A 283,115-nucleotide genomic window follows, 5' to 3' on the forward strand; every position below is an offset into this window, starting at 1 on the left:
TCAGGGGCGCCTGGGTGGTGCAGTCGGTTAAGCGTCCGACTTCAGCCAGGTCACGATCTCGCGGTCCGTGAGTTCAAGCCCCGCGTCAGGCTCTGGGCCGATGGCTCAGAGCCTGGAGCCTGTTTCCGATTCTGTGTCTCCCTCTCTCTCTGCCCCTCCCCCGTTCATGCTCTGTCTCTCTCTGTCCCAAAAAAAATAAATAAACGTTGAAAAAAAAAAAAAAAAAGAAATTATTTCAAAATAAAGTGTATTTATTTATTTTTAAAGCCATCTTCGCACCCAACGCGAGCCTCGAACTTACCACCTGGAGATCAAGAGTCAGGTGCTCTCATGACTGAGCCAGCCAGGTAGGTGCCCCTCCAAATAAAGTTTACCAAAAAAAAAAAAAGAGACAACTTTCAGGCCTAGGCTTGACCAATAACTTAGCCTTTGAAAGCCCGTGTTATTTGTTTTCTGGGGTTTTCCATTGGTAAGTCGTACCTTTGTGGGTTGGTGTGGAGGCAGGGACAGGTCATACAGGAGTACATGAATGTATCTCCAGCAGACTGTCCCCAAGCTTGCAAACCCATTAGAGCACATGGGGCGCCATGTAACAAGCGGGGAGACAGATGTGTGTGCAAATATACCCTCCATGATCTACACCTCTCTCTCTGTTTCTCTGTTGACTGATTTAACCTTCGGCGTTAACACCTCAACGCCGGCGGGGGTCGGGCGCGTTGGTGAACGAGTGAAACCCGTCAGGCGTTAAGGGAAGGGGACCGCCAGAGAAATACAAGAAAACAGTATTGATTTTTTACTGGACTATGGGTGAAGCATAAAATGTCATACAAACAGGGATACGGCAAGTTCCATTTCCGAGTCGAAGTGGGGGAAAAAACAGGAAATGGCGACCTTTCATAACTCCGTTCTCACCTCACGATCCCCTGGGCTGAGGGGATTTCAGGCTCGCGCGGCCGGGGACGCGTTCAAAGTCACGTCGCGATGTGGAGCACGGAATCCCACTGCGGGCCCTTCAGCTGGGAGCAGTATTTGGTTTTGCTCAGTTTCATGATGGAAAAGAGCTGTTCGCAAATGTAGGTGCTCCCGAACATGGACAGAATCTTGGCGCAGTGGACCCTGTACTTGGGGTAGGTGCTCCACAGGTACTTGCAGAACTCCGGGACCCCGACCTTGTCGTATTTCGTCTTGAGCACCGTGTTGCACTGCAGGTCAATGACCTCCATCTGGAGCGCTTCGTGCACGCTCTCGATCTTCACCGAGAAAGGGGAGCTGAACAGGGCCAGTTCGCTTTCGTAGAGTTTGAAGTCGGACAACCTTTTCTGGAATTCAGTCTTTAGTTCCACGATCTTGGGAATGTAGTTCAGGCCGTCGCTCTCGTTTCTGGAAACCGACTTCAGCGTGGGGAAGTGGGCCAGGTTGTTCCTCGCCAGGTGAGTTTCCCAAAGGCACAGTTTGGCGAGGAACGCCCGGATCAAGTCGTACATCTGCGTCACGACCTGCGAGTGCCCTTGCAGGGACATGTTCAGGGTGTTCAGATGCGTTGTCATATCGACCAAGAAGGCCAAGTCTCGGATCCAGTCCTGAGAGCTCAGCTGAGGTAGGGGCTTCCCTCTGGATGACATGAAGTGATCGATTTCCTCCAGCGACTCGAAGAACCTCTTGAGCACCAGCCCGCGGCTGAGCCACTTAATCTCGGTGTAATACAGCAGGCTGCCGTACTGGCTCTCCAGTTCATACAGCAGAGTCGTGAACTCGCTGTGGTTCAGGCCACGGGAGCAGATCCAGTGCACGGAGCTCACCACCACGCTCATCACGTGGTCCATCTTCAGCTTTTGCGCACAGAGGGACTCCGGGTGGATGATGCAGCACACAGACTTCAGGTCCGAGTCCTTGCAAACCGTTGCCACCTTGGACTTGAGTTTTGTGACCAGTCCGTCGTTCACGTCTACCATCGCGGGGGTGCCGGTTGAGGCCACGCTTACCAGTTTTGACCAGTCGATGTGAAACTTCTTAAGACTTCTCTCGACCCGCAGAAACATCTCGTGGCCGGATTTTGTACCCGTCATGGGCACCGTATCCAAAAGCTCCTCCGACGCGTCGAAATTCTCGTCCACGCCACGGATGAATATGGCCAGCTGGGTGGTGTTGTTTATGTCCGTGATCTCGTCGATTGCAATGGAATAAGCCACAAACGACTTGATTTTTTCACGTAACTTCTCCCATAATTTCCCAGCCATGTCTTCTACGGGCTGCGCGGCAGCGTTTTCGTCGGGACTCGCGTTCGCAAACACCTGTTTCTGCTCGGGACCCGCGATTTCTGAGGACCCCAGGAGGTACTTCCTGAGTCCTTTCTTCAGCTCGTGGAGCTTCTCATCACGCAGCTTCTCCGTGTACTGGTCGTAGTGCTTACTGTGGTTCGTCTGATAGTGACGTCGGAGGTTGTATTCTTTGGACACCGACATGCTCTGTTTGCATATTAAACACGTAGGAATGTTCTGCACTTCCACGAAGAAATACGCTCTCTCCCACTTTTCTTGAAATACGCGGCCCTCCTGGTCTATCTTTCTCTTTCCCACTTTTGATAGAGACACGGAGACAAGAAATAGTTCACTTTTTCTCTTTACGAAAAATGATTGCAAAAGCATGATGATAAATGTCAGGGGTAAAGTGGCTGGGGGATGGGCATGGTTAACCCACCCCTGTGGAGAGGGACGGCCAGACCCTCCGCTCCAGCGAATTGCCTCTGGAGGGAACGTGGGCCCACGGTGGCCAGATCTTCAGATTTCTAAAGAAACCTTGGAGGGACTCCTGGGTGGCTCAGTCGGTTGAGCTTCCGACTTTGGCTCAGATCATGATCTCAAGGTCCGTGAGCTCGAGCCCCGTGTTGGGCTCTGTACTGACCGCTCAGAGCCCGGAGCCTGCTTCAGATTCTGTATCTCCCTCTCTCTCTGACCCTCCCCCGTTCATGCTCTCTGTCTCAAAAATAAATAAACATTAAAAACAATTAAAAAAAAATGGGGCGCCTGGGTGGCTCAGTCGAGTGACCAACTTCGGCTCAGGTCATGATCTTGCAGTTTGTAAGTTCGAGCCCCGCGTCAGGCTCTGTGTTGATGGCTCGGAGCCTGGAGCCTGCCTTGGGTTCTGTGTCTCCCTCTCTCTGCTCCTTCCCCACTCATGCTCTGTCTCTGTCTCTCAAAAATGAATAAACGTTTAAAAAAAAAAATTAAAAAAAAAAAGAAACTGTGGAAATTGACTTTTTTTTTTAAATTTCTAAGTAAACTACACCACAGGTGAGGCTCGAACTCACGACCCCAAGAGTAAGTCACGTGTTCCATCCACTGAGCCAGCCAGGTGCCCCCCACCCCCAGAAATAGACTTTTATGAAAAAGTCTGTGGCTTTCCTTTTCCTTTTCTTTTTTTTTTTTCTGCAAAAGTCCCTGGCTTTTCACTGTTGGCCGCATGTTCCCATTTTTAAAAGGTCCATGAGCCAGGGGCGCCTGGGTGGCTTACGCAGTAAGCGTCTGACCTCGGCTCAGGTCATGATCTCATGGTTCATGGGTTCAAGCCCCAAGTTGGGCTTGGGCTCTATGCTGACAGCTCACAGCCTGGAGCCTGCTTCGGATCCTGTGTCTCCCTCTCTCTCTGCCCCTCCCCCCTTACACTCTGTCTCTCTGTCTCTCATAAATAAATAAACTTTTAAAAAAAGTTAAAAAAAAAAGGTACATGAGCCAAAAGAAAGGCATCTTTTGTAAAGTTCAGCAAGGACCTATGTTTGCCACATCTGGTTTAAGCAAGAATGATCTGGCAGTATGTTTGCATTTTAATGCATATTTTTTCATTTGGGTCTCCAGAGAACTTTGAAATAACAGAGACATGGATGGCCACAGAAGGCGCGTGATTTACCTGCTGTGAGTCACAAAAGACCATGGTCATAGATAGCCACGGGACCGCACAGAACTTACTTGTTTGAAATTTAAAGAAATCTGGCCACGATGCAGGTGAGCTCTACTTGGGAGAAAACACAGGCCTAAAAATTCACTTTAAGAAAACGAAGGCAGAGACAGAAAGAAAGTCAATTCGGTGGTTGCCTGGGGCTGGGGGCGGGAACGGGAAATGACGGGACATGGGTAGAAGGAATGTTTTGGGGGTGACAGGAATGTCCTAATGTTAGATTGTGGTGACGGTTGCACAACTCTGTAAATTTACTAAAAATCACTGACGTGTGCACACTGCACACGAGCGAGTTTTACGGCACGTAAACCATGCCCCCGTAAAGCTGGGTACAAAAACGTACCAAAAAAAAAAAATTCATTTGGCAACAAGGTGAGTTTAGGAATAACAGTCGGGCGTTTGTCAAGAGTGTTTTCGTTGTTTTCAAACTGTAAACGAGGAGGTTCCCTCGTGACTCGCACTCTTGCGAACAGCTCTCCACCTGCTTCACTCACCCTCCAGGGTGTTAAGTTGCGTGCAGGGACTCCAGGGGAGATATTTGCCACGCACGGTGGCTGGGGCATTGCTCTGTCAGAACAGGTTGAGGGGGCCCTGGGAGCCCCTGTCTGTGCCAGGCGGTACCCCTTTTGGGTCTGAACTGTGGGGAGATCTGGGTGGGGGATCACGGGGTGGGTGGAGCTGTGGTGGCCAGGCAGGCCCTATTTACCGGCTAGGATGGGCTAGTTCGGCATCGACCTACCAGCCCCTGGAGGGCTCCCGGATGAGGGCGCACCAGTGAGCCGCACCAAACCATCGCGGGAGAAGAAATGCCTGGCTGAGCAGCAGAATTAAAGGACCTGATCGCCAGCGGGGAAAAAAGAAACTGCATCTAGAGAGCACCACGCTTTGCTGTAAGGCTCAAGGCTCAAGAAGCAAGGAGTGCCCGCCGAGACGCGTCGCACGGCACGCTGGGTGCCAGAACGCCCTTCTCGCCACCCGGGATACTCACCGTTGCTAAGCTCGAGGCCCGGAAGCGGTCTGAAGAGAAAGAGACACGGTGAATGCAACAGAGGTCATCCGTCCCCTCTTGCCCGGTCAGTTCTGGTTGACGGGCTTTGGCGAGCGTCAACACTACGCTAGGTGCAGTGGGGGAGGCCGCCGCCGTCACCAGGGACATGGACACACGGCTCCCAGGAGCAGAGTACGGTAAACTCAGTGGGGGAGGCGGCTTGGCGCAGAAGCTTGGCTTCAGGGACCCACCGCCCACCTCCTGGGGTAAAAAAAAAAAAAAAAAGCCCACCTTGTGCACACGGCGAGCCGCACGTTGGTTCTCGTGGCCAAGCAGGGAGCTCTCACTCACCTGATGACTGTGAATTTGATAAATTCCGCAGCATCCAAGATCCTTCTCATGGAGCTGATTTCCAGGTAACCGGGGGCTTTGAAGACCACCCCCGGGGGCATGCCGTCGATGACCACACAGCCGGGGTTGAACGTGATTTTCCTGTAGGGAACTTTCACGGGGAAATCTACCCCAATTGCTTCCCCTGGGATGAGACAGACAACGAAAGGCCTACTTGAGTGGGTCACTTACTTTTGCCCAGACCGTGGGGTTACTGCCAAGAGGCTAAAATCCTTCTCGCCAAGTGACCAACACGGGCAATCAGCCATTACTACTTCTCCAATAATCTTACTGACTGGGAAACTGGCAACGGGCCGTAAAGCAGATCCGGTTCCTCTCTCCGTTAAAGAGACACAATCATAGCATCCACCCGAAAGAGGGTAAAGGTTTGTGAAGGGTACGTGATTAATCACAGGTGAGTGCTAAAAGCAATGTTCAGCCACGGTAAGAACTAAGGAAATCAAAAATAGCTATTATCATTGTAACTCGTGTGTGCGTGTAAAAGCTCTTTGGGAAAAAATTCACACGCATCTTGATCATAACCCCTTCGTAGAAAGATCAATTTCTTTTTTGAAAAATATTGGGGCGCCTGGGTGGTTCAGTCGGTTGAGCGTCCGACTTCGGCTCAGGTCATGATCTCGTGGCTTGTGAGTTGCAGCGCCCCGCGTCGGGCTCTGCGGGGACAGCTCGGAGCCTGGAGCCTGCTTCGGATTCTGTGCCTCTCTCTCTCTCTCTCTGCCCTCCGCCAACCACTATCTCTCTCTCTCTCTCAAAAATAAACATTAAAAAAATTTTTTTTTTAATTTTATTAAAAAATTTTTTTTAGTAATCTCTACACCCCACATGGGGCTCAAACTCATGACCCTCAGATCAAGAGTCACACGCTCTTATGACTGAGCCAGCTAGGTGCCCCCAGAAAGATCAATTTCTTGGATAAAGTATTCAATTAAAAAGAAATACTTCGGGGCGCCTGGGTGGCGCAGTCGGTTAAGCGTCCGACTTCAGCCAGGTCACGATCTCGCAGTCCGTGAGTTCGAGCCCCGCGTCGGGCTCTGGGCTGATGGCTCAGAGCCTGGAGCCTGTTTCTGATTCTGTGTCTCCCTCTCTCTCTGCCCCTCCCCCGTTCATGCTCTGTCTCTCTCTGTCCCAAAAAAATAAATAAAACGTTAAAAAAAAAAAAAAGAAATACTTCAAAATACACATTTTGGATACGTAACAATATAAAAACTTACCAAATTTTCGACTAAAGAGGTCATTGACTTGTTCTCTTAGTTGTTTTATCTTTTCAATGCTGGATAATCGGTCCTTCTCATTATCTAAAAATAATTAGACAATCAAGGAAACAAGGGTTACTGATGTATTTATTCACCCCCATGAAAGCTGTTGGAGGAAGTGCCTGATGGCACATGATAAAAAACACTTTACCTGGCTTATCATTCAATTTAGCTTTAGCAATAATTAAACATTTTGGAAATGCTACAGATGATAGAGAATTTGCCAAATTATAACTCCATGTAAACACACTCCATACTACTTTAGGTTCGGAACATTTTCAACATCGTGCAAGACAGGGATGTCCACTTTCACCTCTACTCTTCAACATTAGCAATCCTAGCCAATGCAATATGACAAGTAAAAGGAAGAAGATGTAGTAGGATTAGAAAGAAATTACATGGTTCAAAATTCATGAGACACAGAATAATGTACAATGAAACATCTCTCTCCCATCCCTCTCTTCAGTCTGTTTCTTTCCTTGGAGAAACTAGGTTATTAGATTCTTTTGCATCTCTCCAGATAGACCTTACAAATATGTATTCAGAAGAGATTGCTTGGCAGGCAGCAGATAAATTTCACCTCTATGGCCAATTCTAATTTAACGGTAGCTGGTGGTTGGAGTTGCCTGCCCTGGCGGGTATTTTCCAGGTAATTCCAGGGCATGGCTGTGAAAAGAAACAGATCTGATGATGTCTGATATGAGCGAGATATGCAGTGTGTGACAATCTGTAGCGTATTTTTAATTCCTGAATTGTCATTGCTTAGCTGATAGGGTGAAGCAAAATATAATAAATAAATAAATAAATAGATAAATACCAGCTCTGAGGGACTAACCCGTGTCACAAAATGGTTAAAACAGAACAAAAGGAGGGTGCCTGAGTGGCTCAGTCAGTTAAGCATCTGACTTGGGCTCAGGTCATGATCTCGTAGCTCGTGGGTTTGAGCCCCTGCGTCGGACTCTGCTGACAGCTCAGAGCCTGGAGCCTGCTTTGGATTCTGTGTCTCCCTCTCTCTCTGCCCCATCCCCGCTCATGCTGTGTCTCTCTCTGTCTCTCAAAAACAAAACAAAACAAAATTTAAAAAAATAGAACAAAAGGAAACATAGAAAATAAATAATGATAAAGCCAGATAAGCTTCCATACCTGGAATTGTCACCTGAACGATGTTAAGATCTTCAACACCCACCGCAGAACGTGTAATACCCGAGGCAGTTGTCCTTCCTAAAAGTAGAAACTGAAATTTAGAACTCGAAGAAAATTAGGTCAATTCTCCTCTAAAAATGCCAAGGTGCTACTTTGGTCAGAAGCACAGATTCGATTTTTAAAGCTTTGGAGAACAATTAGCTGCGGGATAACAAGGCGCCACAGCATAACTGATAGTTGGGTCTCTGCAGTTCAGTGTCAAGGTCACAGGGGAAAGAGCCTAACTTTTTATTTAGTTCATAGCCTCTAATGCATCAGTTGGTATAATTTAACTTCAAAGGGATGTTTAAACGTGTATTTTCTTTGTTGTTACTCAGTTTAAAGGAGGGGGAGAGGGAGGGGAAATAGAACATAAATGGCCAAGAGGACATTTAAGAAGCACACGTCCTCTGAAAAACGATTTAACAGGCAGTCAAGGAAAGGCTCAGACAGGGTTAAAAAACAAAAGCAGAGTGGACATTATCACGTTTTCTGGTCAAACGACAAACACAAGTGAAGTTACATGTGGGAAATGTAAAGGAACTTTCTAGTCCCTTGAGAACTTAAAGCTCGATCCATGTGTTCTGTGAACGATCATCATCTGGCGTCTGGCTTTCTTTTTTTTTTTTTTAATTTTAATTTTTTTGCTGTTATTTTTTGAGAGAGAGAGAGAGAGAGAGAGAGCAAGCTGGGGAGGAAGAGAGACAGGGAGACACAGAATCCGAAATCCAAACCAGGCTCCAGGCTCCGAGCTGTCAGCATAGAGCCCAATGCGGGGCTTGAACTCACGAACCGTGAGATGGTGACCTGAGCTGAAGTCAGACGCTCAACCAGCTGAGCCACCAGGCGCCCCACTGTTTTCTGCATCTAAAGAGCAAGACCTCAAAGGGACACGAGCCACATTGTCAACAAAAGCCATTAGGTTGTCCTGCAGTGTTCCGGGGCTGCTTCAAACACAGAATTTGGGGAGGAAATGTGGCAAAGTTTGCAAGTCTTAACCCCAAAATGACTCATTTTTCTGGTAAATCTAGTAGGTCCTGGAAAGCCCGATCCTTAACAACCTGGTTGAACATTAAGAGCTTACTGAAACTACTGTCAGTTTCCATCATCAACTTGAAGTAAGAAAAACCTTCCCAGGGCACCTGGGTGGCTTAGTCAGTTGAGCGGCTGAGTCTTGATTTCAGCTCAGGTCGTGATCCCGGGGTTGTGGGATCGAGCCCTGCGTCGGGCTCCATGCTGAATGTGGAGCTTGCTTGGGATTCTCTCTCTCTCTTTCTCTCTCTCTGTCTCCCCCCCCGCCCCCCACCTCCACCTCCCCCCTCCTCCCCACTGCCTCTCAAATTAAAAAGCAAACACACAAACAAAAAATCTTTCAGGGCACTTTACACCATCGAGCCTCCAAAAAGCCCAGAACTAATTTGGGTCACCAGACTCAATTAAGAAACAGTGTCAGAAGATAAGGCATTATGATCTGATAAAGTACTAATGTTTTACCCTTAAACCTGACTCCTCCAAGGGCACCTGGCTGGCTGTCAGAGGAGGGGTGTGATTCTTGATCTTGGGGTCATGGGTTTGAGCCCCATGCTGGGTGTGGAGATTACTTAAAAAACCCAAATAAACTTAAAAATAAAGATAAAACTGACTCTTCAACATGTAAAATCTGTCATAAAACATACCAAGCACGATTTGCAAACTAATCAAAATCCGATTGTAATTAATGCATAAATTGGCAGTTAACCCATTTTGATGGCCCCGCACATTTCAAATAAATGGATGGTATTTTCACGAATGGGTGTAAACCTTAACTCTCCTAAAACTATCTCTGTACATAAACGAGTCTTTCTTAGTTACTGCTCAACTGTAAGTTAGTTTAAAGGTGCTCACCCAGGGGCGCCTGGGTGGCTCGGTCGGTTAAGTGTCCGACTTCAGCTCAGGTCATGATCTCATGGTTCAGTTCGTGGGTTCGAGCCCTGTGTTGGGCTCTGTGCTGACAGCTTGGAGCCTGGAGCCTGCTTCAGAGTCTGTGTCTTCCTCTCTCTCTGCCCCTCCCCTGCTCGCTCTTTCTCTCTCCCTCAAAAATAAACATTGAAAAGAAATAAAAATTAAAAAAGCTATTTCTTTAAAAAAAATCTCTATACCCAATGTGGGGCTCAAACTCATGAACCTGAGATCAAGAGTTACACACTCTTTCAACTGAGCCAGCCAGGCTCCCCCGTTTCCTTTTTCTTCTTATTATTTTTTTTAAATTTATTTTTATTTTTTTTATTAATTTTTTTTAACATTTATTTATTTTTGGGACAGAGAGAAACAAAGCATGAACGGGGGAGGGGCAGAGAGAGAGGGAGACACAGAATCGGAAGCAGGCTCTATGCTCCGAGCCATCAGCCCAGAGCCCGACACGGGGCTTGAACTCACAGACCGCGAGATCGTGACCTGAGCTGAAGTCGGACGCTCAACCAACTGAGCCACCCAGGCGCCCCCCCCCCACCCCGTTTCCTTTTTCAATTGAAGGAGATGTGACATACAACGTCGCAATAGCTTCAGGGGTACGACATAGTTGACATGTTCCGCTATATTTTTTTAAAAATGTTTGAGAGAGAAAGGGAGAGAGGGAGAGAGATAACGAGCGGGGAAGAGGCGGAGAGAGAATCCCAAGCAGGCTCCATACTGACAGCACGGAGCCCAATATGGGGCTTGAACTCATGAGCCATGAGATCATGACCTGAGTTGAAATCAAGAGCCAGATGCTTAACCACTGAGCCACCCAGGCATCCCTGTTATATTCTTCGAAGTACTGTGAGGCAACAACCCAAACATCCATCAATGGAAGAACAGATAAACCATGATTGAAAAAAAATTTGCTTTTAATGTTTATTTATTTTTGAGACAGAGAGAGGCAGAGCATGAACGGGGGAGGGGCAGAGAGAAGGGAGACACAGAATCTGAAGCAGGCTCCGGGCTCTGAGCTGTCAGCACAGAGCCTGATGCGGGGCTTGAACCCATGGACCATGAGATCATGACATGAGCTGAAGTTGGATGCTCAACCAACGGAGCCACCCAGCCCTGAACTTTGGAGATTTTAAGTGAAAGAAGCCAGACCCCAAGGGTCACACATTGTGCAATCCCACCGGTAGGAACTATGTAGAACAAGTAAATCCAGAGACAGAGAGTAGATTGGTGGATGACCGTGATGAGGGGGAGGAGAGAATGGGGAGGGATGGTAATGGGTACAGGGTTTCCTTCTGGGGAGACAGAAATGTTCTGGAACGCGATAGAGGTGGTGGTTGCCCAACACCATGAATGTACTACATGCTACGGAATCATTTATTCTAAAATGGTTAATTTTATGTGATGTGAGTTTCACCACAATAAAAAGCATTTAAGGTAATTTAAGGGTTTCCTTTCGTGGGGTTTTCAGGGGAAAAAGCCCCACACCGTATGGCTCAGAATGGGAGGTACCGGAGGCCTTATGATGGCTCTGAAATTGGGCAATGTAAATATCACGTTTAAACCCACTGAGGCCCCCCCTGACTTCAGGTGTGAGTGAATCCGCACACAACTACCCGTCTAAGGGAAAATCCATCTACCCCTGCTGGCTGGGGGGGTTAGGGACATCGTCCCTGGACAGGAAAGCACCTCCTCCGAGTCTAATTATCCTGACGGCATCGCCACATAATTCCCAATAAAGCTTTCAGGGTAAACACCCTGCAGAGAAGTGGTCCCTTCACACAGAACCCATCAGGACCTGACTTTTTCCTCTAATACTTAACGAATCTATGCTTCCGGTGGAGTGGGGCGGGGAAACGGTAAAGGCAAAAGGAAGAAAAGTAAAATCACGTTAATTCTAATACTGGTGGCTATGGCTTCTTTTTTCTTTCTTTTTGTATTTTCGCCTAAGTTTTCTCTTTCTATATGAAATTTCTTTCTAAACAAATTTGAGATCCTACTGTAAATTATGACTGGAGCGTCCCTCTGTTTTGTTTCTAACTTGAGCCAGACAGCTGACTTTCACGGAATGCCCATGAGCATTTTCCCCAGCGGATGGCCACGACCCTTTCGCTAACTGCTGGGTACTTACGCCACACCTGCTTTTTCTCTGTTATAAACAGTGATGAGGGGTGCCTGGGTGGCTCAGCTGGTTAAGGGGCCCGATTTCAGCTCAGGTCGTGATCTCACAGTTCATGAGATTGAGCCCCGCGTTGGGCTTCGAGCTGACAGCAGGGAGCCTGCTTGGGATTCTCTAACTCCGTCTCTTTCTGCCCTTCCCCCGCTCATGCACACACACTCTCAAAATAAAATAAATAAACTTAAAAAAAAAATAGTGATGAGAGGGATTTTCCCCCTAAAACAATGAACTCGATGACACCATTTTTAGAATTCAAATATATGAAGTACAAATGGAAGAATCAAGTCCAGATGGGAACATTCATTTACTCTCAAAATTTCCCTAATCGTGGCAAAATCAATCCAGACCCTGTGGTGTTTCATGAGAAGTAATATTATCTCTAAATTAAAAAGGACTCCCTTTTTGATAATGTAAAGAATTTGATAATGTAAGCAATTTGATAATGTAAAGAAATAAAAGGCATCCAAATTGGTAAGGAAGAAATAAAGCTCTCGCTATTTGCAGATGACATGATACTATATATAGAAAATCCCACAGACTCCACCAAAAAACTACCAGAATGGATGAAGGAATTCACTAAGGTTGTGGGATACAAAACCAATATACAGAAACCTGTTGCATTTCTGTGCACTAATAAGGGAGCAGCAGAAAGTGAAATTAAGAAAACAATTTCACTTACAACTGCACCAAAAACAATAAAATGTCTAGGAATAAACTTAACTATAGAAGTGAAAAGACCTGTACTCTGAAAATTAAAAGTACCAGTGAAAAGGGGCGCCTGGGTGGCTCGGTTGAGCCTCCGACTTGGGCTCAGGTCATGATCTCACAGTTTGTGGGTTCAAGCCCCGCGTCGGGCTCTGTGCTGACAGCTCAGAGCCTGGAGCCTGCTTCAGATTCTGTGTCTCCTTCCCTCTCTGCCCCTCCCCTGCTCACGCTTTGTCTCACTCTGTTTCTCAAAAATAAATAAAATGTAAAAAAAAAAAAAAAAAAAAAGTACCAGTGAAAGAAATTCAGGACAACACAAAGAAATGGAAAGACATTCCATGCTTATGGGCTGGAAGAACAAATACTGTTAAAATAGCCATACTCCCCACAGCCATCTACAGGCTCAATGCGATCCCTACCAAAATACCAAGAGCATGTTTCACTGAACTAGAACAACCAATCCTAAGATTTGTATGGAACCACCAAAGACCTCAGACAGCAATCTTGAAAAACAAAAACAAAGCTGGAGGCATCCCAATTCCAGATTTCAAGTTCTATTACAAAGCGGTAGTAATTAGGGGCACCTGGGTGGCTCAGTCGGTTGAGCGTCCGACTTCGGTTCAGGTCATGATCTCACGGTCCGTGAGTTCGAGCCCCGCATCGGGCTCTGTGCTGACAGCTCAGAGCCTGGAGCCTGCTTCCCATTCTGTGTCTCCCTCTCTCTCTGCCCCTCCCCCATTCATGCTCTGTCTCTCTCTGTCTCAAAAATAAATAAACATTAAAAAAAAATTAAAAAAACAAAACAAAACAAAACAAAAAACAACAACAAAAAAAACCAAAGCGATAGTAATTAAAACAGTATGGGACTGGCATTAAAACAGACGCATAGATCAATGGACTAGAACAGAAAACCCAGAACTAAACCCCCAATTATATGGTCAATTAATCTTCGACAAAGGAGGAAAGAATATATGAGGGGAAAAAGACAGTCTCTCCAACAAATGGTGATGGGAAAACTGGACAGCCACATGCAAAAGAATGAAACCGGGTCGCCTCGCACCATACACAAAAATAAACTCAAAATGGATTAAAGACCTAAATGTGAGACCTGAAACCATAAAAATCCTTGGAGAGAGCAAGGTAGTAATTTCTCCGACATCGGCTGTAGCAACATTTCTCTAGAAATGTCCTCCGAGGCGAGGGAAATCTTGCTTTTAAGCAAAAGTAAACCGTTGGGATGACATCAAAACAAAAAGCTTCTACACAGTGAAGGAAACCACTGACAGAACTAAAACGCAAACTACTGAATGGGAGAAGATATTTGCAAATGACAGATCCAATAAAGCGTTAAGTATGCAAAATATATAAGGAACTGATACAACTCTACACCCAAAAACCAAATAATCCAATTAAAAAATGGGCAGAAGACGTGGACAGACGCTTCTCCAAAGAAGACATCCGGATGGCCAACAGACACATGAAAATGCTCGGTGTCACTCAGCAACAGGGAAATGCAAATCAAAACCACAACGAGATGACACGTCACACCTGTCAGAATGGCTAAAATCAACAACACGAGCAACAACGGGTGTTGGCGAGGATGCGGAGAAAGGGGAACCCTCTTGCCCTGTTGGTGGGAATGCAAACTGGTGCGGCCGCTCTGGAAAACAGTGTGGAGGGTCCTTAAAAAATGAAAAATAGATCTACCCTACGATCCAGTAATCATACTAGTGGGTATTTACCCCCAAAACATAAAAACACGAATTCAAAGGGATACGTGCACCCCGATGTTTATCGCAGCGTTATTTATAATAGCCAAATTATGGAAGCAGCCCGTGTCTACCCACAGAGGAAGGGATGTATATATATATCCAATGGAACATTATTCAGCCATAAAGAGAAGAATGAAATCTTGGGGCACCTGGATGGTTCAGTCGGTTGAGTGTTTGACTTCGGCTCAGGTCATGATCTCGTGGTTCGGGAGTTCGAGCCCCACATCGGGCTCACTGTTGTCAGCCCGTCAGCACAGGGCCTGCTTCAGATCCTCTGTCCCCCTCTCTCTGCCCCTCCACCACATGTGCTCTCCCCAAAATAAAAAAATTAAAAAAAAAAAACAACAAAACATTGCCATTTGCCACAACATGGATGGATGTGGAAAGTATAATGCTAAGCAAATAAGTCAATCAGAGAAAGACAAAACCATATGATCTCACGCATATGTGGAATATAAGAAACAAAACAAACAAGCAAAGGAAAAAAAGAGAGAGAGAGAGAGAGAGAGAGGCTCAAACCCACAAACTGTGAGATCATGACCTGAGCCAAAACCAAGAGTCAGATGCTCAACCGACTGAGCCACCCAGGCGCCCCTTGGATGTGGTTTTGAAACAGACATCTGAACAAAACCCAAACAGATTACACGTCAGTTTGTAAGTCTTTTAACGAAAATTATCTTACGTGGTGGATCTTAAAAATAAATGTTTAAAACCACACTTCGAACTTGACTTCTGTGAGATACTTGCCGTTGAACGGAGTTTACTGCTTCTAGGCCCGATCAGTTGTTATCTGTAAACTCTTCATCCATCTAGCGGAAGTGGGGGTGTTTTCTGAGGGAAATGCAGCCCTCCCTGCCCATCCCCTTCCCTCTTCCCCTCCCTGCCCCTACCCCTTCCTTCTTCCCTCACTGGGGACGGCGGACAGTCTGGTGCTGATGTGCATGGCGTAAAACACACACACACACACACACACCTCCACCCCCCACATACACAACCCGCCCCCGCATATCCCATCCCCCCCCCCCCCACAATAACCCCTTTAGGAATGGATGAACGCCACACTCAGCCATGTGTCACTCTGACGAGGCTTTAGGCAACTGACCTTCAATTTTCACCTCGGCTTCGGGGTCCTCACACGCTTCTGATGGGACAAGCAGAGTGGAATCTTGAAAAAAAAAAAATTTCTAAAATGACATCTGTTATTATGTAATCTCGCCTTCCAAGAGGAGCTTACCCTGGCATTTTAGACATGTGTCATACTTAGTACACGTAGAGGTATAAACGTGAAGGTAATTTTTGTAAACAATTTTATTTACTTTTATTTTTTTAGTAATCTCTACATCCACCATGGGGCTCGAACTCACAACCCCAAGATCAAGGGCCACACGCTCTTCCAACTGAGCCAGCTGGGCGCCCCTAAACCTGAAAGCATTTTTAAAGTTTATTTATTTCAAGAGAGACAGAGAGAGAGCACGAGTGGGGGCGGGGAAGAGAGAGAGCGAGAGAGAAAATCCCAAGCAGGCTCTGTGCTGCCAGTGCAGAGCCTGATGCAGGGCTTGAACTCATGAACCATGAGGTCGTGACCTGAGCCAAAATCAAGACACGGATGCTTAACTGAGCCACCCAGGCACCCCTGAAGGTAATTTTAACTTTACTTTTATTTTACTAAAAGATTAAAAAAATTTTTTTAATTAAAATAAAAAAAATTTTCTTTTAATGTTTATTTTTTTTTTGAGACAGAGAGAGACAGAGCATGAGCGGGGGAGGGGCCCAGAGAGAGAGAGAGAGAGAGAGAGAGAGAGAGAGAGAGAGACAGAGAGACAGAATCTGAAGCAGGCTCCAGGCTCCAAGCTGTCAGAACACAGCCCGACGTGGGGCTCGAACTCACGAACCGTGAGATCGTGACCTGAGCCCAAGTCGGACGCTCAATGGACTGAGCCACTCAGGCACCCCTGTAATTTTAACTTTCAAAGGGATCACAGGGTAAGAAAGGACAACCTTATAAGGGTTAAGGGGAGAGAAGAAACTCTCAGATCTTATAACACAATACCCGGTTACCCACGTCAGGGGACACAGAATGTCCATCTAATGGAATTCCTATGGCCATAGCGTTTCCTTGTTGTCAGGAATCACAGGGATCAAAGAAAGCACTCTTGTCTCTCTCTCAAAAATAAATAAACACTAAAAAAAAAAAAATACCTTCCATTAATTGTTCATGAAGGGAGAAAGACGCAAAACAAATCAGCTGTTTGGATATTGGATTATGGTAATGGAACACGTAATGCTTGGGGGGAAACGGGTGAAGGCCCACCAGACCTCTCTGACTGTTCTTGCAGCTTTTTCTGAATCTTTAGTTAAAAAGGTAAAAAAAAAAAAAACCCAAATCAAACGAATTCAGGTCTATCATAAATGGTTTCCTGCTGTACTATAATAATAAAAAACCTCTTGGGGGTGTGGGTTGGTTCAGGCAGTAGAGCATGCAACTTTTGATCTTGGGGTTGTGGGTTCGAATCCCATGCTGGGTGGGGAGATTACTAAAAAAAAATACTTAAAAATCTCTTCAGAAACAAAGTATTTCAAAGGCCAACATCCAGTGACATCTCTCTGATTCTCACTCTATACTAGTTCTACCCGGATTCCCATGTAGGCCTTCCTCTATCTTTTTTTACAAAAAATTTTTTTAATGTTTATTCGTGTTTTTTTGAGAGACAGAGAGAGACACACACACAGAATCCGAAGCAGGCTCCAGGCTCTGAGCTGTCAGCACAGAGCCCGACGCAGGGCTCGAACTCACGAACCGTGAGATCATGACCTGGGCTGAAGTCAGACGCTCAACTGACTGAGCCACCCAGGTGCCCCTCAGAGAAGCTATTAAAAATGACACAGGGGCGCCTGGGTGGCTCAGTCCGGAAGGTGTCCGACTCTTGATTTCAGCTCAGGTCACAATGTTGCGGTTCATGGATTCCAGCCCCGTGCCTGCTTGGGATTCTCCCTCTCCCTTTCTGTACGACCCTCATCAAAAATAAATAAATAGGGGCGCCTGGGTGGCTCAGTTGGTTAAGCATCTGTCATGATCTCACAGTTTGTGGGTTCGAGCCTCACGTCGGGCTCTGTGCTGACAGCTCTGAGCCCAGAGCCTGCTTCGGATTCTGTCTCCCCTGCTCTCTGCCCGTCCCCTGCTTGTTCTCTGTCTCTCAAAGATAAATAAATGTTAAAAATAAAATAAAATAAAATAAAATAAAATAAAATAAAATAAAATAAAATAAAATAAAATAAACAAACAAACAAAAACAAAAGACCACACAAGGATGCCTGGGTGGCTCGGTCGGTTAAGTGTCCAACTTTGGCTCAGGTCATGATGTTCTCACGGTTAGTGAGTTCAAGCCCCACATCAGGCTCTGTGCTGACAGTGGAGAGCCTGCTTCGGATTCTCTGTCTCCCTCTCCCTCTGCACCCTCCCTGCTTGTGCTTTCTCAAAAATAGATAAATAAACATTAAAAAAACGACAACACTGGGGTGCCTGGGTGGCTCAGTCAATTGAGCGTCCGACTTCGGCTCAGGTCGTGATCTCACGGTCCGTGAGTCCGAGCCCTGTGTCGGGCTCTGTGCTGACAGTTCAGAGCCTGCAGCCTGCTTCGTATTCTGCGTCTCCCTCTCTCTCTGCTCTCCCCTGCTCATGCTCTGTCTCTCAAAAAATAAATAAACATTAATAAAAAAAGAATTCTGGTATACCCATTGAAGAAGAGAAAATGGAATAAAGCAACGAATGACATAGATGTGAAGTTTTCTCACCACGCGACCTCTACTCCAGGTGCTTTACGTAGAATCTCTTACAGGTCGGAGAAGGAAGAGACTGACAGATTCCCAGGGCCACATTCTAGGGCTAAGACTCATCTGGTTTTCTAAGAAGGCATGCCAGGAAGCTGCCTTAGTTTCAAACATGCGTCATGGGCGTTTCAAAGACTGTGTTCTTTGCAAAACACTGTAGACTAAAACAAAACCAAAAAAAAAAAAAAAAGAATAAAGCATAAAATGGCTTTTCTAACCTTCCAGGGATAATTCCATGTCTATTACGTCGCTGCTCCCAGAAGGATGATGGCTGTCTGGAAGGGAAGCAAATGATACAGAGATTTAAAAAGGGCAAAATGCAAAATGTAAACTAGAATCCATGTATGTTTTTTATTTAAAAGAATTTTTTTAAGGTTATTTATTTATTTTCAGAGACACAGAGACAGCAAGAGTAACGGGCAGAGAGGAGGAGAGAGAATCCCAAGCAGGCTCTGCACTGTCAGCACAGAGCCTGGCACGGGGCTGGAACCCACGAACTGTGAGATCATGACCTAAGCCGAAACCAAGAGCTGAACGCTTAACCTACTGAGCCACCCAGGTTTCCCTAAACAAGAATCCATTTAAAACCATCCAAACAGTTCGAGACCCATGCAGGAATGCACATGAAAAACACTTCAACTCCTTGAAATAAAATCCACACAAATGATCCTTTCTCTACGTCTTTTGTGGTCTTACCTGCAATTTGGAGAAGTTTCAAACCTACAGAAGCAGAGATGGTACAAAATACCATGTGCCCTCCCCTGGTGCCAATAGTCACCAACTCCATATCCTGTTTTTCTGTGCCCCCTTTTTTCACTATGGGATCTTCAGAGCCTTTTTTCTTTTTTTTTAAATATTTATGGTTTTGAGAGAGAGACAGAGCATGAGCGGGGGAGGGGCAGGGAGACAGGGAGGCACAGAATCTGAAGCACGCTCCAGGGTCTGAGCCCCACGTGGGGCTCGAATTCGCGCACCATGAGAACGTGACCTGAGCCAAAGTCAGACGCTTAACTGACTGAGCCAACTAGGCACCCCTAAAGAGTTTATTTTTAAGTAATCTCTACACCCAGGGTGAGGCTTGAACTCAGAAGCCCGTGATCAAGAGTCACATGCTCCACTGACTGAGCCAGCCAGCACCCCGTTTTCCATTTTAAATAGCATAATTTGCATTTTCGTCGTTCAGTTAAAACAGTTCTTATTCTGGATATGAAATCCTCATCCGATATATAACTTGCAAACATTTCCTCTAATTCCATTGGTGGCCTTTTTCCTTTTTTGATAGAGTTCTTTGAAGTACACGTTTCTAATTTTAACGAGGTTTAATTTATTTTTTTCCTTTGGCTGCTCTAGCTAAGAAACCATTATCTAATCCAAGGTCACAACCATCTGCGTCTAGGAGTTCTAAGTGCACGAGAATTTTTAACTCTTACATTTAGGTCTTTGATCCATTTTGACTTAGTTTTTGTATATGGTGTGAGGTAGAGGTCCCAATGGATCTTTCTGTATGTAGAAATCTGGTTATTCTAGTACCATTTTTTGGAAAAGACTATTCTTTCCCCAGTGAATTGTTTTGGCACCCTTGTTGAAAATCAAGTAGCTTCAGGGCGCCTGGGTGGCGCAGTCGGTTAAGCGTCCGACTTCAGCCAGGTCACGATCTTGCGGTCCGTGAGTGCGTCAGGCTCTGGGCAGATGGCTCAGAGCCTGGAGCCTGTTTCCGATTCTGTGTCTCCCTCTCTCTCTGCCCCTCCCCCGTTCATGCTCTGTCTCTCTTTGTCCCAAAAATAAATAAACGTTGAAAAAAAAAATTTTATAAAAAAAAAGAAAATGAAGTAGCTATAAAGATAGGGGTTTATTTCTGCACTCTCAAGTCTATTCCACTGAATATCCACTGTCTAACCTTATGCCAGGACCACAGTCGATAACTGTAGCTTTTGCAGTACGTTTTGAAATCGGGAAATGTGGGTCTTCTGACTCGGTTCTTTTTCAAGATTGTTTTGGCTATTCCGGGTTCCTTGAATTTCCATAACAATCTTAAGGAAGTCTTCCAGTCCATGAACGCAGAATATCTTTCCGTTTATTTAGATCTCCTTTAATTTTTTAAACAACGTTTTATAGTTTTCAGTGTACAAGTCTTGCAATTCTTTGGTTAAATTTTTTCTTAAGTATTAAAATTTTTTTAATGTTTATTTATTTTTGAGAGACAGCATGCAAGTGGGGGAGGGGCAGAGAGAGAGGGAGACAGAGAATCTGAAGCAGGCTCCTCCAGGCTCTGGGCTGTCAGCAAAGAGCCCGACACGGGGCTCGAACCCACAAACTATGAGATCATGACTTGAGCCAAAGTTGGCTGCTTAACTGACTGAGCCACCCAGGCGCCCCTTAAGTATTTTACTTAAAAAAAATTTTTTTTAGGGGCGCCTGGGTGGCGCAGTCGGTTAAGCGTCCGACTTCAGCCAGGTCACGATCTCACAGTCCGTGAGTTCGAGCCCCGCGTCAGGCTCTGGGCTGATGGCTCAGAGCCTGGAGCCGGTTTCCGATTCTGTGTCTCCCTCTCTCCCTGCCCCTCCCCCGTTCATGCTCTGTCTCTCTCTGTCCCAAAAATAAATAAACGTTGAAAAAAAAAAAATTTAAAAAAAAAAATTAAAAAAATTTTTTTTAATGTTTATTTATTTTTGAGAAAGAGAGAGAGAGAGAGACAGAGTGTGAGTCTTGTTTAACTTGTGAGTGTGAGTCCGCCGTTTAACTTGTATGACATCAATGAACCAAATATTATTAAGAACGGGGTACCTGAATGTCTTGATCTTTCGGTATTTTCTCAGTAACTTAGGGGACAGACAGGACAGCAAAGGATTAGGGGGACATACTTTAGAACATGCAAAATAAGAATACTTAACAGACAAGCTCAAGTAAAACGCACCAGGATACCTCTGTCTTCACGTTTGCCTCGAAGCACGCGGATTTAGGCTGAACACGGATCTATTTCCTAACCGTAAAATGCTTTACTTTAAATGGCAGTATGCTACATCCCAGTAAACGTATTGCTTCAGCCTGTTTTCCAGATGGGGGCTAATTAAAATTTCTCATCTCGGGGGCGCCTGGGTGGCTCAGCCGGTGGAGCGTCCGACTCTTCGATTTCGGCTCAGGTCGCAATCTCGTGGTTTGCGAGTTCAAGCCCCGCGTCCGGCTCTGCGCGGACAGTGTGGAGTCGGCTTGGGATTCTCTATCTCCCTCTCTCTCACAACAAATTAATTTTTAAAAATACGACAAAAAAACTTCCCGTCACAAACAACATTTGGGGAAGGAAATGAAAATAAAATGGGATTACCTTGCGTATTATACGGATAGTAATTAGGATCTTCTGACTCCTTCTTGACTGACACAGCCGTCGCTCTCAGTGCCGTGCCTTTGGAAGCAATGAAAATCATAAAATCGCGTGTTAGGCCACAGAGAACTAGGACCGGCTGGGACGGTTCCAGGCTCTGCCTCAATGAACAGGGCAACGTGATCGCCAGCAAAACAACGTGGGGCTCACACACCGAACAGTCGGCTTTCCCGTATAACAATACAAGTAACAGAACCAAAACACTATAAAATCAATATAAAAGGAAAGAAGGAAGGAAGGAGAGAAGGGTGTAGAAAGGAACAGAAGGAGGGAGGGAGGGAAAGAAGGGAAGAAGAAGGTCTGGTTCCCAGTTTGGGAACATTTTCCTTTTCAAGGAGGCTTCGTACATACGTGCGTTTATGCAAAATACGGTAAAATATTCTTCTCCAATGGGATGTGCATTTGCACATGTCACCTTTTTAAGGTTTTTTTTTCTTAATTTTTTTGACATTTACTCATTTTTGAGAGACAGAGACAGAGAGTGAGCGGGGAGGGGCAGAGAGGGGGAGACACAGAATCTGAAACAGGCTCCAGGCTCTGAGCTGTCAGCACAGAGCCCGACACGGGGCTCGAACTCACGAACCGCGAGATCATGGCCTGAGCCGAAGTCAGACACTTAAGCGACTGAGTCACCCAGGCGCCCCCCTTTTTTGTAAAGCTTGTATTTAAATTCCAGTTAATTAACACACAGTGTAGTATCAGTTTCCGGGGTACGATACAGTGATTCAAGCCTTCCATACATCACTCGGTGGCTACGTGTAATCTTACCTATGACAATGACATGAATTTCAAAATTTCAAAACCTGGGGGAACTGTTAGTAAAACCAAAACCCGTCATCAGGGAAAGGTGTGGTAGCCTGCAAAGTGAGCCACAGGTTTCTCCCACCCCGGTGTGCATGCCTGTCTGCAATGTCTCTCTTGCTCTTTTCTAGAAGTGGAGGCTACTTCTCCATCCTGTAAAGCTGGGCCTCGTCTCATGGCTCACTTTGGCCAATGGGACGTTGGCCAACAGGACGCGAGCCGAGGCCTGAAGAGTGCAGGTGCGTCTGAGCTGCTGCTTCAGAACTGAGTGGCCATGTGAACGTGCCCGGGCTCCCAGGGGATGTGAGACCAAGCAGACAGAGGCCAGGCTCTCCCAGCAGCCTCGGACCCAGGAGCGAGGTCACCTGGGAGCAGACAGCTGCCCGGCCAATGTGTGGAATTGCCAGAAAGACTAATCATTGTTTGGGGGTGCTGGGGTGGCTCAGTCAGTTAAGCATCCATCTGACTTTGGCTCAGGTCATGATCTCACAGTTTGTGGGTTCAAGCCCCGCATCGGGTTCTGTGCTGACAGCTTAGAGCCTAGAGCCTGCTTCGGATTCTGTGTCTCCCTCTCTCTGCCTCTCCCCTACTCGTGCTCTGTCTCTCTCTCTGTCAAAAATAAGTAAACGTTAAAAAAAAAAAGACTAATCATTGTTTGAAGCCACTTTGTTTTGGGGAGAAAGAGAGAGAAAGAGAGAAATTTGAAACTCAAAACCATTTTGACACTTGTTCTGTGTAGCAAGGGGTGCAGAAATATCACAAGAAATGAGGCTCTCAGGGGCCGTCCGGCAGCTGGAAGCGAGTTGAATGGCATCATGAAATCCAAGGTAGAGAGTCATGTTAGTAGGGAGCACATTTTTGTCTAAACTGAACCACATCTCCAAAAGGAAGCATCAACAAAAGAGGCCTCGTGGCACCTGGCTGGCTCAGTCGGAAGAATGTGCAGCTCTTGATCTCGGGGTTGTGAGTTCAAGCCCCGGGTTCAGTTTAGAGCTTAAAGACAAAAAGAGACCTATTTTTTTTTTTAAGTTTATTTATTTTGAGAGAGAGAGAGAGAGAGAGAGAGAGAAAGACAGTGAGCACCAGCAGGGGAGGGGCAGGGAGAGAGAGAATCATCCCAAGGGGGCTCCGTGCTGTCAGCACACAGCCTGATGGGGGGCTGCATCTCATGAACCATAAAATCATGACCTGAGCTGAAATCAAGAGTCAGACACCTAACCGACTGCACGGCTCTTCTTTTTTTTTTTTTTTAAAGTAAGCTCGACGCCCAACATGGGGCTCGAACACACAACCCTGAGATCAAGAGTCACACACTCCTCCGACTGAGCCAGCCAGGTGCCCCAGCTTGTGTTCATTTTTATTAACTTGAATTTTGAGGTTTGGTTTTATGTACTTTCTAACCTTTGCGCCTTTAATGCTTTCAAAGATTTTCCCATTCCTCAAGCATTTGCATCTAAAACATTTTTTGACCTTTTAACATTTCCCCTCTAATCAATGCCATTTTTCTTTCTTTAAGGAGTGGGGGAAGGCAGGGATAAGGCCCCTATTGAGGTTATTTAGTGCCCTAGTCACCACCACCCCTTTCATTGGTCAATTCTTTGGGGTTTTTTTAAACATTTATTTTTATTTGAGAGAAAGAGAGAGAGTGATCGGGGGAGGGACAGAGACAGAAGCTCAAGCAGACTCCACGTTCAGCACAGAACCCGATGCGGGGCTCGATCCCACAACCGTGAGATCATGACCTGAGCCAAAATCAAGAGCCGGCCACTCAACTGACTGCACCACCCAGGCTCCCCAGGATTTTCTCTATAGATGACCATGTCATCTGTGAACAAAGGCAGTTATATTTCATCATTCCCAATCTGTGTGCCCTATATTTCCTTTTCTTATCTTATTGCATTAGCAAGGACTTTCAGTACAACACTGGAAGAAAGCTCAAGAGGGGACATCCTTCCTCGTTCTTGACCTCAGTGGGAAAGGTTCTAGCTTCTCACTTGGCTTTTTGTAGATTTTTAAAACCAAGTTGAGGAAGCGCCCTGCCCCCCATTCTTAGTTTACTGCAAGTCCATGTTTTAGAAGTAAAACAAAAGAAAGGGGTCAAATGATAATCTGCCAAATACTCGATTCTATAAGCATCCGTGTACGTACCTGAATCTTCCATGGGTTCAGTTTTCACACTGATGGGGCCACAGCTGCAAGGAGAAGGGAACCCTTGTCAAGACAAGCCGGCCGGGGTGAGACGTGACCATGGGGATCCAGAAGCACTGTACTCAAACCCCCCAATCTCCAGAGCTCCACGCCGTCCTACCTCCCCTGCCCGCCATCCAGCTCAACGCAAAACTAACTCGTTCATGTAACATTAATGTTCTTAATAATCTGTTATACCATTAAAGGAGTCCATTGAACATAGTCTTAAAACCTCAAACATCCTTTTGAATAAAGAATATATAACAAAACAAGGGAAACTTTCCATGGTCTAAAAACTAACACTCTGGGGTTAGATGTGGATTTTTTTATTTCCCTTACCTTTCACTTGGGGACGTCACCGATCTCTTAGCATCCGTGACCACCAAAGACCCACCTGTGCAGGAGTAAAAAGACACACACTAGCCCCTTTCTGCACCTTGAAAATGACACCATTCGAAGGCACGTAACGTGAAAGTAAATACAGAGAGAACAGAACTCCAGCTCCAGGCCTTTACAGAATAGTAGTGGGGAGAGACCAATTCAAAGCGGCCCCCGTGTCCTCATGCCGTGTGTGTGGGCAGAGTGGGGGCTGAGGAGCAGACAGGGGCCGCAGCGACTTCCAGCAAGCCACTAAACCTTCCTGGATCTCAGTTTCCTCATCTGAAAATGGTAGTTGGGTGAGGATCAATTAAAACATGCAAAGAACGCAGAACCATGCCGGGTATGCCGGAAGCAATGAATTAGCGGGTGCGGCTATTACTGTTCTATGATGAAAATACAAGCCGTCTGGGGCAACCGTCGCCCAGTCACCCGCCGCCCCTCCCCCTCAGGTCTCCCCTTCAACATAAGCTAGGGAATTCTGGGAACGTTCCATTGCTCTGGAAACGGACTTGGCTCTGTGAGCAGCCCAAGCCCTGTGCGCTCCCGCGTGCGCCTCGTGAACTCTGCCCACCCCTCTCTGGACATCCTGTCTCTGTACCTAGGTAGTCTCAGCACAGCACCCTCTTAGACAGACCTGGTCTCTCCAGGACAGGTACGGCCCACAGTTTCCAGCTATGTTCCAGATTAATAATCTGGGAAAATAAGAAGTGGGCAGAGGTGGATCTCTAAACGCTTCTGGAAAAATTGCTATTTTTTTGGTCTGTTCGTCGTTGTAAATTGAGGAGATTACGAAGGGCCCCGGGTTCTCAAACTCGGCCTCAAACACCCATCCACGTTGCTTTCTGCCTGGGCACGTGGATGGGCCTCCCGGCAGAAGCAACGTGTTGAGACCCTGCTCGGCTTGAGAGCCACCCGGTGGCTCCACAAAGCCCCTTTGATCATACAACTCTAAACCCTCCCCAGGACTCCCGGGGATTTCTGTCGGGCATCCTGGGGAGACCTCGGGTCACCCCTGGTTCTCTGTTGGACAGCCTTGCTCCTTCTAGACCGTGAGTCTCAGAAGCACGAGAAATGGCCATACCTCCTCCATCCACTCCTGAACCCAACGATGCCCGGCCTATGGCTGGGGGTCAAAGGACTATCAAGTGACCCAGCATCCTCATGACCCTGGACTTGAGGACAAGATAGGCCTACTGTCCTCTGTGGGCAGTAGGAGCTTGCCGGCTTGAGACCTAGGAGCTTGGCCGTGGGAGCTTGCCGGCTTGAGACCTGGGAGCAGAATCCCTTCAGCTCTTGTCGGGGTGTGTCCTTCCCTGAGCTGAGCACCCCACAAGAGGCACGGCCCCCCCACCCCGGGGTGCCAGAAGTTACTTCCTCCATGGTGAGCAGGCAAGAGACACACAAGCTTTAGAATGTACCAGACTTGCATTTCAAGTAAGAAAAGCAGGGCTGGAGGGGTGCCTGGGTAGCTCAGTCGGTTAAGCATCTGACTTTAGCTCAGGTCATGAACTCACAGCTCGTGGGTTCGAGCCCCGCGTCGGGTTCTGTGTGGACAGCTCAGAGCCTGGAGCTCGCTTTGGATTCTGTGTCTCCCCCTCTCTCTCTGCCCCTCCCCAGCTTGCACTCTGTCTCTCTCAGTCTCTCAAAAATAAAGGAAACATTAAAACAAAAAAAATTTTTTTTTAAAGAAAAGCAGGACTGGCTTAGTAGCCAAGGGCAGTCACCGATTATGAGAAGCTGTCACTTACCGAGCTGATTCGCTGGACCTAGGAAAGGTCTGCAAGAAAACCGATACTATTACCCGACATGAAAGACAGATTAAACATTTGAATAACCAACTTCTAAGTGTAAGAGGACATAATTAACAAACGAATTGAAATTAAGCTGTCAATTTATCCTCAAATGAACTAGGCTTTATGAGGGGGATAGAGCCTGCCACCTGTTTATGATGAATGAAATCCCCGCTTTGTTCTCCAAAATCCATTTCAGGGTGGTGAGACCATAGTTCTCGGGGTGCTGAAAGGCCACTCCTTCTGGAAGCCCCTCCACAACCACGGCCGCTGGGTCCCTCAGAATCTTCTCATACGGAACAGGCACCATCGCTGTGGTCCCCAAGGCTTTGCCTAGAAGAGGGGAGATATCGTTAGATGGTACGAACATAAACCCTACCTGTCAGCTGCATTCAGTGCAATAAAGAAACACAGGTGCCGGGGCGCCTGGGTAGCTCAGTGGGTTGAACGTCTGACTTTTGGTTTCGGCTCAGGTCATGATTTGCAGTTCGTGAGATCGAGCCCCGCGTTGGGCTCTGTGTTGACAGCTCGGAGCCTGCTGGGGGGGTCCCTCTCCCTTTCTCTCTGCCCCTCCCACCCCCGTCTCAAAATAAATAAATACACTTTAAAACAAACAAAAAAAGAAAGAAACACAGGTGGCAATGCCCGGCTTTGAAGCCACAGTAAGAGCTGAAGCATCCTAGTCCTATATAACCCGTTAATAGAATTCCCAAAGGGCCACAGGAAAAGCTTATGAGACGTTTTACTTTACATCTTCACATAAGAAAGAGGAAATAACAGGTCTTCTCCATTCGGTTGTAGGTGGTGCACCCAGGGCAGCAGAGGGCGCCCCACGGTTACTCAGTGCCCAAAGAGGATGAGAGCCCCCACCCGAAGGTCCACAAGGACCCTATGTGGCTCTGCACAACTCAGGCCAACTTGCCTGTGGAGAAGTTACGGAGTCAACGTGGCCTCGGGTCACCATCTTGGGGCCGGGTCAGTTGTGCTGCGCTGGCTGGCCAGCCCCCAGGTGCAGGAGCCCCATTTCTCTCAGAAGCGTAGCCTGAGACTCTGAGATCCCCTAGGCTCGAGGTCCCCCACAGTCAAATGCTCACAGGGACCTGCAGGTCCCATAAACGTGTGACGCTCTCTAAAAGTGACAGGACTCTGAGAGGCTAAGGCAGGCGCTTGTGTCACAACTAAGCCCAACGCCTGTATGGTTATTGAGTTACCCAGCTTTTCTTTTTTAAGATTTTATTTTATTTTTTAACGTTTATTTGTGTTGAGAGAGAGAGAGAGAGAGAACAGGCACACGAGAGCAGGGGGAGGGGGCGGAGAGAGAGACAGGGAGATTGAGAGAGAGAATCCCAAGCAGGCTCCACACTGTCAACACACAGCCCAACTTGGGGCTCAATCCCATGAACTGTGAGACTGTGACCTGAGCCTAGATCAAGAGTCAGATGTTTAACCGACTGAGCCACCCAGGGAGCACCTGGGTGGCTCAGTCCGTTAAGCATCTGACTCTTGATTTCAGTTTAGGTCATGATCCCAGGGTTGAGGGGTGGAGCCCCTCGTCAGACTCTGTGCTGAATGTACAACCTACTTGGGATTCTATCTCTCAATCTCTGTCTCTCTCTCTTTCTCTTTACCCCTCTGGCCTTTGTCCCTGTGTGCGCACATGTTATCTCTCTCTCTCTCTCTCTCTCTCTTTCTCTCAAATAAAAAAAATAATAGGGGACACCTGGGTGGCTCAGTGAGTTAAATGTGTGACTTTGGCTCTGGTTATGATCTCATGGTTCGTGGGTTCGAGCCCGCATTGGGCTCTGTGCTGACAGCTCAGAGCCTGGAGCCTGTTTCAGATTCTGTGTCCCCTTCTCTCTCTGCCCCTCCCCGACTTGTGCTCTGTCTCTCTTGGTCTCTCAAAAATAAATACACGTTAAAAAAATTTTTTTTAATAATAAAAGGAGACAAAATTCTGCATAGGCATTAAAAAAATCCTTATCTTGGGGTGCCTGGCTGGCTCACTCGATGGAGCATGTGACCCCTGATCTTGGGGTCATGAGTTTGAGCCCCACATTGGGTGTAGAGATTATATTAAATAAATAAATAAACTTAAGAAAAATCCCTCTTAATGCCTGTGGAAGACATGAGTAGATGGAGGGACGCCTGGCTGGCTCCATCGGGTAAGTGTCTGACTTCAGCTCAGGTCATGATCTCACAGTTCGTGGGTTCGAGCCCCGTGTCGGGTTCTGTGCTGACAGCTCGGAGCCTGGAGCCTGCCTTGGATTCTGTGTCTCCCTTTCTCTCTGTCCTTCCCCTGTTCACGTGCTCTCTCTCTCTCTCTCTCTCTCTCAAAAATAAATAAACATTAAAAAAAAAAAAAGACATGAGTACATGGAGAGACTGATGAGGTTGAGGTTGGTGCCTGAACCAGCAGCGAATGTCTTTAATATAGTTCAGCCTTGAACAACACAAGTTTGAGCTGCTCAAGTCCACGTATACATAGACTTTTTTCAATAAACACATCATGATACTACACATGTATTTTCTCTTCCTTATGATTTTCTGGTTCTTTTTTTTTTTTTAAGAATTTGTTTTTTCAAGTAATCTCTACGCCTGTTGTGGGGCTCGAACTTACAATGCCCAGATCAAGGGTCACGCGCTCCACCAACTGAGCCAGCCAGATGCCCTTCTTCCTGACAATTTTCTTAATAACTCTTTCCTCTAGCTTACTGTATTGCAGAAATACACTGTGTAATATGTATGACATACGAAAGAGGTAATAATGGACTATTTTTGTTACCAGTAAGGCTTCCAGTCAACAGTAGGCTATTATTAGCTGAGTTTGGGGGGAGTCAAAGATTAGATATGGATTTTCGACTGCAGTGGGGGTGGGTGTCCCAACCCCTGCATGGTTCAAGGGTCAGGTACAATTGCGTTGGCCTTGCAGTGGGGGCTCCCTCAAATGGAAGCAAAGAATGTAGAATGAAGGCTGATCAATCAGAGGTTTCTGTGGACCAGCAGAGATCAAGCTGTCTTCTGCAAGGTGCCCTCTGGTCCTGAAGACCTGGCTCTTGGCTTAAGGAGAATGTAGAGTTTTAAATGTTAGCGGCATCTAAACAGTCACACCAATAAAGTGATCTGTAACACTCCAGCTCCTTAGTGACCTATGCCGATCCTAATGGGTGACGTGAACTTTACCGTAACAAAAGCAGAAATAGTCCTCAACTGCTTTTCTGAGTATTTCTGTTTCTCCTGAATCGATCTGCATCCCGTTCGCAGGACATGGGGATCTGGCCTCACGCACCCCTTCGGCAATGCCTGTAAACAAGCAACAGGCACAGTCAGTCTTCAAGCGCTTGTTCCGAACATTCCCTCAATGTCTACGCTTCTGGTATTATACCGGAAAGAGGGGGAAATGGATAAACATAAAACAAGATCTTTTTTTATAAGTAAACTACCCCCAACATGGGACTCAAACACATGACCCCCAAGATCAAGACTCACATGTCCTACTGACTAAGGTAGCCAGGTGCCCCTAAAACAAGATTTTTTTATAAGCATTAAAAAAAAACATTTTAATGTTTATTTATTTTTGAGAGAGAGAGAGAGACAGAGCATGAGTGGGGGAGGGGTAGAGAGAGAGGGAGACACAGAATCTGAAGCAGGCTCCGGGCTCTGAGCTGTCAGCACAGAGCCCGATGTGGGGCTCGAACTCACAAACCATGGGATCATGACCTGAGCTGACACTGGGACGTTCAACTGACTGAGCCACCCAAACGCCCCAAGAAAGGGTATTTATGATGAACAGGATAGTATAACATGGTGGTCACCTCTGAAATGAATCTGTTGATAAAGAACTATAAATAATTCAACACAGAGGGAATAGTAGTAGTTCAAAGGAAATGATAACAAAAATGTTATTTGCTATACGGTCTGAAAGTGACCATAGGAGGACCTTCACCGTGACAAAAGTAGAGACATCAACACAGACATTAAAATTACAAAGCAAATACTATAAACCATTTTTTTGCCCAACAGATTCGACAACGTACATGAAATGAAGAAGTTAAAAATAAAGTTGAGGGGCGTCTGGGTGGCTCAGTGTATTAAGCATCTGACTTCGGCTTAGGTCGTGATCTTACAGTTCATGAGCTTGAGCTCCGCGTCGGGCTCTGTGTTGACAGCTCAGAGCCTGGAGCCTGCTTCGGATTCTGTGTCTCCCTCTCTCTCTCTCTGCCTCTCCCCCGCTCGTACTCTGTGTCTCTCCCTCTCAAAAATAAATAGACATTAAAAATTTTTTTTAAAAATAATAAAGTTGAAAATAAAGTTTACTGAAATGGGCACCGAAGAAATAGAAAGTATGAATAGCCCTATATCTGAAACATGAGTATGCAACTGGGAAACTTAAATCTCAACGATTAGACATCCATCTGGCAACTGACATTAATGAGTTGAGGACACCCTTCCTGTTCATCCATTATACACTTACTGTATTATTTAAAGATTGCTTCATATTTGATCTATCTTCCTGATTGTGGAGACTATAATTTTGGTCTTGGAAACCAATCTGAATCAATCAATCCCTCTCTCCCTCACATACATACCAATGATCTGGACATATGTAAATATTTATTCATGTTCCCATTCCCTCTGACGACCCTTGGAAACATCTACAGCTATATTCATCCGCTGTCTCTCTCCACAGTCCTAATGACATTACATCCTCTCATAACTTTGGTGGGTTTTTTTTTTTTTTCCTTTCTTGGTTCCAGAAAATACTAAGGTGCTAGGTGGATGACCTACCAAGGTAGAGACCATTGCTATACAAGGTGTAGGTTTTAACATCCTAGACTAGGTTCTGTTGCACGTGGCCACATCCACTCACTAGAGCTGCTGGACGCTTGTAACACATTAAAAGCTCTAAAGGGGCACCTGGTTGGCTCAGTCAGTCAAGCGTCTGACTGCAGCCCAGGTCGTGATCTCACAGTGCGTGAGTTCGAGCCCCACATGGGGCTCTGTAGTGAGAGTTCAGAGCCTGAAGCCTGCTTCCGAGTCTGTGTGTGTCTCTCTCTCCATCCCTCCCGCTTTGCACTCTGTCTCTGTCTCTCTCTCAAAAATAAACAAACGTTAAAGAAAAGACAAAAGGCTCTGAAGGTCCCATAGCGAAAAAAGAGAAAATGGTTATTAACTCAATGGACCACCTGACGAGCCCAGAGTTTTTTTTATTCCCTTTCTTCTGGGAACAAGTAAAATAAGAATTTATTTTAATATGGGTTTATTTTAGGAATCAAAGACAATTTACTCTATGTTCCTCAAATTTATTTTATAAAACCAGGGTGCCTCTGAGGACAAAGTACAAAATACACTGACCATGTTTCTTGGACCTATCAGTGTTAAGCAGATATTCGCTGGTATGCCAAGTCAAGAGACGTATCAGAACCATTTTCAGGATAACGTGTAGGCTATTTTTAAAAAAGGTTTTTTTAATATTTATTTTTGAGAGAGAGAGATAGAGAGACAGAGACAGAGCACGAGCAGGGCAGGGGCAGAGAGAGAGGCAGACACAGATTCTGAAGCAGGCTCCAGGCTCCGAGCTGTCGAGCCCAATGCGGGGCTCGAACCCACAAGCCGTAAGATCGTGACCTGAGCCGAAGTCAGATGCTTAACCACCCAACAGCCACCAAGGTGCCCCTGCTGAGACTGTTGTAAAAGAAAACATTACATAAGTCTTCCCTGCAAGTATTTTAAGAGTCATGAATACAAAGGATAAAACTGTTAACACCCACAGTATTTTGCAAAATCCTTCTGTAAATCCGTCCTGGCGTTGACAAAAGCACGTCCTTTCTCGGTTCCAACGACGAACACGTCTGTCTCATACATTGCGATGCAGGCCACTTCTGCCTTGGACTTGGCCAATTCTTTACACTGAAATAGAAAAAAGAATGAAGTATTATATACCAGATTTTGCGGAGCCTAAGAGGGTCTGCTTTAAGCAGAAAATATAGGAGTGCCAGGCTGACTCAGTTGGTAGAGTGTGAGACTCTTTTAACTTTCCTTTTTGAAGCCATCAACTTTTTTTTTTTTAATGTTTGTTTATTTTGAGAGACAGAGAGAATGCAAGCAGAGGAGGGGCAGAGAGAGACGGAGAGAGAGAATCCCAAGCGGGATCTGCACTGACAGCACGGAGCCCAACACAAGGCTCAATTCCATGACCCTGGGATCATGACCTGAGCCAAAATCAAGAGTTAGACTCCCAACTGACTGAGCCGCCCAGGTGCCTCAAGCATGAGACTCTTGATCTCAGGGTTGTAAGTTTGAGCCCCATGTTAGGCATAGAGATTACTCAATTAAAAAAGAAAATACAGGGGCGCCTGGGTGGCTCAGTCAGTTAAGTGTCCGATTTTGGTTCAGGTCATGATCTCATGGTTCGTGGGTTCAAGTCCTGTGTCCGGCCCTGTGCTGACAGCTCAGAGCCTGGAGCCTGCTTTGGATTGTGTGTGTGTGTGTGTGTGTGTGTGTGTGTGTCTCTCTCTCTCTCTACCCCTCCCCACTGGTGCTCTTTCTCTGTCTCTCAAAAAAATAAATAAATAAAGGTAAAAAAAATTTTTTTAAATAAGAAAAGTCCCCCAGGAAAGAAAAATGAAACGCATCCACTAAGCAGATACTATAAACATCATACAACCCAGAGAAGGCCATATTTTTATTAGCCACCTAAAAAATACATATTTGGTCTTCATCCATTCTGTTTCTGGCACAGAGCTCCTGAAAGTCTTGGAATTTCCTGACAGCAATAGTGTCTTTGGTCAAGGTTGATGAGGTAACTCTAGGTAGGCACCTGATGGGGCTGGTGGCCAGGGGAACCGACCGTGTGATTGGAGGAGTGGCTTCCCTGGCCTCTGGGAAGGAGAGGAGGGATAGGGGTTAATTTCAATCTCTAGCAGCCAGTGTTGTAATCAATTGTGCCTATATTATGAAGCTTCCATAAAAACCCGAAAGGACAGAGTCGGAGCTCCCGGGTGGGTAAACACTTGGTGACTTAGGGAGAGTGGCTAGCTGGGCGAGGACACGGCAGCTTCGCACCCTTCCCCCTACCTTGCCCTCTGCATCTCTTGTTTCTGGCTGTTCCTAAGTTACATCCTTTTGTAATCAGCCAGTAATCCAGTAAGTAAAATGCTTCTGGGTTCTGTGAGCTGCTCTAGCCCATCAAGCAAACCCAACGTGGGGGGCTGTGGAACTTCCGATCTATAGCCATCGGTCAGAAGCCCAGCTGGCAACCTGGATTTGATGTTAGTGTCTGAAGTGATGGGCGGCCTCGGAGGGTGGAGCCCTTAACCTGTGGGATCTGACACTCTCTCCACAGAGATAAGAGTCAGAACTGTGTTGAACTGCAGGACACTGGGGCCAGAGAATTGCTTGTTGCTTGTCGAAATTGGGTGCAGTATTTTTACCAGTGACATGCCTCTCCAACATGCCCTCTTCCCCTACATTTTTGGCTACAGACTCTTTGATTGCCTCTTCCCGTGACAATAATTCTGTCATATTTTCTATGGAGAGAACAGAGAGATAACTTAATATTTCCTCCAACATGGTTGATTGCATTTTTATTATTGATGGTAGGGATGCATAAAACATGAAAATTCCTATGTAAGACACGCCAGCTATCATCACAGTGCTACAGGCTATATGCCCTACAGACAAGAATTCTGAAAAATTCTACTTTGTGCGATTCCTTCCAAAGATTTTAAAAGAACGTGTGGTGTACTTGTGACTGCAGATGCTACAGTGGAGAGTCTGTTCTTGACCAGAGAGGAGTTCTGTTTTGAGAAGGCATCAGTGAGAAACAAGTCCCCTATTTACAATTTACCCATTTAACGACTGGAAGGATTTTCTAGGACTAGCTTCTGGCTTCATTCATTCATTCATTCATTGATTCACTCACTCATTCACTCATTCATTCATTTGAAAGAGAGAGAGAGAGAGCACAAGCATGAGCAGGGGAGAGGGGCAGAGGGAGAGAATCTTAATCAGGCTCCATGTTCAGTGTGGAGACTGATGCGCGGCTCGATCCCATGACCCTGGAATCATGACCTGAATCAAAATGAAGGGTCAGACGTTCGACCATCTGAGCCACCCAGGCTCCTCTGGCTCTGCACATTTAAGACCCGTTTTTCTTCTGCTCCCCACATCCTTCTGGAGTTGAGCACATATTCACACCACAGGGTGACCTCAGGTCGTAACATACCCCTTGATGTCCCATCATTGGGTGAGTGGACCCACTGGATCGTAAGAATATTCCTGGAAACCGTTCCCATGCTGGGGTCCCTAGCAATAGCTCACCTCGACACAGAAATGACAGCAAGTCACCTAAAAAGCTAAACTAAAGCCAAACGTATATGCAACTGAGCTTCCCCTTTTGAGACCCCGAAGGTGCCTGTGTCCACTCCAGTATCCCCTGCCACAGGGGATCCTGGGAGGCACAATAACGTCCCCCCAAAGATGTCCATATCCTAATCCCCAGAGCCTGTGAATATATTCCCTCCTGTGGCAACAGGGACTTTGCAGATGTGACTGTTTTGGGGAAGGTTATCTTGGACTATGCAGGTGGACCGAATGCAGTCACCACGTTCTTGATAAGGGCCAGAGGCAGGAGGAAGAAGAAGAGGTGACAAGGGAAGCAGAGGGCAGAGTGGACCCTTGCTGGAAGGGAGCACGAGTCAAGAAATGCGGGCAGGCTTCAGAAGTTGGAAAAGGCAAGCCACGTATTCTCCTTGGAAGCCTCCAGGAGGAATGGAGGCCCAGTGATCCTTTGATCTGAGCCCCATAAAACCCCATTTCCTGCCTCCGGGACCTCTAGAACTGTCTTAACCGTAAGTGTATGTTGTTGTTGTTTTTTAAATTCTTTTAAAATGTTTATTTAGTTTTGAGAGAGACAGAGACAGAATGCCAGTGGGTTAGGGGCAGAGAGAGAGGGAGTCACAGAATCCTAAGCAGGCTCCAGGCTCCGAGCTGTCAGCACAGAGCCGGATGCGGGGCTCGAACTCACACTGCGAGATCGTGACCTTTGCCGAAGTCGGACGCTCAACCGACTGAGCCACCCAGGCGCCCGGAAGTAAGCGCATGTTGTTTAAAGGCACTACGTTTGTGGGACTTAATGACAGCAGCAACGGGAAACGGATACAGGGGTTGTGGCAGCAAGAAAGTGAGAGCAGGAGACAGTGATGTGGTTTTAGCTGATGTGGTTAAAATATCTTACCTAGAGGGGCACCTGGGTGGCTCAGTCGGTTAAGCGGCCGACTTCACCTCAGGTCATGATCTCGCGGTCCGTGAGTTCGAGCCCCGCGTCGGGCTCTGTGCTGACAGCTCAGAGCCTGGAGCCTGTTTCAGATTCTGTGTCTCCCTCTCTCTGACCCTCCCCCGTTCATGCTCTGTCTCTCTCTGTCTCAAAAATAAATAAATGTTAAAAAAAAAATATCTTACCTAGAAATCTGTGCAAATGCATACATGCACATATTGCTGGGGCTCTCCCACAGCCACGGGAGGGGCCACTGCAAGAGGAGGGCAGGAAGTTTAAGCTCTGTTAGCTTCATGGCAAATCTCTCTGTGTTTGTGTCGAATGAACCTGACATTCGGCATTTAATCTATCTGAAAAAGAGAACCTGGTATCCAGTAGAGTTGTTCATTAAAAAATTTAAAAACAATTTTTTTTAATGTTTATTTATTATTGAGAGACAGAGAGAGACAGAGCACGAGCAGGGGAGGGGCAGAGAGAGGGGGAGACACAGAATCCGAAGCAGGCTCCAGGCTCTGGGCTGTCAGCACAGAGCTTGACGTGGGACTCGAACTCACAAACCGTGAGATCTTGACCTGAGCTGAAGTCAGACGCTTAACTGACTCAGCCACCCAGGCGCCCCCCCAAAATTTTTTTTAATGTTTATTTTTTAAAGACAGAGGGTGAGCAGAAGAGGGGCAGAGAGAGAGGGAGACACAGACTATGAAGCAGGTTCCAGGCTCTGAGCTGTCAGCACAGAGCCCAACACAGGGCTCGAACTCACGAGCCGTGAGATCATGACCTGAGTAGAAGTGGGATGCTTAACTGACTGAGCCACCCAGGTGCCCCTAGAGTCACTCATTTAAAAAAAAAAAAATGTATTTATTTTTGACACATAGAGTGTGTGGGGGGGGAGGGGCAGACAGAGAGAGAGAGAGAGAGGGAAAGAGAGAGAGAATTCCAAGTGGGCTCCACACTCAATGCCAAGCCTGATGTAGGGCTCGATTCCACGACCTTGGGATCATGACCTGAGCAGAAGTCAGAGGCCCAACTGACTGAGCCACCCCAGCGCCCCCCAGTTCTTGTCAGCTTCTTCAAACATATTACAGGTAACATTTCAGCGGGGCTCATACTCCAACCAGCACCGTGACAGAGGCCATGACACCTTCCCATTATGAGGATCATCAGTCGTGGGCTGGACTTTGTGACCTGCTTCCCAAGAACCAGACATGGAGGGGGAAATACAGTGACTGTATGATGAAGAAACATAGCAGACACTACTTGTGTTAGGATTCTCTCGAGAGACCTAATAGGAGATAATCAATCTCTCTTTCTCTCTGTCTCTCTCTTTCGCTAATGTGTGGGTCCTTATAAGGAATTGGCTCATGTGATTACGGAGGCTGAGAAGTCCCATGACGGGCCGTCCACAAGCTGCAGATGCAAGAGGGGCAGTTCTAAGTTCTGAGAGCCCGAGAGCTGACGGTATAGATTCAACTCTGAGTCCAAAGGCCCGAGAGCCAGAAGGGCAAGGGCAGAAGATGGATGTCCCCGCTCGAGCAGTCGGACAGAGAGGGGACTGGACCATTCCTCTGAGTTTCTGTTCTATTCAGGCTCTCCACGGGCTGGGTGACGCCCACCCATGGTGGGGAGGGCCACCTGCTTTGCTCTGCCCGGCAATTCAAGTGCTAATCTCTTCCTGAAACACCCTCACGGACACCCCCAGAAATAATGGGCATTCCGTGGCCCGGTCAGGTCGACACATAAAGTTAACCATCACACCACCTTGACCAAGAGACCGAGGTGAGCCCCACCAGCGACGGGTCACGGTGATGTCGTGCGCCCCGATACGATGTGATGGGGTGGGGAGGTGCATCTCACCTCTGTGGTCTTCTTTCCAAAAGTCCAGTCCAAACAGGAGGTGAAACCTCAGAGAAACCCAGATTGACAGAGACTCGATATAAGGCCTGACCAGTCCTCTTCTAAACTGTCAAGGTCATGGAACACAAGGGAAGACTGGGAAGCTGTCACAGATGAGAGGCGCCTAAGGAGACCTGAAGACCGGAAGGAATGTGGTGCCACCTGTGGACCTTGGACAGAGAAAGGACAAGCGTGCGAGTCTTGATCTCAAGGTTGTGAGTTTGAGCCCCAAACTGGGTGTAGAGATCACTTAAAAATAGTAAAATCTTGGGGCGCCTGGGTGGCTCAGTCGGTTAGGCGTCCGACTTCAGCTCAGGTCACGATCTCACGGTCCGTGAGCTCGAGCCCCGCGTCGGGCTCTGGGCTGATGATGGCCCAGAGCCTGGAGCCTGCTTCCGATTCTGTGTCTCCCTCTCTCTCTGACCCTCCCCCGTTCATGCTCTGTCTCTCTCTGTCTCAAAAATAAATAAACGTTTAAAAAAAAAAAAAAAAAAAGAAAAAAAAATAGTAAAATCTTGGGGCACCTGGGGGGCTCAGTCAGTTAAGTATCTGACTTCGGCTCAGGTCCTGATCTCGCAGTTCGTGAGTTCGAGCCCCACATCGGGCTCTGTGCTGACAGCTCGGAGCCTGGAGCCTGCTTTGGATTCTGTGTCTCCCCCTCTCTCTGTCCCATTCCCACTCACACTCTATCCCTCTCTGTCTCTCAAAAAATAAATAAATGTTAAAAAAAATTAAAAAACAATAACATGTTAAACAAAACAAAACAAAACAATGCTGATGAAAATCGAGGAAAGTATGGAGCTGGCTAGTAGTGACGTACCAATACTGATCAATCAATCTGGACAAATGTGCCGTAGTTAGGTAAGTGATAGGTGAGGGGCACGTGGGAGATCTCTCACTCTGCAACTTTTCCGTACATCTTTAAAGTATTTCTAAACAGGGGTACCTGGGTGGCTCAGTCGGTTGAGCGTCTGACTTTTGAGTTCGGCTCAGGTCATTTCCCAGGGCCGTGAGATTGAGCCCCCGCGTCAGGCTCTGGTCTGAGCCTACTTGGGATTCTCTCTCCCTCTGCCCCTTATCCCTGCTTGCGCGTGCACGCTCTCTCTCAAAATAAAAATAAAAACGAAGTATTCCTAAATAAAAGTGTATTATATAAAAAATCAGGGGCGCCTGACTGGCTCAGTTGATGGAGCATGTGACTCTTGGATCTCAGAGTTGTGAGTTTGAGCCTCACATTGGCGGTAGAGATTGCCTAAAAATAAAATCTTTTAAAATAATTTTTTAAAAGTTTATTTTACTTATTTTGAGAGAGAGAGAGAGAGAGAGAGAGAGAGAGCGAGAGCAAGCACATGGGAGGGACAGAGAGAGAAGGAGAGAGAGAATCCCAAGCAGGCTCTGCACTGTCAGCACAGAGCCCAAGGTGGGGTTCAAACTCATGAACCGTGAGATCATGACGTGAGCCGAAATCAAGAGTCAGAGGTTCATCCAACTGAGCCACCCAGGCACCCCTTAAAAATAAAATCTTAATAACAACAACAACAACAACAACAACAACACAACTCTCCTTGATTTCCATAGGGTTAGGTGAAGGATGGGTGGGGAGTAATTTTGTTTAATGAGGACAGAGTTTCGATTGAGGAAGACGGAAAACTCTGGAGAGGGACAGTGACCACAGCAGCACATCAATGCGGTTGCATTTCATGCCCTTGAACTGTGCGCTTAAAAGTGGTGAAACCAGTAAATTTTGTGATCTTTATATACCTTATCACAATATGAAAAATACTCTTGATTTTTTTTTTCCCCAAGAAAACCTCACGGCTCACATCCAACCCATCGCTAAGTCCTGTCAACTCCACAGACCCTTCTGGAGCCATCACTTCTCCCCACCTCCACCATTTCCAGCCTAGTCCACTCCCGTTGGAACCACTCCCCCAAACGATTCCTTCACTCAGAACATTCCAGTGGCTTCCCAGAGCACTGAGGAGAGAAGCCCAGAGCTCTACATGATCTGGCCACCTGGTGCCTTGTTAATCTTACCTCTGGCCACCTCTCCTTTCCTCCCCCTGCTGCAGGGTTACTGGACTTCTTGATGCTCCTCCAAAATACCACACCTGTTTCCACCTCGGGGCCTTTGCACAAGATGTTCTCACCGAGCACTCTGCCGCTGGATACCGGCCTGGCCTACTTCTTCACTTCATCCACGTCTTTCCATAAAAGGCAACTGCCCACAGAATCTCCCCCAGATCACCCCGCCATAACCGCTTGTTCTCGCTCCAAGTGTTTCCTGACCCTCTGTTTTTGTTATTTATTATCTTTACCAATATAAACATCCACACGGAATTTGTTTATCATCTGTCTCCCCAAATAGGACATGGGATCGTCTGAGGAGGACCTTATCTGTCTTTTCAAAAAGCTTGTGGCCCCAGTGCCTAAAAAAGGGCCCAGACGTGGAAGGCACTTTATGAACATTTGTCAAGGGAAGGAAGATGGTCAGTTCTTGAGTAAAACATTTCTAGTTTGTTCTTCAAACAGACACTGACGCTTTCTTTTAAAATTTATTCCAAGTTTTTTTAAAAAAGTTTTATCTATCTACCCTCAGATAACCTAAGATAATGTCCCTATCTCAAGATCCTTAACTTAATCACATCTGTAAGGTTCCTTTTGCCAAGTAAGAACATTCACAGGCACTGGGGGTGAGGACACAGACATCTTGGGGGCCATTATTCAGTTTACTTTGGGTTACTTTCAAAATTTCTCTTTACATTTGGTTTTCTAGTTCAAATATGATGGTTCTAGGGGTGTGAGCGCGCGTGTGTGTGCACATGTACGTGTGCATGAGAGAGAGCTTCGTATGTGTTTGGTATTTTGCCAGCTGACCCCGTAATATCCTTTTTCTAAAGTTTTATTTACTTTTAGGTAATCTCTGCACCCAATGTGGGGCTTGAACTTGCGACCTCCAGATCAAGAGTCGCATACTCCTGAGACTGAGACAGCCAGGGGCCCAGACCCAATAACGTTCCTTATAGAGGGGCACTTGGGTGGCTCAGTCTGTTAAGCGTCTGACATTGGCTCAGGTCATGATCTCACAGTTCGTGAGTTCGAGCCCCATGTCCGGCTCTGTGCTGATAGCTCAGAGCCTGGAGCCTGCTCTGGATTCTATGTCTCCCTGTCTCTCTGCCCCTCCCCTACTCATTCTCTGTCTCTGTCTCTCAAAAATAAATAAACATTAAAAAATTTTTTAAAAAGTAGTGTTCTTTATAGAAAAAGAATAAATCTATTTATTTTTTTCCGGTCAAGGATCCAGCCCAGGGTCACAGTTTCTACATGACGTCCTGGCTCTTCAGTTGTCCTTCGATCTGAAATGGTTCTCCAGTCTTTGTCTTTCGTGACATTGACGTTTATTAAAAGTCCAGCCCAGTCATTTTGTAGAATGTCCCTCAATTTGGCTTGCCTGGTGTTTCCCCATTAGATTCGGCATGCGTTTTGGGCAGGAATGGCACAGAAATGGTGAAGCCCCCGCCTGGAGCGTCACGTCGGGAGGCATGGGATGTCGGTCTGTCCCATTACTGCTGATGTCCACTCTGATCGCTTGATTAAAGGGGGTGTTTCTCAGGTTTCTCCACTTTTATTAAGGTGCTGATTTTCCCTTTCTAATTGGTAAGTATCTTGCAATCAGACACTTTGAGGTTATACACGTTTCTCACCATGTTTTTACCTACGAGGTACATTTTGCACATCGGACCTAAATAGACGTGCAGAAATAGCCTATTGGTTCGCTTTTGAATTTAGAGCAGAAACGTTCTCAAACAAGGGAAGAGAGGTGCCTTCATTAAATTTTCAGATCTGGAAAGTTCACATTGACAGAATTACTTGCACCATGTAAGAAGCGGCTTTAAGATCACCTGCCAAGTCCGTGACCTCTACACAGAGGGGTACGGTTACACAGACAGGGTATAGAACTGCGGCCGAGCGTCAGAGTGTGGCCCAGCTCTAGGATTTCGACAGTGGTCCAACTAGGGGACATTGTACAGAACCGCAGACCGCCTCACCATGGACTCCAGAGCGGACACGAGGAACGTCACCACCATCCTGCTCTCTGAGGCCTCCTCGTTCTCCATGGGCAGGGCAGACACCGCCACCTGGGCCATGATCCCTGTCCAAGAGAAGTAACAAGACAGTGAGTGGTAGAAATCCACAGTGACCTCTAAGTACGCATCTAGAGCTGGGACGGTTCTCACAGATGACCTAGCTTCAACCTCCCTTTATGGGTGAAGAAACCGGGGCGCCTGGGGGGCTGAGTCGGTGAAGAGTCCAGCTCTTGATTTTGGCTCTGGTCATGCCCTCATCGTTCGTAAGATCGAGCCCTGCTTCAGGCTCCATGCTGACAGCATGGAGCCTGCTTGGGATTCTCTCTCTTCTCGCTCTCTGCCCCTCTTCCCACCTGTGCTCTCTATCTCAAACTAAATAAATACACACTAAAAATAAAATAAAATAAAATAAAATAAAATAGAATAGAATAAAAAAATAAAATTAAAATAAAATAAAATAAAATAAAATAAAATAAAATAAAAAATAAAATAAAATAAAATAGGGGTGCCTGTGTGGCTCAGTCGGTTAAGCGTCTAACTGGTTCAGGTCACGATCTCGCAGTTTGTGAGTTCGAGCCCCGCGTCGAGTTCTGTGCTGACAGCTCGGAGCCTGGAGCCTGCTTCAGATTCTGTGTTTCCCTCTCTCTCTCTGCCCCTCCCCTGCTCACGCTCTGTCTCTCTCTCTCAAAAATAAACATTAAGAAAATAATAATAAATAAATTCTCTGAAGACACTTGAGGATGCCTTAATTAGATTTATGTTCTTCCTGAGACAGACCATAGGCTAGCAGAACCATTAGGATGCAAATGTTTTTGGTTAAAACTTTTTATAAATCAGTCTCCCTATTATGAAATAGAATGTGACTTCATACCAGGCATGACCTGGCCACGAGCGACTGAGGAAATATACACACTTCAACTTGAGGCTTGTATTTTTTTTTTTGTATTTTTTTTAAATGTTTTTATTTATTTTTGAGAAAGAGAGAGAGAGCACAGCAGGGGAGGGGCAGAGAGAGTGAACGAGACACAGAATCTGAAGGAGGCTCCAGGCTCTGAGGTGTCAGCACAGTGCCTGACACAGGGCTTGAACTCACGAACCGTGAGATCATGACCTGAGCCCAAGTTGGAGGCTCAACCGACTGAGCCACCCAGGCACCCCCAATTTGAAGCTTTTAAATAATGATCCTAAAACCTTTGATTGTCTTCTTGTTATCACACCCATTTTTGAGAACAAGTAGAAGTCTGTAATTATAAACTGTTTATGTGTGGGTGGTTTGTAAAATGAAAAAGGACATGGTGTTCCATGTGCTTAAAATAACCTCCAAGCACAGAGGTCTCTCAATGAAGCAGAGCATAAAGCAATCAAAGTGGGGCACTCATCTCTGAACTCAAACATTGTTTATGTCTGCAGATTTTATTTAGCAAGGAAAAAAAAGGTCAAAATGATCACTCGCAGTTTCCTTTTAAATAAAGGAAAGTTTTTATTTGCGAATTATTTATAATTGCTGTATACTAGATCCTTAGTAGGATTACATTTCACATCTTTGGTTATTAAAGAAGAAAGACCTGTTCGTGTCATTTAAAAAAATTTTTAATTAAGGTATAATTTATGTAAAGTTCATTCTTTTTAGTGTAAGATCTGTAATTTTTTTTTTGAGAGAGAGAGTGCGCATGTACACACATGCAGGGGAGAGGCAGAGAGAGAGGGAGAGAGAGGATCCAAGGCAGGTTCCATGCTGTCAGCAGAGAGCTGGATGCGGGGTTCAAGCTGATGAACTGTGAGATCACGTCCTGAGCTGAAGTCAAATGCTTAACTGGCTGAGCCACCCAGGCGCCCCAAGAGAAGTGGGCTTTTTAAGCTTCATAGGAAAGGACTAAACTGTTTTCCAAAGTGGCTGTACTGTTTTGTGTTCCTATTGCTAATACGTGAGAATTCCAAGGGCTCTGTATCCCATCTGACAGAGTGTTGTCAGCTAAAAAAACAAACAAAACAAAACAAAAAGCTGTAGGGGGGTGGGGGCGGGGGTCAGGCAGTTAAGCATCTGACTCTTGATTTCAACTCAGGTCATGATCTCATGGTTCATGAGGTAGAGCCTCACATTGGGCTCTGCACTGATGGCAAGGAGCCTGCTTGGGATTCTCTCTCCTCTCTCTGCCCCTCTCCTGCTCCCAAATGTGCGCGCTCTCTCTCTCTCAAAATAAATAAATAAATAAACATTAAAAAAAAAAAAAAAAAACAACTTTTCCTACAACAGAGTCCCATCTTATAATGGAAGTAGGTACGTCTAAAGGCAAATTCACCCATGGTCAAAATTATCTTAGGAAGCAATAAATTATCTGTCCCAGAGGGAACATTTCCTTTCTATGAGTTAATTGTTTGGGGAGCTGACTTCTAGCTCTTTATCACCCGATGCAACTTTGCCAACACGACGCACATTTTTTCAAGTCAGTGGTCCTGAAACATGTCAACCACTCAGAGTGACTTTGAGCTGCGTATCAGAAGGCCATTCTTCTTGGGTCGGGGGAGGGTTCCCTTTTCTTTCCGAATTTTGCCATCAATGGCTGTGTCTTCAGAGTTCATGTCTTTCAGCCGTAATTTTAATATTTTCCATCTCTCTAAAATTTTATCACCTATTTGGCTGGTCACCAAGCAGCTACTGGAACACGAAATGCCACTGTTTGATGACTCATATGTTGATGGCAGGAATACTACATTCACTGTGACCATGTCTCTGATCGTAACCCTTCATGGAGTCCCGCCAGCCAGTTTTCCCTGCAGTGTTGACATGGTTTCTTCCATTAATCATCCAGTGAACTAGTTTAGGGGCCACGATGTATGAAAAACACACATTTTTTTAGATATTTTATTTTTAATCAATCTCCACACCAAACTTGGGGCTTGAACTCACAACCCTGAGATCAAGAGTCACACACGTCCCACCGACCAAGCCAGCCAGGTGACCCGAAAAAAACACATTAAAAAATATATTTACTTATTTTTGAGAGAGAGAGAGAGAGACAGAATGAGAGCCCAACAGGCTCCACACTGTCAGCACAGGCCCCGATGCGGGGCTCAAACCCACGAACCACGAGATCATGACCTGAGACGAAACCAAGAGCCGGACGCTTAACCGACAGAGCCACCCCAGGTGCCCCAAAAAACACATTTTAAAACACTGGAATCCCATATGGTGCTTTGAGATGCTCCTGTTGAGAGGCCCCTGAGAACTGAGACCCTTTAAGGGACTGGAATATTCCAGGTTCCTGTGTCCTGCGTGCTCCTAAGTCGGATGTTCCTCCACTGGAACGACAGAAGGTGCCTAAAATATTTAAATAGTGATTTTCCTCTTTTCACTGTTGCAGTTCGACCATGGCTGAACTCTCCTAAGTTAAGTGCAGGTATGGACACCACTGTATCTATTTAATTTTGTGTGCCATCCACGTGCAGGGGCCGTGCTACTATTCTCCGTGTTGTTCCAACTTTAGCCTACGCACTGCTGAAGCAAGCACCGTGGTTATCTATTCTTTTGCACGATGTTTTGCATGGAGACGGTTCTAGCAAAGCCTTCCTGCAAAACCCAAGAGTGAGTTGCTTGATTGACATCTGTTAGTGCCCGTGGTACAGGTATCATTTCTGCTAATTACACCACAGTAATCCCTAAGAGGACTGTGATGTCAAAACTCTGGTTTTTACAAGAGAATAAATGATAGGCAAAATCAAGCGAGGTGGAACTGAAAAGGATATGATCACTTGGTATCGACTGCGCTACCCGCAATGACAAAAAAGCGAGTGTTGCATAATTATCGTTTTGTTGCATCCTTCACCTAGCAACGAATGCAGGCAGGAACCTTGTCTTTTCAATTTTGTGACTTAGAACCCCCCATCCAGTAATGGAGCATCAGAAATCATGAAAGCCGGGGGCGCCTGCCTGGCTGAGTCACTGGAGCATGTGACTCTTGATCCTGGGGTCGTGAGTTTAAGCCCTGTGCTGGGTGTAGTGATGACTTAAAACAATGTAATGAAACATGATTAGGAGCTGATCTGGGGTCTCCCACCCTGAGAACATTTTCCAGGAAAAAAATCACTGCATTCTCCCCCCCCCTTTTTAAAAAGTTTATTATTTTGAGAGAGAGAGAGAGAGAGAGAGAGAGAGAGAGAATACCAAGCAGGCTCCAGGCTGTCAGTACAGAGCCCGATGCAGGGCTTGAATTCACGAACCATGAGACCATGACCTGAGCCGAAATCCAGAGCTGGACGCTCAACTGACTAAGCCACCCAGGGGTCCCCATGTTTCATTCTAACAAAGCTAAAATTCCTTAATGGTGAGAGCTTGTACCACAGAGTAAATCTCCCAAAGCTTACCTGGTGATTAATTCTTTTCTAGTCAAATCTAAAGAATAAGCAATGTTCCTTTAGATCAGAGATTTTACACAGTGCTTAAACTTTTGCTCTTGTATTTATTGGGTTTTAAAAAGTATATTTATTTGAGCAATCTATACCCAATGTGGGGCTTGAACTCCTGACCTCGAGATTGAGTGAGTCACAGGCTCTTCTGATTGAGCCAGCCAGGGGCCCCAATTTTTTTCTAAGACTGGAGATGTAAACAAAACAAAACAAAACAAAACAACAACAAAAAAAAAACCCTCAAATCTCACATATTTTTCCAGCAATCCTTGAGGGCTGTGGGTCTCTCCTGTTCAATGCAATATTTTGCTAATGAAAAGCAAACATCTAGAACAGGAGTCACCAATCTGCAGCCTGTGGGTCAAATACAGACTGCCACGTCTTTTTGTAAATAAAGTTTTACTGAAACACAGATGTTTCCATCTAAGCTGTAGCTGCTTTCCTGCAAAGACAGGGTTGCATGCATGTGGCAGAGACCGAAAATACTTATTATCTGGCCTTTCACAGAAGAAGTTTGCCCATCCCTGATCTAGCATTCACTTCTATCACCTATACTGTTCATCATTTAGAATGTCATCTGCTCCATTTGGCAAACCCCTCACATCTTGAAATAGTGGCCCAGTTTATTTTTCAGACTGTTTCTGGGTTTTCCTTTCCCAAGGTGAATTTTTCAGGTCTCTGAGGCCTTTCTTTTATTATTAAGAAATATTTTTTTTTTGTTTATTTATTTTTGAGAGCGAGAGAGAGCACGAGCAGGGGAGGGGCAGAGAGGGAGACACAGAATCCAAAGCGGGCTCCAGGCTCTGAGCTGTCAGCACAGAGCCCGATGCGGGACTCGAATGCACAAACTGTGAGATCGTGACCTGAGCCGAAGTCGGGACACTCAACCCACCGAGCCATCTGGGCGCCCCTCGGAGACCTTGATTTTAATTAAGTTCCTGAGTTGTCACCTTCTCCAAAGTTCGGGCCACAGTAAATGGGAACTATAAACTCAAGTGGACCTATTCAACATTCAACACAAATGTATGGAGGGGGTTAAAGGTACCGACTTCCAGTCATAAAATAGGAAGTCCTGGGGCTATAACACACAGGATGGCAACTAGAGTTAACAACACTTTACTGTATGTTTGAAAGTTGCTAAGAGGATGAATGTTAGAAGTTCTCATTACAAGAAAACAACAATGCGTGGGGCGCCTGGTGGTTCAGTCGGTAAAGCATCCAATTCTTGACCTCACCTCAGGTCATGATCTCATGGTTCATGAGATTGAGCCCCTTGTCCGGCTCTGTGCTGACGGTGCCGAGCCTGCTTGGGATTCTCTCTCTGCCCCTCTCTGCCCCTTGTCTGTGCTCTCTCTCTCTCTAAAAATAAATAAACATTAAAAAACAAAATTTGTAACTTACATGAGGTGATGTTGCTTAAACTAGTTGTGATCATATTGCAATAAATACATATAGTAAATCACGACACTGTACATCTAAAACTAACACAACGTTACATGCCGATAATATCTCAATAAAGCCAGATAAAAACTTAAAAGAAAGTAACAACAGGGGTGCCGGAGTGGCTGAGTCAGTTGAGTGTCCGACTCTTGATTTTGGCTCAGGCCATTATCTCAGAATTCGTGAGACTGAGCCCCGTATCAGGCTTTGTGCTGGCAGCATGGAGCCTGCTTGTGATTCTCTCTCTCCCTCTTTCTCTGCCCCTCCCTGGCTCATGTGCATGATTTCTCTCTCTCTCTCTCAAAACAAATAAATAAACATTAAAAAAAATAACAACAGGGGCACCTGGGTGGCTCAGTCCATTACATTTCTGACATCAGCTCAGGTCATGATCTCACGGTTCATGGACTGGAGCCCCCCGCATGGGGTTTGTGAGTTTGAGCCCCACATCAGGCTCTCTACTGTCAGTGCAGGGCCTGCCTTGGATCCTCTGTCCCCCCCTCTCTCTGCGCTCCCCACTGGTGCACTCTCTTCCTTTCAAAAATGAAATAAACATTAAATTAAAAAATATATAAATAGGGGCGCCTGGGTGGCTCAGTTGGTCGAGCTTCCGACTTTGGCTCATGTCATGAACTCGCAGTTCATGAGTTTGAGCTCGCGTCAGGCTCTGTGCTGACAGCTGGGAGCCTGGAGCCTGCTTTGGATTCTGTGTCTCCCTCCCTCCCCCGCTTGGGCAGTCTCTCTCAAAAATAAAGATTAAAAAAAATTAAAATAAATAAATATCAATAAATTTCAAGACAACAAGGTATTCTATTCTGCAATTAGCAAGGAATATGGAAGAGAACAAGAAATAATACGTATTTTCAAGGTCACAGAATAAGATTAGTCAAGTTTAAATATTAACAACTAGTCAAGAACTTTAGCTTAGCCAAAATTAACTAATAAAAACTTAAAAACACATTTTGAGCACCCGGCATACTCTGCTCACAGGAAGGGCACCAAGAAAGAAAGGTGAATAAATTCCACCTCCACTGCTCTCAAGTGAGACAGACTTCCATAGACCGGGCGGAATAACAGGTAATAAAGGCTAAATGAAAGCCAGACCACCTGTGAAATGGTCCAGGGCATGTGGAAACAGAGTAACCGAAAGGAATAAGATGATGAAGGCACGCCAGCATGATTTCCAAGTTGGGCAGCTTGAGAGTGAGGAAGAGAATGTCCAGGCATTCCGGGTAAAGGTCCTGGTAAAGACCCAGAGCTCAGGCAGCCCACTTCAGGAAGTCACCGGCAGGCAGGCAGGTAGAACTGAGAACCAGTCCACATCAGCACTGCAGGTTAACACCTGTTGCAGCCTGACACCGAGTCCTGTGGGTACTGAAGGCCCCCTGTGCCGGTCACACAAACCATTACCAGCAGGCCACCAAAACATGCAAACTTTTCCCCTCGAAAGGCAAATTTGGGCTCAGCAATTCCACTCCTTGGTGTATACCGAAGAGTAAAAAACAGGTCCTCACAAAAACATGTGCACAAATGTCCATCGTACAGCATTACTCATTACAGCCAAGAAGTAGAAACAACCCAAATATCCATTGGCGGGGAGGGGGAAACATGGCATATCTATACTATACAATGGATCACTACTCAGCCATAAAAAAGAAGTTAAAGACACAGACTCCTAAGGATGATCCCATCTACCGGGAAACGTCCAGAACAGGCAGAACCACCTAGGTAGACAGGACACTGGCGGTTGCAGGGGGCTGGGAAGGGGAAGGGGGCTTCTTTTTGGGTGACGGAAAAGTGGTGAGATACGACGGTGGTGACTGCACGGCTCTCTGAGTGGACCCCAAACCATGGATCATACACTATAAAAGGCGCACGTGACGACCAATCTCAATAAAGCCGTTACTAAAACAGCTAAGCTTGGGTCTGACCGGCGGAGAATGCCCTTCCGCCCTTGAACTCTAAGCCATCACCGAGACGGACCGCAGCACGGGGTCGGTGGCTCCTCTTCTAACAGGACGCCCCAGTCCGCTCGCTGCCACAATCCACGCGAGAACCCACGCGGGGGACCCTTCGCCACGCGCGACGCGGGGGGCGGAGTCCTACGCCTTCGCCGTGTCGCCCCGGCAGTTACCAGGCAACAGCCGCGGCCCCGCCCCTCACCTACCCAATCAAGCACGTCCGCACGCAGCGGGAGAGCCCCACGTACGCCAGGCCGAGCGTGACCTCACGCGCACTGGGCCCAGAGAGCCCAGAGCCTGCAGACGCCCGCCCCCGCCGCCCCCGCCCAGCCAATCGGAGAGGACAGGGCTGCGCGTCCGTGCGCGCGACCGTTGTCCCCGCGGCGGGGTTTCCCTGCCCCACCCCCACTCCTGAGCCCGGCCCGCGGGGAACGGGGTTCTGGGGCCGCCGGGACGGCGACAGGGGCGCCTCCCGCCGTGCGCCTGGACGGCCGGCCTGCCTCCCCCGCCCCAGTCTTCCCACTGGCCAGCCCCGCGAGCGTAGAAAGTTCCAGGAGAAGCACCCGCTCTTAATGGCGGCCGCGGCGGGGGCCGGGTACGCACCTGAGGTCCCCGGCGGCGGGCAGCGCCGGGTCGGCAGAGGAGTCTGAGGGCTGGACCGCCGGGGAGCGGCCGTGGGGAGCGGCGGCGGCCCTGGCGGCGAAGAGGCGGGGCGCGGCGTGGGGGCGGCGGCCGGGGCCCGGCTCTCCACTATCCCTCCTTTTTCTCTTTCTTTCTTCACCCCCCCCCACCCCCGTTGTTTTTTTTTTTTTTTTTTTGGCTTCCTGGAAGGCAGCCTCCACTCGTGTGTCCGCAGCGCCCCCAGTGGGCGTTGCCGTTTCCGGTGCTGTGGAATCCAGGGGAGCTGCACGCCGGATTTGTTTGCAGGCTCAGCCGCGGTCCCCAGCCTTTGATGAGTGGCTGGCACGTGTCCCGCCTCACCCCTGCACACCGCCCCCAGACGTGGGCCTCCTTTCATGCAGTTGTTTAATATGGTATTTTGCACGCCTGTAGCTTGTGGCTTTAAAGCGGTGAGGTTGCAACTCGACGGACCCGAGACTCTGTCTTGAAGCCATCGAGTTATTTGTCAGGAACTGTAACGGCGTGTCCCGACCTTTTGGTAGGGTCAGTGCCATCGCCAACCAATCTTGAGCCTTTCATCCGTTGGTGGTGGCGCTCCAGCAAACAGCCCAGTATTACAGTAGTGTTATTTCTTCTTAGTTACGCTTTACGTGTATTATTGTGCCAAAAGGAGAAAAGAACAGAAACCATTTACCTACCCATCGCTCAGATGTAACCTAGTGTGCCATATTTATTTCATAGTTTTAAGAAATATTACAGAGACACAACCGAAGGCACTGTTCTTGTTCCCTTCTCTTCCCCACAGGTAATTACTGTCTCGCAGTTTATATGTTCTAGTACACGTTTTCTTTCTGTCTGTCTGTCTGTCCTTCTAAGTAGGCTCCACTCCCAGCACAGAGCTCAGCATGGGGCAGAACTCAACCCTGAGATCAAGACCTGAGCTGTGATCAGAGTCCGGGAACCAGCAGAGTCACCCAGGTGCCCCACTAATATACATTTATTTTGCAAAAAGACAAGTGTCTCAAATTTGCTGAGACTTTCTTTCTGTAAGTGTCCATCAAAGATATGCTTCCTAGCAGATGCTGTTAAAAAAAAAAAAAACCTGTCCTTTCAGGGCACCTGGGTGGCTCAGTGGTTTAACATCTGACTCTTGATCTCACCTCAGATCAAGATCTCACACTCCATGAGATCCAGTCCCTAGTCGGGCTCTGCACTGTCAGCGTGAAGCCTGCTTGGGATTCTCTCTCTCTCTCTCTCTCTCTCTCTCTCTCTCTCTCTCCCTCACCTGCCCATGCTTGCTTTCTCTCTCTCTCTAAATAAATAAACATTAAAAAAACTGTATCCTTTCAAAGTAAAGCTAACAATTCAACAAGTAATTTTGAAAGTATCACAAACCAAGAAACAGATTCTTGACTATAGATAACAAGCTGGTTACTTAGAAGGTAGGGGGATGGGGATTAAAGAGAATACACTTACCATGACGAGCGCTCAGTGATGTATAGCAGTGTTGAATCACTGTATTATATACCTGAAACTAATATAACAGTGTATATTGACGATACTGGGATTAAAAAAAAAAAAAACTTAATTAGAAAAGTCCCTGCTTCAGGGGCGCCTGGGTGGCTCAGACTGTTGAGCATCCAACTTTGGCTTGCGTCATGATCTCGCAGTTCATGGGTTCAAGCCCTGTGTTGGGCTCTGTGCTGACAGCTGGGAGCCTGCAGCCTGCTTCAGATTCTGTGTCCCTGTCTCTCCCTCTCAAAAATAAGCATTAAAATTTTTTCAAAGTGCCTGCTTTTTTGATATTTTAATTTTTAAAATTTAAAAATTTTTTAATGTTTGTTTATTTTTGAGAGAGAGAGAGAGAGCAGAGGAGGGGCAGAGAGAGAGAGAAGAGGCAGAGAATCCGAAGCAGGCTCCGAGCTGTCAGCACAAAGCCTGATGTGGGCCTTGAACTCGCCAACCATGAGATCATGACCTGAACCGCAGTCGGATGCTCAACCGACTGAGCCACCCAGGTGCCCCTTGATGTTATTTTTAAAAGAGATGTTGGAAAATATTCCCACTATGTTACAGTTGATTCTCCTCATTCCAAAGAGTTGTGTTCTATGAAGTTAGGCAAACAGTGAGCAAGACTGAACCGCTACTCCGCGGGGTAATACAAGGTTAGGTTTCTGCCAGCCTCTGGTCATGACATTTTTGCGAACCTGTCAATACGTAACCCTGTTTTATGTGTGTCTGTTCAAAGACACCTTATGTAACATGCATTGTCAATTCATTAGTTGAACTGATGGCCAACAGCACTATCTACAGCTCACGCCTGAGGGAACCTTACCTAACACGGGTATTTTCTACTTAAGGCACGTCACAGCCTTCTTGTGCTTAGGGGCACCAGACAACAGTTGAGCACTATGTCTGAGAGCCACTTTAAGCAGCAAAATCACCAACAAGAAGCACAAAATGTGGAAAACATAGCATTAAAAAGACCAGGGAAGGGTGCATGGGTGGCTCAGTCGGTTAAGTGTCTGACTTCGGCTCAGGTCACGCTATCGCAATTGGGGAGTTCGAGCCCCGCATCAGGCTCTGTGCTGACAGCTCGGAGTCTGGAGCCTGTGTCAGATTCTGTGTCTACCGCTTTCTCTGCCCCTCTCGCTCATGCTCTGTCTCAAAAATAAACATTAAAAAAAAAAAAAAAAAAAGACCAGGGAAAGGACACTTGTTTACAGCGCGAGAGCTGACACCAGCGTGCCCACCTCGGCTGGGAAGTGTGCATCAGGCAATGCCCAGTTGTTTTCTTGCCACTGGGCGCGTGTCTGAGGATGACCAAGAAAGCATGAGTGGGTAGGTGAATTCACAAACATGAAATTGATGAGTAAGGAGGATTGGTTCTGTTTTGTTGCCAAAAACAAGGAGCGTTCTAAAACTCCTACTTGACAACTGAACCTGGAAACGGTTTTCTAATCCACTTTTTATTTTTTTAATTTTTATTTATTTTTTTTTTCAACGTTTATTTATTTTTGGGACAGAGAGAGACAGAGCATGAACGGGGGAGGGGCAGAGAGAGAGGGAGACACAGAATCGGAAACAGGCTCCAGGCTCCGAGCCATCAGCCCAGAGCCTGACGCGGGGCTCGAACTCACAGACCTCGAGATCGTGACCTGGCTGAAGTCGGACGCTTAACCGACTGCGCCACCCAGGCGCCCCTAATCCACTTTTTAAAATCTTCCACACGAAGAGTTTCAGCGTTTCGAACCATTTGTTTAAAATGTCAAAACACGCCAGTGGTTTGAAAGAGCAGCTGACATCAACAAGAGTCTGATTTCTCTCCTCTTGTTCTCCCTTGAGCCCACTCCAGTTAGCCCCCCCCCCACTCCACTAAAACTGTTCACTCCAAGGTCATGAGTGAGCCCCGCATCGCTCGCCATTTTTCAGTTTGTGAGTCGCTTGATCTGTCAGCACTTGACATGACCATTCCCCCGGGGCTGTCCTGGATCTCTTCGCTGCCTGCTCTCACTCCTTAGATGACTGTGTCCAATCTCCTGTCTTTACAAACCTTCCATATGGTGATGCCTCTCAAGTACGTATCTTCAGCCCCGCCCGCTCACCTCCAGCTTGGTTTGTACAACCGACTGGCTACTTTGACACTTCGCGTGGAGGAGGAAGAGGCAGCTCAAGCCAGACGCGTCCCACCCTCTCTGGGGATTCTCATGTAGTTCTTTCCCATCTCGGTTACTGGAGCGCCATTCTTCCAGTTACTTCGCTTCTCCCATTCCCGCTGCTCATCCTTCAGACAAGCCAGTCAGCTCCGATTTCCTAAGTACCCTCTGACCACGACTACCACCACACTGGTCCAAGCCGCCATCGTCTCCTGCAACAGACTCCTAATTTGTCTCCCTGATCCTGCCCTCAACTCTCTTCAGACCCTTCTTAACACAGCAACTGGAAAAATTCTGAAACCCGTAACTCGTTTCACTCCTCTGCTCACAATTGTCCTGTAACTTTTCCATCTCAGAACAAAAGTAAAAGGTCCTAAGTTATGCTTCTGGCCAAGGTGAGGTCACCAGGATTGGATTCACCTTCTCGCCTGAAACAACTAAAAGACAAACACGAGAATAAAAAAATGCAATAATAGGGGTGCCTGGGTGGCTCAGTCAGTTAAGCAACCTACTCGATTTTGGCTCTGGTCATGATCTCGCTGTTTGTGAGTTCTAGTCCCATATTGGGCTCTGCACTGGCAGCACAGAACCTGGTTGGGATCCTCTCTCTCCCTTCCCCGCTCTCTCCCTCTTTCTCTACCCCTCCTCCACTTGAGCTCCCTCTCTCTCTCTGAAAATAAATAAAACCTTAAAAAATGCAATAATAAGGGAAAATTACGAGCAAGTCTGGGCACTAAATTTGCCAATTTGAGTGCAATGGACAAATTCCTTAAAAGACACAAGTTACCAAAGCTCATTCAAGAAAACTAGGTGATTTGGGGCGCCTGGGTGCTTCAATCAGTTGAGCATCCAACTTCAGCTCAGGTCATGATCTTGTGGTCCGAGAGTTCGAGCCCCGCATCTGGCTCTGTGCTGACAGTTCAGAGCCTGGAGCCTGCTCCGGATTCTGTGTCTCCCTCTCTCTGCCCCTCCCCCTGCCTCAAAATAATAAACTTAAAAAAATTAAAAAAAAAAGAAAACTAGGTGACTTGAATAACTCTGTATCTATTTAAAAAATTGAAAGTTAAATTAAAAACCTTCCCATGAAGAAAAATCCCAGGCCCAGATGATTTCACTGATGGTATCTACCAAAACTTTAAGGTAAAAAGCAATCTACACGGGAGCACCTGGGTGGCTCAGTCCGTTGGGCAACCACCTTCAACTCAGGTTGTGATCTCATGGTCTGTGGGTTCAAGCCCCGTGTCGGGCTTTGTGCTGACAGCTCAGAGCCTGGAGCCTGCTTCCGATTCTGTGTCTCCCTCTCTCTTCTCCCCGCTGTGTTCTATAAAAAAGAAATAAACATTAAAAAAAATCAACACAAACTCTTCTCAAAGGCCAAAGAGGAGGAAATACTTTCTAACTCATTCTAGGAAGCCAGCATTGCCATGATACCAAAACCAAAGACATCACAAGAAAAGCACTAATAAGACTAATGTCTCTCATGAACACAGATATAAAAATTCCCAATAAGCTTTTCCCCCCAATTAAAAAAATTGTGGTAAAATACACACAACATACGATTTGCCATCCTAACCGTTTTAAAAAATTGTTTATTTATTATTAAAAACATTTAAAAAATGTTTTTATTTATTTGAGACAGAGAGAGACAGAGCATGAACAGGGGAGGGTCAGAGAGAGGGAGACACAGAATCGGAAGCAGGCTCCAGGCTCTGAGCTGTCAGCACAGAGCCCGACGCGTGGCTCGAACTCGCAGATCGTGAGATCATGACCTGAGCCAAACCACCAACCGACTGAGCCACCCAGGCGCCCCTAAAAAATAATTTTAATGTTTATTTATTTACTTATTTAGAGAGCCAGATGTGGGGCTCAGCCTCATGAGTCAGGAGACTGTGACCTGAGCCGAAATCAAGAGTCGGATGCTTAACCAAATGAGCCACCTGGGCACCCCCCATCCTAATCATTTTTCAAGTTACAGTTCAGTGGTATTAAATGCCTTCATAATGTGCAATCGCCACCATCTATCTCTGTCATTCTTGTCCTCTTGTGAAACTGACGCTCCATCCATATCCATTCAGTAGGATTCCTCATTCTCCCTCTGCCCAACTATCATTCCACTTTCTGTCTGTGACTTTGCCTACTAAAGTGCCTTATAAGTGCAGTCACACAGCATTTGCCTTTTTAGAGCCAGCTTATTCCTGTAAGTGTATTTCGTATATGTCTGTTAAGTCTAGGTGGTTTATTGTCTTATGTGATGCCTCCATTTCCTTATTTATCCCCTTCTGCCTGGTTGCCCGATCCGTTGTTATGAATGGGAGTACTGAAGTCTCTAATTATTATCACAGAGCCGTCTGTTTCTCCCTGCAAGTCTGTCAGGTTTTGCTTCATATATTTTGATGGTGTATCATTAGGTGGGTGAATGTTTATTGTATCTTGCTATATTTTGTTAATATGTAACGTCCTTCCTTGTCTCTTGGAATTGTTTTCAAGTCTATTTGGTGTGATATCAGTATAGCCATTCCTGATCTTTTGTTACCATTTGTATGGAGTATCTTTTTCCATTTTTTTCACTTTCTTTTTAGTTTTTATTTTTTCAAGTTTATTTATTTTGAGAGAGAATCCCAAGTGGGCTCTAATGCTCCGTGTTGGGGCACCTGGGTGGTTCAGTCGGTTAAGGGTCCGCCTTCAGCTCAGGTCATGCATGATCTTGAGGTTCATGAGTTTTAGCCCTGCATCGGGCTGTATGCGGACAGCTTGGAGCCTGGAGTCTGCTTTGGATTTTGGGTCTCCCTCTCTCTCTGCCCTTCCCCACTCACACTCTTTCTCAAAAATAAACATTAAAAAAATTAAATAAAAATAAATGAAAACTTCCAACCAGGCTCCAATGCTCTGTGCTGAGCCCAACTCAGGGCTCAATCTTATGAACCATGAGATCACAACCTAAGCCGAAAGCAAGATTGGATGCTTAACCAACTGAGCCCCCCAGGGCTCCCCATTTTTTCACTGTCAATGCTTGTGTCTTTGATGCAAAGTGAGCCTCTTATAGATGGCAAACATTTGGATCTTGTGTCTTTATCTTTTGGCCAATCTCTATCTTTTGATTGGAGAGTTTAATCCATTTACATTTAAAGTAACTACTGGGGCACCTGGCTGGCTCAGTCAGTAGAGTGTGACTCTTGATCTTGGGGTTGTAAGTTTGAGCCCCATGTTGGGTGTAGAGATTACTTAAAAAGTAAAGCCCTTACTGAGAAGGAGGGGCTTACTTCTGACGTTGCACTACTTTCTAGGTGCCTTACAGCTTTTTTTTTTGTCCCTCATTTCCTGTATTACAGTCTTCTTTTGTGCTTAGTTGAGTTTTATAGTGAAATGTTTAAATTCTTTTATTTCCTTTTGTGCATATTCTATGGCTATCTTCTTTGGGGTTACTGTGCGGATTGCATTTAACATCCTAAAGTTGTAACACTCTAAATTTACACTTGCTTAACTTCAACGACGTATGAAAACTCGGCTCTTTAATAGCTCCAACCCCGCCCTTTTGATCGCTGATGTCACAAAAATTACATCTTTATACACTGTGTGCCCAGAAACACAAACTCATAATTCTTTTTAAATGCATGACTCTCTTAAAACCTGTAGAAAAGAAGGCATGGAGTTACAAACCAAAGTTACAAAAGGCTGTCCTTTCCCTACTGAATGGCCCTGACACCCTTGCTGAATATAAGCAAAAGGAGAGGGTTTGTTACCACTGCCCTGCAGGAAACGTTCAGATGAGTTCTATAAGCTGAAATGAAAACGTATTGGACGGTGACTTGAAGCCATACAGAGAAATAAAGACCTCAACAAAAGGAAATGTATGGGTATTGATAAAAGCTGGTTTTATTGTAACAATGTTGGAGGTCAGGAAAAAGTTTTGTAAATAGAAGTGGTGATGGTTGCCCAACATTGTGAATTCAACTTATTGCACTGAATTGTAGCTTTAAAAATTGTTAAGATGATGCATTTTATGTTATGTATATTTTACCACAAACACTTTAAAGGTGAGAATTTCCCTCCACATGACGTAGCCATGCCCCTCACAAGAATTTACCCCCAAGATAAAAGGAATATATGAGAATACAAGAACTCGTACGCCAATGTTCACAGCAGCTTTATTCATGATATCTGAATGCAGAAAACAAGTCAAATGTCAATCAGCCGGTGAATCAAGAAACAAATTGTGAGGGGCGCCTGGGTGGTGCAGTCGGTTAAGCGTCCGACTTCAGCCAGGTCACGATCTCGCGGTCCGTGAGTTCGAGCCCCGCGTCGGGCTCTGGGCTGATGGCTCAGAGCCTGGAGCCTGTTTCTGATTCTGTGTCTCCCTCTCTCTCTGCCCCTCCCCCGTTCATGCTCTGTCTCTCTCTGTCCCAAAAATAAATAAAAAACGTTTGAAAAAAAAAATTTTTCAAAAAAAAAAAAGAAACAAATTGTGGTACCCCATGTAATGGAACAGTACTCAGAATTAAAAATGAATGAATTGGGGCACCTGACTGGCTCAGTTGGTAGAACACGTGACTCTGGATCTCACGGTTATGAGCCAGAGCCCCATTTTGGTGTAGCAATTACTTAAAAAAAAAAAAAGAAAATGAAAATGAAATGAATTATGGGTACATGTAATCTCCAAATTCATCATGCTTAGTCAAAGAAGCCAGCCATACAAGAATCCATATTTTTAAAAAAAAAATTTTTTTTTTCAACGTTTATTTATTTTTTGGGACAGAGAGAGACAGAGCATGAACGGGGGAGGGGCAGAGAGAGAGGGAGACACAGAATCGGAAACAGGCTCCAGGCTCTGAGCCATCAGCCCAGAGCCTGATGCGGGGCTCGAACTCACGGACCGCGAGATCGTGACCTGGCTGAAGTCGGACGCTTAACCGACTGCGCCACCCAGGCGCCCCAAGAATCCATATTTTATGACTGTACATTTATAAAATTCTAGAAAGTGCAAACTATAGCTGACTCTTGAATAAAAAGATTTGAACTGCACGGGCCCACTTCTATGTGGGTTTTTTTCAATAAACAACAAAAAGTACAGTAAATGTATTTTCCTTTTTATTATTTTTAATCTTTTTAAAAAGTTTATTCATTTTTGACAGAGAGAGAGAGAGAGAGAGAGAGAGAGAGCACGAGCAGGGGAGGGGCAGAGAGGGAGAGAGAGAGAATCCCAAGCCAACTCCACATGCCCAGCACAGAGCCTGATGCAGGGCTCGAACTCACTAAACGAGATCATGACCTGAGCCAAAATCAAGAGTCAGACACTCAACTGACTGAGCCACCCAGGCGCCCTTTTATTTTATTTTATTTTAATTTTATTTTATAAAGAGAGAGCATGCACAAGTGGGAGACAGTGGCAGAGGAGAGAGAGAGAGAGAGAGAGAGAGAGAGAGAGAGAGAGAGAGAGATGGCGACAGAGTCTCAAGCAGGCTCCGCCCTCAGCATGGAGCCCAATGTGGGGCTCAATTCCATGACCCTGGGATCATGACCTGAACTGAAATCAAGAGCCTGACACTCAAATGACTCAGCCACCCAGGCGCCCCTGTAAATGCATTTTCCTAATGATTTTCTTGACTGTTTCTTTTCCCTGGCTTACTTCACTGGAAGAATTCAGTATATATAGTGCATACAACATACAATGTATGCTAATTGACTGTGTTGTCAGTAAGGTTTCCAGTCAAGTGTAGGTTATTACTACATAAGTTTTTTGGGGGAGTCTGAAGTTACACTCAGATTTTAGACTGCATGGGGGCTGGGCACCCCAACCCCTCCACTGTTCAAAGATCAACTGTATCGCACAGTGTGGGGAAACAGCAACTTCCTAGCACCGGCGGTGGAAAAAGGGATTGACCACAAAGGACAAGAAGATGCTTTTAGGGGGATGGAACCGTGCTGCACCTCAACTGTCGTGGTGCTCGCACAAGTGACTAGTTTTCAAAATTCATCAGACTGTACAGTTTAAATGAATGCAGTTTATTATACATAAATTTACCCCGATATCGATGACTCAGCCGTTGACATTTCTGTATCATGAAGTTAAGCACATGCAGTCACACTGTTCTTCTCACGTCATCTTACGACTGCTAGCTTCCTACCAGTGCTATTTCTTTTTTTTTTTTTTTTTTACCATTACTATTTTTAATGAGAGTAAATGGTTTAGAAAACAAAACAGGACGGGGTGCCTGGGTGGCTCAGTTGGGTTGAGCATCCTACTCTTGATTTCGGCTCAGGTTACGATCTCATGGTTTTGAGATCGAGCCCCACGTCAGGCAAAGCATGGAGTGTGGAGCTGCTTGGGATTCTCTCTCTCTCTCTTTGTGCCTCCCCTGCTTGTGTGCTCACACACGGGTGCATGCTATCGCTCTCTTCCAAAATAAATAAATAAACTTTAAAAATCAAAAAAAGTAAGACATTCATTTAAAAATTATTTACTAAAAAAAATATTGTTTAATCTTTATCACACTATTTACATAGTATCTTCGTATGTTTCATAAAGTACATAGGAGGACAGTCGTGTGTAAATAATTCATATGTGTTTTTTCATGCTCACAAATTTTACCCATATGGATATATAATCAAAGTAATTTGGAGATGATTGCCCTAAAACTTTGGAAGATTCTGTTCTCAGAAAACTGATAGACGAACTTATCTATAAGCAAAGGGTTGAATTCATTCAAGCAGAGAGTACACACACTTATGTGATATGGGAAGACTCAAGATTGTTAAACGTCATTTGTTCGTGATTTTATCTCAATTAGGTCATGAATTTAATCTAGTTCCAACAAAAGTCCCAGGGGGATCTTTCATGCAATTGACAAGATGATTTTATAATTTTTTTTTCAACGTTTATTTATTTTTTTAAATTTTTTTTTTTTCAACATTTATTTATTTTTGGGACAGAGAGAGACAGAGCATGAACGGGGGAGGGGCAGAGAGAGAGGGAGACACAGAATCAGAAACAGGCTCCAGGCTCTGAGCCATCAGCCCAGAGCCCGACGCGGGGCTCGAACTCACGGACCGCGAGATCGTGACCTGGCTGAAGTCGGACGCTTAACCGACTGCGCCACCCAGGCGCCCCTCAACGTTTATTTATTTTTGGGACAGAGAGAGACAGAGCATGAACGGGGGAGGGGCAGAGAGAGAGGGAGACACAGAATCGGAAACAGGCTCCAGGCTCTGAGCCATCAGCCCAGAGCCCGACGCAGGGCTCGAACTCCCGGACCGCGAGATCGTGACCTGGCTGAAGTCGGACGCTCAACCGACTGCGCCACCCAGGCGCCCCGACAAGATGATTTTAAAATTTATGGCAGTATTATGAGTAGCAAAGGCAATTTTGTAAAAGAACAAAGAGGACTTGATTGAATAAAACTCAAAGCATAGTGTAAAGCTGTAGCCGTGGAACCCTTGTATGTTAGTTCAAGAAAAGATCAGAAGGAACAGACTCCAAAAATTGACCCATGTATATAGAAATGCATCATGTTATAAATGACATTTTGTTTATTTGTTTGTTTAAAGTAGGATTCATGCCTGGGCACCCGGGTGGCTCAGTCGGTTAAGTGTCGGACTTCGGCTCAGGTCATGATCTCATGGTTCATGGGTTCAAGCCCCACATCGGGCTCTGTGCTGCCAGCTCAGAGCCTGGAGCCTGTTTCAGATTCTGTGTCTCCCTCTCTCTCTGCCCCTCCCCCGCTCACACTCTGTCTCTCTCTCTGTAAAATAATTAAACGTTAAAAAAAATTTTTTTAAAGTAGGATTCATGCCCCTGAGATCAAGACCTGAGCTGAGATCAACAGTCAGACATTTAACTGACGGAGTCACCCAGGGGCCCCTATAAATAAATGACATTTTAAATCTTTAAAGTCTGTTAGAGCCAGTTAATTATTTGGGGACAATCATATATCAGATAAAATATTAATAAATATACAATCATACCATTCACAAAAGTTAACTCCATATCTAAATATAAAAAATAGGGGCGCCTGGGTGGCGCAGTCGGTTAAGCGTCCGACTTCAGCCAGGTCACGATCTCGCGGTCCGGGAGTTCGAGCCCCGCGTCGGGCTCTGGGCTGATGGCTCAGAGCCTGGAGCCTGTTTCCGATTCTGTGTCTCCCTCTCTCTCTGCCCCTCCCCCGTTCATGCTCTGTCTCTCTCTGTCCCAAAAATAAATAAAAAAACGTTGAAAAAAAAATTTTTAAAAAATAAAAGTACAGTACTAGATTAGGTGTTTTACAAATATTATACAACATAATTATATTATATTATATAATCGGTAGTCTAAGCAAACAATAAAAAGAAAAGCTCTAGTGGATAAGATTAGTGCTGACTACATGAAAATAAAATTTTGTAGAAAGGACACCACAAATTAAGCAAAAAGACGGGAGAAAATATTGCAACTCAAAACAAAAGGTTTCATGCAGATTATATCAAGTACTCCCAAAAATTAATACGAGACAATTCAACAGAAATGTGCCCAAGGATACGAATGGCCAAACAATTCTTGGTACAGGAAACATGCCAGTAGCCACAAGATATTCGACCTTCCTAGAGATTATAGAAATGGGGGAAAAAAAAAAAATCAATGAGAGCTATGCTTTAGGTATCAGGCTGACAAACATTTTAAAAAGTTTCTATCAGGTGCTGGGTATACAGAAAAAATGAATCAACTCATACTACTGAAGCACAACTTTTGGAGAACAAATTGAAAATAGCTATCAGAAATTTTAAAGTGAGCATTTCCCAGGGGCACCTGAGTGGCTCAGTCAGCAGAACGTGGGACTCTTGATCTCAGGGTCATGAGTTCAAGCCCCACATTGGGTGTGGAACCTACTTAAAAAAAAAAAAAAAAAGAAAAAAGTTAAAATGAGCATTTTCTATGACCTGGCAGTTCTGCCAGAATCTACCCAAGAGACACCCTCACACAGGTGCAAGTGGAAACATGTACCAGAACATTCACTGTAATATTGTAATAGCAAAAAAAAAAAAAAAAAGAAAATAACCCAAATATCCACCAAAAGAATGGTTAACTAAGACTTATTCATACTAATATGCAAGAGTGAAAAAGAATGGGCTAAGTGAAAACAAATTGCTATGAAAGTATCTCCAATAGAGGCTCCTGGGGGGCTCAGTTGGTTAAGTGTCTGACTCTTGATTTTGGTTCAGGTCATGATCTCATAGTTTGTGAGTTTGGGCTTCACGCTGCCTGCTTGGGATTCTCTCTCTTTCTCTCTCCCTCACTCTCTGCCCTTGCCCTGCTCATGCTCTCCCTCTCTCTCAAAATAAAATGAATAAACTAAAAATAAATAAATAAATAATCTCCAACATAGTTTTGAGTGAAAAGACAAGGGTGCAGAATGAGGTACATATTACATCATTTTCTTTAAACACACATGCAAGAACAACTTAAAAATATTTTTTCTATGGCAATGGATACTTGTGGGGCTATGGTTAAAGAAACCCTTACCCTTTAAGGGCATCCGGGGTGGCTCAGTTGGTTAAGCGTCTGACTTTGGCTCAGGTCATGATCTCACAGTTTGTGAGTTCAAGCCCCGCGTTGGGCTCTGTGCTGACAGCTTGGAGCCTGGAGTTTGCTTTGGATTCTGTGTCTCCCTCTCCCTTTCTGCTCCTCCCCTGCTCACTCTCTGTCTCTCAAAAATAAACACGGGGTGGGGGGGGGAAGGAGCCTTTACCTTTATCGCTATAAATCACTTAAGTAATTATTTTACAAAGAGACTTCATCATATATTAATTGCATAATTAAAAGTTAATAACAATAATTAAAGTATATATGGCTTGGTAGGTTCACTCTTTCCCAGACCAGAGAATTTCAGCTATCCCAATGTAACAAAGAAATGAGAACGTCTACAGGAAAACGTCATCATAGGTGGGGGGAAAAACTGAGCTTGGTTAACACTAGTAGATATTTTAATACTCCAGGGGAGCTGATATTTCCCTGTAGGACCATCTTTTTCCCCAGCAACATATGGACAGAAACGCAAGAATTAGCATACAGCCAGTATATAAAACAACCAGGTTTTGATAGTAAAATATAAAGGCCCAGTTGTCACTACAAACCCAGCTCTTCATTGGCAAAACCGGCTTTTAGTCGATTTTATCCCATTTCTTGGTGAACAAGAGACACAAAATTGATGGGCAAGCATTGCCACCTAGTGGCTGTGGCTCACATTGCAGAATTCATCACTGTGCCTCTTGTCCCCCTTAATCTCAAACTAATGCTTGTATCTTTTGGATATACCTTAACAGTCAAATGTTTTATAAACTCAAGAGACCAGCGGCAGCTGGCTGGCTCAGTTGATGGAGTACATGACTCTTGATCTCGGGCCCCATGTTGGGTGTAGAGATTACTTAAAAAAATGGTTTGTTTTTTTTTTTTAAATTTTAAAATTTATTTATTTATTTTTGAGAGGGGTAGGGGGAGAGAATCAATCCCAAGCAGGCTCTGCGCTGTCAGTGTGGAGACCGACATGGGGCTCAAATCCACGGACCATGAGATGAAGACCTGAGTCAAAATCAAGAGTCGGATGCTTAACCGACTGAGCCACCCTGGCACCCCTAAAAAAATAAAATCTTTAAAAAATAAATAAATTTAAGGGACCTACGTAGGGTTATCAATTAAAAAACATTTTTTTAATGCTTATTTATTTTTGAGAGATAGTGAGACAGAGTGTGAGCAGGGGAGGGGGAGAGGGGGGGAGAGAGACAGAGAGACAGACAGACAGACAGACAGACAGACAGACAGAATCCGAAGCAGGCTCCAGGCTCTGAGCTGTCAGCACAGAGCCCAAAGCACCGAGATCATGACCTGAGCTGAAGTCGGAAGCTTAACTGACTGAACCACCCAGGTGCCCCTGGGTTATCAATTTTTAAATTCTGACAAGTAAGGATGTTTTAAAAGCATAAGCTATCATCATGGCCAGTAAAAGAACAGATACTTGAGGCCATGAACTCAGATAAAAGGATGGTCCTGTTTGTGCAAGAACAGTTGAAAACCGGATATACATTTCATGAATAAGCATTCTATAACTATATTAATAATTGAGATGGTTAATTATGCTATTAAATACATCAACTTGACTGGGCTATGGGATGCCCAGACGGATGGTTAAACATTATTTCTGAGTGTGTCTGTGAAGGTGTTTCTGGAAGACATTATTAGCATTTGAATTGGCAGACCAGATAACGATTGCCTTCTCCAACGTGTGGGCCACACCCAGCCCACTGAGGGTCCAACCCACTGAGGGCAGGAATGGAGCAAAAAAGGCAGAGGAAGGTTGAATTCTCTCTCTGCCTGGCTGTTTGAGCTGGAGCGTCAGTCTCCTGACCTTGCCCTGGGACTTACACCACTGTGCCTGGTTCTCAGACCTTTGTACCCAGACTGGGAACTATACCTTTGGCTCTCCTGAGTGTCCAGCTTGCAGGTGGCTCATGGGACTCCCGTTTCTACTAGTTCTGTTTCTCTGCAGAACCCTCACCAATGTGATAACATTTACATAATTCTTCTTCATCAATATATGTCTCAGATTGATAAATAAAAGCAGAGCTGGAGACAAGATCTTGTACACAGATACTTAATCTGGGAGGTACCAGGAGTGAAAGGGCAGGGAAAGTTAATGTATCATACTGTCCTTTTTTTTTCTTAAATGTTTATTTATTTTTGAGAGAGAGCAAGAGAGAGAGAGAGAGGCAGAGACAGAGAGTGAGCAGGGAAGGGGCAGAGAGAGGGAGACACAGAATCTGAAGCAGGCTCCAGGCTCTGAGCTGTCAGCACAGGGCCCAATGTGGAGCTCGAACCCACAAGCTGTAAGATCATGACCTGAGCCGAAGTCAGATGATTAATCGACTGAGCCACCCAGGCGCCCCAATACTGTCCTTCTTACATACAGGCAAACTGCCTTTGAGCGTCTTTACCATTGGAATTGAAAAACCCATCCACCAGATCAGTATCCCATAGTTAAGTTCCAGAAGCTGTGTTGATCTGGCCCAGTAAAATGCTACCCTTGGCACAGCAGTGATGATTGGGCTATATGCCCTTGGCTAAGTTTATGTAGTTTATTACCATTGCCTGCCATGCTCCATCTGGTTTTTGCAGAAGCCAAACAAGTGAACTGAATGGGGTTAAGACGGGGAACCACCACCCCTGAATCCTCATCTTTGAAGATGGCACTCAGGTCTACAATGCCACCCGGGCTTGCAGTATGGCTTCTGATTTAATGCTGGCTGAGTCAAGACAGGAGGAGGGAACCAATACAAGTTGCTGAGTATGTCTGTCCCAGTTGTGTGCTCAGAACCAAGGAAATTTCCACAGGGTGGGTCCATGCACACCCTGACCCACTGAGAGACATGCCTCTGCCTGGCCCCATAAGCTCCCACTGTAACTGGGGTCCTTTCTAGCGTTTCAGGTTCTCTGGGATCACTGCACACATTTCTCCAGTGTATAACTCTGGTAAATAACCACAAATGCCTTTGGGGAATGATTAGAGTATTGCCTCTACTTGTGCTGGCTCTATGGGTCCTTCCTCTAGTGGATTCTACCTCCCTTACAATTGCTGGACTCTGGTCTGAGAACTGGGTCAGATTTTTTCTGGTTCCTCAAGTCAAGGCAGCACTGTAGCTGTCGGCCCTTATACCTCATCCTTTGGAATATCGTGGTCAGACAGCCAACGGCATAGATCGCTGGTGTCATGGCCACTGCGGTTGCCACCCTGTCCTCGCTTCATCTACCAAGTCTACCTACCTTACCTGTGACGACGAACTCCAGCTACCTGACTCTGCTGTTCTGGAACGCTACCATCCTCTGGGGTCCCCAGTTTCGGGACAGTCTGTCCTCAGCATTAGGGACTAGTATTTGGGAACATCTATCATGGATCATAACGGGCTGTAAGAGGTCAAGTCTAGATACCTCATTCACTTAAAAAAATTCATTTCACGTTTTGATTTTTTTCTTTTTAAACCTTCCTATAGAGGTGTGATCCAGAGAAAAGGACACAACTTGCTAAAGATACCTATCAATTCAGTAGCAGAGCCAGGACTAGACCCAGGTCCCCAGGTTCCTTCACGGAACTTCTGAGGAGGTGCCGGATCCTAGCAGGAGTCTGCCAGACATCTGCAGGGAAGAGGGCGGCGGGAAGAACATTCGAGGCACTCTGTGCAAACCAGGGAGGCCTGAAGCGGCCCTGGGATTCGGAAATTACAAGTAAAGCTACCAGACTCCAGTGGCGTGCGGGGCTGTGGGGCGAGTTGAGCTGGGGAAGAGGAAGCACTCTGGAAGGCTGCAGGGTCAGGGTCAGCGCCCGCGCCCGTAAAAGCTGCACTCTAGCGCGCTCTGGCTGGAGCACGACTGGTTGTCCTGGAAGCGGACGGGAAGGCTGCGACAAGGCAGGAAAACAGGGACAAGGGGAGACCACCACAAGGGAGTCGCGCAGAGCGGGCCACCCCTAAGTTTTACCTCTGCTAATCGACAAGCAACAAAGGCCTTCCGCTCCTGCCGGAGCTCAATAACGAGGTGTTCCGCCAGCTGCGCAGCTCGGAGACCCGCCGCGCTCAGGAGCGCAGATCAGTGACCGAACTCCCAGCCCGGCACTCCGCCCACTTAGGCCCGCCGCTCCCCGGTTCCGCCCCGCCCCCCGCCTCGTTCAGCCAATGGCAGCCCTCGGCGCCTTTGCCTTCAGCCAGTAGTCGACGTGGCCTCGGACTCTGACGTCACGGAGTGGGGCCAAGGGTCACGCAAGATGGCGGCGCCCAGGAGGAGCTGAGGCGTGGAGCTGAGGATGGGGCTGGCGGCGCTGGCCGCCAGGGCTCGGCTGGGGTGGCGGCTGAGCGGGTCGGGACCGGAGCTGAGGCCGGGGCGAAGGCATTGGACGGCGGCCGGGCGCTCGCGGAGCCCGCGCGAGGCAGACACGCCCGTGTTCCAATATGTGGGCGAGCGCGCGGCCCGTGCCGACCGCATCTTCGTGTGGGGCTTCAGCTTCTCGGGGGCGCTGGGCGTGCCCACCTTCGTGCTGCCCGGCGCCGGGCCCGAGCCTCGCGCCGGCTCGCGGCCGCGACGCAGGATCCAACCTGTGCCCTACCGCCTGGAGCTGGACCAGAAGGTGCGGGCCGCGCCTCCCTCTCTCGGTCGCGCCCTCCGGCCTCCGCCGCTGCTCCCCGAGGCCCTCTGCGAGAAGTTGGGAAGCCGGGTGGTCCGACGTCAGGGAGGAGGACCCTCGAGCGGGCTGCAGGCCCGGCCGGGGAAGGCGTTAGGGCGCTGCTCGCATTTATCGATTGGCCGAAACGTGCCCGTTTTGTGCCCGACTGGCGTCCTTCGCAAGTCACCCCCGGAGTCTGGGTTGTGATCAGTTACAGTTTAATTTCGTTGTGGCTACAGAATATACCTTCTTTACTTTCAGCCCTCTTAAATGTATCGAGACTTTGTTTCGTAGCCTAGCGTACCGTCTACCCTAGAGAATGTTCCACGTGTGCCTGAAAAGGGATGTGTGTTCGGCTGTTGGCGGAGTTGATGTCAGGTCAAGTTAGTCGGTAACTTCTCGGCTAAAATATTATTTGCTCAGGCAGCTGCAGTGTTCGTCGTTAGCCGCTGATTGTTTTCAACAAATATCCCTGGGGTAAAGGCTGTTCGCACCGAGTGATATCTGGGTCAGGTCAAATCAATGGAGCCTTGTGAATGGAGTCTTCCGGGGATCCACCAGACAGATGGATGGGAATGCTCCGGGAGTGGAGCTTTGAAGTTGCTTCAGTCCCTTTCTGACCCCTCCAGTGGCTGCAAGACCGCTGGCTTGCGCTGTAATTGTGAGCTGTTGGTTTTCAGAGCCACTGCAGAGCTGAGCAGAGGTGGATGGGAATAGGTCAAGTTAAAATGCTGCAGAGCTTGCGGTTTCTTACTGAAACGCAGCTGCTTTTCTTGAGTAAACATTCCCTAGATTGCTTAAAGTCTTTGGGTAATTTTCAGAGTTCTGAAAAAATTGGTTCTGACGCTTGCCAGTTCTTTGTTGCCCTTCCATTTTCACTGATGTCACTCAGTCCATGTCTTTTAATGTAATTACCGAGGTGGTTGGATCACATGTGCCATTTTGCTATGTCTTGTTTCTCTGTTCGTCCTTTGCTCCCTTCTTTTGTGTTAAATAGGTATTTTTTGTGTGTATTTCTTTTGTGTTAATAGGTATTTTGTGTTAAATAGGTATTTTTCTAGTGTACCTTTTAAATCCCTTTGTTGGGTGTTTTGCTGTACATTTGAGGAGGTCTTTCTTGAGGTTATAATATCTGTCTTAACTTATCATAGTCTACTTTAGGTTAATAGTGACTTAATTCTGAAAAAACTAGAGCAACTTCGTTCGAGCAAAGCTCCATTTCTTCCTCTCCCCTTTATGTGGTTATTGTGATACACATTACATCTTCATACATTTTAAGCCCAGTAATACAATTTTACCATTATTATTTTATGCAATTGTCTTTTAAATCATTTAAGGGACAAAAAGAGAAGAGATTTATTCATGCAGTGCTTTATAGTTACCCTTATAATTCCGCTAACGGGTGCTCTGTCATTTCATTTCAGCCTGAAGGCCCCCCTTCAGGACTTGTTAAGGCAGGTTTACTGAATTCGCTCAGTCTTTGTTTGGGCCTTTCCTGCTATCAGAATTCATTCTTGGTGGACAGTTTTTATCTTTTCAGCACTTTGAATATGTCATTCTGGTTTCTGGTCTCCCTTGTTTCTGATAAGAACTTAGCTGTTAAACTTATTGTTACCTTGTCCTTGCTGAGTCCATTTTCTTTTGATGCCTTCAGGATTTTTCTCTTTGCCTGTCAACAGTTTAACTGTGATTTATTGAGTAGCTTTGATCTGCAGATTTATGTTTTCACAAAATTTGTAAGTTTTCTGCCATTTTTTAAAGGTTTTTTTTTTTTTTTTTTTTTTTTTTTTTTTTTTTTTTTTTCCCTCCTCCTCCCCTTTCTCTCTTGCCCTCCTGGGACTCTAATTACATAGATGTTGGTACACTTGATGTTGTGTCCTAGGTCACAGGTCTCTGAGTCACTGTTCTTTTTTCTTCTTTTTACGCCCTGTTCTTCGGAATGAATAATTTCACTTGATATTTCTTCAAGTGAACTGCTTCGTTCTTCTGCCATCTCACATCAGCTGCTGAGCCTGTTAGAGAATTCTTTCTCTTTGTTACTGTACTTTACAACCCTAGAAATTCCGTTTAACTTTTTAAAGTAGGCTCCGTATCCACCGTGGGGCTTGAACTCATGACACTGGGATCAAGAGTCAGATGCTGTATCCATTGAGTCAGCCAGGTGTCCCTCCCCCCCCTCCCCCATTTAACTTGTTAATGTTTTTATTTTTACATTCAGATTCCATAGCTGTGAAGTCATTGTCATCATGTTTTCCTTTCGTTCTTTAAACACGGTTTTAAAATATTCTTTGAACAATGGTTTATTGAAGTCTTTGATAAATCCAGCATGTGTCCCCTTAGTGTTGGTTTCTGTCAGCTGCTTTTGTCCCTTCTGAATAGTTACATTTTGTTTCTTTGCAATTCTTTTACTTTTTGGTTAAAACCTGGACTTCTGGGTGATACTTTATAATGACTTTGGATTCTGATATTTTTCCCTTGAGGTTTTTTTTGTTTGTTTGTTTTTTGGTTTTTTAAGTAACTTGTATGTACTTCATCTGTAGAATCCATCTCCCCTGCGGTGCATGGCCACTGATGTCTTTGTTCAGGTTTTTGATTTGTCTCCCTCCCCCTCCTTTTTTTAGCCTGGCTTCTTGAGCGTCACCCCCATCCGTGTACTTTTGCGGTCAGCCGATGACTTGGGCAGAGGTTGTGCTCAAACGCTTTGGGCTTCTAAGGTTTCTACCTTCTACCTTTGATCCTGAGTATAGGTTTGGAGACCACGTTCAGCGATCAGGCTGTTCTCATGTCTGCCTCAGCTTTACGTGGCCCTGGGTGCTCAGGTCTCCCATGTCCCCTCGTGGAGAGCCTTCTGTGACAGCTTCATTTCTAGGATCGTTCCATTACCCTTCTGGCTGGTCTTCCTCTCCCCTTGCCCCGGTCAGGATCGCAACCACAGACTGGCTGAGTTGTGGGTTTGTTTTCCTCACTACCAGGCATGAGTTTTCACCTTACATCCTAAAGTAAGTCTTTCCTTCCTGGCCACAAAGGTGATCAACCCTGGCCTTTTCAAACTTGTGCACTGAGCTGGAGTAGATGGTACAGCCCAAGACGGGAAATCTGCAGACTCCTCTTGTTACCTGAAGTTCTAGCAGTCTTTCACAAATAAACATTTCCTCCTCTTTTTTTAATGTTTATTTATTTATTTTCAGGAGGAGAGAGCGCAGGGGAGGGGCAGAGAGAGAGGGAAGGAGAGAATGCCAAGCAGGCTCTACACTGTCAACCTGACAAGGGGCTCGAACTCACAAACCGTAAGATCATGACCTGAGCTGAAATCAAGAGTTAGTTGGATGCTTAACCAGCTGAGCTACCCCAGCGCTTCACAAGTAAACATTTCTCAGTCTATTTGCCTTTGATTTCTCCATCCCTGAAATGGTTGAGGTTTTTTTGTTTGTTTGTTTGTTTTTGGTTGTTGTTGTTTCACAATTTTGTCCAATTCTGTACTTTTCTGGGGGGGAGAGATTTGCTAACCTCTTCATACCGCCATAGTTGGAAGTCCCCCGATGGCACGTTACCACAAAAATTATGTAATGCTGACTGTGTGTAGGTATCATTCAAAGTCCTTTCGCCTGTTAGTAGATTTAATATTAAAGTAGGTACTTAGGAGATATTTGTTGACTGTTGAATAAACAGATGATCACAAGCAAAGAGAATAGTTGTAGTGTGCCGGGTATCACCTTAGGATTTATTCCTTTTCTGTGCCTCCTGCTTCCTCACTGGGTCATTTCTGTGGAGTTGGAGCCATTCCAGAAGTGTAGGGGCTCCAGAAGGCCAGAGAACTGAGGTTTTTTGAACATGGCTGCATGTGTGTAAGTTCCATACGAAAATTGTGGGAGAAAATATCACAAGGCAACAGGAGGGGAAAATCACATGTGGGTGACAACAAAACAAGGCAAAAGCAAACCACATTTAAAAGAAATATTTTGGGGGCGCCTGGCTGGCTCAGTCGGAGGAGCACACGACTCTTGATCACAGGGTTGTGAGTTTGAGCCCTCTGTTGGGTATAGAGATGACTTTAAAAAAAAAAATGTTGGGGTGCCTGGGTGGCTCAGTCAGTTGAGCATCCGACTTCGGCTCAGGTCACGATCTCGGGATCCGTGAGTTCGAGCCCCGCATCGGGCTCTGTGCTGACAGCTCGGAGCCTGGAGCCTGTTTCAGATTCTGTGTCTCCCTCTCTCTCTGCCCCTCCCCTGCTCATGCTCTGTCTCTCTCTGTCTCAAAAATAAATTAAAACATTAAAAAAAAAAATCTTAAAAAAAATAATAAATAAATTCACCGTAGCTGTGATACGAATTCTTCTTCAGGCACTGGTTTGAGAATGTCACAGTGCCACATAAGGGTTAAGAGCATGCTCTCTGGAAGCAATAGCCTGTAGTTAATCTCTAGGAACCTCAGTTTTCCCATCTGCAGAGTACTGTTATTACTACAACAATAATAATTACCAGGATATTGTAGAGCTCTAGGTGAAGTCACATACTATTTATCATAAGGCTTCAGCTTTATTAACTCATTTAGTCCTCACAACAACCCAGTACGAGAGACACTATTACTATTTCTGTTTTACAGAGAGGTGATCTGTCTCAGGTCACAGAGCTGGTAAGGGGTAGACCTGAGATTCAAACAAAGGCAGTTTTCACTTTACTACCATGTAAGACCGTGTCGTGGTGAATGGGGTTGATGATAATAACTCGTTCTCTGGTGTTTATGAAGATTAAGTGAGATACTACATATCAACACAATAAATGTTCGGCAAATGTTAGTCGCTATACTTGGGGTACCTGGCTGGCTCAGTTGGTAGAACATGGGACCCTTGATTTCAGGGATTGTAGTTCGAGCCCCATGTTGGGTGTAGAGATTAATTAAAAAGGAAACCTTGGGGCGCCTGGGTGGCGCAGTCGGTTAAGCGTCCGACTTCAGCCAGGTCGCGATCTCGCGGTCCGTGAGTTCGAGCCCCGCGTCGGGCTCTGGGCTGATGGCTCAGAGCCTGGAGCCTGTTTCCGATTCTGTGTCTCCCTCTCTCTCTGCCCCTCGCCCGTTCATGCTCTGTCTCTCTCTGTCCCAAAAATAAATAAACGTTGAAAAAAAAAAAAAAAAAAAAAAAAAAAAAAAAAAAAAAAAAAAAAGGAAACCTTAAAAATGTTAACTCGCTACGTTAATAGCACGTGTTCTTTGGGTAAAGAACCTTCATTTATGCTGAGAAAACTCGATTATCACAAATCAGTGTTTCATGGAACTCTTTTTCAGATTTCATCTGCTGCCTGTGGCTACGGATTCACATTGCTGTCCTCTAAAACCAAGGATGTTACGAAAGTCTGGGGCATGGGACTCAACAAAGATTCCCAGCTTGGATTTCACAGGAGCCGCAAGGATGCTAGTGAGTGTTCTCACCTTGGCTTCCCTGTGCCGTGATTGGTCTGAGAGAGCTCCCTTTTGTTTTCCAGAACATGATTACATAAGCCAGACTGGGACAACAGAAAAGATAGCGTCTTAAACGGATGTTATTTGAGACCATCTGGACTAGATTATCAGCCTCATTGGGAAGAACACTGAACCTTTAGGCTAAAGAGCATTTGCTGATAAGCAAGGATGTTCCTCTTTTTGAGTCTAGTTTATAGCTTATCCTTTATCGTGGATACGTACGTACAGGAAAAAACAGTATATATGGGGTTTGGTCCTATCTGAGGTTTCAGGCATCCACTGGGGGTCTTGGAATGTATCCCACACGGTTAAGGGGGGGCCGGCTGTACCTTTACCGCCTGGATAAACCTTTTTGTTGTTTCCTTGTTCTCTTAGTCATGTGCCTTTTTTTTGCACAATTTGGATCACTGTATGTTTTCTGCCTTTTCCCACTTAGTTTTATATCGAGAGTCTTTTATAAGTCAGTCCTGAAGTCTCGGCTGTGAGATGCCACATTCCATTTGCTGTGCCCTTTACTGGGAGCACCTAGAGGCACGCACAGACATGGGCCGAGTCCTGTAAAGCACGCCATGTCCTGTGGCCAGCTTCAGTTTCCAACTCAATCCTGATTTGTTTTGAAGCAAATCCCAACATTGTTAATTTCATTAGTAAACATTTCAGTATGTATCTAAAAAATAAATAAATAAAAGACCCTTAAAAAACGTCAAGTGCATAAAAATAACGAACAACACAATCCCTTCATATTATCAAATATCCAGTCAGTGTTCAAGCGGTCAGTTGTTTCATCAATGTCGGTAGATTTTTATTTCAGTTTTTAAACATTTGTTTGAATCAGTATCCAGATAAGGTCCCGGCATTGCAATCAGTTGATAAGACCAATGTACGCATGTATGTACGGATTTATTTATTTCAGTAGACTCCACACCAGCGTGGGGCTGGAACTCAGGGGACACCAAGAGTCACAGGCTGTCCCGACTCAGCCAGCCAGGCGCCCCCCGTTGATAAGACTTCTTTTAAGTCTATTTTAATCTTTTTTTCCTTGAAGCTTATTGGCCGAAGAAATGACTTTGGCAACGAAGTCATCCAGCTTTATTTGTGAAACAAAGAAACGAGGGGCGCCTGGCTGGCTCAGTCGGTTGAGCAGAGACTATGTAAAAATAAAATCTTTAAAAAATAAAAACAAAAAGAAGAGAAATCACATTGGTTACCCTATAGAATTCTCCAGTCTGGAGTTTGCTGAATGTATCCCTGTGGTGCCATTTAACACGATCCTCTGTCCTCTGTATTTCCTGTCAATTGATGGCTGCATTTAGAGCCGAACCCACCCACTGACCCTCCAACCCTTCCCTCTATCCTTCCTTCCTTCCCTCCCTCCCCTCTTTTTTAGAGCCAGATTCCTTTTAAATGTTAGGTAATTACTGCTTCCCAGGCCCTTCGGGCTCTATGCAGATAGTAATGGGGTATGTGAGTCACTCTTTAGTATTTGGAAGCACCACATATTTTCAGCTAATAAGGCTGCGTCTGCTGACAGCATTGCCCAGTTTCTTTGATTTTGCCTCGAATGACATCATCTCATAGTGATAAAGCAGTTACTCCATGCTGATCGAAAGGTCTCTCTGAATATTCTATCAGTCACTGATGAATACAAATGAGCAAGTGTGCTCTTGTGACCGTAACAGTGCCGTTTTTTTGGTAGAGTCTTTTTAAACACGGGGTCCATAGGAGAAACCACGGGAGTTGTTAGTGACAAGTTGAGAACTGGTACTCGCAGACCTTAACCTCAGTCAACATTACAGATGTTAAAGTGAAAAGCTCTTTGTTTAAAACCTGTAAGGGGAATTCCCCACGTAGGCCATTCTGGCTTCTCCTGCAGGATTGTAAAGAACATTAGGGTTCTTCTGTAGAGTGACTTCTAAAAAACGTTCTCCCTTACTTGCTTATTTAAAATTCACATTTTCCTAAAAAAAAAGATGATAAATAATAAAATTAGATGAGAAATTCCTAATTAATTAACTAAAGCTCTACACCCAACATGGGGCTCGAACTCACAATCCCTGAGATCAAGTCGCACGCACTACCGATTGAACCCGCCAGCTGCCCCTAAAAAAAATTTTTTTTTGACTAGAGAGCGTATTCGTGTACCTTTAGAATCCCAACAGTGGGTAGAATGTATGGTGAAAAGGCTGCTCTCTGCCTCTGCCCTCCTAGCCACGCGGGTTTTCCCCGGGAAGACAACCTGCCCACAGCTTCCAGCGTCTCCTTCTAGAGGGATTTAGCGTATAGGCACGCGGATGCCTCTACGCGCTCCTTCCGCCTCCTCCTAGCGTAAGCAGCTTTAACGTAAGCGGTATCGTCCAGTATATGCTGCTGTTTTCCTTCCTGAGAACTGGTAGTGGGTATGACAGGAGCAAAATGCTTTCCTTTCTTGGCGCGCAAACGGTGCTCGCTGACGCGGGAAGGCTGATTAGACTCTGATTTTCAGCCGCCCGATGCGTCCTGGAGGGTGTCGTGGGTCCAGAAATGGGGACTGGGCCTCTGGGCTTCGCTCTGCCCCTCGCCTGCGTGCCTTGAGTAGCCGCTCTGATCTCTGGCCGCGGGGCAGTGTGGTGTGGGGGGTGATCTCTAACGTCCAAAGCGCTGTGCCTCTCCGCCAGTGTGACGTGCTGTGACGCTGGCCGTCCTCGTTTCAGCCAGGGGATACGAGTATGTGCTGGAGCCCTCGCCTGTGCCGCTGCCTCTGGACAGACCCCAGGACACGCAGGTGCTGCAGGTCTCGTGCGGCAGAGCCCATTCCCTCATCCTCACCGACCGCGAAGGAGGTGAACGGGCCTGCTCCGGGTTCCCCGGGGGAGTGGGGGAGCCGCGCGGTTGCCCTTGGGTCCACAGTGGCTCGTTTGCTTGAACCGCACCTCATCAGTGAGGCTGTTGGCACTTCCCCAGCGAATCGGTAGGATGGCTCAGGGTCACCACGTTGGGCAGACTCTGCTAGCTCTTTTGTGTTCTCTCCTCTCTGCGATTCTTCGAAAACCTTAGGGATTTGGAAATGTGACCGCGCATACCGCAGCAAGGCCTCCTGCTCGCTGTGCCGTGAAGTCCCCGAGCTGGGCTGTGTGGGCGTGTGTGCGCGTGCGTGTGTGGAGACAGCTCTTTCTGTTGTACTGAAAGAAGCCCGTTTGCTAATACTTGTTTCATTTGGTGGGCTTCCGGAGTCCAGATAACACTGACTTTCTCCAGAAGACCGGTGGTGTCTACGGAAAGGCCAACTGGACTAGATTTTTCCAGTTTCATTTTCTGGCTAAGCATGCTTTGCGGGAAAAGGCAACGGTGGCGTTCAGGAACTCTTTCAAGAGTAGCTTTGACGTGGAGGGCAACCTAGTGACAGGTCCAGGGAGTGGGGGTGTTGGGGCCTTCCCCAGGATGGGCTGGCCTCAAAACGTGGAGTTCTCGAGAGGTGGGAGGAGGGCCTGGAGGGGAAGGCAGAAGGAACAGTCACGGTGGCCCAGGCTGTCGGTGCGGGGCTAGACCCCAGCACGCCTGTGGGTGTGCCTGCCAGGCTGGGGTTGTCAGAGAAGGAGGTCAGGAGGCGGTGAGGATGAGCGGTTGGACTAAGACCACTTCCGAGACCGCCTTGCAGTCCTGACGTGCAGGGATCCCGTGAACATGCAGAATGGTTTTAATCAGTGGTGGTATTCTTCAGTCTTCAGCATGGGAAACAATTCTTACGGGCAGTGTGGAAGAAACGTGGTCGAAGATGAAATTTACAGGTGAGTTCCCCAAAGGACTGCCCTTCCCCGAATTGCGTTAAGCATTTAACGTTTCTCGTGTGGTTACTAAGTGATGGACCCATGGAGCAGGGAACTGCTGGCTTCCTGATGCCTGAGAGGGGCAGTGAGAAGTCACTGGAAAGCTGTGCCATTGTTCCGTTGTGGGTTGAGCTCCGTACATTAGCTTGGTGGAAGGGAGGGCGGACTAGCGTTGATTGTGGTGTGTAGAACTTATTTCCAGTTAGGTTTTTTTTTTAAGTTTATTTATTAAAATTTTTTTTCAATGTTTATTTATTTTTTTTTTAATTTATTTTTTTTTCAAAGTTTATTTATTTTTGGGACAGAGAGAGACAGAGCATGAACGGGGGAGGGGCAGAGAGAGAGGGAGACACAGAATCGGAAACAGGCTCCAGGCTCTGAGCCATCAGCCCAGAGCCTGACGCGGGGCTCGAACTCACGGACCGCGAGATCGTGACCTGGTTGAAGTCGGACGCCCAACCGACTGCGCCACCCAGGCGCCCCAATAGTCTGCATTTTAAAAACATCGTATTTGTGAAACCCTGCCCTGAGGTTTTGATGTATATATTTTTTTTTTAATTTTTTTTTTTCAATGTTTTTTTATTTATTTTTGGGACAGAGAGAGACAGAGCATGAACGGGGGAGGGGCAGAGAGAGAGGGAGACACAGAATCGGAAACAGGCTCCAGGCTCTGAGCCATCAGCCCAGAGCCTGACGCGGGGCTCGAACTCACGGACCGCGAGATCGTGACCTGGTTGAAGTCGGACGTTTAACCGACTGCGCCACCCAGGCGCCCCCAATGTTTATTTTTGAGAGAGAGAGAGAGAGAGAGAGAGAGAGAGAGAGAGAGAGAGAGAGAGACAGTATGAGTGGGGGAGGGGCAGAGAGAAAGGGAGCCACGGAATCCGAAAGCAGTCTCCAGGCTCTGAGTGGTCAGCACAGAGCCCCACGCGGGGCTCACACCCACGAACCATGAGATCATGACCTGAGCTGAAGTTGGATGCTCAACCGAGCCACCCAGGCACCCCAGTTTATTTATTTATTTTGAGAGAGAGAGAGTGACAAGTAGGGGAGAAGGGTAGAGGGAGAGAGACAATCCCAAGCAGCCAAGCAGCCTCTACACTCCGCGCAGAGCCTGATGTGGGGCTTGAACTCACAAACCGTGAGATCATGACCTGAGCCAAAATCAAGAGCCGGATGCTCAACTGACTGAGCCTCCCAGGTGCCCCTCCAATTAGTTTTTTTTTTTTTTTACCAAATTAATTAATTAAAATTCCTCTCTGTTCCATTATTTGTGTGTTTGTATATATATAATATATACAATATATAAAATATGTATGTAATATATAAAATATATAATATAAAATATATACAATACATAATACATATAATATATATAACACATAAACTTTTTTAAATGTTGCTTATTTTTTAGAGAGCATGAGCAGAGTAGAGGCAGAGAGAGAGAGGGGAACCGAGGATTTAAAGTGGGCTCCCCGCTGACGGCAGCAAGCCCAGCGTGGTCTCAGACCCACGAACTGTGAGATCATGACCTGAGCCGAAGTCAGACGCTCAACCAACTGAGCCACCCAGGAGCCCCTTGTTTGTTTTAGTCTTTAAAAGATTTCCCCTCTCCTTCCTCACATTATACTGTTGGGTCTAAATAGCAGTCTCATCTCTGACATCGTATTAAAATTGCCAAAGTGGGGACCCCTGGCTGGCTCAGTCAGTAGACTGTGTGACTCTTGATCGCAGGGTCGTGAGTTCCAGGCCCACATTGGGTGTGGAGCCTACTTAAAATCACCGAAGGGATGTTGTTTTGTTTTGTTTTACTTTCATGCTTAGGCCTACCCCTGCCTTATATTTGACCTTGAGAATTTCCCTAATAGTTACTGTGTGCCTGTGGGGGGCTGCCATCAGGGGTGACAAGAGGGGGCAGGACCACACAGTGCTTGCCGTGACCATATCTCTTGTTTCTCCCCAAATTGCTTCTGGCTGCAGCGAAAGTCACAGAGTCACTAGACTGCAGGACTTCGAAGGTCAGGTGGTTCAGGTAAGGGACACGTGCTGAGAGCCACTCAGCCAGCCCCCGGGGGTGCTTTTGCAGGGGTGAAAGCTGGGTGGGGTGACGGCAACTCGGTTAGGGCAGTTTTCTGAATTGGTGAATTATTCTAGTAAAAAGTCTTGGCTGCCTCCTGTAGGTCAGGAGAGTGTTGATTTACACTAGGTTATGGGGGTACAGAGTGTAATAAGGTTTGGGGGTAACCCTCTAGGGGGCAGAGACAAGCGAGGCTAGCTGTGTCACAGTGTCCCACAGCGCTGTGTGTGTGTCCCAGGCTGGCTGCATCTGGCCCAGCATTTTATTTCCATCCCTGGTGCAGTGCCTGGCACGTGGTAAGTACTTATGAAAAATCCTTAGATACATAAGCGGGTGCGTACACGAAGGGCTCTGAGCGCAGGAGGTCTGTTAAGTCGGCCAGGGGTGGAGTGGGAGGGAGAGCAGGTTTATCAGATAGACCGGGGCTGGGTGGTAGGAAAGGTTTCATGGCAGAAGGAGGTGCAGCCTGAGGGCTCGGAAGGGCAGATGGTGAGCTAGAGCCAAAGAGAGAGGCAGAGGAGTGGAAGGGGGAAAGAAAGGCTTATGGAGAAGGGAGAGGTTCCCCAGGGGTGGGGCGGAGGGGAGGGTCTGGGGATGAGTAAGGTGCGGAGGCCGAGCGGGGCAGCCTGCCGGACCCGGCCGTGTCGCTCGCTGCTGTAGGGCACGTGGCAAGCTGTGGGTCCGTCCCCCGGGATCCTGCGCCTCCGTGGATTTCTTCTCATCAGCCTCCTCTCTGTTTGTCCGGTAGGTCGTCTGTGGCCAGGACCATAGCCTGTTCCTAACAGATAAAGGAGAGGTGTACTCGTGTGGCTGGGGTGCCGACGGGCAAACAGGTGGGTGACCTACCCCCACCCCGGGGTGGCGCCCCGGGGGCTGTGGGCTGTAGGGCTCTCGTGGGCCAGAACCCCCCTTCCTTAGACTCTTCTGTCTCCTTCCCCTCACCCCCGGCTTCCACGGCGAACAACCCATGAAGGGTTGGGGACAGGGTTACGGCTGCTGCTCAACAAACAGCTGCACAAATGCCATCTAAAGGGAGCTCGGTTTTAACTGTTTTGAGGAGAATGTGATTAAGGGCGGGAGGTATTAACCCTGCTTATCTAATCCTTTTCTTGTTTTGGTATTTGTCTCAAGGGAGGGCCTTCAGATTTAAGAGTTATTTCTTTTTTGTGTGTGCTTTGTTTTTCAAATTTAAGACTTCGGTGTTGTGTAAATCCTCCATCATCCTACCACTGCATCAAATCACCTTTGTTCACTGTTTTGTGTTTTCTTCCAGTTATTGTTCACGCATGTACATCTCTTATATCATAATAATCCCATAGGTGTGATTTTATGTGCTCGTCTTATTTAAATTTTTTTTTTAATGTTTATTTATTTTTGAGAGACAGAGAGAGAGACAGAGCGTGAGCAGGGGAGGGGCAGAGAGAGAGGGAGACACAGAATTGGAAGCAGGCTCCAGGCTCCGAGCTGTCAGCACAGAGCCCAGCGTGGGGCCCAAACCAACAGACTGTGAGATTATGACCCGAGCTGAAGTCAGATGCCCAACCGACTGAGCCACCCAGGTGCCCTTTTTTATTTTTATTTTTTGAGAGAGAGAGAGAGAGTGTGCGCACTTGAGCACGAGTGGGGGGAGGGGCAGAGGGAGAGAGAATCTTAAGCAGGTTCCATGCTGAGCCCCAATGTGGGACTCAATCCCATGACTCTGGGATCATGACCTGAGCCAAAATCAAGAGTCAGACCTCCCAGGCACCCTGCAGTACAGTATTATTAACTGTAGTTGTCATGCTGTACATTACATCCCCAGGACTTACTTATTTTATAACTGGAAGTTTCTACCTTTACCCACTTTGCTCACACCCCACCCCCACCTCTGGCAACCACCAGTCTGTTCACTTGGATCTATGAGCTTGTTTGTCTGCCTTTCCTTCACCATTTCTTTCTTTTTCATTCATTCATTCCACATATATATGAGACCATACAGTATTTGTCTTTCTCTGTTTGACTTATTTCACTTAGGATAATGCTGTCAGAGTCCATCCATGTTGTTGAAAATGGCAAGATTTCATTATTTTTTCTGGCTGAGTAATATTCCATTGTACCTGTGTACTGTAGTTTCTTTATGTGGTCCATTATTTTTGACAAGAATGCTACGACCATTCAGTGGGGGAAAGAAAAGTCTTTCACAAACGGTGCTGGGACAACTGGTTACATACATGCCAAAGAATGAACCTGAACCTCTGCCTTACACCATCTATAAAAATGAACTCAAAATGGGGCACCTGGGTGGCTCAGTCGGTTAAGCATCTGACTTTGGTTCAGGTCATGATCTTGTGGTTCGTGAATTCGAGCCCTGCATCGGGCTCTGTGCTGACAGTGTGGAACTTGCTTGGGGTCCTCTCTCTCCCTCTCCCTTTCTCTCCCTCTCTCTCCGCCCCTCCCCCACTCATGTGTGCACGCATGCGTGCTCTCTCAAGATAATAAATAAATAAACTTGAACTCAAAATGGATCAAAGTCCACTTAAGAGCTAACACTGTAAAACTTTTAGAAGAAAACGTGGGTATAATCTTTGTGACCTCAGATTAGGCAGCAATTTCTTAAATATGACCCCTGAAGCATAAGCAAAAAAGGAAAAATAGGTAAATTGGGCTTACAAAAATGAAAAAGTTTTATGCATCAAAGGATGCTACCAAGAAAGTGAAAAAATAACCCACGGAATGGGAAGGAATATTCGTAAGTTGTATATTTGATAAGGGTCTAGGACCAGAATATATAAAGAGCTCTTACAACCCAATAGCAAGATAAAACAACCTAATTCAAAAATGGCAAAAGATAGTGTACCTGGGTGGCTCAGTTGGTTAAGCGTCTGGCCCTTGATTTCGGCTCAGGTTGTGGTCTCATGGTTTGTGGGTTTGACCCCGTGTTGAGTGCAAGAGCCTGCTTGGGATTCTGTCTTCCTGTCTCTCTGCCTCCCCCCTGCTCTTTCCCAAAAATACATACATAAAAAAAAAAAGTGGCAAAAGTTTTGTGAAGGCATTTCTCCAAAGATCTACAAATGGCCAATAAACATGTGGAACAGATCCTCCTTAATTAGTCATTAGGGGAATGCAAATTGGTATCACAATGAGATACCACTTCACATCTATTAGGATGGTTACTATTTAAAAAACCCAGAAAATAACAAGCGTTGGCAAGGCTTAGGAGAAATTGGCACCCTCAGACATTGTTGGGGGGATTGGCAAATGGCGCAGCTGCAGTGGAAAACAGTTTGGCTGGTGCTCAGAGAGTTGAGCATAGAATTACCATCTGACCCAGCAGTCCCACCCCTAGCCGGGGACCCACGGGAAATGAAAACATTTGTCTACACAAAAACTTGTGCACAAATGTTCACAGCAACATTCCTTATGACAGCCAAAAAGTAGAAACAGCCCAAATGTCCATCAGCTGTTGAATGGATAAACGGCACACATTCATTTTATTTAAAGGGGGGGGGGTCAAAAGATAAACAAATTAAAAAAAAAAAAAAGCCAACACACCAGGGAAAAATTCCAGCAGTGGAAGAAGTAAGCACAGCCTCATTTATCTCTGTCCACGGCCCAACCCCGAACGCCTGCTCTCCTCACGTCCGTCCCATAGCAGGTGTCATTTACGCAAATACCCTTGCCAGTCCTGTGCTATACAGAGTCGCACTCAGAGTCGCACACTCGGACTTCAGATCCCCCTAAACCCGGATTCGCACACGCCGCTCACCCGCTCAGCTGCACAGGGAATCCTGGGGACGGTGCAGGGAAGGATTGGAGACGAATTGCGTTGGGCCTTTTCCAGACCAGACCAAACCAAAGTCAAGCTAACCCAACCAAGCCCCCAAATGCAGTATATGCATACAACAGGATATCATTCAGCCCTAAAAAGGAACGCAGCCCTAATGCACGCTACAACGTCGATGAACCTTGAAAACATGCTGTTAAGTGAAGGAAGGCAGACACAGAAGCTCACATATTGTGGGATTCCATTGATATGAAGTGCCCAGAGGAGGCAAATCCATGGAGACAGAAAGTATAGTGGCTTCCAGGGCTGAGGGTGAGGTGGCAAGTGAGGAATGACTGCTTAATGGGGAGGGGATTTCTTTCTGGGTGACGAAAATGTCCTTAAATTCATTAAAGGTGACGGTGGCACAACGTCGTGAATGTACTAAAAACTACTAAATTGTACACTTCAGAAGAGTGGAAGTGGTGAATTTGTGTCATGTGAACCTTATCTCAATAAAAAACAACAGGTGGAGCGTCTGGCTGGCTCGGTGGAACATACGACTTCTGGCTTCAGGGTTGTGAGTTCGAGCCTCCTGTCGGGTGTAGAGATTACTTAAAAATCTTTAAAAAAAATACAAAAAATAAAATAGCGATAGGCAACATGAATGTAAATTATAAAACGTGATAATAAAATCAACACGTGTGAGACTACTACCCAGTTAAAGACGTAGACTTTTGAGCCCTATTTCAGGGGCGCCTGGGTGGCTCAGTCGGTTAAGCGTCCGACTCTTGATCTCAGCTCAGGTCATGCTCTCGTGGTTAATGGGTTCGAGCCCTGCATCGGGCTCTGCGCTGGCAGTATAGAGCCTGCATGGGATTCTCTCTCTCTCCCTCTCTTTCTGTCCCTCCCTGGCTCGCTCACTGTCTCTCAAAATGAATAAGCTAAACTTAAAAAAAAAAAAGAATGAAAAAAAGAAAGATTTTTATTTTTAAGTAATCCCCACACCCAGCGTGGGGCTCGAGCTCACAACCCCGAGATCAAGAGTCACACGCTCCACTGACCGAGCCAGCCGCGCGCCCCAGGTGGGCACTTTTAATTTTTGTTTTGTTTGATGGAAGCTGTCCTAATGGATGTGAATTGATATCGCATGGTTCTGATCTGCATTTCCTTAGTGTTCAGTGATGTTGATCATCATTTTCTGGGCTTATCAGCCATTTCGATGTCTTCTTTGGAGAAACGTGTGTTCCAGTCCTGTTGCCCAGTTTTTAATTGGGTTGTTTGGGGTTTTGGGTTTTGTTTTCTTTGTTTGTTTGTTGGTGGTGGTGTAGAGTTTTAGGAGTTCTCTCTATGTTCTGGATATTGATCCCTTATCAGTTATATGATTTGCAAATGTTTTCTGCCATTCCGTGGGTTGCCTTCTTACCCTGTTGATAGTGAGTCTGGTTTGTCTGTTTTTTGTTGCCTATCCCTTTGGGGTCATTTCCAAGAAGTCGTTGTCAAACCCGGTGTCGTTAAGCTCTCGCTCTTTGTTTTTCTGCTAAGAGCTTTATGGTTTTCACTCTTGTGTGTAGGTCTTTGATCCATTTGGAGTTAACTTTTGTACGTGGTGTTACGTAGGCGCCCAACTTCATTCCTGTGCACGTGGATATCCGGTTTTCCTAGCACCATTTGTTGAAAAGACTACCCTTTCCCCATTGGTCTTGGGACTCTTGTCAAAAATCACATGATCATAAATGCAAAGGCTTATTCCTGGGCTATCTGTTCTATCCCGTTGGTTTATATGTCTGTCTTTTATGCCACTGCCACCCTGTTTGGACTGTTGCAGCCTTGACATCAGGAAGTGTGAGTCGTCCCAAGATCACTTGGCTATTTAGGGTCCTTTGAGATTTCGTATGAATAATAGGATAAATATTTCTGTAAAAAGCATTATTGGGATTTTGTTAGAGATTGCACTGAGTCTATAGATCACTTTGAATAGTAATGATGTCCTAACAATATTAGATCTGTTAGCCCATGAACATAAGATGTCTTTTTTTTTTTTTAACGTTTATTTATTTTTGAGACAGAGACAGAGTATGAACGGGGGAGGATCAGAGAGAGGGAGACACAGAATCTGAAACAGGCTCCAGGCTCTGAGCTGTCAGCACAGAGCCCGACGTGGGGCTCGAACTCACGGACTGCGAGATCATGACCTGAGCTGAATTCGGCCACTTAACCGACTGAGCCACCCAGGCGCCCCCATAAGATGTCTTTTCACATATTTATGCCTTCTTTAATTTCTGTCAGCAGTATTTCATAGTTTTCCTTGTACACGTCTTTGACATCGCTGGTTGAGTTAATTCCTGAGTATTTATTCTTCTGGATGCTACTGTAAATAGAATTGTCCTCTTTAATTATTTTTTCTTTTTTTAAAAAATATTTGAGAGAGAGAACGAGAATGCACATGTGTGCACGTGCACAAGTGGGAGAGGGGCAGAGAGAGGAGAGAGAGAATCCCAGGTGCTGACTTGTGCGGCTCAATCCTGTGACCCCAGGATCATGACCTGAGCCGAAATCAAGAGTCAGAGGCGTAACCAACTGACCCACCCAGGCGCCCCTTAATTTTGTTTTTTGGATTGCTCATTGTTAGTGTAGAGAAAGGCAGTTGATTTCTTTGTGTTGATTTTGTATTCTGCTTCTTTGCTGAATGCAGTCCATTTTTATAGCTGGATGACATCCTACCACGGAATATACCTCCATTTATTCAGTTTCGTGTTGATGGATGTTTGGATGGTTTACAACTTTTTGTTACATGTCAAGCAGTGCTTCCGGGGCCGTCTGTCTGTCTCCTTGGTCACGTGTTCCACAGCTCTCATCGCTCTCGTGAAGATGCCTTGAGTGGCCGTGGGTTAGAGCTGTTTTCAAACGGTTGTTTTCCAAAATAGTTGTAATAAGTCACCCCCGGCCACGGGGTGGTGTTTCACTGCCTCGTCAGGGCTTGGTATCGTCCACTTTGAAGTTTTTCCCTGTCTTGTGGGTGTGACATAACATTTCATTGAGGTTTTAATTTCGTTTCCCGAAAAACTGCTTGAGAGTGACCACCGTTTTTACACGTTTATAAGCCAGTCTTACTTTCTCTTCTCTGAAATGTACATGGTGTTCTTTGCTCATTTGTTGACTTATGTGTCTTTTGCTTATTGATTTTTAGGAATTCTTTACCCTCATCTGTATGCTTTGCAGTTCTAGTGTTGTATGTGTTTTCTTCCAGATGGTGGCTTGCCTTTTTGTCCATCCGTTTGGATTTTGAATTTTAACTGTCTTTTTTTTCATTTCTTATTGCTTCCTTTTCAGATGTACCTGGCCATTTTCGATAGCCTCGTATTCCTGCTTTTATTTGCGTAAACATTGCACACAGAGTTATTTTTATTTTGTATATCATAATCCCAGGGTCTGAAACCCGGAGGCCATCAATTGGTAGTTTGTTGGTTCAGTTTACTCTCTGACTCATAGGGGCATCCTTCCTTATGTGTTTAGTAAGTTTTGACTGTGGGCTCATATTTCATTGAATTGAATTGGTGGAAATTCTCAGGGCCTTAACTGGAGATGCTTTCCTCCAGGGAGGATTCGGATTTGCTTTTACCTGTTGCTAAAGGGTGCTGCTATTCTGATGCTGCTCTGGGTCCCTTTGCGGAAGCCTGGCTTATTTTTATTTTAAAAAATGTTTATTTTTGAGAGAGAGAGGAGGGGGGGACAAGTGGGTGAAGGGCAGAGAGAGAGAGAGGGAGACACAGAATCCGAAGCAGGCTCCAGGCTCAAAGCTGTCACTGCAGAGCCCAGAGCAGGGCTGGAACCCACAAACCGTGAGATCATGACCTGAGCCGAAGTCGGACGCTCAGCGGACTGAACTACCCAGGCACCCCTGTGTTTTTGTTTTTGTTTTGTTTTTAAAAAATGTTTATTTACAGAAGCCTGGTTTAAAGCGGGAGTCTGTGCTGTGCATTTTGCCTTGGTCTGCCCAGGGCTTAACGCCATCACAGTGCTGGCAGTGATATGCGTCCTGATATCCTCTGGCCAGCCCTGTCTTTTCCTCTGCCATGCCAGTTTGCCAGTTTCGGTTTGCTGTTATTTTGGGGGGCGCTGTTGGGGGGTTGAGGTGGGATACCCTCTCGGAGACGTCCTTTATCTTCTCACTAATCCAGCAGTACATTAGAGATTGCTGGTTGAGTATTCTTTGTGTGTGTTGTCATAGGGTCTTCTGGTCTCACTGTAGTGGTATTCTGTCTCATAGGGGTTTCTCGCGTGAATCAGACTCCGTCTCAAGGGTTTTACGAGTAAACAATGACTGTTACGTGTTTATCCTGCACTGAGTGAGCCCGGGGAAGGAAGTTGCAGACAGTGCAGAGGCAGATTCTCATTTCCGAGCTGATGTTTGTTAAGCGTTCAAAACTGTGCTTGGCGCACAGTAAGTCTGCGAAAGTGTCCCAAGAGTCGGTAATCGAGAATAACGCTTCCCCACTGTTATTAGGTCTGGGTCACTACAATATCACCAGCGTACCCACCAAGCTGGGCGGAGACCTGGCCGGGGTGCACGTCGTCCAGCTTGCCACCTATGGTGACTGCTGCCTGGCCGTGTCTGCTGAGGGTGGCCTCTTCGGTTGGGGAAACTCCGAGTACCTGCAGCTGGCCTCTGTCACGGACTCCACGCAGGTATGCTGTCGCTTACGGCCGGGCTGGGGGATTTGGAGACGACGAAGCGTTAAGGGTGTTTATAAGAAGTTCTTCAGCAAAGTGTGGCCTTTAGGCTGTGAAGGCCTGGCCACCTGTAAGACCGCCTCTTCTTGGCCATCTCGTTGGAGTCCGGAAAGAAAGCGTGGGTTCAAAGCCATCGTTATCAACCCTTTGATGCGATAGTCCTGGTCTAGAGCAGGCTGATAGGTGTGGCCATGTACCCCGTCTCACGAGGGGTACGAGGCTGTTCATGTCATTCCCGTGGGGTCGCCCTGTGCTTTTTTATTGCAGTGTAACATGTGTGCCCCAAAAGGGTGCAGATCCTGAGTGTGCACCTGGATGAGGACGCCTGTGCCCCCCGCCCCCTCGCCGCAAGCAGTGGGACACTCACAGTACTTCAGAAGCCACTGCCCGTGGCCTCTCCGGTCACCGCGCCCTCCTCCTCACTGAAGGGAGTCACCCGCAGTCCGTACAGTACGGCAGGATTTTAAACGTTAAGGGAAATTGCAAATAAAAACCAAAAGTAGAGCTCCCTGCATGATTAATCTCTATGTATCTCTCACCCGTGTTCAACGATTTCCAACTAATGGCCCATTTAAAAAGAAGAAAACAGATATAATTCACCATTTTCAAGTGTAGAATTTGGTGGGTTTTAGCGGAGTCCCAGGTTGTGCAGTGGGCTAATCCCAGAACAGTTTCATTACCTGCCGCACTCCCTCCCCCCCCGCCAAAAGCCCCATGCCCTAATGGCCAGTTTTTGTTGCCATCTGCTCCTCTGCCCTGGATTATTCTGAGTAAATCCCAGGTCTGTGTATATATTTTAAGTTTACTTATTTATTTTTGAGAGCGAGTGCGGCAGAGGGCGACCGAGAATCCCAAGCAGGCTCTGCACCGTCAGCCCAGAGCCCGAGGCAGGGCTCAAACTCCACAAACCATGAGATCGTGAACTGAGGCGAAACCAAGGGTTGGACGCTTAACCGACTGAGCCACCTAGGCTCAGGTCAGACACCATATTTTATCCATAAAAGTCTCCATACATATTTCTAAAAGATAAGGACTGGGGTGCCAGAGTGGCTTAGTCCGTTAAGCGTCTGACTCTCGATTTCGGCTCAGATCATGATCTCAAGGTCGTGAGGTCGAGTGCCGCGTCAGGCTCCATGCTGGGCGTGGATCCTGCTTGGGATTCTCTCTTTCCCTCTCTGCCTGTGCCTTACTGTCTATCTCTCAAAATAAATAAGTAAACTGAAAAAAAAGATAAGGACTATTTAAAAAACATACTTTATTCCTTAATATCACCAAATTGCTGACAAGGTACAGAGGGTTTTAAATGTATATTGATAAAGAGATCAGCACGGAGAGAAACTAAAAGCCAGTGAAGAAGATGAGGAGAACGTGTTCCATGGGGTCCGACACAGCGGCTAGAAGCAGTTGCAGGTTTGGTTCTGAGCTTCCTAGTAGCCAAAGCAGAGAAGAAAACGTACCCATATAAATGATTCTTTGTTTCTGTAAGACAAACAAATGCTGTTTTCGGAGAGAGTGTTGCACTTCCTGCTACCGGTCCTGAGAAAAATGGCTCCCGCGGCCTTCCTGTGGGGGACACGTCCGGTGTCGTGGCATTGTTATCGCTGCATATCAGCGATATGTTTAAACCCCGACTTAGTTTAAACCCCAGACTTAGGGGTTTAAAGCAACACGCATTCATTACCTCACAGTTTCTGTGGGTCAGGAATCCAGGGGTGGCTTAGCCGGGTCTTCTGGCCCTGGTCCCCCAAAGGCTGCAGGCATCGTAGGGTTCCGCGGGCGAAAGCCCCGCTTCCAGGACCACCCCGGTGCTTGTCGGCAGGATGCGGATCCTCGTGGGCTGTTGGACTGGGGCCCCAGTTGCTTGCTGGTGGCTAGCCAGCTACTAACTGTCGGCCAAGGCTCCCTTGGTCCCTGGCTTCTCCGTGTAGCAGCTCCCAACATGGCAGCTGCCTTCATCAGAGCAGGCAAAGGAGAGGGCGAGAGAGTGCCATCGAGACAGAAGCCAGCGTTTCGTAATTTTGTCTTGGCAGTGGCCTCGCCTTGCTTTCTCCGGTACTCTGCTCGTCGGAAGCCAGTCGGGGGGTCCAGCCCCACACGAGGGCAGGGTTACACTCGGGTGTGCATGGCGGGGGCGGGGGGCGTGGGTCTTGGAAGCAGCCCACCGCGGCCCCGACTGTAACCGTGGCCCGAGCCTCGTCCTGTCGGTGACGGCAGCGGGGTGTTCCCGGAGGCCCTGTGCTGGCGTGTTCCTCGGTGTCTGCCGAGCGCGTCGTGCCAGAGCACGGGCAGGTAGAGACCCTCTGACCGCCTCGCCTCGTCCAGGCAGGCGCTTTCTGGATCAGTGAGGCCGCCTGTTCCTTCTGAGTCAGCTGAGGGGCTGTCAGCCTCCAGCTGTCCGCATCTGAAAGTACCTCCGAAAAGATTCGTGGCCGCCACTGAAGCACTTCAGGTCTGTCTTTCCGGGGTTCGGCCTCGGTGGAGGCACCAACACCAAGTCCTGCTGGAGAGCTAAGTGGGCAGCACCTCATCCTCTAAACCCCCGACCCTCGTGTCGTGTCTGGCCCCCGATTAGTAGAGAAAACACATGCTGTCAGATGGGAGTGCCCCCAGTTTCCCACGCCGAGCCCTTTACACTCCAGCCAGGCCCACCCCTTCTGTAGCAGGGGGCAGGGCTGGGGGAAGGCGCCTCCCGCCCTGGGCCCGGGTCCTGTCTCCTCCCGCCTTCTCAGGAGCTTTGCTCCATCTACTGGGCCTTCTTCCCCATAGCTTCAACCTCCCCTTCTCCACTGGTCCCTCCCCAGCCATCCTTACACCTGACCCCCTGTGGCCTTTGTCTGTAGAAGCCCTGTGTGGGTTTCCTGGTGTCCACCCAGTCCTGCCCCCTTCCCCATCTCCACGCTCCCCCCGCCGTCTCCCCCTCCACTCTCCCATATCTACCCACCCCTGTCCCACCCCCACCCCTCCCCCATCTCTACCCACCCTGCCCCTTCCCCCATCTTTACTCCCCCCACCCCCCACCCCTTATCTCCACCCACCCTTGCCTCCACTTCTAGGACCAACTCTCAGAGCCACATTCACTTCTTGTCTCCCTCTCCTCACTCCTCAGTCCATTCCACTTGGCTTCCACCCTTCTCACTTGGCAGAGAGCCTCTCACTGGGCTACCAGGGCCTTCATGTTGCTCACATAATAGCCAAGACTCTGGAGAACATATCCCAGCCTTTATCCATCTTGACCTCGCAGCAGCATTTGACCCTGATCGTGAGCTGTTGACTGTCTGTTAAAACACTCCTCCCTGGGCCCCTCTAATGACTCCTAAGTACCCTCCCGACTCCCTCGTCGTTTCTTCTTGGCCTCGTTTTCTGGTGCTCCTCCTGTGCCGGGCTTTACATGTTGGAGGTCCTCTCCTTGTGTCTGGTCCCTTCAGAGGTCTCACCCGCACCCGTGGCTGCAGTTACCAGCTGTGTGCCAGTGACTCCCCAGCTCACACTTTGGGCCCACACTGTTCTTCAGGGTCACGCATCTGTGAGCGTCAGCTGCCATTTCCACTCAGCCGTCCCTGGGCGCTGTGAGTTGGGTACATCCACCAGGGAATGCAGGCACATCCCCCACATCCCGGTCCTCCACTGGCTCCCACATCCCCTGACATTGCCTCTCTACCCAGAACCCTTGCTGGCTCCCCATTGTGCTCAGGATAGAGACCAGCTCCTTACTGTGGCCTACGGGCCTGCCGATCTGGCCTCCTTCCTCGCCAGCTCATGCTCCGTATCCCCCCTCCCCCGTCTGCTCAGCTACTGCGACCTTGTTCAGACTCCCCGAAGGTGTCCTGTGCACGTGCCATCTCCACTCCTTGGGATGTCCTCTCTCCCCTTGCCTGGTTAGCTCTGCTCATCCTTCAGGTCACAGGATCAAATGAAGCCTTCCTGGTCCTTCCCTGACCGCTCCTACCCCCAAACTAGATCAGGTTCCCCGACGTTCAGAGACCCTGGACTCTCCTCAGCGCAGATTAATTTCATGTTAATTTTGACCGGCTTCTGCTTTCTCCACCAGACTCCGTTCTGAGAGAGGGCCCGAGTCTCCTGTTCCCTGTCGAATTCCCAGTGCCCAGTTAGATGTTTAGTTTATCCTGGACGTTCAGGAAATATTTGTAGATTGAATGAACAAACCGGGACTTCCGTGCTTTGTCCACAAGACAGAACATTCCCGAGTTTGCCTTCCTAACAGCGTGGTTCTTGCTCTGCTTCAGGTGAACGTGCCCCGGTGCTTGCCCTTCTCAGGAGTGGGCAGGGTGAAGCAGGCCGCGTGCGGTGGCACAGGCTGTGCAGTGTTAAATGGTGAGACCCTCCTACGGCCAGTGGGTTGGGCGGGAGAAGGGTCAGTGTCCGTTGGCGTCACAGCCACAGACCTTAGCCTGAGGGAGGGAGGGAGGGCAGCCTGGCCCTGGGAAGGTCCAGCTAGACTGGGCCCAGTTACTAGAGGGAGAGCTTGACTTGTTGGCAGGAGGTAATAGTCGTGATTCAGATGTGGACAGATCGACAGCGACAGGGCACAGTCACTCTGGCCCGTTACAGCAGACCTCCAGAGGGGCCAAGCTGTCTCTCCCGCTCCTTTAGCCTCGGCCAGAGACTCAGCCCTGCCTTCCCAGCGAGGCTGTGCCAGGAGACAAAGGCAGATAGGAGAAGGGCCGTAGGGTCTGGATACCGAGCCCTGTGCCCCTGGGATTAAGTGTCTAGGGTCGCTGATGAGCATTAAAAACTTCTATGACGAAAAGAATCATTTCTAAGACTTGCAGAAATCAGGCCAGAGGTTCTTTGTGTACTTGGCTTGGTCTCCCGATCCGTTTGAAACGTAGAGTGTCAGTGTGGGGAAAACCATCCTTCTGGGCCTCCCCCGTGCTCATGGGGCTTCTGCGTGATTGATGAACGGGGCCCATCCAGGTGACCCTCAAGATGTGGGAAATTTGTATCCTGAGGTGGGCTAGCCGGCTAGACATTCGCCACAAGCAAGAATTAGAAAGAGGAGAAAAGAAACATTATTTTAAGTATCTGTCCGTATGTTCTTGCCAAGCAAGGAGGGGGAAAAAAAATCCATGTGGACGTAATGCGTCTTGGTGGTACAGTCTGAATATCTAATGAAGGCGGGCTGCACTTGATTTGACTTTCTGACCGTTGTTTTTGCTGTAATGTAGGAGAAGGACATGTTTTTGTCTGGGGCTACGGAATTCTTGGGAAAGGACCAAACCTCGTGGAAACTGCACTTCCAGAAATGATTCCACCCACCCTCTTTGGCCTGACGGAGTTCAACCCAGAAGTCCAAGTCTCCCTCATCCGATGCGGCCTCAGCCACTTTGCCGCCCTTACCAGTAAGTGACCAGGCCCGTGTGGCCCCAAAGACGGGCAGAGCTTAGCTGTCTCCCCAGGCAGTGGGGTGATGTTTCCGCGTGGATAATTAAAGAGAGCGGCTAATCCAGAGTTGCTTGGCTTGGGGACATATGATGTGTACCTTCTCTTCATCCCAAAGTTGTGTTTTTGGTTCATTTGGTTTGTGGTCGGGTTAACGTTAAAGTGAGTTCTCTCAAGAGGATCCCAGGCGGTGGTGGGAGAGGGACCGTCGAGCGTGTTGGGGATGCCGGCGGAAACCGGCGGAGGTTTGGCGAGTCCACGGCGGGTAATTAGGAACCGGTCGTGTGGGGTGGCACGAGGCAGATCTGTCGGCCCTCCTGTGGTTTTGTGGAGGTGAGTCTGCCCGAGTGCCCCAGAGGGCTGGCAGGAGCGTGACCGAGGGGAGGCGAGACGGGGTTTGCGCACAGGTTTGCCAGACTACGAGGCCGTGAAGCATCCGGTTCCTCTGTGGCCCTCTAGCTTGCGTGCTTCTCTTGAACCACAGCGACTGCTGGTTCAGTTTGCCCACGTTAGTCAAATAGGAAGACTGAACTGAGTTTCGTGTTGTGATTCTCAAGCAGACTCGCGGTTTCTTTGCAATTAGAAGCCCTTTTTCTCGTTTCGCGGTTAGGAATTGGCTGGTTTATGTTCTTTTTTTCTTTAAGCATCTGGGCTGGGACGGTGAGTTTGGGTCATCTTGAGTCACGTGAGTTTTTTGAAGCTCATTTTGCTTTTAGCAAGTAAGCATCGGTGTGGACGGATTCTGGAGGCAGTGCAGATGTGTCTCACAGGATGTTTTCAGGCCTCTGCGTCTGTGTGCAGAGTCGTCTGCCCGGAAATCCATACGGAGTGTGAGCCTGGGGGCGACTGTTTTCTGTTTGTGGTCGTGCCGTGTGGCCATTGTGGGTCACCTTGAAGTGAATTCCCCGTCTAGATTTCCCCCAAGACCTGGCCACTCTCCACATGGGGGTCACCGTCCCTAGCGGGGGGGGGGGGGGGCGGCATTGGAGTTTGGGTTTCTGCCCTGCCCCCGGGCCCAGCTGGGAGTCGGCGTTGGGTTTACCCTGAGGTCTGCTAACATTTTGGGGGCCCAGACTGACTGGGTCTGTTGAACACATCGCATCTGAGGGCAGAGGACCAAGGAGGATGGTCGGATCAGGGGCATCTGCCAGCTCGGAACAAAAGGATTCTTTATTTAATCAGACCAGATTATTGTCGTCCCGGCTTCTCCGCGGCCTTTCTTCTAGTCCCCGTGACCAAAGCCTTTTCTCTGTGTCACAGAGCACCCCAAACTGGTGTGTACAGAAGTCTAAAGCGAGCGCTGGGTTCTGGGCAGTGCCCTGCTAGGGCTGGGGCTCCGTCAGGCAGGTTGGCATTCCCAGAGCTCCCGTCTGAGTTCTGTCTCCCGGCCGTCCTCCACGGCACCCTGTCTGTCCTCCTTCACGGCATGTTTTACGGTTTGTAAACCTGCATTTTTACAGTGAGTTCTGCTCATTTGTTTGTGTCTAGCTCCAGCCCCATGAGGACAGGGACTGTGTGTGTGTTCGGTCACTGCTGTGTCCCAGCTCCCAGCACACAGACGAAGACCTGGCCCAGAGAGGCTCTGGTCACTTTGTAGCTCTCAACCAGATGCTCCTGAGAGAGAGAGAAACCCAGGCGAGGAATACATCGCCCTACTCCTCACTCCGCCAGGGCATGACCGGGGATTGAGGGTGCTCAGCTTTCGAGATTTGAGGCGGGGTGTGCTTAAGAGTGGGCTTGTGGCCAGAGCCCCACGCGTGTGCCAGCGTCCCACGTGACGAACACAGCGCGGGTCTGGGCTTGGCCGTGTTCTGGTGGTGGTAAACTGTTCCCTTCAGAAGAAAGCATGAACGCCTGGGAGAAATTGAGATTTCACGTCGGGCCCTGTGGGTGCCTAGAAAGCCTGTTCTCATGACCCTTCCCCCTGTTGGAGACTTGTCCTTGGCCTGGCCCCAACCGAGCTACCGTTTTCCTTTCTTTGCAGACAGAGGAGAGCTGTTTGTGTGGGGCAAGAACATCCGAGGGTGCCTGGGCATCGGTCGCCTGGAAGACCAGTATTTCCCGTGGAGGGTAAGGCTGCATGGGTGGGCTCAGGCCACACCCACAGGGAGCCCCCCCCCCCCCCCGGGTGGTGGTGCGGGGACCCGCTCCCCACCGCGCCGTGGCTTCAGGGGAGGCCGCGCCATGGTGAGGAGCCCGAGCCGGCGCCCGGCTCCAGCTTCTCGCTGCCCTCGGCTCCGTCCTGAGGCCCGTCGAGTGATGAGCGGCCTGCCCGGCCGAGGCTTCCAGTCCCGCGGTGCCCTGGGAGAAGCCTCGTGGGAGGCTGGCCGTGGGCACGCGGAGTGGGGAGACGACGCGCCAGTGCCTGGGAGAGAAGTGGGTGCAGGCCGGGTCCCCCCCCCGCGAGGGGGAGATTCGAGACGAAGAAGGTGCTGTGCCAGGGGCCGTCCCCAGAGGCCTGTGCAGAGGAAAGTTTGACAGCGAATTCGGAGGAAAGCGGGCTGTTTCATAGAGTGCCTTAACCACAGCCGGCAGAGTGAAAAAAATAAGTTTTTCTTAGGGGGAGGATGCAATTACACAACAAAGGCTCGTTTCAAAATTAAAGGGGAGAAAGGTTCTCTCTTAAATTGTAGTTTATCTCAGTGTTGTTTACTAAGTTCTCCTGAAAACCGAAAAAGCTGTTGGTATTTTTGAGAACAGCACAAACGTACGTGCTGCAAGAGGTATTATAAATATGAGACCCCCCCTCCCCCCCCATCTCTTATAACGGAGGCAGCCGCTGGCACTGGTTTCTTATGTTCCCTTCCGGAAACAGTCAGCAGGCTCTGCATAGAAAGCGTGTGTGTATGCATGTGTGTGTGTGTGTGTGCATGCTCGGCTTAAAGTATTTTCTGTGAACGTTGGATTTTAATCATGTGTTGTGAGGGGCGCCCGGGTGGCTCAGTCAGCTGAGAGTCCGACTCTTGATTTCAGCTCAAGTCATGATCCCAGGGTCATGGGATCGAGCCCCATGTCGGGCTCCACAGTGGGTGTGGAACCTGCTTAAGATTCTCTCTCTCTGCCCCTCTTCTGCTCATGCTTTCTCTCTCTCAAAAATAAGCATTTTTTAAAAATTAAAAAAAAATACATTTTGAAATTGTGTAAAGCATTTTTTGAAACGACATGTAAAAATGCAAAAGGAATTTCTAACTTAGGTCAAATAATGAGGATTTGCCTATCCAAACCCCCCTGCAAAACGTTTGGAGGCACTTGAGCATTTTAGGGGCTCTTTCCCTTGGCTGCCCGCCGTCCTGGCCCCCTGTGACCTCGGCAGGCCCTGACCCCTTTATAAAAACCATGTATGCAGTCTCTAAGAACACAGGGCAGGATTGAGGCTTGATGTTGGTTGGGAACAAATGGTTGTGCACCAGAGCTGTCTGCAGGCTGCCCACTGCTCACGCGCCCGTTCGCCTGAGCCTGGGATTCCCGTGACGTGGGAGGAGTGGACAGCCGGTTGTGGCCAGCGGGTGGCAGGCCAGGTGATGCGAGCATCGATAAGGTAGAGGCCCCGCTTGCCTTCACTCTGAGGGGAAGCTGGGGACGCGGTAGAGCAGCTGGGTGTTGGATGACTGACCAGCGTGACTCCCCACCTGCCCTCCTGTCCTCCGCATCGGAGTGACGGTCAGCCACGAGATAAGACTGCAAATCTGATCGCTGTACCAGCGAAAAAATGGCTGGGCTCTGGCATCCGTTGGGGAGCTGGAATCGGCTTCCGGGGCCTGGGGCCACCTGCTGTTCAGACTGGAGCCGCCTCCGCAGACTCCCTACTCAGCAAGTGGGGCACCCGTGTGGTTGGGGAGGGGACGCCCCGGGCTGTCCCCCTGATGGCTGCCAGACCGTCGTCCTCTCCTGGCACGTGTCCCGAGCCCTGCGTGTTTGCAGGTTCGGGGGGGTGGCCGGCGAAGGAGAGCACTGTGGAGGGTGGTGCTGGGGGCCTGGCCCCTCCCGTGCTCTGTGTCGGGCTGGGCTCTGGGGAGGGCCGTGGCAGGAACCAGGTTTGGGGTCAGCGGGGCTGGATTCCTTCAAGATCAGATCAGCCTCTTATTGGCAGTCGGACCTCACTCTAGTCTGTTCAGTTGCACTCGCTTTTTTTTTTTTTTTTTAATGTTTATTTATTTTTGAGAGAGAGTGTGTGCGTGTGTGAGGAAAGGGCAGAGAGGAGAGACAGAGAATCCCAAGCAGGCTCTGTACAGTCAGCCAGGCACCCCAGCATTCACTGTCTTTTAAATTACAGGCGACTTTTATTTTAAAACCTGTGTTTTCTTACTAATCTTCGGGGGTGGGGGGGGGGACTGTTCTATCATTTTAGAAGTATTCCAAGAAGGTGGGGGCGTCTGGGTGGCTCCGTCGGTTAAGCGTCCGACTCTTGATTTCAGCTCAGGTGATGATCTCATGGTTCGTGAGATCGAGCCCTGCATCGGGCTCTGTGTCGACAGCACGGAGCCTGCTTGGGATTCTCTATCTCCCTCTCTCTCTGCCCCTCCCCTGCTCGTGCTCTCTCTTTCAAAATAAATAAACATATTAAAAAAAAATAAAAGCATTCCAAGAAGGGAGGAAAACCAGTAAAGCCTTATTTGTAGCTCCTACAATGGCACTGAGTCTGTTGCTGTTAGGCTCCCAGAGCCTGGCCTCCGACAGTGCGAAGGCCCAGGGAGTGACTGCAGAGCCACCCGATTCAAAACCCTCTCCTTCCGGAAGCTTTCCAGGAGGTTTTCCTGCCGCCCACTGACACTCAGAGCTCAGGGAGGGTCGGTGACGTCTTCAGGGCCGCTCATCCAGGAAGCAGCAGGGCCCGGATTCAGACTCCGATGTGTCTGACTTGGAGACGGTGGTCTCTTCTCCGTGCCGCCCTCTGGGAGGGCCCAGGGCTGGAGCTGGAGGTCCCCGGCGGTGGGGAGAGGCGGGGACTCACCGTCCAGGTCTTTACGGGACCCTCCGACCTGTATGGCGGCACTGTGGGCGTGGGAACAGGCCACTGGGGCACACGCCCCACCCACCCGGCAGTGTGGCCTTCCGGGCCAGCGTCGCTGCCTGCCTGAGGGAACAGCTCTCCGGCGTGCTGGGCACCTTGCTGTTCTCCCTCGGCCTCAGGACCCCCTGAAGCCCCCCCACCCCCCACCAGCCTGCAGCCGGGCTCACTGACTTCAGGGGTCAAGGGGGCTGCCCCGTCTCATGGCCACTCAGAAGCAGGGGCTGCGACCCGAACTTGGGGCTCTGTGTGCAGGCAGTGCCGCCCCTTGCCCTGTGCCCCTCGGGTCAGGACCGGGTTGGGTTGGGGCGCACAGGCTGGCAGATGGGCCCTGGGCCCCAGGACGGTGTCTGGGGGAGCTGACCTCTTGGTGCCACAAACGACCTGGCAGACGCAGCCAAGTCGGGGAGCAGCCGGGAGCCCAGCTCCGTGTTCCCTCTGAGTCCCCTGCCTTTGTCCCGTGGATGTTTGTCTTACCACCTTGTCGTGAAGAGGAATGTTCCTGAAGGATTCTGCTCAAACCTTTAAGAGTCCTTCAGGTCAGATGTAGGTTCAGTTTTTGGAACTGTTTCCCTTTGCAGTAATTCTGTCGTGAGCATAAAGTGATTTAGACTAGGAACTTCAACCTTGTTGAAGACACAGAACACACGGCCGGGGGCAATCTCCTCTCGGACGCTGTTCAGAGACCGTGAGAGACTGAGCCCCCACGTGCCAGGGGGAGCGGGAACCACAGGAACCCCGCTGCTCCCCAGAAGGGGCTCAGAGGCCAGCCCTAGCCCCGACCAGCCTCTGAGCTGGTAGACCAGGGCCAGGTGGTTTATTCTGCTCAGGGGCCCTAATGGCCAGAGCGCTCGGGGAGCAAGAACACAGGTGCTTGCGTGCCGCAGCCTGGGGACACATTAGTGCTGAGGGCGGCAGCCTCCCCGAGAAAGGTCAACAAGATGCGCTCTAATGGCCCAGGAAGGTTGCTAGGAGTTCGTCTGGGCCCAGTCACCCCAGAGGCAACCTGTTTTCTTCTGCCTCTGTGGCCAGCCTGGCCCGCTCTCTGCACCCGTGCCTTTGCGATGAGCCGGGGGTGCTGCTCGGTGTGCTCAGTGATTTCTGTGATGGGTGTCGCCGAAGACGTTTGTTTGGGGAGGGAGGGGCAGGTAGCAGGACTCAGTCACTCGCATCCATTTGCCTGCCGGCCAGGAGCCCCTAATGGACTTGCCACCCCACACGGAAGGCAGCAGGCTCTGCTGCCTCTGGGCTTTTGGGCCAGGCCATCTGGGGGAGCCGTTTCCCCCCCTTATGCTCAGTAAACTCCACAGGCTGCTACGGACCCCCTTTCCAGCTGTCACGCTGCCTGGCAGAGCGCTTGCCACCAGGGTAGGGTGGCAGCATTTGGATCGGGTCGGAGGCAGCAGCATCCTGTCTGGAAGGCCATGGAACCAGTTAAAAATCCAGTTCCGAGGGAAGGTGGGAATAAAGGGGCAGATGCTGACAGGGTGGGACTGAGACATATTTAGGGGGCGCCTGGGGGGCTCAGTTGGTGAAGCATCCAACTCTTGATTTCAGCTCAGGTCGTGATCTCGCGGTTTGTGAGTTCGAGTCCCACATCAGGCTCTTTGCTGACAGTGTGGAGCCTGCTTGGGATCCTCTCTCTCCCTCTCTCTCTGCCCCTCCCCCACGTGCACATGCGCGCGCGCTCTCTCTCTCTCTCTCTCTCTCTCTCTCTCTCAAAATAAAGGAACATTTGATAAACTTCCGAAAGGTATTTAATACCAGGGTGCCTGCCTGGCTCAGTAGGAACAGCGTGCGACTCTTGAGTTTAGGGTTGTGAGTTCAACCCCCACACTGGGCGTAGCGATTACTTAAAAATAAAATCGGGGGAAAAAAAGGTATCTAATGCCTTTTCGTTCTTTTTCACTGAATGTCATTCTATGGGGGAGCCACGAGAGTGGCTCACCTCTTGAAAATAATGATAATAATATTGTCGCAGGAGGAAGAAAAGCGCCCCTCCTCTGGAGAACGGGCTTGGCTATGGGGACGTGCCAATCCTTGAGTTGTGGGCCCACCCGGAGCTGGTTGGGGTGGTCACTTCCAAGGCCTGTAGAACAATGAGAGTCATTTTATTTTTAAAATTCTAAGTTTATCCCGAGAGAGACCAACACAGTACAAGCACGGGAGGGGCAGAGAGAGAGAGAGAGAGAGAGAGAGAGAGAGAGAGGATCCCAAGCAGGCTCCACGCTGTCAGCACAGAGCCCGACGTGGGGCTCGAGCTCACGAACCGCGAGATCATGACCTGAGCCGAAATCCTGAGTCGGGCGCTTACCCGACTGAGCTGCCCAGGCGCCCCCAGTGAGAGGTCTTTTGAAGGCGAGCAGGCCAGAGCCTCCACAGCAGCCTGATGTCACCTCGCCGGTTGGACTGCGTGCGGTGAAATAGCGCAGGTGGGCAGTGCCGATGGGACTGCCGGCGAGGCCTCTGGCACCGTCTGAGACACGGGGGACGCCCCTCGAGGGTGCCTGTCATCTGGGAAACAGCCGACCTGGGACTGAGGCTGGCGGCTAACTCGGGTAAAGACGCCGGCCCGGGAGCCTCCTTCCCAAAGCGGACCCCGGCTGCAGGAGAAGGGGTTTCTTGCGCTGCTCCAGTGACCCGTGGTGGTGACCCCTAGGGATGGCCAGCAAGCACCTGGCGTGAGAGCAGGTGTTGACCTCTGGCAGGGTCATACTTGGGGGAGTAGGCATGTTCTAGCGGCCTCTCCGACGGGTGGGCATGAAGAGTCACGTCTGCCATCGGCCGGGTGGGACGTCGGGATGGCTCTTTCCACGGTGATTGCGTTTATTTGTCTTAACACGCCTGCCGGCTAGGTAGAAGCACCCCCATTTGCAGGGTGGGGAGCTGACGCTCTGGGAGGGTAAGTCACCTACCAAGAGGCAGAGCCAGGGGTCAGGCCCAGGTTGGGCCTCCTCCAAGCCCGTCTGCCTCCCAGCCAGCCCCGTCCCCTCACGGTGTGCTGGGTCCTGTTTTGCAGGTGACGATGCCCGGGGAGCCCGTGGATGTGGCGTGTGGTGTGGATCACATGGTGACTCTGGCCAAGTCGTTCATCTGATGCTGCTTCTTGACCGGCTCGAGCCCAGACCCGGCCTCAGAGCCACTTGGACTGCTCAGCAGGGGGTCAGAGGGGATCGGGGCCCTTCGTGAAGGGTGACACGCTCTCCCGGTGCCCTTAGCAGGAACGTACTGGAAGAAGTCCCACGATTCAGTCCCTCTGGCTGCGGGTGAGACCTGCCACGTTCACCAGGCCGAGCTCCAGTGAGACGAGTCCCAGGCCACGTGGCCCTGGCAGGGCGAGGGTAATCTACACGTCTCCGCTCTTTCCGGGGAACACACGACGGCTCCCGGGGTCATCTCTGGCTGGAGAGGCGGGTCCGAGGAAAGCTTAGCTCCACGGCATGTTTGATCGTAAAGGGGGATCTGGGCCCCGGGAGGGCTTCTGTGACCCTCTGACCACGGCCGAGCTCACGGTTGGCGCGTGGACCCCAGCGCGAGCCCCGGCCTGACCGAGGGAGTCGGGCTGTGGCTTCGGCCAGTCACCCGACTCTGCTGCCCCGCGGCCGGCTCGCGCTGGGACAGGAGCTGCAGTCCCTTGAGAGTACCGGTGGGCCCCGGGCGGCACGCACGGCCCACGGCTGTCAGGAGCCTCCTAACCATTCTCCCCGCCTGGCTGGGGAAAGCCGAGGAGCCCCCGCAGGAGGAAGAGCGAGGCCCGATTCTTGGGGCACTGAACACGCCCCGCGGAAGCCTGGCTGGAGGGCCGGCCCCGGGGAAGAGACTCAGAAAGTGTGGAAAACATTTGAGGAGTAACATAACCTGTCCTCTTGCTTAAAACTTCTTTCAGAACTCTCTTTTGCAATAAAGCCTATTTTCTGCCTTTTTATTTTTGAGCACTGAAGAAGTCTTTTATTTTTACTTTACCTGATCAGTTAGAGATTAGCTTTCAAAAGCCGGACTTTGGACAAAGAGACAGCTAGAAGCCAGTGACAAATAACTTTAGGGGACAGTCTTGCCTGAAGGCAATTTTTCTGAACAGGGTGTCCTCCCACAGTTCAGTTGGGAGAAAATGACGAAATCTGAAACAATTGATAATCGTGCCACAGCCCGGGGAGCTCAGTGGCTGCACCCCCTTCCTTTTGTCCAGTCACTCAACAAATACTTCCTGTCAGCCCCTGTATGCCAGGCTCGTGTAGCACACTGGGTCACTTGGGGCCAAGAGCCCTGCGAGCAGGTGTCATGAAGCTGACTTCTAGGAGGCGGAACACCGTAAACAGGCAAAATGGAAAATACGGTAAGACGGTTATGCGGGCTGTGGAGAAAAAGCAGGGGAAGGGGGCTGGTGATGTGGGGCGCTTTGCGGTCTAAAGTGGAATGGTTGGGGTGCCTGGCTGGTTCGGAGCGGGAGATTTTCGATCTTTGGGTTGTAGGTTCTAGCTCCACATTGGGTATAGAGATTACTTAAATGTAAAATCTTCATGGGGGCGCCTGGGTGGCTCTGTCGGTTAAGCGTCCAGCTTCGGCTCAGGTCATGATCTTGTGGTTTGTGAGTTCGAGACCCACATCAGGCTCTGTGCTGACAGCTCAGAGCCTGGAACCTGCTTCGGATTCTCTGTCTCCCTCTCTCTCTGCCCCTCCGCCACTCACGCTCTGTCTCTGTCTCTCTCTCTTAAAAATAAACGTTTAAAAAAAAAATAAAGTATTTTTTTTTTTATTTTGGAAAGAGAGTGGGGGAGAGGGGCAGAGGGAGAAAGAATCCCAAGCAGGCTCCAAGCCCAGCATGGAGCCCGACCCTGGGATCCTGACCTGAGCCAAGATCAAGAGTTGGACGCTCAGCTGACCCAGGCGCTGCAAAAATAGTCTTAAAAAAAAAAACAAAAACGTGGAACGGTCACTTCTTTAAGCAGGAGTCCTTGCTGTGTGTGGCCAGAGGCTGCAGGAACCAGCCAGGTTGCATCCGGGGGAGCGGCCCCGGGACCCCTGTCGGGCTCATGCTTACCTCCTCTTCTCTGTGGAGAACCAGTTCTTAAGCTTTACAGCAAAGGTTTCCCATAAACTTGAGAGACAAATTGAAAATGCTGTCACCTTCCTTCCCCAAACTCACGGTGGGGCCGCGTACCGTGTCGCTCCAGTGGTGAAGGACAGAAATCTGTCCTCCCTGAACTACGGATCTTAAAGCACCCGCCGGTTTACAGAGGGGGAGTGTCCCAGAAGGCCACGGTCATGCCGGGGGTCCCCCTGGTGGTGGTCAGGGGCAGGAAGTGATGGTGCTGGGCAGGGTCCGTCGAGTGGTTTGGAGCCTCCCACCCCAGATTCGGATCCGGTGACTACCTCCATCGTGGACACCGTGACCGCGGCACTCGTAAGGGACGCCCTCGGTCGGGCTTGGTCTGCCTGGCTGGTCGGATTGCGTCAGCCACACGCCAGGCCCTCTCCACAGTCGTCTTCTGTGCCAGGCTCTCCGCTTCCATCCCCTCGTTCCTGACCCTCCCAGCACTGGGCAGTTGGGTCCCTGTGGATGTCCTGGATCTGAAGGCCTGAGAGGGCGCTCAGCCTGCAGACCCCAGAGGGAAAAGCCTTCAGGGCAGCAGAACTTTCTGGAGCTCAGGGTGGTAAGAGTGCTCCAGCCCCCCTGCGCCAAGCCCGTCCATCTCCAGGGGCAGGGGTGAGGTGGGGTGGGCGTGGGCGTCGGTGGTTGGGGCCAAGCGCAGACCTAGGCCTTCAGCCCCGCCCTGCTCACACCTGCCTTCCACGGAAAATGCCAGAGAGAGATTCCAGGATCTCTTCTGTGCCCAGGCAGCCCCGATGCCCACCTACCAAGGCAGCAAGGAGCCAGACACCTGAGGCTCATGGGAGGGGCGCTGGGCAGGTGCCCTCCCTCTTGCCTCCAGGGTATCTTGTCCAAGCAACCCTTCCCGGGGGTGTGACGTCTACAGCAGGGCTCCAGGCTTGGGGAAGAAGCCCTGTCCTCCATGACCCCCCCGCCCCCCAGCCCCACCTCTGCCAGAGGTCTGAGAAGGAATGGCGGATGTAGTGGCCAGTCTCCAGGATGGCCCCCGAGCCCCCGACCTGCTGGCTCTCACACCCCCTGAGCGGCCTCGGCCTGTGTCCAATCCGAGCTGGGCTGTATGATGATGGCATGGCGCTCAGCGGTGGTGTGTGAATTCTAAGGCCTGGGAAGAAAAAAACCATTCTGGCTTCTCCCTTGGCCCTCGAATCCCTTGCTCTGGGCGAGACCAGGCACCCTACCGCGAGGAGACTCGAGCAACCCCGCGGGGGGGCCCACGCGGAGAGGAAGAGGCTTCCTGCCAGCAGCCGGGCCCAACCTGCCGGCTGTGTGAACAAACTACCTTGGAAGCAGATCCTCGGGTCCCTCGGCCAAGACTTCAGACGACTGCAGCCTCGCGAGGGGCTCTGGGCCAGAACTGCTCAGACTGCTCCCGGATTCCTAACCCACAGAAACCGCCAGGCGCAAACAGTCATTTTCCAAGCTGCTAAGTTTGGGGGCCACTCGTTACGCAGCACCAGGCAACTAATTCGGCGCCTCTCGCTCTGGGGCACGTTTCCTCTCTCAGACTCTGGGTGTTGGGCTGGAAGCCTTGTTCTCCCTCCTCCCAGCACCCCTGGCCTGTCCTCCACCCACCCCCGCTCCCGACCGTGGCAGAGAAGGGAAAGATAGACGTGGTCCCGGGTCAGCCCCAAATCACACAGCCGTCAGCCACCACCCGTTTTTTTGTCCATTTTAATTAACACTTTACAAAGTACAAAATATACTGTCTTTTTTGGGGGGGAACATTAGGTACTTTTTTTCTCTCCGTCATACAGTACATGAATCTCGAGGGTTTTGTGTTTCTTCAAGAAAAAAAGAGTAAGCGTGAGGGCCCCCGGGGCGTAGGGTCACCTGGTGCTCCCCCCTCGCCCAGGCCCCGGGACAGATCTAAGTGCCACTGCTGCTGCTGGTGACCCGGGGCATTGCCAGGTGAGGGCCGGACCCCCCCGAGGCGAGGCCCTGGGCAGGGCAGAGGCCCCTCGGAGCCCCATCATGCACCCAACATCCACTCACCCCCATCTCAGGATAACGGAAATAATTTTGGCATAGAGCGAGAGAAGGACTTGGGATTTTGTTTGTTGTCAGCCCCCTGCCCTCTCCCCACCTCCACCCCGCCCAGTTTTGGAGCCAACCCTGCTCAGTTCTCCCTGGACCATTTTCTGAATAGGTAAACTGAGGCAGAGGACGGGAAAACGCACTGGGCTTGACCTCGGTCTTGGGACATGAATTTGGCCCGTTTTTCATCCACCACCAACCGCACTCCCCACCCTGGTCCCCGACTTCACTGGACGCTCTTTGCAGACGAGCCCCCGGTAGGCAAGGGGCACCGCACCCTACCCGTCTCCCCGTGAATACTGTCTTCAGGGCTGGGCGCTCCTGAGGAGCTGGCCCGGCAGGTCTAGCCCCTTGGGGCTGGCCGCATGGGCTGCGTGGGCCGCCAGGCGTCTGTGGGGCACAGCAGAGCCCCTGCTGGGGACATCCCTGTCCCCCACACCCTATCAACTCTACAGGCAGCCCCCGGGTAAGAATGCCCTTGAGGCCTCAAAATACTGAACGAGCCAGGCCCTTGGCTCGGATGTGGGCTTTGCACACACGCTGATGTGTAGGACACGTGCACACTCCCACGTATATGTACACACACACGCGGCCGAACTCACGACACTGTCCCGACTCCCAGCTGTTCCCCACCTTGTTCCGAGAGCCTCAAACGCCCTCCCCACCACGGATGCCGCGGTCCAGGCCACAGGCTTCTGTCTCCCTCTGACCCGGGCCACTCCTGGCACCATCGGCCCCAAGGATGGCAGGCTGCCTCAGCCAACAGCTCCCGCCTTGCCTTCGCCTTCTCAAGAGAGCAGGCTTCACAGGAGGTCGTGGATGTCAACGCTGAAGGCCATGGCCCACCCTGTGGCTTTCTCCCCAGGGTCCAAGGAGTAAGAGACAGTTAAGCTTGCCTTTCTGTTACCTCTACTTTGAAAATGAAAGAAAGAAAAAGAGCTGGGATGGGCTCTGAGATACAGGAAAAGGGACTAGCTAGCGCAGGAGTCAACTGCCCTCAACCCGGGCCTCTCTCCCCAAGCCCGCCCTCTGCTGGGTTGACCACCAAGCGGCCATCTTGGTTGGCTCCCCTCTGGCGGCCTCTTTGTAGGGAGGGCTACCGCCCCCTCCAGGCCCAGCACCTCCCTCAGCATAGCGTCTGGGAAACCTGAGAAGCCAAAGCTCTGGTCTTTGGGGTTGAGGGGGGAGGCTCCGTTATCCTTGCCCCTCAAGCTCTGCTCACCAAGCCAGCCACACAACAGGTCCATTTCCCAGCGTCTGTGACAGCCGTGACGGGCTGCTCCTGGCTCACAGCGGGGCATGGACATATTGGGGGGTTTCTTCCTACCCCCTACTCAGTGTTCACTCAGGAAGTGGTACCAAACATTTCTAGGTCACAGAGCACAGGAGTGCTTGGCTATCATTTGAGAGGTCCTCAAGGTCCCTCTTAACCCTGGCTGGGAACCCAAGTTGTCCCCAAGTCCAGTCCAGAGGCCCAGAAAGGCAGCCTAGGGTGGCCACAAGACTCCTCTAACAGCCTCATCTTTGACTATCAGGCAAATGGTGCCCTTGGCTTCGGATAGGGGCCTCACCCTACCCATCACCCCAGAACCTTCTCTGCCGTCCTCTGTCACCTCACAGGGGACAAGCTTCGCCAGACCACGCATCTTCTTCTGGACACCACGCTGGTCACCAGGGCCACGCTGTCTGATGGGGGAGGCCATGGCGGGCAGCTCTGGGTCACCTGGCTCCTTTCCTGCCCACCAGGGGCCTGTGGCCTGGGGTGGGTGGCAGGGGGAGGATGCTGGTGCTCGGGACGCTCTGGACCCCCCAAATCCTGGGGAGGGGAAGTCTGCACACCTCTCCAGCTTGGATGTGTGCCCTGGGCTCTGGAGCCCGCCACGGAGGAAGGGGTGCAGAGGGAGGAAGGCGTTTCTTGGAAACCAGAGGAGCCCATGCTGAGGGTTGAGCCACAGAGACTTTTGTAAGCGGGAGTGAGGGAGAAGGGGGTGGTCGTGCCTTCCTGTCTCCCCGCCTCCTCTCTTTAGTGTGCAGGGATGGGGCAGGAGAGGGGTGAGGGTGGCCTTAAGCTGGTGCAAGCTTTTCTTACCACGGAGCGGCAAAGAGGCAAAGACATACACACCCGGAGCCCAGGAGGCAGGTTGGGGCCACCACTCACCCCTACCTTTCGGCAGCCTCACTCAGGAGCCCTGTTTTCCTGCCCCTGCCATGTGCCCCACCGGCCAGAGCCAAGATACCCTCCGCCCCGATGGCACATCCCTCAGGCCACTCTGGTGGGTCTGGAGAGCCCCCCCACACCCAGCAAACGTGGGGCACTGTTCCCTCCCAAACTGCCATGGAGACCAAATCCCTGACTATGCTCGTCACGGGCACAGCAAGAGGGGAGCCCAGGGAACGGGAAGATCCAGACGGCAGCTCGGGGCCCAGGCCCAGACGGCCGCCCACACACCCAAGTGGCTGGAGAGCCCAGCCCTCGCCCCAGCCCCCCCTGGACACAAGGTCAAGGGCCTCGGTCCTTTTGTTGACTAGACGGGGCCAGGGTCCAGGAAGAGGCCTGAGAAAAGAAGCCGAAGTTTCTCAGCTTGCCGGTGAAAAGGACCAGGTAAGCAGTCAGCCAGGGGGAAGGGAAGGGGAGGGGAGGGGAGGGGAGGGGGGCCCAGGCTGGAAAGCAGGGCGGGACCACCTACCTGCCCAGGTCTTTGGGCAAAGAGCAACGGTCACAGGGCCTTTCTGCTCAAGAGCGAGAAATTCCAACACTCCTCCCTCCATACCACCGTCCCCCAGATAAAACAAGGGTGCCCGGGGGGCCTTGACCATGGAAACGGGGGTGCAGGCAGGGGCTGAATCCAGCTTCCAAGGGAGACTGGGGGAGGGAGTCTTGGGACTCCGCTCCTGGGCTGCTGGTTTTTTTTTCCCTCTCAAGTCAGGGCTTCTCGAATAATGTATTGCCTATATACTTGAATTAAAAATATATGGTGGCTCAAAACGTGCCCGCGTGCACGGCAGACGCGGCGGCAGGAGGCCCCCACGCCCACACACGTGCACACACAGCGGGGTCTGTGATCCACGTACTGTGCACACACGCGTGTGTGCTCACACAGTATATATTAACATATATATTGCTCAAGTATATATGCTATTTACAGTATATATCTATATCAACATAAAACACAGGTATTTATAAGTGTGTACAATAGATACGTCCTGGGGGGGGGGCCTGGGGAGCACACGTTTCCGGGGTCACGGGGCCGACACATTTGCTCGGCGGGGTGGGGGTTGGGGGGAGCGTGGAGGAGTGACATCATCAGGGGACCCGACGGGGAAGGAGTCTGGAGAGGCGCGCCACGGAGAATCAAGACCTTCCAAGGAGAGAAAGGGGACTCGGGGTCTCAGGTGCTTTCCTGCCTGCTCGGCCACCCCCCACCCCGTTTTGGAGCCAGCAAACAGATGGACACGTTTTGGTTGTTTTAAGAGTTTTGTGCAACATGAATGAACTTAAAAAAAAAAAAAAAAGTGGGTTCCTCATCAGTGCTTGGGCCCCGAGCATCTTTAAGGATCTGGTGGGCGTCCCGGGCTCAGAGGGTCCCCCGACGCTGGGAGAACAGGGCAGTGGGGCTCACACAAGCCCTTCACCAGAGAGACCCTCCTTTCTCCTCTGAGCCTCTCAGGGACAGCGCAAGGCAGCTGTCGCCTGAGAAGGAGCACCAGGGAGGGAGGGGCCGCCTTGGGGCTCACCCCCATTTGCCCTGGTCGGCCTGCCACCTGGCTGTCCCCTGCCCCGTGGCCTCTGGGCACCCCGCGGGAACCCCTATCTCGCCACACACCTCTGCTGCCGGCTTCCTGCTCCAGAGAAAGGGCTAATACCTCTGTGACGCCTACAGACTCCCACGCTTGTCCCTGGAGCCACAGGGCGTCGGCCAAAGGACCCTGAGCCTCTGGGTCCCCCAAGAGAACTCAGCAGGCGTCGTCCCCTGTCCCCTGAAACTGCCGCCGACCACAGCCTGGGCGCGAATACATTAAATAAGAAACTAAAACGTACTGTATGGTTTTCTCTATTAAGGCTCAGATAAGCTGCCCCCCCAGGTCAAGTACTCATGAATGCCACAGGCCCCAGCTGAGGGGCGGGCAGGCAGGTGAGTTGGGGGCAGAGGCCTTCCACATCCCCCCAAAAGTGGGGCAGGGGAGGGGGCAGGATAACGGGGAGCCCTGTGCTGGTCTAGTCGACTGCTGGGGAGTGGGGGTGACCCAAGAAACCCCAGGTCCAAAATGCTGGGGATGCCCCCCGCTTCGGGGAAACCAAGGCTCCGCCTGCCCAAGGAGGGTCCAGGGAAAGCAGCGGGGACAGGAGCTCGTGCCCCAGGCTGGTGGGTCTCCTGGGAACCGCCCCCAGGAGTGAGTGTTTATGGCGGGGAGGGTGTGGACAGGGCCCCCTTGGCAGTCTTGCTGGGAGTCGGGGCGCGGGCCCTGTGGATGGCAGGTGAAATTCTGGGTGGCCTGGGTCCTCCCCAGATCAGGGCCCCACCCCTGCTTGTCGGAGCCTCCCCAGCGCGTGACCCGAGGGCCGCCCACTGGCCTCTACTCTGCGGGAACCAGCCCGGAGCTGACGGAACGGGAGACCAGCGGCCACAACATCCAGCCTCAGGTCCTCACGGGGGTCTCCCCGGTCTCCATGAACTCGGCTCCGCTCGGCTGGCTCCCCAGGATGACGCGAGAGTCAGAACCCCATTGTCTCGTAGGAGGGAGGTCTGCTTCCTTCGGCATCTGCCCCCCCCGCCGTGGGCCAGGCCAGAGGGGAAGGCCGGTCGGCTCGCAAACTCCCTGGGCCTCAGACATCATTTTCTGGAGTAGGGGTGGTGGGGAGGAGGAGCGGCTGGGGGGAGGGGGGGTTCTCTGGAGGGTCTGGGGGCTCCAGGAAGGCAGGAGGGCATGGGGAGGCCTTGGCTTGGGCCCCAGGCCCGGCAGGGTGAGCAATCAGGGGGTGTCTCCCTGAGGCCCTGTCTTGGGGGCCCCCGGGGCCGATTTTCCAGTCCGTGAGAAATACTGTGAGAAGAGTCTTCGGGGGAGGGGCCTGGCCCAGGCCTGGGGGGGCAGACAGGGAGGAGTGGAAGAGGCCCTCCTAATGCTTCTCTGCTTGGCTGACTTTCAGGGCGCCGATGACGGCGTTGATGTTTTCTTCTGGTACCTGCAGGGGGCAGGAAGGGGGGGCAAGTAGCCACGAGCCCCGGACTGGCATCCCTCGCCCCCTCGCCCTTGACACTCACCAGCGCGTGGTCGAACTTGAAAGTACTGATGTAGTAGGCGGGGATGTCTGCGGCAGCCAGGGGCTCGGAGATCTGGGCCACGATGCCACACTCATCTGGGGACAGAGGTGGGGACGACGCTCAGCCTCCTCGGCCAGCCTTCCGCCCTGCTCTGCTGACAGCGCCTGCCACGCACCCGCAGTGTCTAAGCGCTCCTGCCCCTCGCGCCCTGAAACCTTAGCGCAAGGCCCCTCCGTCCGGGAGCCTTCTCGGATGTCCCTGGCCAGCAACGAGCTCCCCTCTGTGGGGCTCCTCACGGCCCAGCTCTGTCCGGCTTCGGTCCTGTTTCCAGGCCTCCTTCCCCGCCACCTCTCGAGTTCTCCGAGATGGAGCTGTGGCCGACGGGAGGTCATGGCTTCATGCCCTCTCTCCTGTCGCCGTCTGACTCTCTTCTAGCCAGAGTGGTCCAGTCACTTCCTCTCTCTGAGCGTAAGCTTCCCCGTTGGAGTCCCCACCAGGTAATGAGTGACCTCTGCCTGTCCTAAGGGCGGTGCCAGGCATTTGTCTGGGGCCCGAACAGGACTTCTGCAAAGTCCCTCGCCTCCAGCATCCTGTCTGTTTTGAAGGCACCATTCAAGGCTTCCTCCTACAGGAAGACCTCCAGGGTGTGAGGACCACCCTGAGTCACCAACACAACCCACTCAAAGTTTTCAGGTGGCTTCTCCCAAAGGCACTGTTCGGATTTTGACAATGGTACATTTTTCCCAACACTGTCCCCGACTGGGTGGGAGAGGCCAGATCGGGTCACCAGGTCCCCCCGTGACTCTGAGGCTGAAGCCTGGGAAACAGCCCCGGCTGCACCACTGCCAACACCCCATTATCACCCCATCCAGCCTCCCCTCTGCCCCCTCACTCCCTGGCCCTGGCTCCTGATCTTGTCAGCCCAGCCCTGGACCCGTGTGGTGACCCGCTAGGCTTCTCAAACTCCTGCTTTTCGCTTGGCCCGCCGGGGGGCTCCTGGCTGGACCCGAAGACCCTTTCGGTGGCCGTACAGGCCTGGGGCCTGCACATCTGGTGACCCTCTGCCACCAAGCGGTGGAGACTGGTTGTATCCAAGACCCTTTAGTTCCAGACGCAACGATCCCAATAGAGACGGAGGCGGGAAATTGGAGTCTAGAACGACGCCTTTCCAACTGTGGACTGGGACCCATCCGTGACACCCACCTAGAAGGCCAGTGGCCAGCATTTTACAAAATGATGCGACGGCAGAGGAAAAGACCAAATGGCGCAGCGCAGAGCTGGAGCCAGTACGGTTTTGTGCAAACGCAATCTGGGCTGTGTGCGTGTGCACGCGCGGGGTTAGGATTAGAAAATGTGTTTACTCCAAACCACGCTCAAAAACATATGGGATCTGCCGGTCTAGAATCCTTTGGATTCTCGGGAAGCTATTTTTCTTGCGGGGCTATTTATAGCTGGAAGCATGGCTTCGAATCCCGCGGCGTCCCGGGAAGGCAGGCAGACCCAGCTTCCGCGGCCGATTCTTACACACACCCTTTCCCCTGGCTGCCCGCCCGCGGGGCCGCGCAGACAAAAACAGCCTCACGGCGACGCGCAGACGTTTGCCGATGGAGAGATGTTTTGGGTTTCACCCACCCATCCCCTCTGTGTCTCTTCTTTATTTGGACTTTCTGTTTTTGTATTCTACGCGGTCTATTTCGATCAACTCGGAACCAGAGCTGGGGGCTGAAAGGCGAGCCGACACGCGTGTCCTCCTGCTTCTGGCCTGAGTCTCCTGGTGACCCCCCGGCGGCCCCCGCTTTGCCCGCCCGAGCTCTGCCGGACGCCTCCACCTTCAGGAAGAAATAGTGACAGGCCCTTCGGTCTGGCCTTGGCCGCGCTGCCTGTGGTGACCTGACCAGCTCACCCTCTCTACCTTTGGACTCTGCACCCTGGGCACGGCCGCCGGGAGCCACCTGGGTGTCACGTCATACCTCTGCTACTGCCCTCTCCTCCCCGTAGCCGGGTGAATATCCACCAGTAACCTTCACCGGGAAGCCCTCCCTTCCTGACCCTTCTCCAATCATCGGGTCCCTCCATGTGACGGTGACAGCACATGCAGCCTGCTGGGCACCTGGGGTAACAGACACGCGTGCTGTCATCCTTATCTTACATAGTAGGAAACTGAGGCTCAGAGGTTAAGCAGCCTGCCTGCGGTCTCGCCGCTTTCTTCCAGCCCAGGGCTCATCTCCACATCCCCATGACCCTGCACAAGTAGGCGGGAGAAGGGCTGGGGTCTGTGGAGGAGGAGGTCCTGAGAGGCAGGCTGTGGGTCCCAGGGTCGGACCAGGAGCCATCAGTGTACATTTCCCAGCACTCCAGAGAACAGCCTACTGTCCTGCCCCCAGCATGGCTCTGGCTTTGGCCTTGATGTGAGCAGAGCTGGGGTGGGAGGTGGGGGTGGGGGGACCTGCTAGTTACTGTCCACCTGCAGGCTCATCCAGAGGCGGGTGAGGCAGGAGGCAGGACATGGCTCCCTCGCTGACCCTTCGCCCTCAGGTCAAAATGCCCTGCCACCTCCATCTCCTGTCCCGGGAACTGAGCGCCCAGGGCTGACACGATGGCCCCTGGAGCAGTCGGAGCTTTATCTGGAACATTCTTCACTCCATCTGTGGGAAATCAGTGCTCAGGGCTGGCCGAGGATGCTCCCAGAAACGACTGCCCTGTAACTTACTGACAGCCTCTCCCGGGTTCGAGCTCTGGCATCTGGCGAGTCCAGCCTGAAGAAATCCTTTCTGATGGCTGCATCCCTGGTGACGGGGCCAGCAGCCCCCACCCAGTACCGGGCGGATCGGTGTCACGTGGCCCTGCTACCTACCGAGGGCCCTGAGCCCTGTGGCCCCTTGTAAAATGCTCAAGGAAAACACTATCTGCCCAAAGACACTGTTTGGGCAGTTGTGGAAACTGAGTCTGGACGGAGTCGTGGGGAATCACTGGGGATTTCTTCCCATGGGATCGGTTTGTCGTGGTTACGGAGGAGAGAACAGGAAGGGTGAGATATTCAGGGGTGAGTGCGGGGCTGTCCGGAGCCTTACTGGGAGACTGTTCGGCAACTGTATTGATCTACACGAGGGAAACTCATCAAAACAACAGCAGCCACCGCCTGTGAGCAGATGGGGCTAACGAGTGACTTAAAAACAAGGGCGCTTGGGTTGAAGGAGCTCCTCCCGTCCTCTGCAGGCCCGTGCCTCCTGTCGCTCGCCGGTCAAGGGCCCGTGGCGGTGGGGACCTCGGCTCGGCAAGCCTCAGCCTCCCCATCCGCACCGCAGGGTGAGGGACCCCAGACGGAGGTTGGCGATGCTAGGCACCCCCCCCCCCCCCCCCACCAGTGTGGAGCCCCACGGGACTCACCAAATCCCAGGGGCTGTCCTCCGATCCGCACCATCTTCCAGAGCTCTCCGGACGCACTCGTGAACAACAAATTACTAGGGAACCTTAACAAAGAGAGAAAAACCAAGAGGCTGACGTTGGTCGTGGTCCCTTGGCCGGCCCTCGGGGCGCTGATGCGGGGCCACAGCGAGGGGGCTCGGGAGCTCCAGGGTGTCAAGGACCCCCTCTCCGTGCCCTCCTCATCTGGGCAGAAGGGGAGGGCAAGGCTGGGAGCGGGCTTTGGAACAAATGCCCCCCTTAGCCAATTTGCACGAGGGATGCCATCCCCAGCCCTGACCCCAGAGACGGGGAGCGCCCGACGGCCCCAGGCCTTCATCTCTCTGAGCTGCTGTCATCTGAAAGATGGGCCCAGCTCACCCATGAGGCAGGGCTGTGCTGAGCACCCACTAGGTACGAAGGGCACCCACCACGGAGCCAGCCCACCCTGGGCCCAACTCACCTCTGCTGGGTCTGCACGTCCATCACCAGGGAGATGTAGCCCTCAATGAGGGAGAAAGAGAAGAAGCGGATGTGGCCGCAGTCCTCACCGGCGGCCATGGGGTCCTTCACTCTGGGGGGCCGGGGAGGGGGCGCTGGTGAGGGGGGGCAGTGGGCCCCCGCTGCACCCGGACCCCCACCCGGCCCACCTGCCTGCCCACAGGCCTCGGCACACAGTGCTCGGAAGCCTGGGAAAGCCCCAGGACTTGGCCCTGACCCCGCCCTGTTGGGTGACCCTGAACCTGTGCCCCCCGCCCCCCGCAGTCTCGTCATTGGTGAGATACAGATGAGCCCAGGGCGTTCACCAAGGCGTGCACCACACTTCGCAGCACCGGAGACCCGGAAGACCCCGAGTGCAGACTACACGTGTCCCTTCCTCAGCAGCGTCCTCTGTCCCTGCACCGATCCCAGTCTCAGGGCACAGGCTGTGGTCACTGCCAGCTCACTGGCCCCTGGTCCCACCCCACTCAGCGTTGGCCTAAACTTAAAATCCGCTCTGAGGAAAAATGCAAAGCCTATTGTCTGCTGAATGAAAAATCCCAAGGTCCTGGCTCCTCGACTGACTGGGCTCTTGCCCTTGGACCTCAGGGGACGACAGTGGGGTGTTCATTACATGTACATGTGCACTCGGGGCTTCCCCCAGTTTCGGGGTTCTCCAGGAAGAATGTCTCCCCTCTTGGAGCGGGCCTTTTGGGTAGAGCCGTGATGCACCCCCTCCACCCCCCTCCACCACCAGACCAGCTTTCAGGGCAGGTCTGTGTCTCCCTCCTCGGACTGGGGCTCCCGGGCAGGGTCACGTTCATCCCCCCGATACCCCTGTAGCCTCTCATGCCCAAGGGGGCCGTACCCGTTGGAGTAGAACATGACGTCCATGAGGAGTGTGGCGACCGCAGGCAGCGTGTCAGGGTCCAGGCTGGTGACACAGAACCTGTTGCTTGGGCTGGACAGAGGGTGGATGACAGGCCTCTGGACTGGGAGAGCAAAGACATCAGGTGCTCAGGCCTGATGCTCAGGGCTCAGCAAAGACATCAGGTGCTCAGGGAAGAGCAGCATTGGGCAGGAGGGCCCGGGAAGGTGGAGGAGACCTGGCCCTTGTCCCTTCTGTAGCCTCTAATATCACCCACAGCTCTCCTGATTCCCTAGGCTCACCTCCAGACCCCCGGGCCTTTGCACATGCCCTGCTGTCTGCCTGGAATGCCCTTTCCAACCTCCACCACTTGGCTGAGCTCCTACTTGTGCCCCAAGCTTCAGTTCGAGAGTCACTGCCTCTGGGAGGTCTGCCCTGATACCCTGGGTGGGTGAGGAGTGGCCGCTGGCCATCGCCGGCTGTGTCCGTGTCTCCCCTCCTTGCTAACCCTTGACAGCAATGTCTGACCAGGATTGTTATGCTGTGTTACGCTGGTGCTTAATGTACGCTCCGCTCTGGGGCCGCTCCGGGGTGGGACCTGGTAACTTCTAGGGGTCTCCCCTGTAGGGCACCCCCCTGCCCCAACTCACCCATCTTCGGTTTCACGAAGCCATTGGTGATGCCGAGGTTCTCAGCTGCTACCGTCTCGCCATTGACGACCCGCAGGATGGTGAACTCTGACGACAAGGTGTGCGTGACGAAGGGCAGGTCCCGTTCACGCACCTGGGGGCGGGGAGTCAAGGATGTGAGTGTCCCGCGGCCCGTGACCCTCCTGCAACCCTCGGCGGGGGGGGGCAGCGGATGGGAGCCTGGAACCGGGTGTGTGCGCCTCCTCAGGGGCAGCTGGGAGGATGCAGGGCAGAGGACACCGCACGGAGGGCCGGGAGGTGCAGGTCTGTGCCCCTTACTTCCTGGCCCCCGGGTCAAAGCAAGCATGGCTTACGAAAGGCAGGCGGTGTGTGGGGCCGGGCAGGGCCCTGAAGCCCCACCTGGGTGGTGCTGACCCCTGACCGATGACCCCCAGGCACCCCTGACGTCTCCGTGAGCGGATCACAGGACGGGGCCGGGGACCACTGTGGACCACCCCACCCACGGCCCCGGCGGGCGGGGCCCCGGCTCACCAGGATGAAGTCTGTCTGGTAGGTAGACAGCATGAACACGGAGATGTTCTGGTCGGCCAGCGGGGCGATGACTGACTTGGCAATCTTGGTCACGCCGATGGGCTGTGAGCCGGAGAAGCCACCCCCGCCCGACACCACGTTCAGGGCCAGCCAGGTGGCGCCTGCCACGCTCAGGTGCTCCGAGGAGGGCAGCTCTGGGGGAGGGAGGGGAAGACACGGAAGGCAGGCCTGTGACTGCTGGGTCCCAGGTCCTGTGGGGGGGGGGGGGGGGCAGGGCAGGGCTGCAGGGACAGGGGTGGCTGTGGGACCCCGGCCAGCCCCGCCCTCTGGGCCTCGGTGCCCTCGTCTGTCAAAGGAGGATGGGATCCGGGGTCCCGGGCCAGGAGCACCGAGCAGACATGCGCCAGGCAGCTCAGCAGGGCAGGAACCTCGGTGACAAGTGGCCCTATGGGGCTGGGCCTCCGTGTCCTCCGCCATGATATTCATACCAACGATGGTATCCAGCAGTCAGTAGTGACTTTGTTATTTCCAGTTCTCGCTCCAGAGTCGGGCTGCCATCACCACCCTCATACTGGTGGAATGGGCCCTGTGGTTTTCATACTGGGTTCCTGGGACCCTCCTAGGAGGCCGGAGGTAGAGGGGAGGCCAGCGCCAGGGCGGGGGGTGGGGGGGCCCCCAGGATTTCTCTCCCTGCTTCTATCAGACTTGCGTCTTGGAAGAACACAGAGCTCCAGGAGGGTTCCTAAGGATGCCACCCGACTCCCTCCAGACAGCCCAGGGATCCTGGGGGTGAGCACCGGGAGGGCCAGAGTGGCAGTAATCACCGAGGCTCCCTGACCAGCTCACAAACCCCCGGAATCCAAATGTTCACCTGTCCTAGCCGGTCCCGCAGAAGAGCACTCTGAGACTCAGGACTGGAGCCTGGCCCACAGGACGCGGGTACACGCAGGTGCACGTGTCTCCAACGCACAGCTACAGAGTGCAACGCGGGCTGCACACGGGGCTCTCTGCACATCACAGGCGTCTGCTCAGACACACCCTGTACCAGGACTGTCATTCCCACTGTAGGCGTGGCGCACCAGAGCGCCGAGGGGGCTGGCGACCGCCCGAGATCCCTTAGCGAGTGAGAGCCAGGACTCAAACCCAGGTCCGACTAGGAAACAAACCTCACGCTCTGTGTTCTGGGCACTGACCCGGAAGAAGGGCCAGGTCCTCAGTCAGGGCGGGAGACCGGAAGAGGGGCTCAGCCACTGGGGAATCAGGGAGGCTGTCTGGACGACAGTGAGGAGGACCGTGCTGCCCTAGGAAGGCTGGGCTGGCCTCAGGCAAGACGGCTTCCAAGGAGGGGAAACCGAGTGAGGCCCCACCTGGACTCCCACCTGCCCAGCTCCGGTTGCCATGGTAACCACAGGCTAGTGAGCCCATTGGTCCTGCTGCTGAGAAAGGAGGATCCGGCCAGGCTGGCTGGAGAGGGAGGTGGCCTCCCACAAAAGGGGAAAGTCTGGGAGGAAGAGCAGGGGGAAAGGCTTTTTAAACGGTTTTATCTTGGGGGAGGGGCAGGGGCGGAGAGAGAGAGGGAGACAGAGGATCCGAAGCAAGCTCTGGGCTGACAGCAGAGAGCCCGACGTGGGGCTCGAACTCACGAGCTCTGAGATCATGACCTGAGCTGAAATCACGAGTGGGGAGATACTTTTAGTCTGTTACGTGGGGGGTCAGAAGAGAGAGAGCCCCAGGACAGACCTCCAGAGGAAACATGCTCCCCAGAACCAGGAGCTCAGTTCTGAAATTCTAAGGGGCAGCACTGAGAGCCCCCCGGGGCTGGGGTGTCCCGACGGTCCACCCTGTGAGTCGCGGGGCCCCGACAGTGGCCAGCCATCTCAGGCACCATTGTAATATATTTGGCGACGAAAAATCTTAAGTGTCCCTTTTCATTAGGGCAGAACCTCTGAAGCCTTCTTCGGAAAATTCCGCAAGGCTCACTCATGTTGCCGCATGCTAACACGAGGCCGTGTCAGCTTTGGCATATCCACCCTCTGCCTGCCCATTCCAAGCTGCTCACAACCCGAAAGCACCCAGCGGCTTCCCACATCCTTCGAAGAAAAGCCAAAGTCCTCTCCTCAGTGAGCGCTGTCCGGGGGAGCTCTGTGCAAGGACGGAGCGGGGCTACACCTGCGCTGCCCCCAGACGGTCGCCATTCCCACCAGAAGAGATACGGCTGGTGCAAGCGAAGAAAACAGACTGTGAGTTTTATTTAGTTTTGGTGCGTTTCAATTCTGATGGCTGCACACGGTGAGTGGTTACCGTCCCGGGCAGGGGGTGCGAGTCCCCGGGGCGTCACCCTCACCGGGGCGCTGGCCCCGGTCGGCTTCATTCTCCGCCAGGCTCAGCGCCCGGCCCGCGGAGGTGTGAGATGAGTGGATGAGGGACGGTGGCAGCTCTACTCTGTCCGGGCCGCACGGTTCCCACCCCCCGACCTCCCCTGTTCCCCGCCCCCCGTCCCCCAACTTCCGCCCAGCTTGGTCAGTGCTCCGTCACCCTGCCAGACCCGAGGTGGGGGGTGGCCCCCGACATCATCCCTTGCTTGTATCCACCTTCCCAGGATCGGGCAAATGGCCCCGGGGCAGCCGATGCCACTCCCACAAAGACCATTCCCAGAGCCGGCCAACTTCTCTGAATTTACAATCCACCAGTGGGGACTGATGCCCATCTGCTTGCGGACACACCGGACGCGTAAGAGCCAGGATTCAAACCCAGGTCCGACTAGGAAACAGACCTCATGCTCTGCTGGGCACTGACCAGGAAGAAGGACCAGGTCCCCAATAAGGGAGGGGGCTCCGAAGAGGGGCCCAGACATCGGCGAATCAGGGATGCTATCTGAATGCTGTTCATCTACTTATGGACACACAATAGGCTGAAAGGTCAGCCCTGCTCCCATTTCACAGGGTCGGAAACTGAGGCCCAGAGAGGGAAGCTGACGGTCCCCAAGATCACTGGGTAGTAAATGGCAGGGCAATCTCATTCTGGCACCGTGGAATGCCTTCCAGACCCACCTTGGCCACCAGCCCACCCTGGAGTATCAGGGAAGCCCCCCCCCCCCCCCAAGCAAGGCTTAGCTCCAGGACTGTAAAGTGGAGGCATTGGGCCAGCAGGGGCTCCAATTGGGACACCATGAATCTCACACCCAGGCGTCGCCTTCATGTGGTCTCAGTGGACCCCGTGAGGCCTTCACCGCGCAGGTGGGAGCTCCTCTGCCCCGTGGACCTGAGTTCCGCATTCCAGCGGGGCAAGGTGGGGGGGATCTCCCGAGAGCAGGTGGGAGGAGGGCAGAGGACACAGGCTTCAGGCTCTCAGACAGTGACAAACCCCAAACCCTGGCTCCACCCTGCCCAGGGGAGGTTGCCAGGGAGCTGCTGCAGATACAGCGGGGAAGGTGCGTCGTCGGTGAACCGCTGGGCGTGTGCATGGCTAAGGGGTGCTGGTGCGGCCAAGGCTCTGCTCTGGGGAGTCTTTCTCGGCAGGTTTGGAGGAGTCCCGGGGAGAGAAGCCCAAGCCTGAGGCTGCAAATGGGGGCGTGGGGGTGGGGGTGAGAACACAGGATTTCAGGCCAATCCAACCGTTGGCCAGTCTGGGTCTGCCCGCCCTGCTCCCAGCCTCAGGGCCCCCGCTCCTGGCTCTCGGGCCCGGACAGAACCCACTGACGGTGGTCAGTTTCAGACCGGTGGTCACCATACTTCCAAAAGGGCGAGCTTTGCCAGGGGAGCAGAAGCATCTGGAAACCACAGTTGTTTGCGGCTTCCCGCCCCCGGGACCTCAGAGCACTGCCCTGGCATTCTAGGGGAGAGGGAAGGCAGGCCTGTCCGGGCCCCAGCCTCACCCCGGGGCCAAGCTTCAGGGTGCCCGAGCTGGCATTCTGGGGCCATGGGGATGAGCTTCCAGGAGGCTGACCAGGAGGCAGGAAGCTTGCCCTTCCCTAGAGGAAAAGTGGACCCATTCCAAGACCGAAATGGATTATTTCTGTCACTGCACATAGTACCAGACCCTAAAAATAGCCACTCAGAGCTGAACACGCTCTGTGGTGGAGGAGGTTAACTGGTCTTGTCACCCCCAGCCGCAAAGCGGGGCGGCTCTGTTGCTGGGTAGAGCGCCCCCTGCGCTGTTCACCATACCCCCACATCCCCAGGACTCCCCTGTTCCGGCTGTGGGACCCGCGGTCCCCCGTGCTACACAGCTGCTACCTCCCCACACAGCCTGTGTGCCTCAGGCTTCTCCTACCCTGCCTGCAGCAGGGTCAAGAGTCCTGGGGTCAGACGGGCGGGTTTAATCCTGCCGATACGACTCTGGGCACAAAGTCAACGCCCCCTCGGTTTCTTAAGTTTTCAAACACAGAATGATGAAATCAGGATCAGGTCCAGAAGATGCCTCGAGGATTAAATGAGATAATCCCCATCAAGCGCTTAGCTAAGCGTCTGGCATGCGAGCCCTCACCACACGCCAGAAACTTTGTTAGTACGTCGCTGGTGGTAGTTTCGATGGTTTCTGGATGGCAGTCGGGCAAAACATAACGAGAGCGCTCTCACTGTGCGGCTTCCCTGGGAAGGAGGAGTTGACACGCGGGGCGACGACAGACTCACGGGTGAGGCTTCAACCCAAAGGGATTTCAAATGAAGACCCAGGCGGACGGAGCACGGCTCATCGGCCACAGAACGCTGCACGTCCGGCTAAAAAGCACATTTTCTAGCTACACAACGTATCTTTGGGTAGCTGTCTAAATGAGAACTGATGCTAGACACGGAAGGAGTGTCTCATTCTGCGGGCGCGATGAACAGGACGGGGCTCTTAGTGTCAGCTGACAGGTGCTCAGGTGGTTAGGGGTGAGCTGTCCTTCGGATGGTTCAGCGAACGATACATGCGTGCACGTGTGTTCACCGGAAGGAGGGAGAGGGCAATGGTCTTCAAAGGTTAACAGGCGGGGAGCCCCCCCTTCCAGGGGGAGGGTACGGGGGCGGTTACCGTAGTGGGCTCTCAGCCGCGGGGCGGGTCTGAAAACTGCCAAAACGTAAATAGAAGGGAGGCGTGACTTGGAAGGCTACTTGGGATCGGGGAATGAGCAGGAGACTATACTGGGTGCAATAAAAAGACAGGAAGCATAGCCACTGCGGGCCAGCACGGGGGTGTAGACCGTGGAGCTCTCGCAGGAAGAGATGTGCCACAAGGCAGCCCTGGAGGGAGGTCGGAGGGTGGGTGGGGACTGGGGTGTCACGGGAATGGCCAGGACCCTGCAGGGGGCAGGCACTCAAGGCCCACCCCTCCCCGTCCCTCATTCCTCATTGCTCTCCCTGCCTCCCTCCCCATCCTGGCAAATGCAATCTCAGCTCCGGGGTGTGACTTCACGCGAGGCAGGGGCGGAGGGGGAGTGAGTAGGAGGCCACTACACATGCAGATGGGCACTGTCCCCCCCAGAGCTCCCTGGGAGGATCAGCTTTAGGGGAACAATAAGAACCGACAGACTGAGCCGGGAGCTTGGACTTCCTGGAGAGGCGACCCCCGCTGGGGGCACCACTTTGTCCTCCACTTACTGAAACGGTAAATGACAAGCTAGGGGCTCAGAGCTCTGGTGGGCACAGCCCTCTTTGCCCCTGTGGACGTGCAAGGTAGACCCGGCGACTCCCTGATGCCTATGGAGCACGGGTGCATAGTATGGCCATGTGCGCGCCTTCTGGAAGGGAAGGGTGATCCTGGGTTTGGGATGAAGCAGCTCGTCCAGAATCATAAGCAGTGAAAGTGGCAGAGCTGGACCCGAACCTGGGTCTTCCCGTCTCAGCCCAGGGTGAGGCCAGGAGTCGCTCCTCAACGACTTTCCTGCTCCACCTTTGGACCGATCGCAGCCCCTGAGCTTGCCCCTCCCCACTGTGCGATGGATCACACGTTCAGATACGGGGACTTTGTGGGGGCCCGTGATGGGGAGCCCAATTACCCCCGGGCCCCTCTGAAACTGCAAACCTAAGATTCCGCCCACTACCCAGAAGTCAGGGCAGGGACTGTCATTTTGGGTCCCCAAGAACACCTTGCACCGCACATAGTAAGTGCTCATTAAATATGGAAAAGATCGAAACCCACACACGCTTCCTGCTTCTGTTTGCCACCCAGACGGACAGCATCCAGTTGAGCCAAGAAACTCTTAATTTCCACATTAAACGAAGAGCTGTCTGGTTGACGTCCTGTCCCCACCCCCTCCAAGATCCTTCATCTTGCGTGCAAGTGAACTGCAAAGGGCGGCCGGTTCCTAACCGTGAAAGTTCCACGCCAGTGAACAGTCACCAAGGCTCCCTGGCTGATGTTAACAGAGGCCACGGGAGGCCTCTGGGGGACAAGCAGTGTGTGCACAGCTGGCACAGCCAGGTGTCCCACGGAGGTGGCCACAGACCAAACTCCCTTTCTGAAGAGAAGCCTCCCAGAGCTTGGGCAAGAAGGTGGAACCGTGTGGCTCCTTGCACCCCTCCCCTCCCCCAGATCCTGCCTCTAAGAGCCTTCCCCCACTGCCTGCCACCCCCCCCCCCCAACTTCTCAGCAGCTGCTCCTGACCTCGGTTGTTGGAACCCCCATACCACTTTCTCCGAGTACTTTCCTTATTTCTGCCCGGACCGTCGCAAAGGCATTTCCGGCTTCAAATCCGCACCCCATCCATCACTCGCAGTGATGTTTTCTCACTTGTAAAACGGGTCTTTGCTCTTAACCACTGGAACGAGCCCATGAGGTGAGGCATCTCCGCTGAGCTCATAACAGGAAGGCTGTGCAGGTGAACAGGAGTCTGGCTTTGTGTATTCCCCCTCCCCCCCCCCCCCCCCCCCCACTGACCCCAGAGCTCTAGAACATGAGTGCAGGAGACAGCACACTTCATTAGAGGCACACGATGTTTCTAGATTTTTCTTGGGCAATAATGGATGACCAAGAAGCCTGGTTTGCTGGCCAGGAATTGCAGCCTGGAAGCAAGACCCCCTACCTGGAAGTCACAGAGTTAAGGGTGGCCAGAGGCTGGGCCCCTCCTCCCAGCCCCTGCTGGGTGAATAATTCAAACCTGTCCCAGGTCCCACCTTCCCCTGACTTGAAGACTGAGCAGATGAGCCCTTTGCTATGGTTACTTCCCTGCCACTGGAAAAGGTTTGGGGGAGAAGCCAGGCGATTGTTACTGGCTCCGGGGAACCTCAGGGCTTCAGGGTGGTGGGTGATCCCCTCCCTGGGCCAGTTAGGGTCTCAAGACCTCAATTTGGACAAAGCCTGCTTATACACTTCCCAGGGAGGCCCCCACCTCACACTCCCCTCCTGTACACTCACCCAGCTGCCTCTACCTGAATCCAGCCTCAGTGATCACTCTCTTCCAGCTCAACAATCTTCAATGGCTCCCTACTGTCTGTGGAATAGGGTGCAAATTTACCTTGCTCACGTCTGTTTTAGAACTGGACCTGGTCTCTGCTTCTTCTCCTGTACTTACTCATAGACGCCTACCGGACATGCTCTCTCCCTCCTCAGCCCATCAAGGGCAGCAAAAAATTGCCTCCTCCAGGAAGCCTTCCCTGACTACACGAGCTCCCCCAAAGTCTCCTCTTCGGAGCCCCCCCCCGCCCCCCCAAGAAAGGAACATCCTGAAGAAGACTCACTACTTCTTCCAGACCCAAAACGTGAGGCTCTGTGCCGGTCAGCAGTGGAGCTCAGGAAAGTCCCAGGTAAATTCTGATCTGGAAGCTTTCTCGATTCCTGCTCTGTCCTCACTGTGCCAGCCTGTCCACTCGGTTCTCTGCGGGCAAGCCCTTCGAGTTCAGGCAACACCTTTCACTGGCTCCCCCTTGCCTCTGCCTCTCCTGGTCTCACTCGTCCTGCCTCCTTCCCCTGTTCATGTGCCCAGTGACCTCAGTTCCCTGAGAGTGCCAAGCAACCCTCCACTCTGGAAGTGTCCCCAACCTCAACTGCATAGGTTCCACTGGGTAGCTCTTTACTCATTTCCTTGGGTCTGCCTCAGGCCCTGCCTCCTCAAGGAAGTCCTCTTGGACTGCACTTCTGCCCACTAAGCTGAGCGCCACTCTCCACTGATGCTGTAATTCTGGTTCCTGTGTTTCTGTCCTCCCAAGACCTGAGGGGTAAAGGCTGGATTCCTGCGCTTCTGACCTCCCCTGCCCAGGGCCTGGCCGTTGGAAGCACCTCTGGAAGAGGTGACACCAACGGTGAGATCTTGGGCAGGTTACACACATTTCTGTGTTTCACTTTCCTCATCTATAAAACGAAGATAAGGAAAGTCTTTCCCGGGGCGCCTGGGTGGCTCAGTCGGTTTAGCATCCGACTCCTGACTTCAGCTTAGGTCATGATCTCGCAGTTTGTGGGTTCAAGCCCCGCATCAGGCTTTGTGCTGACAGAGCTTGGGATGTTCTCTCTCTCCCTCTCTCTCTGCCCCTCCCCTGCTCTCTCTGTCTCTCTCTCAAAATAAATAAACTTGAAAAATTTTTTTAAGATGCTGCATCCCGTTCCAAGCCTCGCGTGAAAAAAAAAAAAAAAAAAAAAAGAGTCCTTCCCAGGGCTTATTAGCACAGCGTCAACAGATAGCAGCCCCGGCGGGGCAGTGAAATAAGGCAGTATATGTCGATTCAGGGAGCGCATGTATCCGCTCTCGGCTTATCTTGCTTCCTATTTCGAGGGCCCCTCCCAGGGGGTCTCCTGAATAGCAGGGTATGTTCTGCAACATGCCGTTACGGCACCCACACCCTCGCTGCACGGCACCAACCACGAGAACGGTGCCATTAGCTGGCAGGCCCTGAGGCTCATGGGGTCAGAGGTGGTGTTTCCCACCCCCGGCTACCCCTCCAGGGCCCAGCGAGATGCGGCACACAGCAGGTGCTCAGTAAATGCTGCCTCCTGCAATCCAGAGGAGGGGGCCGGGGGGGGCTCCGAGCAGGCGGCCCTTTAGCTGCGGGACACCTCCCGCCCCGGTTACTGACAATTCCTGCACACGCGGGCTCCCAGGGCCTGCAAAACCCGGCTCCCCGGCTCCCTGTTCCCCGCGATGCCTCCTTTGCTGCCTCACGATGGAGAGAGTCAGTCTCGTCCAGGGAGATGGACCAGACAGAGCATCTGATCCTAGAGAAGAGATAGTCCGGGGCACTCCTCGGTGCTCCCGCACAAGGGCACGCATCCCCACGCAAAAATGCAGATGGCTTCGGGTTGCCCAGGCACGCACTCTTCACGGTACCGCGCTTTGTGGTTAAGGCAAAAGTTCTCGTTCGCGGCCCGCAGGCTCAGAAAATATCTGCTGAGTGAATGAGTGAGTCAACGGATGAATGAATGAATGAATGACTAGCTAGATAACTTTGATGATGGGGCAGGGCCTCCCGTAGGGCCTGTCCTGTCCCTGCTGTGGCCGGGCAGCTGTCCCCTCGGAGGGAGGGAAACCGTGCGCCTTTAGATATGGGGGGGGCTGGGTGCAGCCCCCCAACCTTGGCTAGGTGCCCAGGGCAGGGGCGTGTAAGGAATGACAGAGCGGGTGGGGGCCGTATCCGTTCCCCCAGGGTTTCGCGTGCTCACCAGTGAGGACGGTCTCATTCGGCCGCCCTTCAGCTTGCATTGAGAACCACACAGATGGCTGACTTCTGACCCCACAAACACCACGTCTCAGACCTCATTTTCGGAGCCAGCCCGGATAAGAATGTATGTTACACATTTCAGGAGTTCACAAATTTATCACTAGAGAACAAGGAAACAGCTTGGATTCTAACCACTAGGGACCCGGTGAGGAGGCAGGCCCCGTCCACCACGACATGCATGGTGAGAGGCTGGGATATCACAGGAAATGTTACCTTACTTTGGCTCAGGTCATGATCTCGCGGTCTGTGGGTTCGAGCCCCGCGTGGCGCTCTGTGCTGACAGCTCAGAGCCTGGAGCCTGTTTCGGATTCTCTGTCTCCCTCTCTCTCTGCCCCTCCCCTGTTCATGCTCTGTCTCTCTCTGTCTCAAAAATAAATAAACGTTAAAAAAAAAAAAAAAGTGACCAGGAGTTGTCTTTGGGGCGGAATAGGGTTTTTACAAAAACTCTGAATTTGCTGCGTTCTCTGCATGCTTTGAGGAACGGAACTGAGGGGCTTGGAAGGAACATCTGCTCTGGGGGGAGCCCAGCTGGTGGCTGGTGAGCCTGGGCCTGTGATGTCCTCTCTGCTCCAGGAGCTTCGAGCTTAAGAGCAGGACAAACATAGTAAAAGCCTTACTGATGAAACCAAAAGGACATGGGGGAAGGGGAGAAGGGGGAGTGATACTAACAGGTACGAGGTTTCTTTTTGGGGTGATGAAAATGTTCTGGAATGTTCTGCACAACCCCGTGCATTTCAAAAACCACAGAACTGGACACTTTCAAATGGTGGACTTTAAGGGGAGTGTTGGTGGCTCAGTCGGTTAAGCGACCGACTTCGGCTCAGGTCATGATCTCACAGTTTGTGAGTTCAAGCCCCACGTCAGCCTCCATGCTGACAGCTCAGAGCCTGGGGCCTGCTCCGGATTCTGTGTCTCCCTCTCTGCCCATCCGTCTGCACTCTGTCTGTCTCTCAAAAATAAATAGACATTAGGGGCGCCTGGGTGGCGCAGTCGGTTAAGCGTCCGACTTCAGCCAGGTCACGATCTCGCGGTCCGTGAGTTCAAGCCCCGCGTCAGGCTCTGGGCTGATGGCTCGGAGCCTGGAGCCTGGAGCCTGTTTCTGATTCTGTGTCTCCCTCTCTCTCTGCCCCTCCCCCGTTCATGCTCTGTCTCTCTCTGTCCCAAAAAAAATAAATAAACGTTGAAAAAAAAAATTTTACAAAAAAAAATAAATAGACATTAAAAAAATTCAAAACTAAAATAAAATGGTGGACTTTGTGATACCTGAATGATATCCCAATCTGAAAAACGGAACAACGGAAAGGAAAATCACAAAAGGAAGATAATCAGGGCTTCCTCCAAAGGGAACGAGGACTGAGGACATTTTAAAGCCCCTCGCCCAACAGCAGGTGCTCAAGAAAACAAGCCCTGGGTGCCTTCTTGGTAGCTTCAGTTCCCAGCTGGGTAAGCACCGTCTTATTGACCCTTTTGGCTCTGCCGTCGCCTTTCCCGGGGGAGTCTCACAAGCGGAAACGGAGGGGGGATCAGCCAGGGCACAGGGAGAGAAGAAAACAGACCCCCTGCTGACTTTCTAACCCACCGCTAGGAAGGCGGAGGGGAGGCAGAAATAAGGCGGCGGGCAAAAAGTAAGGAGGTGGAGGGGCAGAAATAAGGCGGCGGGCAGCCAGCACTGAGTGCAGGCCACTGTCCGGCCGAGCGCCAGTGGTGGAAGCACTCACCTAAGAAGCCTTCCTCGTCAACAATGATGGTGTAATCCTCGGGCGTCTCGGTCAGACTGAAGAACTTGCACCTGGATGGCGGACGGACAGACAGAGGACACGGTGTTAGTCGCCCCCGCCAAGGCCCTCCATTTTCGACTCCCGAGGCCTCAGGGGGGCCTGGAGAGGCTGGTGGTCCCCTCTCGCCCCCCCAATCTTTGGGGACCCCGAGCCAGCCTCTAGGTTGCCCTACTACAGCTGAAGGGGCTTAGATCCCACTTTTTCCCAGGGGAAGAAGCCGAAGTGGGGCTCTGGCAGGAAGCAGGTGGGTGAACTGCCTTCTGTAGGCCCCCCCACGTTCTGACATCTAAGCCTCCACCGCTGTCCCCCCCAATCCCCCACCCCCAACCCCCCACCAACTCGGGAGTTCCCACAGTCGTCCCACACCCAAGTCACATCACCCAACCGACAGCCCAGCCTTTAGGGTACTTTTCTTCCTTGCATGAGAAAGTGATGCGGCCGTCTGTGCCCTTTGGGGGACCTGGATCCCCCAACTGTCACCCGTCACCTTCGGTAATACGGATCAGCCTCGGGTGTGCATTGCTCATTTCTGTCCCCAGACGAGACCCTCGATTCCTCCAGGCCAGGGTGTGGCACTCACTGCCCCTTGGTGCCTGCCTCCCTGTCCCTCATCCAGCTGCAAGGGCCCCCAGAACGACACAAGCAGCAGCAGCCAGAAACGTCCCGTGGTTATTTGGCGTCGCTGTGGCTCTCAAGCGCGAGGAGGCCTGGCCCGGGCTCGGTGCCCAGCATGCGAAACCCATCCATCGCGGGGAGCCCTGGCAGCGAGAGGCCTGGCGAGTAACCCCAGCAAGGGCCCAACCATCCCTCCCACAGGGGTTAAAACGGGAAAGAGGGGCGCCTGGGTGGCTCCGTCGGTTGAGCGTCCGACTTTGGATCGGGTCACGAACTCGAGATTTGTGAGTTCGAGCTCCGCGTCGGGCTCACTGCTGTCGGCGAGGCGCCTGCTTTGGATCCTCTCTCTCCCTCTCTCCCTGCCCCTGCCCTGCTTGTGCTCTCCCTCTCCCTGTCAAAACTAAATACACGTTAAAACCAAATTAAAGACAGAAGTAGAACAGCATCAAGGAAATTTTTGGTTGACGGGAGTGCTTGGTATCTTGACTGCGGCGGTGGTTACAAGACCACACACATTTGTCAAAACGCAAAGGATTATACCCTAAAAGGGGTGGGTTCTACTGTATGCAAATGCGGCATACCTCAACGAATCGGACTTTATTTTTTTTATTATTTTTTTAACGTTTATTTATTTTTGAGACAGAGAGAGACAGAGCAAGAACAGGGGAGGGGCAGAGAGAGAGGGAGACACAGAATCCGAAGCAGGCTCCAGGCTCCGAGCCGTCAGCCCAGAGCCCGACGCGGGGCTCGAACTCACGGACCGCGAGATCGTGACCCGAGCCGAAGTCGGAAGCTTAACCGACGGAGCCACCCAGGCGCCCCAGACGCATCTGACTCTAAAGAAATTTCTTGTGCCAGAGTCGTGAGCAAGGTGACACTCTCCTCCCCACTGACGCTCTGCTCAACCGGCCGCATACACTCCTCAAGCTCCATCCGGCTCTTCGGTTTCCACGTCACATCTCTGTCCCCCATCCCACTGGCAATGTTGCTTGGACAAAGAAAATCTGCAATTGCTCGGGGACAACGGCAGACGACCACCTCCGGAAGTGGCAATCCCCGGCCCGGCCTGGCTCCTTCCTGGGGACCCCCGTGCACTCAGAGGGAGCCCCGGCAGCCCCCCCAGTCACCAGACCGCCACGCACAGAGGCCGCCCAGCTGTCTGCGAAGGCAAGGAGATACGGCACTCGCTCCCTGTGCCCTCTTGGCCGTGAGGGATGCTCCAGAAATAGACCATGGAAGCCGTCCCGGAAAGGCATAAACACCAGCAGACGGTCGCTTCAGCCTCTGTGTAAACGGGGTATAAATATGTTGTTGATGTGACCCGTCTCCCGGGGTCGAGGGCCTCTGAGGTCCAGCTACCGGACGCCTATCTCGAAATGCGCTCCTTGGGGTGGGCAGGCCTCCGGGAGCGCGGATCAGCCGGAGGGACCGACAGGCCCCTGGTTCTTCCTGCTCCCCGTTCCCCTGCTCCGTGGCGCTCAGCCCCACCTGTCTTGCCTCTCAGGCTCCTCTGTCTACCACTCCCCTCCACGTGACCTCCCACCTCATCCCGCTCCCTCACTCTCGGCCTCCCTCCCCAGCCTCCAAAGGTTGACAAATGTTCTTTCTACTGCCCGGCACACCCTTCCCTCTTCTTTGGCTGGAGCTTTGCTGCTTATCCTCCACGACCCGGTGTCAGCATCTTCTTTGGGGGAGAGCCTTCTCACATTGGCACCGATCCCCCTCCCTCGCCTGCCACCGGTCTAAAGAGCCTGTCCTCCCTTGACAACCTGAAGCCTGACACTGTGTCCACGAGAGGACACGACAGCCACTGTAGACGGTTGCGCGTCACAACTCGTTCATCTCGGTTTATGTGAAGTATGCCCTGAGAGTTGAGCAGTGCACAATCTGTGCAACTGTGCAGGACGGTCGTGGGTGCTTTCCACAACCTATCACAAATAACGCTCGTTTCCCCCAGCTCTCACTGGCAAGGACTCTGGATTCTCCGTGCATACACCTGACACAGGGTAGGAATAGAATCAACACTCATTGTTCACAAAAAGTGAACTACGGCCACCGACCCACCCCCAAGCCACAGAAGCCCTGATCAGACAAACTGCCTGTATTTTGTGGGGTGCTACCTTGACTCACCCTTCCTTTGGGAGGCACTAAAGTCTCCAGTCCCAGCCTTCTAATGAGTCATGGCTAAGCATCCTCCAGATGCTTGAGCCCCCGGCGTTTGTGGCCTCTCTGTACTTTGTCTCTGAAGGTCTGGAGAGAGGACCCAAACCCAGCAATTACCCAGCCTCTGCTAACTGCTGTTGGGAAACCCAAGGAGGAAGAGAGCGGGGTGCCCTCTACGTGCCCTCATAGTACTCAGGAACGGGATGAAACAACACGGGAAAACAAAGCAGCCCGGGGAGAGAGTGAAGACCGTGGTCTTGGAGATGAGACCTGGGTTCTGGTCCCAACTTGGCACCCGGGGGTGCTGAGCCCTGGGCTGCTTCCTTCCTCTGTACAGTGAGGGGCAGGCTCAAGGTGGCCTGGCTCCCATCTGGCTCCACCTCGGGCCACGTGGAACCCCGCCAGCTCCACAGCAGGGTGACCTCAAGGGGCCTGGCCAAGAAGGCACAGAAAGATGATTCTAGAACCATGGAGTGCATCTGGAGAACACCTTTTAAGGGCGGGCAAAATCCCATCCAGCTGTGAGAAGAACCCAGGACCGATCTGCTGCCCAGACAGCTGGGCAGGTGGTGTATCACAACTCTGGGGGTGGGGCTCGTTCACCTCATAGTCTCTGTGAAAGAGCGCTCTCGGAGTTGAGCAGTGCACAACCCTTGCAACCGTGTATGACTGTCACCGGGCAGGTTCTGCCGGAGCCGTCAGGTAGACAGGATGTAAAATTCTACAGCCCCAAGCAACGAAGGAGAGAGATGGGGGGACAGCAGTTTGTGGTTCGGGACATACCCCAAGAATTGTGCAAGTCCCCCATCTCGGGGGAGCCCGTGCATCGCTGGGCTCTGTTGAACAGAGTAGGGGTTCTAGAGCCCAGACCATGCCTTTTGGCCTGGAGAAAGATTCCAGCCACCACCTGGCTGTCACGCACCATGGGTTGAAGGCAATGCTGCTGCTTATGGCTGTGTGACCTGAAGTTTAACCTCTCTGTGCCTCAGTCTCCTCGTGCGTATAATGGGGATAAGAATAGCATCTACTTCACAGGGTTGTTGTCAAAGGAGCACTAATGAGTGAAGACCCGTTGTAACTATAGTTAGCAGTTAACTCGTTGGCTATTTATTCTTCTTGGAAGGCAGAGGTAGCTGGCAGGGAGGCCACACGGAGGCCAGCTGGTGTTCCAAGTAAAGAGAAGCTCTGAAGCCAGTTAGGCGGGGTGCCCGGGGGGTGCAGTCCGTTAAGCGTCTGACTCTTGATCTCGGCTCAGGTCGTGGCTCACAGTTGAGCCACGGAGCTCTGCGCTGCTTGGGATTCTCTCTCTCCCTCTCCAGCTTGTGCTCTCCGCCCCCACCTCTCTCTCTCAAAATAAAGAAACATGGAAAAACAAACAAACAAACAAACCAGCGAGGCTACACGGACCAGCGGGCTGCAGGGGGCATTAGGTCTCCAAGGGGAGGATGAATTCAGCCACCTCCAGGGTCCCATGCAGTCCCAGCTCTCGCACAACTGACCCTCCAAAGCAACAAGCTTTGGCTGAAAAGTCTCCATCCGCCTCACCAGCATCCCGGCCCCCAGTAGACAGCCAGGATGACGGTTTCCGAGGGAAGAGGCCGGGCCTGACGTCACCCCAGCATCCCGACAGGCCACGCAGAGGCCGTGTCTGAGCACATGGACCGTCCGCGTGGGGGGAGCCGGGGAGGTGGCCTGCCTCATCGCCATCAGGCCAGGGCCCCTAGGGGCCTCTCTGTCACCTTCTCCACTCACCTGCTGGCTGACTGATGGCCCTGCCAGGCTGTCGCACTCCCCGGCCCTCCCTTCCCAGACACCACGACGTCCCCTCCACGGGATCAGCAAGGGTTCCCTGTGTGCGGAATCCTGAGCCGAAGACCTGAATCTAGGGGGAGGCCCGAGCTGGCTTCGGGAGCCAGACCCCGTCTGGGACCGGAGCCTGCTTCCTGCGGGGTCATGATGCCCTGTGTCGGCCAGACCCCGCTGAGGTCACCTGCCGGCTCATCACAGAGTAAGTGCAAGCCTTTGTGACGACAGCCTGGCCGGCCGAGCTTTAACATGAGCCCACGTTCTTCATGCCCATGGGATGGGCCGTGCAAACGGGGCCCAGAACAGGCATCTAGCACGTTCCAGGGAACTGTTTCCACACGTTCTTGTTCCTTCGTTCCGCTGGGGTCTCTGAATGCCCAGCAGCCCATTCTGAAATTCCGTCTGGGAAGCCGGGAGTGTTTCCTGCAAAGGGCGGCCGGTTTGGTCCGGAGCGAGGGAAGTTCAGCCACATCTCCCTCTCTGCAGCATGTCTAGTGAGGAGGGGGAGGGGCTGGGGTCCGACCTGCTCCCGAGACCCCGCTGGCCCCAGCTGATGATTTTCTGCAACCGCACACCGTGAGCGACAGAAGCACTCCGGGGTCTGTCCAGCGTGGTCCTTCCCAAAGGAAAGCCAGGCGGATGGCGTGGGTCCGGCTTTGTTCTCTCAACCAGCCTTTTTTATGGTTTTCCTGGGTCTTCGATAGGTGTCTTGTGTTGCTTCCGTTTCGTTTCTGCTGTCTTTGGCAACTGGAGGCTGCTGTTTCAAGCTTTAGTTCTGGACTTGAAGGACGATCCTGAAAAGGGGTTTCTTGGGGCGCCTGGGTGGCGCAGTCGGTTCAGCGTCCGACTTCAGCCAGGTTACGATCTCGCGGTCCGTGAGTTCGAGCCCCGTGTCAGGCTCTGGGCTGATGGCTCGGAGCCTGGAGCCTGTTTCCGATTCTGTGTCTCCCTCTCTCTCTGCCCCTCCCCCATTCATGCTCTGTCTCTCTCTGTCCCAAAAATTAATAAAAAACGTTGAAAAAAAAAATTAAAAAAAAAAGGGGGTTTCTTCTTCTGTCAACACAGGCAAAACCCGCGTGCTTGTGTCACAGGCGGCCAGGATAATCACAGTGTGGGGGACGGCGCTGGCAGCTTCCAGGGTGACACACACAGGCAGGATTGCAAAAAGGGGGGCGGGGAGGGCACAAGGAATCACTGGGGTCTGGAGAAAGCTCCCGGACCCAGGCAGCAGCCTAACCCCGGCGGCTAGATCAGTCAGTCATTCAACAAACAAATCACTAAGCATCTTTATGTGTCAAGCACTGTTTCGGGTGCTGGGGCCCCGCCTTAAATAACTGGACAATTAGGATTTACTGTGGAGGGGTGGGACACATGACATAGTGCATGAGATGCTTGTGCCACAGGGCAAATCAAAAACGTGGAGAAGGGGCAGAGGGCTGGCAGAACAGGGGTTTGCAATCTAAAACTGAGCAGGGGGCGGTTGCCAGGGGCTGTGGGGAGGGGGATACGGGAAGCAGTCATTTAATGGAAACAGAGTTTCAGTTTGAGCGGATAGAAAAGTTCTGGAGATGGATGGGGGTGACGGTTGCACAGCAGGGTGAATATACCTAACGCCACTGACTCGTGCACCTACGAATGGTTAAGGGCGCCTGGGGGGCTCAGTCCGGTGAGCATCAGACTTCTGCTCAGGTCATGATCTTCCACGGTCCGCGAGTTCGAGCCCCGCATCGGGCTCTCTGCTGTCAGCACAGAGCCTGCTTCAGATCCTCTGTCCCCACCCCATCCCGCTCTCTGCCCCTCTCCTGCTCATGTGTGTTCGCTTTCTCAAAAATAAATAAACATTAAAAAAAAAAAAAAAGAAAGGTGAAAATGGTACATTTTGTTATGTATATTTGACCACAATAAAAAAGAAAATTGAGCAGGTACAGGGAAGGTCCCCATAAGACCCATAGAAGGGTCCTAGGGGAGGGGAGTACCTTGTGGCCAAGGGTAAGGAGTAGGTGGGGGCCCTAAGACCAGCTAGGAGGCTACTCTCTTCAAGGAGGCTGACAGGAGCTGGGGGGGGGGGGGGGCGGGGTAGGGGGGGCTGGACCAGGCTGGCGGCGGTGGGTGTGGGTCCCGATGCGGCCAGGAAACAAGATTCCACAAGCTGAGGAGATGAGGTCGGTGAAAAACACAAGGCCATGGCAGGCAACGGTGGTCTTCCACAGCCAGCGCTCTGGCCAGAGGCACCAGAAGGGAGGTCAGCAGACTGACTGTCCTCACCTCTGACTCCGGCCTCCACTGACCCCTCACTTCTTTCCTCCAGGGACACCAGGGGAAGGTGAGAAACCTGGGGCAAAGGGCTGGCCAAGCCCTGCCCTGAGGGCCAAGGCCACAAGCTTCCGAGAGTGGCTTCCTTATTGTTTCCTTACGCACGTCCCAATGGCCTGGGGCAGCCCGGCAGGATGGAACAGGTTGTGCCAGGGTGGAAACACAGTCTGGGTGAAGTCCAGCCTCTTGCTTCATGAACACATACCCAAGCGTGGAGCATATCTGAGCTGACTGGTGGTTCTCTTTCTTCCTTGGGGGATCTGAGATGGAAAAGGCCTAAGTGTGGACCTTGGCTTTACAGCCACCCACCCAAGACAAAGTTGGAGCGGCTTTCTTATCTCTGAAAGAGGAAATAACTCCCTTGCAGAGTAGGGTAGGATTTAAGGAGGCCCTAAGCACACAAAGCAGTGCTCAAGACCCTGCATGGGGCGCCCTGGTGGCTCAGTTAAGTGCTGACTCTTGATTTCAACTCAGGTCATGATCTCACGGTTCGTGAGTGTGAGTTCAAGCCCCGTTCTGTGCTAACAGCGTGGAGCCTGCTTGGGATTCTCTTTCTCTCTCTCTCTCAAAATACATAAATAAATAAACATTAAAAAAAAAAAAAGATCCTGCTTAAGCACGTGTGGTTACGCGATGCCTTGAGTCAAGGAGCTGGCCCGGGGACCCCGGGCAGAACTGGACCCCCCCTCCCCCAGCAGCATTCTCGGGGAGTGCGCAGGCCTCGCGGATCGGACAACGGCTTCTGTGTACAGGCTCGTGGCTTCTCTGGTGTTAAGTGATCTCTGCCGGATTCCAGATCTCCCCCTTCCTTGTGGCCCCCACCGCAACCCTCGCCGAGAAGGGTCAGTCGCACACAGGGGCCCCAGCCGAAAAGCCCAGCCCAACACCCCTTGGCAGGTCAGAGGCCCGGTCCACCACCTCCCCCCGTGACGACAATGTCAGAGATCATTCACTTCCAGATCTGACTTTGCTCAGCCATCCATCTGTTCCCTGTCCCCATCAGGGCGGTGGGCCGAGCCTTTCTTACCCGGGTCCCCCCGCGCCTGGCGCAGGATGTGCCACAGTCTGGGCACCAGCGGCGCCAACTGAATGCACGTGTGGCATAACTGCTTGTTCCCACTTCTCCAGCAGGAAAACTGACGCTCAGTTAGGTTAAGGCTGTTACTGCCTCGGGTCCACTATGCCGGTCTCTGAGGCGGGACAGCTGGGAGGCAGGTGTGGCCCCGCAGCATCATCTCTGTGACGCAGCTCTTCCCCTCGGAGGTGCCCACCCTCTGAAACACACACGTCACGGGAGGCACCGGCCAGAAAATTCCCAACGGCCTGTTCTCAGGAACAAAAACCTGGCTACAGCCCAGACGCCCATCACTGGGCGAGGAGAAGGACAATGACAGAAGACGATTACCCGGCCATCAAAATGAACGGTCCACAGTGACTTGCAAGAATATGAATGCGTCTCAGCCGTACGACAGCAGAAGGAAAAGGAAGCCCCCAAACATCATGCACAGCGTCGTATATTTTGGCGGAATTAGGAGCTATCGTGTAAAAATTAAAAAACAAACCAAAACACCTTTAAGATCAAGTGTAGTTGCAACCTAACTACATAAAAAAAGAAGCCAGGGGGTGAAGGGTGTGGATTACCTGGGGGTGGAGGGGGTGGGGGGGCCTCTGGTCAAACACAGGTTATTGTCCAGACCTTTCTTTTGCTCTGGCTTTGCACCTTCTAACGCGAGTCGGTCAGGTAAGTGATTAAGGTGGGCATGCAAGGACGCACGGAGGGTCACAGGGACATGCTTGGGCCGAGGTCCTCTGGGGCGAATGTGAGGGGCCGCAGGAATGGCCGGAAGGCAGACCGTGTGGGAACGCAGCTCGAGAGCCACCCGGAAGAGGTGGCTGGAGCCGGGTCCAGGCGCCAGAATCCACAAGAGCCCCAGGACGGGATGGACAGGACTGGCCCCAGGACTACAGCACCCCCCCTTCCCCGGTCCAGTTCATCCACTTGGGCTGTGGCTGGCCAGTGATTTGGGGGTTCACCTTGGCTCCACGGAGAGAGCTTCACTCCCCAACTCGGTCCCCACGGTCCAGGCTCTGTGTGACCCTCCGATGGTGCTGTGGGCCACGAGCTCACGCTTGGCAAAGAGCACTGCTTTTGGAGTCAGGGGGCCTGGGTTCGAGTCCCAGTGACGGCATCGGCACTGTGGCCTTAGACACTTCCACGGCCCCTGAGCCCGTCTCTCCAGCCATCAAGAGGGGTCCCCCCACCCCGCCCCTGATCGCCGGGGCCAGGGTGAGAGGTCGGCACCCTCACACAGCCGCTGAGGACACACACACACACACACACACACACACACACACACAGCCTGCCCACCTGCCCTTCCAAGGATGCAAACGGCTTTGCGCCAGGATGCTGAAAGCAAGAACCAAAATATCGGACGCCGAAGCAATCGTAGTCCTGGCCACCCCCCTCCCCAAGTCCCTGACACTGTTAATTAGAAACAAGAGTCCCTAGATGGCTTGCTATGGCAGGACTTTACAGCCAAGCAGGGGCACTGCCTGGGGTTGCTGTCTTGTTGCCTGGCGACTCCATGAGTGCCCCCGGCTGCTGGGTCACCCCAGCGCTCCTGTGGCCGCTCCGATGCTGTGCCGTGTGCGGCTGGCTCTGGGGCAGGGTGTCCTGGGCGGCCTCCTTGGCTGACCCCATCCTTAGATGACCTCTGTCCAGCACTGTCCTTCTCAGCAATGGCCTCTAGCCGGAAATGCCCCCTCTCCAGGGCCTGGCTCCTACCCATCCCCCCTCTCGGGATCAGCTCGGCCCTCCTTCCCCCTCCGCACCCCAAGCTGCACCCCAATTTCCTAAGATTCAGGCCAGCTGGGGAGCACCCCCTCTCAAAGCAGCTCGGTTTTCTCACCCATCTTATGCCTTGTCTCTGGCCAGAGAAAACCAGTCCCAAGGCAACCTTCTCTCCCTTTCTCCCCTCCCACAGGCGCCTCCCTCTCGGGACTCCATCTCATTCTTGGCTTCCTGGTCTTAACGACCAACAGGCTCAAGTTTCCAACATCCTAAAAAAAGCCTCCCTGATCCTCATCTCCTCCTCGGGCCACCACCTTCTTCCCTCCCCTCCCCTCCCCTCCCCCAGCCGGTCACGCCAACCCTCTGGCTATTGCCACCGGCCAGGACGGTGCTGCTCAGCTCAGCAATGACCTCCCCCAGCCACTCCGCAGCCTCTTCCGTCACGCCCTCCCGTCCTGGCCCTTGATCGGCTGGACCCCACATGGCTGGCCAAGGCCCTCCCCTGGACCCTGGAATCTACCAGCTTCTGACAGTGACACTCCTCTTTGGTTTCCTGTGGTAACTTCTTCTCCCCGATGCAGGTGGACCTTGAGGGGGCCCCCTTGTCACTCCCAGGGTCCCAGCCGCGGTGGTCCCAAGCTTCCGACGTGCACTTTGCCTACGTTGCTTTGGACTCACTTCACACACCTGCTCCTCGGGGAGAGAGAGTGTTGATCCCATTTCACAGATGAGGAAACTGAGGACAGGAACCTGTCAGAGAGCCAAGATGGCCACATGTGTGTGCCCTTCACCCTGACAGGCACCCCAGTCCTCAGCCCTAAAAACCCACGGCCACCCCCTTGGGCTTGGCCCACAGCCAGTCACCAGGGCAGAGCCGAGGCCCGGGGCTGCCCCCACCTGGGGGCCGGGAGGTTGAGTCATCTCAGAGAACATTCTCGTTTTCCACTGCTGTGGCGTCTGTTACGGAAGGCCCAGCTGACACTGGCAACTCGATCTGTTTACTCTTGGATTCCTAGCCCAGCAGAGCGAGGCCCTCACACGGGCCTCCCCTCAGGCATGCGACAAGCCCCGGCCAGTTGGGAGTCCTGTTCGGGCAATGGACCTTCAACAGGAGGCAAGGGTGGTGGGGGCGGGGCCGTGGCCGAGCAGACCCACCCTGAGAGCTCAGATCTATGAGCCAGACCAGTGAGCAGAGGGACAGGAGCCGTGAGGGTTTATTTAATTTGCGGAAAGCTTACAACAGGTTCCCCGTTGAACAAAAACCACAACGTCAAGCCAGGAAGGCCACGGTGTGTGACCTCTTTCAGCAATGGGACCCTGGATAGAGGGTGACCCAGCTTCTGCTTGCATGCCCCTAGGTTAGGGAAGCTCACTCCTTTTTGAGGCGATTCATTCCATCCAGGGGTGGCTTATTTCTAGAAGGCTCTATCGATGTGGTCTCCAACACAGGGCCCGATGTGGGGCCCAAACTCACAAACAACGAGATCATGACCTGAGGCAAAGACAGATGCTTTAACTGACTGAGCCACCCAGGTGACCCAAGAAACGTTTTTAATGAGATCAAAGCCGGGCTTGGATCATAATTTCTCATATCCTTTTTTTTCTTAACCCCAAACTTACAAAAAAAATTTTTTTAATGTTTATTTTTGAAAGACAGAGGGGGAGGTGGGGGAGTACACGAGCAGGAGAGGAGCAGAGAGAGAGAATCTGAAGCAGGCTCCACACTGTCAGCTCAGAGCCCGATGTGGGGTTTGATCTCATGGATCGAACCACGAGATCAGGACCTGAGCCAAGACCAAGAGTCAGACGCTTAACGGAGCCACCCAGGCGCCCCTTTTTACCCCAAACTTTTTAAAAACGGTGGCATGATTTACCATAATGAAACATACACATTTCAGGTGTACAGGTAGATGAGTTTCTGCAGATGTATAATCCCATGTAGCTCTGTCCCAATAACTTACGAATGTCCCCAGCACCGCAGAGTCTCCGTCCCTCGCTGTCAGCCCCTACGACCCACAACAGGAAACCCCTGCTCCAGGTCCTAACTGCATGGATCAGTGTGCGTTGTGTGTTTCACCACCAGGAAATCACACAGTGGGTACCATTTTGTGTCTGGCTTGTTTTGTTCCACGTATTTTGAGATCAGGGAGCCTGGGTGGCTCAGCTGGTTGAGCGTCCGACTTCGGCTCAGGTCACGATCTCTTTGGGAGTTTGAGCCCCACATCAGGCTCCGTATACTGACAGCTCAGAGCCTAGAGCCTGGAGCCTGCTCTGGATTCTGTGTCTCCCTCTGCCTCTCCCCTGCTCTCACTCTCTCTGTCTCTCTCAAAAATAAATAAAACATTAAAAAAAGTTTTTTAGGGGCGCCTACGTGGTTCAGTCGGTTGAGCGTCCGCCTTCGACTCAGGTCATGATCTGGCGGTCTCTGAGTTCGAGCCCCGCATTGGGCTCTGTGTCTCCCTCTCTCTCTGCCCCTCCCCCACTCATGCTCTGTCTCTCTCTGTCAAAAATAAAATAAACATTAAAAAAAAATTAAAAAAAATTTTTTTAATGTATTTTGAGATCGATCCATTTCTCTGTCGAGTCTATAGTTATTTTTTTTGCTAAAAAATATGTTTATATGTATTGACCACATATTTTTATTTACCCCTTTCTCTTGTTGATGACATTTGGTTGTTTCTGGTTTTTGGCTACTATGGATAAAGACACTATGAACCTCCGTATTTAAAACCAATAACAACAAATCTGGCTGGCTTCCTAGGCCCCAAATTCCCATAATTCCACAAAAGCAGCTCAGGCTCTCCCCAAGAACTCTCTTTGCACATTCTGACCACCCCCCCCCCCAACCTGCCTAAGCCCCACCCCGCCCCATGGGTGGGGTGCCTAGGATGGGCTAGAGGAGGAACACAGAAGCCGAGGCCTGGAGGAAGAGATCTAGGCAGGGGACGCAGCACACAGAGGGATCCTGCATGGAGAGACCCTAACTCAAGGAAGGGAAATAGTCTTACGGTGATGTGGTTGAACTGTCTACACTCATGGAAAGGTGGAACATCTTCTACACTTTGTAACACAACGTTGAGTGGGAACAAAAGCAAGGCCCAGAAGATGACCCGCAGCCAGATGGCCTTTTTCAGATACATACATGGGACCAAAGTAGAAGTCAAGGGAAAGGTAAGCGTGGGTAGGAGGCAGTTACCGCCAACGCCGTGGTCGCAGTGACGGGGGTGCTGTTCTTCAAACAATAAACAAACATAAAATTAAAGTGGGATCAATATGTATCACAGACCAGGGGCGCCTGGGTGGCTCAGTTAGGTTGAGCATCCGACTTCAGATCAGGTCATGATCTCACCGCTCATGAGTTCGAGCCCCGCGTCATCGGGCTCTGGGCTGACAGCTCAGAGCCTGGAGCCTGCTTTGGATTCTGTTTCTCCTGCTCTCTCTGCCCCTCCCCTGCTCTTCTCTCTCTCTGTCTCTCAATAATAAATAAACGTTAAAAAAAAATTTTTTTTAAAGCTTTGAAACAGAGGAGACAAACCCTAAGAGACTCTTAAATACAGAGAACAAACTGAGGGTTGCTGGTGGGGTGTTTGTTGGGGGTTGGGCTAGATGGGTGATGGGCATTAAGGAGGGCACTTGTGATGAGCACTGAGTGTTGTCTGTAAGTGATGAATCACTAAATTCTATTCCTGAAGTGATTATTACACTATATGGTAACTAACTTGGATTTAAATTAAAGAAAAAAAAAAGTAAAAAAAAAAAAACCTTAGCCCAGCACTTGGCACAGACGAGGTGGTAAAGTTTTGACTAAATGAATTAATGAAAACCATTCAGCATGATCAAATTAAAAAAAAAAAAAGCTTTGAAACCTCTGAGGCGGGGTTGGGGGGGTGGTGACGGCAACAGATTGGGTCTGTTTTAAGCAGCCCACTTTGGTGGCATGGAGAGTCATTCCTGCATGTCCCCCACAATGTCCTTGTGCGGTTTCTGCTCCTGCTCGGGTCCCGTCTTCCCTCGGGGGGGGGGGGATGCGCTCAGGCTGCATCCGCTGCAGCCCAAAGCGGGGACCCCGGGGGATTCTGGGACGCAGGACCCAGGAAAGGAAGCCCATGAGTTTGGCCATGTCCGACAGGCACCTAGGCGGACCCCCACCTCCTGTGCCCCTCCAGTCGGGAGCCCCGAGGAGCTGTGCCCAGCCAGCCACCACTGTCTGGACCAAGTCAGCAGTATCTGCCCGAGGGCCCCCCAAGATCAGGAGCTGCACACAGATGCACCTGTAGGGGTCCCAGGGACAGGAAACAAAGCAGGGGTGGGATGGAGAAGGAGGACGGGGGTGGGGGTGGATCTCAGTCAAGGAAGAGCTTGGAAATGTCTAGAACAGAGGTTACACTCAAAGGCCCGCAAGGGGCAGGCGGCTGAGCTCATCAGGTGAAGGGAACCAGGGTTAAGACCTGCTTTGCATGTCAAACACCCAGGAATGTCCACCGGTTGCACCAAGAAGCAGGTTTTCCTTCTCAGCCTGTTTCCTTCCTTGCACTTTTGGGAAAGAAGAACAGAGACGTGTTTTTCTGGACCCAAGAAACTGGTCGGTGATAACATGATGACCAATGGGTCCGGCACCTGGTCTGGCCGGGGGCGGGGGTGGGGGTGGGGGTGGGGGGGCTCCTTCCCTGCTGAAAGGGGAGTCAGCCGCCACTCAGCTCTGATAACCTATTACCCTGTGGGTCCTGGGTCACAAGGTCTTCCAATTTTTCCAGAGAAGACGGAAATCCGGAGTTTTGTGATCTCTCTCCGCGTTTAAAATGTTTTGAAAACACACCGGGTGGGCCGAAGAAAACACGTCTGGCTTACAAATACCGCCTTTTCCTTCCCAGACCCCTAAAAGTTCTCAAGGGTCTTGGGTTTGGGTGGGGGAGGGGGGGAGTCAAGTTCCTGGATGGCAAGGGGTGCCCGTGTATATGATCGCTCGTGGGGTCTGCGCCTGGAGCACCGAGGGGGCTCAGAGCTCCCCGGGTGGCCTCTGAGGTTGGGGTCAGGAGCAGGTGGAGCAAAAATGTAAACCAGATCAAAGCAAGCGGCCTGCTCCAATGTGCCAGCTCTGGACACTAAGTGGGAGTCTCGGCAGCCCACTGCTCTGAGCGGCCTGCCTCCCTCTGCAGTTCGCCGGTGCCCAAGCCCAGAGCCTGGGAAGGCACAGCTCAGGGTCTCCTCGCCTGTCACCCCCCTGCAAGGGTCTTCAGTTGGGAGTCAGGAAGGAGCACAAGCTCTGACTCCCGGCCCCACTCTCAGCAAGCTGGGTGACCCCAGGTATGTCCTGTGCCTCTCTGAGCTTTGGGCTGTACCTTGGCACTCCTCGAGTCAGAACGCGTGGCCTGTCCACCAAGGTTCCACGGGCCCAGTGCTGTTTGCTGTGGGTGACGATGTGTTTATATAAGGCAGGGGGGGGGACGGGATTCAGGGAATAAGCAGAGACAGGTAACAGGTAGATGCTGGGGAGTCGGGAGCTCAGGGAGGGCATCCTGGAGGTGGTGGTGCCCGAGCGGGAAGCAGAAGAACCTCAGTCCAAGCAGATCTGGAACCGCGCTGCCTGGGAGAGCTTCCTGGAGAGCGGAAACGTCCTGCACCCACGCCGTCCAGTTCGATAGCCACTGGCCACATGTGGCCACTGAGCCCTTTGAGATGTGGCTGGTGCGGTTGAGGAAGCCGTGATTTGATTTGATTTTAATTAATTTGCGTTTGCGCAGCCACATGTGGCTAGAGGCTACCAATGTGGATGGTGCAGTTCTGGGACTTTTCGGTCCCCCACTTGCTCGAACACCAGCAGCCTCCACCCCGGTCCCTGATCTTCCCCTGTGGTTAACCGCTCCCCCCCACCCCCACCCCCAGTCAGCACCGGGACCATTCCAGGCTCGGGTTCCATCCTGGCTCCGTGATGTCAGGAACGTCAGCAAGGCCCTCAGGGACACAGCACTCACTACTGTCCCCAGAAAGTCCTTCTGATGTTTGCTGAGCTCCTGGGAGAAGACAGACATTGACCCTGAGCACTTGAAATGAGCCCAGCTTTTCTTTTTTTATTAAACAATTTTTAAGTTTATTTATTTGTTCTGAGAGAATAAATATTCTGAGAGAGCAGGGGAGGGGCAGAGAGAGAGAGAGAGAGGGGGGGAGACAGAGAATCCCAAGCAGGCTCTGCACTGTCAGCACAGAGCCTGACACAGGGCTCGATCTCATGAACCGCGAGATCATGACCTGAGCCGGAATCAAGGGTCGGACGCTTAACCGCCTGAGCCCCCCAGGTGCCCCCAAGGAGCTCAGCCTTGAGCCACGAAGAAAGGGCAGGAAAACTGTTTGCTGTGCCTCTGGGGCCTGACCTCCTGCCTCGCTCTTCCCCCTCCCATTACCAAGGTGGGCACACTGAGGCTCAGGACACAGTCCCGTCGGCGAAGGAAGAGGGTCTGAACAAGCCCAGAGCCTGGGCTCCTTCCGCTGGTCCTCACGGCCGGGGCCTGGGAGGGCAGGGATGGCGTGGGGGACACAGAGAGCACAGAGTTCCCTAACACAGCACCAGCCACTGGGCAGCTTAAAACACAGAAACTGATCTCACCCAGTTCTGGAGGCTGGAGGCAGACTGCGAACTCCCTGGTGTCACCTCTTATAAGAACACTAATCCTTCTGGGTCAGGGCCCCACCCTTCTGACCTCATCTGACCTTAACTACCTCCTAAAGGACTGATCTCCAAATACTGTCCCCATTTGGGATTAAGGTGTCAGCACATGAGTCTTAGGGGACACGGGCATTCGGCCCACAGCCATGAATGGGGGGGAGCCACGTCAAGGGCGAACAAAGCTGGGGGAGCTTCCCAGAGGGGACCCCGCCCATGGGGTCTCTATGCTGCACCCTCAAGGACAAGAGGGCAGAAAGGGGGTCCCCGGGAAGGGCCCAGCACAGTGTGTGAAGCTGGAACACGTGATCACACGGAGGGAGAAGGAGCTGAGGCCGTGCCCCGCTCCCTCCTCGCCACCCCCGTGTCTTAGCTGTAACAGCCCTCCTGACATCTCTTAGTAGACACCACCCGCAGGGCCCTGGGGCCGGGGCCTGCTCCATACCCTGGGGGACTGGTGTGACCACCGTGCACCATGGCCAGTCCTTTCTTTTTGGGGTTCAGTTCCAAAGCCATGAAATAAAAGCGGAGCCCGCGATGCGAGGCTTGGTCCTGCCCAGAGCAGCCAACAACTAGGGACTCAACGTGCTATCCTTCTCCCCCAGGAAGACAGCACTTACCCAAATGATGGGGGCAAGGCCTGTGGGTGGGGACAGGAGAGGGGCGGATGTGACACCCTGTCTCCAGCCTCCCTGGCAGTCTGCTCTCCCCAGGTGGGCCCAGTCAGAATGAGGCTTCGTCTACCACGTGGACTGAGGTCACCGGCCCCTGAGCTTTCTAGAATGTTCAGGCACCTGGCCTGGGGTCAAACTTGAGCTGAAACCCACCTACAAGCCCCCGGCCCCAGCTGCCTCACGGCCCCCCGCACTCTGGCTAACTGCATTATGGCTTCGAGTCAAGACTGGGGCCTAAAACCGACACATGCAACCCCCCCCCCCCCCCTGCCCTGGAGCCAGGTCCCCCCTTACAGCCTAACCCTCCCCAGCACTGCCTCCCCAAGGACACTGCATCTGGTTGTGCCCGGTTTACGCCTGTCATCGCCTCTCGGAGCTGCCCTGAGCACTTGGTGACAGTCCAGCGGCCAACCGGCCCTGCCCCCTGGGGAGGAGGTCTAGGCCCTGAGGGCTTTCCATGGGCTTTGGGACAAATTGCTCACTTTTATTAGAATTCTCACTGGGCTATGGCCAACATCCCCGGGGCTGCATTCAATTTGCTGAAGTCACTGAGATAGAGAAAGTGAGGGAGACAGTGGTGATAGAAAAAAGGAGAGAGGGGCGCCTGGGTGGCGCAGTCGGTTAAGCGTCCGACTTCAGCCAGGTCACGATCTCACGGTCCGTGAGTTCGAGCCCCGCGTCAGGCTCTGGGCTGATGGCTCGGAGCCTGGAGCCTGTTTCCGATTCTGTGTCTCCCTCTCTCTCTGCCCCTCCCCCGTTCATGCTCTGTGTCTCTCTCTGTCCCCAAAATAAATAAACGTTGAAAAAAAAAAAAAAAAAAAAAAGAAAAAAGGAGAGAAAGTCTAGAAAGCGGCATAAAAAATGGCCAAGCCGGCCGAGTCGGCATTATCATCCCATCATGCAGATGAAGAAACCGAGGCTCGGAGAGGTCAGTGCCCTGCCAATGGCTATGAGCTGGTAAGTGGACAGAATGTGCCAGGCGTGACAGGTAAGTGGTCTGTGGGGGCTGTCAGTAGACCCTCTGGGCCCCAGAGGTCAGACCCTCCGTGGCATCGTCTTCTCTAACTGCGCAGGAGGTGGGTGACCCCAGGGCTGATCATCTTCGGCAGGAGTGAGCCCCCTGAGGGTGAAAGGGGCCAGAAACTGCCTACTCAACGCCCTGGGGTGGGAAGGTGCTTCTATGGGGGTGTGGCACCCGTCACCTCTGGGGACAGCTTTCACTCCATGCAGGCCCCGGGCAGGGTGCTGTTCGGGCCCAGCCGGTCCCAGAGCCTGAAGCCTCTCAATCAGTTAAGTTCGGCAAGAGGGTGGGATGGCTGGGGTCCTGGTACCTGGGACAGTCTCCAACGGTCGTGGAGGAGAGAGTGAGCCCAGGATCCGGGAAGGGGGTGTTCCCTGGGTGGAGGGACCCAGCTCTGAGGGCTGGGTGCACCGGGAATGGCTGAGTGTGGGTCTCACTGCCTGGGCCGCAGGGCCTGGTGGACAGACAGCTGCCTTCACCTGCATGTCGGGGGGACAGAGGGAGAGCTGGCCATCCAGATAAGCCAATACCCACACAACAGGCGCAAATAAAATCGGGGCTTTCACTCTGCGGGCTGACTTCCGGCTGGGTGCGCAGGGGCTGGGGGTGGGATAGGGTGGGGAAGACTCCAAGGTTTTTGCAGCCCATGGGGGTCTTGCAAGCTGGCGGGGGAGGTTAAGGTGAACGGTGGCAAAGAGCCCCCAACAAGAAGGCGACCAGGCACCTCAGGGCCCACACGCATGTGCACGCACACTCAGGCACCCCCAGAATGGAAGGGGACGTAAAGGGGGCACTTTCAACCAGCAGGCTGTCTGAAGGCTCGATGGGCACCAAGACAGTGAGGGGCAGGCCCGCGACACCGTGACGCGAGTCTGAACTAGAACCTTTCTCTGGAGGGGCCGCGTGAGGACCTCCCCCGCACACAGATGCTCTGACCCACAGCTTAGCTTCTAGACCTTTGCCTGCAAACGCAGTCCCAGGCAAGATGAGGTCCGTGTCCCGAATGGTATGTTATGGCATTAACTGTCAACAACAACAACAACAAAGAGGGCTGGGAAGGAGTGTCCACCAGCGGGGGATAGGTTGAAGACACGACAGTCACCTGTTCTGTGGCTGATGGCGTAAGAGTTAAAAGGAGGGACGGGACTTTGGCAGAAATCTCTGCTAAGGGGAGGTTCAGCTGAAAGAGCCAGTGCGGAACGGGGGGGGGGGGGGGGGGGGCGGCGAGCGTGGCTTAATACCAATTTATGCTACGAAAGCAAAGAAAAACGAGGGAAAATACCACAGACGCAAGTTTCCATATATTTATCTCCCCAAGAGTTCCCACGAACCCCGTCGTCGTCGTCGGTGGGGCAGGAGCCACGTGGCTGAAGAACAGGGGAGCGAGGGAGGGAGCTGTCGCTGGGCACCTTTGCGTCTCTTTGGAATGACAAGTTGTGACTTTGTTATCTACCCCAAAATTACAAATGAGAAAACAAAGCAGTGAGGTGAGGAGGCCTTCCTGCAGGAGGAGGTAGGACCGGGGTGAGTTGCAAAGGCAGGGGCGTAACGTTGGGGCGCGCCGAGAGGGTTCAGGAGGGAGGGGCTCAGCGGTTAGGGGCATGGCGTCAGGAGCCCGCCGTGCCCAGGGACATTTCCCACCTGGAGCCCAGGGACGTCCTGGCCATGACCTGATGCCAGGAGCATGGATGGGGCCCCCTGCCTCTCCCAGACGGGTGCACCGCCTCTTTCCCGTCTGTAACCCTCTGGTCCAGGGGACTCTGACCCTGACCCACCTAACAGGCCAAATGACCCATTATCCTAAAGCTGACCCTGGTGCATTCTGCCTTCTCTCCCTGCAGGGCTCTCAGTAGAGCTGCTGGGTGAGCCCGGGCAAACCACGAATGAGGGAGGTATCCCAAGATCTCCAGACGGCACGCGAGGCTTGAGGTCTGCTGAGACACCTGCTGGGTGTCTGGGCAATGGACGCACACGAACAACAGGTTTCCCACAATACCTTGGGGGCGGGCAGCAGCAGCACCCCCACCTTCCAGAAAAGAAAACAGTGATTTACTTAAGCTAAAGAATTCTCCAGGGGTGCTATGGACTGAATGCCTGTGTCTCCCTGCGAGTTCCTACGTTGAAGCCCTGACCCCTCAATGTAGACGGCCCTTTGGGAGATGATCGGGTTTATGTGAGGTCACGAGGGTGGGACCCCTAGGATGCAATTAGCATCCTCATAAAAGAGAGAAAGATCTCGCTTGCCGAGGAAGGGCCGCGTGAGGACACAGGGAGAAGGCGGCCATCTGTAAGGCTTCACGGGGACCAGCAGAGGCGGGCACCTTGATCATGGACTTCCAGACCCCAGAAGTGTGAGAAATCAGTCTGTTCTTCCGCCTGCCTGGTCTGTGGTATTTGTTACTGCAGCCCAAGCAGACGGATATGGGCGGCACAGAGGAGATTCAGACTCACATCTGTCTAGACCCCAGGACAGTCCTCTCCCTCCAGCCACCCCCTCCCCTGCGCCTCGATTTTCTTCTTATTCTCGCTAACATGGATTGGTTGCTGCTGTTACTCTGTATGCATTTTTTAGATGTTTATTTATTTTTGAGAGAGCACAAGCAGGGGAGGGGCAGAGAGAGGGGGACAGAGGATCAAAAGAGGGCTCTGTGCTGACAGGCTGACAGCAGCGAGCCGGATGTAGGGCTCGAACTCATGAACTGAGAGATCATGGCCTGAGCCACAGTTCGAAATCCTGATTTTGCTAGTGTCTATGTTCCACACCTTATTCTCTCTCACTTCCTTTTCTACCGGGCCCTGCCCCTAGCCGTCCTCTTCCTTGTCTGCCCTCCTGCCCTGGTAGCTTTCTTTGGCCCTGGGATTAGGCCGACAAATGGATCCCAACCAAAGAGCCTGGGCAGACCCCCTCAGCTCCCATGGCCACCCTGTCTTCCCCTCATACCCTCACCCTTGGCCATTCCCTCCAGCCCCCATGCTGCCCCAGCACACGATGGGCTGCACCGCCCAGGCCTCCGTGCTTTTGCACATGCTGTTCCTTCCCTGTGCTCGAGCACGTCCTTCTCTCCAGACTACGGTGTGATTAAGGGTTTACAGAGCTGTCTACCCCCACCTGGCTGTCCCCAACTCGGGGGCTGGGGTCCGAGCCCCCATGGAACCAGCACTCAGCATAGGCTTGGCATCCAGACCCACTTGTGAGCTGGTGAGGAAGGAGGAAGCCTCAAGGGCCAGGTATAAGGAAGTCACAGACAGAAAGGGAGAACCTTCCCCCGTGTAGGCCCTGCCTTCCCCAGCCACTGTCCAAAGGGCCTGATGCCCCTCAGGGTGACAGATGGGCCCTCGGGAGGCTGGAGAACAGGCTTCCCAGAGACATGCTCACCTGAGCTGCTCCCACGGGGCTCTCCTTTGCGGGAGCAGGGGCAAAGTGTGGAGGAAACCTGCCCTCACAGGGACAGACAGCTCTTTGTGGGGCGGGGGTGGGGGTGATGCGAGAACCTTTACTCTATGAGAGGATTCAGGGGTCCCGGCTTTTGGGAACAAGCACTCCTTGGGGCATTAACACAGGGCGTTTTCCCAATGCTTTGACTTTTCTGGGACATTCTAGCAGCACAAATGCAAAGCAGGCCCACGGCACAGGGGGACACGTGGGATCTTACAAATGCCACCGCCTCCAGGTCCCGTGACCCTGACCGCGCTGGGCTCTGGACCAGGCACCCACTGAGCCCTTGATCTGTGTGACCGCACTAACCCTGCGAACAGCCCTGTGATGAGGACATTAGCACCTTCTCTGTTTTTCAGGGGAACCTGACTACAGGCGGTTAAACCAGGCTAATTTGGACTGAAGGGCCGGGGGAGGGAAATGGCCAGAGGGAAGCTGAGGGGGGGTGGGGGGGGAGATCACTCTGAATAGAGCTACTCTGAAGAGTATTTAGAAAGAACAGATAAAAAAAGAAACGTGGCTTCACTGCCTTCAAGCGCGGGTCCTCCTGACATCTGGGCCACCCACCGGGGGCCTGCGGAGGCCCGGCTCTGGGAGCTGATACGGCAGCCTGTCATTTACAGGTGACCCCTGCAACCCCTCTGGTCCCCTCGCTCCCATCTGTGACATTCTGGGTGGGCAACCTGTCTCCAAAGGATTGCTGGGGGGGGGGGGGGGAGGGCATCCAGCCGTGGTGGGTGCAAACGAGTTCTCCCAGACAGTTCACCATGGAGCCCTCCCCCCACCCCAGAGCTGCACCTGCCTGGGGCTGAGCCGTGGGACGGGGAGACAAGAATCAGGGACAGGTCCCAGCTCCCGGATGGGAGGGCCGGGGCCATCTCCCGTCCCTCACTGCCCTGACCCAGTCTCACCCTGACCCAGTCTCACCCCTGAGGCGGTTAAGGGAGGCAAGAGTCCAAGGAGCCTTCTGAAACCTTCCCCCGCCCCGCAGCTCCATGGCAGTGTTCCAGATCCTCCTGCAGGCTCCAAATTCTGACCCTTGAGAAGAACGGGAGTCAGTGGGGCTCCTCCCTACTGTCACGGCTCACACAGCCAGGGTGACAGCTCTGTACCCATCCCGAGGCCTCTGACGCCACGTTTAGACTCGCCCACAAACCACACAGTGTGGACACGCAGGACTCTGTCTGCATCCTGAAGACGACGGAGAGGGGTCAAGGCCGTGCAGGGGCACGGAAAAGTCCCTATGCTCAAGGCCACCTGTGATTGCAAACACAGCCCCTGCCCTTGTCAGGCTGGGCCTTTTGTGACGCTTGCCCTCACCTGGGCAGAACCTCCCCAGGCTGCCTTGTGCCACCAGCTGACCTGTGTTCTAGACGAGGACCTCAGGGCAGGGCCGGGGCCCGGGACTCAGGTGGCAGGGCCACACTCGGCCCCAGAGCAGGTGACACGTGTGCGGGAAGGGATCAGATTTCCTTGCAGCTGCCCCCTTCAGGGTCCTCAATAAACATCCGCTGAATTGCTACGGATAACCAGCTCGCCACGCGCTGGGCGCCTGAGCCCTCGACTTAAAATTTCGACGCCGCAACCCAAAGAGGTTGATTACCGTGCTGTCCATTTTATTTTTTTTAAAAAAAAATTTTTTTTTCAACGTTTTTATTTATTTTTGGGACAGAGAGAGACAGAGCATGAACAGGGGAGGGGCAGAGAGAGAGGGAGACACAGAATCGGAAACAGGCTCCAGGCTCCGAGCCATCAGCCCAGAGCCTGACGCGGGGCTCGAACTCACGGACCGCGAGATCGTGACCTGGCTGAAGTCGGACGCTTAACCGACTGCGCCACCCAGGCGCCCCTCGTGCTGTCCATTTTAAAGGTGAGGCCACTGAGCCCCAGGGGGCGGCTCCCGACAACCTGCCTGCGGTCACACCGCTGATCAAGTGACAGACCCAGGAGTGAAAACCCGTTTTCTTGACCGTGGCAGGCACGTCCCAGAGAAGCGGCCACTCGCGTAAGATCTTCCGTGCAGAGTTAAGAGCGGGCATGAGTGAAGCGGGGCCCAGGCAGGGAAGGGCTGGGAGCACGGGAGCCCGCCCGAACCCCGATCTGCTACGTGTCTGCTGTGTGACCTGGGGCGGGTTACTGGGGTGGGCCCCTCTCCTGCCCACGGAGCCGTGGCGGGGGTGAATGGCGCAAAGCCCCGGTACATAGTAGGCGCTTCAGAAAGATCGCAGAGGTTAAGCTTTGTCTGCTGTAAATTCCCCAGATCGGTCACCGCATTGGTGACTTTTGAGCTCTGAAGGAAAAACACTGAACTTTGAGAACAAATTTCCACCCGCTGCCTCTGCTGCTCAGGAAAGGGAGTCAACCATGGGGTGGGGAATGGATCTAAAGGAAGGCTGAGGCCCTGACAGTGGAGGGGAAAGTCCAGGGGAGCGTCCAGGAGGCCCGGCCTGGTTTCAGGGGAGAGCCAGCCTTTGAGGGAAAATTAACCCTACCTTGAAAATCAGCACCTGGTTACAGCCCAGGGCTCGGCCAGTGCAGAGGGAGGGCTGACCTCACTCGCCCTCCCTCCTTGGCTCCCTCCCTCCCTGCTCATCTCCTGGCAGCCCCCAGCTCAGATCAGGTGGCTACAGCCTAGGCTGGGTCAGAGAGGGGGCCGCTCTCCTCCACGGACACCTCACCGGGGCCCTCCCCCCCAGGTGTGGCCACCCCAGGGCCGACGTACCCTCCAGAAGCTCACCCCTCCAGCAAACACCTGTTCAAGACCGGTGACAACCAGAGCAGTCTCTGAGGGCCCCAGGAGGCACCGGAACCCATATAGGACACGTCCTCACCTCCACTCACGGGTGTGACCACACAGGCGACCCCAACTTCCCGCCAGCTCGGGACCAGAAGGACTATGGGACTGGCCGGCCACAGGCTAGGCATTTACACAGGCTATCATTTCCCCAGAATCCTGTTTGCCCACAAAGCAACAGAGTGGCTCTGAGGTTCGGCAGCCTCGGCCGTTGTCACCCAGTAAGGGCCTCCAGGCTCCTCTCCACACTGAGCTCATGTGGTAGTTGGTGACTTCACAGCCAGCGGCCCCAGGTTCCAAGCCCCACACGTCAGGTATGTTACAAGGTACAGCTGGTGCAGAAAACAGCCCGGTGTTTCCTCAAAATGTTCAGTGCACAGGGGCGCCTGGGGGGGCTCGGTCGGTTGAGCACCCGACTCTTGATTTGGGCTCAGGTCACGATCTCACTGTTGGTGGGTTTGAGCCCCGCCTCAGGCTCTGTGCTGGCAGTGTGGAGCCTGCTTGGGACTCTGTCTCCCTCTCTGCCCCTCCCCTGCTCTCTGTCTCTCAAAATAAGGAAAGAAACTCTAGAGAAATCGTGTCCAAAAATGTCAAGCGCAGAGTCACCGTGCGATGGCGTATGATGTCTACGCCCATTCCCAGGTACACAAACACCCAAGAGCGACGGAAACACAGGTCGACGCCAACAAGTGCACACAGGTGTCCACAGCAGTGTTAGTCATGACGGCCAAACCATGCCATTCCACATGACCATCTGTGGGCGAATAAACAAAAGGCGACACGGCCATACAGTGGAGTATTATTCAGCAGCGAAAAGGAACGGCGTCCCGACACAAGCCACAGCGTGAAGGAGCCTTGAAAACAGAACGCCAAGTGAAGGAAGCCGGTCGCAAAGAACCATGTGGTGCCTTGAAAAGAAATGTCCGGAAGAGGCAAATGCACAGAGACAGACGGAAGGTAGACAAGGTAGATGGGTGTTGCCGGGGGGCTGGGGAAGGGTGGGGGGAGGGCGGGCCCTGCTTAACGGGTGTGGTTTCTTGCGGGTGATGAGAATGTGTTGGAATTAGACAGGTGTGATGGTTGCACAACTCCGTGAGCACAGTGGATGCCACCAAGTTGTAAACTTGAAGACAGGGAACTGCATGGTATGTGAATTAGATCTCAGCAAAGCGGTTATTAAAAAAAAAAACAAAAAGCCCTACTCTGAGGCGCCTGAGTGGCTCAGTCGGTTGAGCGTCCGACTTTGGCTCAGGTCACCATCTCACGGTTCGTGAGTTCGAGCCCCGCGTCGGGCTCTCTGCTGTCAGCACAGAGTCCGCTGCGGATCCTCTCTGTCCCTCCCCTGCTCGTCTCTCTCTCTCTCTTTCACAATAAATAAACTTTGAAAAACAAAATAAAACACCCCCTACTCTTCCCTTATTGGCCTCTGTGATCTGGGGCAAAGAACTGATCCATGCGATGCCTCAGTTTCCTCCTCTGGGAAATGGGGCCAGTGACCGTACCTACGTGATAAGGGCCACGGTGAGGACCAAGTGAGCTAACAGAGAGCATGTTCTGAGCAGCTGTCTTGCCGGATGTCAGCTCCTTCCCTCGGCCTGAATCCGCCATCCAGCCCTTCGGCTTCCACATGCTCTCCAGGCTCCTGGGGCTTTTTTTCTCTTTTCATAAAATTTTTGCAAAGCATACGTGATATAAAACTCACCACCTGAACCGTTTCTAAGTGCGCAGGTCGGTAGCGTTATGTGCATCACGTCGCTGTGCGACATCTCCCCGGAACTCTCTTTATTTTGCAAAACAGAAACTCGGCACGCGCTAAACAACAACCTCCCCAGCCGATCCCCCCCTCTCCCCAGGCCCTGGCGGCCGTCGTTCTACTTTCTGTGTCTACACATCCGGCCGCTCTAAGTACGTCATGTGAGTGGCATCGGGCAGTACTCTATATGTCCTTTTGTGAATGGCTTATTCCACTCGGTGTAACGCCCCCCGGGTTCATCCACGGTGTAGCAGGTGTCAGAACCTCCTTCCTTTTTAAGGCTGACGGGTATTCCATTGAACGTATGCACCACACGTGACCCGTGGATGGACACAAAGCTGCTTTTGCCTCTGGGCTATATTATGAATACTGCAGCCCATAAACATGGGTTTAAGCATAGATCTTAAGCATAGATCTCAGAGGTCGGAGTATGTCCAATATATTGCATTTAAGGCAAGGATGATGTAAGGCATCTAGAGGTGAGTTTCCCCTTGTAAGTTCTTTAAGTTTATTTATTTTGAGAGAGACAGTGAGAGCAAGTAGGGGAGGGGCAGAGAGAGAGAGAGAGAGAGAGAGAGAGAGAATTCGGAGCAGGCTCCACACCATCAGCACACAGCCCTAGGCGGGTCTCAAACCCACAAATCGCAAGATGGTGACCTGAGCCGAAATCAAGAGCCAGACGCTCGAACAACTGAGCCATCCAGGCGCCCCTCCCCTTAAACGTTTTCATCGAACGCACTCACAACAAACTGTGCACGGTCAGCTGTCATACATCTCAGTGGGCCTGTCTGGCTCCTGGACGATCAGAATGGGTCCCAAGCACTGGCGGGACCGGGCGGGTCCATCCGGGGCTGGTTCCTTGTACCCCCAGAGGTCGTCGTAAGAAAAAACCCCACAGGCTCTGGGCAGAAATGAATCGGTGCTATAGAGCGCTGGTCCTAAGGCCTGGACGTGCACCTGGAGTGAGGACAGAGGGGATCAGTCCTCCTAGTCTGTACCCCGAGGTGCCAGTGATCCCAGGACACCACTCACCCAGCCTCAGGGTGGCTTCCTGGAGGAGGTGAGGCAGGAGGCAAACCCCGGGGTCATCCGTGTTCAGTCTGAGGACCGGTGAGGGCTGTCGGGCTGGACTAAAGCTGTAGTGACCACACATTCTGGTTTGCCCTGTTGTCCAGGGTAATTATTTTTAGTGCGCCCTGTCATTCTCCAAAGTGTCCCCGTGCGGGTGATAAATTGCAGTCACTGTGTGAGTTACTTGTTGTGTAACAAATTACCCAAAAACTCAGCGGCCTGAAAGTACGTCCAACTTCTATGTCTCTCGCAGGTCCTAGGGGTTAGGAAAGTGGGCACTTGCGGAGGAGGACCTCTTAGGAGGCTGCAGTCAAGTGCTGGCCAAGGCTGTGCTCACTGGAAGGCTTGCCTGGGGCGGCAGGGTCTGTTTTCAAGGTGCCTGGCTGTCGGCGGGAGGCCTCAGTCCCCCCTCCACGGGGCTCCTTCGCTGTCCTTGCGACATGGCAGCTGCCCCCACGGAGCAAGGGACCCGAGGGAGACAGGGAGACAGAGACTGAGAGACTCGGCCAGGCAGAAGCTATCCGTTTACGTCCGAGGCTCGGAGGCTTACACCGTCATTTCTGCCACCTTCTGCTTGTTCGAAGAAAGTCGCTAATCCAGGCCCCGCTTCAATGAAGGGGAGCCCTGGCTTCGGAAGGGAAAAGCGTTGAAGAATTTCGGATGTTTAACAACTACCGCTTCTAAAATAGGGCGTGTGTGCTGCAGAGACGGGACAGAGGAAATCAGACTGAGCATTCACGATGCCAGGGGAGAAGCAGGGGGTGGTCTGAGAAGGGCTTTTGAGCAAAGCAGAGTGAACCGTGACATCTGCCCCAGCACCAGACTCCAGTGGGGCCACACGGCCTCCGCTCAGCCCCTACCTGACCCACTGCCCCCTTCCTCTGGGTTTCTCACCCTTGATCTCGGGTGGAGAATGCACCTTTTCTCCCCACTGGACAGAAGCTCCGTTTGTGTTTCCCGCTGGGCCCTGCACACAGCAGGTGCACGCTGCCGGGTTTCTGCATGAATGAAACGGCCATGTGCACCAAGCACAAGTTGTCGTCCCACCGACCACAAGTCACAGCCTGCACTCTGCACGCACCTCTCCTTCCAGGCTCCAGGCCTTTGCTCGTGCTGTGTCCCCTGCCCGGAGTGCTCTGGCTGTGCTCGCCACTTGCACAGCCCTGGAGGCGGAGGGACCCAGGGGAAAGCCGTCTGGCTAAATCAGGGGAGAGATGAGAAGGACGGGCCATGGCGGGAGCAGTGGGCACGGGCGAGGACAGGTAGACCACGCCAAACAGCTGGATGTGGGGCAGGCCAAGGACAATGCTGTGCCTTCCACACCTGGCGTCCAGCACCTGGGGCCACCCCATGCTCTCCACGCATACCCTCCCGACCCACCGGTGCCCACCCCCTCCAGCTGCCTGTCTTCCGCATCCTCCACACCTCCACCCCCTGCCGTCCTCCTATTCTGCCCCGGCCCAGCTCAAATGGTGCCGTCTCCTCCAGGAAGCTTTACCTGCTTGCAGCTCTGGGGTCCTATAGCATTTTGGCTGCCCCTTGCCGAGGCTAAGTGACCCAGGTCCTCAGGCAGGTTCCTGGAGAGCAGTGACAGAATCTCCACTTGCTAGAATCAGAGCGTATGCATGTGCGGAGTCGTAAAAAGTCTCCTAACCCTGGGCTTTTCCACCTCCGCCCTGGTACTCGCCAGCTTAACCAGGGCATTTTCTCTCAGCTAACGCTTATCGGAGCTTATAGTGGACCAGACTCCGCTGAAGCGCTTGTCCTTGTCATGTCTTGTTAAGTCCTCACAGCGGCCTAGACAGTAGGCATGATCATGATCCCCGTTTGAGAGGTAAGAAACTGCCAGCACAGAGACGTCAAGCAACTTGCCCAAGGTCACACAGCCAGGAGGCAGCAGTGCTGGGATGCCACCCGAGGTGCCCGGTCCCAGGCCCAGACACCGCTGCTAGCCCACCTTTCCCTAAGCTGCAAGCAAGTGGTGGCCTCAGCCCAAGGCACTCAGGAAAACGATGAGGGTTTGGATGGACTTTTTGCAATTTTGAGCTTTTCTCTTAGAGATGCCTCCTTTTAAAATTTATCTATCTATCTGCCTGCCTATCTATCTATATGCCTGCCTATCTATCTATCTATCTATCTATCTATCTATCTATCTATCTATATGCCGCAATGCCACAACTGTGAGATCACGACCTGAGCCGATATTAGGAGTCAGATGCTCATCGACTGAGCCACCCAGGCACCCCTCCTAGAAATGCCTCTTAAATCTTCAGCGCTCACTATGGCTTGTTGGCAAGATTTCCCACAGGCAGCAACACGAACGGGCGCGCACAGGTCAGAACGCACCCGACACCTGCAGGCTGTGGGTCTGGCCCAGGTGGGCGGTGTGCGTTTTTGTGGGCACCTGCTTACCACATACTCACCTGGGCGCTTTTTCTGCCGGTTGAATGAGATGCACTTCCTTGGGTGGAATTTAAAGATAAGCGCATTTTATGGGCAAAAAAAAAAAAAAAAGGGGGGGGTGGAGGGGGTCTTACAGCTTCCTGCCACCTGAATGCATCTCAGGATGATGACCTTGCCCCTGTCCTCCCTCTGCTGCTATGACCTCTCAGCGGCACCTCTGCTAAGTGGCCCCTGGGGACGGGGCATCCAAGCCGGCGGGCCCTTAGGCCTGGCTGCCTGGTCATCAGGACAGCTTTTACCGCCTTACTTCTTGGGTTCAAATCCCAGCCCTGCCCCTTCTGTGTGTTCCTTGCTTTCCTCATCTGTAGAATGGGAATATTCCAACTCCGACTTGGAGCGGTCACAGTTTTCACTATATACTCATCAGTGGACCCCAGCTCTGCCTTATAGGGCCGCGGAGAGCAAATCTGAGTCCTACAGGACACTGGTGGGCTTCCACCTCCCCCTGGCCCTGAGCCCCCAGGCGGCGGGCCCCTCCTGCAGTGATGGATCCTGATTGGTCTGCGATGGTCTCATCCCCTGCGCAGTGACTGGTGCAGGCCTGTTCATGTGACCCAGTTCTGCTCCAGGAGTTGGTGCAGGAGCAGAGCGGGGCTGGGGAGTGTTCCTGGAGAGGTTTCTCAGAAACATTCTGGAGGCAAGGGGCCTTTCCCTCCCTTCGGTTTCCTCCTGAGCTGCCAATAAAGCCTGAAGCTGCCCCGGCCATTCCAGAGGGAGCCACATCGTCATGCCAAGGATGGCCAAAGACAAAGACGGGGAGACCTGGGTCCTTGAGGACATCATCAAGCCTTTAAGTTATTAACCTTAGAGCAGCCCTGACTCCCAACCTCTTATCACACACACTTCTTATTTAGGCCAGAGAAGTCAAGGCTTTTTGTTATCTGCAGCCCAAAGCAGCCTGCTGATATCTTGCGGCTGGGACCTTCTTGAGATCAAGCCCATCGTCGCGAAGGAAGGGTCTAAGCTCGGCTTGTGCACTCAGGGAAGACTTCTTGGAGGAGGTGAGGTGAAAATGGAATCTAAAAAGAATGAGCCGGCGGAGGAAGGGGGAAGGGTAAAGAATAACATCCCGGGCAGACAGAACAAAGGTCTGAGGCTTTGGGCCATAGGGCGTGTGTGCGTGCACACGCGCGTGCACATGCGCGCAGGAGAAGTAATCTCTGTGGCTGAGGCCGGGACAGGTGAGGCTGGGGAGGGGCGGGCAGGGCTGCAGTGAGCCCTCAGCCGGGCTGCAGAGCCCCAGGTTACCCCGAAGGCAGAGAAGTTCCGTGGATGGCCTTGATTTTATTCACTCAGGGTCTCACCCTCCCGCGCGGTGCCGTGGGCAGGATCCAGCCATACCCAGATGCTGCCCTACACCTCGGCAGAGGGCAGGGGGCGCTGGGTCTCGCTTCTCCAGGTGCCTCTTCCAGCCCCCAGGGCACTCTGTGGGGCCTGGCTGAAATCTGGGTCACTCTGTGCAGGAGTCGGACATCCATCAAACAGGCAGCTACTAAGTGCCTACAAAGCAGTGTGCTGAGCACAGCGGAGAAAGGACCTGGTTCAAATCCCAATTCTGTCTCTTCCCAGCTGTGTGACCTTGAGCAAGCCGCCTTCCTTCTCCAAACGCGGCATCTGTGCCTCTTGGTAAGGGAGGGTGAAATCAAAGGTTTGCTCCAGTATCTCTGGTACTGGGTGGGGGTGGAGGGAAGTAGTGAGTAAACCGACTCTCAAAAAACTTCCTGAGGGTAAGGCTGGCGTCTGGGTGGGAGAGAAAGAAGCCAACAATACGCTGTGCAGGACCACGGCTGAACAGGGAGGGAGCACCTGAACGGGGCGGTGTGGAAGTGCCAAGTGGAGGTGGCAGGTGACCAGTGGCGAGCTGAGCCGAGCCGAGCGGTGAGCATTCCTGGGAGAGAAAAGGCCCACAGGGGCAGGGCGGAAGGGATACGGGAAGCCTAGGGCTTGGGCTCTGTGCTCCTAAAGGCTCTGGAACAGCGTGCGGCCCACAGGAGAGCTGGACCTAACTGTTGAACCTGGAATAGCAAGTCTCTGGGCTTCAGCCAGAAAGCTGCGGCTTCGAATCCTGCCTCTGCCACTTCACCCGCGTGACCTTGAGCAAGCCACCTGACCTCTGAGCCTCAGACTCCTTCTTTGCAGAGGAGGTGTAAAAATCCAATTCGCGGAGCGGTGGACCGGCGTGTGCAGGAACTTGGACTAGGATCCCCTTCCCGCCTGGCTAACTCCTATCTGAAAGCCCTAAGGTCCCATGCCGCCTCCTGCAGGGAGCCTCCCAGGCTTCCCTCAGGCCTGTCTGCTACCCCACCTGACCCCCTTCCCTGACTCCACCTTGCTCTACTGTAACTGTGTCTTCCTTCTCTCCCATCAGGCTCTGGGCTCGGAAGAGGGAGGGGCAGGGTATCTCGGCATCTCTTAGATCCAGCGGCACCCCCACCCAGAGTGGGGTCCCTGCCGATGCGACGTCTTTCCCCAACCCTCCACCCAGGTGGAAAGTAGAGGGAAAAAGTGATTAAGTCTGCTGGGGATAAAGAGAAGTGGGGGCGGGGGAGGTCAGAAGCATTTTATGGGCAAAGGTTCAGGGTGGTATCACTACCTCTTGAGGGCTGAACAGAAGTTTACTGGCAGAGGGGCATGTTTCCGGGCAGAATTGGAACTACGAAAGCACAGAGGTGTGAAGGGAAGGAAAAGGAAACTGGGGGTGACCAGAGTATTGGCCAGAATGGGTAAAGATCGAGGATTCCGGATCTGGATCCCAAAGGCCATGCCAAGGATATGACCCTACAGGAAGCGGTGGAGAATCTGTTAACAGAGACGCTGGGGGAGGGGGCCGTATGCGTCTATACTGCACTAGTTTGGGCTACAGTTAGGTTGGGGGAGGGGTGGGGCAAACGACAGGGCCATGGGCCACCACTTGGGGGCAGGGGCTGGTGGAAGAATCAAGAAGGAGCAAAAGTTTGCCCCGGAGGACTTTTTATTGAAAACAGCTTCGATCACACACCCACCCCTTCTACTTGCCAAAAAGCCAATGGCCACAATCATTCCATGCTGCACACAGCAGCCCTGGGAGAAGCAGGGGGCCAGATGGTGCTGTCTCCATTACAGACGGAGGGAGAGCCAGAGGAGGAAAGGGATCCTGCCATGGTCACGGTCACGGTCACAGTCACTCAGGCGGTGAGGGGCTAGGGGCAACCTGAAGGCAGTGTTCCGGCCCAGAGTGCAGAAGAGGCAAGCACCTTCTGGAGCCCGACCCTGGAGACGAGGAGATGACCTTTGACCTCTGAGTCATCTGGAGCCTGGACTGGTCACCTGGGCCACAGACCAGCTGCCTCCAGCAGGGGACAGAGAAGGGGGACTCAGGACTCAATTCTGTGGTCTGACAGGTCAGCAGGGGCTCACTGCTCCTCCCACCCTCTTTCCCCCCTCGCGCTCCCCCCTCCCGCTCCCCCCTCCCAGCATGTCTGTGAGTCCTCTAGACTGGACCCTGCGGTGGGGGCTGAAGAGGGCCAGTCCCTACACAGAAGGTGAGGGGCAGAGGGAGGGGCTCTTTGCTGCCCTTCTAAGAAGCCCCCAAATGCCCCCTCCTCCCAGCACCCACCCAGGCCCCACACAGCCACAGCCTGAGTCATCATCCTGGTTTGAATGGTAGCCGGCACATCAGCCAGGGGGCTGCCTGGGGCTGAGGGCCAAGGGTTGGAAAAACAAGGCCGGTTTCTCTCACCTCCAGCCTTGGAAGCGCAAGACAGGCTAGGGAGTGGGGGGCAGAGGGCAGGTAGAGGAGGGCTGGGGGGGGTCAAGAGCCAGAGGGGGGCCGAGGGGGGGGGGAAGGTTCAGAATTTCAGCTGTTGGCTTTTGTTTTCAAATGACCTGTTTAATAATTACCTTTGCCATCAAAGGAGCCCAGGGCCCAGCAAAGGAGAGGTTTTCAACCCTCCATACCCCACCGAGCAGCCCAGCCCAGCCGGGAGAAGAAAGTATACAAGATCCCACCGGCGGATCTGGCTCGCTCCATCTGGCAAACAATGGCGGGACTAAACTGCCCGCTCAGACACACACATCAAAGTGAGATTTCCAGGCAAGAACTTTAACAGGCAGATAAGAGGCTCGGATGGAATTATTTCCCTGCATCCCCAGAGCTTCCCTGGGCTCAGCGCCCAAGGGGGCAGCCTTAGGGGCCTGTCATTTTAACCTTAACCTTGACCTGTACTGTACTCATTCATTTTGCAGCCAGGGGGAACCGCCTCGGCCCCAACCCCGAAAGACCCAACCAGCAACAACTTCATGGCTTTGAACAGTCACAATGGTGGACAAACAAGGGATTTAAGTTACAGCGGCCAGCTCGCGCTCACACTCCACGGGGCTCCGGCACCATAAAAAACACACCCCAAACCAAGCACCCATGGGGGGTTCACACAGTCAGATCCTGACGGCAGGAGAAAATCCAACTTGGTTTTTTTTGTTTGTTTGTTTCTTCCCCAACCTCCCAAGGCCTTCAACTATTTTTCCCCCTGCAGCATCCAAGCCCAGCCTCGAGGCTGAGCCATAAACACGCCTGCTCCTCCCCCTTCCACGGTTCGGCAACACCCCCCCCCCCCCCAACCTTCCTGGACCTGGAGGAGACAGAAGCACCGCGACCCTCACCCGCAGCCCCTCCTCGGGCCCTCCCCCCGGCCTCCCGCGCCGTCCGCAGCCCTCACAGACACCTTGAGATAAACACCCACTAATGATTTTATGATTTTCTGCTCTCTGGGTAGCCGCGCTCAGCAGAATCCCTCCCCCGGCCCTGGCTACGGGGGCCGGCCCAGCCGAGGGATTGGGGGATGGGGGTGTTAGTTTGTTTTTTCCACTGCCGCGTCCCCACACCTGTTTTTCATTCATTCATTCGTTCGTTCATTCATTCACGGATTCGTCACTGCAGCCTCCCCGGCCCTTCGGATCTCGGGGAGGGGATGGGAGGGAGCGGGCCGAGATGCGGCGGGGGGTGGGGGGGGGCGGGAGACGGCGGCGGGGGTGCATCGAGGCGGGGCTCGGGGTGGAAGGACCCCGCTCGAGGGCAGATCGGGCGGCTTCGTCGAAAACAAGGCGGGCGGCGGGGCGGGGGCGCTCCCCGGGGCTCGAAGTTGTTTTCCGAGCCGCGGCGGCGAGGACAGCCGCCCGGGTGCGCCTCTTTGTCTCTCCCCGGCCGGCGCCGCGTCCCCGCGCGCTCACCTGGTCTTGGAGGACAGGAAGGCAAGTTTGATCAGGCCGTAGGTGAAGAGCGGGATGCTCTCCTTGGCGACGCTGGCAACTTGCAGCCGGTGCTCCAGGATGTGGAGTTCCATCGTCCGCCCGCGCTCCGCGGCGGCTCATCGGCGGGGGGCGAGCCGCGGCCCCCGCCCCCTGCGCGCCCTGCCGGCACCGAGCGCCGCGGGCGGCCGGCCCGGGGACCGGGAGCTCGGCGCCGGGCGGCCCGGGGCGGACAAAGGGGAGGCCCGCCGAGCCGCGAGGGGCCGCGGGCGGCGGGCGGGCGGCGGGCGGGCGGCGGGCGAGGGCGGCAGCGCTGGCGGAGCGGCGGCGCGCGGCGCCCGGCGCGGAGAGCAGCTGGTGTTCGCTGTAACAAACAACTTGCCACTCAAACGCCGGCCCGCTGGGCATGCGCGGCCGCGGCGGGGCGTGCCGGGACTTGTAGTCGCGCGCGGCCGGGGCGCCGCCGGCCGGGGCTGTCGGGGGCTGGGCGGCCGCGCGAGGGGCCGGCCCGGCGCCCGCGGAAGGCAGCAGCGCGGGCGCCCGCCGGGCCGCAGGGGAAGCGGGGGTAGGAGTGGGGGTTGGGGGGGGGGGTGCGGAGCAGGCTGGGGCCGCTCGGGCCAGCCTGGGCCTAGCTGCGAGCTCTCACTCCGAGCCCGAGCTCGGGACCTGGCGCCCCGGGGTGCGAGCGAGCAGCCCGCACAGCCCCGGCGCGGGAGGAGGCCCGGGTCTGGAGTTGGGGGGGGGGGGGGGGAGATTGCTAGAAACCTCTGGTTAGGGTGCGGAGAAGCAAGCCAGAGATGGGTGCTGCGGCAGAGGTGGGGCCGAGGGGTCCAGCGGAGGCTTCCTGGTTGCAGGGGTCATCCGGGCTGGGTTCTGAAGGATGCATGGGAGCTCGCCGAGGAGGGGGGCGGAGCCGGAGGCCCGAGGCCTTCCAGGCAGAAGGAACAGCGTGTCCAAAGCACAGAAGCGTGAAAGCCCCCACTGGGCTGTGTTTGGCTTTGCTGGAGCGGAAAATGTGAGGGAGGAGAGGCGAGAGATAAGGCAGGCGCAGTCACCAGGAGTCCGGTCGAGAGGGGTCATGTATGCAGATCTAATGAGGTGGCCGTTTAGCCCGCGCGAGGGAGGGTGATGGGGGCTGCGAAGGCCGAATTAGCGAAAAGTCTGAAATGATCCGAAGGGCTTCCCACCGCAGAGGCAGTGTGCCAGTGACCGTGGCCTGGGACGCTTCCCCTCACTGGCTGACTGGTGTGAAACCGTCTAGGTTAAAGTTGCTGGCGCTTTGCTCTTTGGCAGAGTAATTTGGGGACGTGATGGGTCAGGTTTACCTGCTGGGGCAGTCTGGGAAGGCTCTTTCTGAGGAAGACCCCGGCTCTGCCCTCCCACATTCTCTCTCTCAGCCCTCCTCGTCTGTGAGGTCAGGTCGGAGCATTCCGAGGCCCCCTCGTTTACACACAGGGGTCTGGAGCTTGCAATCTGGTAGCTCTTAGAGCTGGCTGATCCCCTCCCTTCCCGCTTTGTTTCCACGAAAGAATTCTTCACCCTCTAATAAAGAATATGTTTATGTTTTGTTGGTTGGTTGATTGGTGGGTCTGTCTTCCTCTGCTAGAATCTCACATCCATGAAGGCGGTGATTTTGGCCTACAATGTGACTGGCAGGTGAGTGCATACATGCAAACGCGACACTTTCAGAATCTAGGGATCTAGAAGGCCCAAACAGAAATGATTCAGGGCCCAGGTGAGTAACATAGGTGTGTGAGCCAGTTCGGTATCAGACAGTCATAAGTGGAACGGGACAAGGGAGGCCTGTCGGAAGGTATCACATTCAGTTAAAGAAAACAACAACAAAGCAACTGGTGAAACCAAACAGACAAGGCTAAAGATAGGATTCAGTCACTTTTCTGACTTCTGCGCTGGATGGCCTAAGTCAGTATTTTCTTTTTTTTTTTTTTTAGTGTTTATTTATCTTTGAGAGAGAGAGAGAGACAGAACATGAGCAGGGGAGGGACAGAGAGAGAGGGAGACACAGAAATGGAAGTAGGCTCCAGGCTCCGAGCTGTCAGCACAGAGCCCGACACGGGGCTTGACCCCACAAACCATGAGCTCATGACCTGAGCCAAAGTCAGATGCTTAACCGGCTGAGCCACCCAGGTGTTCCCTAAGTCAGTATTTTCTGATCTGTAGGCAATGACCCATGAGTGGAATGTGAAATCAGTTTAGCAGGACCTGACTGGCGTTTAAAAAAAAAAAAAAAAAGAAATGCCAGAGTTTTGCACGGAGCAAGGGTAGTTAGTATATCATCTTTTCTAAGTTGCAGGAAACTTTAATTTTGTCATGTGGGTCCATATGTGCATTCAGGTGTGTGTGCATGTGTGTGTGCACACACGCGTGTGTGTGCTGAATCTTTTTGTTGTTGAGTTTATTTCTTTATTTTGAGAGAGAACACATGCACAAGTGGGGGAGGAGCATAGAGAGAGGGAGAGAGAGAATCCCAAGCAGACTCCGCACCATCAGCACAGAGCCCGAAGTGGGGCTCGAACTCACAAACCGTGAGATTGTGACCTGAGTCGAAACCAAGAGTTGGGCGCTAAAAGGACTGAGCCACCCAGGCGCCCCCGCGTGCTGGATCTTGATGCAGAGGTTATTTCCTACTGTGGTCTTGGCCGAAAGCGTTCGGCGACACCGGGAGTTTTCTCGTTGGTCAAGCCAGACCACCATAAAGTTTGCAAATGGAGATGGCATCGGTTTGCCTGGGAGAATCGCTCTCACTGAGCCGTATTTGGGGCTGACGATTTTTGTGACACGACTACAGAAATCCATGCTGAGCTGTTAAAGATGCTGACCTGCCGGTTGCCCAATCCAGAGGATGGTTTCAGGCTGGGACTACGAGGAGACACCCACTGTCAAGGTCATGCTAGTTCTGGTGTGGCACTTTCCCAGTAGAATTCACCTCTCTCTCTCTCTCTCTCTCTCTCTCTCTCTCTCTCTCTCTCTTTCGATTCCTTAGCCCTGCCCCCTTCTGGTCCTGCTCTGGTTTTTCCAGCTTTCCATCTGTGGTTTCTTCTCTGCCCTGCCCTAAAATGAATGCAGGCCCACCTGGTGTTCCTTCCTGTACATGTATTTTTTTTTTTAACGTTTATTTATTTTTGAGACAGAGAGAGACAGAGCATGAACGGGGGAGGGTCAGAGAGAGGGAGACACAGAATCCGAAACAGGCTCCAGGCTCTGAGCTGTCAGCACAGAGCCCGACGCGGGGCTCGAACTCACGGGCCGTGAGATCGTGACCTGAGCCGAAGTCGGCCGCCCAACCGACTGAGCCACCCAGGCACCCCCCTGTATGTGTATTTTTACAGTAATGACTGCCAGTGAATCATGCCTCCTGGTAAGGCATCCCTCATCGACTTTGGCTTTGGCTATGGGACTTTTTTGGCCAGTGCGGTGTTAGCAAATGTGCTTGATAAGTCCTGTACCCTGGGACCCGCCCGCTTAGAACACTGCCCTGAGACCGTGATGCCGTGAAGACGCCCGGGTGAGAGACCACGGGAAGATAGAAACCCAGGCGGCCCAGCTGGAACATTGGTTGGCATCCCTGGCGTCCAACTACCTGACATGTGAGTGGGACCCTCTTGGATCTTCCAGCTTCCTGTCTGGATGAACGCAGCCCCATGAGCGAGCCAGGTGAAGCCAGAAGAGGAACTACCCAGCCCGCCTATAGAAAAATATTAAATAGATTTAAATCTATTAAATAGCCCGCCTATAGAAAATATTAAATATTAAAAATAAAATATTAAATATTAATATTTAATATTAAATTAATATTAAATTAATTTGGCGTGGTTTACTATTTTTTTAACGTATTTATTGAAATTCAAATTAGTGAACATACAGCACAGTATTGGTTTCCAGAGTAGAACCCAGTGACGCATTCCTTATGCATAACACCCAGTGCTCATCCCAGCAAGTGCCCTCCTTAATGCCCATCACCCATTTAGCCCATCTCCCCACCTGCCTCCCCTCCAGCGGCCCTCAGTTTGTTCTCTGTCTTTAAAAGTCTCTCATGGGGGCACCTGGGTGGCTCAGTTGGTTCAGCATCCGACTCTTGATTTCAGCTCGGATCACGATCTCCCGGTTCGTGAGTTCGAGCCCCGCGTTGGGCTGTGCGCTGACAGCGTAGAGCCTGCTTGGGATTCTCACTCTTTCCCTCTCTCTCTGCCCCTCCCCTGCTCACGTTCTCTCTCTCTCTCAACATAAATAAATAAACACTAAAAAAAAAAAAAAGAGTTTCTTAGGGTTTGCCTAACTTGGCCTGGTATATTATGTAGCAATAGATAACTCAACCCTCACCTTCTCTGACTCTACGGGTATACTCAGTCTCTGGCTTCTAATAGGTTGATGGTCCTCAAATGGGCAATTCCAGGTCCAAACATGTTCCCAAGGCCCCCGTTCACATACCTAACTTCCTAGGGGTCGGCTACCTCCACGGGAAGTTTGACAGCCTCTGCCAACCCAACCTTCTCAAACCTTCCCTCATCATCTGACCCACCGCGGACCTTCTCCCCTGCCTCCTGTGATCCCCGTCTTGGTTAACGACACCACCCCATTTCCTCAAATTACCCACCTGGTCTGGCACGTTGTGTTTTCCAAGATGGCCGCCCATTCTCCATGCTGCTTCCCGCAACGTCCCCATCATCCCATGAGGAGGTGGGTCTAGGTTCCCTCCCCTCGAATTGGAGCAGGTCTGTGACTCCAGAGGACATGACTCCCTGTGACAGGTGATACCCTGTGCTCCTGGTCCTCCAGGGACTCTTGATCTTGGAGCCATTCTGCCATGCTGTGAGGAAGCATGGGCCACACAGACCACAGGAAGCCTCTTGTCTTGGTTTGTCAGGGCTGCATAAGAAACTGCCACAGACGGCGGGGGGGCTCACCCAGCAGATGTGTGTTGTCTCACAAATCCGAAGGCTGGAAGTCCGAGGTCAGGGTGTGGGCACGATTGGTTCCTTCTGAGGCTTCTCTCCTTGGCTTGTAGATGTCTTGTCTTCTCCCCGTGTCCTCACAAGGTCTCCCTGTGTATTTGTATCTGCATCCTAATCGCCTCTTCTTTTTTATTTTATTTTTCAGGTTTATTTCTGAGAGAGTATGGGGGGGGAGGGGCAGAGAGAGAGGGAGGCACAGAATCCAAAGTAGGTTCCGGGCTCTGAGCCGTCAGCACAGAGCCCGATGCGGGGCTCAAACTCACAAACTGAGATCGTGATCTGAGCCAAAGTCAGATGCGTCAGGGACTGAGCTACCCAGGGGCCTCTACGTCGTTTTATTTACATTTAAAAACTGCCACTCAATTCTGTTATTAGAAAACATTCACGTGTGTTTGGAGTAGTGTGATTAACTGTCCTGGTTTTTCTGGGCCTGAGGGGGATTTGGGGACTTGGGGCTTTCAGTTTTAAACCCAGGACCGGGGTAAATCGGGACACGTCGGTCACACTACTGTGGAACCACTTGGTTATGGAAATCTCTGAAATCTAAACACAGATGTGCAATAAATGTAAAATACTCTGTGGCTCTCAGAGACGTGGTATAGAAAAAAAATGCAAAATATCTCAGTAATTTTTTTATATTGATTACATGTCAAAATGATAAATACTTTAGCTATCGGGTTAAATAAAATATATTATTAAAATTAACTTCATCTGTTTCTTTTCACTTTTTTTAATTTTTAAAAAATGTTTTATTTATTTTTGAGAGAGTGCAAGCAGGGGAGGGGCAGAGAGAGGGGGACAGAGGATCTTAAGCGGGCTCTGTGTGAACAACAGGGAGCTTGATATGGGGCTTGAACTCATGAACTATGAGATCATGACCTGAGCCAAAGTTGAACGCTCAACCAAATGAGCCACTCAGGTGCCCTTTAATTTTTGTTTTTAACGTTTACTTATTTTTCAGAGAGAGAGAGAGAAGGAGGGAGGAGGGGGGGAGGGTCAGAGAGAGAGGGAGACACAGAATCCGAAGCAGGCTCCAGGCTCTGAGCTGTCAGCATACAGCCCGATGCAGAGCTTGAACTCATGAACTGTGAGATCATGACCTGAGCCTAAGTCGGTTGCTTAATGGACTGAGATACCCAGGTGCCCCTGTTTCTTTTCACTTTTTAAAAATTCCAAATGACACGTGGCTTGCATTATATTTTCTTGGACAGCACTTTTCCAGAACAGTTGTTCTTAAACTGTGGTTGGTGTCAGAATCCCTGGAGGCAGAAATACCCAGCCCCAGGCCCTCTCCTGCTTCGATGAGCCTGGACCCCCCAGGCCTCAATCCCTCCGCTGGGGGTGTGGTGGGGGGGAGTGGGGTGTGGGAGTGTGGACACCAGCAACTTCTCCACGCAAGTCTAGAGTTTCTGGACATAAGAAAGCAATGCCCAGAGATGGATAGGACTTCTCGCTCTGCCTGGCCGGGGCCCAGCGTGGCCTTTACCGTGAGTTCCTAGCTTAAGAGCCCACTTTCTCTCCAGAAGATAAGCACCTGTAATGTCTACCCCCTTCCAAGAAGGTTCTGGCCCCTCTCCACGGGTCGAGAAGTGCTCACTCGGGTTGATATTGATTCCATTGATCTGGGGTGGGATCAGGCGTTTTTTTTTTTTCCTTCCCACATTCCCTGGCGGTTGCACATGTGCAGCCGGGGTGGAAAACCACCACCCTGAAGCCTCAACGCCCAGCTCTCAAATTGCATCTGAGCCACAGCCTCAGCAACAGCGTTAACCTGGGTGCTTGTTAGAAATGCTCGGTCAGAAACTCCGGGGGTGGGGGCCTCAGGTATCTGTTTCACGGAGCCCTCCGGGAGATGCTGACATAATCCTGAGTCGGAGAGCCACTGCCTTAACGGAAGAGGGAAGTCAGCACGGGAGCAGTGTGGCGGGGTCTGGAGTCATGTAGAAATTACGGGGGAGGGGTGAGGTCATTTCTGTCCCTGGTCATACTCTTAGCCCACGCAGGGAGCCTTACCTCCTTGGCTTGGCCTCGTGCTCGTCTGTCCGTGGTGGCCGCCCAGTGTATATTTTGATGATTTCCCTTGTTACGAGTCCTGTGTTCACAACGTAGAAGCTTCCACGCCCTCCCTCATGGCTGCGAGGCGGGCGTATCAGACCAGCGCGAGAGGGGCCCAGAGGCACGACAGGTGCACGTGCCGCTGAGAGGGATCAGGCTTTCAGGGACGGCAATAGGATTTGTCCGGTGACTATTGCCGCGTAACGCACAGCCCACACTTCGTAGAGTAAAACGACTATTATTTTATGAACCCGCAAATTCCGTAGGTTGGAAACTGAGACAGGGCGTGTGGGGACAGTTAGGCTTTGTTCCCACGTACCTGGCTGGACTTCACCTTGGAAGGCTTGGATCCTGGGAGTGACTTGAAAGGCTGGGGGCTGGAATCATCCGGAAGTTTCTTCACTCGCACGTCTAGCGCCTGGATGGGCTGAGCTGGGACTGTCAGCGGGAGCCCTCCTCTGTGTGACCTGGGCTTCTGACGGCAGGGAGGCTAGATTCCCAGAGGAAGCACCTCCAGAGGCTGTGTTCCAAGAGAGTCAGGTCGAAACCTTTTGAAACCTCAGAGGTCACATGCCATCACTTTCGTGGCGTTCTCTCGGTCCAGACAGGCCCAAGCCGGTCTTGAGTCAAGAGGAGGGGTCCACCTCGCGATGGAGGAATGACAACATCACCTTGAAGAGCGAGTCATCTGGAATTCTTAGTGGTGCCATTTTAGGGGACACCTGCTGCCTGAGTAAAGATGAGGTCCCTAGGAGAAGGTGTGGCTGGTGGAGGTCCGGCCCCATGGTGCAGAGAAGGGTCCAGAAGTTCAACCTAGACCCTGTTTCTCCAGCTCTCCCAAAGAGTCTGTTCTCAATCTCTTTAAATTGAGGTTTATTTTTTTTTTAATCTTGAAAGAACTGTAGATTTGCGTGCAGTTGTAAGAAATAATCCGGGAGGTCCCCTAGACCCTCTACCCAGTTTCCACCAATGGTAGAGTCTTGTAAAAACTACAGTAAATTTCAGGGCGCCTGCGTGGCTCAGTCGGTTGAGCGTCCAACTCTTGATTTCGGCTCAGGTCATGATCTCATGGTTCGTGAGATCGAGCCCTATGTGGGGCTCTGTGCTGACAGCCTGGAGCCTGGAGCCTGCTTCGGATTCTGTGTCTCCCTCTCTCTCTGCCTCTCCCTTGCTCACGCTCTCTCTCTCTCTCTCTCTCTCTCTCAAAAATACAAAAACATTAAAAAAGAGAGAGAGAGGGATCTTTAAAAAAAAACAAAGCAAAACAAACAAACAAACAAACAAACAAACAAAAAACCAAAATAATACATCATACTCTCACACCCAGGGAGTTGACGCTGATACAATGCACTGAGCTTATTCAGATTTCCACAGTTTTACGTGTAAACGTGTGTGTTTAGTTTTCTGCAATTGACTCAATAGTTTAAAAACGCACTCTTTTCCACCCTTGTCTTATTGAGAGATAGTTGATGTGCAGAGGTATATCGTTTAAGGTGGACAGCATAATAATTCGACTTACTTTTTTTTTCAAAATTATTTTTAATGTTCATTTACTTTTGAGACAGAGACAGAGTGTGCGAGCAGAGCATGGGTGGGGGGCAGAGGATCCAAAGCTGGTTCTGTGCTGACAGCAGACAGCCTGGTGCGGGGCTCGAACCCACGAACTGAGAGATCATGACCTGAGCTGAAGTCGGACGCTTGACCTCCTGAGCCACCCAGGTGCCCCTGGACTTAAATATATTATGACATGATTGCCACAATCAGTTAAGATGCATCATCTCATATAGATAAAAAGAACGAAAAGGAATGTTTTTTTTTTTCCCTTGTGATCAGAACTCCTAGGATTTACTCTCAACTTCCCTACATATCACACAGCAGTGGTAACTGTGGTTTTACGTTCCTAGCAGGTATTTATCTTATAACTGGAAGTTTGTACCTTTGGAGCCCCCTCATCCAATTTAAAATCACACTCTTCATGGTAGAGTGTGCAACTCTTGACCTCAGGGTCGTGAGTTCGAGCCCTACACTGGGTTTCCTTAAAAAATAAAAGCTTAAAAATAAGGGGCACCTCGGTGGCTCAGTTGGTTAAGTGTCCAACTTCAGCTCAGGTCTAATGGCTCGTGGGTTCGAGCCTCGCGGCAGGCTCTGTGCTGACAGCTGGGAGCCTGGAGCCTGCTTCGGATTCTGTGTCTCCCTCTCTCTCTGCTCCTCCCTCACTCACGCTCTGTCTCTGTCTCAAAAATAAAGATGAAAAAAAAATTTTTAAGAAAAATAAAATCATACTCATTTTAGAATAGTTTTGAAATAACAGGAAACTTGCAAGGATACTACAGAGGTTCCTCTGTATCCTCACCCAGTTTCCCTATTGTTAACATCTTTCTTTGTATGGTGAACCAATTTGTTACAATTGGCGAACCAATACTGACACATTAGCATTAGCTGAAGCCCACGCTTTGTTCAGATTTCCCTAGTTTCTTTTTTAAAAGGTTTTATTTTTAAGTGATCTCTCCACCCGAGGTGGAGTTTGAACTCATGACCCTGAGATCAAGAGTTGAAAATCTACCCACTGAGCCAGCCAGGTGCCCCCAGATTTCCCTAGTTTTTACCTGACATCCTTTTACCTCCCCAAGATTCCATCACCAAAACCACATTACATTTAGTTGCCATGTCATATGTCTCCTTAGGTTCTTCTTGGCTGTGGCAGTTTACTCAATATTAAAAAAAATTTTTTTGATATTTATTTTTATTTTTATTTATTTATTTATTTTCAACGTTTATTCATTTTTGGGACAGAGAGAGACAGAGCATGAACGGGCGAGGGGCAGAGAGAGAGGGAGACACAGAATCGGAAACAGGCTCCAGGCTCTGAGCCATCAGCCCAGAGCCCGACGCGGGGCTCGAACTCACGGACCGCGAGATCGTGACCTGGCTGAAGTCGGACGCTTAACCGACTGCGCCACCCAGGCGCCCCTATTTTTATTTTTGATAGAGAGAGAGAGAGAGAGAAAGAGAGAGACAGAGCATGAGCAGGGGAGGGCAGAGAGAGAGGGAGACACAGAATCCGAAGCAGGCTCCAAGCTGTCAGCACAGAGCCCGATGCGGGGCTCGAACCCACGAACGCTCAGGTCAGGATCATGACCTGAGCCAAAGTCAGATGCTTCACCGACTTAGCCACACAGGCACCCCGGTTTACTCAATATTTAAAAATAAATTCCTTTTGTATGTGACCAGAGTGGACTCTGTTCTTTGCAGGAAGTGCTGCATGTGGCTTGTGACCCCATCTGCCAGCACTCACAGCCTCGTCCTTTATCCTCCATCAAGAACACCTCCTGGGGCTCCTGGGTGGCTCAGTCGGTTGAGCATCTGACATCGGCTCAGGTCATGATCTCACGGCTCTTGAGTTTGCGCCCCGCGTGGGGCTCTGTGCTGACAGCTCGGAGCCTGGAGCCTGCTTCCGATTCTGTCTCCCTCTCTCTCTGCCCTTCCTCTGCTCTCTCTCTCTCTCTCTCAGAAATAAATAAACATTGGGGCACCTGGGTGGCTCAGTCGATTGGGCATCCAACTCTGGCTCAGGTTGTGATCTTGTGGTTCGTGAGTTCGAGCCCCGCGTCGGGCTCTGTGCTGACAGCCCGGAGCCTGGAGCCTGCTTCGGATTCTGTGTCTCCCTCTCTCTCTGCCCCTCCGCAGCTCGTGCTCTGTCTCTCTCATCCTCTCAAAACTGAATACACATTTTAAGAAATTAAAAAAAAAAAATAAACATTACAAAAATGAAGATTTCTCCCGGGCAGTAAGAACTGCGTGTCCGAAGGGATCTCTTTCCGTGGCAACATGGCGGCACCACGTTCGACGTGAGGCCTTGGCATCTGCGGCCGGTTGGGCCTCGGCTTCCCTCCCGGCTCTCTCGCTCGCAAGCCATGTGGACCTCAGGTCAGACCACCGACCTCTCTGTGCCCCATTTCCTCCTGTGCCGGTTTGGGACTGGCTGCATAATTTGTGGACCCAACAGGAAATTAAAAGGCAGGGCCCTTGTTCGAAAATCAGGAAAGATTTCAAAATGGCTGGTGTGTGCACGTGTTGGGGGGGGGGTGCTTAAATGAAAGAATGTCTTGAGGAAAGCACCCAGCACTGTTCCTGGCGCATAGTAGGTGGTCAGTAAATATTGCTGTCCTTTGACGCCCTGGCCTTAAGGATGGGCCCCCTCTGGGGCCCGTACTCTCTACTGCTTCCCAGCTGGTGATTCCCCTCTGTGCAGGAAGAAAGGAAAGAAATCCGTGTGCTTATGGTTGGTGCCTACGTGTATGTGGTTGCATCAGAGGTAGGTAGGGATCCGTATGCCCATTCTGCAGATGGGAAGACAGAGGCTGGGGAAGGTTAGGAGTAGGGGAAGCTGTGGATACAGCTTTCCTTGGGGTTCCCGAGAGCCTTCGCCAGGACTGAGCTCAGACTTAAGGAACCCTCCTTGATCGAATCCACGAGGGAGCCTCAGTCACCATGGTCACAGTGGGAATGTCATCCCCTTTCTTGTGCCATCACTGGGCAGGGCCGGGGCAGGACAGGGGGCCACCAAGTCTTTTTCTGTCATAGTCTGTGGCTGAGGACAGCCTGCAAAGCCTCTAAGAACCAAAAGGTTGACACTGTGGTGGAGACTGAGGGGCCTCCACGTACCTACCACTGACACTCCTGTGCCTCAGTTTCCTCATCTGTCAATAGAAGTTGCTGTAAGGATTTGGGGGTGGTGTGGGCAGGTGCTGGGTCCAGGCCTGACCCGTGGGAAGTGCCCGACAGCCGTCAGTTGTTGTTATTATTGTTATTTTTGTTACTTTGCTGATTCCCAAGGCCGGCCTGACTCCAGCTCTTTAGTGTCCTGGGAACTAATTCTGGAAAGGGCTACAGCCTGAGACTCTCGGAGGGTGTGATTTTGGGCAAATTGTGCCTCATTTCATGATCACCAAAATGCAGGTGTCTGGATGGCTGCCCGGCCCAGGAAGGCGTTGAGATCGCTGTCGGCAAAGTCATAACTGAGTCCCGTGGAACCCCCACGTGGCCGAGTTTGGATCCTGAAGTCAGGAGGGCAGGGTCCGGACGGCGGGTGGCTTTCCCCGCAGTGACATTCATTCAAGGCATGTGGAACGACTGGCAACTCGGAGGGGGGGGGGGGGTGGAGGGAGGGGGCGTCCTGGGGCTCCCGAGGGCCCCCGGATCCACAGCAGCCCGAGTTCCTCCTCAGCAGGTTGGGAGCGGTGTCCGGGCCCTCCTTCTGGGCATTGCAAGGAGGATTTTCTCCCTCGGGAGGGAATCCGGTCTCCTTAAAATCCTTTGCGACGATGCAAAGCCTGTCTGCAGCAGACACCGCGGGAACAGCTGGCGATGTATCAGCCGCATCTCGGTGAAAAGAGCAATTTATCAGGGGACGTCCCTCCCAGGGATCCGGGGCCTTTCAGAACATGATTGCAGTCAATGCGCCAGCCTTTCCAAAGTGTTTTATGCCACTCTCAAATGAGATAATGAAGCCCTTTAATTTACTGGTCGACTCCCAAACAGAGTGAGCGGGTCAGGCACCGTCCCTGCCCCAGGCCCGCAGCGACAGAAGGCTCGGGAGGCCGAGTGCCCCCGGCGCGTCGCCCTGAGCTCCTCCGCCGGGATGCCCAGCTCCCGGTGGCAGGTGGCGTGGGGTCCCCAGGAAGCCTTGGTGAGCCCCGGCCTTGCAGCATCCTTCGTGCGTATCTCCAAGCAGATCGCAGGCCCTCCGGAGGCCTCCATGACATCACCCGTAGAATGGGGATGACAACACGGCCATGGCAAGGTGGTGGTGAGGATTAGGGATAGCGCCGGGCGCTGGAAGCTGATCCGTCATTGGAAATTGTCATCGGGTAGGGAAGTTGCTCTGGGAGGAAACCGTGTCTGCTGCTGGCCCCGGGGAATCTTCACCAGCCGATGGCACCTGCAGCAGAGATGAGCTGTGCCCACGGAGCTTTGCGAGAACTCCAAGTTCGTAAGTAAAATCAATGTTTTGTTGCTTGGCGCGGTTAAGCGTCCGGCTCGTGATCTCGGCTCAGGTCATGCTCTCACGGTCGTGGGGTCGAGCCCCGCATCGGGCTCTGCGCTGAGCCTGCTGGGGATTCTCTGTCTCCCTCTCTCCCTGCCCCTCCCCCGCTGGCACATGCACTTTCTCTCTCTCAGACTAAATAAATAAACAGCAACAACAATGTTTTGTTGCTTGAAGCCACATGGTTTGGCTTCACGGCAGTAGATACCGGATACGAGGTCGCCCAGCGTTCTCCTGCGTTCTCGTTCCCCGGGACCCAGACCCGGGATCCCTGGGGCTGAGCGCGGGGTCGACCAGAGGGACCCATCTGGCACCATCCATTTGGGTCTGACATTTCTCTTCCTGCAGGGGGCGTCTCTTCCTCGGACGCTCTGGAGTCTGGAGGGCCAGGGTGTAGATTAAAGCAGGACCCCTTCTCTTCCTCTCTCATTTCCTAGGAAATCAAAGACTGAGACTGCCCCGCCCCCTTCTCTCCGGATGGCTTCCCAGGGCCATATGCAGAGGCTGATGCTGGGGGGGGGGGGGGGGGGGGGCATTGGGGAGCGTCCTCCTGTGTCTGTGTAAGGCCCCAAGCCACTTTGTCACCTGCTTGCAGACTGTACAAGCAAATACTCAATAAGCATTTGAAAAAGGGCTCAGCCTCAGGATTAGCAGGGAGATGCCAACTCCCCCCCACCCCCACCCCCCCACTATGATTACCTGCAAAGGCGTGTTGTTCAGACCGCCTCCTGTGAATTTGTGGCCGCACTCCGTGTGGTCCAGCTCCCCTAGAATGGCTAAAATACTTTGAAAAAAATTTACAGAATCGTATCTATCGAAATTCCTTACTTGTTCTCCCCAAGGGGCAAAGCCCGATCCTGTTTTTCTCGTTTTGAAACTTTGTAAACCAGAACCAGACGGGCACAGGTACGGTCAGTTGATTTTTGACAAAGGAGCAAAGGCGATCCAATACAGAAACGGGCATCATTTCCACAAATGCTGTTGGGCCAACTAGACACCCATGTAAAAAAAAAAAAAAAAAAAAAAAAAAGATTCTCTCTATCTCACGACTTACATGGAAATTCACTCAAAATGGATCACAGACCTAAATGCAAAACCTAAAATTAAAATACTCCTGGAAGGAAACAAAGGAGAAAAATCTTTGTGATTTTCGGTTAGGCAAAAATGCTTACAGGCGTATTTTTAAAATTTTATTTTTCAGTGATCTCTGCACCCACCTTGGGGCTCAAACCCACAACCCCGAGATCAAGAATCGTGTGCCCCACTGACCGAGCCATCCAGGCGCCCCTTAGACACAATTTTTTTATATCCACAGGGTATTAAAGAAAAATATGCTAAATTAGACTTCATCAAAATTAAGAGTATCTGCTTTTCTTTTCTTTTTTATTATTTGTTTATTTATTTATTTATTTATTTATTTATTTATTTATTTATTATTTTAGAAAGAGAGAGCACATGTGGGGGAGAGGGGCAGAGGGAGAGAGAGAGAGACAAAGACAGAGACAGAGCGGAGGAGGGGAGAGGCAGAGAGAGAGGGAGACACAGAATCTGAAACAGGCTCTGGTCTCTGAGCTGTCAGCACAGAGCCTGATGTGGGGCTCGAACCCAGGAACCATGATATCATGACCTGAGCCGAAGTCGGACGCTCAGCTGACTGAGCCACCCAGGTGCCCCTGATTTTCTTTCTTTTAAAGCTTATTTTTTTTTTTTTAATTAATCTTTACACCCAATGCGTGGCTTGAATTCACGACCCTGAGATCAAGAGTCACATGTTTCTTCTGACTGAGCCAGCCCGGTGCCCCCAAAGCATCCGATTTTCTTTTTTTTTTCTTTTTTTTAACGTTTTATTTATTTTTGGGACAGAGAGAGACAGAGCATGAACGGGGGAGGGGCAGAGAGAGAGGGAGACACAGAATCGGAAACAGGCTCCAGGCTCTGAGCCATCAGCCCAGAGCCCGACGCGGGGCTTGAACTCACGGACCGCGAGATCGTGACCTGAGCCGAAGTCGGACGCTTAACCGACTGAGCCACCCAGGCACCCCAAAGCATCCGATTTTCAAAAGACATTTAAGAAAACGGGAAGGCAAGCTCCAGACTAGGAGAAAAAATATTTGCAAAACTCGTGTGATAAAGAACTTGTATCCAGAATATACAGGATCCTTGAAACTCAACGATAAGGAAACAACCCAATTAAAAATGGTCAAGAGACTTGAGCAAACTGTGTAGCCAAGAAGGTATATGGATGGTAAATGAATACACGGAATGGCTCTCAGCTAGTAGAGAAATGCAATTAGCAACACAATGCGTGACCCCTAGGCACCTTAGAATGACTTAGAAAACAAAGTTGACGACACCAAATGCTGGCCACCATGCACTAGAACTCTTACCCGAAACTGTGCAGGAAAGTTGGAAACTGGTTTGGCAGCTGGTTGTAAAACTGAATATACACTCACCCGATGACCCAGCACCTCTGCTTCTGGTTGTTTATCCAGGAGAAATGAAAACTTCATATTTGCACAGAAACCAGTCCACCGATGTTTACAGAAGGGTTCTCCACAATTGCCCATAACCTGGAAACAATCCAGTTGCGCTGTAACCAGTGGATAGATAAATAAATCGGGACGTTCGGGTGATGGAATACCATTTAGCAATAAAAACTGTGGATATACGCGATAACTTGGATGAGTCTCAAACACTTGGTAAGTGGATAAAGCCAGGCGCCAAAGGTTACATACGGTCTGCTTACAGGGGTTGTGGGTGGAGGGACAGGATTCGGTGCCTACAGATGAGCACCGAGGAATTTTAGGAGGTGTTGGAGCTGTTTTATATCTTGACTGCGATGGTGACCGCACAGCGTATGCATCTGTTACAACCTACAGAATTATACACCAAGAAGAGTAAATTTTACTGTATGTAAATTATATCTCAGTAAACTAGGCTAAAACTATCGAACCTAAAAGCATTTCATGGGGATGCCTGTGTGGCTCAGTCGGTTAAGCGTCTGTCTGCGGCTCGGGTCATGATCTCACCATTTCTGAGTTCGAGCCCCACGTCGGGATCCGTATGGACAGGTCAGATTCTGTGTCTCCCTCTCTCTCTCTCTGCCCCTCCTCTGCTCCCACTCTGTCTCTCTCTCAAAAATAAACGTTAAAAAATAAAAGCATTTTATGGGGGCATCTGGCTGGCTCAGTCAGCAGAGCACGTGACTCCTGATGTTGGGGTCGTGAGTTCGAGGGCCACGTTGGGTGTAGAGATTCCTTAAATAAATAAAAGTAAAGGGGCGCCTGGGTGGCTCAGTTGGTTAAGCGTCCGACTTTGGCTCAGGTCGTGATCCCTCAGTTCCTGGGTTCGAGCCGTATGTGAGGCTCTGTGCTGACAGCTCAGAGCCTGAAGCCTGTTTCAGATTCTGTCTCCCTTTCTCTGCCCCTCCCCCACTCATGCTCTGTCTCTGTCTCTCTCTGTCAAAAATAAACTTAAAAAAAAAATAAAAGTGAAAAATAAAATAGAAACATTTTATGTGCGTGGAATGCTACTGTATGTATATTCTGCAACTTTTTGTTGCTTGCCATTAAGGATTTTTGAGATTTATATGAATTGACACTATGTATATTCTGGAGAACAGGTGCTGAGATTTCTCTCGAGGATACTTACTTGGGATATGGAATAGATGGGGCACCCCATGTGAACATCTTCACTTTGGTTTCCAAAAGCTTAGACCAACGGACACTTTATTACCAGTGTGTGTTTCATTTTTTCTCCATCTCCGTCAACAAGTGTGTTATCAGACTTTAACGTCTGCTTTAATGTCTGCATGTAAAATGGTATCTCGTTGTTCTATTTTGCAGTTTCCCTGATTACGAGTGAGACTGATGAATAGGTTCGTTGGTCATTTGGGTTTTTTCTTCTGTGACTTGCCTTTCTATATTCTTTGTTTCTTTTTTCCCTTTCGATGGTTTTAGATGTCTTTTTCTTCTTGCTTTGTATGAAGATTTTTTTTCCCCATCCGCTTCTGGATTACATTCCCCTGTATGGGTAGCAGATACCTTCTCAGTCCACAGATTGTCTTTTAACAATGCTAATAGTATAGTTTATCGATAGAAGTTTGTAATTTTAATATGATTGAGGGTTTTTTTTTTTTTTTTTGTCTTTTTTTCTTTATGGTTCGTGCTTTTTGTGTCTTATCTAAGAAATCCTTCTCTCTGTCAAGGTCACGAAGGATATTTTTCCTGTAAACTTTTGAAAGTTTTGCCTTTCACATCTAAGTCTTTACTTCACCCGGAATTGATCTTTTTGTATGATGTAGGGATCTAATTTAAATTTTTCCGTATGCATGACCCTACACCATTTACTGAAGAGTCCACCCTTTTCCTGCTGATTTAGACATGCTTTGGGCACTCCATTCAATTCAATTGGTCTACTTTTCTGTCCTTGTATCTATGCACCACCTTAATTATACAATAAATCTGTCTAGGGCTATTTTTAGCCCTTTGTTCTTCCTTCTCTCTCTCTCTCTCTCCCCCCCACCCCGTCTCTCTCTCTCTCTATATATAATGCTAAGTGAAATAAGTCAGTCAGAGAAAGACAGATATCGTATGTTTTCACTCATATGTGGAATTTGAGAAACTTAACAGAAGACCATGCGGGAAGGGAAGGGAAAGAAATAGTTTCAAAGAGAGAGGGAGGAAAACCATAAGAGACTCTTAAATACAGAGAACAAACTGAGGGTTGATGGGGGTGGGGGAGAGAGGACAGTGGGTGATGGGTATTGAGGAGGGATGAGCATTGGGTGTTGCATGGGGAAGCGATGAATCATGGGAATCGACTCCTGAAGCCAAGAGCACACTGTATGTTGGCTAACTTGACAATAAATTATATTAAAATAAAACAAAAAAAAGAAGCACCTTGGCAAATTTCCGAAGAGGCTTTTGGATTTTTTTTTTGAAATTCTATTTAATTTATAGATAAATTTGGACAGCATGTGCACCTTTATGATATTGTATCTTCCCATCCATGAATATGGTATACATTTCTTTATTCACTCAGATATTCTTGTTGAGTCTTTCAATAATGTTTTGTAACTTGTGCCATAAAGGTCTTGCACAACCTTTGCTGGATTTATTTTAGGTGTCTGGTAGTTGTTAATTTAGTTTTTTATTTCTTGCTGTGATAAATGTCATTTGAAAAGTAATACATTCTAAGAGTGCCTGGATGGCTCAGTCAATTGAGCACCCAACTCCTGATTTCAGCTCGGGTCATGATCTCATGGTTTGTGGGTTCTGGCTGTGCATGGGGCTTCATGCTGGCATTGTAGAGCCTGCTTGGGATTCTCTCTCTCTCCCTCTCTCTTTGCTCCTCCCCTGCTCATGCTCATGCTCTCTCAAAACTAAATAAATAAACTTAAAAAATAAAAAAATATATTCTAGTGACTAGTAGTACATAGGAATGTTATCGATTTTTTGTTTTTCAACGTTTATTTATTTTTGGGACAGAGAGAGACAGAGCATGAACGGGGGAGGGGCAGAGAGAGAGGGAGACACAGAATCGGAAACAGGCTCTAGGCTCTGAGCCATCAGCCCAGAGCCCGACGCGGGGCTCGAACTCACAGACCGTGAGATCGTGACCTGGCTGAAGTCGGACGCCTAACCGACTGCGCCACCCAGGCGCCCCGGAATGTTATTGATTTTTATATGTCAATCTTATATACAGCAATCTTGCTGACTCCAAGTTTACGTCATACTTTCTCCAGGTACACTTTTCTTTTTTACTTCATGTCTTTTATTTCTTTTACTTGTCTTCTTTCATTGGCTAGGTACTTTGCTGTGATACCGAGAGGAAGCAGTGATAGAGTATATCTTTCATTGTTCTGAGTTTAATTGGACTGTCTCTAATATTCTACCCTTAAAAATAATATTTGCAGCAAGTTTTCAACAAATACTCTTCACATTAGGAACATTATATTCTATTTCTAGATTACATCTTATTTTTACTTTTTAAAAAAAATGTTTATTTATTTTGAGAGACAGAGAGAGACAGAGTGCAAATGGGGAAGGGGCAGAGAGACAGGGAGACACAGAATTGGAAGCAGGCTCCAGGCTCTGAGCTGTCAGCACAGAGCCTGACGCAGGGCTCAAAGCCACAAGCTGTGAGAGCATGACCTGAGCTGAAGTCAGGTGATTAACCGACTGAGCCACCCAGGTGCCCTGACACCTGGAATTATTAATGACCTAAAAAGGTCGTGCATTTATCATTACCTGCTGTGAGCTGAATTGTGTCCTACCCCATTCAGATTCACATGTTGAAGTTTACCTTGTTTTTTACATTTTTATTTTAAGGAGACTCCACGCCCAATGTGGGGCTTGAACTCATGACCCAGAGATCGAGAATCACACACTTCTCCGCCTGAGCCAGTCAGGTGCCCCTACATATTGAAGTTCTAACTCCCAGTACCTCAGAATGCATTTGGAGATGGGGCCTTTATTTTTTATTATTATTTTTAGGGGCAGAGAGAGGGAGACAGAAGATGCAAAGCAGGTTCCACACTGACAGTAGCGAGCCCGACGCGGGGCTCGAACTCATGAACTGTGAGATCACGACGCAAGAGGTAGTCGGATGCTCAACCGACTGAGCCACCCAGGCGCCCCTGGAGATGGGGTCTTGTGAGAAGCAATTAAATCAAAAATGAGGTCATTATGATGGTTGGACCCTCATCCAGTCTGGCCGATGTCCTTATAAGAGGAAATCCGGACACACAGAGACACCAGACATATGTGGGCCCAGAGGAAAGACCACGTGAAGACACATCAAGAGAACGGCCATCGACAAGCCGAGGGGAGAGGCCTCAAAAGAAACCAGCCCGGCCGATACCTTGATCTTGGACTTCCGGCCTCTAGAACCGCAAGGAAGTTAATTTCTGACACCCATGGGTGCCGTCCATGTATTTGTTACTGCAGTCCTAGCAAATGGCTCCAGATTTCACACGCAAGTCCAGATGTTATGGAGGTCATTGGAGACCCAGGCTCTTTCTATCTTGTTTACCTGCCGTCCTCAATGTGATCTGCCATCAGGCCGGCGTTTCAGCCATCCGGGAGAGAGACAGAAGGAAAGGGCGGCCCAGAGCCTGCAAGCAGGGCTGTGCCCAGGTGTCACATGTAGCCACAAAGGCTGCTGGGTGGCCATACACGTCCTAAAGCTTCCACTACTTTGTAGGTAATAGAGAATGGGTCGGGGGGAGACCAGTCTCCACCTTAGATTTCTTTTTAAAATTCCTTTCTATTCTTTATTTTCTACCCCATTATTTCTGATCTATTTTTGTTATTTCTGTCTTTGTACTTTCTCTAGCTTTGCTCTGGCGTCCTTTCCCTGGCTCCTTTCTTTGATCATTTATGTTGGATCTCTCTTGAGGTGCCCGGCTGGCTCAGTCAGTAGAGGATGTGACTCTTGATCTCGGGGTTGTGAGTTCCAGCCCCATGTTGGGGGTAGAGATTAGTTAAAAAAAATTTAAAAGGAGTACATTTTGGGGGGACTGCGGGGCTCAGTCGGTTAAGCGTCCAACTTCGGCTCAGGTCGTGATCTCACTGTGTGTGAGTTTGAGCCCCACATCGGGCTCTGTGCTCTCAGCACAGACCGCACTTTGGATCCTTTGTCCCCCTTTCTGTCTGCCCCTACATGTGCTCTCTCTCTCTCTCCCTAAAATAAATAAAACCTTACATTTTTTTTTAAAAGAGTACATTTTTAATCTTTCTTGATTTTTTAATACATGACTGTAAGGCTAAATAAACCTTTCCCTCTGACAGCAATTTACTTGCATTTCACAAGTGTTAACTCTAATGTCATGCGTTACCAAGCATTTGTCATTTTAAGTACAATTTCCTGTTTACCCAGGAATTTTTAGGTTTCTTGAGTCCCATTTTAATTGTATTGTGGTCAGAGGATGTAGTCCATAGGCTCTAAATTAAAACAAAAAATTTTTTTTAATGTTTTTTATCTTAGAGAGAGAGAGAGAATGTGGGTGGGGGAGGAGCAGAGAGAGAGAGGGAGACACAGAATCCGAAACAGGCTCCAGGCTCCGAGCTGTCAGTACAGAGCCTGACGTGGGGCTCGAACCCACAAATTGTGAGATCATGACCTGAGCCGAAGTCGGACGCTCAATCGACTGAGCCACCCAGGCGCCCCTCTACATTTTTATTTTTTTTTGAAATTTGTCAAAACTCTATGACCTAATACATGATTAGTGTTTATGTGAGTGTGTGTGAAAATTACAGGTATTCTCAATTCGTTGAGTGCCACATTATACACACACACACACACACACACACACACACACACACACACGGATACATGTAGACATCTGATTAAATTTATTCATTGCTCAAATGACATGTGATTGAGAATATATTTGGACTCACTGCATTTTTTTTTGAACTTACTTTCTTCTTCTTTCTGTCTTCTCTGTCTTCTATTGGTGACACATGTACACTCACATGCGTACTTGTGTATTCTGAAGGACACTTAAAACTTTGCTGGTTTGGAAGGTTTAGATTATGTTTCTTTTTCGTTTTGATGGCTACACTTAATTTTCAATGATTTTTAAGATTTCCTCTTTATCCTTGATTTTTTTTGTGGTTTAATTATCATAGAGCCACATATGAATTTCTCTTAATTTATGTTGTCTGTTCTTGGAATAGATTTTTCCTTTTCCTTTTCTTTTCCTTCTTTCTTTCCTTCTTTCTTTCTTTCTTTCTTTCTTTCTTTCTTTCTTTCTTTCTTTCTTTCTTTCTTTCTTTCTTTCTTTCTTTCTTTCTTTCAGAGAGAGCACATGTGAGCCAGGGAGAGGGGCAGAGGGAGAGAGAGACAGAATCTTAAGCAAGCTGCTGCTCAGCGCAGAGCCTGACATGGGGCTTGATCCCGTGACCCTGGGATCATAACCTGAGCCCCAGTCAAGAGTTGGACGCTCAGCTGACTGAGCCACCGAGGCTCCCTGGAGTGTATTTTTGATTCGAGGTCTCAAATTAGCTCTTGAAAATTCTCATCAATTGTCCCATTGCACATTTCTTCTCCACCGTTTCCTCCTTTTCTTTTTCTGGAACTTCTCTGAGATGAATGTCGAGGCCTCTCCATCGGTCCTCCAGATTTCTTAGCTGCTCCCTTGGGCATTTACTCCCTTTGGCTCTTGGTGCCCCCATGGTGGTCAGGACATCATCAGTAATGGAATGGTTCTGTGAATGGGGCTTCGTGGAAGGTTTCTCTTAGAAAGTGATGTCTGAGTTGAGATCTGAAAGGTGGAAGGATGTCACTTAGGGGCAAGGGCCTGCAGGGTAGTAGGGAACCATCCAAGCAGAGGGAGCAGCATGAGAAGGGGCAGGATACAAGGAGCACTGGAACTCGGAAGCCACCAAAGGCTTTAGGCCAAGAAAAGTCTTGGCCCATGGACAGTTCCTTCTGGCTACTCTGTGGGGGCAGAGGACAGGAGAAGGACAAGGGCGGGAGGTGGCAGTGGGGACAGAGAGAGAGGAAGAAGGGAGACATATTGAAGACCCAAGCCACATGTGGATGGCACAGGTCAGCGGCTGTTGGGAAGGCGGGGGGACACAGAGGTTTGGGTCCAAGCCCTTGTCTTGCTTATCCTTTTCCGGGTGAGACCTTCCTGCACAGAACTCACCCGCTCTTTGCCTGAACCAATTGGGACTGACTCCTGGGGATGGCAGTCTCCAGTAGGTCAGTTGTCCCGTGGGCCCCAGACCAAGAATCCTATCTCTACCCAGCACCGGCCTCTCCTCTGGCCCCCTGGGTGTGTTGAGTCGACCCTTCTGGATGTCTGCCTCGGCTGGGCTGAACACTGTGGTTACACCTCAGTCTTGGGCTTTGGCCCAGCTGCCCACGCCTGGCCGCTCGCCTTTTCCGTGTCTCAGGTCCTGCTGTGATCCGCACAGGCTGTCCACGTTAGAATCCCGTGCCAGCACTAGGCTGAGCGGCCCCCTCCCTGGAGACTCTGTCACAGGGCCACACCTCCTGGTGGCCAGCCTGCCCGAGCCCCATGCCTGGACCTCCTCCCTCCAGGCTGTACAATGAAGCGGTCCCCGAGCGGCCGGCTTTCTCCTCTGTTCTCTGCTTGGTTGGAGTTACCTCGCACGCAGGCCCTGAGACAGGGATTCAAATACAAGACGTCTCAGAAGCCCAGGGAGGGGCATGGAGAAGTGAGACAGGGACAGGAAGGTAGCCAACAGCGGGACATCACCGAGCAAATCACCATGATGGCAGCCGAGGTGAACCCCGCGGGGGCCTCTCGGAGCTGACCATCCTGTCGAGTGAGGTCGCTGTGCTGTTTAGGTAACAAGTCCCATCTGTCACTGGTGAGCCCCCCCAGTCCCCCCCAGTAGCGCCTGTCCTGGACCCGCTGGGGCAGAACAGACTCAGAGATAAGACAAGCTCTCAGGAAAGTGCCCCCGATGCTGGCTCCTGGGCCCTGGGATAGGGGAGCCTGGGGCGCCCTGTCAGCCCAACCCCAGCGGCCCGAGATCCTGTTTCACCAGCTGCAAAGCAAGAACAATGCCACCTGCCTGCCACTTTGTGGAGAGCATGCTGTGACTTAACACAGGCTGAGGTCCTCCTGCACAAAGCTGAGGCAGGTGGGTGGCCCTTCCGCGCTGGGCAAATGCGCCCCAGGTGCGTGGGCAGCGGACCCAAAACTCGAAGACAGACGCTAATCCCCTTCGTTTTGCCGCTCCCCGCCCCCCCTCCTTCCATCTCCGGCCACTGGTTCCTGCTGATGTGACATTCTTGTTCTAAAAACAGACATGTGTCACCTCCAGCAGATTTGCAGTCCCTTCATGGCGGTCCTGTCTGGCACATAAAGGGCCTCTGCTTCTCGGCCCGGCTTCCCGGGGGCCCCGGGGAGAAGGGGAGAAGGATCCGGCCCAGGGGAGGCCCGACCACCACCCACCCCGCTGGGAAGGGGGGTGCCTGGAGTCCGAGCTCTGTCTGTCTTGGAACTCCTGCTGCTGATAGCGCTGAAGGCCGACGCGTCCTTGGGTGGTGGTTTCATTCTGTGCTGCCGCAGCCCCTTGGCTACTTCGGGTGAACACCCAGGGTGCACCCGGGAGGCGGGGCTTCCTCTCCAGAGCTGGACGGCCGCACCGTCGGATGACCTTGCCCTCCACCCCGTGCCCTCCCTGCTCTGCCTCCCGGAGGCTGCCTGCTCCAGGACTTGGCAAACCAACCATGAAGCATGGCCAACAACGGCCCAGCCATTGCTGCCCTGGGATCTCAAGGGTGCCCTGGCGCTTTGGCCATTCCGTTATCTCTAGTGTTCCTTAGCCCTTTGAAGACTGAGGCCACTGAGGTCGCTGAGGTCACCGAGGACTCATCCTGTGGGGTCAGGGCTCTGGGCCCGGTCCCGGCCGGGGCAGAGCGCGGACCGACAGCTTCTGCTTGTCTGGCGTTGGGGCTGGCATTGGTCTCACGGCCTCGGGCCTGGACCCAGTGGGTCGCCGAGCCCTGGACACCTGTGGGCCCATTTCCACGTGGTCCCCTTCCCTTGTGAGGTACCCCCGACTACAGAGTGCAGCTCCTGCCTCAGTCTCCCATCCCATGCTGTAGCTCTCCACTGGGGCTGTTGTTCATCCCTGAGATCTGGCCAGCTTGGCTGGGCCCCTGGTGCCCCTCTCCTCCTCCAGCCAGCCCCTGAACCGGAAGTGCCTTTTCTGCGGCTGCTGCCTGTGTCACTGCAGACTCAGTTTCCGTATCGTTAACTGCGGTGACAGCAGCTGCCCTGCACGGCCGTCGGAAGGGATGGTGTCACTAACACAGCTGAGCCAGTCCTCACCATATAGCAGATGGGCAGGGAGAGGGGGCCGTGATCCTTCCTGGTGTTTATAACAGTGCTTCCCACCTCCCTGCCCCCTCCCCGCCTCTGGGAGACTCTGCTGCCGTGACCCGCACCCCCCCACCCCCCCACCCCCACCACATTGGGATCCTTGATGTCAGTGCTGCCCAGTAGAACTTTCTGCTGTGAGGGAAATGTTCTATGTCTGTGATGTCCAATATGCCAGCCATCCATCCACGTGTGGCCCATGCCCTCTGAGCACTTCGATGGTATGGCCAGTTTAAGAAATTAAAAAACAAGTTTTTCTAATGTTTATTTACGAGAGAGAGAGAGAGAGAGAGAGAGAGAGAGAGGCAGAACATGAGCACAGGAGGGACAGAGACAGAGGGAGACACAGAATCCAAAGCAGGCTGTAGGCTCTGAGCTGTCAGCACAGAGCCCGACGCGGGGCTCGAACTCACGAACCCTAAGATCGTGACCTGAGCCGGAACTGGACGCTCAATCGACTGAGCCACCCAGGTGCCCCAAGAAGTTTTTAAATTTAATTTCAATCAATTTAAGTATGAACAGCTATGTGAGGCTAATGGCTACCGAGTGGAACAGCATAGCCTTACAGAGTTAACCCTGGCCTGTTTCGTTCCTTAAACAAATATTTATTGAGAGCCAATTGGCTGTCTTTTTAGCGTTAGGACTCCAACAGTGGACAAGATGGGCAAGATCCTTGCTGTCATGAAGACAGAAAAGTTTTTTGTTGTTGTTGTTGTTTTTTAAATGTTTATTTAGTTTTTGAGAGAGAGAGAGAGAGAGAGAGAGAGAGAGAGAGAGAGACGGAGCTTGAGCAGGGGAGGGGCAGGGAGAGGGGGAGACACAGAATCCGAAACAGGCTCCAGGCTCTGAGCTGTCAGCACAGAGCCCGACGCGGGGCTCGAACTCACGGACCTGTGAGATCATGACCTGAGCCCAATTCGGACGCTCAACGGACTGAGCCACCCAGGCGCCCCTCATTTGTTGTTTTATACGGAGAGTAGACATATACGTGTTGTTGTTTGCTTGCTGTCCATACTCGCATGGCTACAGGTGAGGGAAAGAAGAACGCTGGGCGTCTGCCCGCCTCCCCGTAGATTTCTGGCAGGCCCTGGCGGCCAGCGGGGCCAGGGGAGCACAATGGCGTGTGCATTCCGTAAAAGGTCTGTTGAGAAAGCAAGGAATAGAAAGCAACTTGGAACGGAACTCCCACCCCATCCCAAATAAATTGCATATCAAGGTGTAAAGAGGGCAGAAGAGAGACTTCAGGAGAGAGCCCGGCGACATAAGAGAAAAGAACAGACACCCCCCTTGCAGCCGGGGTCCGGAGAAGATGAGCAAAACCAATCAGAAAAGGAAGGTGGGACTCAGCCAGTGCTTTCTCCGTCTGCCTTCCTCTCGCTCTTCCACATCCTCATCATCTCCATCTCCTTTACCTCCAGCTTCGTCTCCTTCTTCAATGTCCTCTGAGTTGCCGTGGCCAGCATTCCCTCCCTTGTCTCTTCCCCGCCAACTTCATCTTCCCCTCCTCTCCTTCTGGTTTGGGTTATTTCTGCTGCATAGCAAGGACCCCCACGTGGAACCGCTTAGCATAACTATTTTATTTTGCTCGCTATTTTGTGGGACAGGAATTGGGAAAGGGCTCAGAGGGCCAGCTCTCACTTGGCCGAGGTCGTGGTGGGCTGGGAATGCAGTCATCTGAAGGCAGGACTGGGCTGGCCATCCGAGATGGTGCGCGCACTTGGCTGGCAGTTGATGCTGACTGCCTGTGGGCTCTCCAGTGTGGCCGTTTCTGGGAGGTTGACTTCTGACCTCGTAGCTAGTTTCTTCCAGGGCGAGCAACCCAAGAAAGCTAAGTGGGAGCCGTGCAACTTTCTCTGATGGGAGGCCTTGGAGAGCCTATCACTACCACCATATTGGTGGGAGAGATCGCAAGCCTGCCGAGATTTAAGGGAGGGCCCCGGACCCCACCTGTCGATGGAGGAGTGACACGGCCACCTTGAGGAAGGCTGTATGGGGTGGGAGAGATCGCCGCGGCCGTCTTTGGGAAATGCAATCTGTCACACCTTCTGGACCAGCCTGAGGCCTGCCCTAACTCATGTGCACCTGCTACGTCACAGTTAGGGCACGAGGCAAGGCCGGCCTCAGGCTGCTTCTTCCTGCTGGCTTTCCCAGCCCCGGACTGCATGCTCGGCCACGTTCCTTCCAGATTTTCCGCTCATTTCAGTTGACGTTGAGGATGGCCCCCGTTTTTAGCAAGACAAAACCTGCGGAGAGGACTCTCCTTTCCAAGTCAAGATGGTCAGAAAGAGAAAATACTTAGTAACCCCGTCTAATACTTGTCATTTCAGCTGCGGGAGCAACAACGACCACAACAGCAAAAATGGAGACCTCTTCAGCTTCCTCCCCAGGCAACGCAGACCTCACAGAGGGCTGACAAATGTTGTTTCCCGGAAATGTGGGATTTGAGCAATCGATTCTGACATGTTCTGGAAGGACGGCTGGTAGACTTTGTTGTGCTTGGACTCCACTTTCGAATGTCCTCGCTGGTTCATTCATTTCACCCTGGCTGCGTCAATATGCGCAATTATTCCCCGTCGCTCTTTTCTTCTCCAAGCAGCAGATTTTCCCCCAGCGCCGGGGCTGGAACTGGTCTCTGCTCCCGGTGACCCAGTTGACTTAGGTGTAGGGCCTAGGAGCCTGTGATCCCCTGAGGGGAGGGGCGGATTGGCCGGTCCATGGACGTGTCTTGTACAGCAGACGCTGGGGTGAGTTCCTGGCACGGATCCCCAGCCTGGCCCAGCCCCCTCCTCCAGTCTCAACGATTCCCATTCCTACCCATGTGCTGATGTGAGCGTAGAGATTCGGGGGAACAGGAACACGACCCGTGTGGCAGGAACGTGGCAGCTGGAGGGCTCCTCTCTGGTGGTGACAGGTGGCAACGGGGGGTGGGGGGTGCCGGGGGCCCCGACGAACAAGGTAAAGTGTGTGGATCTTATTGCAAGTAAAATGGATCTGAAGCAAAAGAATGACACGATCCGGTTCCCGTTTTCAGCAAGATCAGTCTTGCCAGAACTGTGCGGGCAGAGATGCGGAGCGAAGGCCGCTCCTCTGTGCCGGACAGAACGGATGTTGCACAAACGCTGGGAAACCAGGACTAGGTGTGACCTTGCAGGGACCCTACGACCTGAAAGCTCCGCTCCTGGTGCGCGTGCTAAAGAAATCCACGCATGGGGCAGAAGGATGTTCGCAGCAACAGCACGGACGACGTTGGTGGCCCCAGAAGGACCCAGGCGTCCACCAGCAGGAGAGGGGGCAAAGGCATCCTGGCAAACTCTTCCCAGGGAATGAAAAAGAACGAAGCCGCCCCTACGTGCAGCACCGCGTGCGAATTCTACAAACAAGAGCGAGACCAGAAGTAAGACGGTACGATTCCACGCTTAGGAAGTTGAAAGCAGGCCGGGCGAAATGATATTGTCCAAGAATGGGTACATAGATGGCATAGGGGGTGAACTGGTCAAGAAAAGTGAGGAAAAGAGTATCATAAAGACAGGATGGTGATGATGGCCCAGGGGGAGGGTGAGGGGGGTGATTGAGGAGGGGCACAGTGATGGGGAGGGAGGAAAAAAAAGACACGTGCAAGAAGCAAGGCCTTTCCTCCTTTTTCAGTGGGCACGGTTGTGTTCGTGTGTGAAGTTTGGAGCAGTGGCAGCCATCTGGTGACCATGAGGACAGACGTATGGCAGAGAGAAAAGACAGAAAATGCCTGGGTCCCTGATAATCTCATTAAGCCATGGAAATAACTCAAGAACCCACCCTACTTTGAGCTTCTTGTTAATGGGAATAACAGGCCTTGAATGTTAAGGTCTTCTGAGTTGGCTGTTATGCTACCGGAAGCAAAAAAAAAAAAAAAAAAAAAAATCACACCATTAAAGTAGGTGGTTTGACCAGGTCCAGCCCCAGCCTCTGCAGTTTGCCCCTACTTATCCCAAGCAGTCATGTGACTCTACAGACCACAGGGCCCCGAGGGGAGGTCAAGGTTCTGACCTGCCTCCTCCCTCCGAACAGGATGTCCTTCTCTGTCAGGCTGATGCCGCTCGGACAGACACGAGGCCAGGGGTTTGTGGCCCACTTTGAAATGCTCTGAAACAGTTTTTTGGGAACTCACGAGGATCTTAATTTTTTTTAAAAGATGAAACTACGTTAAATTAAGGCAAAATTCCCAGTTAATATTAAGTATGCTCCAAAAAAAAAAAAAAAAAAAAAAAAAAAAGAAGCCCCAGAATCCACCCCCGTGCACCGGCCGGGTAGCCTGCCTGGTTTCTCGGTGGTTCTAGAGGTGACTCCCAGCCATGCCGCCCACAGGGAGGGCTTCTCTGCACAGGCCTTCTGGGCTTCCCAGGGGGAACAGAGGATGAGGGGGCTGGGAGAGCTAGACTGTCTGACCCTTGTTTGCCGCGTGGATAATGTCCCGGTCTGGACCATGCTCTGTGCACACGAGGAGGCATCCTGTGCAAGGAGCGAGCCCCGAGCAGAGCACAGAGGCCCCCCCGGGACCCGGAGGCCCACGCTCCTCCAGCAGCATTTGGAAGGACAGAACTCACCGCCCCTTGCCATCCATGGTAGTGACCCCAGGACCACGTGGAGAAATGGATTGTGTTTGGAGGGCTCGAGACACAAGGAAAGGAAGATGTGCACCCGTCATGGGTCTCCGTGTGCCAGGTACTCTGCCAGCTTCTGGGCAGACGTGATGACCGCCCTTGTTCTTGATGGAGGCCCAGGCTGGTGGGGGTTATAGTCTTCTGTGGTAGAGAAGAGGCAACTGAGGCTCAGAGAGGTTAAGGGACTTGCTGAAGATCACACAGCCCGTCCTCGGTGGGTTTGGACAGACACCACAACTGTCTGATTCCACAGTCTGGCTTCCCCCCCGCCCCCCCCTTCTTCTCTGTAGGTCCAGGTTATTTTTGCTTTTGCATTTTAACAAAAATGGAATTATACAGCCTTCCACGCGGAGAGGCGGGATGAATAGAGATCTCTGTGGAACCAGGAATTTGAATCTCAGTAGTAAAGGAAAAAAGCCACAGTCGGGAGATGGGGCCAAAAGGAACCCGGCCGCCTCCAAGTTCAATACCCTGGAGCTCTTTGACGGGAACCCCTTCCAGCCCCAGATCTGCCATCTGGCCTTCGTTCCTTGGATGGCGACCAAGCCCTGAGCAGAGACTTGAGCCTCACCTTGAGTCGCAGTAGCCTCGAGGGTCTGAGCGTGTTGGACTCCCTCCCTGCGGGTGTTAGGGGACCCCCAGCCCAGCTCTGGGTCACATAGCGCCCTGCACTCCCTTGCTATAAAAATGAAAACATTCAACGCTGGCAGAAGTGAGATTAGACAGGACTTCATACGTTGCTCACAGGACTACAAATTGGTTTCGACTCTCTGGGAAGCCATCTGACCTCGTGGATCTATAACCAAAAGATATTCATAGCTTATTTCCTGGAATTACTATGAATTCCAGGAACGAAGCAGAAATGCAGACAAAAATTCAGGGATAAAAATGTCCTATTTATTTATTTATGTATTCATTCATTCAACTTATTTAAGCTAAAACATCAACCATTCACTGATTTCTCATATTCGTCTTGCCATCCCCCCCACCCCCGGTCTCTGGCAATCACCAGTCTGTTCTCTGTATCTATGAGTTTTTTGTTTTGTTTTTTTAAGATTCTACATATAAGAAAGATCATATGACATGTGTCTTTATTTTTAAAAAATCTTTTAAATATTTATTTTTGAGAGAGAGACAGAGCATGAGTGGGGGAGAGACACAGAGAGAAAGACACAGAATCGGAAGAAGGCTCCAGGCTCCAGGCTCTGAGCTGTCAGCATAGAGCCCGACGCGGGGCTTGAACTCACAGACCGTGAGATCATGACCTGAGCCGAAGTCGGACACTTAACCGACTGAGCCACCCAGGCACCCCATGTCTTTATTTTATCTAGAAAGTCTTCACCAAATTGAAGGTCACTTAGTTTTTCTCTTATGCTATCTATCTTCTAGAAGTTTTACAGTTTCACCTTTTATATTTAGGTCAATGAGCCATTTTGAGTTAATTTTTTTGAAAGATGAAAGATCTGTGTTGAAATTAAATTTTTTTTTTTTTTTGGCCTGTGCATGTTCAGTCATTCTAGCGCCTCTTGTCAAAAAAACCTATACTTTTTCCATTAAATTGCCTTTGATTCTTTGTCATGGATTAGTTGACTATATATTGGGTAGGTCTGTTTCTGGGTGTTCTTTTCCATCTGTGGGTCTAATCATCTATTCTTTTATCGATAGCATACTGTGACTTGATTACTTTGGCTTTAGTAAAGTAATTACTTACTTATTTACCTACTTTATTAAGACTTGAAGTCGTTCAACTTTGTTTTTGCCCTTCAACATTCTGTTGGCTTTGCTGGGTCATTTGCTTTTCTATATCAACTTTGAAATCGATTTGTTGATTTCTACAAAAGAACTCGCCAGAATTCTGATGGGTATTTCATTGAATCTGTAAGTTAATTTGGAAAGAACTGACATCTTGGGAATGTTGAATCTTCCTATTCATGAACATGTGATGTCTCTTCATTTATTTAGATCTTCTTCGATTTCTTTCATTAGAGTTTTGTGGTTTTACTATTAACAGATCTCGTATGTATTTTGCTGGATTTATACCTAGGGACCTCTATCACGGTACTAATGTAAATAGTATTGTTTTCAATTTCAGCTAAAATAATTTGAATTCCATCGGTCATTGCCGCTTTGAAAACAACCAATTGAGTTTTGTCTATTAACTTTGTATTCTGCACATTTGCTATAGTAGCTTATTAGTTCCAGAAGGTTTTTGTTGATTCTTTGAGATTTTCTACATAGACAATCAATGTCACCTGTGGATGAAGACAGCTTTATTTCTTCCTTCACAACTTATTTTTTATTTCCTTTTTGTGTCTTATTGCATTAGCTACACCTTTCAGTACAATGTTGAATAAGAGTGGCGAGAGCAGACATTTTTGCCTTGTTCCTGATCTTAGTGGGAAATCATCTACTTTCTTACCATTGATATGGTGGTAGCTGTAGTTTTTTGGGTAGATGTCCTTTGTTGAGTTGATGTAGTTCTCCCTATTTCTAGTTTGCTGAGGGTTTTATCATGAATGGATGTTGGATTTTGTCAAGCACTTTTTTTTTTTTGCATCTATTGATATGATCATATAATTTTTCTTCTTCCACCTGTTAATGTGATGGATTATAGTAATTGATTTTCAAAGGTAGAACCAGCTTTGCAGACTGGGGATAAATTACTCTTGGTCATGATGTCTGACTTTTTTAATATGTTGTTGGATTTGTGTTTGCTAATATTTTGTTGAGCATTTTTGCATTTATGTTTACTACTTGATCTGTAGCTTTTCTCTTTTGTGATGTCTTTGCCTGGTTTTTGGTATTAGGGTACTGTTGGCCTGTATAAGGATATTGAATTCATCCGTGAGCCCTTCTGGATCTTGTGCTTCCTGTTTTGGAAGGTTAATTATTGATTCAATTTATGTAATAGATATAGGCCTATTCAGAATACCTGTTTCTCCTTGTGTGAGTTTGTTAAGTTGTGTCTTTCTTTCTTTTTTTTTTTTTTTTTAATTTTTTTAACGTTTATTTATTTTTGAGACAGAGAGAGACAGAGCATGAACTGGGGAGGGTCAGAGAGAGGGAGACACAGAATCCGAAACAGGCTCCAGGCTCTGAGCTGTCAGCACAGAGCCCGACATGGGGCTCGAACTCACGGACTGCGAGATCGTGACCCGAGCTGAAGTCGGCCGCCTAACCGACTGAGCCACCCAGGCGCCCCAAGTTGTGTCTTTCAAGGCATTGGTCCATTTCATCTAAGTTATTAGATTTGTGGGCATCGATCTGTTCCTAAGATCTTTTTATTACCTTTTACTGCTTATTGGATCAGTAGTGATGGCTCCTTTTCCATTTCTGATGTTAGTAATTTGTGCTTCTGTCTGTTTCATTCAGTTAACTTGGCTAGGGGTTTGTAAGTTTTATTGATCATTTCAAAGAACCAACTTTTGGTTTTTTTGACTTTCTCTGTTGATTCCTTATTTTCAATTTCATAGGGTTCTGCCATCATTTTTTTAGGTTTCTTCTCTTCTGCTTTCTTTGAGTTTAATTTCTTCTTTTTCTAGTTTCCTAAAGTGAAAGTGTAAATTATTGATTTTAGATGTTCCTTCTTTTCTAATATATGCGTTCAAGGCTATAAATTCCCTTCTAAGCACTGCTTTTGCTGAATCCTAAACGTTTTTACAGTTTTATCTTTATTTTCATTTGGTTCCAAATACTTAAAAATTCCTTTTGAGGCTTCCTTTTTGACTTATGTGTTATTTGGAGGCCAAATTCTTGTCCTGAAGAAACTATGTTTATTATTGGCACAGCCTCCAGGTTTGGGGGTAACTTTGTTACACAGTAGTACGTGAGTAATTTACAGGCCAATACAAACTTCTTGCTCAGGATAAGAGTACGAGAGAGAGAGAGATGCAGGGAGACAGTTCATCGAAGGGGAAAACTTTGCCCCTGCGTAAGCATCCGACTGCAGGCTGGACCTCTTTGTGAGGACACAAGCTTCCTATCACTAAATATTCCAGCACAGTCAGATCGATTAGTTAACCAGAATTATATAGGAGGAATTCAAGCACTGATTGATGTCAAAGGTGCTCGGAAACGCAATGCTATGATGGCTCTTAACAGAGTCGACTGTAAAATAAGTTTCTGTAAATGGATTCGTACCTTCCTGTTAAATTTCCACATGATTCCAAAGGAAGACGTAGGTTGCCTCAAAGGAATTGCCCAGTAGACTAAGTGGAAATGCTTGTGAGCAGGCCCACGACACGCCACTGAACGCATACATAAAGCACATCTAGATGGTTCCGTCAGTTTTCTGACCTGTATGTTCCTTCTCCCACCGTGTTTCTCTTTCTCCATCATTTCTCCACGTACCTGGGTCTTGAGAAGCCGGTACTTGGGGGGACGACCTAATTCCTTGCCTACATATCTAGATCAGGGTTGGCAGACTGTGGCCCACGGGCCGAGCCAAGCCTGCTGCCTGTTTTTGTAAATAGAAAAGTGGCTGATTTGCTTGCATATTGCACGTGCTGAGTAGCAGAGCTGAGTAGTTGTGACAGATGCTGCCGTAGGGCCGTAAAGCCTAAAGAAACCATTCTGCCTTCTACAAGAAGAGTTCGCCACCCCCTGGTGTGATCCAGCCCCCTGACCCCTTGGGCCTTGGCCATGAAGACTGCCCCCAGTAGTGCACAAAGTGCCTACCTGATCAGTTATGAGGCTGGTCACCTTGAGGCCACACCAGACTCGCCAGCCACAGGCAGGGAGTGACCGCAGTAGAAGGGCTGATTGAGATGGGGTCCGGGAAGGCCTGGCTGGTTGGGATCAACCTGAATGATTCGAAGAAGCCAGACAGAGAAGCGTAGAGGCTTTGAAGTAGGGCGGAGCTTGGCGATTTCGGAGCCCCGAAGGAGGCTGGTGAGGCTGGAAAAAAGAGGGGTAGGAGAGGGGCGGTTGGGCAGGGGAGCGGCGGGAGGGTGGCCTCATGTCGGCCGCTCAGGGCCTTAGGAACCGTGTCGCCACTCTGCTTAGGGCTGACAGTTGCCAAGGGCAGTGGGTGCGAAGTACGTCCTTCCCATTCAATTTTATGTAATCCTTGCGCATATCCGGGGGTGGGGGACCCCCCCCCCCATTTTACAGCTGAGCAGACAGAGGCAAGTAAACCACTTGCCTAGGACCACACAAATTTTGAAGTGTCCAAAGCAGGGGCGCCTGAGTGGCTCTGTCGGTTGAGTGTCAGACTCTTGCTTTTGCCTCAAGTCACCATCTCCCTGTTTGTGAGTTCAAGCCCCGCCTTGGGCTCTGTGCTGACAGTGCGGAGCCTGCTTGGGATTCTCTCTCTGCCCCTCCCCTGATCTCTCTCTCTTCCTCAAAATAAATAAATAAACTAAAAAAAAAAAAAAAAAAGTGTCTACAGCAGATTCTAAATAAAAACCAAAGAAATTCTCAAGCTCTCTAGCTTTTTATAAAGTCCAACGGAGTATCTGTTGTTGACTTTTTTATTTTTAGGGACGAAATACCACGCAGTGTGGATTTAAGGATATTTGCTGATTCTTCCTAATGTCCTTGTGCTAGAATCCAATCAGCCTTCCCCTCCCCCCTCCCCAATCTGTCTCCAGGTTGGCTTGAGGGCGTATGGCCTTGGCAACAGAGGGTTCCACTTGACCTGTTGAGCCTTTGGCCTTAGGTCTGATTGGGTCTCAGTGTTCGACTCGAGGGTTCCTTCGGGGCTCTCTCTGGGGCTCTCTGAGGCTCAGGAAGTGCTTTAGTGGCTGGGTCTATTCCCAGACTCTGACCAGCTGGTTGAAAGGTGGCAGGAGAGGGGCTCAGCCTCACAGAAGGGGACGGAAAGGGTCCCCTGCGGAAGGTGGAGGAGGGGAAGTGTCTTTCTGGCACCTGTGACCAAGGGCCAGCACACAGGAGAGCAGTGGCCTTGGTGAGCAGGGCGCTGAGACCCTATGCTGCTGGCCAGACCTCCTCAGTCTGCAGCCTCTACAGCAAATGCCCTGCAGGCCACCGGGAGGCTCCTGGGGACGGGCTGGGGACACAGGGAGCAGCAAATGGTCCCCAGAACCCGCTTCTGAGCCAGACAGGGGTAGAAGCAACAGAAGGTTTGTTTTTTTTTTCCTGTAGTTTCATCGAGGCAAATAAAGTTGTAACACCGTTAGGGTGCATGGTGATGATTTGATACGTGTATACATTGTGACAAGATTCCCACCACCGGACTAATCGGCGAAGCCCCACCCTACATATTTACTTTCCTGTTTTTCCTTCTTTTTTCAACGTTCATTGATTTTTGAGAGAGCGTGAGAGAGCATGCACACAAGAGCCGGGGAGGTGCGGAGAGGGGGGGGACAGAGAATCCCAAGCAGGCTCTGTGCTGTCAATACAGAGCTGGATGCGGGGCTCGAACTCACAACACGAGGTCGTGACCTGAGCCGAAATCAAGAGTCGGATGTTTAGCTGACGGAGCCACTGAAGTGCCTCTTCTTTTTGTCTTTGTCTGTCTTTTTTCCTTTTTGTCTTTCTCTTTCTCTTTATCTCTTTCTCTTTCTCTTTCTCTTTCTCTTTCTCTTTCTCTTTCTCGATCTCTGTCTCTCTCCTTTTCTTTTCCTTTTCCTTTCCCTTTTTCTTTTTCTTTTTTGGTGCGAACATTAACATTGCACTTCCTTGGCAAATTTCAGTTCTACGATACGGTGTTACCTACAGTCACCATGACATATGTTAGGTCCTAAGACCTTGCTCATCCTGTACCCGAAAGCTTGTGTCTTTTGACCAGCTTCTCCCGATTTCCTCCACCTCCGGCTCTTGGCAACTGGTTTTCTGCTCTCTGTTTCTGTGACTTTGCCTTGAAAAAAAAAATTCCTCAGATATAAGTGATACCAGGCTGTATTGGTCTCCATCTGGCTTATTTCACTCAGCACCGCGCCCTCAGGCTCCGTCCAGTGATTCTGGACTCCTGGCCTCCAGAACTCTGCGATTAAGAACGATTTATTCATTTATTCATTCATTTATTTATTTAATAAATACGGAGGTAAAAATCACGGAGCGTGAATTGAGCGTGTTAAAGGGTACAATGTGGTGGCACTTTAGTCCATCACAGCGTTGTGCAAACCCCACCCCTGTCTGGTTCCAAAACGTTTTCATCATCTGAAACCTTCACGTCTCACCCCCCGCTTCCCCGGCCCCCCAGGTCCCCGCCCCTGGTCGACCACAAATCCGCTATCTGTCTCTGTGGATTTACCTATTCGCGACCCTTCACACAAAAGGAATCATACAGTCTGTGGCTTTTTTCTGTCTGGCTTCTTTGAGGGAGCATAATGTTTTCGAGGTTCGTCTACATTGTAGCAAATCAGTACAGTTGACCTTTGAACAAAGTTGGTTTGAACAGCCCAGGCCCACTTATATACGGATTTTTATTTTTTATTTTTTTATTTTTGGTAAATACAGCCCGGTACTATAAGTGTATTTTCTTTTTCTCATGACTTTCTTATTTAAAAATTTTTTTTAAAAATGTTTTTATTTATTTTTGAGACAGAGAGAGACAGAGCATGAGCAGGGGAGGGGCAGAGAGAGAGGGAGACACAGAATCCGAAGCAGGCTCCAGGCTCCGAGCTGTTGGCACAGAGCCCAACGCGGGGCTTGAACCCACGGACTGTGAGATCATGAGCTTAGCTGAAGTCTAACAGACTGAGCCACCCAGGAGCCCCTCTCATGACTTTCTCAGGGCGTTTTCTTTCCTCTAGCTTACTCTCCTGTAAGTATACATATAACATACAAACTACATGCCAAGTAACTGTTTTCTGTTATTGCTAAGGCTTCCGGTTCACTGTGGGCTATTAGCAGTTAAGTTTTTGGGGAGTCAAAAGTTATAGGTGGGCTTTCTGTGGGGGGGTCCATTCCCTTAAGCCCCGTATTGTTTGAGGGTCAACTGTACTTTGCTCCTTTTAGTGGCTGAGTAATATTCCCTTGTACGGAGGTACCACATTTTGTTGACCCAGTCATCAGTTGATAGCCATCTGGGATGTTTCCACCTTTTGACGATTGTAAATAGTGCTGCTGTGAACATCAGGGAACGAGCATTTATTTATCTGTTTCCAATTATTTTATTTTATCATTTTATTTAATTTTAATTAAAAATGTTTTCAATGTTTTATTTGTTTTTTGAGAGCGAGAGACAGAGTGTGAGCGGGGGAGGGGCAGAGAGAGAGAGGGAGACACAGAATTTGAAGCAGGTCCAGGCTCTGAGCTGTCAGCACAGAGCCTGATGCGGGGCTCGAACCCACGAACTGTGAGTGATCATGACCCGAGCCGAAGTCTGATGCCTAACCGATGAGCCACCCAGGCGCCCCTTTATTTTAATTTTTTAATGTTTATTTATTTTTGGGAGAGAAAGAGACAGAGCATGAGCAGAGGAAGGGCAGAGAGAGAGGGAGAGGCAGAATCTGAAGCAGGCTCCAGGCTCTAAGCTGTCAGCCCAGAGCCCGAGGTGGGGCTTGAACTCACAAACTGTGAGAGATCGTGACCTGAGCCGAAGTCTGACGCCTAAGTGACGAGCCACCCAGGCGCCCCTATTTTATTTTGTTTTATAAGTAGGTTTCACGCCCAACACGGGGCCCAACACGGGGCTTGAACTCATGACCCTGAGATCAAGACCTGAGCTGAGATCAAGAGTCTGATGCTTAACTGCCTGAGCCAAACAGATGCCCACCTTCTTATCTGTTTTCAGTTACAGTATCTGTTGTTATAAGTCATCAGGTTTGTGATAATTTGTTACAGCAGCAACAGCAAACTAATACAGACACTAAACCAACCACAAAGAGTCTCCCAGGAGTGAGTCCGAGACTCGAGTGTGGGGCTGGGTCCACGGTACTTGCTTGTTTGGAATTGTCTTCGCCGGTTCCGGCTTGCAGAGAACATCATTCCAGCTGGCCAGCCCCCAGCCCCCTCCCAATCCCCCAAACCCCCCAGCAGAAAGGCTGAGCCTGAGACCCAAAGAAATAGTGAGAAAGCCGAGGCCAAGGGTCAGCTGGGCGGGGGGGGGGGGGCAGGCTGCAACATGCTGAGCCCTTCTGGCCCCCCTCATCCCGCTCTTGCCCTCCACAGGGCGGGCTTAAAGGGGATCTCGTGAACTCCTCAGCTATCAGAAGGTTTTAGCCCCACGGGGCTCTCCTTTGTGGCTGGAGAGTGATCTGTGCGCCTTCTGTCGCTGCACAGGCTGTCCCCCTCCTCCCAATTAAGCCTGCCACCGACCTGCTGTTGAACCGGCAGCACGAGACCCCTGTCCCACCAGAAGGCACGGATTATCGACACACGGGTCAAAGACCTTGACCTTGCCACGATTGTCTGCAAAGGCGTTGATGCTGACCCAGAGCTCGGGGCCTGACCAGAGGGCTCCCTTCTGCCTCTGCCCCAGCTTCTCTCATTAGAGCAGCCACGTCCTTCGCGGGGTGATGCGTTCAGAGCTGCCTCGCATTTATCAGCGTTATTAACCTACGTCCAATTCCAGAGTCCCACAGCCATTCCTGGCGTTTCGTCCCTCCTTGCCCGACAGGCTTTTTCTCTCTCTGGCGCACATGACTTCACCACCCATAATGATTAAAAAAATTTTTTTCTGGGGGCGCCTGGGTGGCTCAGTCGGTTAAGCGGCCTACTTCGGCTCAGGTCATGATCTCACGGCTCGTGAGTTTGAGCCCCGTGTCGGGCTCTGTGCTGACAGCTCTGTGCTGACAGCCTGCTTCGGATTCTGTGTCTCCCTCTCTCTCTGACCCTCCCCTGTTCATGTTCTGTCTCTCTCTGTCTCAAAAATAAATACACGTTAAAAAAAATTAAAAAAAATTTTTTTTTTTTTTCTGGCATTTTCAAGAGCGATTTCTCCTCCCCTGCTTGGGAATCCAAGAGGCAGCCTGAAGTCAGGTGCAGGTCACAGCTTGGCCACCGCGTGACCTTGACGTGTGTTCTGATACCCACTGCTGCTCGTACAAACCTGAAGAAGCCCCAAAATGTGGTGGCCTAAACTGGATCACCCCGCGTTTAGTGCCTGTCATGATTTCTCTGGGTCAGGGATTCTGGAAGCATAGTGCCTGGCCGGGCGGTTCTGGGCATGAGGGGTCTTTCCTGCTGTTTCAGGAAGGCTGGGGGCTGCGGGGGGTGGGGGGGGTGACAGGTGGGAGGGGCAGCATTAGTGGGATGGGGTGACTGAAGGCTGGCTGGCAATGGCTTGCCACCTGGGCATGTCTGCAGGGTCAGCTTGGGACTCTCCTCAAAGTATGGTCGCTTCAGGGCAATCAGACTGTCCACAGGGCAGCTCGGGGCTGCAGTGAAAATGTTCTGGAGAGTTAGCATCACTTCTGCCCTCCTCACGGACCGTCCAATTACTAAGGTTGCCCCAGAGTCAAAAGGCTTTGCAGCCACGTTTGAAAGCTACGGCAAAAAGGCCATTTCCTGTCCCTGCGCCTCAGTTTCCACATCCGTGAAGCCCCTGAAGTTCCCCAGATTGGCTGGGTGTCCCTTCTTCCCACGTAAGGTGGGCACAAGACCCTCAGGGAGCTTGGGACCCTCCACTAGCTCCAAGAGATATTCGTGACTGATCTAAATCAGCCATGGCAGGGCGCCTGGGTGGCTCAGTTGGTTGCACATCTGACTTTGGCTCGTCATGATATCACGGCTCCTGAGTTCAAGCCCCACGTTGGACTTTGATAGCGTGGAGCCTGTTTCAGATTCTCTGTCTCCCTCTCTGACCTTCCCCTACTCATGCTCTCTCCCTCTCTCTCTCTCAAAAATAAACATTACAAGAACCAAATCAGCCTTGGTAACCCATTCTTCTTTGTCAGTGATTGCCAAAGTCCAAGACCGGGCTTTTGATATGATGTTGGCCAATGTCAAAGAAAGTCTGCTGGGGCTTCTGGAAAAGTGTTTTCTTTCCTAAATAAAAGGAGAAAGCCATGTGAGGAGTGCTTGATTAGGCTCTGGCTGCCTCTTGCATCCAGCTTCTAAAAAAGCTGTGTGAGGACATGATGTTTGGTGCTGTGGCAGCCGTCTTGGAACCATGAGGCCAAAGGGGGGGAAAGACAAAAAAGCCCCAATCTGAGAGCACAGACAGAAAGATCCTGGGCCATCGATGTCGTTGGGCTCAGCGCAGTCTGATCACCTACCTCTAGACGTCTTAGATTCTGTCTCTGTTGCTTACACGTAAACCGGGCATTCTGCACCTCACAGCCAACTCTTCCTGATGGATTCAACATCCTGAACCTTTGCACCCGAGAGTCACTCTGTCCGGACTGTTGCTGCACCTTGTCCGACCAGAAAACGCAGACTCATCTGTCCAGATCCGGCTAAACTGTCCCCAACCCTCTTTCTCAAAGCTTCTAGAGCGGATGGTGTCTGAGCTCTTTCTAGCTCCGATGCTTGGCGGATTTATGAGTTGTGTCTGTCCAGACACGGCTCCTGGAGGAGAGGCGTCGGCCTCCTGTGTGTGTGATGTGGGACAAGCCCAGGGCTCTCTGGTCTTGACTGGTGCTCGGTGACAGGTGGAATGACAACGGGGCTAGCCGTGCAGTCGGAAGTAGGTTCCCCAGTGGAGACCTCTCCCCTGCACCTGCTAGCTGTGCGACATTGGGCAAAAGCACCAAACTTCTCTGTGCCTCAGTTTATCTTCATTGAAATGGGGATAATAGTGGCAATCCTCTCATAGGGTTATGACAAGGATTAAATGAAGTGAAGCATGTCAATGCTCAGCCTGGTGCTCACCTCAGTACTGATGACTCACTTCTACTGAGCTTCTAAGTAAGCTCTTGCTTACTCTGTACCTGGCACTGTTACTAAAATATGTAACCATTTCATTACGTTTAATTTAATCTCACTTGAAGGAATAGATATATTATAGATATGTCTTATTTTTTTTCATGTTTATTTTTGAGAGAGACCGGGAGCGTGTGTGCACCCGAGTGGGAGGGGGGCAGAGAGAGAGGGGGGACAGAGGATCCGTGTGGGGATCCGATGTGGGGCTCGAACTTGTGAACCTCGAGATCATGACCTGAACCGAAGCCGGAAGCTTCATTGACTGAGCCACCCGGGTGCCCCACAGATATGTCTCATTCAATCACTGAAGCAAGTTTGGGAGGTAAATCCTAGTATTATCCCCATTTTACAGACAAAGAAACTAAAGCACAAAGAAGTTAGGTGGCTTCACTCAGTACTAAGAAGGTTGAGTCTGGATTTGAACCCAGGCTGTGGGTCCTGGGGGGGACCTCTAGGGCACTTGACCACGTCTCCATACTATGGGGAGGGTTGATTAGACCTGCTGCTACCCCCTGGGGGCAGTCACCCTTGCCTCCCAAATCATCTCGTGATTCAAGAGACAATGGTCACTGTTTCTCCCTGCCCACAGCGCCTCCTCCTCCATGAAGCCCTCCATGCCCTTCCTTGGGCCTGCAGTGCCAGTCTGTTCCCTACACGACGCACTGTGCTGTCCTTTCTCAAATAGCTGCCCCTCAGCACCCTGGGGCACTCCGCAGGGGCTCTGTCTCCGTCATCCCAAAGCCACCCCCAGCACGAAGCCTGGCACACACAGCCAATGTTCGTGGACAGGACCCCATCTTGTCCACGCCCCGCTGCGTTTGATTGTAGTTTTGACGGTTTTTATCCCCCAGCAGCAAATGTAGAATTCTCCCATTCGCCTCCAGACGTTTCAGCAAAGGAGAAAAAAAAATACATATATAAAAAGATAAAAGTGACCCATAAACCCACCACAGGCCCCGAGCTCCCGCTGTCGACATTCACGTTTTAAGGTGTATACTTCTGGGTGTTTCTGTCCCAAATCTCTCTCAAATATTAACCAGATTTGAAACGCGCTATAAACTTTGTCCCGTGTAACCTGTTTTCTCAGCCATGTGTGAAGAAGAGATTTTTATACTCTTCTTGCTTTATCGTCTTTCGAAGTTGGGGCTTCCTTGTGATTTTCCCGGCTTTACTCTCTTTCCATAGAGTTTCTGCTTTCCTTGCTTTTATGCTGACATCCTAAGACAGATTTCCTGCTGGAAGTCGACTAGCTGACTCCCCAGCGATGGGACCAATGTTTCTTTATCCTTCCAAACGATAAGGGAAACACTATCTGTTGATTCGTCTCAGCATTAATGAAAATGCAGCAAGCTTTCCTTTCCTTTCTCCCCCTTATTGCCCAGCTGGCATCTAACCAGGGCTTTAAAATGAAAAAAAAAAACAAAAAAAAAACAAAAAAAAAAACCATTAAATTATTCACATTGCTTATATTTTTATTCAAGGATTTGGCAATTTGCATTGTCTTAGCCCCACATCAACGAGGCCGTCTGGACTTACCTCCAAGTTCTACTGATGTCAGGCTTTCCATTGGTTTCTCTTTCCTTCCACTTTATGTTGTTTTGTGCTCTCGACGGCCAGGATATGTCTTCCAGTAACTTCGCTTGGAGAGGTCTGCTTCCTGAGCCCTCAAATATCCCTTGGTGGCTCCCAAAAATTTGGCATTTTTGCATAGAGTACTAGATAGCTACTCTTTTAAAAAAAAGATTTTTTTAAAGATCTTTCTTTTTCTTTCTTTCTTTCTTTCTTTCCTTCCTTTCTTCTTCCTTCCTTCCTTCCTTCCTTCCTTCCTTCCTTCCTTCCTTCCTTCTTTCTTTTCTTTTCTTTCTTTCTTTCTTTCTTTCTTTCTTTCTTTCTTTCTTTCTTCTTTCTTTTTCTTTCTTAAGTAATCTCTACACCCTATGTGGGGCTTGAACTCACAACCCTGAGATCAAGAGTCACACGCTCTACTGAGCAAACCAGCCAGGCATCCCCTGAGCTCTAACAATGATAATAACAAACAAACGGGGCTTGAAGCAGGACAAAGGTCCCCAGAGGACTGTCCTGGAAACCACAGGGCTCACGTTTGCTGAGGCTCGTGTCATGATCACCTGCTGACCCTGTGGCAATGCTGTCATCCTCGGGGACCTGCTGCACGAGCTGGGGCTGCTCATTCCTATGTCGGTGGCCAGGGAAGGGAGATGTGGGGGGGCAGTAGGCTGTGACTCAGGGGAGGCCCGGGTTATTGGCACCCCCAGGGCTGGGCAGCTTGGGGTGGGGGGAGCCGAGGGGAGGGCACCGCCAGCAGGGGCTGGGCTGGGGACCACAGCTGAGCGGGAAGAGTTTGGCAGCCTCAGTCACAGCACCACGCCAGAGGCCAGAAAGGAGTCAGTAAGACTGAGGCTTTATTTAAAATTATATTTTGGGGGCGCCTGGGTGGCTCGGTCGGTTGAGCGTCCGACTTCGGCTCAGGTCACGATCTCACAGTTTGTGGGTTCAAGCCCCGCATCGGGCGCTGTGCTGACGGCTCGGAGCCTGGAGCCTCCTTTGGATTCTGTGTCTCCCTCTCTCTCTGCCCCTCCCCTGCTGGCACTCTGTTTCTCTCTCTCTCCAAATAAGTAAACATTAAAACAATTTTTTTAATAAAAAAAATGAAATTATATTTTGGGGGCGCCTGAGTGGCTCACTGGTTGAGCATCCGACTTGGGCTCAGGTCATGATCTCACGGTTTGTGAGTTCGAGCCCCACATTGGGTGTTGCTGTCAGTGGGGAGCCCGCCTCAGATCCTCTGTCCCCCTCTCTCTCCGTCCCTCCTCCGCTGGAGCGCTTTCTCTCAAAAAATTAAATAAAATAATTAAAAAGAATTATGTTTTGTTCAGTGCGGACTTTTCGTGTTCATTTGGATTTTTGAGAAACGTTGCAGTATTATTTATCTTGATCCCTGAGTGTGTCAGCTTCCTATGGCTGCTGTAACCCGACACCACAAACATGGTGACTTAGGGCAACATAACCTTGTCACCTTACGGTGCTGGAGGCCCAGGGGTTGGTGGGACCGCGCCCCCTCTAGGGGCGCCCCATCATTACAACCGACTGAGCCACCCAGGCGCCCCTCTTGTGTTTTTGAGTTCAGCCATTCTGATGGGTGTAAGGTGACATCTCATGATAGTTTTGATTTGCATTTCCCTGGTGACAAATGAAGTTGAGCATTTTTCATGTGTAAAAAGACTGTTTTAAAATAATTCTCGACAAAAAAAATTATTCTCAGCTCCCATGGAAGTTGCAAAAGTAGTAAAGAGAGCTCCTGTAGACCCCTCGCCCAGCTTCCCTAATGTTAGCATCCTATATGACCAAGGTTGAATGATCAAAACCAGAGCATTGACATTGGTAGGATCCAATGAACTAGAATACGGGTCTCGTTCAAATTTCACTGGGGTTCCCACTCATGTCTTTTCTCTGGTCCGGGATCCCACCTGTTGTTGTATGGAGCTGCCATGTCTTAATGAAGGTTTTGATACGGGCATATGGAATGTGGCCATAGCAAAATGGAGTGGCGACAATGTGAAATCATGCCTTCTTGACTGCTAGGTACGAGCCACCCCTTCCTCTTTTCCACTCACACCCCTCCCTGCCACGCTACTTTATTCCCAAATCCTACCACATTCCACACCTGCTCCTCGAATTTCATCCCATTCCTCAGCCCTCTCCATCCCCAGCCTGGAGATCGGGGTTGGCCGTAGGGTAAGACTCAGACATGGAGGGAGCTGTGTGATGGGGACATGTCTCGATTGACAAATTCTCGAGTCGTGAACGTCCGTGGGTACAAACGAAACTCCCATTAGGGCCCAGTACATCGGCCATTTCTACCACCAACTGGAGGTACGGTGGCCACCTTGGGCTTGTGCCCAGATGGATGGGGTCCGTCTCTTAGAAAGTGCTTCCGCACTCAGAAATTCAGAACGTTGGGGCGGCTGGGTATCTCAGTCGGTTAAGTGTCCGACTTTTGATCTCAGTTCAGGTCATGCCTGAACTGAGCTGGGCTGTGGCACCGACAGTGTGGAGCCTGCTCGGGATTCTCTCTCCCCCCACCTCTCTCTGCCCCTCCCCCGCTCACACAAAAACACACACACACTCTCTCTCTTTCTCTAAATAAACGTTAAACAAAGAGCTGAATGTTTGAATTCTTTAAAATCACGCACACCAAAGAGTATATTTACGTGTGTACCTTACAAAGCATAATTATAAACCATCTCTAAACCTACAACTCAACTCAAGAAATAGGACATTATCTAATATCTTTGCAACAGCTTGCATTTCAGGTCTCAAAAAGATATCACTGGGGCACCTGGGTGGCTCTGTTGGTTCAGCTTCTGACTCTGGATTTCAGCTCACGTCCTGATCCCAGGGTTGTGAGACCGAGCCCCGTGTCAGGCTCTGTGCTGAGCATGGAATCTGCTTGGGATTCTCTCTCTGTCTCCCTCTGCCCCTCTCCCCTGCTTGTGCTCTCTCTGTCTCTAAAAAATGCGGTGTGTGGCGGGGGGGCACTTGGGTGGCTCAGTTGGTTAAGCATCTGACTTCAACTCAGGAAATGGTCTCATGGTGAGTTCGAGCCCTGCATCAGGCTCTGTGCTGACAGTGCAGAGCCTGCTTTGGATTCTCTCTCTCTTCTTCTCTCTTGCCTCTCCCCCACTTGTGCTCTCTTTCTTTCTCTCTCTCAAAAGAAATAAATAAACTTAAAAAAATGATATCAGATACATAGGGTTCATCACCCCATCGCCTAATTTTCATGAGCCCTGGACAAATTTCCTGGGCTCTCCAGACCTCAGTTTTCTCATCTCCTCTAAGAACGGCTGGGACAAGGACATCTCTGAGGGGTCTTCCTGTTTTGGACTTTTTATTCTGGGGATTAAAATAAATTTGGCTGAAGACTTAGAAAGAAAACCCAATGGGAAGGTGTTTGACATTCACACGCTTACACTCAGAGCTGCCCCCAGGGCAAAGAGGAGCACGAAGCAGGTGTCTTGATGGTGTTGTGAAATTCGGAGATGTCTTTTCAGAGATCTGTGAGCCTGTGTCTTGCACGGAGAGGAGGGCGCCCGGGCTCACCTGTGTGGCAGGTGAGGTGAGCTGTTGGGACGATTCCTGGACTTGACCATCTTGGATTTCAAGCAGCCTCCCTCCCAGGTTTGCCTTGTTGCTTTTTCCAGGACCCGTGGAATTGAAATTTGCAAGTGAGACACGAGGGTCACCAGTGAGACACGGGCAACCTGAGGAGGGTCGTGGTCAGGTTGCCAGCTGCCGGTTTTCCTTGGAGGACATCGTTTTCTGCCGACTGCCGGTGAACTTGATCTACCCACATGGCGGGAAAGCGGCTTCTTTCATTTGTGCAGTGTCTAAAAATGCGGTCTTGCCGGTCAGAGCGTTTCCTGGCCCCTGAAGAGGTCACAGGGGTGGCGCGGGGAGGGTCATTGTACAGCACAGCCCCGAGGACATCCCTGAGTTGAGTCGTGGAGACCGCCACGCTGGGGAGGAACTTTTCCTTAGCGACCTGGCTTTTCTTGGTTACTCTCTTAGCCGTGTGGTCCTGACCTCTGGATTTGCCCTGCGTCTGTGATTTGAACCACATCATTTGTCTGCTTCCGCTTTCTGCTCCCAGAGAAGGTCCCTGTTTGGTCAGCCACTCATTAGCTGTCCACCTTTTCTCCCCAGCCCTTCTGCACAACTGGCCTCAAATGCAGGTGGTGACAGGTTTCATTCAGATGGCTCATTATCATGGGCACAGGTGGGCAGTACTGGGCATAATACTTAGGGTTCTCCGGAAAAGTAGAATATCTATCTATCTATCTAGATATCCTAATATATCTATATATAGATATATAGATATATCTATAGAATATCTATGTAGATATTCTAGGATATAGATATAGGATATAGATATTCTAGGATATTCTAAATATCTAGATATTTTAGAATATCCTAGAAAATCTATATCTATAGATATATCTATACACATATTTGGATATATATATCCAAATTAAGATTTATATATAAATCTTAATATACACATATTTGGATATATATATATCCAAATTAAGATTTATTTATAAGGATTGTCTAATGGCATTATGGAGCTGAGAAGTCCCATGAGAATGCAGGAAAGCCAATGGTATAAATTCCAGCCTGAATCCAGAGGCCTGAGAACCAGAAACCCTGATGACACAAGTCCCGTCCGAGGGCAGAAGACCAGGGTCCCAGCTTGAGTGGTCAAGCAGAGAGAAATAGAATTTCTCTATCCTCTGCCTTTTGACGGTTCCCACCCACTTGGGCGACGGTCGTCTTCCTTACTCAGCCTACCAACTCAAATGCTAAGGTCTCCCAGAAGCATCCTCACAGACATACTTGGAAATAATGCATGACCCGATATCTGGGCATTGGCCTGTCAAATTAGCCATCATGCCTGATTAGGTCAGGCCCACCCAGGATCTCTCTTTCTTAAAGTGAACCATGATACATACTCAGGGAGATGGGATGGCATTGGGTGCATCTTGGGGACTGTCTTAGTTTCCTAGGACTGCTATAATTAATACCTACAACTGGAAACAATGCTGACGTTTTTCAACGGGTGAATTGATAAACACATTGTAGTTTAATTGGGTGATGGGATTCTACCCATCAATAACAAGGAATATGCTAGTGGCACATGTAACGACACAGAAGGATCTTCAGATGATCACGTTGAGTGAAAGAAGCCAGATGAAGGAGAGCGATACAGCAGGAGTCCGTTTATAGAAAACTCTAGAAAATGAAAGCACATCTGTAGTATTAGAAAGCAGGTTAGCAGCTGTCTGGGGACAGGGATGGAAGGTGGGGAGGGATGGGAGGCAGGATTGCAAAGGACAGGAGGAAACCGCTGAGCATAAGCAATAAATTCCCTATCTTTTTTTTTGTTTCTGGAATGTTTGTTTATTTTTGACAGGGGCGAGGGGCAGAGAGAGAAGGGGACAGAGGATCTGAAAGAGGCTCTGCGCTGACAGCACAGAGCCCGACATGGGGCTTGAACCCACGAGCCGCGAGATCACAGCCTGAGCCAAAGTCAGACCAACGGAGCCACCCAGGCGCCCCCGAATTCACCACCTTGATGGGTGACGGGTTCATGCGCGCCTACATGTGTCAAAAGCAGTCAAATCCTACACCTAAAACAGGTGCGGAGTATGGTCCCTTCACACCCCAGACGTAGCCGCAGTGTGAGGCCTGACCCTGGACGGGGAGGGCAATTTGTCCTTCCCTAGATGCTCTTTGCGACTAGACGGTTCCCTGCTTTCCAGAGGTAGCACGTCTCTGGTGGGAGGATTGTCCACCCTGCAGCCCGCCTAAGTGACTCGTGCCCTGTGGGGCAGAAGAGCCCAGAACAACCGTCCCTCCCTCCGGGGTGGGCCCAGGCTGGGCCGGGGCCGAGCTGCCTCTTCAGACCCTTCCTGGAGGGAGAGGAGCGTCTGAATTCCCAGGCCGGGGTGGGGGGACACACGCAGAGGAGAGAGGAGCACCAAATGCCGGCACGAGAAGTCATTAGGCAGAATGAGGACAAACCGTTAGCAAAAGAGAACGAACCCAAGGTTTGCTAAGGATGAGCCACCGAAGGGATGACCCCCCCACGGCGAACTGAACACCCATCCTGCCGTGTAGCCGGTTTCTCCCAGGAAATACAACCAGTCCCGCGGCCTCTCCGGCCGTCGCAGCGGCTGTAGTTTCAAGGGCACCCCGCGAGGCCGCCAGGACTTCGCTGACTTTCAGAAATGTGTTACTTTGTTGCTGCAGCCGTAGGCCTTGGGAGCGGATTGACCATCGCTGCAAGTTTGCAGCCGGGGACTCGAGATCGTAAAGGGTCGGACTGTCAGCTGCTGAGGAAGCAGGAATCTGTTTTGCTGGCACTTCGGCGTTTTTGTTTCGACAGGAGATGGGGGGGCAGCCCAGGGGCGGGGGGCTCTGCCCTGACTCCTGGGATGCCTCCATCCAAGACGCTCCTTGGCCGGGAAGAGCCGTTAGGGCCTTTTATCACGGACTTTTCTCATTCCCTGCACCCTCCTTGCCTGCCCATGTGACTTCCTTGTCACCGGCCTCCGCTCCGTCCCGCCACTTCTGAGACCTGCTTTGTCACTCCCCCGAGGTAGCACAGAGAAAAGAGAACGGCCTGTGTAGTGAGGCCGGCTGGCTTTGAATTCTGGCTCCCCCGCTTACTAGCTGTGTGACTCTGGGAAAGTCGCTTGACCTCTCGGAACTTCTAGGCCTCATCTGGAAAGCTGCGGACAAAGGCGCATGGGGATGGTTGTGCGGATTAAGAGGACAGCGTATCGCCTAACGGAGCTCAGTTGTGGTGACAGTGTGCTGTGACCGCTGCTGGTGGCTCCTGGTCTTTGGTCTTCGTCTGCTCTTCTGCTGGGACCTGATGTGGTTGGCCCGGCATCCAGGGATGGCCTTGACAGGCCTCAGGACCGCCCTCCTCGTGTCCAGCATCCTGCCTCCAGGCCCCACCCCCCCACCCCCTCTGCCCTGCAGGTATTCCTAGCCTTCTGGCCACTTCCCCAGACCAGATGGCTTTCCCTGGTTTCCCTGAGGACACAGAGCCTGTCTGAGGCCCTCCACAGAGGGAGTGACTTTGGGGAGCACACACACACACACACACACACACACACACACATTCTTACACTCACACAAAAGTGCACACATACACCCGTAGAGCCAGAAGAGAGCTTGCTTTTGACAAGCTCACCCAGAATTTTGCAATCAGAGAATCCAGAAAGAGGCCCTTGCAATTCTAGCATTAATAAAGTTGAGTGTCGGGGCGCCTGGGTGGCTCCGTCGGTTAAGCGTCCGACTTCGGCTCAGGTCATGATCTCGCGGTCCGTGAGTTCGAGCCCCGCGTCGGGTTCTGTGCTGACAGCTCGGAGCCTGGAGCCTGCTTCTGATTCTGTGTCTCCCTCTCTCTCTGCCCCCCCCCACCCCGTTCATACTTTGTCTCTCTCTGTCTCAAAAATAAATAAACGTTAAAAAAATTAAAAAAAAAATAAAGTTGAGTGTCATTCTGAAAAATACCACTTTGCTGTGAATGGTACAGAGATGGGCTGGGGCATGCATGGGGAATCACCATCTTCAATGCTTAGTCCTTCTCAAGATCCATTCCAGCCCTGGGGAGGGGGCCTGAGCGGGGTCTCCCGGCCTCTTTTACACGTTTCTGCCCCGCGGGGGGGCTGAGGACAGGCTGTGCAGGACCCAAATCAGCTGGTGGACAGACGGGGACCAATCAGAGGCTGTTGCTGGGGAAACACTGCTCATGCCAATTCCTCTGGACTGGGGAGGGGGTGCCAGCCTGCCCGCCCTCCTCTCCTGCCCGCCCCCCCGCCTCTCAGTGGCCCAAATCCTGTCTCCTCTCTCTCTCTCTCTTTCTCATCCATTAATAGATGCTACCCCACAGATGTCTGATGTGAAATTGCACAGCAGTCTAGTGGGTCTGCTGTGGGCACAGGATTAGGTCAGCAAGGCTGAACATACCAGATTTTTATGACCCATCCATCCCTCTGGGGGTGAATTCAACATCACCCCATGCTACGCGGGAGGCAGGTGGGGGGTGCTGGTTCAGTCCAGCATTTTCCAGGACCTCTGCTGGGAGAATGGAGCCCCAGGCTCAGTGCCAGGTGACCGCGGGCAAGATTGGGTGCAGCCCCATTGGCCACGAGCAGCCGATCCGAGCTCCACACCTGCTCTGATGATGGACCCCACCGGGCTTTGGCAGCCGCGTTTCCTGAACTGACGCACGGCCCTGCTTCCGGGGGCCCGTGCTTGCAACATCTTTCCACCATAAAACCGCCATGGAAGTTAATTGCCTGCATCGCTTTGCAATTGAACAGGTCCATAAAATGTTCATTTGGTGCCGTCTCAGGGACTGAACGGGTGGCCAGTCGCTTGGCTTCGGGCGACAGCAGACATCTGGGGGGCGGTCCCTAGGCAGGGAGGCGTCTCCGAAATTGCTGATGTTGAGCGTTCGGAGGGACTTTCTCGGAGCCGTTCCAAAGTGCGTAGGAGCGACTGGTCATTTACTGGAATATTCCTGCCGGGGGCTGTGGAGGCTGCCAAGAGATATTTGCAAGTAAGTAGAAAACTTGTGTGTAGTTGCACGGGCAGGGTAACCATTGTCGGCTGCTGCTGCAAAGGAGCCTCGCATCCCAGTGCCTTGGACAACAAAGCTTTCCTCTTTTAAAAATTTTTATTTTTTAATGCTTATTCACTTTTGAGAGACAGAGAGAGACAGAGTGCAAGCAGGGGAGGGGCAGAGAGAGGGAGACACAGAATCCGAAGCAGGCTCCAGGCTCTGAGGGGTCAGCACAGAGCCCGACGTGGGGCTGGAACCCACGAACCGCGAGATCATGATCTGAGCTGAAGTCGGACGCTTAACTGGGAGCGGCCCAGGCGCCCCAATGGTAGTTTTAACTTGCATTTCTTTGGGTCGCCTCAAGGTTAAACCATTCAAAAGCAGGCATTCCCTTTTGTGTGAAGTGAGTTTCCTCTTTGGAGGAAATGGCTTATTCTGATGGGTTCCCACGGCCAGACTCATGGTAGTGTCATTTTAAGACTTTGAAATGAGCACTTTGTTGGTAAACTTTGCAACAATTATTCACACCAGCAGGTCCCTTTTCATTTTAATTGTACTACTGTCAGATTGTGTGTGTGTGTGTGTGTGTGTGTGTGTGTGTAAGCCCACCAGGGGGCTTGAACTCATAACCCTGAGATCAAGATCTGAGCTAAGGTTAAGAGTCCCATGCTTAATCAACTGAGCCACCCAGTGCCCCAATCTTTTATGTGTATTTATTTATTTATTTATTTATTTATTTATTTATTTTTAAAATGTTCATTTATTTTTGAGAGGAGAAGGACAGAGAGAGGAGACACAGAATCCGAAGCAGGCTCTAGGCTCTGAGCTGTCCACACAGAGCCTGATGCTGGGGCTCGAACTCATGAACTGTGAGATCATGACCTGAGCCGAAGTCGGATGCTCAACCAACTGAGCCACCCAGGCACCCCGATTACTTAATTTATAGTATTAAAGAACTTCTTAGCAATTTGGAAAAACGTCATGTACACATTTATGCTGGATATCAAAAATATCCAAAATGGAGGGAGGAAAACTCTAAAATAGGTAATAGAATATTCTATCACTGACCTCTTATAATTTTTGGTAATTGTCCTAGCATGACACTTAGCGCATAGTAGATGCTTAATTAATATTTATGGCGTGATGGGGCGCCTGAGTGGCTCAGTCGGTTAAGCGTCCGACTTTGGCTCAGGTCATGATCTCGCGGTCCGTGAGTTCGAGCCCCACATCGGGCTCTGTGCTGACAGCTCAGAGCCTGGAGCCTGTTTCAGATTCTGTGTCTCCCCCTCTCCCTGCCCCTCCCCTGCTCAAGCTCCGTCTCTCTCTCCCTCTCTCTCTCAAAAATAAATAAACATCAAAAAATATAAATTTATGGCGTGACTTGTAAGCACTCAACACGAAAGACTTTCGGACAGGAGTTGGATTTTGTAAACTCCTTGGTATAGAGCAGTAACAGCTAACCAGCTGTATCCTGTGGCTCTGTTCACACAGCCGTCATGTGGCCCCAGGTACCCTGGCCACTGGACCTTTCTGAGGCCCATCGGAATGGTCAACTCCCGGCCCTTCAGAGTCCCGGCACGGGTTTGTCCTGCATGGTTGGTGACTGCCTGACACTGGCAGTTAAATACCTCGAACTGCACCCTTGGAGGGAGATGCCGTTTATTCCTTCTTGCCTTAGAGCCAAGGGAAGTAGGGGCCCAGAGAGAGGTTGGGACACTGGCCCAAGGTCACACAGGTAGGAGACAAGGGCCAGGACTCAAATTTCAGATCATCTGGCTCCAGAGGCAGTCCTGTGAACCATCCATCACCCAGACTCCGGAGGAGAAAGGCAACAGTGTAATCACTCGTGATGCTTCCTGAGGCCGCTTGGCTGGGCTTTCAGCCACCTTGGGTTGTTCTGGACTTTGGGGTCTCACAGCTCCAGTTAGAGCAGGGAGGATCCGAGGGTCCCTGAAGCAGGATCCCTGCTGTGTTTCTGAGTTGCAGGGTCCTCCCTCCCCACCCCTACCCCCATCCCTAGTGGCTCCCCACCCAGAGAAGCCAGCGGATGCCCAGTTCTTGCTCAGAAAACCTTGGAAGTCCAGAGTATTGGATTTGTTCTTCTCGATACTCTTAGCTCCTTCCCGGGAGCCTGCACAGGCCTGGGGAAGAAGGGACACCACCCTCTCTACCTCGATGGGAGTGTGGCCCCAAGGCGGTTCCGCCTGCTGGGGGCTGTGGTTGGAAGCCCGGAGGAGGTCTGCTCAGCCAGCTCTCTCTACGAAGGCCCAGACCTCCTGCTCATCCCTTCTGGAAGGTTCCCCCTCTGCATCTGCCAGGCCGGGCTAGGCAGAGGGGAGCTGGCTCGGGTTGGGCTGTTTTGTAGGCTGTTTGGGTGGGGCCCCCTGGGCTGGGGCCTGGCCTGGGCTGCACGGCGGGGGGCCCGGTGAAGCTTTGAGCTCCTTTGGCTCCTCGGAAGGGGTGGGGTGAACCTGCTGCTGGCTGTAGGGGGGTTGGAGCTGAGTAACTCAGGTTTTATGCTGGGCTGGGCTGGTGTTGGCTCTGACTTTGGTTGAATGTATCTTGGGCTGTGCTAAGCACAGGGCCGGGCTCTGGAAGGTTCCACACCAGACATTTTTAGTTGCTGGGATGGGCGGCTTGATGGGCCCGGCCTCTGGCCTGGCAGGACCAGGTGGACTGGTCCTACATGTCTTTGGATGAGCTGGGCTCCTGGTCTGGTCCGGGCTGGGTTGGGCCGGGGGTGGGACTCGGCAGGCACTGGGCTGGCCTGTCTTGCTCGCTTTCCTGGGCAGAGATGACTTCTGAGCTGGATTGGGAGGTATTTTTCCACTCGGCTCTAGAAATCAGGGGCTCAGGTTTCGGGTGCAAACACTGTGTCCCAGGTGAGGTGGGGGACATTCGGCCAAAAATACCTTGTGAAATCTTTGGGGACCATCCCACCACATTGCCCCCTCCCAGGAAGGAGGCGGCTGTCCCCGATCCTTGACCCAAGTGAGGCAGGGGTTAGTGGCATCCTGCCTGTAGAGGGGGCTCAGCTGGGAGTTGATAAGCAGGCTTGTTGAGATGGCCCTTCTACTCCTGCCTGTGTGACCTTGGGCCAGTGACTCAACCTCTCTGTGCCCTCACTTTCCTCATCTGTAAGATGGGATTAATAATACCCCCACCTACAGCGGACCTTTGCTGGGAAGTTGTCTGTGTCTGTATGCATCCATCTGTCCATCTGTCTCAGGAGTCTGAGTGCTCGTCTGTGGGGGCAAACGGACCCTTCTTGCTCCTGTGGTTCTCCCCAGGTTGGCCACAGAGCTGATGGGGCTATGAGAGGGCAGGGCCTTGTCCTTTCTGTCCAGAGAGGTCCACCCAGAATCACTGGGTCTTATCCCCTAAAGTCCCAATCCGCCGGGCAGAACGCTCACGGTCAGAAACCTCACAGACCCAGGGGGTAGTGGCCACACTTTATGCCGAGGAGAAAGGAGACTTGACAGAGGCTTTTATGCTGGTCCAGGCCCCCAGCCCCAGTCTGCCCACTTGGCAACAGGGCACAGAAGCCCCCAGGCTGGAGTCTGAGCGGAGGAAGCCAGGGGATGTGAGCGAGAGCCTATAATGACAGCCACCACGTGTCCCTTCAGGTAACACCAGGGTGGCCCCGAGCTGGGGTTGTGAACCAGGCTATATTTGTACGTGGTCTCTGGGAAAACAAATTAAAAACTCATTTTAAAGTTAACTTATTTTTTTTGGGAGACAGAGAGAGAGCACGAGTGGGGGAGGCAGAGAGGGGGGAGAGAGAGAATCCCAAGCAGGCTCCACGCCCGACACGGGGCTCGAACTTACGAACTGTGAGATCAGGACCTGAGCCAAAATCAAGAGTCAGCGTTTGACCAACTGGGCCACCCAGGCGCCCCCCCACCAAATCATTTTAAATTAAAATTTTAAATAATCATATTTTTTGTTTATCTTTCATGTGGCCCACTTCCAGTTAAGGTGCAAAACTGAAGCCTGATGGAAATGATGGTTTGCATGTCAGCGTCAGCTTGCGTGAGTGGCCACTGGGGACTGTGGTCTACATCATAAATTACTTTCCACGGTGAGTTCAGAGCAATTTTAAAAAGTACCCCCCAGTGCTGGGGCGCCTGGGTGGCTCAGTGGGTTGGGTGTCTGACTTTGGCTCAGGTCATGATCTCGTGGTTTGTGAGTTCGAGCCCCGTATCGGGCTCTGTGCTGACAGCTCAGAGCCTGGAGCCTGCTTCGGATTCTGTGTCTCCCTTTCTCTCTGCCCCTCCCCTGCTCGCACTCTGTCTCTCTCTCAAAAATAAAAACAAACAAACAAACAAAAGTACCCCCAGTGCATTTACCATGGTGCCTACCCAGACCAGAGTCCTCTCAGGTGGTTTCAATTTCTGACATTTTTGGGGGTGGTTGGAACTGAGCAGTCCGTGGGATTTATACTCGTCTAGAGGCTGAAGCTGGTGGGCAAATCCAGAATTTTCCAGGAGGGCCAAATTTTGCATAGCTTTATTCTTTTCACAAAGAATAGTAGATGGTAACACACAGCTTCATGGATTTTATGATTATAACTTTTTAAGATTCTTTCCCTGGGAGAAACAGATGGGCTCACTTGAAAATAAAACTGTCCTGGGGCCGTCTGGGTGGCCCAGTCGGTTGAGCATCCGACTCTTGATTTCGGCTCAGGTCATGATGTTGCAGTTCTGTGGGTTCGAGCCCCACGTCAGGCTCTGCACTGGGTGCATGGAGCCTGCTTGGGATTCTCTTTCTCTCTCTCTCTCTCTGCCCCTTCCCCATTTGCACTGTCTCTGTCTCTCTCAAAATAAATAAATACACTTGAAAAAGGAAAAGCAAAACAAAGCAAACTGTCCTGATCTGAGAAACAGTCCAGTCTGTTTCCCCTCCGTCCTCCATGGGGAGGTCAGGGGCTGAGGCTGAGCCCTGACCCCTCCTCACAGCTGGGGTCGCTCCATTCACAGTGGGTGTTCTCTGTACCCACTAACAGTTCACTTTGTTCCTGACTTTTCTGCCTTTTCCAGGAAAGCCTGGTAGCCGGGAGGATGTGCTGATTTTGGAGTCGGACAGTCTGGAAGTTTGACACCTGGCTCCATCACTGGATGGCTTTGGGCAAAGCAGAGTCTGTCTTCAGCCTGAGGCGGTGATCAATTTTCAGACTGTGCCCCGCCGTGGGGAAAAGACTTGAGCAGGCTGGCTGCCCCCATATACGTGTATTTGGAATTTTAAGTGATATGTGCGGATCCGAAACATAAAACACGCCCCCCCCAAGGCAGTGAACAAGGAGCGAGATACAAAATACCTGTAAATAGTTTCTGGGATATTCTTCCCTTGTATGAAGCATGCCGAGGTGGGGTGGAGCCTGAGCACTGCTGAACATTTCTAAAAGGAAGAGGGACAGGTTCAGACGCGTGCGTTTAGGTGGATGGTGCCACAGTATGAATGCAGCTCGGAGGCAAGACCAGGGAGCAGACGGGTGATGCCGAAGTTGCTGCAGGAGATGTGCCCGAGGAACTTGCAGCCAGGATGCAGGAGAGCTCTGGGTTGCGGACCAATTTGAGAGACGGATCGGATGTGGGGCGAGCGGATCGGAGAGGTGCTTGGGCTGACCTGGTTTCTAGCTTGGGGCACTAAAACCTAAAGCGCGCGGACCCTCGACTCCAGTGGCCTCGGCCCCGGCAGGAAGCACGAGTCGGTGGCTGGGCGCAACACGTGAAGACCCGGTCAAGTTCAGATGCCTTGGAAACTCCTCCGTGTGGCCAGAGAAAGCCCGTGGAGTTGAGCCTGCGGATTTGTTGGGACCTGGAAGCCAAGGAGGTTTGGGGTGACCGCCCATATTGAGATGACCGGGGAGGCAGTAAGGATGCTTAAAATCAGCTTTCTCTTTGGAGCTGGCGCACCCAGAGGGGGTGGCCGAGGCACCTGTCTCCCCTCTTCCCTACTGGCATTGCCAGCCCATGGTCAGGATTTATTAGCTCTTACTCCCCATCTCCCACCTTACAGGGTGCAAAGCAGCTAAAACACAAGTACAGACTCTGATGTGATGGAGGGAGGGATGTGTGCCTTCCTTCCTCCTGCCCCTCCCTGCACCCCTGCCCGCCACAGGTGACTCTGAGGGCCATGGGACCCTCCTAGGGCTTCTCTGTCCAGGCCCCACCCCAGCCCCCAGCCCTGGATGGCACCTCGTCTTAGCTGCTGCCCCGTCTTACTAGTAGAGGAAGCAGGACTTGAGGGGGGTGGAATTACTTACCCAAGGTCACCTGGGAACTGGGAGGCACCTAATCATGGGCTGGGACTGTCCCTGTGAGGCACAGCACCTAGGACCGGCCTGTGAATCAGGGAAGGACAGGAGGAGGTCACCCTCCCACTGACAGAGGGACAGAGGGACAGCAAGGAGCAGAGAAAAAGGTAAGGCGAGCCAGAGGCCGGAGCCTCTCCTGCAGCCCGGGTTTGCCAGCCTGGCCTGTTCCACACCGCATCTGAGCTACAAGCCCCTCGGAGGGTGCCTGACCCTGGGAGTGGGAACTGGGGACCCCCGGGCTGGATCTTGCTATCTTCAAAAAAAAAAACTGAAATAATTTCCAACTTCCTGTTGCAACAATAGTATAAAGACGAACGATTAACATTTTGCCACATTTTGCTTCTAGCATGTCCATGACTTTTTTTTTCCCTTCACCAGTTGAGGCTTAGTTTTAGACCTCATGCCTCTGACCCTTAAATACGTCAGCAGGTGTATCATAAGAGTAAACGCGTTCTCCGTCAAAATGCTGTTGTCCAATTCGACTTTGGTACAATACCATTGTCTACTCTACAGACATATTTACGTTTTGGCATTTTCTCCCCCAGACGGTCCTTCCTGGCGATCCTTTTTCTCCCTCACCTGATCTAGCATTTAATCCAAGACGGTACTTGCCCTGTGTGTGTTTTCCTTTCACCTGCACTAGTTCAACTCTCTCTGTCTTCTTTCCATCTTGGTACGTTTGAGAAGCTATTTTGTGGAATGTCCTATTTTGTGGGATGGCCCCCAGGTTGGGTTGGTCTGATGCTTTCCAAGCAAGTTACGCCTTCCCGGCAGGAATAATAGGAGATGCGTGAAAAACATGAAGCTGGTGGCAAATAAAACTCTGAAAGATTTTACATTCTGTCTCATTCTCTGGGTCTTCTTGTGAACTAATAGCTCTGTTCCGCGCCCTCCCCCCCACCCTTCCCGGAGCCTGGGGTCCTGCTGGAGCTGGTCAGGTGGTCTGTAGACGGGGCAGGGGCACTAGGGTACCAGCTCCTCACCTGGCCTGCTCCCCTCCTCTGGGTGAGCCCACCTGGCCAGGTGGGCACTGAGTGTGCGCTTCCTGATGGGCCCGCCATTTTCGGTTAAGACAACCATAGAAGCTTCTAGAAGCAGTAGGAGCCCCATAGGCTCACAGCAGGTGCAGGAGCCCTCCGGACCTGGAGCCGCCCCCATTTTGTGAGTGTAATCACAGAGAAGTGGGTTTGGATCTTACTCACCAAGTTTTGTTTACACAGCTACCCAAGAATCAGGCATTGGCTACTTTGAGCCACTGCATCCTGTTGGTGTGTAGTTCCGGGAGGAGGGAAGGTGTGAACGTTTTCGGGGGTGTGGGCTGCTTGGGCCCCCTCTCCCGCCTTCCGCTCCCCCCCCTTCCCCTCCACCTGTCTTCTCCTTTTCTTGCTGTTCATCCGTGTGAACACTAGGTGGCAGTGGTCCCCCATTAATAACCCAGGGAGCCCCAGCCGCTGCAGCGCGTGCGCAGCGCAGGTGGCTGCCCCCCCCCCCCCCCCCCCCAGCAGCCAGTCTGGTGGCTTTCAGCTCTTTCCAGCCTTGGAATCCTGTCTTCTGGTGACATCTTTTTCCCACCCACTCTCAAAACGTTGAGATACAATTCACATACCATAAGTGCACCCCTTGAGAGCGTACAGCTCAGTGGTTTTTACTGCATTCACCGGGTTGTGTGACCCTTTTCTGCTAATTACAGAACGTGTCACTCTGGTAAGATCTCACACGGAAGGCGGATATGGTGGAACAGGCTAGGCAGGATTTTTTTTCTGTTGCTCTGGCTGGGGAAAGAAGCTACCGCGCCCCTCCGCGCCCCTCACACTGCACGGAGAGCTGCAGATTTTTGGGGCCACCCACCCCCTTGGAGACAGACGGTAGAAGAACACCGGTTCAGCGTGCTTCCCTCTGGTGCGGATTGCGGATGCTGTGTTTTTTACAGCTTGATGGCTTGTGGCAGCCCTGTGTCGGGCAAGTCGTTCGGTGCCACGTTTCCAACAGCATTTGCTCGTTTCGTGCGTCGGGGTCACATTTTGGTCATTCTCGCAACATTGCTCATTTTTTTCGTTAGTGTATTTGTTAAGGCGATCTGTGACCAGTGATTATGACTCCCTCTCATCTCAGATGATGGTTAGCATTTTTTACCAATAAAGTATTGTTTAAAGTTATTTATTTATTTTGAGAGAGAGCACAAGTAGGGTAGGGGTAGAGAGAGAGAGAGAGAGAGAGAGAGAAGGGGAAGAGAGAATCCCAAGCGGACTCTGAGCTGTCAGCGCGGAGCCCAACGTGGGGCTCAAACTAAGTGGTGAGATCATGACCTGAACCGAAACCAAGGGTTGTATGCTTAGCTGGCTGAGCCACTCAGGCGCCCCATAAAGTATTTTTTAAATTAAGATCTGTCCATTGTTTTTCTAGACATAATGCTATTGCAGACTTAATAGGCTACAGTTTAGTGTAAACATAACTTTTACACGCACTGGGAAGGCAAAAAAGCCACTTGACCTGTTTTATTGCCATATTCGCTTTACCATAATGGTCTGCACCCAAACCTGCAGTATCTCCAAGGTATGCAGTCTTTGCTTCCCGCCCCTCTTTGGGTCTATGGCATCTGACGGTGGAGGGGAAGGGAAGGGGCATAACTTGAGGTAAAGGGCTTTCTCCAAGGCCTCCCTGTGGCATTTCCCTCCCCTGTCCCGGGAGCAAGTGAGAGAGCAGGAAAGGCTCGCTGGAGGAGGTTGGGGGCGGCGGTGGGGCGGGGGGCGCCCTCCCCGCTCCTGCCCTTGCTAAGCTGTGAGTCAGCTCGTGGACTCTTGGCCCTGCCATCAGACTGGCCTGCAATGGGCTGGTGGGTTTATTGGGAAAAACTGACGTGGCTGCGGACCTTCCGGTGTAGGGAATTCTGCAGGGGCGAGACACCCCCCCCCCCCCCCGCCCCCCGGCCCAGTTCTCTGCGGCTCTGGGAGGAGACCCCAGGGATTCCGTGGCTAGCTCCACGGGGAGAAGGTGGAGGGGGACTCGAGCCTGGGTGTGCGAGGGGCTGGGAGCATCGCCCGCTGGCTGTCCCTCTCTCTGCGGCTGCCCCCAGCATGGAGCAGGCTGCGTGCAGCTTTACTTACACCGCCGCGCACCCTGGGTAAACACAGCGCTCGCTCCGCAGTCCACGAACCGCTTCTAGCGTTCCCTCAAGTTCAGTTGGGGCCATTGACTACTTCCGGCCAGGTGACCGAGTCACTTCTGGGCCGAGGCAATGCCCGGCGGCTGCGCCTGCTCCCTCTCTTGGCTTCTGCCGGAGCCGCACCCGGACGGTCGGAGGACGGCGCGTGCTCACGGCGCATGCGCACCAGCCCGTGGCGTGGTGGGGGAGGGGCGTGGGGGACGCCGCTGAGGGGCCTGATGGCGGCTGCCGTTCCTCGTCCTGACCGACACCTGCGCCGCCTTTGCAGGGACCGCCACGAAGGACGAAGACCACCTCCGAGCGGGACCCGCCGGCGGGGGGCTGCTCGTTACCAAGGCAACCGCTCCTTCTCGGCACCCCAAACACTGCAGAGGGGCCAGGGCCGTGGAAGCAACCAAAAGAGCGCCCTCCGGCCCCGCCTCGAGGCCCTTGGCGGGAAGAGGAGAAGACGAGCGGTGCCGGGACTGGACTGCAATAACTGGAAGCACCTGGAACGTGATGGGGCCCTCAGAGAAGCCCCTGCAGGGGTGGGGTGAGGAGGGGAGTCCACCGAGCGTGGCCCGGGCAGCACACCCTGCGGCTTCGCCCTTGCTGCCCCTGCTCGGTGGGGCGCCCCTTCTGGCTCTGGAACTGGTTCCCGGGACACGCAGGGATGCTGTGGAGGACGCAAGGCCCGGCGGGTGGGCGCTTGGAGGCCACCCTCTCTGGGGCCCGCCCCGCCCCGCCCCTCCGCGGACGCGCTCGGGCCGGCCGCGTGGAGCACGGGTGGAGCGCCGCCGAAGAAGCCCGGCCCGCTCGCTGCTCAGGCAGCTCTCGCAGGCGGCAGCGTCGTGGCTCCGGCGCGGGATGGCGCCCGTGGCCGCCGCGTCCCAGCGCCGAGGACGGACGGAGCCCGCCCTCCTCTTCGCCCATCAGCCGTGCCGTGGCCGCCAAAGCCACCCAAGAAGGGGCCACCGCGGTGGTGAGGAAGGTGAGTGCCCCTTCTCCATCCCTAGAGCGTGCCCGGAATCCCGCACGAGTGGGTCGGTGACATCCAGGTCGCCTCGTTCGCGTCGCCTGTGCTTAACGTCTGGCCGACTAGCATCCGTTCTCTGTTCGCTGCTTGGGTCCGCTGCTGGGACTCGCTCCCTGCCCCGGAGCAGTTTGCAGCCTGGAGTGTGTGTGGGGGGGACGCGTGCACATGCATGCACACACGTGCACACACCACACACACGTATACAGGCGCACACGCATCCATGCTCACGTGCACGCGCTCCCACACGCACACACGTGCACACACGTTCGCATGCACACACGCACAGAGTGCTGGGGAGAGTGCTAGCTAGGCCAAGGTCTTGCTCCTGCTCCCAGGCCAGAGAGAAGCTGGAGGACATCGCCTGCCCCTACGAGGTCTGTGCAAAGGCCCTGTGGGGTGCAGTGGTGAGGGCTTTCCTCGAGGCCCAGTAGCGGGAGGAGTCTGACCGTGGACGAGTGGAGACACAAGAGGTCGGCCCTGAAGGAGCCCAGCTGAGCTCTGGGTCGGGAGGGTAAGAAGGGGCCCGAAGAGGAAGCAGTTTCTTACTTGAGCAGCATCAGAACCGCCCAGAGAGCCTGCCAAAACCTGGAGTGTGGCTCCATCCCGTGTGTTTCTGATTCAGCGGGTCGGGGGGCATCACGAATTCGTTGGCTTTCCATACATTCCAGTGGAAGCTGGTGCCGCTTCGGGATGATTGGCTTGGAATCTGGAGGCTGGAGGCTCCGGAGAGAGCTGGGCTGTGGGGCGGGAGGAATCTGGCGAGTGGTCTGGGTGGGGATGGCTCGTCCGCCTCCTGTTGGGGGGGGGGGGGCTAGTGGATGGAAGAAGGGGGGGCACACCTACAACGGGGGACCGCCTTTGCTGCCGCATCACCCTCCCCGCCGCCGTCTGCTGAGGTCTCACCACGGGGCAGGCACGGCGCTGAGTGCCCGCTTCCTGTGCTCTGTCCACGTGAGAAGCGGGGTGACCACTGCACGGCTCACTTTCTAAGGTCACAGGAGGATTAAATGCGACCTCGCCACACTGTGGTGGCTGTCACATTCCCTGGGGGCACAGAAGCCATCCATAAAAATCTGTTTTCCCCTTGGTAAAGGAGGCGTCTAACTCTGGTTCCGTCACCTCCTGTGGGAGGCAGGATAACAGTCCGCCTAGATGTCCGTGTCCTGACCCAGAACCTGCGGATACGGTAGTTTGCATGGCAGCGGGGGGACTTTGCAGGTGACCGTGGTGAGGGCCTTGAGATGGAGATACCATCTTGGGTCATTCACGTGGGCTCAAAGTAGCCACAGGGGTCCTTTGTAAGGAAGGAAGGAAACAGGATTATTGGAGACAGTAAAAGATGTGATGATGAGGTGGGGGTGGGGGGTAGAGAGAGAGAGAGAGAGAGAGAGAAGCTACACTGAACTGGCTTTCAAGACACAGGAGGCGCCATGAACCAAGGAGTGGAGGTAGCCTCTAGAAGCTGTCCATGTCGAGGAAATGTGTTCTCCTCTAGAGCCTCCAGAAGGAGCCAGCCCCGCTTACCTCTCGATTTTAGGACCTCTGACCTCCAGAACCGGAGGAGGGACAGGTCCCCACGGTTTTCAGCCATTGCCCCGGTAGGAACTTGTTACAGCAGTAACGAGAGGCCAATACCTCTTGGTTCCTCTGTTCTGCCTCCGTCTTCCGACCCTCTTCCTCTTTCCAGACGGTTCGGTCCACAAGAAACTTCCTCGGGGAAGCCTCCTTCATTTCCCCAAGTAAATAAATACCCCTGCCCTTCTAGCTCCCCAAATGTTTTCGAACAGCAACATCACGATCGTGGAAGTGCGTAAACGTTTTGCGTCATGACTGGTGAGCGGTTTCCTCACTGGTTCCAGACTCGGCTCTGAGAGGGCGCGGCTGTGTTCTCCCCAAATGTGTCATCAGCTGACTCTGCAGAGCCTCTGAGAACGGTTGGGAGATGCAGGGACAACCGGGCCTCCATTTGTGTGCACCGTTCTCCCGGGTGGGCAGTGCCGGGTGCTGGGGACAGAATGTGACCGGGTGGAGGGACTGGAGAAATCCCATCCCCATTGGAGGGGCAGGGAGAATGAACATAAAATGCGTGCAACTTAATTCACGGTTTCAGTAGTCAAATTCTTGGAGACAGAAAGCAGAGTGGTGGGGGTGGGGGGACCAGGAGAGAGGGTGGGGGGTGAACGGTGAATACGGACAGGGTTTCTGTTTGCGAAGACAAAAAAGTCCTGGGGACGGAGGGTGTTTACGGGGGCACAACAGTGCGAATGGATTAATGCCACTGAACTAGGCACTGGAAGATGGTTAAGGTGCTACATTTTATGTTATGTGTATTTTGCCACGATTGAAAAAACCAGCCTGGGGCGCCTGGATGGCTTAGTGGGTTAAGCGTCCGACTCTTGATTTCGGCTCAGGTCATGATCTCATGGTTCCTGAGATCGAGCCCCGAGCTGGCCTCTGCACTGACAGTGTGGGGCCCGCTTGTGCGCTCTCTCTCTCTCAAAATAAATAAACATAACAACCCTACCCTGTATCTAAAACAATAAAAAGTGTCTGCGGGACCCAGCATTTGTGTCCATGCACTAAAAGTCTTCACTCTCTTAAAAAAAAAAAAAAGAAATTAATTCATGGTGTCAGGCCATGCTGGGAGAAATGTCAAGAATGTTCCAGTCCAGTCAGACATGAAGAACCAAGGACCTGCCCTGTCCCAACCTGGAGTTTCATGAGAGGGAGCTGCATTTCTGGGGGAGGGAGCTAGGGAGGTGACCCTCCTGGGGTCACAGGGGTGGGCAGGGCCTCCTGGACTCAGGGCCAGGCTTCTGAGGGGTTCCTGGCAGGGGAAATTCTACTAGTAGGATGTTTATTTAGGGGCACCTGGGTGGCTCAGTTGGTTAAGCGTATCTGATTCTTGATTTTGGTTCAGGTCGTAATGTCACAGTTGGTGAGTTCGAGCCCCGCCTCTGGCTCTGCACTGACAGTTCGGAGCCTGCTTGGGGTTCTTCCTCTCTCTCTCTCTCTCTCACTCGCTCAAAAGAAAGAAATAAGCTTAAAAAAAAGAAAGATTTATGGACCTCATTCTCTAGCTCTGTGGCAGGACCACCGTTTTCACTTGAGGACACCAGGGCTCCACGGGGTTTGGGGTCCCAGAGCTGAGATCCCGCCAGTGTGGCAGGACTTCTGAAGTCGTTCAGGAAGACAGCTGGCCCCTGGGAAGGGGCGGGGGTGGCAGGCTGGGGACTGGAGGCAGCTGGGCCAGGGCCGAGGACCAGAAGGCCAGGCTGAGTCACCAGCAGGCCGAGCAGATACCGGGGGCGCTCCTGACAGCCACCAGGTGTCTCTCTTGATTCGTGGAAAAGGTCTGCAGGCTCCCTGTGCTCGGCTCCCGGGAAGACCCCGGCCTGCGGGCCTGCCGTGTCCCACGGTGGGGTGGGAGCGAGGGTCTGCTGTCCCTTGAGCTGGGCAGCAGCTATCGGCCACATCCCCGTCCCTGCAGCCCTTGCTTCTGTCCCCACCACCAGGATGTGGGGCAGCGTTAAATGTGGCTGCAGGTGCAGACCGTGGGGCACGGCGCAGGCACAGCCCGAGGTGTAGTTCGCCGTGGTCTGTGGAGCGATGATCATTCGGGACCCCCAAAGCTTTGGCGGGCCAGAGTGACCCGTCGGGCCTCGGCTGGGAACAGGAGCCTTGGAAGGCGAAGATCTTTCTGGCACTTCCGCGGTCGAAAGAATAAGTGATGGACTGGATAGGGGCGTCCCTGTGCAGCTGGGCAGTGGGAGAGGCAGTGGTTTTTTTGGCTTAACCCTCCTCCTTGGGGCTGAGATGGCCCCTCCAGAGCCCTTCTGCCCACTGCCTGACCTGGTCGTGAAGGACTCCGCTCCCAGGCGCCTGACTGCAGGGCTCTCAGAGCGAGTGTGTGTGTGTGTGTGTGTGTGTGTGTGTGTGTGTGTGAGACCCAGGCCTCCCATTTCCCCTCACGCCTCCCTCCCCTTCGCCACCGCCTCTCCAGCAGCTCAGCCCAGAGGGGCAGGATGGGGAGGTGGTGCCTGTTTCTCTCTGTTCTAGAAGGGCTCACTGTCTGCCCTGCTAATCCAGACAGAGCAGCCCAGCGGCACCCTGTCCGTCTGCATAGACAGCCACATTTACGGAGGGCCTGCTGTGTAGATGGACACTGGGTCAGCTCCCGAAGGGTTGGTAGCCAAGTGGGGAGGCAGCACGAGACAAGTAGACCAGTAAATGAACCAGCATGTTTCAGATGGTGGGGCTGTTCCAAGGGGGAATAAAATGAATAAAATGAGGATGGGGCTCTGGAGAGGGAAGAGGACAAGCAGGTGGGCGGGAAGATAGTCTCTGCCGGCTGTGACCTGATGGATGAGAAGCTGGCCAGCCATCTGGGGGGAAGCACACGGAACAGCAAGTGCAAAGGTCCTGGGGTGGAGGGGAGCCTGGCGTGTGAGAAGGCCAGCATGGCTGGAGCACCGTTGATGGGGGAGTGGCCCCTCATGAAGTCAGAGAGATGGCAGGGCCCAGCTTATGCAGGGCCTGTGAGAGAGTGGAGACTTGATTCTCACGGGGATGAACAATCTGATTCACTTGTATATGTGTGTGTTTGCACATGTGTGTGCTTGGGGAACAAACAGGCAGATGATGACGATAAATACTTATTGAGCACTTGCTGTGTACTAGGTCCTGGGCTAAATACGTCATGCGTGATCTCATTTTTAACGTGGGGCAGGAAGTTATGATTATTAGCTACCATCTACCCATTTCATAGATGGAAAAACTGAGGCAGAGTCTCTGTTCCTGCTCCCCTAGCTGTTCCTTATCCCAAAGACATTTCTACAAAATGATGTCATTGTCCTTGGGAAGAGGAGTCTGAATGGGTGATCGGGTCATGCCATGGGCCTTTCTGGGCCCTAAATCGCAGCCCCTGGGGGGAGCCACACGGGGCGGGCAGGGAGGCAGGGAGGCCGACCCTGGGTCTGGAGAAGCCTCTCAGCTCCAGCCGCGTATGTTCAACGGGCTTTGTTATCCAGATGGAAAATCTAGCAGGAGAGGATGAACTTGGTGTAACCAGCCTCCTTGTCTCCATTTCTCTGCGTGTCTGCTCTCCCCTGGGTCCGCCAGCCCCTAGAGAGGAGGGGGGCTGGATGCTGTGGCTCCTGGCCCTTACGGTGCCCAACAGGGACAAGGCAGAGAGGGAGCCGGGAGGGCAGGGCCTGCTCGTGGAGGCAGCTGCGGTGGCTGCTGCTGGGGGTGCAGCAAGGCTGACCCCTGTTCTTTTTTAAGTTTACTTATTTATTTTGAGGGAGATGGAGACAGCGTGAGTGGGGGAGGGGCAGAGAGAGAGAGGGAGACAGAGAATCCCAAGCAGGCTCCGTGCTGTCAGCACGGAGCCCGATGCGGGGCTCGAACCCACGAACCCAGAAGATCGTGACCTGAGCTGAAAGCAAGAGTTGGGCGCTAACCGACTGCGCCACCCAGGTGCCCCTGTGGAGGCCTGTTCTTGATGTGGGGTGGGAGGGCTGGGCGGAGGGGACAGGCGTCCCAGCGGCTGTCGGCTGTTGCTTCTGAGGACAGTCCTTGGGAGAGGAAGGGGAAGCACGTGCCCACTTTTGCCCCACTGGGCGTTAACTACCTCCCTTCCAGGCGCACGCGCACGGGCGAATGTGGCAGCGTATTTGGCGATGACTTTCAGTGGCCTGGCGCTCCTGCTCTTGGCTGCGATAGGAAGGTGACGGCACATTCCTGCTGAACTGTTCGCGCTAATAGGGGTCTCGTGGTCACACGCCTCACACTGTGTCGGAACAGATGTTCCAGGCAGGACCCCGCAGGGCCATCAGGGCCCCCGTTCCAGCCCGAGGACGCCAGGGCTCTGGGCTGGCAGGGTTCCGGGGCTGAGGTCCCTGCCTGCAGAGAAGCAGGCTTGCTCACGCCTGCCCGACCCCCAAGCAGTGTCTGGGGAAGACATCAGGCTCCCCAGAAATCCTTTAGCTTCGCCAGGGAGTTCTCCGTGCCCCAGCGTGGTCTCCCTTTTTGTCCGGAAAGTGGCTCCGTGGGTGGGAGCTATCCCTTTTGAGCTGTGGCTTGGCCACACTGGGAGAACATTGCCCGGGGTCTGTTTCATTTCCACCAAAGGGAGGGCCCTGATGGCTGGTCTGGCTTTGGGTGACAGGCACTTCCACGAGTGGGGGAACTGCCTTCTCAGCTGCCTTTTTTTCTTTAAAGTTTATTTACTGTTGGGAGAGAGAGAGAGAGAGAGAGAACATGAATCAGGGAGGGGCAGAGAGAGAGGAGACAGAGAATCCGAAGCAGGTTCCAAGTAGTTGTCAGCACAGAGCCCGATGCGGGGCTTGAACTCACAAACTGCGAGATCATGACCTGAGCTGAAGTCGAGTGGGACGCTTAATTGACTGAGCCACCCAGGCATCCCCTCAGCTGCTTTTGGGGTGGGGATGGCCTTGGGCGCACACTTGCTCAGCACAGTCCCTGTTTCTGGTTTTTGTCCCTGTGTGGGTGATAACCTGATTTGCTTCTCTCCTCTTATAGAACATTTGACTTTCTTTCTGAGGTCACAACCTTTCCTTTATCCCTGGGGGCGGGTTTGGAAATGCCTTCCCTTAGCCTAGAGATGGACCGGAGAAAAATGAGCTAAACATGTTCGGCTAGAAAAGGAAGCACCTGGTCCCTCTCCTTTCTTTTCGAGATAGGAAAATAATGATTCTTATAAAAATAGTGGACAGTGTTGATGGGCACCTCGTGGCCAGGCTCTGTTCTGGACACTGGGGAGCGGGTTCCTCTCGCTCGGGGTCTCAGAGTGGAGTGGGAAACACTGAGAAAAAAGCAGTGAGGTAGAGAGGCAGGTTGGAGGGGCTGCTGTGGGGACCGAGGCTGGGTGTCTCACTGACCTCAGGAGGGGAGCCCATGGTCCTGCAGAGACCCAGAAGAACCAGTGGCTGACAGACAACCTGCTGAAAGATGCTTTCTCTCAGAGCCCAGTGCAAAGTGCTCCTGGAGCTCATGGGGGAAGAGCAATGAACTCACACTGGGGGTTGGGGGCTTTCTAGAGGAGGGGAGAGGGCATTCCCTGCAGAGGGCGCAGCCTGTGCAAAGGCCCGGTGGTGAGGGCAATGGCTCAGGGTGGTGGGACAGCGGGGAGAGGGGATGGGGTGAGAAGCTCAGGATGGGTAACCAGGGTGTGGGTCTGGAGTGTCTTGTGCCCCATGGTGACAGGGTAGCCCCCGTCGGGAGTGGAGAGGGGTGTGGTGCCGTGAGCTGAGGCCCTGGATGGTGTCCCCGGAGGGTGGACTGAGTTCATGAGGCGTGGGTCCCACCGGGGCAGGCACGGCGCCGAGGGCTGGCCGAGACTTGGCCGAGTCAGTGCACGGGGGTGTCTCCCACACAGGGCTCGTTTTCTTCATTTAGCAAACATTCGGGAGCAGGTGCGTGTGCCAGACCCATGGTCCCAGGGGGCTGGGATGAGGACAGGCTGAGTGTGGGCCCATCTCAGCCCTGCGAGGATCTGCCCCAGAGGCAGCGGAGGTGACTCAGGGAGGGTGCTGAGCTGGGAGTCGGATGACGGGGTTTGGGGGTTGGACTTAACCATTTCCTGTCACTCTGTTGGGCTCAGCATGTCGGGCCTCTTTGGGCCCTGGTTTCTTATTTATGTATTTACTTACTTACTTAGAGAGAGTGCAAGCCGGGGAGGGGCAGTGAGAGAGAGAAAGGGAGAGAGAAAGAGAGGATCCCAAGCAGGCTCCCGTGCGGTCAGTGCACAGAGCCCGAGGGGGGGCTCGAACTCACGAAACCATGAAATGACCTGAGCCGAAATCAGACGCTTAACTGACTGAACCACCCAGGCGCTCCGGGGCTCTGGTTTCTTAGAGTTTGTGAGCTATTTTTCCTAACGGTCTTTTCCCCAAGACCAAGAGGCTGGGATAGTGCTAGAACTACGGGCTCTTCTGTGGGACGGGAGCAAGACAGAGAAACAATTTCTCAGAAGGGGGGACATAAAGGCAACAGAGGGCAGACTTCGTGAGTGTCACAGCCGTGCTGGCCCCGTGGGGTGGAGTAGGGTCAGGGGGCAGCAGAGCTGGAAGGGAACCTGTCCAACCCTCCCATTTTACAGATGGGAAACCAAGGGCCCGAGATGGGAGCAAATCTCCCAGCCCAGGTCTCTTCTCCGGAGAGGGTGCCACTTCTCTGCTCTTATGTGGGTGTCAGGCTCGATTAGCCTGGGAAGGAAAAGAGTGAGGAGGGCACCTGGGGTCTCTCAGCCTGAAAGAAAATTCCAGAAGTCCTCAGGGGTATGGGGATCCTGGGTTCTGGGGAGGCTCCAGACTGACCTGCCTGCCTCAAGCTGGCAGACGGTGGACAGTGGGGCTCTGTGACTCAGTATCCTCATCTGTAACAGGGGCCAGTTGTCTGGAGAATAGCAGAGACACCCCCCCCCCCGCCCCCCAGATCTGATTCAGTCTCTGCTCCAGCCCCAGTCCACACCCGAGTAAAAGAAGCCCACCTTCCTGCTGACTTGTCTGCTACTCACATCTGCACACCAGCCAGCAGGGATTTGAGCGTATCTGGAACGTTCTGCCCAGCATCGTGTATTTCTGACGGATTTCCAGCTAAGAATTCCATGTACCACCGAGAGCGGTTTCTGGTACCGCGTAGACATGACCTGTGTGTGTTTTCTCCCCACGTGTGTTCCAGGACTCAATCTGATTTCTACGGCCTGAGCTCCCCGTGCGAGTTTTGGCAGACCAGTTAGAAGCTTGTACGCGCCCGAGTCTTTGTGGCCCGATGGTTCAGCTCCAGGGAGGGAGTCAAAGGGGGGACGCGTATGTGGGTGGTGTGTGTGCAAGTGTGTGTGTAAGTGTGTGCATTCACGTGTGCTGTCTGCGTGTGTCCGCGTGCGTGAGCGTGGATGCGTGCAAGATGGGGGGGGGGTGGGCCTCCTGGGAGGGTGTGGGGAGCCCGGGGCACCCACAAACACAGTCCCCACGCAGATTCGATTACCTGCCGTACGGATGGACCTTCAGTCCGCGTGGAAGGGAAGCTGGCGCTGTGGGAAAAATGGAGGTTGGCCCTTGAAATCAGACACGTGAAGGCACTTGACGCTTTCGTAGGGGCTTAGGAGCTTTTCTATGTCTGGGGCGAGTGGACCGTGATCACCTTGCTTCCAGTGGGAAGTACGGGAGGCCTGGGCCCCGGCTCCTGCTCAGTGGTCCCCATCCATGTCCGGCACCTGCTCTGACGGCTCCGAGGCCCTGGCGGGTGCAGTGTATGGAGATAGGAGGCCACGCACGCACAGGGTGCTGTATCTCAGAGGGCCCGGCGTCGGTGAGACCGGGCAGGGCCCTAGCGTGCAGCTCAGATCATGCAAACAGGACGGTGTGGAGGACGGGACACAGCCAGATTCGTTTTCTGCAGACCTGATCTGCAGTGTGCTAATGTTCTCACCCGGGGGGCCATGGGTGGCCGATCAACGTTAAACTCTGTGGTCTTGCTGTTCTACAGTTTCTCCATCTACAAAAAATGGATTTGATCGTAGGTCTTCTGTGAGGTTTGCTGTAACGGGCTTTGGCTTGGGAAGATTAGGCAAATGATCGCAGGAGAACGGGCTTAGTGTTGTGTCAATCTCGCAGCAGACGGCTGGTGAGTGCTGGCTGTTACTATGAGCTCTCCTTGTTTACTGGTTTGCTTGTTCCCCGTCTCATTCCCCAAGTAGCTCAGGCAGCTTACAAGGTAGAAACCACCCACCAAAATAAAGAGTGAGAGAGGGGTGAATCAGGCAAAAGGCAAACTAAAAATAGAAGAGAAGGATGAGGCCAGCATGCAGGGATCCAGGCTATGAAGTCCCATAGCTTTACCAGGGGGAGGGGGCAGGGAGAAGGGGCTGCACGTCGGATCTGGATGTCACAGAGGCCAGGGGCGCCTGCGCGGCTCGGTCTGTTAAGCGTCTGACTCTTGGTTTTCGGCTCAGGTCATGATCTCACGGTTTGTGCGTTTGAGCTCCAGGCTGCTTGAGATTCTCTCTCTCCCTCTCTCTGCCCCTCCCCTGCTCATGCTCTCTTGTTCTCTCTCTCTCTCTCTCTCAAAATAAATAAATTAAAAAACCCATTTATGAATGTCGCAGAGAACAAAGCAAGAAGGAAACATCACAGCGACGTGTGGCTGGTGATTGGCTGGACTTGAGAGCCCGTGTAAGAACGCTTGGCAGAGGCAGGGTGAGAGCCGGACCCCTGGACTCTCCGTTTCGAGATTGAGTCCTTTCCACTAGTCTCTGTGACCTCCCCGCGGGTCAGCTGCACAGGCCGAGCTGGGGCCGTCACAGGGTGGGGTATTGAGCCGGAAGCGTTGGAGGCCTAGCCCCAGGGGACCAAGGAGGCCGGCCGGGGGAGTCCTCAAATGGTTCCAGCCTGGCACTTTGTCACCCTGAGATGTAGCAAACCCAGTGTGTGTTCCCCACTGATTCTGCTTCTCAGGACTCAGTTTGTTCCCAAATGTCGCTCTCTGGTCTTGGGCCTTTGGAACACCAAGCCTTTGGGATGATTCCCTCTGAGGCCCCAGTCGGGCCAGCTCTAGGGAGGGAGTAGAAGATTTCCTCCTTACCCACTTGCGGGGAAGGTGCCGTCATCTGGGGACATCCCCCACCCCAGGCCCTTGAGTTTTCACTGAATTTTCATCACTGCTGTTGTCACCACTGTCTCTGTCTTCACTGAGCACCTGCCGATGGGCGTTTGCAGACATGACTCAACCATCGCACAGGGATTGGTAGGGTGCCCGCTGTGTGCCTGGCACTGTTCGGAGGGCTAGAGATACAGCAAGGGACGGGGCAGTCAAAGGTCTCGTGGTAAAAAGTTCACCTTCTCGGCGGGTGACAGACAGCAGAGGGATGAACAGATGTATGGTGTTCTCTCAGGTGGAGAGTTAGTCTTAGCAAGGAAAAGGAAGCAGGGGGGCTTGGAGCGTGACGGATGCTTGAGGTGCTACTCCAGGCAAGGTGTTCCCAGCAGTGAAGGAGGAAGGGGCAGGTGGGAACATGCTGGGTCTGTCTGGGGAACGATGATGGAGTCGGTCTCAGGGTCAGGGGGTAGTGCTTGTTCTGCCTTACAGGTGAGGGAGCAGAGAGATTAGGTCACTGGCCCCCAGGAAGCAGCAGGCTGGATCCAACCCCCAAGTGTAAAAGGGGGGGTGATGGTTAAAGAGTGGCATAAGGAGAAAGGTGGTAAAACACACACACACACACACACACACACACACACACACACACGGATTGAGGGAGAGAGACAAAGATGGCGGGAGGCAGAGAGACGAGCAGGGGTTGGAACGGGAGCTGGAAGGGGTTGGGGGGAATGTGAAAAAGGGGGCTGGGAAGGGGGTGGCCCATGCTGGTCAGGGGGCAACCTCCATCCCAGGTGTGAAGGTTAATTTTATGCGTGGACTTGGCTGGGCAAAGGCCTGCCCACGTAGCTGGTAAAACCTTATTTCTGGGCGCATCTGTGAAGGCGTTTCCAGAAGAGATTAGCATTTGACTTGGTAGACTGAGCGAAGAAGCTGGTGCCCAGGGCAGGCGGGCATCTCCACTCTGTGGAAGACCCAAATAGAACAAAGAGGAGGAGGAAGGGTGGCTTTGCTCTTTGCTTCCTGCCCTTGGACATCGGCGCTCCTGGCTCTCACGCCTATGAGTTTGGGCCGCAGCCTAATCACTGGCCGTCCGGGACCTCTGGCTTGCAGGTGGCAGATCGCGGGACCGCTCAGCCTCCATGAGTGCGTGAGTCAGTCCCTCGCAATGAGCCCTTTTCTACGTATGTATAGATCCTCTTGATTCTGCTTCTCTGAAGAACCCACACTGTGACAGCAGGGCCCCAATTGGCACCCACTGGCAGCTCACAGGGAGTGGAGGTCCACTTCTCAGCTGGCCACACGGAGGCCAACCTTGAGTGGGCACCTGGAGTGGAGATGCCTGGTCCGCCTCGTAAGCGGTGGTGGAGTGAAGGGCCTTCTAAGATTCCGCACCTAATTCCAGTGGGTGGTTCTCCCCCCCCCCGCCTCCCCTCCCTCCCCCAGCAAGCAATTCTCAGAGACTAGCTGGATGTCCTACGATTCGACTCAATTCCAACACCATCTCCCTGCAGATCCCACAGGTTAAGGGCTCAGTCCTATAAGACTGCCACATTCTCCCCTTGGAGACGCCGGTCACAAGTCCCAGATCTGTCACCCGGGCTTCTGAGCTGTGGCTGTAGGTTGCGGATTCGAACGAGCCCCTCCTTGGGTTCCATTAACTCTCCAGAGCGGCTCCCAGAGCTCAGAGAAGCATTGTACTTACTATATTGCTGGTTCATCATAAAAAGATGTAACTCAGAAACAGCCAGACGGACGCAGGAAGAGCTCAAAGGTTCCGCGCCCTCTCCGGGCACACCACCCTCTCTGAATCTGTGCTTGCTCACCAGCCTTGAAGCGCTGAATGTTGTCCTTTGGGGTATTTATGGAGGCTTCACTGCAGAGGATTGATCGATTTTTTTTAAGTCATTGGCCATTAACTATTAAAAATAGAACTACCCTACGACCCAGCAATAGCACTGCTAGGAATTTACCCAAGGGATACAGGAGTGCTGATGCATGGGGGCACTGGTACTCCAATGTTTATAGCAGCACTTTCAACAATAGCCAGATGCTGGAAAGGGCCTAAACGTCCATCCACTGACGAATGGATAAAGAAGATGTGGTTTATATATACAACGGAATACTGCTTGGCAATGAGAACAAATGAAATCTGGCCGTTTGCAGCAACGTGGATGGAACTGGAGGGTGTTATGCTAAGTGAAATGTCAGGCAGGGAAAGATAACGTATGTTTTCACTCATAGGTGGAACTTGAGAAACTTAACAGAAGGCCATGGGGGAGGGGAAGGGGAAAAATAGGTGCAAAGGGAGAGGGAGGGAGGCAAGAGACTCTTAAAGACAGAGAACAAACTGAGGGTTGATGGGGGGCGGGGGAGAGGGGAAAAATGGGTGAGGGGCATTGAGGAGGGCGCCCGTTGGAATGAGCACTGGATGTTGTACGTAAGCGATGAACCATGGGAACCTACCCCCAAAACCAAGAGCACAGTGCATTCACCGTATGTTAGCCGATTGGACAATAAATTATATTAAAAAAAAAAAATCATTGGCCATTAACGATTGATTCAACTTCCAGCCCCTCTCCACTGCGGGGTGGGTGGGGTGGGGACTGAAATCTCCAACTCTAGTCGCAAGGTCGGCTCCACTGGCCGCCAGCCCACACCCTTAGGTGTGGTCCCAGAGCCACCTAATTAACATGGCAAAAGATACCTGTATTGCTCTCATCACAGAAAATTGCAAGGGTTTTAGAAGCTCTGTGCCAGAACTGGGGACGAAACCAAGTACACGAAGATTTCTTATTATAAATCACAAATTCATGGCTTCCGCTCACTGTGGAATAACAGACATCCCGAGGGACAGCCAGCCTTTCCTGAGCACCCACTGTGCGCCCAGCAGCCTTGGGCTCCCTGCCTGTGTTGCTATCGTGACTCATTCCTGCCCAAATTCCCGGGGAAGCTCAGCGTTCACCCCACGGGCTAGGAGGGCCTTCCCCTCACCGGCCCAGGGTGTGTGCGTACCTGTCCCAGGAGCTGGAGCCCCACACGCTTTCCCAAGTCCTCTCTCCCAGTTGGGGAGGGAGTTGGAAGGGTTGGAAGGCAGGCTGTTCCCTGAGTGCAGTGCCTTTCCATCCCCCTCTCTGACTCAGGCCACAGGACAGGGGGATCCTGTCCTACTGTTCCCTGGGATCAGGGTTCAGATCTATAACACCTCCCAGGAGACCAGCAGTCCGAAGGTCATTGGCATGAGACTTCTGGCTCATCGAGTCGTGGTACCTTTAGACACTGATGGATGGGGAGGGGGCCCCTGCTCAGAGACCCAGGCTTCCTGTCTCTTCCACCTTGCAGCCTCCTTCCTGCCCTAATGACAAGTGTCACTCGATCACACATCTGCCTTACATTCTGAGAGATTGTGGAAAGTCCTATCCTTACCGGCTCCTGGAGGGCAGAACTCTGCGCAAAATAAGTACGTTACAAACACTCGCTAGTTACACATCTCCCCCCCCCCCCCCCCCGCCCCGCCCCTTCCCAATGATAAAAGGTTGGGAGTCTCCACTGTGTTTCGGGCAGAGCGCCGACGAAGCGCCTTGCAAATACTCTGTGCTTGTAAGACACCGTGGTACTGTTGGGGGTGTGCTCAGGGCAGTCTTGCTGGATATGGATGGGCAGATGCCAGTGTCACGGCACCGTCCCCTACACACCAGCTTGTCAGGTCCCGTTAGAGGTCTTGGATGGCCAGAGGCGGTGGCAGGGGCGGGGACCTTGACTGACAGCGTCTTCTCCCTGGTCCTCGCCCCGTGTCACAGGCACATCATGTTGGCTGACTTCCAAGGGCACGGACAGAGAAGTGGGTTTTCCCATATCAGGCATACATTTAACGCTCTGATCTGATCAAAGAGATTCCAGTGGCTCTTCTGATGCCGGCAGGCCAGGTCTGGGCACCCAGAGGGGCTCCCCCAGGACCAGCCAAAGGGTCCTTGGCTTCACGCAGGCTGGAAATCAAAAGGGAGCCCGCAGGAGGTGAAAGCAGGGATTATGGAAGGTGTAGAGGGAGCACATGCGGACTGAGCGTCCAGCAGACTTGGAAAGGGAAAGAAGCATGAGTCTCGTCCTTGCCTGGGGTCGGGTTTTTTTTTTTTTTTTTAATTTTTTTTTTAACGTTTATTTATTTTTGAGACAGAGAGAGACGGAGCATGAACGGGGGAGGGGCAGAGAGAGAGGGAGACACAGAATCGGAAGCAGGCTCCAGGCTCTGAGCCATCGGCCCAGAGCCCGACGTGGGGCTCGAACTCACAGACCGCGAGATCGTGACCTGAGCCGAAGTCGGACGCTTAACCGACTGAGCCACCCCGGTGGCCCCCAGACATTTTCGTTTATATAAGAGCCTACAGTACGTGGCACGTAGCTGTTGCCTCCAAGGCTCATCCGTGTCGCGTGGGGGTCCCTCAGAAGGGATGGGTACTACCAGTGCTCACCCTTATGTCATCTGAGGGTCCTGACCCCAGGCTCACACTGGGGGGCAGCTACTGGGGGAAGGGGTCCTGCTGCCTCCCTGGGCTTCCCACGACCAGACCCCAGCGGGAGACTTCAGGACCGTCCCGTCTGTGCAGCAGCTGGGTTCTGGAACGACGGTTTGTGGTGAGGCCACCAGCTCAGACTGTGGAGGCATTTCTGGGCGTCTGGTCCATTTAAAAGATGCCACAGTCCCTGAGCCAGCCTCGGGCACGGATGACCTTGGCCAAGCTGCCTTCTGTGAGCATGGAGATTGTGCCCACGGGACCCACCTTTCACGTATTTGTTCTGGGCCTCTTTTCCTATCCCTCTTGGGCCCCCGCAGACTCATGAGAGCCAGCTTTCTAGAACACAAATCACACCACTTATTCCTTCCTCACTCTGACCCCTTTAAGAAGAGCGCCAACTCTGAAATTCACCCCGGAGTGCCTGGAGCTAGGGCCACCGGAGTCGGACTCCCCAAACTCGCCGTCCCCAGATGCACCTGCTCCTCCTGGCCTCCGTGCCTCCGCTTTGCTGTCTCCTCTGCCTGGGGTGCTTCTGTTGTCACTGCCGGGGAGACCAGTTCTGAACTGGTGGTTTTCTTTCTGTTTTTAAATTAAAAAAATCTTCTTTTAATGTTTTATTTATTTTTGCCAGAGAGAGGGCACGAGCAGGGGAGGGGCAGAGAGAGGGAGACACAGAATCCGAAGCAGGCTCCAGGCTCCGAGCCGTCAGCACAGAGCCTGACGCGGGGCTTGAACCCACGAACCGTGAGATCGTGACCTGAGCCAAAGTCAGACGCTCAACCGACTGAGCCACCCAGTTTTATTTTGTTTTGCTAAGAACACTTGACATGAGATCCAGCCTCAGCAGGTTTTAAGTGTCCAATACTGTCTCGTACGTACAGCCCGATGTGGTCTGGCAGATCCCTAGAGCTCCCTGTGCCCCGGTCCCCCCAAGACCATGGCAACCACCAGGCCCCTCTGATTATCTTAGATGCCTCACATGAGTGCAGTCACGCGGTATTCGTCCTTCTGTGAGTGCTGAATGTCCTCTGGGTCCATCCATGTGGTCACGCGCTGCAGGTCTCTGTTCTGTGTCCAGGCTGCACGATATTCCGTTGTTCGTATATCCCGCTCTTTAAAATTCATTCATCTGCCGGACTCTTAGGTCGTTCCCACGTCTTGACCGTTGTGAACTATGCTGAAATGAACATGGGCGCGCAGACAGCTCTTTGAGATTCTGATTTCAGTTCTTTTGGATCAATTCTCCATAAATGGGATTTCTGGATCATTGGATTGTCCTATTTTTAATTTTTTTGAGGACCCTCCGTACTGTTTTCCATACTGATTGCTTTTCCCATTCCCTTTCCTCTCCTCCTCCCCTTCCTCCTCCTCCTCCCCTTCCTCCTCCTCCTCCCCCTCCTCCTCCTCCTCCCCCTCCTCCTCCCCCCTCCTTCTCCTCCTCTTCTCCTTCTTCTCTTTCTCCTCCTCCTTAACTGTTGTATTCAAACTGTGCTACTTTTAGGAGGGACAACGTTTAGCCATTCTGGGATCTCCTCTCCAGCATCCCTCTCCTGGTCCTGGCTGTAGTGAACATTCAGTGTGCCCCAATTTCTGTTTGGGGATGCATGTGATTTTGAGGAAACTGGCTTCACTCTCAGGTGCCGGCGGGGGGAACCCATGACCTGAGCCAAGCCAGTCCAAGCCAATCCGGCCAATCCTATCTTTCTGACCACTGCAGTTGACTCTGGGTGTCTTCACATAGGACTTAAGCTGGACAAATCAGAAGGAATCTTGGGATTCTCTCTGGGAATGTCGAGACAAAGACACTCTCTTACTTTGGTGTGGTGTACAGATGTGAGGTCTGGCACTGTTGCAGCTACTTTGCACCCATGAGGGAAGCCAACCTGAAGACAAAGCTGACACTCAGAGGAAAACAACACCAAGAGAAGCATAGAGAAAGATCTGCTAATAGTTAATAGTTAAGCCATGATTAACTATTTCTAAAGCCCATCTTAACTTTGGATATTTAAGCTATTGCAATCACTTCTCCTTCTTGTTTAAGGACACTGGGGGCAGGTTTTTTTCCCTTGGAAGCAATAGCACTCAAACTGATCCACTCTCCAAGCAATGGTTATTTTTTCTGTTCTAAGAATAAAAATGCAGACAGTCCAGCTTTGTTTTACTTTTCAAAGAGTGTAAATATTTGCAAAGTCCATGGAGTGAGGAGTGGCATTTAATGTCTTGACAGTATATGGTGCTATCTCATTAGTGATGCTATCCATCCATCCGTCCGTCTGTCAGTCCATTCATCCATCCATCCCTCTGCCTCCACTATTTATTACATATTTACTCTGTTAGATTTTGAGAACATGTTATAAATGCAACATAACGCCTGTTCCAGAGGAACCTACAGTTTTGTGGAAAAGACAAGCTCACAAAGAGATAATCGTAATACAACATTGTGAATGCAATGGTAGAGAAATGACGATAGGAACAGAGGGGAGAGGCAAGAGCTCACCCTGCGTGGTGGGGACGAGATCAGGGAGGGGTCCCTAAGTAAGGCAGGGCTCAGCCTGGTAAAGGGGGCAGGAGGGGCGTGTCAGGCAGAGCGGGACTGGGAGCCACAGAGGTGAACTGGCCTCCTGAGTGTGGGGATTGTAGGCGCTCGGTACTTGGTGTGGCAGTCCCCAGCAGGGGCGGGGCGGGGCGGGGCGGGGGTAGGCAGGGGCCGCTTAGGGAGGCTCTTGCGGCTGTCCTCAGGACAGTCCCTGAAGCAGGAATGTGACTCACGCTCCTTCTCAGCACCCCACACGGTGCCTGGGGCATGCATAGTAGACGCATTAATGTGCTCGGGCCGCCAGGAGAGAGCACCGCAGACTGGGCAGCTTAAACAACAGAAACCTATTTTTCCACAGTTCTGAGGCTGGAGTCGCAGTTGGTTTCTCTTGAGGTCTCTCCCTTGGCTTTCAGATGGCCACCTCCTTCCTGTGTCCTTGTGTGTGGTCTTTCTTCTGTGTCCGTGCCTCCCTGGTGTCCCTTTGTGTGCCCAGATTTCCTCTTCTTATAAAGACACCAGTCAGATTGACCTAGGGCATCCCCCTGAGGGCCTCATTTTAACTGAATCACCTCTGCGAAGACTCTGTCCGCAAATACGGTCATGCTCTGAGGTGCTGGGAGTTAGAGATCCAATCTGTAAATCCGAGGGCGGGAACATAATTCAGCCCATCACAGTAGGACTTCATAAAGAGTGAACGAACGAACGAACGAACGAATGAATGAATGAAGTGTGTCAGAGGAGGTGTAGATGTTCATTTTTGTGTGCTGAGGGAGTAAGTGAAGGGGTGTTGCGGGTGTCTCTGTCGTAAACGGGAGGGCACAGGCGGAGGGACGGGCTCAGATGATTCTCCATGTGACAGTCCTCTCTGGTTGGGGCTCTCCCCTGTCGTCTCCTTCTGTTCTCTGTGACATCCCGCCTGGGAGCACGCGACACAGCAGCCGATGCTCTCGGTGGGGCAGCCGTCTTTCTGCCGAGCCCACGGCGGTACCTGCCAACACCGATGACATCTCCCACCCCTGGCAGTGACACGGTCCTCTTCCTGTGAGAGCAGGGACAGGGGCCTGGGGGCTTGGAGGTGGCTCCCCTTTCACGATAGGGCTGCAGCGTTTCTTACCAGACTAAGTCTAGTTTAATCTTTAAGAGCCAGAAAGGACAAGCCAACTTCTGTAAGACGCTTTGGGGAGGAGCCACAAAGCCGTCAGCAGGTCAGATGCTAGAAGTTCTTTTCTTTTCTTTTTCTGTTCCCCTTCTTTAAAAAACACGGGCAGGGGCGCCTGGGTGGCGCAGTCGGTTAAGCGTCCGACTTCAACCAGGTCACGATCTCGCGGTCCGTGAGTTCGAGCCCCGCGTCAGGCTTTGGGCTGATGGCTCAGAGCCTGGAGCCTGTTTCCGATTCTGTGTCTCCCTCTCTCTCTGCCCCTCCCCCGTTCATGCTCTGTCTCTCTCTGTCCCCCCAAAAATAAATAAACGTTGAAAAAAAAAATTAAAAAAAAAAAAACAAACAAAAAAAACACGGGCAAGGCTTTCTTCTCCTCCGTGAAAATGACGTTTCCACTGAGATGGGATATTGAAAGAGCAGACTGGTCCTGGGTCGGGGGAATCAGCCAGAGTGGGGACTTCATACCTGTGCAATAAACTCCAGCCAGAATTGCCCTCCCCTGTTGCATGCTGGGAAATGGGTCTCAGTTGCTGTGATAATCAGTACGTCATAGGACATAGGAAGTAATTTCCGAGCCCTAGGGAATGAGGTGTTTTCCAACAAGCCCGGGTGACTGTGTGGAGGGAGGGCCGCCGGGAGGAGGGAAACGACCTCATCCATTCCCGGGTATTCCCCAAGGAGGAAAAGCCCTGAACACAGAGCAGGCCTGGATACAAAAGCAAATGTACTTGAACTTCTGTGGGTTAGGCTGAAACGTAAACATACTGGATGATTCTTTCATACGTTACAAGCTAAGTTTGGATGGCAGTGATGGAGTTGATGGGGCTTGGGGTTGTGTGCCTCCTAGGGGGCCAGTTTTAACCAATGGATTTAGCAGGAGGAAATTCCAGAAATTGAGGAAGGCCCAGCTGAGGGGCAGCAGAGACCCAAGAAAGGCCACACAGGAAATTACTTGTTCGGTGGACAGGCCCTGGGGAGGCAGGTCAGACTCCGGAGATTCTGCTTGGGAGAGGGCATGGGCAGGCCCGCCGGCTACGGTTATGTGGTTTGTGCACTGAAACAAAGGCAACTTGGAGAAGGGTGGGCGAGGGCTGAATTCCAGTGTGCATTTTGCCCACTGAGTCACGCACCATGATGCAGGCCTGCTTCGACGGGGTAACATTTTCTTTGTACCAAGTTTCCTTCACTTCCCAGGCTATGTGTAGATGGGACTGGGTCTCCTGAGAAGGAGCACTCTTCTGCAGTTTGCAGAAGGCCGTGGTATAGGTTGGCAGGGTCTTGGCATATGGGCCCAAAACCTTGAATTCTGCCAGGTGAGGGTAGATGGCCCACACCCCGAGGCCCGGATGATGCACCTGCTCCCTTGAGACACCAACAACACTCTTCTTCCGAGGCAGCTTCGGGACCATCTTAGAAAATGGCCATCAAACTAGTTTTCAGGGCTCTGGCCTTCTGCTACACCACGCTGTCGTTCAGGGCCGGAACACGGGTAATTAATGAAAATTTTTTTCCTTGACATACAAAACATAACATGAAACTCACCACCTTACTAACGTGTACGTGTCCAGTTTGGTCGTGTGGTATGTACTCACATTGTTGTATGGTCTGCTGCAGGAGACCTCCAGACGGGCAGAGAACCGCCCTTCTCCGCATGCCTTGGAGAAGACGCAGAGACGCCCTCGTTGTTTACCCGTGACAAGGGCACACCCAGACCTTCCACATTGCCATTTTTGTCCCTCATGAGTGATTAGCTGAAATGCTGTCCCCACGAACCGATGAGAACAAAGTGCTTTGGCGAACCTTCTCCCCTCCCACGCTCCTGAACCTTGGTAGCAGACGGCCCCTCCTGAGAGTAGGCTGGCTTTGGAGTCCAACATTCTCCGGTCTGCCATCTGATCGCCTCACCCCCTTCCCCCCGCGGGGTTCTTTCGAACTTTCCTCTGAAAGGAAAACTCTCCTCACTCAACTCTTGGGAAGCTTGCAGACCTTATGGTCAGAGCATTCTCCCTTTCGCAAACGTCCCCTCTCCTCCTATTGGGACCGTCCTTCCCCTCTCCCCGCAATAACCCTTTTGCATGAAAGTTTTCTTTTTTTTTAAATTTTTTTTTTCAACGTTTTTAATTTTATTTTTGGGACAGAGAGAGACAGAGCATGAACGGGGGAGGGGCAGAGAGAGAGGGAGACACAGAATCAGAAACAGGCTCCAGGCTCCGAGCCATCAGCCCAGAGCCCGATGCGGGGCTCGAACTCACGGACCGCGAGATCGTGACCTGGCTGAAGTCGGACGCTTAAGCGACTGCGCCACCCAGGCGCCCCTGCATGAAAGTTTTCTATGCTGAGTCCGGATTTGTTTTGATTTGACGATGCTACGGGAGCCCGTAGGCTCCTGTTAGGGGGACGGACCAGGATGGGCTCCTCTGTCCTTCTGCTGATTCCCACGTGACACGTAGACCTGTACTAGTGGTCGGGGAGGCCTAGAGCACTGCCCCTGAACTCAGGTCTGGGCACACAGCATCCTCGCCTGGCCTGCCCTCAGGCACTTAGCGGGTGGGACTTGTTTCACCATTGGGTGGCATGGTCTTTGGCACCGATGACCTCCTAATGGGAAGTAGAGGCAGGGGTTCGCATGACTAGGGCTTTTGTGCAGCATCTGGTCCCTTAGGCGGCAATGGAAAGAACTTCCAGTTTAGGTGTCACAAATAGCACCAGCGAGGTCCCAATCTACAATCCTCAGCCACGCCTTATTTATTTATTCTCGTTATTTCTTTATTGATTGGTGCAAAAAGGCAATTTGATTAAAGCAGGGGGACAGGACCCGTGGGCGGAAAGCCACCTTCCCGGCCCTTATTCTCATTTTCCGGTGGCGCTTCGAGAACCGCCACCTGCCGGCTCCCGGCTCTCCCTTCCCTGGGGCTGCTGTTTGCGCCCCCACGCCGCCCCTTTCCCCTCTCACGGCTTTTCGTGACGTGGACCAATCTAGCTTCTTTTCGCTCGGCATCACACCTATCCCAGAACCAGCTGACAGAGATTTTTTTTTTTCCTTTTTTTAAAGCAGGATGGGGGAGAGGCGGTGAGATGGGAGGAGGTTGAGGACATCCCACCTGTCCGTAAGTCCTGCCCCGCCACATCACAGTCCGGGGCCCGGCAGCGGGAAAGGGGCCTGAGGACAGGTCCCCGCACAGTGCTCTGGTGGTGTGGGGGCGAGCGGGTCACCGGGCCTTCTCAGGTGCGTCCCCCCCCCCGCCCCCCCCCCCGCTAATCCATCTGTCCCGGATGCAGCCCGAGTGCAGACTTAGAGCCCCACACACCGCGCTCGGGGTCAGCCTCCAGATGCTCAGTCAGATGAGTCTGATCCGTGAACATATCTGTTACGAGCCAGTTCAGCCTCCAGCGACTGGTGGGTGAATTAGAGCCTGGAGAGCCATGAACCTAACGGAGAGGTGGAGGGGCACGGAGCCTTCTCGCCCCCACCCTGCAGAAGCGCCCCTCTGGGGCCCTTTAGTCGCAGCGGTGTGCGGGGTTGATGGGGCTTGGCCAGCTGCCGCGGGCTGGCTGCGTGGGGTGAGCTTATTAAAAACTCCTCATGTTGGCTCATCCGGCTGCAGAGCCAGCTTGTGGTCCTTTCCCAGGACCCCGGCCACGGCGGCAGCTGGCAGTCAGCTTGCTTCATTACCAGAAGGCTGTGGAGGTAGTCACACACACACACACACACACACACACACACACACTCACGCACACACGCATGAAGGCATTTGTTGCTTCAGAAAGCCATTTACCGGGCACTTGTTTTGCACAGGGTGCCAGATACAGGGGTGAATAACGCCCGGACCCCAGACTTAAAATTTGCATCCTCTCCAGGGATGTCCGTGTTTGTGCAATGAGCTGTCGGTGCTATTTGCCCACACTGCCATGGGTAGTTGCATTCTGGTGGAGGAATGTATCGTGCTTTGGGCACCTGTTCTCCAGCAGATAGATGCGGGAAACCCATTTCGCCGGTCACGGTGACTACAGTTGGTGTATAACTTTTTTGTGGATACGTGCAGTCATGTCCGTTGGGTTCGTACCTAGGAGCGGAGGTGCTGGGACGTAGGGTAGGAGTGTTTTTAGCTGTAGCGGGTGCTGTCCGGTAGGTTTGCAAAGGGGTCCAACCATTTTTTTCTTCCCATAGGGTGTGTGTGAGATGGAGTGCGCGTGAATCGATGCTGAGTGTATGCTGGGGACCGGGCTGTGGTCACTGAAGCCTTCGTTCCTCTCATTTTGCACATCAGGGGACAGAGGCCGAGGTGGTAGAGGGAGGTGGCTGATGTCCCCCAGCAAGCCGACGGCGGAGAGGAAACCTAGGGTCGGTGCTCTGTGGACCCTCCTATGCCATTGGCCCGCCAGCACGGGTGGCCTGTCGAATCGCCAGCTGGTAAGCCTGTGCCGGGGATCATAGGAGCCCGGGACCCACCAGTTGCGGTGTTGGAAGCCCAGGGAACTGACAGATGCCGATCGCCCCACCAGCACACAGCCAGCACCCCACAGAGCAAGCCTCCAACACTGTGGCATCCTTCACAGTGCTCGTTCCTAATGGACATGGGTCCTCAAGTGCCCTTGGGATTACGACTTTGAGGCATGACTTCTCTGCGATGGCCGCTCGCTTTCTTTTCTTTTCTTAGTAAAAAAAAATTTTTTTAGTGTTTATTCATTTTTGAGAGAGAGAGAGAGAGAGAGAGCGAGCATGAGCAGGGGAGGGGCAGAGAGACAGGGAGGCACAGAATCTGAAGCAGGCTCCAGGCTCTGAGCTATCAGCACAGATAGCACAATGATTTGGTCTATGAATATTGACCCTGACTTTCTAAATTATGACCTCTGTTAGCACCTCTTGCTGAGTGTTGCAGCAGAAGTTGGTGGCCCCTGGTATAGGCTGAATTGTGTCCCCTTAAAAGTCATATATTGCAGCCTTAACCCCCAGAATCTCAGAACGTGACTGTATTTGGAGACAGGCTCTTTAAAGAGGGGATTAAGTTGAAATGAGGTCCTTAGTGTGGGCTCTAGTCTAATCTGACTGGTGTCCTTAAGAGGGCGAGATTAGGACACAGACAAGGACAGAGGGACGACCATGAGAGGACACTGGGAGAAGAGGACCATTCACAAGCCACAGACAGAGGTCTCAGGAGGTCCTAACGCTGCCGAAGCCTGGATATGACTTCTGCCTCCAGAACTGTGAGGAAATGGGTGCTGTAGGGGTAATGGGTATGGCAACTCTAGCTGATGAATACAGCCCCCCCGCCGGGGCCTCCTGGGCACTTGCCTTATTCTTGGCCCCACCTGACTCCTGGAAGCCAGTGCTGTTCCTTCTCCTGCAGGCTTTCTCTGGGCAGGCCCAGTAGGCCCTCAGTGCTGGAGAATTACCCCCAGCCCTCCAGCAGCCCTTACCAATGGCGGTGGGAGTTGGAGGGAAAACCGTCCAGACGCCTCATCCCTCAGATGGGAGAACTCTAAGATGCATATTCTATGTGGTGTCCCAGAAGTCCCTACAGGGTCCAGTTCCACTGCCCACACTACTACCCTGCTTGATAACTCACCCTTTATCGTCCGCCTTCCATTCGCTGTCTCTGGCCAGCGCTCCCTAGGGTCACCTCCCTAATAAGCCTCTTACATCTCAATCCTTGTCTCAGGCTCTGCTTCGGGGGACCCAAACTAAGAGAACGGCACTTTGGAGTTTCTTTCCGATTCCAAGCCCCCGCCCCGATCCACACTCCTTGCAGCTGGGCTCAGGCCTTGGGGTCCCCTCCCTCTGTGCGACCCCTGAGCCACCACTCCTGAAAGCTGGGTACAGCCAGTGCTGTGCACGCTGTCCAGGCATTCTAGACCGCACCCAGGAGGCTGGTCCCCAAACCGTCCTTGAGCCAGCAAATGTCTCCTTGTACAAGACGGACAGGGCTGGAACGAATTAGACAACACAGGCCAGAACGGAGGGAATCGTCCAGTCCGCCTGGGGACACACGTCCTTTTGGGAAATCCCTGAACTAGACCAAACATAATAACCCTTACCTAACATGCCGATCGGCTTCCTGCGGGCCTTTTCTTACACTTTCTTTTCCTTCCTTCATCTTCCTTTCGTGCTGTCTCGATGCTTCAGTGTAGTGTCTCCAGCTTATTTTCCTGTGGGGCCACCTCTTGTACACAGGGGGGTTCAAGAGCGGATGGAGGCATTTTCCTCTGAATCACAACTGCATCCCGCAGGCAGGTAGTGGTTCTCTTCCAGGGATTTTTATTCCTGGTTCATCAAGTCCTTTATCAAGGTGAAGGCGAGGCTGTCAGAAGTCTGCTTATCTGCGGGAGCTGGAGGCCTAGGAGCCGTCCTTATTTATAGGATCCTGAGAATGTCCATGATATTGGGGAAGAAATAAAATTGCATGGAACTGGGTGACACCTGAGCGCCGGGTTGGCCCGAAGGCAGCGGAAAGTCAGCCAGACTGGGTCCAAATGACACATGTGCTCCTCTCAGCTGGTGCGATCTGGGGCAAGTGACCTTTCTGAGCCTCTCTAGACGAGAAAGCCAGCCCCCCTGTCGGAGGGCCACTGGGAAGGTGACAGGGGATGATGTGTCTGAGGCACACAGCTAGTGGTTTGCGGGGAGAGTTCTGCCTGCTTCTCCATGTGACCTGAGTCAGGGGCCCTGAGTCCTTCATTAAATTAAGAAAAAGAAAATCAGCTGTATTGAGGTAATAACGGATGTCCTAATAAAATGCATCTATTTTAGGGATGCAGCGTGGCGAGCTTCGGTAAGTGCACTCACATAACTTCTACGCTGACCAGGGTGCAGAACACTTTTACTGCCTCCAAAGGTCCCCCCATGCCTCTTTTTTTTTTTTTTAATTTTTTTTTTTAACGTTTATTTATTTTTGAGACAGAGAGAGACAGAGCATGAATGGGGGAGGGTCAGAGAGAGGGAGACACAGAATCTGAAACAGGCTCCAGGCTCTGAGCTGTCAGCACAGAGCCCGACGCGGGGCTCGTACTCACGGACCGCGAGACCGTGACCTGAGCCGAAGTCGGCCGCTTAACCGACTGAGCCACCCAGGCGCCCCTCCCCCATGCCTCTTTATGGTCTGTATGAGTCTGCAAGAGCTGCGGTGACGAGTCCCACAAACTGAGTGGCTTCAACAACGGACGTTTACCGTCTGTTGGCTCTGGAGGCTGGAAGTCAGGATCAAGGCTCGGCAAGCTTGGTTCCTTCGGAGGGTCTGTCCTGGGCCCCTCTCCTTGGCTTGGGAATGGTGTCCTCACATTGTCTTCCTGCTATGTGTGTCTCGTGTCCATAGTTCCCCTTTCTATAAAGCTCCCATTCATACCGGACGAGCGATCTCATGCCCTCATTTGCACTTGATTACCTCCGTGACGACCATCTCCAAACGAGGTCACGTTCTGAGGTATTGGCTGTCAGGACGTCAACGTACACATTTGGGGGGGACGTGGCTCAGCTCGTGCTGTAGCCAACACCCCACCTCCACCCCAGGAAATCACCGATTGGCTTTCTGTCACCGTAAGTTAGTTTTTCCTGTTTTACAGCTTCGTATAAATGGGATCATATAGAATATGCTCTTTTGAGTTCTTTTGCTCAATGGGCTGTTTTTGAGAAGGATTCATGTTACTAAGAATATCAGTGGGTGATTCCTTTTCTGCTGCCCGGTAGCCTTCCACTGGATGATTAGGCCACATTTTGTGCGTCTGCTCACCTGTCCACGGACATGTGGGTTGTTTCCTGGAACCATTTGGACCATGATCCAAAGTGCAAGAAATAGAATTTGCATTTACATATACATGCTCACACGTATGTATGTATAAACACATATGAAATGGAAAAAAAAATCATGAATATTTATCCTGGCCCATTCATTCCACCCCCCTCCACCTCATAAAATGGTGGATGTAACCGCTAAGTTGAGAATTTGACCCGTAAGTGGATCATGACCTGAAGTTTAAAATTTTCTCTGGTGGGACGAGTAGAGAGGTAGCTTCTCCGCAGGAAGAGCACAGAAACGATGACCAGATTCCACAATTTTGGTTTGTCCCTACTTTGTTATGTATCTGCTTAACAGCCAGACCGAATCTCAGATACCACAGTAGATGTCCAAATGTCCAGAAGGACTGTCGGTTAACGTGCACACTCAGAATCACAAGAAGACACAGTGAAGTCTCTTTGGCCAGGATTTTTCTTCACGTTCAGCCTCGGTCTCTGATCCTAAAGATGGGATCCAGAGCTGGCTCCAGTTCTCTATTGGAAGGTGGGTGGCTTGACCCCGGGCTGCCCAACTCACGAAAGAGGCCCAGTGAGACATGGAAGGACCATGTTAGTCAAGGTTCGAGTGGGTTATGTTCCATGGTAACAAACAACCCCAACAGCTCAGTGGCTTCACCCTCCCATCACGTTCCCTGAAGGGTTTGTAACTCTTCAAGTCAACCCTCCTCCATGCGGTGATTCAGCGAGCCAGGCTCCTTTGATCTGGTGGCCCCATGTCAATAGGAGCCCTCTTTTATGATCCAGTGATGGGAGGGGAGATAAATGGAGGGTCGCAGCAACTGTTCCGGCTTTCTATGGTTTGGCCTGAAAGCAGCAGCTGTCACCTTTCCCCCAACTCACTGGCTATTCCCAGTCTCTAGAACATGGCCCTGCTCTGCTTCCAGGGGACGGATGAGTCCAATGACCTATATACTTGGAAGGGAGGAGCAGTGGTGAACTGGCGGATGCCAGCAATGTCTCCACAGACTTCCAACCTTGAAGATAACTTGCCTCCAGCTCACAGACATCCCTCCCACCCTCGCCACCTGCCGTCACCTGCACACACACATGCGTCTTCCTGCTCTGTGCTCTGCTTGGTCTGTGAAGCCCACTCCTGCTCCATGAGTAGTGTCTGGAGGACTGGACTCTTGTTCTCCTGAGACCTTGACTTTGAGCGTATGAAGAATTCACTGGCACCTTGCTTGCCTCTTCGGAAGTAGGTGGGAAGATGGTCTCGGACCAGGGCAGGTGGGGAGTTGAGGATGAATTTGGCTGGGTCTAGACCTCAGTGGCCTGGCTTATACAAGGACACCGCTGCAGGGCCTGGCTCATCCAGGAGACGAGGCAGGCTCTGTTGGGTCATCAGCCAACCCGCCTTCTGTCTGAAAGTGGACAAGGTCACTGGCACTCTTTTCTATTTCCAGGCTTCTGTGCCGGTCTGAGAACTTCCCAAAGGGAGAGGGGCTCTGGCTGCACAGCGGGGCCCATTTCCCCACCTCCCTGCCATGTCCCTCTTTATAGGAAGCTCTATGCACAGGTTTTATGAAAATGTGCCTACAGTGTGAGTGAGGACATCCTGTGTGCAAGCCTTCTGCTGACTCCAGCAATAAAGAATTCGGGCTTTATTTATAGGACTGCCACCAGGATGTGACAGGAGGAATTGAGCACGCTGCCAGGGTGCGAAATGAGATTTCCCAGAAAGACTTTCAGTGGGATAAAGCGGCCTCTGGGGAGTGAAGGAGGAGACGGGCAAGGTGAATCAGACAGAATGATCTGGGCGGCGGCCTGTGGTGGCCGACCCCCCTCCTCTAGACGGGGAGGTACAGATTCTTCTTGGGGGCCGTGGGTCTTAGCACCTTCCAACAGAGCCAGAACAAAAGTAAAAATGTTCAGATTTCTCCCTGAGAGCAAAGTAACCGAGCATATTCTCAATTTTCCAGGAGTTTTTTGGGGGGACATCTTTGCCTGGGGCAAATGGACAACCCCTCCTCTCTTCTGTGTTTCTGTCCCCTCTCTCCTGCAATGCTTGAGACACCCTGGCTGCTCCAGCAGCCTGGACCCCAGAATGAGTATGACACGGAGCCAGTCCCCCAGCTGACTTACACCGGACACATGGCAAGAAAGAGAACAAACATTGGTTGTTTTGTGTCACTGAGACTTTGAGGTCATTTGTTACACAGCATCACCTGCCCTGTGCTGACCAATACGCTCTCCGTGCCAGGACCTTGGGAAGGATGTGTTCTTCTGCAGAAGAGAGTTGAGTGTCCACACTCTTCCTTCAGTGCAGTGCACCCTGGTCCGCTCAGTAATCACGAAGTGTGGTTCTGGGGGTGCCAGAGGAAATGGGCCAACAGGACATGGGTTCTGGAGAGACAGGGATAGGGGAGGGTTCTTTGAGTTGCCAGCTGTTATGAGAAAGCTGTAGGTGGGCCTGACTGAGCTGGGAACCCAGCTGCCCCGAGTTCCCACCATCAGGATGTTCCAGGGAGAAGCTGGCCTCCCAAAGTGGGAGAGTTTTTCTCATTCTTCGGCAATAAATGATTCTTACCCTTCCAAGTGGCCAGCTCCTATCTGGGGATTTATACAGTGCTCACGGCTGTTGTGGGCTCTCCTCTCTCTCTTGCTCTGTCTTCCTTGCTGATTGAGGCTTGGAGGAAGCAATTCTTTTCCTGGTGCGGATGAATATGCTTCTAGCCCAAAGTTTAATTTTTTCCTTTTTAGTTTTGCTGCCTTGACTGTCTGGAGCTTTAGGATTTGAAGCTTGATTCACCTCCTCCTCGAAACCTGACATTTTTTTTTCCCCCGGGAGAGGGCATTCTGGGGCTTCTGGCTAGAAGGGGGACTGATGAACCTCTGTTGTCCCTCATTCGCCAGTGCCGGTCCCAGCCAGAGGGTGGGCGCACTGGAGCCTGAGTGCCACGTGCCCTAATAGGGAGCACGCCTGCCTCCAGAGGACTTTTTCCTCATTTGCACACAGGCAACTTACAGGCTGGCCGCGGCCCTGCCTTTGTCATGGTCATCCTTGCTGCTGCCCTGTGAGTCCACGCCTGGCATTGTCCGGTCAGGCCCGAGGACCCCAACTGGCACGGAGGGGCCGTGGGGCCTCAGAGCAGGCCGGAGAGGAGCGTGAGCCCAGGCGGGCGACTCGTGAGTTGACTGAAGGCCAAGAGCGAGGCTGACCTCGTGTGCAGCAAATGTGACAAGTGTGCATGCACGTGCACGTGCCCATGTGGGTGCATGCGTGTATGCAAAGCACGCCTGTGGGTGTATGTATATGTGCACGTGTGCGTGTGTGATCGTGCACGCGCGTGGGTGTATGTGCACGAGCACACGTGCGTGTGTGTGGGTGTGTGCATGGGCGTGTTTCAGTGGGTTCGAGCGCTCCCTCTGCCACGCTGGGGGAAGGAGTGGACGAGCCGTGGTGCAGGGTTGGGGATCTGATGGTGGAACTCGTGTTTCGTTTCTGCTGCTCACAGCTGGCACCGGGCATCTGTCTGATGTCTGCACACTGGAAGGAGTGAACCCAAGTGCTGTGGGTGTCTGGGGCCGAAGGTGGCGATCTAGGGGGCAGGCGTCGGGCAGCAAGTATTTGTGTTGTGTGTGGAGGCTCGTCCTCGCGGCTGACCGAGGGCAGCACCGTGATACTCCCCTTGCGACCCGTGGACCCTCAGCGTTGGCATCACCCAGGGGCTTGTTAGAACGTGGAGCCTCGGGCCCGCTCGCCACCTGCCTCCTCGGAATCTGGGTCTTTTCAAGAGCCCCCCCTTCCCACGTTGGGCATGGGAGGCAGTCCCCAACACGCAGGTGTGACGGGGGGGCTCCTGGCAGGGTGGCCAGGCTGACATTTGTCTGTCCTAAGAGCCTGCGTCCCTACCCCTCCCCACTCATTCATTCCTCTCCTACTCAAGCCCCTTCCTGGGAAGCTGGGAGAAGAAAGCAAACAGTGTCTAAGATGCCAGTCTTTGCCTTTGTTTGAAGAGTCATGCCCCAAAGGCTTGGCTTAACTCCCAAGTGGCCAGATTATCTGGAAGCACCAAGATCCCACGTTCCGCCACGGAACAGAAATCACTCAAGAAGGAAACCGAGTTCTGGTAGGAGGATGGACGGCGCTGAGCTGGGAACGTACAATTCGCACCTGTCACCTAAAGGCAGTTTAACAATGTGCCAGGCACAGTAAGGTCCAGTCCCCCCACCAGAAGATGTTCCCGTCTGCATCCCCAGAAACTGCTAATATGTTGCTTACATGGTAAAGGGACTTTGCAGATGCGATTATGTCAAGGGTTTTGAGACGAAGAGATTATTTTGCATATATTTTATTGTATATATTTATTATATATTCCTGGATTATTTATTTTTTTTTAGTGTTTATTTTTGAGAGAGAGAGAGTGCAGGTGAGCTAGTGTGCAGGTGTGCAGGGGGGAGGGGCAGAGAGAGAGAGAGGGAGAGAGAGAATCCTAATCAGGCTCTGTTCCGGAGCCTGACTCGGGGCTCGACCCCGTGGACCGTGAGACCCTGACCTGAGCTGAAATCAAGAGTCGGATGCCTACCTGACCAAGCCACCCAACTGCCCCCGTCCTGGATTGCGTAGATTAGGCCCGATGCAATCACCAGGGTCCTTACAAGGGGGTGAAAGGAGGGTGAGAGTCAGAGATGATGTGACAAGGTGTAGCAGAGGGACAGAAGGAGATGTGACAACGGAGGCAGCCGTGGGAACCATGTGATCGCTGCCCTGGAAGACGGCGGAGGGCCACGAGCCAAGGAATGCGGGCCTCCAGAAGGTCCGAGAGCACGTTTGTCATTTTAAGGCACGAAGTCGGTGGAAGGTGATTACAGCACCCGCAGGGGGTGGGCCGGGTCTCCTCGACCGGTAGAGGTGGGGCTGGAGAGACCAGGCCTGGACAGCACGGTGGCATCCAGCAGGGCTGGGGATGAGAGCCCAGCTGGGGGACAGCGAGGGCAGGGGCCCGACTGGATGGTGTTTAAGTGGAGCAGAAGGTGGGATGAGGCGGGAGGGCTGGGCTGGGGCCGGAAGGTGGCAGCGAGACAGACACCCCCGCCGGGGTGGGGGCTGGGCTCAAGCTGAGGGCTCACCAGGGTTGCTTCGTGGACGAGGGATGCGATGGAGACGTCGTCTCTGGAAAGGAAAGCAAGTGAGCATGGGGAAAGGGATACAGGGCAAGGAGGTCACTGCAAGACCAGTGGAAAGAAGATGGCTTGTCCTGGAGCGGAACGCTCAGGACCCCAGCTTCAGACGGTGGGTTCAAATCCTGCTCCCCACAGCTTACTGCTGCGTGACCTCAGGCGAGGCTCTCGGTGCCTCTGAGCTTTAATTTCCTCCGCGGTGAGAGTGAAGGTGACGGCCGTTGCTCAGGAAGTTCGTCTCGAGGACAAAATGAAATACAAAAGCGAGACCTCGGCCGCCCCATGCTGTTCCACGCGACTGCAGTCACATCCCGCCTCCTGAGACGGCGGGCTCCCGCTGGGAAGCCGACATCGTGTGCCGACCCCCGGCGTGCTGACATCGGTCAGTACATCTGTCCGCACGTCCCGCGGATCAAAACACCGTCCCTCAAACTTTCTCGAGTGCATTTGATGGATCGCCAGCCCAATAGCTTTCCGCCGATGTGGCGACTAATAGTTCTGTTCCGGGAGAATGATTTTCAACGGGAGCCACTGTATCTGCTGCTGAATATTAAAATGTGAGATGTCCCCAGTCATAAAAACAGTTACGAGTTGTTTAGGACCTACCGCTTGGCAGGGACCGTGTCAAGCACTTTTCTCTCGTCCTCTGGAATCCTTATTACAATTTGCAAGGAAGGTATCGTGGCTCTATTTTATGGATGAAGAGAGAGCCTTGGGGACGTGGGGCCCAAGGACACAGAGCAGTGAGCCGATGCCACCACAAATCCCCAGTGCTTAATAGGGTACAACACTTTGTTCCTTAACTGGAACACCTTAAAGAAGGTCACTTAAATGTTAAATATTGTTCAGCATTTTTGTTTAAAGGGGAGAAGACATTTTCTGCCTCGTTGTTATAGGAAACAAGAGTCCTAACATTTTTTAAAAAAATTATTTATTTTTGAGAGCGAAAGAGAGAGAGCGAGCAGGGGAGGGACAGAGAGAGAGAGAGAGAGAGAGAGAGGGACACAGAATCCGAAGGAGGTTCCAGGCTCCGAGCTGTCAGCACAGAGCCGACGTGGGGCTCGAACTCACAGACCGCGAAATCACGACCGGAGCTGAAGTCGGACGCTTAACCGACTGAGCCACCCAGGCGCCCCCCCCCCCCTAGGATTTTTTAACGAGTGCCAAATACTGCAGATTCTTGTGATAGGCTTGGAATTCTGTTCATGTCTTTGATTTGGGAAAAGTGGAATCCACTGAAAGACTGGGGTTCTCGAATCTCCGTTTTGAAACGATTTGCTCTGTATTTCTTAGCTCATCATTGTTACCGTGAATGAAGGTCGTAAGGGCATCTTGCAGTTCTAGAGCCTTCTTAACTAATTACAATTTATTTTTTAAAAGTTTGTTTATTTTTAAACAGAGAGAGAGCTGAGCAGAGGAGGGGCAGAGAGAGAGGGAAAGAGAGAATCCCAAGTAGGCTCTGTACTGTCAGCTCAGAGCCTGACATGGGGCTCGAACTCACAAACCGTGAGATCATGACCTGAGCCGAAATCAGGAGTCTGATGCTTAATCAACCGAGTGAGCTACCCAGGCACCCCAACGTTCTTAATTTAAAAAGATGCTATGATAGGCGCGCCTGGGTGGCTCAGTCGGTTGAGCGTCTGACTTCAGCTCAGGTCATGATCTCGCAGTCCATGAGTTCGAGCCCCGCATTGGGCTCTGTGCTGACAGCTCAGAGCCTGGAGCCTGCTTCGGATTCTGTATCTCCCTCTCTCTCGGCCCCTCCCCCCCCCCTCTGTCTCAAAAATAAATAGACATTAAAAAAAAAGATGCTTCGATATTTAATGTTTTTCTTAGGCTCCTGGCATTCCCCTCTGAGATCCCAGAGCTCAGCCCACCCGTGTTTGTCTCATTGCATCATGCCGTGTATCGTCAATTATTTTTTCCCAATGTTTTTCTTGGGGCACAAGTACACAAACGCAAAATTGATCATCATAACCGTCCTTTTTTTTTTTTTTTTTTTTTGGCTTCACGCTCTGTGCAGATCCCAGGGCAGGGCTTCCACTCATGACCCTGAGATCAAGACCTGAGCTGAGATCACGAGTTGGACATTTAACTGACGGAGCCGCCCCATCGTAACCATTCTGAAGCGTGCAGTTTGGGGACATGGGAAGGTCCGCCACGGGCTACCTACCATCCATCCCCGGACCTCTCATGCTCACTCTTGGCCACACGGCCTCCATTGTGGGCTGCACGGGGTCTTCTCCTACCTGTCCCTCCGGGTCTTCGGGGGGACTCTTGGCTGACCACCGCCGCCCACAGGAACCTCTTCTGTGGATTCCTGTAGCCTCGCGGTTGGGACCCGTTTAGCCCTATTCTTGGTGCCGCCGCTTCTGGCACGCCGTGCGCTCCCCGGCGGGCTCCTGTGTTCTTGGCTCCTGGCTGCATCATCCAACAGCGAATGCCTCCCTGATCCGTATCTCCAGGACAGGACGGTTGCTGCTCAGAGCCCTGGGCCCCTTTAAGCCCCACCTTCTAGACCTTTTATTTTGATATTATTTGGGGCGCCTGGGTGGCGCAGTCGGTTAAGCGTCCGACTTCAGCCAGGTCACGATCTCGCGGTCCGTGAGTTCGAGCCCCGCGTCACGCTCTGGGCTGATGGCTCGGAGCCTGGAGCCTGTTTCCGATTCTGTGTCTCCCTCTCTCTCTGCCCCTCCCCCGTTCATGCTCTGTCTCTCTCTGTCCCAAAAATAAATAAACGTTGAAAAAAAAAATTTTAAAAAAAAATTTATTTTATTTGAGAGAGAGAGCACGGATGGGGGAGAGGTAGAGGGGAGGGAGAGAGAGAGAGAGAGAGAGAGAGGGAGAATCCCAAGCAGGGTCCATGTTCAGGGAGGAGCCTGACATGGGGCTCGATCCCACGACCCTGGGATCGTGACCTGAGCCGAAATCAAGAGTCCGACGCTCAACTGACTGAGCCACCCAGGCGCCCCTAGACTTTTGCTCCTCCCTCTTCTCACCCCCAACTCCGGGTCCCACTGCAACCAATATAGTCAGAAGCAAAATCGCTTCCTTTCTCCCCCCACCCAGCCCTTCTTCTCGCCAGCCCGGTATGTCCTTCTCCTTCTCACATCCAATGGCGGATGGCCAGGGGTGCCAGATGTCCAGACTGCCTCTCTGTTCCCCTGGTGTGGCCTGTGCGTCTTGGGCAATTCTCAGTGTCGTGCGAGTTTGGGCAAGTTGGTGGAGCCCCTCCGGGGCATGTCAGGCTCACCACACTCCCTGCACGCTCCCCTGTACCGGGGCCTGGGCCGGGCAGGGCCAGGTATGGCCCTGAGCTCCCTTTTGGCGTTCTTAACCTGTCTCGTGCTGCAGACGCAGGTGCTGGGATGGAATGGGGGGTGAGGCCTTGGGCTGAGAAGTCGAGTGGGAGGTGCAGACCCAGTGAAGGCTGGGACACCCTGGGAGGGGGGCCCCGGAGAAAGCGCTGGGCTTCGGAGTTGTCCCGTGTTGGGCCCCAATGGCTGGGCCTTTGTATCTCTGTCTCGCTTGGTCACCGGGGATGGGGGCCCTCGGTCCCCAGCAGGCCTAGGAGGACCAGGTGGCTGACGGCTGTGTGCTCCTCCGGGCTGGGCAGCAAGGGGTCCCCAGACGTGGGATCTGGAGGCTGCTACCTCCTTTCTCCATCCCCTCCACGCACCTGCTGCTCCCTCCGGCCACCTTCGTAATAGAATGTGAGTTTGTTTAAATATCGGCACGTTAGCGGCTCTGAAGTGGTTTGCTCAGTAGGATATGAAAAAGCCTTGCTCAATTGGTATTAATGTTCTTAACCTCTGCGGAGGGCTTCCTCTTGGACTGCGGATCACGAGAGCGGAGTTTCATTGCCCTGGTAGCGGGGAAACGATTTCTCTCCATTTACAGGCTGCAATAATGCTTTACGAGGGTGCCCTTCACTTGCTGAGATATTAAAACGATGATAAATCAGAGTTCAACACTGTGGATGAGCCATAGCTTCATCAGCATTTAGAGGGCCTCTTGTAGATTTCCCGCACAATGACCCTTGATCCTTCAACCGAGTGTGTGTTCTTAGGCGCCCCGGGAGAATTCAGAACGCGACAGAGGGAGGCTAGGAGCCGCAGCCGGCGAGAAAGAAGCTTGGAGGAGGGAGCTTGGAGATTTGATGACCTGGCCCAGGTGGAGGCCACAGCAGGTGGACGGGCCGGCTGGCTGTGGGGTGGGGAGGGTGTGCAGACTTTAGAAGGACCCACCTGTTCCCGGCCCCTGGTCCCCTGTCCCTGAGCATCTTTCCCCAGACCCGGTATTCAGAGAGGCCGAGGGCGTTGTAGTCCTCCAAGAGTGAAAATACCAACAGGGAAATCAATGCCCCTGTGCCGGGCAGGGAATAGAGGCCCCTCTCTTTGCAAACAGTGGTTTCCATTTATGGCCTGGAGTGAAAAAGCCACATGTAGATGGCACTGCTGGCGGGCTAGTCCGCCAGGGCTTGCCATGCATGAAGCCACACAAATTAGCTTTCTCACACTTCTGGAGGCTGGAAATCTGAGATCAAGGTGTTCGCGGGGTTGGTTTTCTGGAGGCTGATCTTGGCCTTTAGGTGATGCTCCCTGCCTGTGTCCTCACGTGGCTGTTTCTTTGTGCCTGTTTAGGCCCAGACTTCTCCTCCTCCTCCTCCCCCCCCCTCCTCCCCCCCCCCCCTTCTCCTTCTCCTTAAAGTTTATTTGTTCATTTGAGAGAGACAGAGACAGCACAAGTCACAGAGGGAGAGAGAGAGAGAGAGAGAGAGAGAGAGAGAGAGAGAGAGAGAGAGAATCCTAAGCAGGCTCCATGCTGCCAGCACAGAGTCCAACACAGGGCTTGAACTCACAAACTATGAGGTGATGACCTGAGCTGAAATCAAGAGTCAGACGCTTAACCAGCCGAGCCACCCAGGCGCCCCCAAATTTCCTCTTAAGAGGATACTGGTCCTGTTGGATAAGGGCCCACCCTAAGGACATCATTTTAACACAATTCCCTCTTTAAAGAGCCTCTTTCCAAATATAGTACCATTCTGAGCTACTGGGGTTAGGACCTCAGTAGATGCATATTTTGGGGTGGGGGGGAAGGCACACACAGTTCAGCTGTTGACAGCCAGGCTGGGAGAGAGAGCACGGGACATCACAGAGCCCCTGAAAATTTAACAAAAGCCCCTGCTTCTTGTCCCAGCAGAGTGTGGACTGGGGTCTGACATCCCACTTGGTGGCTGTGGGACACCAGGCCTCCCTGCGCAGCCCGAGGGGAAGTGAAGGCCTCCGTGGGGACTCGTAGCTCCTTCCTAATTGTCCCCTGCGTGTGGGCTGATGGTCGGGGCTGGATCTGCACAGGCTCACGGGGGAGCTTGGTGCCAGGCCTGCCCTCTTGTCCCCTGTCCCTGGCAGGGGGAGGGGACACACCATCAAAGCAAGAGCCCAAATGAAGGCTCCCCTGTGTGATCTGAGCCTTCAGAGGAAGGACAGGGCAGCGGGCAGAAGTTCTTGGGAGGGGCCTGACTTGGCCTTGGCCGTGAGAGGGACGTGGGCACGTAGGAGAGGAGAGGGATGTGCCAGGGGGCCGCGTGAAGCGAGCCTTGGACACCGTGCAAGTTACACATGGGCAGGTTTTCCATCGGCTTCTTGGCAGGTGAGTGTGCACAGGCCTCGTGTTCCTCCCGACTTCTCCGGCTCCGGCTGGTACAGGACCTGCTGCTGTAGGACCTCAGGGTCCCTGCAGAGCCCCTCCCGCGTGTTTCCGGAGCCCTCCGGGGTGTCTCACATGGCTCACGGCTGTGCCCGGCCCTAGCCGGCCTGGCCACGGCCCCACCGTCCCTCGCCGGGTGCGGCTGGGACTCCCGGGGCTCCGTGGCTTTGCCATCAACTCCTAGCCCTGCCGCCCCCCCCCCCCCCCCCGGGCCCCACCTGGCTCTCCTGCCTTCAAGTCCCAGAGCGGTGGATGCCCTTGGGGACACGTGGGATGGCAGCGGGGTGGAGAAGGCCCCCTCGTTTCTGCATGACCCTCAACTAGAGGGGCCCCTCCTAGGTGTGACTTGTGCTCCAAGGTCACAGCGGAATTTTATAAAACACGAAGTGGGGGTTTGTTGAGAACTCCTTTGCCTTCGGGGGACTTGACTGTGAGTTAGTGGGACCGACTGGGGGTGGGCGTGCCTGACCATGCTGCCATGCCACACGGCCATCTGAGGACGGGCCCATTGTCCTGGGCTCACCCAGGACTCTGGGCAAACAGGCTTCTGGGCAAACAGGCTTCTGGTGCAGCTGCCCGTGTTTATGACACCCCCAGACTCACTCGATGGATTTTATTTCGGGTAACTTGATTTGCATGGCATTAGGAGCATAATCAGGTTCAGAGGATGAGAAGGGAGGGGGGGGACTCCATCCTGGTTTCATCCCTTGGTTGCTGGGTGCCGTTGGGCAGGACACCTGACCTCTCTGGTCTTGGGTATCCTCACCTGTGGAAACCAGCATGCTGGGCTGAGCATATAAGGTCGGTTCAAGCTGTGACGCACAGCATGTGCCAGTCTGGGCACTAATGGACTAAAGGATCACGGGGTCAGAGAGAACATTCGTCAAGGCACAGAGTTCTCTCGAGGGTGGCTCCCTCTGCGTCGTCTGCTGGGCCCTCTGATTCCCACCAGCTGTCACCCTCTCTCCCTTTTCCTTCTCATCAAACCTTCTGGAAGTCTTGGGGCGCCTGGGTGGCTCAGTCGGTCGAGCGTCCAACTGTTTATATTGGCTCAGCCCGTGTCAGGCTCTGCACTGAGCAGGGGACCTGCTTCGGGTTCTCTGTCTGCCCCTCTCCCACTTGCGTTGTCTCTCTCTCTTTCTCTCTCTCTCCCTGGAAGTCTTTGTCTATCCTACCTCCTCTGTTTCTCAGCTCCCATCCACAACGCAACCCACTACAATCCGGTTTCTCTGACATCACTCCCCTAAAACCGGCTCCACTGAGCTCTTCGGTGGCCTTGCCGCTAAATCCCAGGTATACACTTCTCTGCCCTTCGGGGGTCTCTGGGGCCACTTGATGTCACTGGCCACTCTGTTACTGAAATGCTGTCCCATGCTCAGGATGAGTTAAGGCAAGATACAAATGGAGTGTGCTGCGAAGTCAGTGAGGGTTGAGGGGAGGGGGTTTCCTCGTCATGAGGACCCCAAGGAGCAGGAGGGGCTCCTGGCAGAGGACAGTGGTCGAGGATGACAAAGACATGAAGAATGGTGGGGTCCGCTGGGGCCGCAGACTTTGGAAAGTATCCCTGACGCCCTTTTGTTCCCGCAGCCCAGTGGGAGGCACCGGGCGGTCTTTTGAGTGGCCAGTGACATCGGTCTGGCTCTGCAGATAAACCTGGTGACAAGTGGCTAGAGGGCGAGGACAGCTGGGTGTGGCCATTCTCAGCCGGTGGTGGAACCAGCCGGTGGGTGCAAGGAGCCAGGACAGCCCAGGGTGTGTGACGTGCCGTTAGCATCTCAGCTTTCGAAATGAGACGTGCTCGCGGTGGCGGGGCAGGAGGGGGTGTCTCCGGAGCCAGTGTTGCTGGATTCCATAACGCACACTCCCCCCCCCTCCCCCCAGCCCTGCTTTGCAGACCACCCTCCCAGGGACCGTGTTCAGCAATGGTACCACTCGGTGCTTGCTCAGAGAGCGCCCACCCTCCCATCGGATGGCAGCCATGTGCTTGCGTATTTCTCTCCCCCACTAGCGTGTGGACGCCTCTAGAAGGGGACCCGGATTCCTGGCCGGACGGATGCGACACAGGGCCTGGCACGGGGTGGCGGAGGGGCTGGGGAAACGTTCGTGGAGGAGCAGAAGGGAAGCAAGAAAGGCTGGAGCGAGCTGTGCGGTGCTAGCCAGAAACCAGAGCTGCTGGGCACTGATCAGAGGATGAAGGGCCGAGTCAGGCTGCCGGGGCGTCCCCACCCCCGCCGTCTCCCCGGCACTTTGCACCGCGTCCTTTGAAGCCCAGCCGGTAAACCCCCGACTGCGTGCAGCCGTCCCGTCCGGAGGGTTTATGGCTTGCAGGGCCGTGTGCAGATCTGAGCGGCCGCGCAGACGTGTCCCCCACCGGACGCCCGCAGCCAGCTGCCCGCGGACGCGGGCAGATGTTTCTGTTTTCCGTGCCAGTGGGAGCTTTTGTGTGCTTTTCCTCGGTGCACGTCTGTGGCAATGAGCTCGATAATGAGAGCCGAGAAGAAACGACCGTCAGAATCCTCAGCTTCAGTCAGGGCTCTCAGGAGCGAGAGGGAGCAGATCACTGGGGATTTAGTTCAAGAAAGCCAGCTCGAATGCTTTTAAAAGCAGCCTGTGGCCAAGAGGGCTTGGGGCGGCCCTTTGGTGAGCCCACAAAGTGATTCATTGTCGAGTCGGGGAATTTCAGAGCTGTCAGGGGCCTGGAGGTCATCTCAATAGCCCACTGTCGTGTCGTGGGTGGGGGAAGCAGACGAAGCGAGAAAGAGAAGCTGATTTAAATAGGATGGTTTAGTCAGTCTATGAGGATAGAGAAAGACACTCCCTCCAGACAGACACAGCCTCATGCCAGGGGGCAAGGGTTGGTGAGCAGAGTGCAAACTAGACCTCAGCCCCTACTGGCCCAGTGGGATGGGCAACTTTGTGCAGTAAACAACCTGTGCAGCTGCACATGGCAACCCTGCACATCAGGGAGCGACGGAGGTAAGGTCAGAGGCCGCTGCTTTGCTGCCTCGCCCCCTGTAGGTGGTCGAGATGGAAAAGTAACTTTGACACACACCCTTTACGTGTGTCTGTGGGGTCTGGGTTCAGCCATATCAGGAGCAGCCTTGGGTCTGTGGCTTTGAAAGCTGACTGGCTTCTGGAGCCAGATTACCTGGGGTCCAATCCTGGTCTTGCCACTTCTGACCGGTGTGAACTTGGCGAGGTGCTTAGCTTCCCTGCTTCCACCTTCTCATCTGTGAAATGGAATTCAGGATAGTCGCGGCTTGCTCGGGCAAATTCAGTGAGTTCACACGTGTGGCGCGCATCGGAGAAGCGCCTGGCACATAGTGAGCGCTGCCCGAATGCCGTGGTTTTCATCCTGCTCCTGGGGACGATAATGACGTGTTTGTACAGTCCCCTCAACGCCAGCATCTCTGAAGGCCCTGGGTCCCCATCGCTTGGTGGGAGATATAGCGACCTCTGTCTTTCCTTGGGTGGAACTGAGAGTCACCAAGGCTCATGGATTCACTGCAGACCCCACCCCCCCCCCCCCACCAGCAGGGGAGCAGAGCTGGGATTCTGGGCTCCAGACCCTGCCCTGCGATTTCCCCATCAATCCAGATATTTATAGGAGTATTCGTGCCTCTTGACAGACCGCAAGCGTCTTTCGCAGGTGCATTTTTTACACGTGGCAGGTGCTCCCACGAGACACCCTCAACAAACATCAAAGCTTTCCAGCACTTGTAGCAAAGATGACAGGTGGGGCAGAAGCCAGTTTCTTGACCATAAAACGTGTTAGGGGACAGGGCTCGTGCCTCGCAAAGCTACGGCAACAGCTTTGTCTTCAGGGCTCTCTTGTTACCTCCCGGGTGCCTCCCTCTGCTCCGTTCCTGGTCCTGCCTCTGTCCTCTGACCCACCAAAGCCTCCCCGCTCTCCATGGGTCCCAGTCCGTAGCTTGTGTTTTCACCCTCTTGACAGGATCTCTCATGGAGCCAATAGGTTTAGTTTTGGTGAGGTTCGATTTATCAATTTTTTCCTATTATGGATCATGCTTTTGTGTCTTACCCAAGAGCACCTCACCAAGCCCCAGGTCCCAAAGGTTTTCTCCTACGTTGTCTTCTTCAGAATTTTAGAATTTTTTTTTTTTTTTTTTTTTACATTTAGCCCTGTGATTTTTTTCTTTGAGTTATTTTTTGTATCAGATGCGAAGCTTGGTGGAGTTTTATTTTTTTGCCTCTGGAGATCCAGTTGTTTCAATACCATTTGTTGGAAAGTTCATCCTTCCTCCATTGTTTTTTTACACCTTTTGTCAAAAATCCTCTGGCTGTGGTTGCGTGGGCCTGTTTCTGGAATGTCTATTCTGTTCCAGTGAGCTATGCGTCTGTCCCTCCACCAATGCCACACAGTCTTGGTCATGATCGCTGTAGAGTAAGTCTGGAGATCAGTTGGATAGATTCTTCTCATTTTCTATTTCATCTTCAAAATTGTTTGTTCTATTCTAATTCCTTTGTCCTTTTACACATACTTTAGAGTAAGTTTGTTTAACATTTATTTTTCTTTTTGAAAGAGAGAGACAGAGTGTCAGTGGGGAAGGGGCAGAGAGAGAGAGAGAGGGAGACACAGAATCCGAACCAGGCTCCAGGCTCCAAGTTGCCAGCACAGAGTCCGATGCAGGGCTCAAACTGACGAACCGTAAGATCATGACCCGAGCTGAAGTTGGACGCCCAGCTGACTGAGCCACCCAGGCGCCCTGGTGTTAAGATTAAAAAAAAATTTTTTTTTGATGTTTATTTATTATTGAGAGACAGAGAGAGACAGAACATGAGCATTGGAGGGGCAGAGAGAGGAGGAGACACAGAATCTGGGGCAGGCTCCAGGCTCTGAGCTGTCAGCACAGAGCCCGATGTGGGGCTAGAACCCATGAACCGTGAGATCATGACCTGAGCCAAAGACGGATGCTTAGCTGACTGGGCCACCCAAGTGCCCCAGAATGATTTTGTTTATATCTGCAAAAATCTTGCCAGATGCTGATAAGAATTATATTGAACTACTAGATCAATTTGCAGGGGAATTGACATCTTGCTGAGTCTTCAATCCATGAACACAACATACCTTTCCCTTTATTTATATCTTCTTTGATTTCTTCCATCAATATTTATGTCCTATATATCTTGTTTTAGACTTATACTTAGGTATATCATTTTGGGGGAGCACTTGTAAATGGTACTGTATTGTTTAATTTCACTTTCCATGTGTTGTTAGCGTATATAACTGCATGTTGATTTTGTAGCTTGTGTCCTATGTAATGTCAGTTATTAATTCTGCGAGCTTAAAGACTTTTTTTTTTTTTTACAGACAATCATGTCATCTGTACATAGGAGCAGTTGTATTTCTTCCTTCTTGAACTGCATGCCTTTTATTTGTTTTTCTTGTCTTATTGCATTGGCTAGGACTTCCAGTATTATATTGAATAAGGGCAGTGAGAGAAGCCGTCCTTACTTTGTTCTTGATTTTAGAGAGAGAACATTCAGTCTTTTACCATTAAGTGTACTGTATGTTGTAGGTTTTTTTTGTAGATACTCTTCATCAAGTCGAGGAAGTTCTCTTATATTGCTAGTTTACTGAGGGTCTTTATCATGAATGAGTGTCAGATTTTGGCAAATGGTTTTCTGCATCTATTGATATCATCATATAGTTTTTCTTCTTTAGCCTACTAACACAGTGGACTTACTGATTTTTAAATATCTAACAGGCCTTGTATCTCTGTAATAAACGCAACTTGGTCGTGGTGTATAATGATTTGTATATATTGCTGAATTAATTTTCAATTGAGACATAACTGATACATTCACATTGTCTTAGTTTAGGTGTACGACATGATGATTCAATATACACGTGTATTGCAAAATGTATATTGCTGAATTCTGCTTGCTGATATTTTGTTATGGATTTTGCATCTGTAATCCTGAGGAATATTGATCTGTAGTTTTCTTTTTTTGTGCATTTTGTAGCTGTATTTAATAGGAATGTACTCTTTATTTGAAGGGAGAATTACTCAGAGAGCTTTAAAAAATCCTGATATCCAGGGTATCTTTCAGAATAACTAAATCCGAATCTCTGAGGGTGGGACCTAGACACTCATATTGTTTTACAAACCCTCACATGTTCCTAAAGTGCAGCCAAACTTTGAGAATGCAAGCACTAATTCACACGGAGATGTACATCATCGACCAGGGTCTCTGCAGATGATTCACGATACTGTCATTTAGTGCAGGGACCACTTCAGAGCAGTGGGCAGAGTCAAGGGAGGCCACAAGGGATGGGAGGCACTCGGGGCACTTTCTGGAAGCTCTTTTTAAAATTTTTATTTAAGAAAAAATTTTCAATGCTTATTTATTTTTGATAGAGACAGAATGCGAGTGGGTTAGGGGCAGAGAGAGAGGGAGACACAGAATCCGAAGGGGGCTCCAGGCTCCGAGCTGTCAGCACAGAGCCCGACGCGGGGCTCGAACTCACGAATTGTGAGATCAGGACCTGAGCTGAAGTCGGTCGCTCAACCGACTGAGCCACCCAGGCGCCCCCACTTTCTGGAAGCTCTTACCACCTCTAGGTCTGAAAGGGCAGGGATAGGATGGGGTTCCTGGATGCTGGGGGGTAGGGATGCCAGAGACATTGCTGGGAAGCAGGGCAGGAGCAGGAGAGACACCCCCAGCCTCCCTGTGCTCCTGTTATCAGATTTCCCAGCCTGTTCCCCCAAAGCGGGCCGATACAAGGGGTATCTGAGAGATACTACTCAAGTGGCAGCAGAAGAAGAGCTCCCGCCCCCACAAGAAGAGCCAGCCAAAAAGAAGCAGAGAGTCAGTTTGGGGGCCCCACACTCCTTCCGAATATTTAGATTGCCACCCAAACAGATTTTCAGCCTAGAACAGTGCTGTATCTGGCCCCTCAGCATGGGGACCACCTGGGCAAATCCTGCTGTGTCAGACATTCTGCGGTGGGGCCCCCCCTGCTGACCTGTGTTTTCATAAGCTCCCCTCCCCTCTCCTCTCCAGGCCATGTTGATATGTGCCCCAGTTTGAGAACCAGCCTAGAACTTTGCAACGTCTGGGAATATGGGGGAAGCGTTTTGAGAATGGAGACAGATGAGGTAGCCGGCTTGGTAAGGACAACACAATGGCTCTAGAATACCGAGAGAAATAACGATACAGAGAGACGTCCCTTCCCGCCCCTTCTGCCTGCTTCCAGCTCCTCATTTTGGGCATCTTCCAGCAGTATCCTGACACTGTGGCCCAGCTCATCAGTGGGCTCAGTGCTTACCCTTAAAAATACAGATCCTCGGGCCCTGTCTCTGCATCTGCGATCCTGGGGCCCGGACGTCTCTATTTTCGTCGTTTCCCAGTGTTTCTGATGTAGGGGTTGATTGGAACAGCCCTGAGCTGGATGCTGTGTGGGGTCAACATGCATGACTGACCATCTCCTCCGGGCCAGCACTCTTTATATGGGTCGTCTTGTTTTTGCTTTAACAGCCTTATGCACAGGCAACGATAGCCCCAGTCGGCGACTGAGGCGACCAAGGCCAAGAGAAGGGCTGGCCTGGATAGGGTCACAATTGGTAGAGTGTTTTTTTTTTTTTTTAATTTTTTTTTTTCAACGTTTTTTATTTATTTTTGGGACAGAGAGAAACAGAGCATGAACGGGGGAGGGGCAGAGAGAGAGGGAGACACAGCATCGGAAACAGGCTCCAGGCTCCGAGCCATCAGCCCAGAGCCTGACGCGGGGCTCGAACTCACGGACCGCGAGATCGTGACCTGGCTGAAGTCGGACGCTTAACCGACTGTGCCACCCAGGCGCCCCGGTAGAGTGTTTTAAAAGTAGGGCCCCCAGACCTACTTTCCACCGCGTCCTTTTGGCTGGGGGCTCCCCGCACCCCCGCTCCCCACCCCCTGTCCCTGTTGCCTGTCTGGCTGAGAGATGTTTGTCCTGTTCTGTCAAACTCTGGCCCTCTGCTCTCTGGAGACAAGCAATGGATGGCAAGACAGCCTTCCTTGGAGGGCCGTAACTACACAGCGAGAAGCAAAGCGGCCCCTCAGGAATATGCTCTGTTCACAGGAACCTTTTTTTCTTATGGATTCTGCTATTAACACTTAAAGGGAGTTTTACTCTGGGGGGGAATTTGTCATGGAACAGACCTTGCTTGGGAGAGATCTTCTTCCTGAGTGCTGTCACGTTGCTGACAGCGCGAGAACCCCTCCTCTGGGCATCTGTCTTCCCTGGGCCGGGCTCTCCACATCTGTCGGAGCCCCCTACCCTGTCCTCAGGGCGTCGCTAGCCTGCGGATTGAAGGGACTGGGTGCGGACCATGCGGGAATCTACTGCAGGGTGGTGGGCGGGGCGGGGGTGGGGCTTGTCCTCAACTTGGGCTGGACACAGGGGGTCTGAGGTTCTTTCTCTCCCATCCTCCTGGCCCCGGCCTCGTCTCCTCTCCCCGTAGAAGTCTTTTGTTTCCTGGGACCCAGCAAAGGTGGGGTGGGGGAGGCTGGAGGGGAGAAGCAGGGGGAAGGAGGGGAGGGAGGAGGGTTTCAACATGCTCAGCTAGAAGCTCTCTTTCCCTTCTCCCTCCTCTGGGCCTGTCCTCTGCCCCCACCCCCCCCCCCCCCCCAAGCTCCTTGTCCGCTCCCTGTTCATATGATTTGGCTCTGCCACAGCTCTCCCAGACTAACTGGGTGTCTTACAATTCAGTTCAGTTCTGACACTACCCACCCTGCAGACCCCACCAATTAAGGGTTCGACCCACAAAACTGCCTCCCCCCCGCCCCCATGTCAGACATCTAGGGTACTCCCAAGCGGCCGATGCTTCTGCCTGGCTGACTGTAGACTCAGGGGCATTGCCAACACCCTCTCCCCACCACCCGGCTTGATAATTTGCCAGAACAACTCTCAGAATTCAGGAAAGCACTATACTTATGATTACAGTTCTGTTAGAAGGCTACAGCCCCTTGAACAGCGAAGCAGGAAAGATTTACGGGGTAAAGGATGGGAGGGGAGGAGAGCCTCTGTGCCCTCTCGGGACGAGCCACCCTCCCAGCCCCCGGATATGTCCACCCACCCGGATGCTCCTTCAGCCTTATTGGTTCAGGGTTTTTATCTGGGGTTTCCTCACATGGGCACGATCGATGGAATCACTGGCCACCTGACTAAACCCAACCTCCGGCTGCTCCACCTCCCCAGGGGTCAGAGGTGGGGCTGAAAGTTCCAGACCTTTACTGCGATTGGTTTTTCTGCAGCCCACTCTCCATCCTGAAGCTGTCGAGGGGAAAGGGTCTTGTCATAAATAATAAAAGGCGCTCCTATCACTCAAGAATTCCTGAGTTTCTGAAGGCTAGGAACCAAGAACAAAGAACTTTTCCGTTATGCCGCAGTCACGTGCCGTGTTATCTCTGGGATCATGGTGATTTGGAGTCAGCCTTGATTGTCCCCTCCAGGAGCCACGCTGTCACTGCAGCCTGTTGGAGACCCACTCTGGGCAAGTGCTTCCATGTGGGGCTTTCCAGACACTGTGCCATTTAATCAGCACAATGGTCTCATGCGAAGGGAATTACACTCATTTTGTAGTCAGGGAGACAGAGGTACAGTTTAGTGACTTTCCGAGGTCATAAAGCCAGCGAAAAGGGGGGCTAGGCCATGTCATTTTGAGTCAGGAGCCTTACTTCTTCATTTCTGTATATCCCACTTCCTATCTTTTTCTTTCAAAGGTGACTGGAGCTTTTAAAAGGGATACCGTACATAAGTTTCCCTGGATTCACATCTGTAATCCCACAGAGATGATTGAGCTGTGGACAAAGCAGGGCTGGAGACACATCCTAGAATGTCTCTTCAAGCAGGAGACAGAGCGTTCTTGGCTCTTCAAGTTGTTTTGGTGGATGAGAAAGCCACAGTCTTGGGCCGACCCAGGATTCTGAGTATGTCGTGGCTTTGACGCTCCTGCTTCTGGGGACCCAGACCTGCTTCCTTGAGGGTCTGGGTGGCAGCCGTGAGATCTCTGATGAAGTGAAGAGCTGGGCAGGGTTAGACTCAGGGCTTTTGCCACCCTCAGAGACAGCATGGGTCTCATGATGTGGTTTGGGGGTTTGGGGCCCTTTTCTTTCATGTGGTCTTCCAATCCAAATAACACATACCTATTCCTTGGAGCCTCAGATTCCTTTTATCTGGGATAAAATGTCTTATTCCCTAGGAAGTCAGCTGAAAGAGGGAAGGAAACCCATTCATACTTAAAGACAATTGTCTGGAAGAAGATGTTCCATCCATTCCCTCATTTATGTTCTCAATTACTTACTAACTCACCCATCCATCCATCCACCCATCCACCCATCCATCCATCCACCCATCCATCCATCTGCCCATCCATCCACCCATGCAACCATCTGCCCATCCATCCATCCATCCATCCATCCATCCATCCATCCATCCATCTATCCATCCATCCATCGACCCAACCACCCATCTAGCCATCTGCCCATCCAACCATCTGCCCATCCATCTATCCATCCACCCATCTATCCATCCATCCATCCATCCATCCATCCATCCATCCACCCATTTAGCCATCTGCCCTTCCATCTGTCCATGCATCCATGCATCCATCCATCATCCATGCATCTGTCCATCTGTCCATCTGCCCATCCATCCATCCATCCATCTGCCCATCCATCCATCCATCCATCCATCCATCCATCCATCCATCCAACCATCTGTCCATCACATCCATCCATCCATCCATCCATCCATCCATCCATGTGCCCATCTGCCCATCCATCCACCCATGCAACCATCTGTCCATCCATCCATCCATCCGTCCATCCATCCATCCATGTGCCCATCTGCCCATCCATCCACCCATCCAACCATCTGTCCATCACATCCATCCATCCATCCATCCATCCATCCATCCATGTGCCCATCTGCCCATCCATCCACCCATCTAACCATCTGTCCATCCAACCATCTGCCCATCCATCCATCCATCCATCCATGTGCCCATCTGCCAATCCATCCACCCATCCAACCATCTGTCTATCACATCCATCCATCCATCCATACATCCATGTGCCCATCTGCCCATCCATCCACCCATCCAACCATCTGTCCATCCAACCATCTGCCCATCCATCCATCCATCCATCCATCCATCCATCCATCCATGTGCCCATCTGCCCGCCCATCCATCCATCCATCCATCCATCCATCCATCCATCCACCTGCCCATCCATCCATCCATCCATCCATCCATCCATCCATCCATCCCTCCCTCCCTCCCTCCCTCTGTCCGTCCATCCATCCATCCATCCATCCATCCATCCATCCATCCAGCATTTTTTGAGCTCCTTGTGCACAGCTGGACCTCTGTGGTGACACGAGGAGGAGCAGAAGGGTCCCTGCGCTCTCAGAGATCATAGGAAGCAGCTGTGGGAAAGGTTTGTTCTGGCCTCCAGTGATCCCAGGCTCCAAAGAAGTCAGGCAAGGAGCAGCTGGAGCTCCCTGAGGTCAGTGCTGAGATCTGTGGCAGGAGAGCTTCCGTGGCCTTGGCTCAGGGGCTCTCTGCAAAGACACCACTACACCCCAGGGGGGATTGTGTCAGCTCTCTGGAGCTGGCAGCCTGACACCAAGATGGCATTTTGAGCAATGAGGGGAACGTGGCTCAGCAGATGAGAACAGCAGCTGGGGCCTGAGGCAGGTGGGGACAGAGAGGGGAAACATAGGCTGCTCCTCTTTCTTGAAGCTGAGGTCCAGAGGGAACCTTGATGGATCTGTGGACCTTCATTAGCCCTGCGTTCATCACTGTGAGAACGTAGCTGGGCATTAAACAGGTCAGAACCCCAGGATTTAGGGCTGAGAAAGATCTGGAGATGCCAGCTGACCTTGGAGGGGAGAAGGGGAGGGGGCTGCCTGTCTGTCATTGACGCTGAATTCTCACAACGACCTAGGAGGTGAATATTATTAAAAGTTATTAAAACTTTTTAAATTTATTTTTGAGACAGAGAGCATGAGCAGGGGAGGGGCAGAGAGAGAGGGAGACACAGAATCCGAAGCAGGCTCCAGGCTCTGAGCTGTCGGCACAGAGCCTGACACGGGGCTCGAACCCACAGACTGTGAGATCATGACCTGAGCTGAAGTTGAATGCTTAACCGACTGAGCCACCCAGGTGCCCAGGAGGTGAATATTATTATTATCATTACTGTTTTTCTTTTACAGAAGAGAAAACTAAGACCCAAAACCTTTAAATACTTTGCCCAAAGTTATATAATGAAGAAAGAGTGAAGCTGGGATTTGAACCCAGAAGGCCTGGCTTTCATGTGTGAGATCCTTATATAGTCCCAAGATGCTATACTCAAGGTCATGAGTAACTTCTTCTATTTTCACACCTGTGAAGTGGGATTGCTGGCTTACAGGCTTGCTATGAGAATCAAGAATGAAAAAGTAGCAAGACGGGGTAGTCTGCCTGTGAGGCAGTGCTGGGTGGCTCACTGGGCCTCTGGTATGACTGATTCAAATCAATGTCTCGGGAAAATTACGTTTCCTGTGGCCCGGACCCTTGACACTCCTGGTCAACACTTCATTAACCCCTGGCAGTATCCCTACGTGGACTGTTCCTCTGCCCATTTTACAGATAGGGAAGCAGAATCTCCAAAGAGACACAGTTAGCAAGGGACAGAGCTGAGGCTCAAACCCAGATATGCACAAAGCCAAAGGTCTCAATGGGTTTCTTCTGGCTGTTGGGTGCCACGGACACACCAGGTTTAAGGCACAGCACTTTCCCCTGGGGGTTTACGTTCTGCTGGTGGTCACAGCAGTGGGGTAACTGGAACCAGGTGGGAGAACACCTGCTCTGGAGACAGGTGCATCGGGCGCCCGGTGCAGGGAAGGGGGAGAGTTCACGGCACAGAGGGCTGGAGGTGAGGAGTGGCGGTGGGATTGCCAGTGTCTCCTGCGAAATTTCTTTGCCTCTCCTACCTCCTAGAGGCCACCTATGTTCCCTGGCTTGTGACCTCTTCTTCCAGATTCACAGCCAGAAAGCATTTTCTCTCCTTTCGGATCTCTGCTCTGTCCTCATGCCTTCTCTCTCTCTGATGCTGCTCTTTCTGCTGCCCTCTTATAAAGACCCTGTGATTACATTAGACCCATGCGGATTATCAAGGATTATTCACCTCATTGCCAGATCCTTAATTTAATCGCAGCTGCAAAGTCCCTTTTGCCATGTAAGGTAATGTATTCATAAACCCTGGGGATGCATATGGATGTCTTCGTGGGGCCATATTCTGCCTCCCGCAGGTGGGAATGGGCAGTGCCGAGAGTTTTAGTCTGGAAGAAGTTTCAAAAAGCTGCTGTGGGACAAATAACTGGGACGTTACCAGCGCAGGGATGGCAAGGACATTTAATCCTGTGTGTCGTCGGCATCAGTCGTTCGGGTTCCTGGAGCTCTGCGATTGATTAGTGATGTCTGCCATGGACTCAGGGCCAAGAAAGGGTGGCATGCCCACCAGGAATCTGGCCTCCCGAATGTAGTTTAAACCGTTCCAATTGCCCATGAACGTCAACAGGCCTGGAAAGGGAGAGTGCTCGTCTGAGGTCACACAGCTAGAGGCAAAGCTGGGACTGGTAGTGTGGCCCCCTGACCCGTGGTTCAGACATGGCCAGTCTGAAGCACTGGGTTACAATGTCATCTTTAAGTCACTGCAGTGAGTTGAGGGGTCCCTGACTGTTGGGAAGAGGTGGGAGGGGCTCTGGATCAAGGGCAAGGAGTTGGCACGGAGGCTGGGAGTACAGTAGGGTGAACCTGGTCTAAGACTGGGACGTGAGTGACCGAAGCCAGCTGAAGGCTTGGAATCCTGGGGCTGTCTGCAGCTGTTGGTTAAAGCTTGGGGAAGGTCAGAGAAAATAAGGTCTGAGCCAGAGACAGAGGCTCAAGGACCAGGTGCCAGGAGCCAGGGTCAGGTGTGGAATTTGGAATTTCTTTCACCCAGGGCTGGCAAACGTGTTTCATCTTGCTTGCTTTCTGTGATCGATTTACAGTGGCTGCCGAATGTGACGATGAGGCCATAGCTTAGCTCCGAGGGAAAATTCCCAAGATTGATTAGCAATGCCTGTCATGGGCACAGAAATGGGTGAGATAGTATATGTATGCCAGCTATTTGCCGTTCCTACACAACAGTTTATTTATCTGCATGAAGCCAGGTCACAAAGAGCCTTGAAGGCAGGTTGGGAAAGAAATAGGGTCATAAAGGGCGAAATGCTACCCGAACAGCTGAAAGAAGGTGGCTAGTTCTACAGCAGCAAGGAGGGGTGGAGGCTCAGCCTTTTGTAACAAGTCAGGGTAATGTTCACTCTCTGATGGGGACTCATCCTGTTTCCCACAAAGTGATGAGCCCAGAGACATCAACTATCACATGATAAATGCTTGTTGAACGAACGAATGAACGAATGAATGAATTTATTCCATATAAACTCAGGACCGTATTTCACGGGCACAAACATGTAATTTTGAATGTGCACTTCTGGGGAGAATGGAGTAGATTGTGGCAGGTGAACAATATTGCTAAGAACAACAAGAAAAGTTAGGAGAAACACAAAACTGTTGTTTAAAGGGAACTATGGAAGCAACCAGGAGCAGAGAGGCAGGGACTCTGGAGGGTAGAGACGGCAGGTGAATTAAGATTTGCAGCCACTTTTCCCCTGCGGGCATTTGCCAGTTCTTGGGTTCGTGCAGGAAGCTGCTAAACCAGGCTTTGCTGCTGGGAGCTGAGAAACCAAGAGACTGGCCACCTTCTGTGCACAAAGTCCACTTCCTCTCAAGTCAGGGGGAAAAGAGTGAGCCTAGGATTTGCCCAGTGACTAGCACACGGAGGACTTTCAACAGGAGTTTGAATCCATGCCTCGCGGGCCTGTTTGCAAGAAAGAGCCCTCCACCCTGTCCCCCATTTCTTTGAGTTCCACTTTGCTCCAATCTTTGTAGCTGTTTCTGGAACAAGGCTGCATGATTTGGTTTCCCTTCCTCCCTTCCTCCCTCTCTTTCTCTCTCTCTTTGACTCCCTCCCTTCCTTCCTTCCTTCCTTCCTTCCTTCCTTCCTTCCTTCCTTCCTTCCTTCCTCCCTTCCTTCCTTCCTTCCTCCCTTCCTTCCTCCCTCCCTCCCTCCCTCCCTTCCCTCCTTCCTTCCTTCCTCCCTCCCTCCCTCCCTCCCTCCCTTCCCTCTCTCTCTCTCCTTGCCTCTGTCTTTTTCCTTCCTTCCTTATCTCTCTCTCTCTCCCTTTTCTTTCTTTCTTTCTTTCTTTCTTTCTTTCTTTCTTTCTTTCTTTCTTTCTTTCTTTCTTTCTTTCTTTCTTTCTTTCTTTCTTTCTTCTTTCTTGTTAAGTTAAAATGAATTAAAAATTCATGTTGTTTCCTGGAGTATTTGGAGAATTTCACAACATCCCCAGGAGATAATTGGTGTCTCCCCAGGGAACCACCAGGCGCAGGCTGGGAATGATGGTATAAATCACTTCAGTGCCAACAGCAGCTTTAATTAAGTTTTTCCAGAATCAGATGCTTATTTCACTGAAAAGTACTGGGCTTTGTTGACAAGTGACATGTAACATTTCATTCTCCAGGGATTTTTTTTTTTATCATCAGAAAACATCTTTGTGGAGACCTGGTCTCCACATTAATTAATCAGCCAGGCAGAGGGGGCCCGGTTCCTGCAGGTGGGGGACACAGAGGGGGTGGGACTTGGCCTCCAGGAGAGGCAGGAGGCAGGAGGCCTCCTAAGGATCCTCTTGCCCCTCCCCTCTGCCCTGGGAGGTAGGTGCCAGTGTCCCCATTTTGCGGAGAAGACTGAGGTTCCGGAATCCTCGGGAATTAGGATGCTCTCACGCAGCCCGTAAACCGCAAAGCCAGCTTCTTCTTGCTTCCCAGAGGGCACGTTCCCCCACGACCTCACAGTCATCCTGGTTTCCTCAAGGGTTTCCCATCCACTTGGGGACATAAGTCCCCCACACAGCAGAAACACGCAGGCATGGATCCAGGTTATTACCCGGCCCCAATTCCTGGAATCGGGGACCCTCGCTCACCAAGCACCAGGTTTCCGGGGCCCCACAGGGGAGGGGGAGGGAAGCCTGTTAAAACCAGGAAAGAGGAGTGCCTGGGTGGCTCAGTCAGTTAAGCGTCTGACCCTTGGTTTCGGGTTTTGTGAGTTTGATCCCCGCGTGGGGCTCTGCACTGACAGGGCGGAGCCCGCTTGGGATTCTCTGTCTCCCTCTCTCTCTGCCCCTCCCCAACTCGCGCTGTCTCTGTGTCTCTCAAAATAAGTAAATCAACTTAAAAATAAATAAAACCAGGGAAGAGATGAGGGCAGAGTCCTGGGTCAGATGCCACGTTGCCCCCCTTTCTCTTTTGTGGCTGGAAAGACACTGGGAAGGAAGCCTGGACAGATGGGTTCTAGTCCTAACTCAGCTATGACCTTAGCATGGCCTTGGCTGACCCCTTGCCCCAGCCTCAGAGCCTCTGAAACAGGGTTTCCCACAGAGTATCCTCTTCCCGGGAGAGGCTGCAAATCTGTGATTCTGGGGATTCACTTGACTCATTAGTACTACAGATCCCACCAGGAACCCCTTGACAGAGCTCCAAATGTCCAGAGACATTCGTGGCACTTGCTTGTGTGGTGTGGCACTGACCTGTCATTCTGTGCCTTCACTCCACACTCCACTGGCAATTTGAACAGGAGACTCCAGAGCCTAAGCCCAGAGCCTTAAGTGCTGGCTGGCATCAGGATTGCTGGGGGAGCTGTTTCAAATCACAGATGCACAGGCCCGCCCAAGCCCGGGGATGTATCTCGTGGCCCATTGGGTTCCCTGTTCTCTCTCACAAAGTAGTACTTGGACTGTTTTCTCTTAGTGGTGGAGAGATGCAGACCAGCCCCTGCCCCCAAACTGGGTGCACTGCCCAGAGAAAGTATTCAGGACCACAGAGAGAGACTAGAGGTACTGGGCTCCGTCACTGATTTCTTGGAGCCCTTTGAACAAACCACTGGAGGCAAGATCCATCCCTCTATTTCACCAGGGAGACCTGCTCTTCTCCCTTTTTCCCTGGTGGGATTGTAAACACATCATTACCACCAGCATCACTGACCACCCAATGACAGTGGCCAACCCGTGACCCAAGCCTAGCCAATGGAAATATTCCATCCCCTCTGAAAAGTGATTGGCCCAGGGGGTAGCCATGAAACCAAGAAGAGCCAATCAGAGTCCCTCCTTCAGAGTGAGAAGAAACAGCTGATATTTTCACTTTTTTGGGGGGGGGCAATCATCTTCCTTGGCTCAATGGGAAAAGTCAGTCTGTGTAGTCAGAGAGAAGAAGGCAACGCATTGAGTCATACAGACATGAAAGATAGATGGGTAAATAGATAGGTAGCTGGGTAGATAGATGTGTAGATGGATAGATATATGGGTAGATGGGTAGATAGATGGATAGATAGATGGGTAGATAGATGGGTAGATAGGTGGGTAGAGAAATGGATAGATGGATAGAGAAATGGATAGCTGGATAGATAGGTGGGTAGAGAGATGAACAGATGAATAGATAGGTCAGACAGATGGATAGGTAAGTAGATTGATGGATGGATGTAGATGGAAGGATAGATAGGTTGACTGATAGATGGATGGATAAATGGATGAATAGATAGAAGGAGAGACAAATAGGTAGATGGGTAGATGGATAGATGGAGTTCTGGCTCCATTATTTGAGCTCACGGAGCCTCTATCCCTGAAGCCAGAGGGAGCTGTCATGCTCTAGCCAATTGCTCTATGAAGTGAAGTTGCCTGGGGCTTCTGTCACTGCCACAGGAAGAGTCCTTCTCACCCCATCCCATTGGCTCACCCTCCCTGCCCTGGGTGTTGGTCTCCGGACTCCCAGGGGTTTCTGGGTGTTTTCTGCTGGCCCTTCCAGCAAAGATGGTCTATGACTCTGAGCTGCGTAGGCTGCCCTGCCACAAAGCGCAGAGCTTGCAGGCCAGCGGCGCAAGCCCCCAAATGTTTGCAACAAAAGTGTTGATAACACAGCTTTCCAATAAATCCAGAGCCTTCTAAGGGGGGGACAGGGAGGGCTGCACGTGCGGGGCAATGGAGGCAAATTACTTTTGTTCTCCGCAGAGTCTGTGCCGGGTTTGCGTGCCTCCCCGGTGCTCTGCTGAGTTGGAGAATCTTCCAGCAGGGCCGGCTTCCAGGCGGGTGACAGTCAGATTCAAATCACTTCTGCTCTCCAGCTCAGCACTCGGGCCCAGGTGCCTGCTGGATTCAGAGCACAGGCCCCCCCTTCCTCCAAGAAATCTCTGCTTAGCACAGCCAGGGCCTGGACTGTTGTCATTAGGAGGTATAAAATCCTAATTTATATTGCTGGGAGGGTAATTTATACACTAATGTAAATTTCTTTTACTGCTGATTTTTGAGCAACTGATGTGCAATTATTTCCGGCTCCCCTTCCAATGCAATTCTAATATGACTGCCTGCTAATACCTTAATATTCTTTACGATTGCCAGAGATGCTATTTTTCCCGGATCAAATGCATCCAGTGGGGTTTGACATAATTGGGTTAAAGATTTCTCTTTCTGAAGCTGTAAGACTGTTCGCCTTAGCTGGGCTGGTGGGAAGTTGGTGGGGCGGGGGAGGGGCGCGGGAGGGATGATGACAGAGGCCTTTTGTGCTCTATTTCCCTGCCTGGGCCTTTCTCCTTTCCCGGACCCCGGATCTCTCTTGTCTGCCTACTGTGTGCTCAGCTCAGAGGATGCTACTTTGCTGCCATTGCGTGGAAGTGGTGTGAGAAAACAAGTAGTTACTTTAAGGGCCCACTCCAGAGTAACTGTCTCAGGAAGAAAGGTTTTTGCCTTCGGAACACCCCAGGGCATGAATGGCGGGCCTCACCCCGTTAGGAACCAGGGGGCGTGAATGTGTGTGTTGTGTATTACCGTCAGCTGGTGAACACGATGTGCATCTTGAGGGGCCTGGCTGTGCATGGTCTGCTTCATGTCTACGGCAAGAATGACATTGTCTTCAGAATGTGTCTCTGTCCCTGGCCCTGCTGTGGGCAGTTGACAGGCCGCAGGACTCATGATGCCTTTCGGTGTCTGTCCCCAGGCCATGCTCTGACCTCCACACCATGCCGTCCCCTTCCAAATAATTAACACCAACCCTAAGACCACGATCGGCACCGATCTTTGCTATGATCTAGCAGCAGCATTTCATTTTGATTTTGTCTACCATTTTCCTTACCTGTCTAGCTGGGACCTGCTAGAAAATCCTTGTGGCCTTTTATTGTTTATTTATCTATTTTTCAAAGAGTTTATTTATTTTGAGAGAGAGAAAGCATGAGCGGAGGGGGGGCAGAGAGAGAGGAGAGAGTGGGAATCCCCAGCCGGCTCTTTGTTGTCAGCGTGGAGCCCAACACGGGTCTCAAACTCACAAACTGTTTCATCACGACCTGAGCCAAAGTCAGATAGATGCTTAATCGACTGAGCCACCCAGATGGCCCCCGTTTGGCCTGTTGAAAACTGAGACCATTTTGAGACCATAGCATCTCTTGAAATTGCTTCTTAGGGGGCGCCTGGGTGGCTCAGTCGGTTGAGCATCCAACTTCGGCTCAGGTCACGATCTCACGGTTTGTGGGTTCAAGCCCCGCGTCAGCTCGGAGCCTGGAGCCTGCTTCGGATTCTGTGTCTCCTTCTGCCTCTGCCCCTCCCCACCCTGTGCTCTGTCTCTCCATGTCTCTCAGAAAATAAATAAATGTCAAAAAAGAATTAAGAAAAAAAGAAATTGCTTCTTAGGACCGTCACCTGTGGCAATATATTATGGCTTACTCTCATCATTTTAGTGTCTTCGTTTATTTTTTCCATTATGATCATTTAACGCAGTTTCAGCTTGGAAAAGGTGATTCCATAAAAATAAACCCCGACATGGTGTAGTTGTAACTAATAATAATAAATAATAATATTTATACAGTGCTTCCTCTTGTTCTAAGGACGGTACTACCTAACTCATTCGGTTTGAGCACAACACGACGAGGCGGTCATTACTATTAAACTCATTTTGCTCGTGGGGAAATCGGGGCATAGACCGGTTAAGTGACCTGCCAGAGGTCCCTCAGCTGGTAAAGTGGGAGGGTTGGGGCCGGTACCCAAGCAGCTGGGCCCCACATCTGTCTTCTTAGCACGTGTGCCCCCCGCAAATTCGCGTGTTGAAGTCCTAACCTTAGCACCTCAGAATGTAACAATATTCAGAGATAAAGTGTGGAAAGAGAGAATTCGGTTAAAATGAGGTCCTTGGGGTGGGCGGTAACGCAGTGTGACTGGAGCCCTTATAAGAAGAGAAGATTTGGACACAGACACACACAGGGAAGACCACGTGAGGACACGGGGAGAAGACGGCTGTCTGCACGCCAAGGAGAGAGGCCTCAGAAAGAACCAACGTTGTACACACCTTGATCTTGGACTTCTAGCCCCCAGAACTGTGAGAAAATGAATTTCTCTTTTTAATATTAAATATAATTTATTGTCAAATTGGTTTCCATGCAACACCCAGCGCTCATCCCAACAGGTGCCCTCCTCAATGCCCATCACCCACTTTCCCCTCTCCCCCACGCCCCATCCACCCTCAGTTTGTTCTCAGTATCCAAGAG

At 51.8% G+C, this 283,115-nt stretch overlaps 3 protein-coding genes, 4 long non-coding RNA genes and 1 other non-coding gene across 14 annotated transcripts in view; 4 read left to right on the forward strand and 4 right to left on the reverse strand.

The window, feature by feature from the left end:
• Positions 1–770: 770 nt before the first annotated feature.
• LOC112860104 (general transcription factor II-I repeat domain-containing protein 2B) lies at positions 771–50,764 on the reverse strand. 5 transcript variants are annotated; one of them, XM_086692596.1, is made up of 17 exons: positions 50,418–50,754; positions 47,649–47,772; positions 41,971–42,074; positions 32,523–32,661; positions 29,935–30,054; positions 26,904–27,087; positions 26,713–26,741; positions 24,923–24,977; positions 24,545–24,588; positions 21,539–21,616; positions 18,435–18,491; positions 15,491–15,553; positions 7,747–7,824; positions 6,562–6,645; positions 5,291–5,474; positions 4,940–4,968; positions 771–2,575 (listed from the first exon to the last, which is right to left on the reverse strand). In XM_086692596.1, exons 3-17 carry the CDS (start codon positions 42,067–42,069, stop codon positions 972–974), a joined length of 2,847 nt encoding a protein of 948 aa, XP_086548722.1. In that variant the 5' UTR covers positions 42,070–42,074; positions 47,649–47,772; positions 50,418–50,754; the 3' UTR covers positions 771–971. The 5 variants fall into 5 exon arrangements, with proteins under 5 accessions (XP_086548722.1, XP_086548721.1, XP_086548720.1 ...); XM_086692595.1 differs by lacking the exon at positions 47,649–47,772 and having other exon boundaries at positions 15,491–15,529; positions 50,418–50,764; XM_086692594.1 differs by lacking the exon at positions 47,649–47,772 and having other exon boundaries at positions 50,418–50,763.
• On the reverse strand, positions 45,414–45,518 carry LOC112860175 (U6 spliceosomal RNA). The gene has a single exon (XR_003223590.2). It is a non-coding gene; the product is annotated as a U6 spliceosomal RNA (small nuclear RNA).
• On the forward strand, positions 50,080–58,301 carry LOC147572973 (uncharacterized). Of its 2 annotated transcripts, XR_015245597.1 has the most exons (4): positions 50,080–50,409; positions 51,177–51,240; positions 55,941–56,065; positions 57,730–58,301. It is a non-coding gene; the product is annotated as an uncharacterized LOC147572973 (long non-coding RNA). The 2 variants fall into 2 exon arrangements; XR_015245596.1 differs by having other exon boundaries at positions 55,941–58,301.
• A 9,542-nt stretch (positions 58,302–67,843) lies between these two features.
• RCC1L (RCC1 like) lies at positions 67,844–101,770 on the forward strand. Of its 2 annotated transcripts, XM_025923321.2 has the most exons (11): positions 67,844–68,223; positions 73,540–73,669; positions 76,404–76,532; positions 77,411–77,477; positions 79,497–79,548; positions 80,342–80,426; positions 87,843–88,024; positions 92,314–92,401; positions 93,256–93,429; positions 95,454–95,539; positions 101,497–101,767. In XM_025923321.2, the coding sequence occupies exons 1-11, from the start codon at positions 67,903–67,905 to the stop codon at positions 101,572–101,574; spliced, it is 1,392 nt and encodes a 463-aa protein (XP_025779106.1). In that variant the 5' UTR covers positions 67,844–67,902; the 3' UTR covers positions 101,575–101,767. The 2 variants fall into 2 exon arrangements, with proteins under 2 accessions (XP_025779106.1, XP_086548740.1); XM_086692614.1 differs by lacking the exon at positions 95,454–95,539 and having other exon boundaries at positions 101,497–101,770.
• On the reverse strand, positions 101,286–101,566 carry LOC147572974 (uncharacterized). Its single transcript, XR_015245602.1, has 2 exons — positions 101,473–101,566; positions 101,286–101,388 (listed from the first exon to the last, which is right to left on the reverse strand). It is a non-coding gene; the product is annotated as an uncharacterized LOC147572974 (long non-coding RNA).
• A 3,471-nt stretch (positions 101,771–105,241) lies between the features above and the next one.
• Positions 105,242–163,266, reverse strand: CASTOR2 (cytosolic arginine sensor for mTORC1 subunit 2). Its single transcript, XM_086692615.1, has 9 exons — positions 162,981–163,266; positions 128,158–128,228; positions 116,814–117,007; positions 116,283–116,415; positions 115,633–115,756; positions 114,748–114,858; positions 114,270–114,352; positions 110,883–110,977; positions 105,242–110,803 (listed from the first exon to the last, which is right to left on the reverse strand). The coding sequence occupies exons 1-9, from the start codon at positions 163,091–163,093 to the stop codon at positions 110,738–110,740; spliced, it is 990 nt and encodes a 329-aa protein (XP_086548741.1). The 5' UTR covers positions 163,094–163,266; the 3' UTR covers positions 105,242–110,737.
• Positions 163,267–214,236: 50,970 nt separating this feature from the next.
• Positions 214,237–221,500, forward strand: LOC147572975 (uncharacterized). The gene is made up of 3 exons (XR_015245366.1): positions 214,237–214,503; positions 218,480–218,587; positions 219,546–221,500. It is a non-coding gene; the product is annotated as an uncharacterized LOC147572975 (long non-coding RNA).
• Positions 221,501–224,204: 2,704 nt separating this feature from the next.
• Positions 224,205–283,115, forward strand: part of LOC147572976 (uncharacterized) — a 563,239-nt gene continuing 504,328 nt past the window's right edge. Inside the window, exon 1 of the long non-coding RNA XR_015245397.1 lies at positions 224,205–224,955. This is a non-coding gene — a long non-coding RNA (uncharacterized LOC147572976). The remainder of the gene's footprint in view (positions 224,956–283,115) is intronic.

The sequence above is a fragment of the Puma concolor genome, chromosome E3 (genome assembly GCF_028749965.1).
Source record: "Puma concolor isolate L17-30 chromosome E3, mPumCon1.1.hap2, whole genome shotgun sequence".
Taxonomy (NCBI): domain Eukaryota; kingdom Metazoa; phylum Chordata; class Mammalia; order Carnivora; family Felidae; genus Puma; species Puma concolor.

Coding starts and splice junctions, on each gene's coding strand:
- LOC112860104 (XM_086692594.1), bottom strand. CDS start 42,069: ATGGCCCAGGTGGCGGTGTCTGCCCTGCCCATGGAGAACGAGGAGGCC. Junction 18,492..21,538: donor CTATCCGTATAATACGCAAG/GTAATCCCATTT, acceptor CTTCCCTTCCAG/ACAGCCATCATCCTTCTGGG. Junction 5,475..6,561: donor CCTCTTTAGTCGAAAATTTG/GTAAGTTTTTAT, acceptor GTCTCATCCCAG/GGGAAGCAATTGGGGTAGAT.
- RCC1L (XM_086692614.1), top strand. CDS start 67,903: ATGGGGCTGGCGGCGCTGGCCGCCAGGGCTCGGCTGGGGTGGCGGCTG. Junction 80,427..87,842: donor GGGTGCCGACGGGCAAACAG/GTGGGTGACCTA, acceptor CACTGTTATTAG/GTCTGGGTCACTACAATATC. Junction 93,430..101,496: donor CCACTTTGCCGCCCTTACCA/GTAAGTGACCAG, acceptor CCTGTTTTGCAG/GTGACGATGCCCGGGGAGCC.
- CASTOR2 (XM_086692615.1), bottom strand. CDS start 163,093: ATGGAACTCCACATCCTGGAGCACCGGCTGCAAGTTGCCAGCGTCGCC. Junction 128,229..162,980: donor TTCCTGTCCTCCAAGACCAG/GTGAGCGCGCGG, acceptor TCCGCCATCCAG/GTGCAAGTTCTTCAGTCTGA. Junction 114,859..115,632: donor GTCATGTTCTACTCCAACGG/GTACGGCCCCCT, acceptor CCGGCCCCCCAG/AGTGAAGGACCCCATGGCCG.